We start from the raw sequence: 241041 nt of genomic DNA on the forward strand, positions 1-241041 counted from the left end.
CACGGGAGGAGGAGCAGTTTTGAATGATACATAGTAAGTGCTCAACAAATAGCTGTTGAATTGAACTTAATTAAAAGGTAGAAGACACACTGCTTCTTTTGGACGCAGTTGGAGTTTGGATTCCTTTTCAAATACAACCCAAGACAGTGGTCTAGGGGGTATGTGGCCCATAGGAGAGCCCCAGCAGTGGGGCCCCAGAATGAGAAGACGGCTAAGAACAGAATCTCGGAAAACCCAACTTTTAAGAGGTGGTAGAGGAAGAAGAGACTAAGGGGAAAACCACAAGTTGACATTTATTGAGCACCTACAGCAAGGGACTGTACTAGATGCTGGGAAAAAATTATGATTGTGTGTCCCAAGGAGGAAAGTGCTGAAAGAGCAAGTAGCCAGAAGGATATGTCTATGTGCCACTGGGGGAGAGCCCAGGATTCAGTGGAAACTGGAGAGATCACACAATGATCTGTTTGAAATGGAAGCCACACTCCAGGTTCCAACGTCTGTCTTATTCCTTGCGTTGCCTTTCCCCCACCCCTTCACATGGAGTCCGGATTAGGTGCCATGACTTTTATTGAGGGTGAGTGTAAGCAGGTGTGAGTGGCTGCTCTTTTAAAGGACACAGGGTGCTGGGCTTAAGAAGCCAGGAAGGGAGGGCCAGCGCTGGGCTGTGGATGCAGGATTCACTCCTTATTTGGGCCGGAACGCTGCATTCTGAGAGGAAGATTTATTTCGGGGCTAGGCATCGGCACGGGGGAGGCAGGCAGCACCAGCCATCAGGCCGCACTCTCTATTTGGAGCACAGCCGCTGCTGCTTCGGCAGCCCCAGGTCTCCCGGGATCTTCCTCGGTATCCTGCGGAGGTTCTGGCTCCTGCTTAGACTCCGACTCAGGCTGGGCTTCCGGCTGGCCCTCAGGGCTCCGGCCAGGCCCAAGGCGAGGAGGCTTAACAGGCGTGTGGGTTGGCGCTGCAGGCCCTTTCCGGCCCGAAAAGGCCCTTCGCAAGCTATGTACCAACCCGGCGTGCCGCAGCCGCAGCGCCCTGGACTCCACGGGCTCCTCCTCGTCTGAGCTCTCCCCACCTTCGCCCTCTGGCTGCTGTGGGCCAGGTTCGGCGGCCTGGTCCGCCGGGCCTAAGGGCTCCGGCGCCTTCTGGAAGGCCTTGGCCGGGATTTCAGCCTCCTCCTGCAAGTGATGGACACAGCACTGGCCCTGGCAGCCCCCTATCCCGCACCAGCCTGAGCCTCCCTCCTCAATGACACCAGGGGAACCCACTCCACCCTTAGCCTCCGCAGCCCGGACGGGAAAGAAAAGGCAGGCGTGGGAAAGGAGGGCGTGGGTTGGAGGGAGGTGGGGAGAGCTAGGGCAGGGGAACTGCAGAAGTTTGTGGAACCCAGTTAGGGACGTGAGACAGGATGGTAGCCGCAGGGGCAAGAACAGGAGGAGGGGGCGAACTGTCTCGGGATGCACTTCCACCACCGTTCTTTTCATCTGTGGATGGGCTGGGACTTGGAGCAACTGCTGTGGACGTGGCCTGGGCGGGCTTTGATTGGCTGGGTTCAGGGGTGTGAGGGAAGGCTGGGGCTCGGTGGTGGGAAGCGCGCGAGAGCCTGGAAGTGGGTTCCACGAGACGGGAGGAGGGTAGGGTCAGGAATGTGGGTGTGGTAAGCGGATGGGAGGGGGCGCCCCCAGGTGGTGGCCCGCAGAAAAGGCCCCGATCAGGGGATGCCTGAGCTCACTGACCTTGAAGAGCAGAACGTGGAGCTTCCCGCGGGCCACCAGCAGCCCGTGGTTGGCCTCCAGCTGCTGCACCTGGGCGGCTCGGCGCACGGCGCGCTCCTGGGCGGCATCGGCGTGCGAGCCCACGCGCTCCGCCTTGGCGAGCAGTTGCGCCAGCGCGTTGCTCGTGGTGTCGTGGCTGCGACTCAGCGCGCCCAGGCGGCTCTGGATGCGACGCACGGAGCCCGCCAGGCCGCCCTGCCTCTGAGCCAGGCCCCCCTGCCGCTCGCGCAGCGCCTCCAGCATGGTGGCCAGCTTCTCCAGCAGGGTCACCACCGTGACGGCGTGCACCGGGCCCCCAGCCGGCGCTCCGGGAACAGGCCCCGGCTCCAGCGCGCTCTTCCCCATGCTCCACGACTGCCCTGCCCTGGCTCTCCCTGAAGCCGCCGGCTGCGCTCTGGGCTGGGGCCGCCTTCCCCGGCTCCTCCCCAGCTCCGGCCGTGACTCAGGCAGGCGGGGTTGGCCTTCCCGGGCGGCGGGAGGGAAGGCGGGGGGACGGGATGTTGGTGGTGGGGTCCTTCGGAAGCGCTCCCCCTTTCTGCCGCCCCGCCCCGGAGACCCGCGGGGAAGCAGGTTGGCCCGGGATCCGCCCCACCCAACCCGGCAAACTCTCTCGCTCTGAGTGTGAGTTCCCTCCCCCACTCCAATTCCCTGGTGTGCCTCTTTCTGGAAAGTACTCTCCCCACTGCAGAGGGCGAGCCATGGAAAATTTTGCTGTTTGCATCGAGTGGGCAGAGAAACTATGTTAGCAAAGCAAAGGGGTAACCAAAGGGCCTCCGCAGCCTCCTGCCCTGGCCTCCCAAGCTTCAAAGGGTTGCTTTGCGTTTGCGCCCCAGGCTGGGCGCTGTAGACAGGGAGGTTCTTGGATGTTCCGCTACAAACCTAAGACTGTTTAAGCCTGAGGCCTCGCTTTGGGACCCAGCAGGCCCTGCAATGTGGACAGAGGAGGGGCGGAGGGAGTGAGGAGGCATCCTCTGGTATTTTCCTAATAGTCATCACCAGGGTTTGGCCACAGGTCTCATTTCCTGCTTCTCTAGTTCCTACTGTTGTGTAGCATTACCCTGTTTTCTTTCTTCTAGTCCTTTCCCTCTCTTTCTTTAAGCCCATCAGAGCCTAGGTCCTGCACCCCAAGCTTGGAGGGCAGGCAGGACACCTCTTCCTTTGAAACCTTTAAAAGTGTTAGAGTAGGTTCTGGTATGTCTTTGTTCTCCTGGAGGCTAGTTGTGGCTCCCACCTGATGTTTTTTAAATTTTCTTTGGAAATAGGTGAGAATATCTGCTGAGAGTGAAGAAGATTTAAAATTGCTGCCTGGAAGGGGAGAGAGTGAACATAGAGGATCCAGTTAATGATGTGGGTCATGGATGCGTTATGTCATCAGTTTGGAAAACCCCACGCCTTGTCTCTAGCAGTACTTGGTAAACTGATGGTAGGCACAGAAATCCAAGCAATCCATTGATCATGATGATGTCTCTCCTTCTGCTTCTCCTCACCCAATCTCTGAGGGCCACTTGATGACTATGGAAGAAACTGTCATTCAGGGGATAGTTACGTGGGCCTGAAAAGACCTGAGGTCCGATTTACACAGAAGTACAGCAGAGGATGAGCAGTTATTGCCAGAAATCTGGTGATGCTAAGTTAATGACCAAATTCTACAAATACAAGTTCATGCAGCCTGACCCCCTCTGCCCCTTGGGAGCCTAATGGGAATCACCATCTCCTCCAGTGGATCTATATTTGCTCAGAGAGACCCATCAGGATGTGCCAGTTAAAATACTTTCAAACTAAGGGAACAGAGAACCCAATTTAAACAGTTCTTAAACACAGGAAATCCAATCCAAACATAATTGAAAAAGACCATGGTAGAGTGATGCTTAAGTGTGGGTCAGTCACAGCTTTCTCAACTGTGCCCTCTACAGGTGTCAGCTTCATTTCCAGACGGGGAACAGGGTGGTTACAGCAGTTCCAGGCCTCACATCTCTGCACAAGATCAAGAGAAAAGAGGGGACCATCTTAAAATTTAGAACATTTATTTCCCAGAGGCCCCCAAGAATTTTTCCAGTTGCCTTCCACTGAATTAAATGGCCATGCCAGAACCAAATTCTATGGCTCTGCGTTGGTGGGCTTAAGCATGAGTTCCTTAACCCATCACTGACAAGAGAGCTGATAATTAGCTTTTGACAAAGTAGGCCCACTTCTAGAGCAGGGTAGGGTCAGCTTGCCTAGGTGCACATGGGTGGTTTGGGCGGAAAAGTGGTTATCTATGTATAAAATCTGAGTACTGCTAAGGATAGATAGTCAATCAAAAATATCTGCTACAGGAAGCCTGTGAAAGAATCACTAGCCTTGAGGATTTGTAATAAAGAAGCCCAATGCACTTGGAAACAAGAACTATGTGGATAGATATTTTTCAAATACCTGCTGAATTCCTCTCTGGTTATGCAGAACAAGGATGACCTTAAAATTTAGCAACAAAGCCACTGATGATTCCACTGATCTTCCCAAAACTTCAACTATAAAAGCCATAGAAACTAGCAGATATTGGAAAATAGAAGCCCATGAGCTGCATAAAAATAACTGGGGGCAACCCAGAAGAATGCCCTGAGTCAAAAAAGCCCAGATTGATGGAAATTATAGTAGTATGACCTTGATCACAAAGTATCCAAGAAAAAGCCGTATTACAGTTTCCAATAAGGATGGAAAGAAGAAAAGAGAGCAAAGATGCAGAATGATACCCTCTAAGGCAGTGCAACCTGATCTTGTTTAAAGATTTTATTTTCTCCATCAGGGATGTGACTGGGACCCACCCCCTCAAACTCCTTGGTATATGTTTGAAAAATGGAAACCAATTGGTGTGGGTTTATCGTGTCACCCCAAAAATATATGTTCAAATCCTAACCTTTGATACCTGTGAATACATTCTTATTTGGAAATAGGATCTTTGCAGATGTAATCAAGTTAGATGAGATCATGCTAGAGTAGGGTGGGCCCTTAATCCTATATGACTGGTGACCTTACAAGAAGAAAAGAATCACACAGGGAGAACACCATGTGACAATGGAGACAGAGAGTGGAATCATGCTGCCACAAGCCCAGGAAAGCCTGAAGTGTCCAGGAGCTGAAAGAGGTAAGGAAGGATCCTCCCCTAGAAGCTTTGGAGGGAGCGTGGCCCTACCAAATTCTTAAAAAAATTGAAACAAAGGTATTGCCCGCCCTGCTTCTCAAGGCTTCTTTTCATACATTGGCCTGTCCCCTTCCCAGAACATACATACTATGAGGCAGAGTTGTCTTTATTTTAAAAGAAATCACTACAGCTTTCATGAGGGCTGGACCTGCCTGGAATATATCTGCCTAACAAAGATTGACTCGACGGTGGCCCCCTGCCTCTGCCTGTATCTGCTCTGGTTACTTTAAGTGAAAAGAAGCTCAAGGAAACCTCTGAAAGAGACGGATCAGGTTACAGTGCCTTAGATGATATCATTCAGCATCCTTGTTTTCTTTCTTTCCTCAGTGGTCAGGTGCCCCACTGTATGATGTTGCAAAGATCCCCTGAAACGAAAGTGACAGAGGCACTGCAGCTCTTCACAACATCCTTGAGGGGATGAGGATGTTCAGTCAGGTCCAGGGACCAGCCATGAGGGATGCAGCAGATGGGGGCCTCCTGGAGTAGTAGTACTTAAGCCCATGACAGGTAGTGAAATGTGTGTGATATCTCCCACTGCAACAAAGAACATCAACTAATGGGAGTGTTTGGGCTTTAGTGTCCAAATTTGCTCCACCTTGGAATTCTAACACACTCCACATCCTGGGTTATCCAAAAGGCCACATACTTTGAATAGGGTTCAGAGGCGCCTCAGTGACTGACCCTGGCCAAGTTACAAGTCAGCTCCTACCCCTTGGGCCCTATAAGAAAGATGAGACTTGAGGTCTGTGTGTGATTTCTGCCTCTCCCACCAAGACGATTTGGGGAGAGGGAGAGAGATGGCAGGACCTAAAAGGAAAAATGTAACAGAAACATTTAGGCAATGCTTCCGGCATCTGAGAATTATACTGCTTTTGAAAGATAATTGCTGGCTTACTAGTAGATGCTAGTGGAGAGATTCACCAGAGGTTGCTGGATTGTTTTGTTCATTGTCTCGCATAGCAATGCAGCCTAACAGTCTTTGATTATGCAATGGAAAAAAATCTTAAAAAAAATGAGAAATGGCTGTGTGAGTTAATTGTACAAGAAACACCCTTGACCCTGAGCCTCACTTTCAGCTGCCAGACAAACAGGGACATCTTCCAAGGACTTAAGCTTTGAATTAAAAGTAGCAACATGCATAGTAGTTTGTATCTGGTAAGCAACAAGTAATTACTGTATAGCACAGGGAATTATGCTCAATATCTTACAATAACCTATAATGGAAAATAATCTGAAAAAAATATATATAACTGAATTGCTTTGCTGTACACCTGAAACTAACACAATGTTGTAAATCAACTGTACTTCAATTAAAAAATAAAGTAACAACGTGCAGCACAAGCAGAGCCACCCGTTCAACAGGTTACGAGCCTCAGTGGACGGGCATTACCTTCCACCCTTTGTCACAGACATCCTGCCTACGGAAGGGGTAAGGCCATTCCACACAATGAGGGAGCTCTGTGCCTCTGGCAGTGAAAAGAGCTATAAGTTTGGAGCAACAGGAAGTGAGAATCGGTTCGAACTCCAGAAATCAAAATAACCAAATGGATGGAAGATCCTGGAATTATACATTATGGCCAAGAGGTTTGGGGATGGCTTTTATGACAAGAATCAGGCATATTATTCCCTCAAACCACTATTTTTTGTATCTCATATTTTAGAAGGTTGAGTAGTGTCCCGAAAAAGTATGTCCAAGTCCTAACACCAGTACCTATGAACGTGACCTTATTTAGAAATAGGGTCTTTGCAGATGTAATTAAGGATATTGAAATGAGATCATCCTAGGTTTGGGGTGGGCCCTAAATCCAGTGACTAGAGCCCTTATAAGAAGAGGAGAAAACAGAGACACAGAAAAGAGGGCCATGTGAAGATCGAGACAGAAATTGGAGGGCAACCCCAAACCTAGGAACACCAAAGATGGCCAGCAGCCACCAGAAGGTAGGAGAGAGGCATGGGATGGATTCTCCCTCAGAACCTCCTGAGGGTGCGTGACCCTACCAACATTGATTTTGTACTTTTGCCCTCCAGAACTGTGAGGGAGTATATTTCTGTTGTTTTAAGCCACTAAATTTGTGGTAATTTGTTACAGCAGCCCTAGGAAATTATTACACGTATGAACACCCACCAGAAGGATTAGGGACACAAAAAGCAGTTCTAACAACCAAGTAAATCAGTCAATATGCCATGAATGGAATCAGAGCATCCTGCACCTGAGATGAAGCTGAGGAGCCCAGAACTCTGGAATCTGTCATTGCTGCTGGAGCCAGTTGTCAGGGTGTGGGATTTGAGCTCCTCCTGCAAAAATGTCCTGGGACATTCAAAAGGCAAAAAGCCTGGAAGTGCCTGAATAGACTCTATTGAACCTCTTTCTGTAATCTGAGGAATTCAGTGGGCCCTGACACGGGGAGGCCTGGCCTGGATTTGAGCTTGCATTCCTTGGCAAATCACTCAGAAGCCACCATCAAAGCCCCCGCAGGCCTCTATCTTGAGCTAATATGGCATTCCTCTGACCCCGGAAGTTATTTTACCACCCACATAATAAAGGACAGGGCAGATCATTAGGGACTGGTGTGCCCTACCTCTCATAGGCAGGCTCGTGGAGTGAGAGGTAGAATGAGGCATTGAAGACGGGTTTGACCGAGATGCCGTGGGCAGCAAATCCGGACTGGTGGTGACTTACAGAAAATTGTATACAGCTGGAGTCCTGCAGCTATTTTCATCTTCGTACAAGCATTCCCCTGTGTCTCTGGGGCTGGGTCCAAGGTAGGAGAAGTCATTAGGAGCCACCCAGTATCTACCACAGCTAGGAAATAATTTGACTCATAAAATTTAGCATTGCATTAGTTGAATGGTGTTTACTTATGAGATTTTGTTTGAAGAATAACTATCATTTGTATGGTGTCGAAAGGAGAGAGAGTTAGGAATTCCCTGGCAGTCCAGGGGCCCGGGGTTCGATCCCTGGTCGGGGAATTAAGATCCCGCAAACCAAAAAAAAAAAAAAAGAGATAGCTGCTAATCAATTCAACTACGGAAGTGGAAGAAGCGAGCCTACCCTGGACAAAGAATAGCATTGGTTCATCCATCTCGTTCCACTTGAAGGCAAATGGCATGGTTTAGGAATGTTGCACAACACAAAGTACCATACTGAATATTTTTTATCTTATTTGGATTCAGTGGATCTTAGAAGAGAAGGCTCTCAGAACCAGACCATATGTATAATAATCCATTCACTAAGCCAGGCTGGTATGACAATTGAGAGGCTTTGAAAAGGAAAAAAAAAAAAAAGTTTTAATAGGTCTGCAAGCTTACCCATTTAATCCGAGAGGTAGTACGATCCCCGAGACTGGTAGAATGGTCCTTGAGGCTGGTACTCCAGCTTTTTGGTATCAAATCCCATCAAGTTAAGTGTGATGGTATCATGGTAACCCACTGAGTCCTCTGGAGGTAATATACGATGCAAAATCAGTCTACTACCAGCTATTCAACTTGCTGGTTTGTCAGAGCTGCAGCTTAACCACGACTCCTCCGTCTTGTGGGGAGCTGGATGGAGGAAATATTAATTCACATAGGCAGAGTATATGGTTTAGGTATTTTTTTCTATCACCAAGTTGTGTCTAAGCCACACACTGGGCCAGAGAGCAATGAGCAAGGCACTGCTGCCCCATAAGAATGAGAGGATTGCTTCAGGGCCTGCACCAGGGGAAAGAGACCAGGAAGGAGGAAGAGGAGTTGATCTTGGAATCATGTCCCATACAAAGTAGATTCGGTCAAAGTCAGTTTGCTTAGGAAGCTAATGTAGGAGAGGGGAATATAGGAGGGGGCCAGAGCCGTTCTATTGATGCAGGCCAAAGATTTATGTCAAAAAAAAAAAAAAAAGAAGAAGAAAGAGAATAAGAAAGAAAGAGAATAAAGGTAAATATTTACATATTTATACTTCCAACGCTGGAAAATGTGTACAAGATATTAAAGAGACCATATCTTACATGGTTCCAAGTAGAATGGGAACATTTATGAGAACAGAAAACGTAATTTGCAGATGCCTGCTGTACTTATGAAGGTTGTAAAATTACAATGTGAATCCTCAAAGGAAGAATGGAAACTGTTCTTCACATTTAAGTTAGGAAGTAAAGCATCCTCAGGAAATCAGATTAGAGCATCACCTGAGAAAGCCTGGTACAAGCAGTGTGACCGAAAACCCGATTTCCTGAATTTGTCTAAGGATGTCTCTAGCCCTGCACTGTACAGCATGATAGCCACTAGCCACATGTGACTGTTTAAATTTTAAGTTTAATTAATTAAAATTAAATAAAATTAAAAATTCAGCCCTCGGTCACACAACCCACATTTCAAGAGCTTAACAGCCACTATTAGCAAGTGGCTACCACATTGGACTCCATGCCTCTAAGTTAATATTAGCCCATGGGGTGAGCGTGCTGCCCCAAATGTTACCAATAACAATCCCACAGGTTTATCTGAGAGATGAGACAAAGAAATCTCCCATTTCACCTCAAAGGCACATCTTGAACAAGAAATTATCAGTATGAATGAAATTACAGAGCAATTCATGGAGAACTGATTTCTTCCAATAGCACTGGGACCATTAAAATTGGTAGATAAGGGTACAGGAGGTAGTTTCTGAAATGGTCCCATGCTTCAGAACCTGGACCAGCACTCTCAAAAATATATACCTTCCAACATGGTTTACCTTGATTATGGGAATTATGGTTATTGATTTTATCCTTTGGGGGGAAGTATTGCAACAATTGTGTCTGCCAACGTAACAAGATTCCCTTCTGTCTGTGTGGTGAAAATGACCAGGATGTTCACTGTAAGCCTGCCTCACCCTGGAAAGAGGATGTATAGGCTGTGAGAAAGATGAAGACGTTTACTTTGTAACATGCAATTTTGAATAAAAAAGTAAGCATAACCTTGCACTTACCTTCAACAAATACCTTAGTTCTTAGTTTTAATAACAAGTGTCCCATACAGAAGAGCCTAGAAACATGAAAGGGCCCAATACAAATTTGTTGATTGAAAAAAAATAAAGTTTACTTTGCTAAGCAAAGTAGAACACCAGTAAGAAGTGGATCACGTTTGCAATGATAACCTTAGGAGTAAACACGTTAGTAAGAGTTAAGACTCTGCTTCTCAGGTAGCAACGTGGGGAAAGAGAGACCAGTGAGAATCAAGGGCAGCAGTGGGGGAAACATGATAAGGGTACTGAGCCTGGTCACAGGCCAGGGCTACAGTGCTTGGAGTGCTGAACCCTGCTGGGCTTGTTTAATTGATGCTCCTTGGCTTTCCGTGAAGCCAGCACAACAGGTCCAACAGAAGTCACCATCACATTCACTGCCAGACGTACCCACCCTTAAGGAGTCTTCAGACCTTGGGGATATCCTGGCAACAAAGGTTGAGAAATGACAGGAACGAATGCGCAGCTTTGCTTTGTGTCTATTTCATCTTCTGTAGATAACCCAATGTTAAGTTTCCTCACAGGCCTTGATTTGTTTTATCTATACAAGTGAGTAAGGGGAGGCAAAAATAAGCTTTTTCTATGGCTGAACTATTTAAGCCTGCCTGTGATCTTAGGCTAGATCTAGGACTTAGGCCTCTATAAGATGCCCCAAGAGGCTGAAGCCATAGTGTCTTGGTTGAAACTGAAAGCAATTGCTGTAGGGAAAGTCTGCGGCGGCTTACCTACATAGTGCACAAACCTTGCTGGACCTGGATCTTGGGGAAGGGATGTACAGAAAGACCTCTTGACTCTCTCATGTGGGCTGTCTCTCAGAAAGTAGCCCCTGCTACCTAGTCCTTGTGTTCTCCAAGTCAGGGACTCCTCCCATCCTTTTTGTCAATCTGGGACCATTAGAATGAGAGGGGAAAATAAACAGAGAAGATTTTAAATGGCAAATATTACGAGAAAGAAGAAAAGGAGAGAGAGAGAGAGAGGCAGGGAGGGAGAGAGGGAGAGAGAAGTAAGTTAAGACTAGAGGTAAAATCGCAGAAAACAGACTGCGTTAAACATATGCAAAATAAAATAAAATTAAGCTAAATTTAAATTCAAATAAAAATCCGATGCCAAATGGATAAGAAACTGACAGTTGAGTTTAAGAAGTAAAGCTGCTCTTTATTTTTTCTGTCCTCTGTAATGCATGTCGTGTTGCCCATGCTTTTAACCAATACCTACCCTGGTCAGGATTTACCTGGTGAGCTGACCCAAACTTTCATACCAAAAGAGTCTGAACCCATGATGAATTAGCCTAGAACTGTGCCAGTGTGTTCATTAACTTTACCACCAGACATGGCAGAATAAGGAGTCTTGCCAGGGGTTCCTCACATTCTACCCATATTTCTCCAGGCCTCAGTTATAGTGGATCTTACTCAGGCATCACTTTTTTGCAACAAACAGAAGCCCCTTCAAGCTGGCTAGCCCTCACCAAACTGCTTTCCCAGGATGAGAAAATCTTCACCACTCAGCATCATGCAGCAATACTGGAAACAGCATCCACATTCATCTAAGGCTCTATTGCTTGCAAACCTACCTGCCAGCATCCATTTCTCTTCTAGACAAGGATCAGTTGGTTACACGGAACAGAAAGTATCTCGGTTAACTTAAGTGAAGGTGGGTTTGTTGTAAAAGAATTGGCAGCTACCCCAGCCCCCAAAGCAAACTGTTGAAATAATTTATTGTCTGGAGCCCTTCCTGAATTAACAAAAGGGAAGAGCCATTAAAGGATAATATAGCTTATTTATTATTTCAATAGCTTCTCAGGCGAAGCAGGAAAGAAAGCAGACCTCTTTTGTGCACAATAATGGGGCCCACTAACTCTGGGAAAAAGGCGAGATGCCCTTCTAATTGAGGAAATATATCCTTTTTCAATATGGGTTTAGATTGTACTCTCTAAAAATTAATGTCTGTTCCTGGGAGCAGTGGATGAGCTTGTATAACAATTCTATTAATCAAATGAACTGATGTGATTCCCACTCACATGTGTAAGAATATTGAAAAGGAAATCTGGCCAGGAAGAGCTAAACCCACAACTAACACAGACCTGGAGGCTCTTCATCTTCCTCTCCCACTCCCACCTCCACCCTATACACACAATTCTGCAAGACTTGGGTGACAATAGGCATCATTTTGAACTGGCTAAAGTTCTGGGGACCTGCCTCCAACTGGCATACTCAGATTTGGGATGTTGGGGTAGGATAAGAGTGGTGAATTTGGAGACAGAGAAATCCAAGTGAGACAGGCTGGGACCTGGGACCTGGGACCTGGGACCCTTTGCTGCAGTGCTTGCACCTGGACAAACATCTCCTCCAACAACAAAATACAAAGAATCATAAGGGACTAAAAATAACTGCATGCATGTGCAGTTGGGGCAAATTATGAATAAGGAAATACAAAAAGGCCAAAACCCAACTGCCACTTCTGAAGTGCTGGGAGCAGAAGCAGGGTACTGCCCACGATCCGTGCACACAGCACCACCAAGGGTGGGCAGAGCACCTAAGCCAACCCTGAGGCCCAACCTACAGACCCACCCCTACCCTCACCCCATTTAAGGAACCAGCCCCCACTCAGGGAGTGAGCAAGGGCACCTGTTATTTGTTTTCACTCCTTCATGCTGCAGCACGAGCCCAATAATGCCTTGCTTGTGTTCCTTGTCTGGCCTCTTATCAATTTCTATTGATTGAAGAGTCCAAGGACCCGAGCTGGTAACACAAGAAGTGAGATCCCTTCCTGTGATAGGTGTGGAAGTTGGTGGTTTCAAATGGAGAAAATGTTAAAAGGAGGCCCATGGAGAAGGGAATTTTGTGCATCTAAAAGCCAGGAAACAGGACTTCCCTGGCAGTCCAGTGGTTAAGATTCCATACTTCGGGGCTTCCCTGGTGGCACAGTGGTTGAGAATCTGCCTGCCAATGCAGGGGACACGGGTTCGAGCCCTGGTCTGGGAAGATCCCACATGCCGCGGAGCAACTAGGCCCGTGAGCCACAATTACTGAGCCTGCGTGTCTGGAGCCTGTGCTCCGCAACAAGAGAGGCCACGATAATGAGAGGCCCGCGCACCGCGATGAAGAGTGGCCCCCACTTGCCGCAACTAGAGAAAGCCCTCGCACAGAAACGAAGACCCAACACAGCCATAAATAAATAAATAAAAATTTTTAAAAAAAAATGTGGCCCAAATCAAATTCAAAAAAAAAAAAAAGATTCCACACTTCCACTGTAGGGGACATGGGTTCAAACCCTGGTTGGGGACCCTGCATGCCATGAGGTGCCACCAAAAAAATTTAAAAGTAAAAACTAAAAGCCAGGGAGTTTGTGAAGGACCTAGATTTGTATGTACCATCCCTCCCTTTGAGAAGTAAATAGAAGGTCTACGTTAGGAGTGTTTTATCCTTCCCTCTTTGACATTGACTCTGCCTTCTGAAATTGCTTCAACTCTTCAGTGAAGAAACCTGCATATACACTTAGGCTGCTGGTAACTTTGGAGAGACTAGAGGGGGAGAAAGATCTGCCCAACCATCTTCTCCTTTGGTTTATGGGAGGGAGACATCAAATGGGGCATAACGCGGAGCTCCCAGCAGCGACAGGCCAAACTGAGAGCAGGGAGCAAATACCCTTGATGATAGGATAGCACTGCAGAGGTGACAAATTAGAGGGGCCATAAGACTGAAGCTTTGGGGTCTTTGTATAGATCAGAGGACGCTGCCCTCTAAAAGAGGAAGTGAGGGAAGCTGGGCATTCAAAGTGACCAGATATCGTCTAGTTACAATGAGTTCTAAACTCCTGTTTCAAGTCCAAAGTTCTACACACTCTGATACACTTCTACCACACTCACTCTCCCAGGGTCCCACACTCCCTCTGGCTGGCTCGATTCTTTCACTTGAAACTGGGTGTCAAGCAGAGCTGCTTCATCAGCTTTCACTAAGAAAACTGAAAATTTCTTATTTCAAGAGATAGGAGCTCTGAAGTTTTGGAGGGTCAGTCCTGGGAAGTGTCACATCAGTGTCACAGACTGTGCCTCCTACACTTTTCCTCTCGTTCTTCCCTCCCTCTCCAGAGTGACCAGCAAAAGCTTTTCCTGTTCCCTGCAGATGTGTTGCCCATACTCAGACCCCTTGGTGTCTCAGCTTCTACCTCAAATGAGCCTGATATGAAAGTTCTTCCAAAAAAATTACAGTGCTCTCTCTTCAGCAAGTCTGGTGAGTATAACTCCCTCCATCTCATAAACGTAGGATCAAGTGACCATCTCACAGCATCTAAGGACAAGAAAAGCCTGGAGGACTAGAACAAGGGAGTCAGGGGGCCAGGTTTCTCCCTCTGATTCTCAAAGGCCTCCTGATCTCTCAGCTCCACTCCTCTCCACATGCCTCCTCCACGCTGCTTCCCCTGAAGCTCACTCTCTGTGCCTTCTTATCAGCAATGCACAGGGAGAGAAAATAGCCATCTCAACCCAGCTCAAGTGCCTTCTGTCAAATATTAGTCATTGTGTCTTAGTTGAATGTCCTGAGAGATAAAGAGAATGAGCATCTAACTGGTAGCCTTGGGTCAGATACAACCAGCTGTTGCCCAGCAGTTCGGGAATGAGATGAACATGGTACACAGGGCCAGCTCTTACAGGATCTGTGGGCTAGGCAGGCACAGAAGCTTGTCTAATAGAAGTAGCTGGACTATGTATCCTTGATGGTTGTTGTAGAGTTTAGGGACACCAATAAATAATACCCCTCCATTCCCTGCCAAAGTTCTGAATCAATTGAGAAATAATTCAAAAGAATAAGGCAAATGAGAGATCAAAAGAACAACAGTGCTACTGATGAAGTTGATATTGGCAAGGGTGGCTGTATCATTTAGTAAACGGGCTTCTTGATCCCGACCCCCAGGATTAGGGAAACTAACACACCCACTCTGGGCAAGAAAACTATAGCTCTCCCCCTTCCCCACCCCATCCCCCAGCCCCTTCAGGGAGGACCCCTTTCAATTTTACTTCATGGAAGAGGAAAGCAGAGTGTGTGTATCCTGGGGAACCTGGCTAAAGAGAGTCAGAGTGCTGAGCATGCCCGACTCATTTGTCCCAAATTTACCAGAGAAGTGACCCCTTTGCCCCAGAGGGGTCGAATCAAAAATCAAATCTGAATCTGATCAAGTCTCCAGATATAATTACCAATTCACCAGCAATATGTGAGACAGAGAAACATCTTCAATGATAACATAGCAATTCATGCGTACTGTGGGACATTCTACAGGACAAATAACCCAGGTTCCTCAACCAATAAGTTTCAAAGAAAAAAAAAATGATGGAAGGGAAATATATAGATTAAAAAACATCTAAGAAACCTATAAACTAATATTAATGACTGGGTCTTATTTGGATTCTGATTCCAAAAACAGACCAAAAGCAGGTCTCCTATCTAAGACCCAATGCAGCCAAATAATAAAACTAAAAAACAAAAAAAAACCAGTTGAAAAAAATTATGCAATAACTTGGGAAATTTGAATACTAATTGAATATTAAAAATATTAAGGAAATAAGTTTTGAGTGTCACAGTGGTATTACGTGGTTGTGTTTTTCCAAGTGTCTTTAATTCTCATACAGTTGAAGGTACTGTAGTCAAAACCTGGTAGAGGTGAATCAGAATGTTCTTGGCTACTGATCTCAGCAGATAAATTGATAAAGTCAAAAAAATATTTCTGGCATGCAAAAAAGGTAAATTACAACTTTATCTTTAATTTGCTCATACTATGATTTCTCTTTCTCTCTTGTTTTGAGAAGCTGCCTCTTAATAGTTTCCTAAGTTTAGACCCCTTTAGAAGAAGTCATTCCAGTCAGCTCTGAAATCTAGACTTTTTTACTTTGTTAAATTTATTTAGGATCTAATTACTGTTTCTGAGCTAATAATAACTCAGACATCTCACCGTGTTCTGGTACCCTCTTTAAGAACAATTAGCGTGGTCCAGTGGTTAGGGCTCCACGCTTCCACTGCAGGGAGCACGGGTTCGATCCCTGGTCGGGGAAATAAGATCCTGCATGCCCCATGGTGCGGCCAGGAAAAAAAAAAAAAAAAAAGAACAATTAGAGCTAGATGCATCTCCTTTTACCTTTTTTATTAACCCATTTCAATCTTCTCAACATGTGGTAAGAGGAGGTTAGTCCCTCCATGGCTCCCTTTCTTAGATGAAGTCATTTCAAAACAACATATTTTGGATCATATATGGAGCAGCCTGTCTACACTGATGAATAATACAGCTGATAACTAAAGGCTCATATACACAAGGACTCTCTTTTCTTCATGATTAAAGGCTTGCTGCAGCTGCTCCTATTTATTAAGTCACCGCAGCCCACCAGCATCACTGTGGACCCCACATGGCCCATGCACATATGTTAAGTCTAATACCTGAGTAGTTCAAGGATGAACTGTAGCACAGTACACCCAAGGCTCCCACTTTTGCTGTGGTTGTGTCTCTTCTGAGAGCAGTGCGACCAGCACATGCTTGCTAGATCCTGTGTAGCAGGCATATGCTGAGGCCAGTGTCAACTGAGCCACTCCCCCTAACCTCCCTACCCCCCAGAGTCATGTCTGGCTAAGCCCTGTCCTTGTGAATGTTGAGGTCACCTACATGTCCTTTGACAGAGGCATTTTGGCTGAAGGCAGGAAAGACCCACCCCCTGTACACCTAAGGCCAATCCACGGTCCTGCCTCTATAAAAAAAGATCCTCACCTGTGGATAAAGTCCCGAGAGTTGTGATAAGGATAAGATCGCACATATCTGGCACTGAAAACCTGAATTTGCCTGCCCAGTTACAATGGATAAAAACCAACTCCATCCAGGGACTTCCCTGGTGGTCCAGTGGTTAAGAATCCACCTTCCAATGCAGGGCACGTGGGTTCGATCCCTGGTCGGGGAACTAAGATTCCCACATGCCGCAGGGCAACTAAGCCCTCGTGCCACAACTACTGAGCCCGCGCGCTCTGGAGCCTGTGCACCGCAACTAGAGAAAAGCCTGCACGCCACAACTAGAGAAGCCTGTGCACCGCAGTGAAAGACCCCGCATGCCACAGTGAAGATCCCACATGCCGCAACTAAGACCCAACGCAGCCAAATAATAACACTAAAAAAAAAAAAAAAAAAACCAACTCCATGCAAAAACAAAACCCTCCACATGGCTCAGTGTCAGCGTCCACAAACCACTGCAGCCACAAGCACATGCTTACTAAAGTCCAGACCTAAAGCTACAGACCCCGGCCTCACCAAAAGCCTCTTCACATGTTAGTTGGGTCCCCAAATTCTACTCCCTGTTTATTTCTGAAGGCTCCTGGTCCAGTGAATCAGATGTTGACATTCTGTGGATCCTCAATAAATAGGTCCCTCTTTCCCTCTCCTGAGTTCAAAACCAACTAAAAAGTAGAAGTCAATATATTACTTTTATTACTTTGATAAAGTTAATATTGGAGAAGGTGGCTCGTATCATTGGATAAATGAGCTTTCCAATAGTGAACCCCAGAAATAGAGTCTTACCCAGTCATAGATCGTGCTAGAAAACGGAGGTCTCCCTGTTGGGGCAAGTCCGTTTAAAACATCCTACAGCATGCATGCTTCTGTGGTCGGCCTGCCTCCCAAAAAGAGAAATGGAGGTGCTGAACTAATATGCTCAGTTTGTTCTTCTCAAATTTGTCATTCCACTAAATTATTAACTCCTCTTCTGGGGAGAGAGGCCAAGAGTATTACTCTGGAGAAGCTCCTGCCATATAAATAAACTGTAGAGAGTGGGGGGAAAGCACTTTTCTTCAATAGCAGTCACAATTAATCATCGTAGATGACACCAGGACACCTTTTTGTCTTCTTTCTGCTGTGTGTTATGAGAAATGTGAAACGATCGTTTTCCAATCTAGTGAAAATGGCCTTGACTTGGGTAGTAAAAGAATCTTGGTTTCAGGAAGCCAACATTTGGGGAATGATTATTAAAGTATAATGATGAGTAATGACATTCCCATCTTCCAGGCAGTGGGAAGGATGGCTTTTCCTTCCTCCTGCCCACTTCTGCCTGGTGGCTGCATCCTGTGCAGAGATTTCTGCAAATCAGCCTTGAGTCTTCTCATCCTCTGTCAACAGGTCCTGGGTGGGACTTGAGGGAGGGTGGCATGAATTTTATTCATTTTAATGACTGCATAATATTCCATTATAAGGACTATTCCATCACATTTTCTTGAACCAATCCTCCATTCCTGGTATTTTTGTTATTACAAAAAAAGCTGTGATGAATATCCTTAGGTAGGGCCCTCCTGTCAAGGAGCTTGTAGTCCAGTGGAAGAGACTGATATTAAGTCACTAATTATGAAAATAATTAATTATAATTGTGATAAATGCTATGAAACAAAAGTACTAGATGCTGTGACAATACATGATATGAAGACCTTAGCTCCTGGGGTTGAGGGTGAGTCACAAAGTGCCGCCCTAAGGAAGTGACATTTAGGCTGAGACTTGAAAGATGAGTAAGAGTTGGTCAGATAGTACATGTGATAGGTGCAGTGCGTGTGAAGGTCTCCGGGTGGGGTGTACAGCAGCAGCGCGCCACATATACAAGTGCATACGGGCAAGAAAGGGATGCCCTTTAGGGAGCTGCCAGCAGCCCTGTCTCCCTCATCTTTAGAAAGGGCTGGAGAAAAGCCGAGGGCGGCAGAGACTGGATGGCCGAGAACTTTGGGCACAAAGCTGTGAAATGCTTGGGCTTTGTTTTATCTTATACATATTAGAGAGCCATTGGAAGGTTTTAAGGAAGGATTTTCTGAAGCTCAATCTGGTGGCCGTGTGGAGGGTGACCTGGGGGGGGGGGGGATAAGGCTGAAGATAGGAAAACCAGGTGGGGAACAGAACTAGCTGTGTGGCCTTTGGCACGTCACATAGCCTCCCTGAGCTCCAGTTTCTTCAGCTGAAAATGGGGGTAATAATTCCGACCTTATAGAATTCTGTTATGATTAGTGAGATACACTACCGTAAATGTTGAATTCTTAGTAAATGTCAACATTTATTGTTTTCCTAAATTCTTTATTCTCTTTATCTTTCACATCTACTTTGGCACAAAATCCTATTTATCTTCCCTCCTAAAATACCCCTCAATTCTGTTTTCTTCTCCCTATATCCCTTCTTAACTTAACTCTCATAAATTCTAATTTGGTTGCCAAACTGGGTTCCTGCATACAGTCTGTTCCTCCTCTAATCCACCCCATACCTTGGCTACCAGAGTAATTAAACAGAAACCTGGATATGTCACCTGCCTACTTGAAAACCCTCCTGATTCTTCATCCATTAAAGGACCATGAACAAATCCCTAAATATGGGTTACAAGGTTCCTAACGATCTAACCCATATGTACCTGTCATTCCTACTCCTCACCGTCCTGCCAGCCCACTCCCACCCTGTTCCCTATACCCTAGACATCTGGGGCTGCACAAAGGTCCCTCAACACCCGGCCTCTTTCACTCACCCATATCTTTACTCATAGTTTGCTTCCACCCCAGACACCTTCCCTCATTTGTGCCACACAAACAAAATCCCAGTCCCTATTTTGAGACTCTGCTCAATGCCACATCTTTCTTCCCCAAGTTCTATATTCATTCCTTCCCTGGACTCCCACAGCATTGTCTACATCCCTATGTTACAGTCTTTATCACATTTAAATTAATTTAATATGTTTATATTAATTTTTTGCCTCCAAGACTATGGACTTCTCAACAACAGTGACCTTGTTTAATCACCCTTGTACCCTCAGTGCCTAGCACAAATTCTTTATGTATTGGACCTACACTTGATGAGCAAATGAACACTAAAAAGTCACCCTGCATTTGGAACTAGTTGGTCTGGTGCTAACAGGACTCAGCCTCTAGGTGGCCTATGTTTAGGAGCTCTCCCTTGTCCATAAAAGCCTAGTTCCTCCCTTCCTCCAGGGAGTCTGGGGAGGGGGGAGGGGCAACTAATTTCTTCTATCTCCCATGTGTCACCTGCTTGCACCTGGACCCCACCTTGGGATCCAAGCCAGCAGCCCCCTCTTCGTGTGAAGCTGCAGTGCCATCTACTGGTGACTGGAAGATCTGCAGGTCAGGCTGAAGGAGGAAGGAGGAGGAATTGAAGGCTACTGCGCTTTAATCTGGCTGTGGAATCTCAGCTACTGCACCCCACACTGGGCAGTTTTTCCCACCTATGTGAGCCCAGACTTTTTTTTCTTTTCTTTAAATTTTATTTATTTATCTTTGGCTGCGTTGGGTCTTCGTTGCTGCACGCAGGCTTTCTCTAGTTGCTGCGAGCGGGGGCGACTCTTCGTTGTGGTGCGCGGGCTTCTCATTGCAGTGGCTTCTCTTGTTGCGGAGCACGGGCTCTAGGCGCGCGGGCTTCAGTAGTTGTGGCTCGCAGGCTCTAGAGCGCAGGCTCAGTAGTCGTGGCACACGGGCTTAGTTGCTCCGCGGCATGTGGGATCTTCCCGGACCAGGGCTCGAGCCCGTGTCCCCTGCATTGGCAGGCGGATTCTTAACCATTGCACCACCAGGGAAGTCCGTGAGCCCAGACTTGATGGAGGGAGCCTCTTATTTATATTTTCCATTGATCAAAAACCCTCAGGCATGTCTTGGTGGTCAGCCCTTTCTTCAAACCTCAAAGCTGGGAACTCCACACTCAGTGACCCTAACTCTGGAATCCAAACACCCTCCTTGGTCTTCTCAAGGAGTAGAGCTTTTCACTTGGGAACCATTGACCACACTCAAGAATTTGCGACCAGAGCCTCTTCTTCAGGCTTTGGTGACCAGATGCCTCCCCCAAACCCCTCAGTAAACAGGGCCACCGACTCAGATGCTTTAGTGATGGGGACCTTTCCTCAGGTCCTCAGTGACCAGGATCCTCACAGAGATACCTCGGTTATAAGAGATCTTGCCTCCTTTCCCTTAACAGCCAGGGCCCCTCCCTCAGCCCCTCAGTGAGCCAGGGCCCCTCCCTCAGACACATTGTCAGGGACAGATTCCTCAAGAGGCCGCCAAGAAAGACCTTACGGCATTACTAAAGTGGAAACACCAAAACAAAATGGAAAAAAAGTTTCTTTTAAAGAATTCAACATTTGCAGAAAAGCATCAATGTGACCTTCATGAGATAAACCTGAACTGTATTGACCTTCTTTGCACTTATTTTGTGGTTTAACTGTTTTTACTTTGAATGACATATGGAGACCAATCATAATCTTTAATATGTTTAGACCTTTAACATTCTAGATCCAGCCCCACTCCCTTGGGGGCCCAGTGCCCACCGCTCAGGGCTTCGTGACCAAAGGGCTTTAACTGAGGTCTAGTGACATAACAAGAGCTCAGTGGTTCCCTTCAGGTCACCCGTCCACCTTCTCTTCCCTCTGGTCCCCGGAGAAGCTGCCAAAGCCTCTTGCCTCCAGGACGTCTGCCTCCTGCCTTGTCCCTGGGCCCCTTGTCCAGACAGGGGCCACAGCTGAGCCCAGATCTCAGGAGGAAGTGTGAGCCTGCTGGGCTAATTGGTGCAGTCCCAGGGATTGTCCCCCAAAAGGTCAGCTTTGGCCACCTCCGCCCCAGCCCACCTGCATTGGGAGTGATTAGCAATAATCCTCTTTGAAATGTTGCTGCCACACACTAATCCACATGAATGGTATAACAGACAAACAAACCAACTTCCACTTTTACCCCAAATCCTCTGAGAACGTGGTTCAGGGTCCAAAGTAAATACAATTATGGGAGAAATTGGTGGGTAGGGTGTAGGAAATTGTGACCCAAATTCCCACTCCCATTTTCAGCCCTCCCCGAGCCATTTGTTCCCTCTATTTTGGCCCAAGCTGGGCTGCCCTGCACTTAAACAGGTTGCCCATGGGTCACTTTAAGCATTAACCACTGCTTTTGGCCTCCAATTGCCCCAAGGCCTGTTTTTCCCTTTCACAAATAGAGCCTTCAGCGTCTAAGGCTTCCTTCCAGAGAAACAAAACCATCCTCTATTTATCAAAGTCATAATTGGTCATTCATTCAGTCTACTAATTCCTGTATTCGTTCATTCAGTCAGTCAGTCTTATCATTTTTATCTTTATGGAGATGTACTATGTATTGGGTCCTATGCTACATGCTGGGGATTCAGAAGTGAATTAAATAGAGTCCCTGACCTTGTGGAATTTACCTCCAAATGGGAGATACAGATGTTAGACAAACTACATGGTTACTTATTTAATAAAAATCGTAGTACATGCTGCAAAGGAGGTGGGCCTAACATGTACCTAGGCCTGTACTACATGCCTGTACTTCATGTTCTGAGTGACATAAAAGTGGATAAGACATAAATATACTGTCAAAGAGTCAAAATCTAGATGAAGAGCCAACTTAGAACTCCTGCTGAGGGGAGGAGAAAGATGGAGAAATCTCTCACTCTAAATAAAGCTCTCAAGGGACTTCCCTGGTGGCGCAGTGGTTAAGAATCTGCCTGCCAATGCAGGGGACACGGGTTCGAGCCCTGGTCTGGGAAGATCCCACATGCCGCAGAGCAACTAAGCCCGTGTGCCACGACTACTGAGCCCACGTGCCACAACTGCTGAAGCCCGCGCACCACAACTGCTGAAACCCGCGCACCTAGAGCCCATGCTCCGCAACAAGAGAAGCCACCGCAATAAGAAGACCGTGCACCGCAACGAAGAGAAGCTCCCACTCGCCGCAACTAGAGGAAGCCCATGCGCAGCAACGAAGACCCAACACAGCCAAAAATAAATAAATAAATTTATAAAAATAAATAAATAAAGCTCTCAAGGGTATCTCAAAGACTCTTGATGACTGGAAAAGGTGAGACTTAGATAAGGAGCCCAGGAGGAACTTCCCTGGTGGTGCAGTGGTTAAGAATCCACCTGCCAATGCAGGGGACACGGGTTCAATTCCTGGTCCGGGAAGATCCCACATGCCGCGGAGCAACTAAGCCCATGTGCCACAGCTACTGAGCCTGCGCTCTAGAGCCCATGAGCCGCAACTACTGAAGCCTGCGTGCCTAGAGCCCGTGCTCCGCAACAAGAGAAGCCACCGCAACGAAGAGTAGCCCCCGCTTGCCGCAACTAAAGAAAGCCTGCAAGCAGAAACAAAGACCCAACGCAGCCAAAAATAAATAAATCTATTTTAAAAAAAAGAGGAGCCCAGGAAACAGGGCCAAGATGTCAGGACTGGGAGGCTAGAGAAACACAAACAGGCCACCGAGAAAGCAAACAGTTTAGAAAATGTAGCAGCAAAGGGCTGCTGGTGGCACCGACCCGGGAGACAGGACTAGAAGGAGAGTGGGATTTCTTAGAATCAGAGCAAGATGCAGACAGGCTTTACAGTAAAATGGGTTCATTCAGTCATTCATTCAATCCTTGTCCACTGGTCAACGTCAGGCACTGTGCTCGGTACTAGGGATACAGCCACTAACACATAAGTTTAGTTGGGAAAATAGACATACAACTAAACGCAATAATTGCTCTAAAAATATACGAGTGAGACTTAGTGGTGACCCACTATTGAGGTTATCCCTATAATAATGTCACCCTCACTAATTTGGGAGAGGAAGAGGTAGCATCACAGCCAGTACCCAGGAATTGCATCTCCAAAGCCTGTGCTACGTGTGCAGCAGACTAGAGTGGGCAGACTGCTAACACACCAACGGCCATGCCAATTTCAAATCATCATACTGCATTGAGACGTAATGGTTATTTTTACCATTGGCTTTCATTTCCTGTCCAAATCCTTCCTGGGTTTAGATTAAATTGTGTTTAACCTTTGAGAGTGTGTCTGAATATGGATGTCATCCATCCCACATGGTGGGCGGAGAAACGACTGAAGATGGGTGTTGCATGCGGCTGAGTGTGAGTCACATTCTTAGACCAGAAAGAGAGCTGAGTGGGAGGCTGAGCGGGAGGGAGCTGCAAGTACGAATCTGGCTTTTGCAGCCTGGAGGTAACAAGCATGTCAGGAGACCTCTCCAACTGGGAAGGAGTCGAGGTGCCCAGACCTAGTCAGGTCAGGAACTTGGAGAGGAAGCCAGCCCACAGGCTCAGAAAGTCTAGCGGTAGGGCAGGGTCTCCTTATCGTGGTATCTTCATGCTCTGCTTGGAAATGTGACTGTTGGTGAACTATTTATATTTTCTATTTTTTTCTTCCTCTCAGTTCTTCAGAAAAACTTTCAGAAATGCCAGCTATATGTGTATTTCCTCCGATGAATATGTACTGCTTGCTTAATTTTTTTATGGAATGTTGCTATTAGAAGTCATAAAAAGAAAAGACTTTAAAGTGAAAATGCCAGTTTGAGCTGTGTTTCAGAGAAATTAATGACAGTTTTGTTCGCATTCCCAAGACCGTTGTAAAAAAGGAACAGTTTAACTCAGATTAGGCGTTGGGGGCAAAGGTGGGCTGGCAGCTGGTTTTTAAGTCAGAAAACTCCAAGATTGCTGGGATAGGTGAGATAGGGAAAGTCAGGGTCTTCAGCCAGCTCCCAAAGCCTACAGCCACAGAATTTTCGCTCCAGGACATCCCTCTGCTAGGCCTGCCTGCGGTTCCGTGGTGGTTTGTTTCCGTGAATAAAGTCCTTTCCCTTACTGATGGATAATGGTGGCCAAAGAGACACTAAGGAGAGTGTCCAGCTCTCGGCCTCAAAAGGCCTGCAAAGTCAGAGGGGAGCCAGGAGAGGCTAGTGAGCAGGAAATGCCACCCAAGTGTGTGACATCTCCTCCCTCCATCTCCATAAAGTGCCTATCTTCAGGTAAGCTCACACTCCCCCTCACCTGTGAAATCTCCCCTGACTCTTTAGGCCACAATGGACCTCTTCCTCCTGGAGTTATCTTTCATTATCATGATTAAACACCATTCCATGTCTTTCCTTTTTGGGAAAACATCTGGTCACATACTCTATTTATTCACTGGGGCCTCCGTGTATTCTTTTAAAATCAGTTTATGAAAGTTCTTGCTGCAGCTGACTGCAAATATTTCCCCAGTTTGTTTGCCTTTTTATTTGGGTTACCTTTCATTTTTTTTAACATGCAAAAGTTTAAAATACTTATATAGTCATCAGTTAACCTTTTCCTTTGTGACTGCTTCTGTTGCTTCTAAGATGGGAAATTCCTTCCTTCCAGATATTTGATAAATAGGTTAGTGTTTCCGAGGTTTTTAAAGCTCTTTAGCCCATCTGGAAAGTTCTTGGTATGCAATGTGAGGAAAAGACAGATTATTTTTCTTTTATGCTAGCCAGTTTTCCCAGCCCATGTATGGAATAAATTTCTTCCTTTACCAATAAATTTCTGATTCCAACTTTATGGTATATTGAATTCATGTCCATCAGGGCCATCTTTTTTTCCAGGCAACCTCTTCAGTTCCAAGCAACGATTTTTTTTTTTTTTTAATTTATTTATTTATTTATTTATTTTTGGCTGTGTTGGGTCTTCGTTTCTGTGCGAGGGCTTTCTCTAGTTGCGGCAAGCGGGGGCCACTCTTCATCGCGGTGCGCGGGCCTCTCCCGTTGTGGAGCACAGGCTCCAGACGCGCAGGCTCAGTAATTGTGGCTCACGGGCCTAGCTGCTCCGCGGCATGTGGGATCCTCCCAGACCAGGGCTCGAACCCGTGTCCCCTGCGTTGGCAGGCAGATTCTCAACCACTGCGCCACCAGGGAAGCCCCAAGCAACGATTATTTTGACACTTGACTGTACATTCTGTATTACTCTGTGTTAACTACACTCAAAATTGTTTAAAGGAAAAAAATCACGTATTTTCCTCCCAATAATTCATTCAACAAATATTTATGAAATATCGACTATGGGCCGGGCACTTGTTGGTGTTGGAAATAAGACAGGCTCAGTTTCCACCATTACTTACTTGTGATCAAATAAGCAATGATGATCAAGAATGGAAAGTGTTGAGCAGCAAGCTGTGCATCTTGGAGGTGATGGAGGGAAGGGCCCAGAGGCTTCCTGTTGACACCTGAGGGATGAGTGCAAAGAGGAGGAGGCTGGACAATCCGGGATGTGATGGGACATGGGCCAGACAACCCCTACTAGAACCTTGATTCCAGCTTCCTAGAGGAAAAGAAAGAGGTGAAGGTGAAGAAACCGAAGATTCTAGCTGGGCTGTCGTGAGAAGGAAAGGAGAGCTCCTGCTCCGTGCCGGGTGTCATGGTGATACTTCCATATGATTCTTCTTTCATTCTCAGACTCCTCCTTGAGGTTATGAATTATTTACCCCACTGCATACATGGGAGACTAAGGCCTGGAATGTTTATGTTACCCACTTGCTGGGGGCTCGGGTCACAACATGGTCAGGATGAAGGGAGGCCCTGGAGCACACGTGTCCTTCTCCTGGTCTCCTTCTCCTTCCCCAGGGGAACTTTGCCGTCCCTGAACCTCTGTGCTTCCTGGTGTCCTGTCGTGCAATCCTAGACCTAAGTCGTCCTAAGACTATGCTGACTCACCAGAGTCCTCAGACTGGCAGGGGCCCAGGTCAGACTTTGGAATCTCAGAGCCCATACACAACGTTGTCTTTTCAAGTCCTAAATTCACCACCCAGACACCTGCATAGCTCAGTGAGCTCATAAATACTCATCAGGACCTGAGGGTTGTTGCTGACATCACACCGAAGTTCAATACAGTGCACACAAATGCAGGATCACAGCCTCGCTGGGTATCTTTTGGGACGTCTTTCCCTAAAGTTTCCCATTCCTATTTGTTCCACACAGGCCATGGCCAAGGCCCACCCATCTGGCTACCATCTTTCCTTCCTCTGTACCCTGTGCCTTGGTTGTTCATGCCGGCCACATCCACCCTTCTCACGCCCCTGATGTGTCACAACAAATATGGCAACTCTTCCTTATTCCGGTGCTACTCGAGGTGTGGCAGACACCCCAGGGCCAGGCCACAGATTGTTACCAGTCCACGAAGAGACAGTTCAGAGATTAAGTGCTTAGAAACTTTTATATCAATTTGACAGAATAATTATATGTCATTGGAACCTAATAATAAAAAGTGCACTAAATGCAGTGTGGTATCCCAGATTGGATCCTGAAACAGAAAGAGGACATTAGCAGGAAAACTGCTGAACTCCGAAGAGAGTCCATAGTTTAGTTAATGGTACGATGTTAATTTGTTAGTTTTCACAAATATACTTCAGTTATCTAAGATGTTAGCATTGGGGAAGTTGGGTGAGGACTATACAGCAACTCGCTCTACTCTCTTTGCAACTTTTCTATAAATTTACAATTATTCCAAAATAAAACCTCTGTTTTTTAAAATATGGGCTTATACTTTATATGGCTTTTTTCTTTTTTCTTTTTTTTTCAGCTCTTTTATTCCTTTAACATCTTAACAAGATTCCCCAAAGTTTAAAAAAAACCTTTGAAAAATATACAGTTTCAGATTATTTACATAACATACGAGTACAGGTTCCAGTATCATACAAACATTGTGATGTTAGAAATACAGTGGGAAGGCATGATGTAACTCACTTTGTATGGCTCTTTTCAATTTCATTTTTCTAGCAATTTAATTGCACTTTACAAAAGTGTCAGTCTGTAGTGGATCCAAAATGGAAATTTAAAAAATGAAACTGGTCTTCCACCACAAATAGTTGGCAAAGCACTGCTTTATACACTGTACCCTCCTCAGCACTTGTCACCGTGATCATTATAGATGCTAATCATGAATTATTGGTGATGACAGCCAGACTCACAAGTACAGATTTTGAGACCAGTTATTGCACTCTCTGAATAAAATCACAGCCCAGGCCTCTGTCATCACTCAAAGCCAGGCACATTTCACTGTTTGGTCATGTACTCAATATGTCACAGCTCGGCTGTCACATCGCAGATACTATCACAGCTCAGGGCCAAGCACGGGCTGTGACAGCACCCTGGGAAGTGCCTGTATATAAAGACTGACAGTTCAGGCCCCGGGTTGTTCTGTGTATGAAGGGTGACAGGGTCCTGCAGGGTGCCTTTATCCATGGGATGACAGAGCACTGCTCTGTAACTGTATCTGGGGTATGACAAGGCCCTGGAATGTGACACAGTTCTGGAACATGACCAGGCCCTGGGATGTGTGGTATCAACAAGTTCTGGGCTCTGACAAGTTCTGACCATGACAAGGTACAGACTCTAATTCTGTCTGGGTTTTACAGGACACCAAATGCTCTAGGAAACAAGCTCTCTAATGTTCAGGATGGATCCTAGTTTGTCTGGGATTTATGGACAGGGACATCTGAATCAATCCAGAGGGGATAATACATCTGGGTATGTGTGGCCAGATTTGGAGTAGAGTTTGTTCTGGGCTCCGGAGCTATTGATCAAGCCTGTCCTGGCTCCTGGTGTACAAAACATGCTCAGGACTCCTAACCCACAGCACAGAATTCTCTGCTTCCAGGGAATCTACCTTGGGCCATCACCCCAGGGAGTATGGCCAGAGTTCATCTAACTCCCCACCTCCCCTCCGACCCACCCCTGCAGCTCCTGAATCTGGTGGAGGAGGCTGCACCTGAGCCCATCTCAGCTGAACTTCTCCACCCCAAGGACTGCCTGCCCGAGGACGACCCCCCAGTCTGAGTTCAGGCCGCGTGTGAGGCCACAGTGCCATCTGCTGGCTCTCATGGGCCATGCTGGTCAGGCCGGGAACATGCTGAACAGATTGGGGGCACTGGGAAGCCTCCCCGATGCACCTCAGCGCAGGATAAATAGAGTGTCCTCCCCCTTAAGCCCCCAGTGACCAGGGCCCCTCACTCAGACTTCAGTGTTCAGAGGCCCCCCGCTCAAGCCCGTTAGTGGCCATGGCGCCCAGGACAGGTCCTCAGGGATCAGGCCCCTCACTCAGCCCCCAACCTCCTCCCCCAGAGACCAGGGCCTCTTTCTCAGGCCCCATAATGACCAGAAACCTTCACTTGAGCTTCAATGGCCAGAATCCCTCACTCAAGCCCCATAGTGGCTAGGGCCTCCCTCTCAGGCCACTCAATGACCAGGACTTGCAGCTCATGAGTCCCAGAGACAAGAGCCCCTCGATCAAGCCTCACTGACCAGGGCCCCTCAGTGACCTTGAGTCCCCTCATTCAGGACCCTCTGCCCCTCAGTAACTAGAGACCCTTACTCAGAGCCCAGTGGGCATATAGAGTGGCATTTGGGAGGCTCTTGGCCCCCAAGAGCTGAGCAGGTCCCACCTAGTTTCCCAGCTACCTTCTGCCTCCCCCCCAGTCTCCAGAGAGGCCAAGACAGAGGCCTCTGGTCACCAGGGCTTTCCATCTTGTTTTGCCTTTGCTCCTGGGTCCCTATTTCAGACGTGGCCACAGCTGTGCCCGGGTCTCATGAGGAGAGTGGGCCCTGCTGAGGCAATTGATCTCATCCCAGGAACCCTGGCCTGAGAGGACCAGATTCTGTCCAGAGCAGAGAAGCCCACCCGCCCCCACGTGGGGGCTCACATCTTCTGGCTCCCAACACCAGGTAACACGTCTGGGTCACCTCACCCCTTCTCCCTCACAAACAGGGCCTCTGTCCCATCACAGCCCTAGAAAGCTGAGAGCTCCTCAGACCCAGCATCCTGCTAGGCCTGACACCCACCCCAGACCCTAGTGTTACTGGGGCCCTTCTCAGATTCTTGGACAGCAATACCATAGAAATGAATATCTCTTCCACAAGACTCTTAGGCAAGCAAAGCTTTTTATTTTAAAGAGATAACTTGTGGGACTTCCCTGGTGGCGCAGTGGTTGAGAATCCGCCTGCCAATGCAAAGGACATGGGTTCGAGCCCTGGGCTAGGAAGATCCCACATGCCGCAGAGCAGCTGGGCCCGTGCACCACAACTACTGAGCCTGCACTCTAGAGCCTGCGAGCCACAACTACTGAGCCCGCGTGCCACAACTACTGAAGCCCACGCGCCTAGAGCCCGTGCTCCGCAACAAGAGAAGCCACCGCAATGAGAAGCCCACGCCCCGCAACGAAGAGTAGCCCCTGCTCGCCGCAACTAGAGAAAGCCCACGCACAGCAACGAAGACCCAACGCAGCCAAATAAATAAATAAATAAAAGAGATAACTTGTGCACAAGGAAGAAGGCAGAAAAAAACAAAATGCCAGCTCCCACAGAAGGGGCAAGTTGCTTTTATAACAAAAGGGATCTTGTGATCACTGATAATTTCCAGAAATCGTCAAACTTCTTTGACCAGCAGCAGGTGGCTCCATGATGGCTATCAGGAATTGGGAGTGCTTCTGTGAGGGGAATGGAATGCATGAGCATTTTCTGCAAGAAAGCACAGGAACAGATAAGGTTAAAATTTATAGTTGAGCTTCTTGTCTTGTGGCAACTAGGTATACTTGTTAGTGTGACAGAGATAAAGTTAATCTTTTACTCCTGCGAGCCTGGTTTTTGACTCTAGGGCTCAGGTCCCCAGGGACTTTGTTTTTTAGCTTGCAAGGCCTCTTTTGTCCAAAGCTGTTCCCCAATCCTTTTCCAAAATGGCTATACTCCTGTCTTCCTATCTCACTAGTGCAGACTCTCCCTGTCTCTCTTTCTTCCAGACCCCAGCAAAATTCAGGCCCTTCCCTCCTCAGTCCTCATGCCACTCGAGTCCATCTATTTATTCAAGCAAGCATTAAATGAGCTTCTACATGGAATCATGTAAAGGGGGGTTGGGGTCTGGTGTGCCGCATATAGCAGCACAGAAGAGACATTTGGGCTGAGATTTGAAGGACACGTAGGAGTTTGCCAAAGGGTCAAAGGATAGGAAGGTATTTGGGGAAGGAACTGTAGGTACAAATGCACAGAGAGGGCCGGGGGGTGTTCTGAGAACTCCACACCGAAACAGCTGCACATAAAGTGAAAAGCAGGCAAGAGGGAGAAGAGAGACGTGGAGGGAGCAGACTGTGGGAAACAGACCATGGGGTTGGGAGCAGGAATGGAAGCAGGGACACCAGTTAGGATACCTTGAAGCAATCTAAGCAAGAGATGATAGTGGCTTTGGCTAAGAGGGGAGCTGCAGAAGTACTTAGCAGCAGCAGGTTTTAGGATAGACTTTGGAGGAGAAATAGACATAACTTGGTGATAAATAAAAATTAGAGATAAAGGGAAATGAGAAGCCAAAAACGACTCAAGTTTCTGGTACAAATAATGAAGACTGGAGCACCGCCAAATCCAGGAAACAAGATCAAAAGTTCCATTTTAGACATAGTTAAGTTAGAGATGTCTGAGCTCAGCAGTAGAAACTGGATATATAAATCTGGAATCATCAGCACAGAAAGAGTATGCGAGGCCGCAGGCGTGGCTGAGATCACCTGGTCCTCAGGCGATGCAGGGATGCCTGGTTCAAGCTGACCAAAAGAAGATCCCAATATAGGTAGCAGATCTTCCTTATCACTTTGTGGACAGCTAGATTCCCCTTATCTAATTTTTTTTTCTTGGTGAGGAGTGAATCTCTCCTTTCTAGTATGGCCTTTAGACTCCTACAAGCAAGGCCCCTGCCCCAATCCCACGACTCAGGGGATCCCTGCTTTGGAGTGCCTTCCTCAAAGTTTGCTGTCTCCTCTGGTGCCTGGGATTGGCTGGGGCCAGGAGTGCTGCCACTTTGGGTTACCCTAAATCTGTATCAGGATCTCTGTGTGCCACAGTCCCTATTTTCTCCCTTCAGAAGAAAGCACAGGATTTTTCTAAAATGAATCCTGGAGTACAGAAGATCTTTCTAGATATGTCACAAAACTCATAACCCATAAAAGAAAAGATCAAAATTTTAACAATGTAAAATAGAAATTCTGTATTGCAAAAACCACCATAAGCAGGCTTCCCTGGTGGCACAGTGGGTACGAGTCTGCCTGCCAATGCAGGGAACACGGGTTCGAGCCCTGGTCTGGGAAGATCCTACATGTTGTGGAGCAACTAAGCCCGTGAGCCGCAACTGCTGAGCCCGTGTGCCACAACTACTGAGGCCCGCATGCCTAGAGCCCATGCTCTGCAACAAGAGAAGCCACCGCAATGAGAAGCCCGTGCACCGCAACAAGGAGTAGCCCCCGCTCGCCACAACTAAAGAAAAGCCCTCGCGCAGCAGTGAAGACCCAACGCAGCCAAAAATTAATTAATTAATTAATTAATAATTTTTTAAAAACCACCATAAGCAAAAGAAAAAAGACAAAAATATCAAACTGAAAAAAATCAAAACTCTTATTAGTGACAAAGGCTTCATTTCTCCAATATAGAAGAAGCTCTTAGAAATTAATAATAATAATACTAACAGAATAGTAATAATAATCCAACAGAAAAATGAGCAAAGGAAAGTGTTCAGATAAAAGAATATAGGGACTTCCCTGGTGGCGCAGAGGTTAAGAATCCGCCTGCCAATTCAGGGGACATGGGCTCTAGCCCTGGTCCAGGAAGATCCCACATGGCACAGAGCAATTAAGCCCATGCGCCACAACTACTGAACCTGTGCTCTAGAGCCCGTGAACCACAACTACTGAGCCCACGAGCCACAACTACTGAGCCCACTTGCCTAGAGCCCGTGCTCCACAACAAGAAAAGCCACCACAATGAGAAGCCCCCACACCGCAACGAAGAGTAGCCCCCGCTCGCCACAACTAAAGAAAGCCCACGCGCAGCAACAAAGACCCAACACAGCCAAAAATAAATTATAAATTTTTTTAAAAAAAGAATATATACATGGTCTTAAATATAAAAAGATGCTCAACTTTTCTCATAAAAATAAAAGGTGCAAATTAAAACAACTCAGAAATATTTTTTATCCGATCAGATTAGCAAAGATAATGCTTTGTTATGGTGAAATTGTTAAGAGATGGGCACTCCCAAATATTTGTTTTTATATTCAAAGATCATCTCTGGAAAGATACCAAAGAAATTAGTAATAATGTTTGCCTCTGGGAAGGGGAACAGGGTAGGGGGAAGTTTTTTTTTTTAATTCTGTATCCTTTTGTTCCTTTTGAATTTTGAAACATGTGAATGTGTTACCTTTTTAAAAAATTAATAAAATTTTAATTAATAGAAAATATAAATAAATATGGTTGTCTGAGTCCAAATCTATGTTTGCAAATTTGTTTGGAGGATGCCGCCCCTCTTGCTTGGTCTATCCAAATCCTATACACCCCATAGGGCCCAGTTCAGGTACTGCTTTTCCTGAAGCCTTTCTTTTTTTTTGGTCACGCAGTATGTGGGATCTTAGTTCCCCAAGCAGGGATCAAACCCACTCCCCCTGCACTGGAAGTGCGGAGTCTTAACCACTGGACCACCAGGGAAGTCCCCCCACAAAGCCTTTCTTGATCACTTAGCCCACACTGACCTCTCCCTCCCCTGAACACAGTGACCATTTTTTACAGTCTGGGTCAGGTAAGTACAAGTAGTTAAAGAACACCAAAGTAAAAATAGAAAGCTTGAATTCTTATCTAAGCTCAAGCCCTTAAGTCATTCAAAAATTCAGACCATTCTCTGAGCTTGTGTGGGCCAGACACTGTGCAGGGGGGTGAGTGCAGAGAGGGAATAGCAAGATAAGTTTAATTAGACCTGGCACCGAAGAGTTCCACATCGTGCTCTCCAAGAGCCCTGTTCTCTCCCTCCTTGGCCCACAGCCAAACTAGATTCCCCAGGCTTCCTTTTCCCACTTCCTGCCAAAGGAATATGGGCAGTAACAGTGGGTACTATTTCCAAACTTGGTGCATAAAAACTGCTTCCAAGCCTGGATCCTCTGCATTATCCTCTCCCCCGCCCCCACCTGCCGCCTCCCCCTGCCCCATCTGATGTCTGGATTTCCACATCTACAGGAACTTCAGGAGTCATGAGTTGAATATGATAGAACCTCTATCTACCTGGGTCCCCCTCATTTCTCTTTCACCACAGACCCACGCTGGACAGTGACAACTTATATCAGGTTAAGTCACTGATATTTTAGGATGTTTCTTATAGCAGCTAGTGTTACTTATCCTGACTAATATACAAGTATGGAAATAGAGTCGTAATAGTCCTATAAACACAAAATTGTCCTGCAACATTACTATGCTTCCCGAATCAAATGGCTTCTGAGTTTTCCACAGCACTATTTTTAACTTTCCTCAAATCATCAACTTCCCATCCACACGCTCTTCATTTACATCTTCATACTATGGTGATACAAATCTGCCTGTCCAGGGAGAGAGAGCCAAAGCCCCATCCTTAATCGGACCACTTCCTTAGTCATTTCTTACACTTCCGGCTGTCTTCTTACCCAGGCAAGGAGTAGAGAAAAGAACTTTCAATTATTTGTTGTAAAGTTACTCATTATGTTATTGGTAGGCATTGCAGTGTCACACGTCTCCCACCTTTGCAATAATGTCCCGTCCCTAAGGCACACCATCTGAGAGGTTTACATGGCACCCTGAAAACTACTGTTTCCTAAATTGGAAGAAATCTGAACATCTCATAGCTTGTGTGACTGGCAAGATTTTCACAATGGAATGCTGACAGAGAGAGGCAGTGCAATGGAATCACTGAGAGCATGGCCAGGCTCTGGACAACCTGGAAGCAAGTCCCAAGCCTAATTCCACCACTCACTGGCTGCATGACTTTATTCAAGTCACTTAATCTCTCTAAGTCTCAGTTTCCCATGAACTGAGGATAATTATAGTACCTGTCTCAGGGTCATGTGATAATTTGATTAAATTTTCTGGTCCTTCCAGGCTTCCTCCCCCCATTCTTAGCTGCTAAGATACTAGAGCCCAGCTCTAGAATCTGATTTTGTAAGCCCCTCCAGACTTTGTAGATTAAATCTCTGACTGCAGCAAATAAAAATTAGAACTCCACCATTTGCATCCAAAGAAACGGTGAGAGGGACAAATTAGATTTCAACAGAAAGAATAACACAGGCCTGGCAAGTTCTGGAAGGTCACCTGCCCTGTCCACACTGCACAGCTGCCCAGCTCTGGGAAAGCAGCCAGCTCTTCAGTGAGGTGGGGACTACAGGCTTTTGGCCACAGAGACTCCCAAGTATCTTTGTGTGATTCATGTGTTAAAGTGTCTGCTTTAACACAGGAAAGTTAAAGCAGGAAGCCTGCTTTTGGCTGGAGTTCTGCAGCAGGTAAAAAGAAAAAGAAAGTCCATTATTGGCTACTGGTAGCTTCTCGGTGTCAAAAGGAGGAATAGATAAGAGATTTTTTTTTTTTTTAAAGAGAGAAATAAAAAGGAAAAAAACTTGCAGAAAATAATATACTACCTTCTTGGCTTACATTCAAGAAAGACAAGAAAGATAAGAGAAATACCAAGAGGTAAAGTTCTGAGCCAGGCAGGCAGAAGACACTGTTATGGGATGTATCCTTACATTAGACAGTGGACTTTCTTATATTTTTAGGTGATAGAGGCTGAAATTAGCTGCCTTGCTCAAGAGGAAGTGCAAGGCAAAATGCAACTGTATTGCAGGTTGGTTTTGTCAGAGTTGCACGGTCTAAGGGGAAATAGCATAAAGCCAGGAAGGTCATCGTAAAGGAGAATAAGACAGAGGACTGAGTGTCAAATAGGATCTAGAGTTTTGGGCTCTGTTTGAAGCTGGGAGCAGAACCATGATTTTGGCTATCAGCCCAGGTTACTTTCTTTGCACCCTGAAGCCTCCACTGATGCTAGGCTGGGTTAGCAAGTAGCTTGTAAAACCAAGATCCTTTTACCCCTTAGGTAAAATCAGAATACGGGTGAAGAGCACTTGTCACCTTGTGTTTGTAGCACTTCCTGTTTAGCCCGGCTTCCTGTGCAGGAACCAGAAGTCAAAGTCATAAGGGCTCTGGAGAGGAGTGAGAGGAGAAGGAACAGCAAAGGGCTGAGAAGGATCAGACAAGGGGGAAAAAGAGGAGGAAAGTGAAAGCTGAGATGACGGAGAAGCTGAGAGAAGATAGTGCTTGAAGACAGAGGAATCAAATGTGTCCAACTCTGGGACTTCCCTGGTGGTCCAGTGGTTAAGATTCTGCACTTCCAGTGCAACGGGCGCGGGTTCGATCCCTGGCGGGGGAACTAAGATCCCACATGCGGCACAGTGCCGCAAAAAAAAAAAAAAAAAGTGTCCAATTCTGCTGGCAGATCCAGAAGACTGAAAAGTGTCTATTAGATCTGTTAATGTAGAGGTCATAGGTGCCTTAGCTTTTTTGGTAGATTGGTGGGGTCAAAACAAGACTGGAGTGTTTTGAAGAACAAATAAGTGAGGAAGCGGAGACAGCATGTATGGAGAGCTCTCTTGAGATTTAAGAGAGAAGAATAAGGATGGTTGGAGATCAGGTTAGGTCCAGAGAGAAGACCGAGTTTGTTTTGTCTTGGTTTGCATCATTTTAATTTTTTTTTTTATAAATTTATTTATTTTTGGCTGCGTTGGGTCTTCGTTGCTGTGCATGGGCTTCCTCTAGTTGCAGCGAGCAGGGGCAACTCTTCATTGCGGTGCGCGGGCTTCTCATTGCGGTGGCTTCTCTTGTTACGGAGCATGGGCTCTAGGCGTGCGGGCTTCAGCAGTTGTGGCACGTGGGCTCAGTAGTTGTGGCTCACGGGCTCTAGAGCGCAGGCTCAGTAGTTGTGGCGCACGGGCTTAGTTGCTCCGCGGCATGTGGGATCTTCCCGGACCAGGGCTTGAACCCGTGTCCCCTGCATTGGCAGGCAGATTCTTAACCACTGCATCACTAGGGAAGCCCTGCATCATTTTAATTTTTAAAGATGGAGTGTCAATTGGGTTTTGGGGTTGAGTAGGAGAGGTTGAAGATGTCAGAGAGGGAATGAAACTGAGTCCCTCTAGAACCGAGTTCCTCCGCTCAGTTTATGATTAACTCTCTATCCAAAATATTATTCCCTTTCTTGTCCAACACCTGTTCCCCTCAAGACTGAGGAGAATCAAAGGAAAAGGGGGATTGATACCGAGGTGGACACTTTGGGGACCTCCTGGGCATAAGAGCCTTTCCATACCCCCCGTTTCTTGTTTGTAGGAAATAGACTTTCAGCCTCCTAGACCTTCCAAAGGACAGGTTCAAACAGTTACTAATTAGGAGAATAAAGGAATGAAGAAAAAAAACAGTAGTGAAATGAGGCCTGGGCCTGGTTCCTCTGCGGGGGAGGTGCAGAGCAATCTGATATGTATCTCTGAGCTCTTCTACAGGAACTAAGGCCCCCACCCAAGGGGAGGATGGTAACTTGAGGCTGAGCTCAAGCACAAGGATCCCAGGCCAGATGGAACCAGAAGGGTGATGATTGAGTTTTCTGGAACACCACCCAGTTAAGTTACCACCAACCAATCAAAGGAGGGTTACACACCCTGCAACCCTCTCCCCAGATTTGCCTATAAAAACTTCTCTGAAACCCATCAGGGAGTTTGGGCCTTTTGAGCACGAATGTCCCGTTCTCCCTGCATGGCCCTTGCAATGAACCTTTCTCTGCTCCAAACTCCAACGGTTCAGTTTGTTTGGCCTCACTCTTCTTTGGGAACACGAACTTGGGTTCGGCAACCGGAAGAGCGGGAGAGTGTGGCTGAGACAGTTATTGTTCTCCAGTAGCCACTCTCCCATGTTCTGTGGTAGTTGAATCTATGAATGGGATGAAACAGAGAACAATAAAAGAAGTATTGGCCTTTGGTAGAAAGAGGAACACTTCCTCTATTCAGAACTGAGCTCTACACCTTGTGTGATCTTAGGCAAGTTCCTTAACCTTTCTGCACCTGAGTTTCATCATCTGTAACATAGCGCAAGAGTAGATGCACACAGTACATTGCTATATAAATGTTTGCTGTGGCTGTTAGGACACAACAGAAGGGAAAGGGAGAGGATAGCTATACATGTGAGTAGACTTTTAATTTGTTATAGCAAAAACAAGGATGTTTCTTTGTGGTGCCTCCTAAATTATCTGTGAAATAGAAGACAAAATCCTTAAATGCAACTTCATGGTGTGGGAGCAGATGAATCAGAGATACAAAAAGATTTACAAAGTCTACAAACAATAAATGGAGAGGGTGTGGAGAAAAGGGAGCCCTCCTACACTGTTGGTGGGAATGTAAGTTGGTGCAGCCACTATGGAAAACAGTATGGAGGTTCCTTAAAAAACTAAAAATAGAGTTACCATATGATCCAGCAATCCCACTCCTGGGCATATGTCCAGAGAAAACTCTATTTTGAAAAGATACAGGCACCCCAATGTTCATAGCAGCACTGTTTATGATAACCAAGACCTGGAAACAACCTAAATGTCCATCAACAGATGAATGGATAAAGAAGATGTTGTACATATATACAATGGAATACTACTCAGCCATAAAAAAGAATGAAATAATACCATTTACAACAACATGGATGAATCTAGAGATTATCATACTAAGTGAAGTAAGCCAGACAGAAAAGGACAAATATCATATGATATCACTTATATGTAGAATCTAAAATATGATTCAAATGGACTTATTTACAAGAAAGAAACAGACTCATAGACATAGAAACCAAACTTATTGTTACCAAAGGGGAAAGGTTGCAGGGATGGGTGGAAGGGGGGGATGAATTAAGACTTTGGGATTAGCAGATACAAACTACTATATATAAAATAGATAAACAATAAGGTCCTACTATATAGCACAGGGAACTATATTCAATATCTTGTAATAACCTATAATGAAAAAGAATATATATATATGTATATATAACTGACTCACTTTGCTGTATACCAGAATCCAGCACAACATTGTAAATCAACTATACTTCAATTTTTTAAAAAAGATTTACAAAGTTATGGGACAAGCTGTAGAAAAAATTAGGGCAAGCTGGCTAGAGAAAAGCAGAAAAACTGCCAGGCAGCACTGATGGGCCATGTGAAGCTGTGGATTATGAATTTATCATCATATCAATCTTCTCCCCTATAGAATTTTCTATAACAATTTCAGCCCCTAGGATTCAGTAGTAGAAAAGCCAGATGAAAAGGACAGAGGGAAGAGGAGCAAGGGAGTTGCAGGTGTCTGTGGAGAATCATTATAATGTTAGATTATAGAATATGATCTAGAAAGAACGTGAAGCCAGGAGGGGTGGATAAAAGAGGGGAAAAAATAATGACAGACTGAAGGTATTGATGAAGTCAGAGAGCTATTGCAGTGGTGGGGAGTGGTGAGCGCATCCAGGCTCACCACTCAGGTGCACATGTCCCCACAACTATACATATTGGTTTTCTAATTAAATTCCTATTTTCTGGCTGAAAAGTGCCACCACGGTTTAACTTCTATGGATAGTAGAGATGCTAATAAATGTAAATGATCCATAGGTTGTGGACCGGATTCCACCCCCGTTCAGCCCTACCCCAGTACAGGATGGTCCCTCCGGCATTTCACTCCACCCATGGTGTCAAAGACCTGATCACCTGCTTCAGTGGAGCTCAAAATATCCTGAGTCATTGAAAGTGGGGTGTCCACATGGGGCAGTATGGTTAGGGTGCAGCACTGTCTCAGGACACACACAGGTAACCTTCATCATTAGTAACGTGTACGCATATTGGATGGGGAACCTGCTCCCTATGATGACTGGGAGATCATCAGCCAACACTGGTGACATGGGGTGCTCATGTGACTGTTGACAGGCAGTCCACAGGGCATGGCTTCTGCCCAGCTTCCTGATTCTGGCTGATGGAGGTGGTACGGGCTCAGGCATCTTGGTGCTGACCCCGGAATAAGAGTCACTCCTGGTCCAGACTCCCAGCCTACCTTATCACTACCATCTCCTTGCTATCAGAAGTCCCCATGACCCTTATCTAGTTTCTCCAGGGCAAGGATGTGGGATTTGAATTACCTGCCTATCCCTGTTCTGTTCCCTATCTATTGTAATGGCATAAACTCCATGCCTTGATCCCCTTCCCTTTTTATTCCCCAAAGCTTGTTTGAAAATAAACACTACACCCAGACACACACACACACACACACACACACACACTACTCTAAACATTAGCCCTTTGCTTCTATTTGCATTCCTCCTACTAGCATAATCCTAAATTTCCTTGAGGTAATAGGTATTTCCCACTGCCCTGGGCAGCAAATATTTCCTGTAAAGGGCCAGATAGGAAACACTTTAGGTTCCAGGGTCATAGAACCTCTGTTGCAACTACTCAGCTCTGCCATACTGGTGTAAAAGCAGCCATAGACAATCATAAACTAGGGAGGGTATCTGTGTTCCAATAAAACTTTATTTATAGGTATTGAAATTTGAATTTCCTGTAACTTTTGTATGTCACAACGTATTATTCTTCTTTTGATTTTCTTTAACTTTTTTTTTTTGGTTGCGTTGGGTCTTCGTTGTTGCACATGGGCTTTCTCTATTGCAGCAAGCGGGAGCTACTCTTCGTTGCAGTGCGCAGGCTTATCGCGGTGGCTTCTCTTGTTGCAGAGCACAGGCTCTAGGCGCGTGGGCTTCAGTAGTTGCAGTACGTGGGCTCAGTAGTTGCAGTGCGTGGGCTCAGTAGTTGTGGCTCACAAGCTCTAGAGAGCAGGCTCAGTAGTTGTGGCACATGGGCTTAGTTGCTCCGCAGCATGTGGGATCTTCCCAGACCAGGGAGCGAACCCATGCCCCCTGCATTGGCAGGCAGATTCTTAACCACTGCACTACCAGGGAAGTCCCCTCTTTAACTATTGAAAAGTGTAAAAACCATTCTTAGCTTATAGACCGTCCCAGAAAAACAACAATGGGCCAGATTTGGCCCATGGACAGTAGTTTGCCCACCCTCTGTCTAGAGGAAGAATATGCAGAAAGGAAACACACACACACACACACACACACACACACACATAAAGAAAAATATTCCAAGATATCTCATGATTATTTATAGTGGAATACTAAACTGCTTTTAAATTTTAGAGTAGAAGGTGCTTATTACAGCATTCTTCAAGTTTTCATGGAGGGGAAGTACTTCTGCTACATTTGTGAGCAGATAAGGTAGGGGGTCTCCAGGGAAAGAAAACCAGGAATGGCTTTCTTGACATAAGAGAAGCCATTTTTGACCTAAACCACTTTGTGATCTAAGCCTGGCCACAATGCTAGCCCTTGAACAGGTCTCAGTAATGAATGATCTTAAGGGAACAAAAGAATGCAGAAATAAACTGTTATCAGGCAAGGGAAGTAGCAAAGATAACAAATTAGCTGTAAACGCTCCCAGTTCTGTTTCAAAGACTACCCTAAAGCACTGTCTTGAGCTGTTTTGCAGAATTTAAACCTTCCTCAGGTGCTCAACCACGAGACCAACTGGAACCTAAGGGATGAAATGTTGACCTTTTCTGACCCTCGTGACTTCTCTCAACTAAAGCTTGGACTCTGCAGTCACCCAAGCCCCATCATGGATATGCATGTACCCTTAACTTGAAACTTCCCTGATTTTGTTGTTCGTGGAGACACTGCTTTGGGAAAGATCCCTAGTCTTTTCCAAAGATCCCTGGTTCTCCTTACTTGCTGCAGGTAATAAATCCTTCCTTCTCCCAATCTTTGCCTTGGTTGTGTCTTTTAGCTCGACACCCAAGAGGTGAATCCAGTTTTGGGGTAACACATTCTCCACAAGAGAACTCTATAGAAAGAATACTTCAGGTCTCTTTCTGCTCTCACCAAACTCGTGACTCAGTTGGTGAAATGAGGCAAGTGGCTGCTAAACGACAGCCCAGTCTTCTGGCTCTTGCTCTCACATGGGGCTTGCAGGCCCACACGGAGCACACTCTTTCTCCACTCTCGCTCCCCTCCTTCTAGAGCAGCAGAGTATACACATCCCAGGCAGTGCACCAGTCAATCCACTGAGATGCGAGAATAAAATATTAGGCTATGAGACGAGGTATTTATTTTTATTTTTATTTCATTCTCTTAAATTTATATTTTAATAATTTTTTAAAGAAAAATAATGCAACAGTAAATTTATATGTAGTGATTTGTAAATGAATGAATATATGAGAATGAGTACTCAAAAATCATTTATTCATAGGAATTTGCAAGTAAAAAAGTGTGTTGCTCTCTCCCAGTAGATGGGCTAGGGGCCAGGCTGTGATCCTCTATGCTTCTAGCTGAGTAAAGAACTGTTCTATAGCCCGAACTTTCCCCACAGATTGTCCCAAAGTCTGAATCTTGCTGAAGGGTGGCTTCCGGAGAAGATTCATAGGAAGTCTCACGCTGGCCTCCGGCCTCAGCATCCTCCTCCAGCGCAGTACCAGGTTAAAGCAGATTGTGCCCCTCCATCCCCATCTGCCTCTGGGCATTTACCCTCCATTCAGAACCCAGTGAGGACCCAGTGTGATGAACTGGCTCCCTGGAACCACCCCAAAGTTAGCTCTCTATATGTTGACATGAAAAGATACTTTGCTAAGTGAAAGAAACAATGTACCTTTTTTCCTTTGTATATTTTGTATTGTTGCCTATAAATACACATGCAATGGAATATTGAATGAACTGAACTCAGTGAAGTACAATCATGTCTCAGCTTTCTTTCCTACCACAGCCTTCACCCAGGCTGCATTGAATGCCCTTTCACACCACCCTTCCCATGATGTCTCAAGTAGATCTCATAGATTTCTGGTCACTTTCAGATGGAAAGAGTCTTACATTGGTAATTAAAACTAAACTCAGGATTTCCCTGGTGGTCCAGTGGTTAAGACTCCATGCTTCCTCTGCAGGGGACACAGGTTCCATCCCTGGTCAGGGAACTAAGATCCCACAGGTCGCGCAGTGCGGCCAAAATAATAAACAAAATAAAATAAAACTAAACTCACTTCGAGGTATTGAAATGATTCTGTTCTGTCTAAATCAAAATTCAAGACATTTCCAATTCAGAATTTCCCCCGTTAACCTTGCACTTCCAGCTCAGGCCAGTTCTGTGGCCTGGGGACTTGTAGTGATGAAAGAAGATGTGAATAGCTCTTTCATTCTCCATCCACCTCCTTCACCTCCCACAGCTGGCTCCTCCAGAGTCCCCAGAGCATATTTGCACATGAGTTTACTTGAAAGACATAGCTGGAAAGAAGGCAGCAGACTCTGTGTCACATTTCAGCTCTTCCAAGAACTCTCTCACCACACTTTGCCCTGGTAGCGTCATTGAGATTGCACTGGGTATATGTTTCTGCAACTCTCCCAAGACTTTCTCCCCAAGAAAGTTACCAGGTTCCCAATCACTCTGAGTGGTTTTCTTGGAACACCGTGCCGCTCCCCCCATCTGACACACACACATACACAAACATACTTAGAAAACCATAGTACTTGCCTCTTATGCTTTAACTTTCATAGAATTTCAGACTTATTTTATATAAACTGAGGGTGGATGTTAGGGTGAAGGTCAAAGGATCTATTCAGCCAACTTTTAAGTAATCCTTTGGGTATGTGTATTGCCTAAGGCTAGAGCATTTGTCAAAATATTTAGATATCAGAAGTCTCATTCGGGCTTCCCTGGTTGCGCAGTGGTTAAGAATCCGCCTGCCAATGCAGGGGACACGGGTTCAAGCCTTGGTCCGGGAAGACCCCACATGCCGCAGAGCAACTAAGCCTGTGCGCCACAACTACTGAGCCCGCATGCCTAGAGCCCGTGCTCTGCAACAAGAGAAGCCACCGCAATGAGAAGCCCGCGCACCGCAACAAAGAGTAGCCCCCACTCGCCACAACCAGAGAAAAGCCCGGGGGCAGCAACGAAGACGCAATGCAGCCAAATAAATAAATAAATAAATAATATAAATAAATAAATAAAATTAAATAATAAAATAAATTTATTTAAAAAAAGAGTCCCATTCAACATTCTGTTACACAGATGTACACACACACACACACACACACACACATTATGGCAGGAACATTCTACAAACACAGAGAAGTAGTCATGGTTCTCTCCAGAGAAAGGCTCAGGAGTTTGGGGTAGGAAGAAGGCATCCTCTATTTAAAGTATACCCATTAATGTACTTAAAAACAATTTTTAACATGTGTATATATTACTTTTTCAATTTTAAGAAAACTGGCTGTTAAAAACATTGAAATCCTCCCTGTTCATTCTCCCATCTCCAAGATGGTCTCTGAAACACCTTACTGGGGTATGGTGCCTACACTGGTGTAACAGAAAAGTGTGGGTGGTATTACACAAAGCCAAGCAATGGCCTTGTTAAAGCAACTTCTCAAACAAGTTGATTTAATCAAGGGTTAAAGTTTTATTTTAAGCTGTCCCTCAAGGGATCTAGGCTTCCAAGAAACCCAGTTGAAAAAATTTTTTTCTTTGGAGGAAAAAGGAGTATGTAGATAAAATTATTAGATAAGATGCAAGAAAAATATGTTTGGTTAAAGATCTTTAGGCTCATCACAAGATTAATGCACAACTGAGAGGGTTAAATTCTAACTTTCTAAAAGGGACTGTTAATCAGATCAAAAAACAAAGTTCTTTTCCATTTAGTCTATCCAAGTGGTTCAACTTTACCATCCAGGCAATAGCATAAGAGTTCATCTTTTCTCAAGTTTTGGATCATTTTTTTTCCGGTTTCTAATATCTGGATTCCCAGTCTTTTTTTTTTTTCCAGTTTTATTGAGATATATTTGACATATATGTCTGTGTAAGTTTAAGGTGTACAGCATAATGACTTGACTTACATATATTGTGAAATGATGACCACAATAAGTTTAGTTAACATCCATCGTCTCATGTAGATACCAAAAAAGAAAAAGAAAAAAATGCATTTTTCCCCCTTGCAATGAGAACTCTTAGCATCTACTCTCTTAACTACTTCCAAATATACCATATAGCAGGGTTAACTACAGTCATCATGTTGTACATGACATCCCCAGTTCTTGTTTATCTTATGATTGGAAGTTTGTACCTTTTGACCTGGATTTCCAGGCACACTTTCAGTAAGGTTGGTTATTTCTCCTTAAATTCTTTGTCCTTCTGCTATCTCTGTACTGTCAACATTCTCCTCCAGACCCCCGCCTCAGCCTCACTCCTTTCTCAGAAACAAATAAACAGTGAGCGCCATTCCAGGAAGTGGGGACAGAGCAGTGACACTGAAGCTGCGCCCTCGCAGACATCGGTAATTGGGTAACTGTCTCAGGCTGGGCGCCTGATGTGCTACTGTGTGGAGACGCACCCTGTGAGTGTCTGAGTGGCTGAGCTGAGACCTGAAGGATAAGATGTTAGATGAGGAAGAAGGCAGTACAGACCAGGGCCTGTGCGGCCTCAAACTCCTACCCGCTGGAGGCCACAGGGACTTTGAAATCCCTTCACTTTCTGTCTTCTTCCTCCCCCTACACAAGGCTGAAGTACAGCACCTTCAGCCTCGGGGAAGCTGTATCTCTTTTCTTGTCCCGGTCCAACACTTACACGTGTGCTCCATCTGCCTATCTCCCAAGCCAGAAATCCTGCTGTCTTTAACTCGAGTATTCACTTTTTTCACTTATTTACCTATGGATCTGATGTGGCTGCTTGGAAGGTATCAAGAGTTCCCTCCCCACAGTGTCCAGTTGGTTCTTTTGAGGCCGCTGTCAAATATCTCTTCTATCTGTACGCCCTGCAGAAAGCCCCTCTTCAATGCCACTTTTCAAACTTCATCATCTCTAACTTGACCTATCACCATTCTTTACCAGCTGATCTTCTGGCCCTTCCTCATTGCAACTCCATAGCTTATGGGGACAGACCCCTGATTAAAGGATCCTTTAGTGACTCACTTGTCCAGATTGTAGCTAAACTCTTCAAGATCTGGTCCCTGGCCACCCACCTCTCTTGCATCTCCTCTCAAAAGTACCCTTCATCTAAACTTTCAAAAATTTCCCCTTGTTGCATAATATTTCATGCCTTTGGTCCTTTACTTATACTCTCACATCTAATTTATTTAAGCAACCATTCTTTTTTTCTAATAAATTTATTTATTTATTTATTTTTGGCTGCATTGGGTCTTCGTTGCTGCACGCGGGCTTTCTCTAGTTGCGGCGAGCGGGGGCTACTCTTCGTTATGCGAGCTTCTCATTGTGGTGGCTTCTCTTGCTGTGGAGCACGGGCTCAGTAGTTGTGGCGCACAGGCTTAGTTGATCAGCATGTGGGATCTTCCCGGCCCAGGGCTCAATCCCCTGTCCTCTACATTGGCAGGCGGAGTCTTAACCACTGCGCCACCAGGGAAGTCCCCACTGAGAGACCTTTATTGTAGGTCTGTGCTTTCTTATCTGTATCTTCCCACGGGTCCACAGAGTTGTCTGAGGGAGCTGCTGCTGTCTTTTTTTTTTTTTTTTTTAACATCTTTATTGGAGTATAACTGTTTTACAATGGTGTGTTAGTTTCTGCTGTATAACAAAGTGAATCAGCTATACATATACATATCCCCATATCTCCTCCCTCTTGCGTCTCCCTATCCCACCCCTCTAGGTGGTCACAAAGCACGGAGCTGATCTCCCTGTGCTATGCGGCTGCTTCCCACTAGCTATCTATTTTACATTTGGTAGTGTATATATGTCCATGCCACTCTCTCACTTCGTCCCAGCTTACCCTTCCCCCTCCCAGTATCTTCACGTCCATTCTCTAGTAGGTCTGCGTCTTTATTCCTGTCCTGCCCCTAGGTTCTTCATAACCATTTTTTGTTTGTTTTTTAGATTCCATATATATGTGTTAGCATACCATATTTGTTTTTCTCTTTCTGACTGACTTCACTCTGTATGACAGACTCTAGGTCCATCCCCCTCGCTACAAATAACTCAATTTCATTTCTTTTTATGGCTGAGTAATACTCCATTGTACATATGTGCCCCATCTTCTTTATCCATTCGTCTTAGTCATCTCTGTGTCTCGTGCTCCCTGGCACAACACGGGGCACAGAGTAGACTCCCCAAAGTGTTTGTCACCTGAATGGCCAGCTGGCCAGATGAAGGAAGGAAGAAAATTAATAATAAATACACCCATTCCTTTGAGGATTAAGACTAAACTCTTTAACACGATCCTCCTAGTTCAGCCGGTGCCAGCCTCTCCAGCCTCAGCTCTTGGCCCTTTCCCAGTCCGACTCCCTCTCAGGGCTCCCGTCTTCTCTCCCAGTTCCCGAACCTGCCCAGCCCTCCCCCGCCAGAGGATGGTGCGAGAGGTTCCCTGTGCCGGAGCATCAGTCCTCCTGCATCTATGCACACAAATCTCTTCCTCTGGAAACCTCCGCGAGGGCCCTCAGTTGCAGGGGACGCTCCTCCTCTCTGCTCCCAGGACTCCTCTCACTTAAACCGGTGAAGCACTCATCTGACTGATTAGAATTGCTCAGTTACTAGCACGATTGGTCCTCGGTATCCACGAGTTTGGCATTCACGGATTCAACAATCTGAGTGGTTGCTTAACTCCACGGGTGCCAAACACGCGGATATGGAGGGCCGACTGTGCTCATTGTACGATGCCATTTTATACAAGGGGTTTGAGCATCCAGTGGATTTTGGTATCTCCCGAGCTCCCGGAACCAATCCCCCACGGATACCGACGGTCAACTGTATAACAATATAGAGAAATTTCTAATTATATTTTTCTTAGATGCAGAATTCTTCCCTCTCCTTTCAGAGGAGAATTGTTTGTATTGAATGAATCCTTTGATGAGAAGTTTAGGGGTGGGGAGATTGAGGCCCCGGAAGGCTGCATGAATAACAATAGGTGACTATACAGTAGGGCTTTTTTAGGGAGACTGAATTCAATGAGGGTTTTGTTTTGACAAATCAGTGTGTATGTGTGTGTGTCTGTGTGTGTATGTGTTTTGAGTGAATGAATGCATGACTTCCTGGCTATAAAAGGAGTGGTTACTGTCTGTTAAATAAATGTTCCCTACATCTTAGGTGGAGCGGGGCGGGGGGGGGGGGGGCGGGGGGGGGGTGGGGGGGGGCGGATTTCAAAGTTTCCCACATTCTTTCCTTTGGCCTTCACCTCACTGCAGCCAGAGTTCCTCTCCCCTGACAGTGGACCCCGTGAATGGGGGGTGGGAAGCCGGGGAGGGCTGGGAGTTGGACCTCATTAAATTAAATCAATGATCGTCAATACAGATGGCAGATGCAGACGCTGTATTGCTGTGTATTGCTCTAAGTACTCTTTAGCTCACTGAATCTTCACCACAACCCTGTACTATCATCTCCACGTCACACAGGAAGAAACTGAAGTTCAGAAAGTGACATGCTTTGCAGGGTCACACAACCAGCGAGTGGCAGAGCCAGGATTCGAACCTAGGAGCCTGATTCTAAAGCCCACACCCTTAGTCACTGCCCTGCCACAGAGGGCTCTGTACGCACTGCGTTGGAACTGCCTGTCAGAAGAAACCGTTTCCTCAGGGTCTCTGGTACTCCCAAAAATTCCACAAGAGGGAGACCTTTCCCCATCAGTTCTTGGCTGCTGATGAATTACAGATTTAATCTACAGTTTCGCAAGCAGCCCAAGAATCGACTGGTTACCTGTATAGAATTTGAACAGGTTTCCTGACAAAATGGAACATTAGGTACCCTAAATGGGATCAAATTAGCCCAAATTAACTAGGAAGTTCACGGTCCCAACCAGGCAGCCCATATTATCCCTCTGCCAATCACTCTCCTAGACTGGAAACCAGTTTGCGATGGCGGCAGGGGCTGTGTGAGCCTTAGATCTTTAAACACTGGGCTCCCCTTCCCTTCCCCAAGTTCTCCCCATTGTCCAGGAGGCTGGGAGCCTCAAAAATAGGTTTCAGTGGTTCTAAAGGCTGGAGAAAATCAAGAATAAAGTTGTCCTTGACCACTCTCACTACCAGCCCAGCAGCGCCCCACTTATAATGACTCTTAGGCCACAGGATATCCAAGTTGTATCTGTGCCCTATCCTAAGACAGACATTGGGAATAAGAGTGTGGTGGACGTGGTGTTATGCCCCCAGGTTCCCCTTCAGGTATGAAGGACTCACTCCTCCAGCTGCTGGGGTGCTGCTGGAACATGGCCCTCAAGGATGAGGCACTATAGGAGCCTCCACCTAGGACAACCACCTCACCCAAGGCTATACGCGCGTTCTGGGGCAGCCCTCATCCTATGACTGATCTGTTTTGGCTGAGAAAAAAGGTCCAATCCCCTTGCCTCAGCTTGGAACAATCCTGAAGGGTCATCTCAGCTTCAGAGTTCACTGTAGGGTCAGCTGCGGCCTCTGTAGGGAATGCATCAAAGCTAGTCCTCTCTCTCTGCCCAGTCCTACTTTCTTCCTTTCTGCCACAGGTGGTGATCCTGAGACCACTCCCTAATACACCTGCTGCAAGTTCATCTCCATCCTAGGGTCTGATTCTTGGGTAACTCAACCCGTAACAGTTGGTACCAGGGGTCTCTGAAAAAGCACATGCTGGGATGGGATTTGGGAGCTGGATCACTCACCACCCAGCTGACAGTGAGGACCCTGTCACTGGTCGGGTGGAGCTTGGAGAGACCCTACTGAACTGGGATGGTCTACTGGTGGCAAGAAATGCATCAGCCTTTTGAGAAACATGAGGGAAATAGTAACTATAAGGATAAGGGAATTGCTCAGTCTTAACAAAGAATGAGGGCTTCCCTGGTGGCACAGTGGTTAAGAATCCGCCTGCCAATGCAGGGGACACGGGTTCGATCCCTGGTCCAGGAAGATCCCACATGCCGCGGAGCAACTAAGCCCATGTGCCACAACTACTGAGCCCACGTGCCACAACTACTGAAGCCCGTGCGCCTAGAGCCCATGCTCCGCAACAAGAGAAGCCACTGCAAAGAGAAGCCCACTCACCGCAACAAAGAGCAGCCCCTGCTCACCACAACTAGAGAAAGCCCACATACAGCAACAAAGACCCAACGCAGCCAAAAATAAATAAATTTTTTAAAAAAAGAATGAAATAATGCCATTTGCAGCAACATGGATGGACCTAGAGATTATCATACTAAGTGAAGTAAACCAGACAAAGACAAATATCATATGATATCACTTATATGTGGAATCTAAAAAAAAAAAAAAAAAGTACAAATAAACTTATCTACAAAACAGAAATAGACCCACAGACATAAAAAACAAACTTATGGTTACCAAAGAGGAAGGAGGGGGAGGGATAAATTAGGAGTTTGGGATTAACATATACATGCTACTATGTATAAAATAGATAAACAGCAAGGTCTTACTGTGTAGCACAGGGAATATACTCAATGTTTTGTAATAACCTATAAGGGAAAAGAATCTGAAAAAGATTCTTTTATATATATATTATATATATTCTTTTATATATATGTATATAAAACTGAATCACTTTTTTGTATACCTGAAACTAACACAAAATTGTAAATCAACTGTACCTAAATAAAAATAAAAATTTTTAAAAAGGATAACGGAATTGAGTGACTATAGCTAAGCTTGATCAATACTCTGGAAAAGATAATGGAAAGTTGAAAATAATCAGCAGTTAAAAGCATCAAAAATGTTTGGGATTGACATATACACACTACTATATATAAAACAGATAACTAATAAGAACCTGCTGTATAGCACAGGGAACTAACTCTACTTAATACTCTGTAATGGCCTATTTGGGAAAAGAATCTAAAAAAAAAAGAGAGAGAGAGTGGATATATGTATATGTATAACTGATTCACTTTGTTGTACACCTGAAATTAACACAACATTGTAAATCAACTATACTTCAATAAAAATTAAAAATAAATAAATAAATCACATCAAAAAAAGTGATGGCCCATACCAAGTGAGGAAGAAATGCCATAACTGACAGGGAGGATTTAAAAGGCTCAGAAAAGAGACTTCCCTGGTGGCGTAGCAGTTAAGAATCCACCTGCCAATGCAGGGGACACAGGTTCGATCCCTGGTCCGGGAGGATCTCACATGCCGCAGAGCAACTAAGCCCATGTGCCACAACTACTGAGCCCACGTGCTGCAACTACTGAAGCCCGTGCACCTAGAGCCTATGCTCTGCAACGAGAAGCCACCGCAATGAGAAGCCCACGCACCACAACGAAGAGCAGCCCCCGCTCGCCACAACTAGAGAAAGCCCGCATGCAGCAACAAAGACCCAATGCAGCCAAAAATAAATAAATTAAATAAATGTCTTCAAAAAATAATAACAAATAAAAGGCTCAGAAAGTGGGCATTGAGAATGGATATATCAGCCTGGAAAACCCACTAAATAATTATGTTCCTTGGGGCAGCCTGGAGGATACACAATTTATGAAAGCAATAAGGAATGTGTGATGAGAAGGGCACCAGCATCACTAAGAATCTCCGTCATGGCTCTCCTGTATAGGCCAAGACCAATGGTAGGAAATGCCGCTGCTGAGCTGGGCGCACTGATAGCAATGGAAATGATAGTACTTTCCCCCCAAAAAAGAGGCTAGGCGGCAGCATATAACCAACAGAAGCCCCCACTAGCATAGGCCCAATAGCAAGGGTTCCCACTTACCAAGGCTGACACAGCTTTTGCCACTGACAGTGCCTAAGCTGCTAGCAGTAAAAACAAGTGCCATCTTCCAGCATGCAGTGTCTACTTTAATACAACAACCTTTATATGGAGTTGTGTGCCCAATAGATAGAACACGTGAGTCTAGAAACAAGGGGAGAGGGAAACAGGAATGGCGTGCTTACCATCACTCCTGTGATCCACTTGGGCAATTTGTATTTCCTGCCCCTACAACTCTAGGATCTCATGTTTAGAGTTTCTGGCTCCCAAACAGAAAACGTGTCCAACAGGAGAGAGAGTAAGGCTGCTGTATAGGAACTCTGGGCTCCTTGTGTGAAGGGACCAGCAGGCAAGAAGAGGCATCGCCATGTGGACTACAAAGTAAATCCTGATCACAAGGACAAGGGGAGGAAGGATGGGGGGAATTCCCTGGTGGTCCAGTGGTTAGGACTCCGCGCTTTCACTGCCCAGGGTGCGGGCTCAATCCCTGGTCCGGAAGCTAAGATCCTGCAAGCCGTGCAGCACAGCCATAAATCAAAAAATATTAGGTTAGGGGCTTCCCGTGGCCCCTTCTCGTTCCCACCCCCATCGCGCCTCTTGACCCCCGGGCCGCGGGCTCCACCCGGAGCAGCACCGCGTCGTGAGGGTGCCGGAGGGCGCCCGCCCTCGGGGCTTCCCCGACACCTATCGGCTGTTCGGCCGGCCACATCCTGGACAGGCACCGGCAGGCTCAAAGATTTGGAAAGAGATAGTTTAACAGAAAAGGAATGCGTGAAGGAGAAATGGAATCTCTTGCCTGAATTTCTGCAGACAGAAATAAAGAATCAGTTATGTGACTTGGAAACCAAATTACATAAAGAAGAATTATCAGAGATTTGTCCTTGGAGAACGGAGCTCATGCTCTCAGTCGGGAAGTGAATGGATGTCTAGAAAATGGGAGCCAGACAAGTGGTGAGGAGTGCAGAGTGGAAATAGCAGAGAAAAAGATGTTCCGCAAACCTGTTTCCAAACTTTGCATGCCCAGAAGAAGCAAGTCCGATGGAGAAACAAAATGTAAGAGCACTTGACTCGTTTGACCTCATTGGAGTCTGGTACCGCCTGAGGGGAGGACAGACTTGGTGCCATAAGGTCTGTCTGTTCCCCCCACACACAAACCCTCCACCGGCAGTTCTTGTTTTTTGTGTATCTTTTTTTTTTTGGTGGGGGGTGGGGGGTGGCTGTGTTGCTCGGCTTGTACGATCTTGGTTCTCCAACCAGGGATCGAACCCGGGTCCTCGGCAGTGAGAGTGCCGAGTCTTAACCACTGGACCGCCGTGGAATTCCCTTTTGTGTATACTTCTAACTAGCTTAGATATATACTTTAAATTTTTGTCTTCGACCAAGTTATAGAGCATTAGATCCCCAAATGTGGTTGAATTTATGAGGTATAAAAAAACAGGAGCTGCTGATATTTATGACTTCTAAGTTACATACCTGTTTAAGCTAAACATTTATTCTTAGACTCCTTCCCCGCTTGTAGTCAGAGTAACTCTTCTGGAATTTTTAAAAATAAGAGCCTGGGACTTGAGCTCAGGTCAGGTGCTTGGCCACTTCATCGTTTGACGAAATAAGCAGAGGCTCTGTTTCCTTGTCCGTCTCAGGGTTGGGCCCTTCATACAAGAGCTTGTGTTAAAATGGCCTAGCAAACTGGCAGGTGCTAATTTGATGACTTTATGAAGACGGTGGTTGCTTAGAATAAGAAGAGAAGGATACTTAATCCTCAGAACCTGGTCTCTGCACCAGCTTGCTAATGCTGAAGAACTGTACCTTGGCTGTGAACTCTTTATTCATAGTGGCTTTTTTGTTTCTTTTCTGTAAGCAGCTGAAGTCTCATGTAGCCCCAGGATTACAAGGCAAACTACCAGGCAGACCACCGTCACATCTCATTTCACAAGGGGGTCAGTATATAATGAATGGGCAGCCCCCATTTTAGGGGCCAACTGTTTTTGGTAAAACACATATAGAATTAGTAGGATGTAACTTAGTAATTCTGACTTCCACATTGCTTAGGTTTTCCTTTTGATATTCTGTTTTTAGACATTGATGAACAGCATTTCTGAAGACCTCAACCATTTTTACTCCTAGCATAGGAAACTTCAAATGTACATACACAAAATATCAAGGATAGTAAAATGAACCCCTGTGTACCTATCACCCAGTATCAACAGTTAACAGCTCCTGGCTGTTGTTTCATCTATACCCCCATATGTTCCAAGTGAAAATTATTCCAAATGGATTACAACTCCATACACACCCATGTCCCCCCAGTTGGATTACTTTGAAACAAATCGGACATGTCATCTTATCCACAAAATGATATTTCTAGATGACAAGGTCTCTTTCTCTGACAAGTTTTTTATTCATATTTTGCTATAATTGCTAACATCTAGCAAACAGTCTTTTGAAGAAGACAAAACATGCCTTATAAAGTGTAACAGTTCCTTACTAACAAATATATAGCAGTGTTCCTACCTCAAAAAAAAAAAAAAAAAAATATTAGGTTAGCCAAAAAGTTCATTTGGGTTTTTCATGTTACAAAAAACCGGAACAAACTTTTTTGCCAACCCAATAAATAAATAAATAAATAAATAAGGGGAGGCAGGATGGCTGTTACACAAAGGAGACGTAAGGGAATGTGTTTGGCACCAGCTGGTCCACTTGGGAGCCTCTTGATACTCCCCTGCTCTGCTTTTTGACAGTAATGACAAGTGCAGCTGCTATGACTTGAGGAGAGCATGGATGCCACGACTCAGACCCCTGAAGGGAAAAGTCTGGGTCGCATCATCAGGTGAGCCACTGAAATCAGCAGGAGTGCTAGCTAAGAGTGAAGGAAATCTAAAAGGTCTAGAAGAGGAAAACGATAGGTATCAGTTGCTGTCCTGAGATCAGCTACTGGGACTTCCCCAAATGAAGCTGCCCCTCACCCTATTTCAGGACAACTCTGAAGGGTCATCTCAGCTTCAACACTCCCATAAAATCCACTGAGTCCTCTACGGAGGCAGCATCACAGCTCCACTTGTCCCTCTGCTCAGTCCTGCTGCCTTCCCTTTCCTTCCGCAGCTGTAGATTCCAAGAGTACCTCCTAATAAATCTCTTGCTTTTTCTTTTTGTTTTTTTGGCCGTGCCTCTTAGCTCCCCGACCAGGTATCAAACCCGGGCTCACAGCAGTGAAAACGCAGACTCTTAACCACTGGACCACTAGGGAATTCCCAAACCTCTTGAATGTTAATCTCTTTCTCAGAATCTGATTTCTGGAGAACAATGTCATCCATGTCAGAGGAAGAGGGGCCTTTGATCACTTATCCATAAGAATAAGGATGCTTGATATGCAGCAAGTGATGGTTCCATCAAAAGCAACAATATATGTGAAAACACTGTGAAAAAGAGGACTGGGCAAATGAAAAAGGAGGGAGTGATCAAGAATGGTGTTATTGGAGCTTCCCTGATGGCGCAGTGGTTAAGAATCCGCCTGCCAATGCAGGGGACACAGGTTCAAGCCCTGGTCCGGGAAGACCCCACATGCCGCAGAGCAACTAAGCCCCTGCACCACAATTACTGAAGCCCACGTGCCTAGAGCCTGTGCTCTGCAACAAGAGAAGCCACCGCAATGAGAGGCCCACGCACGGCAGCGAAGAGTAGCCCCCACTCGCTGCAACTAGAGAAAGCCTGCGCACAGCAACGAAGACCCAACGCAGACAAAAAATAAATGAATTAACTAATTAATTAAAAAGAAAAAGAATGGTGTTATTAAGGAGATGGGATATGAGTGAAGGATAAGACTGTCGACTGAAAGAAAAACGCGCAATGTAAATTTGTGAGTTAAGACCTTACTGTGGGACTATAGCCCAGGAGACAGCCTCTAGGATAGCTCTGAGGAATTGCTCCAAAGAAGTAAGGGAGAAGCCAGGATATATATGAGGTTTTTGCTGGGAAAACAAACAAACATATAGTTGAACATCAAAAGATTGCTGCTAATCACAAAGAACAGACATCGCAAGTTAATTATTTTAGTTCTTTTCCATGTATGGGAAGATGCAAGAATCTTGGTTCATTTAAGTTATTCTTTTTTTTTTTTTTTTTTTTTTTTGACCATGCCATGCGGCACATGGGATCTTAGTTCCCTGACCAGGGATCAGGGCCGTGCCCCCTGCACTGGGAGTGCAGAGTCAACAAAATGGACCACCACGGAAGTCCCTGAAGTTATTCTTTAAACATGCATCTTAACTATCTAGGCAACTGCAGTGCTTGAGCCTTGTAGAACTGGAGTGATACGCAACATTTTTTGTTCATGAGACTTTGGAAGATAAGGTCTTGGAGAACAGATAGAATGTGGGCCCTGAGGGTCATCAGTGTCCTACATGAGGAAGGACAGAGACGCAGAGCAGTAGCAGTTGAGGAGAAATGGGGCTACTTGAAATTCCTTTCTTAATAACCATCTAAAGATATCCACCCTGTTGGGATGAGTCCCTTGATTCTCCCATCCATGTCTCCCCATTCTCTTGTTAATTAATATAATGTTTTTATTAGCATCTGTAAGACCCATGAGGGGAAGATAACAAATTCAATATGACTTCTTGGACTGGTGCTCCATTATGTAGCAGTAAAGTTACATGAGGTGTCAATGCAAAAGTGATGCCCATGCAAAAGGAGCCTGCTTAACCATAGCATTTACCATGTCCTGGGTAATGGGTATAGTCAGTGGGTGAATATCCAGGTCATCATAAAGCCAGTTCCACGTGGCCTGCATATGAAGCAGATCAGCTGCTTTATCTGAGGTGTTCCACTTGACATTTATGAGGGTTGCTGAATGATTACCCTTATCGGGGTAAACAGACCTTACAGTGGCTTTTATCCAATCCAACAGCCTGGCCATTTCCTCAGGAACAACCTGCTGTGTGTCTGGATCACATAACCATCTGTAATTTTTCCATAGTAAGCTATGGGTCCTGTATCAACCCAAACATGCTCTTCCATTCTGTAGCATTTAAAAGCAAAGATACTGCCCCCAAATTAATCATTCTCACAATCCATTTCAGTGAAGATTATTTAGGAAGTTGATGATACTAATCTACAAAATAAAACAACTCTTTCACATTATATCCCCTGGTTTTAGTAGTTTTCTTGGTTTTGTCTTCTCCCAACATGTACTACCTTCTTGGTGTCCAGAGTCTTAGAGGTACCCGCTGTCGTCCCCACATAGTTTTTTCCCTGTGCAGGTGGCTCTGAGGCTAGTAGCCGAACCTCAGACCAATCAAGGTCCAAGCCAGCACTCTCTCTTACTTTCATTTTGGTTACTACAGATATCAATAACCAAGAGATTATATAGTTTGCTTTTTTCTTATTAGTTTCCATTTCCTCAAGTACCTAGTGAACCAATGCCCCAGGAACTGGATCTATCTCTAAATTCCACTGGTAAAATTTACCTCTGGTAATTGATTATAGCACATCTGTTGCTTCATACCATGGGTGCCTATGTGGTCACCCAGGAATCAAAGGTTCCTTGTTCTCTGCCCTTTCATCCTATCTCTTCCCAAACCACTTGTTTCCATGAGCTAGGGCCAAGCTAGCAAATCCTACTTCTGACACCAGTTCTGGGGGTGCTTTCTTTGACACCAACCAATTCTCCAACACCAACTAATTTTACAACAATTCAATTAAATTCTGATACTATCTACCTGGAGTTAGCATCAGATTCCACAGATTAAAGGGTTCAGTCCCACAAGATTGTCCCCACTCCAGAGGCCAGTCACAATGTTACCGGAAAACTGGGTTCACCTCTCAGTGGGTGTCAAGCCAAAAGACACAAATGAGCCAGAGATTAGGAGAAGGAAGGGTTTATTACTTGTAGCAAGTAAGGTGAACACCAGGAATCTTTCCCAAAGCAGCATCTCCCTGAACAGCAAGATTGGGGAAGTTTTAAGCAAAGGGCTCATACATATTCAAGAAGGGGCCTGAGCAGGGGAATTCTGCATAGAATTGAGGCAAAGGTCGATAGAGTCCCAGCTTTAGTTGATTGAAGTCAGAAAAGGTCAACATTATCATCCCTTAGGTTCCAGTGGCTCTTGGGTGTTCACTCAGAAGAGGGGTTTAAATTCTGAAAAACAGCTCAAGAGAGTGCTTCAGGCTAATCTTTACCATTGAAACAGAACTGGGAGTCTTTACAACTGATTTATTGTCTCTTTGCTATGGTTACTTCTCTTGTCTGATAACAGTCTTGTTCTTTTTTTCCCCTAAGATCTTTATTACTGAGACCTCTTGAAGGGCAGGCATTGTGCCAGGCTTAGATCACAAAATGGCTTAGGCCTAAAATGGCTTCTCTTATGTCAAAAAGCTATATCTGATTCTTTTCCTCTGGGAACACCCTACCCTATTTGCTTACAAAATGTCCCAGGTTGCCACCTATACTTCTGACCAACCAGCTGTAAATTCTAGGGTTCTATGACCCTCTACTCAGGTTTGATAATTTGCTTAGAACAGCTCACAGAACTCAGGAAAACACCTTACTTACATGTCCTGATTAATACAAAGGGTACAATTCAGGAATAGCCAGATGAAAGAGATGCATAGGGCAAGGCATGAGTGGGGGAATGTCACAGAACTTCCACGCCCTCTGCAGGTATATCCCCCTCCCAACACCTTGATATGTGCACCAACGCAGAAGCTCTGCGAGAGTTTTTATAGAGCTCAGTCTCCAACCCCCTTCCCCAACCAGAAGATTGGGGGTGAGACTGAAACATCTCACTCTCTGATCAGTTCTTTCTGGTGACCAGCCCCATCCTGAGGCTATTTAGGGGTCCCACCTTAACTCACCTTATTAGCATAAATTCAGGTGTGATTGAAAGGAGCTTGTATAAGTAACAAAAGACACTCTTATCACTCAGGAAATTCAAAAGGTTTTAGGAGCTCAGTGCCAGAAACTGGAGATAAGACCAAATATATTTTCTATTATACCATAATTACTCTATCTGATATGATGCGGGGCGGGGGAGGGGGGGGCGGGAAGGGCGGGGAGTCACTTGAAAAAAGTTCTCAAAGGCAAGAACTGACAGGACTTGGTAGATCTGTGGATCCTGGAGAAGCACTGAGTTACACAGTTTAGGTTTTAATTGCTATTCTGCCACTTAACTTTCCTATGCTTCAGTTTCCCCATCTGTAAAATGGAGGTAATAATAGTATTATACTTACTTCTTAGGGTTGTTGTTAGAACTGAGGATTAGTCATTATAAAGTGCCTGTTTCAGTGCCTGGGGCATCCTATAGAGCTCAGTAAATGATAGCTTTCACCATCATGGTTACAGGAAGGTGGGAGACCCAAGTTCTAATCCATGTTTCTGTCTGTATGGTCTTTACCCCTTCTTGGCCACTTCACCATTTTTGAGTCTGTTTCCTCATCCATATAATGAAGGTATGGGTGTCCCCGCATGAGCCCAGGGCCCCTTCCAACTGGAGAAGTCTGAGTCAAAAAGATTATCAGTCAGGGCGACTCAAGGGTGTGGATAGCAGTGGCAGAACATAAGAAATTGAGGGTCGGAGCCCTCTGGGCCGGAGAGGTGACAGTGTGAGAATCCCCGTCCCGCTGTGCTCCTGGCCACCAACACCCCCCATGTCCTCTCCACTTCCCCAGTTTAAAGCCCGGTGGGCCTGGCAGTTAGCTATTCCAGGAAATTGAGTGCAGGTTTGGAGAGAGGAGGGGCCTCTCACCAGCCACACATGACCGGCTCCAGCAAGAGCTGGGCGGCTACAGCTGCCTCGCACAGCTGTCAGAGCCTGGGCGGAATCGCAAGCGGGATCCTGGGCGGGTCCCAGGCGCGCCCGGCCCACTCCCCCCGCACCTCCGCCTCCCTAGCCTTGCCCAGGCTGCCAGCCAACGCGATCAGCTGCGGCGGAACCGAGGAAGAGGAAGGGGCGGAGCTGCTTTGTGGCTTGTCTCCGAGCAGTCAGCCGACTGCAACGGGGGACTAATCGGTGTCCCTGGCACCTCCAGGGATCCTGAGAGCCAACCAGGGCCTACGCCATCCGGGGCCGGGCGGGCGAACCTGCCTGGTCTAGGAAGCCGGGCGATGCCCCGCCACGGAGTGTCTTCCGGCCAGGGCCGCCCCAGGTCGGGCCGGGAGCAGACACTGGACAGGTCCTTGGGGGCCCCCAGCCTGAGGCTCCTGTGGATGGGCTTGGCGCTGGCCCTGCCCGACTCCCAGGTCCTCTGGGCCCCTGCCGGGGCCCACCCTCTTCCCGCCCAAGGCCATCCCGCCAAGTTCATTCGCCTAGCGCCCCAGCTCCTGGAAGCCTTTAGCTGGTGGAACCTTACCTGCCCTGCCTGCAAAGGACTGTTCACCGCCATCGACATCAGGCTGCGGGTGAGCGCTAAAGGGGCTGCGGGAGGTGCAGGCCAGAAGGGAGGGCTGGCGGTGGCGGCTTGGGCTAAGGCCGGCGCTCCGGGGTCCCCAAGAGCATCCCTGATGGAGAGGCTGTCATCCACAAGCCTTGACTGAATTTGTCCCCCTTTGGGGCCCCCCGCGGCTGCACACCACCACCAGCACTGCCTCCACTGTGACCTATTGAAGTAAGGAAAGAGCGCAAGTTACGTGCTGGGCACCGTGCCAACCCTTTTATACAGGCTAAATCTAGCCTGCAGGGTGGTTTCATTACTGTGGTTATCTCCGTTTTACAAATGAATAGAAGCCCCGGAGCTGAAGTCACTTGTAGGAGGGGCCGGCTGCTGGGGGGTGGGCTGGACTCCCACCCTGGCGTGCCTGACTGAATCCCCTCCGCCTTACACCTAGCACCTCCAGCCCTGAGCACCGTGCCTGGGACCAGCTACTCACTAAAAGGGGACCTGAATTAAGGAATATCCAGAGGTGTGGGACTAGTTGGGGCTGGGCTGCCTTGACTGACCCTGATGGGGTTATGAGGAGCGCTGGTTGGTAGGTGTGCTTTGTGGGGCTCCTTGGGGAATCAGGGCCCTCTCCTCGTGTGTGTCCCCAAACCCTGGTCAGCCTGTCATTCCACCCAGCCCAAATTTCAGAGCACTCAGCAGAATGCCTGAGAAAGCCAGCTGCGCAAGCAAAGGCTTGAAATGCCACTGAGCTAAAAAGGAAGTACCGGCCTGGTGACGCCTGAGTCAGGGCAGTGTCTGTGAGAGGCAGGGGTGAACTGACATCTCTTCACTATGTGGTACTGAGTCCATGCTAGCCCCAGTGTGGATATGCAGGCCCACGTGTCGTATCCAGGTGTTGGCCTGGCCCCTGTGCTCTGTTTCTGACTTCTCACCGCTGGTTCTTCCCACCACAGCACGAGGCCAGCGTGGCCCAGGTGGGCTCCATGGCCATCAAGATGTGCACGCTGCTGAAAATCGCACCGCCTGCTGTGTGCCAGTCAGCTGTCCAGCTCTTTCAGGACGACGTGGTGGAGGTGTGGACGCGCTCGGTGCTGAGCCCGTCCGAGGCCTGTGGTCTGCTCCTGGGCTCCTCCTGTGGACACTGGGACATCTTCTCATCTTGGAACATCTCTTTGCCGGCTGTGCCAAAGCCATCCCCCCAGCCGCCCGTGCCCCCGGCCCCAGGCTCCCCCGTCAGCCGCGTCCTCTTCCTCACCGACCTGCACTGGGACCACGACTACCTGGAGGGCACAGACCCCGACTGTGAGAACCCGCTGTGTTGCCGCCAGGATTCCGGCCCACCGCCTGCCTCCCGGCCCGGTGCTGGATACTGGGGCGAGTACAGCAAGTGCGACCTGCCCCTGCGGACCCTCGAGAGCCTGTTGCGTGGCCTGGGCCCCGCCGGCCCTTTTGATATGGTGTACTGGACGGGCGATATCCCTGCCCACAACATCTGGCAGCAGTCTCGTCAGGACCAGCTGCGGGCCCTGACCACCGTCACAGACCTTGTGAGGAAGTTCTTGGGGCCAGTGCCTGTGTACCCTGCTGTGGGCAACCACGAGAGCACACCCGTCAATGGCTTCCCTCCCCCCTTCATAGAGGGCAACCAGTCTTCGCACTGGCTCTATGAGGCGATGGCCAAGGCCTGGGAGCCCTGGCTGCCTGCTGAAGCCCTTCGCACCCTCAGGTATTTGAGGCCCACGGAAACCCAGGAAGGGAGGAGAAAGATGGATGAAAGTGCAGGGAGCAGGGAACCTAGCATTATGTGTGGCTACTCTAGTCTGAGTCCTCAGCTCTCTCCACTGGCCCTCCAAATCGGACCCCACTTTCCGTTTCCGCCCTTATCTCCAGCCACCCTCCTTCACAGGGTGAAGGGCTAGTAGCATACCTTCTCCATGGTAGTCTGTGTCTTTGCTCATGTTGGCCTTCTCTAAAATGCCTTCCCCTCTCTAACATCCCAGCTTTTCCCAACTTTCCCAGGCCTAGGTCCTCTTCCCTCTGGATGGCCTTTGCCTGTTCTAGCTCACTTTTATGTCTCCTCTGAACTCCTAGAGCCTTTAGTCCTCTGAGCCACTCGCTTCAATCACACGGGCCCTATCATCAGTGCTGTCTGATCTTCAGCTAGAACGTGGGCTTGAGGGTAGGGATGATGTCCTAGGTGCCTCTGCCCTCCACCCAGATTCCTTGCACAGGACTGGGCATGCAGGGCTAGGATTATGAATGCGTGCTGACCCGTGTTCACTTTGTTTCAGAATTGGGGGGTTCTATGCACTTTCCCCACGCCCCGGCCTCCGCCTCATCTCTCTCAATATGAATTTTTGTTCCCGTGAGAACTTCTGGCTCTTGATCAACTCCACAGATCCTGCTGGACAGCTCCAGTGGCTGGTGGGGGAGCTTCAGGCCTCTGAGGACCGAGGAGACAAAGTGAGGGAGAGTGGTGGGAACCCAGTGGGGCAGGTGCCAGTAGGGTGGGAGGAAAAGCAGGCCCTTCACAAACAGACTTCTCTCTGGAGCTGGAGCACCCGTGAGCAGAGACGCTTGATTTTCTGGCACTCCCAACAGTGTTCCTTGGGGTTTCAGCTCACGGTCACCCTTAGAAGGTCCTTTCATTTGCTCCCCCTCTCTCTGGCCAGGAATGCCAGCCATTGTAGGAAAGATGAATACCAACTAGCCTGGCCAGGGCTTCCTGGACCCCTCTTGCCCTGATAACCGTCCTTAACTCTCCCCACAGGTGCATATAATTGGCCACATTCCCCCAGGGCACTGCCTGAAGAGCTGGAGCTGGAATTATTACCGAATCGTGGAGAGGTAGGAGGGAGGTGTGTTGGGGGCGAGCGGGTGAAGAGCCTAAAGGTCAGAAATTCCCTGGAGCATCTCACCATCCCTGCTCCCCCACTGGGGTGGGGACGCCACTTCCTTGAACAGGATGGAGAAAGCAAGCATCCAGTCCTCCCCAGATCTCCTCCTCCCCCTCGCTTGAAACTTCTGAATATGATTAGTGTCTTCCGGCCAGGTATGAGAACACCTTGGCTGGTCAGTTCTTTGGCCACACCCACGTGGATGAGTTCGAGGTCTTCTATGACGAGGAGACCCTAAGCCGGCCGCTATCTGTAGCCTTCCTGGCACCCAGCGCCACCACCTACATCAGCCTCAATCCTGGTGAGTGAGGTGGAAGCAAATTGTTGGGATAAAGGAGGTCTGGGGATAGAGGAAGCTGGTGAGAGGGAGGAAGTTGTTGGGGTAGAGGAAGGAGGGTTGGAGCCAAGGCCGCCCAGGGGCGAGCTCTGCCTCCCCACTGGAGTTGCCTTTGCCCTTTCCCTCTCCAGTCAGCCCTCCCTCCTTGCAGGGTACCGTGTCTACCAAATAGATGGCAACTACTCCGGGAGCTCTCACCTGGTCCTGGACCACGAGACCTACATCCTGAACCTGACGCAGGCGAATCAGCCCGGAGCCACACCGCACTGGAAGCTCCTCTACAGGGCTCGGGAAACCTATGGGCTGCCCAATGTGCTGCCCGCCGCCTGGCACGACCTGGTGTACCGCATGCGGAGTGACACGCAGCTTTTCCAGACCTTCTGGTTTCTCTACCATAAGGGCCACCCGCCCTCAGAGCCCTGTGGCACACCCTGCCGCCTCGCTACTCTGTGCGCCCAGCTCTCCGCCCGGTCAGACAGCCCTGCTCTGTGTCGCCACCTGGCGCCGGACGCAAACCTCCCTCCTGTCCAGAGCCTGCGACCAAGGCCACCATTATGCTAACACCCCCAGGGCCCAGAGGTGGGAAAGTGCTTGTCTTCTTAGGAAAGGAGCGAAAACCCCAGAGGGCCACTGTGGTGAGAAGAATGTCTGGTGGAAGAGCTCATCCCTGGGCCCAAGCACACCTCGGAAACAAGACCTCCTTTCCTGGATCTGGTTTAGCAAAATATGGGAGCGGGGCTGGCTGCTCTGAGGCTGCTATCCTTCCGTGGCCGTGGAGCAGAGGTCTAAGTTGGCACTGCCCTGGGAAGACCAGACAGAAGCTGTCACCCCAGGCCTGTGCTGGCCGGCCAGGAACCCTGTACTGCTGCTGCTGCCTGGTTGCCAGGCTGTTAAAATAAAAACAAGGGACTTGGACTCCAGACCCTGCTGTGACTGTCCCAGTTTCTTCTTTTGAGGCAGGAAGGGCAAGGGGGCCCTGGAAATAAGAGCCTAACTGAGGGATCAGGGTACCAGGAGTGATGGTGTGGTACAGGCACAGGAAGGCACACAGCTCAGCAGGGCAGACTTTATTAGTGATATCAGTACAGCAGAGGTGCCCACGGAGCAAAGGGAAGGGGACCCATGCCGGGACCAGTCCCCTCCTTCTGCCCCGGCAGGACCCTACGAAGATGGGGCCTGGCCTAGACCAGTTCCTCCTGCTCCACCTGAAACGTGGTGATGGAGAGCCTGGGGCTGGCCTTGCTTCCTGCTCCTCTTCTCATCAACCCCGTATTGTCACTTCCTTGCAGGATTAGATCTCCCTCCCCAGCCCCTAGGCAGGGAACCCCAGCTACTGGGGAGGGGCAGCTTTGGGGGGGGGGCCTGAAGTCTAAGAATAACCTGTAGGGCCCCTCCCTGCCCCATGCCCTTGAGTTCCCTGGGGCCCAACGCAAGCAGGTGGAGGGAGCACTGAGGGCTTCAGGGGGTGTGGGCCCCCAGCCGTTTGGGCTTAAGGGAGCCCCACAGCGACTGAACGCCCCTGCGGACGGTCCACCCTACACGCCGGGCGACAGACTCAGCTGGGGGTGCCGGGAGGCAGGAGGTGGAGGCCTGGGAGCGGGCATCCAGACACTTCTGGTAGCGGAGCTGCAGAGAGGCGGGAGGGGCGGTCACGCTCCAGCCTGCCCCGTGTGGGCCGGGTGCCACCGCTCCACCACCCTACCCGCTTACCATGCACGCAGCCTGCACGGCCTCTGAGAGGCTGGCAGCATTGGGCTCGCACCAGAACATGTGGCAGCAGAAGGAGGCTGGGCCGGCAGCCATGATGAATGCAAACGTGTGGACATCTCTGCCCACGGCCAGGAAAGACAGGAAGCGCACGCGGCACTCCCCCAGCACTGCCTCCGTCTGCGGGGAGGGGAGCCAGTTGGAAAGGAATAGCCCGCCCCTCTTACACTGGGTGCATCCATCCTACTGACGGCCCTTCCCCTCATTCCCGGTCTCCCCTCCGTGGCAAGGCCCCTCCATACCTTCTCCACCCAGGTCTTTACCTGCTGGTGCAAGATGGTGAGGGTGGCAGGGGCCACGCTGACGTGACTTGGGGTCCACTGCTCACGGCTACTGGAGGACAGGACCGATTCCAAGGCCCCATTTATCACATCTACCCCTGAAAGATAAGGACATGAACATGGCACTGGTGGTGGTGGAGAGAGGATACCCCTGCTCTACACTAGACTTTCCAGCTCTGCCCAGTCAAGCCCAGGGCCTTTGCTCCATCCCCACTTCACTAGCCTACAGCCCTGGATAATGCTGTATCCCTTGGTACTCTCCTCCTTGGCTTCAGTGATTGGCATTTTTCTCACCTCTTCCACCTTGAATCCTAAGCTTGGTTTGCTTCACTGACTGTCTTTCTCCAGCCTCCTAAGCAGACTGACCCCCCAAAGCTCTGTCCTCTCCATACCTTGCTCTCCACATTCAGACATTCCAGTGCTTCACACCACAAGCACTTCCAAATCAGCCCCTGTAGGCCAGTCCTATCCAGTCCTCAAGACCCAACCTTCATTTTTGTTTTAAAGATTTCCATTTGAGGAATGTTTACTCTTGTGTCATACCGTGCTAAGTCATTACAGTGCACTACGTCATTTACAATCTCACAATAGATCCCTTTATCTCCATTTTATAGATAAGGAAACTGAAGCTGAGAGAAACCAGGTAATAAACCTTAGGTCACACTAAGAAATGGGGATCTGAAGGCAAGCAGTCTGATTCCAGAGCCTGGGTTCTTAACCAGGCCTCTCCCCTGCCCCTTGCCTATAGTCCTAGTTTCAGAACCAGAGTGCTGTCAAAATCTTAGTTGTACTCAGTAATTTCTATGACTTGCTCAAAAGCCGAGGAACCCAAGGTTCCTGGCTTTTAGATCAATCAACTTTCCCTTGTAACAATATCTCCTCTACTTCAAACTGCTGTTAAACATCTCCACCCATGCATCCCACTTTTGCTTGTACTCAGCAGAGAACCAAGGCAGGAGCACACTGGCATGGTGGGGCACGGGTTCTGTTCCCTGCACTACTCGTGAGCTGGCTGTGTCATCTGGGTACCACCGCAGTGAAGAATTTAGAGTGAACGATGCCAACGCAAAAGCACACACCTCTGTGGTCTGCTCTTGGGCCCTCTTGCCCCTTTCAGTGCCTCTGGGGTCCCACTAGGAGCAGAACACATGGACCCTTTGAGGGCAGAAAACAGATCTTCCTCGAAAGTTCTCCCTCATCTTGGCCTTGCTAGTCTTACCTCTAGCTGGATCAAAGCCAAACTCCTCTCCTAAGCATGAGGTCCTCCAAAAACTGGCCTCATCCGATCTGTCAAGCTTCATATTTTACTGCTCCCTGAGCTTCAAACGATTTATGTAGCATTATTAACATCTAATCTTGGCGAATGCCCAGCTAGGCAGATGGGGAATACAAAGTAAGAGAAGAGGTTGCCCTTGAGAGACAGACTGTAACTGAGGGAAAAGCCTCTGTCTAGAGGGCCCTTCCCCTCTTGACTGTCTGCAAAACTCCCAATTCTCACGCTTCAGAGTTCACCCAGGGCCCACCTGGGAGGCCTTCCCTGCTGTAGGGCAGAGAGGGTGTTGCTGGGACAACTCTCAGCACATCTTGTAACTGCTGGGAAACCTTTCTCCACACTGGGCTGTGGCCATCTCAAGGACAGAAACCAAGTTTAATTCATGTCTGTGTCCCCAGTCCTAGCACAGGGCTTATCTACTGAAGGAATTCCAGATGCTTGAGCAAGTCACCCTCAAGGCAACGTGGGCAAATGCACCCAAACTGGTATAATCAAGCAACCCAGGAGCCACAGAAGGGTGACAACACAGGCAGGAGTGGGTGGGCCAGGGCAGCCTGCAGAGGGCTCAGATGTGAATGACATTGATGCCAGTCAATGGAAAAGCTCAAAGATCATGAGTGTAGACCATACATCAAAGTCAAACTGCTTAATAAGCAGATGGAGCTGTGGAGGTGGCACCTGGCCCCAGGATGGGGAGAAGCAGCATGCAGGCGGGGAAAGCAGTGGAACTAGGTGGCCTGGAAAAAGTCTATTTGGTAACAGCTCAGGACTGAAACCTACACCCTGACCCCAGCCCCAAGCTCCCAATCCCCCTTATCGTTATTTTTTTTCCATCTCAGTTGTAGCCTTCTAACATACTATATAATTTACTTATTTTATCTATCCTGAATAGAATGGCAGCTACTTGAAGGCAGGAATCTTGGTCAGTTTTGCTCATTAACATATACCAAGAACCTAGAGTAGTGCCTGGCACAAATCAGGCACTCAATAGTCATTTGTTAATGAATGAATGATTAATGAGTGAATATTGCAGCTTCAGGAGGGACCAATGTTAAACTCATGGAGGTTAAAAAGGGAGCATAAATAAAGCATGAAGTGGGACTTCCCTGGTGGTACAGTGGTTAAGAATCCGCCCGCCAATGCAGGGGACACAGTTCGATCCCTGGTCCGGGAAGATCCCACATGCCGCGGAGCAACTAAGCCCGTGCGCCACAACTACTGAGCCTGCACTCTAGAGCCCGCAAGCCACAACTACTGAGCCCACGCACCACAACTACTGAAGCCCGCGCGCCTAGAGCCCGTGCTCCACAATGAAGAGTAGACCCCGCTCTCCGCAGCTAGAGAAAGCCCGCGCACAGCAACGAAGACCCAATGCAGCCAAAAATAAATTTAAAAAAAAAAAAAATTTATATAAAAAACAAAAATAAAGCATGAAGTGAGTTTAGGGACTACAGTGTGAAAGCCGTGGCTTCAACAGAGCAGACCCACTGAGGTGATGGACAGCAGAGGGGCCGTCAAGGGCTACAGACAGTTGCTTTAATGTGGTGAGAACTTATGTGAGTGGCAGGTGGATAGGGGAGTAGGGTAGTAACTGGAAGAGGCGTGAAGTTGAGGGTGAGTGGGAGGAGGAAACTAGCGCAAAGGGGAAGGGCTCAGCCATGCCTCCTTCCTGCTCCCCCAGCAGGATTTTCTCGCCTGCAGCTTCACATCTGCGGCAGTGCCATGGAATGCAATCCACTCCTCTCTGCAAACCCAGGCCTTCCTTCAAACCCCAGCTAAATCCCCACCCTCTCTAAGAAGGTTCCCTCACTGAATGTAAGGTGCTGGTCATTAGTCAGCATGGTTTGAAGGGAAGAGCAGAGAACTGAAGATGACCAGGGTTAGTAATGTCCTTGGTCTGCCATCTCCTGGGCTATGTCATCTGAGGCATTCTTTCATTTGTGTGTTTGTTTATCCATTCACCCAACACTGTCGAGTTCTTCCTAAGCGTCTTTTGACATGACACCCAACCATTTCTTAAAGCCGTCTCTTTTTTTTCCCTCTGACCTCGCTCCTCCACTGTCCATTAAATGTTGGAGGGGCTCACCGCCAGGCCTAGGCTCGTTTGCCTTCTCACAGTGGCTGCCCACTTTCCGGGCTCGATCTTCTTCACACTCGTGGCTTTGATTACCTCTCTAACCCAGTGATGGCCACATTTGTATCTCCAGCCCAGACCCCTCCTCCGTGAATCCAGATGCCAATTTGAGTTCACCGCTCACCCTCCTGAAGGCATATCAAACTCAGCATGCCTGAAAATTGAACTCAAATCTCCAAACCAAAATTGGCCTCTTCCAATGCTTACTACCTTTAGAGAATGGCACCACTATCCGGTTAGCTCCAAACGCCAGGAAGCCAGGGGTCAGCGTTAGTGCCTCTGTCCCTCACCCCACATCCAACCAATCACCAAGGCCTGCTGACTTTACTTGTCTAATCATCTCTTGAATCCACACACTCCTCTTCAGCCCCAGCACAGTCCAAGATGTTCTCATTACTGGCCACAACTACTGCAAGATCCTCCTGGGTTCCCCAGTCCCCCTCCACCTGCTGAGCAGCCTTCTCCACTGGTATAGCCAAGGTGAGCGTTACAAAACTCAAATGATTACGCCTAGTGCGCTCCAGAAAAATCCTCTTATAACTCCCTGCCGCTCTTAGGTTGAAGAACAAATCACTAACGTGGCCTATGAGGTCCCGCAGGGTCTGACTGCCGCCGAGCTCCCAGCCTCATCTGGCACGGCTGGCCTTCTCTCAATGCCTTTGAAGTACCAAGGTGCCTCCCATGATGGGCCCTCACGCTGTGCACTCTGCCTGGAGTGATCTTTCCCACTTTAGTCCTGTCTCCATTCCACTTGGCCACATTAGATCCTACTCATTTTTAAAATCTCAGTTCAAATGTCACTTTCTCAAGTCTTTTCGGACTCCCTACACTAAATGAGGCTCCTCTGTTACACAGTTTCATAGCATCTTGCTACTTTCTTTCAGCAAATGACTCAACTTGCAATTTTACATTTATTTGTGTGATTATTTGATTTATTCCTCTTTTTTTCTACTGTAATCTCCTGTAACCTCCATGAAAGCAGGGCTGTGGCCATTGTTCTCCCAGGACCTGGTACATGGTAGGCTTCATAGGTATTTGCTAAGTGAACGAACAAGTGAATAACAGGTACTGTAAAAGCATCAGAAATATAAGAGTGGACCTAATAGTCTCTATCCTCGGTTTCTTTATCTATAAAATGGGTATCATCATAATCCCAACCTCACAGGATCCTCAAGAATTAAATGACATATAAGGGAGTACTTTACAAACAATAAAGCACATTGACAAATATGCTCACTGCTTCCTCTCTAGATGCTCACAGCCCATACCAAACCCAGCTCCCGGCTGCTCCAGCGTTTCCAGTCATCGAAGACCTGCCTCCCAACCTAACCAAAGCTTTTCTGTGGGATTCAGGGGTGGGTCTCCCTATATGCCTGGTTCACTGGTTCACAGTGAGTGAAGGCAGGGTACGGAGTGCAGCTGGGACAGAAGTACAGGAGGTGGGATGCATTTTGAAGGGCAGGGAGACGTCAGCATGAGGAAGGTCTGGTAGAAGGGGCACTGGGAGGCAGAGGGTGGGAGCAGAGTTTTGGGATCAAGGAGGTGGTCCCTGCGTGAAAAAGGACACACATACCAACAGGTTTAGCAACAGGCACATTCCCCAGGTAATAGACTTGGAACTTTTGTACCAACTCATTCTTAGGCGCTGGGAATTCCACTGAGGGGGAAAAAAGAAGAGGATCAATCATAGTGGCAGATCTTGCTCACTCCCAGTCCCCACCACCAGGGTATAAGCTGGACATTCACCCAGCCAAGGCCCTACCTCCACCCCCTCCCCCTGCCTCCCTTTAACCAAAGTCCCTCCACTTATTTGACCCAAAGAATTGAGTCTCCATTTTTCTATCACTCTGTCCAGTAGCTCGTGCCTCTTCTTGGGTCACCCCACCTTTGCCAACAAAGCTGAGACAGACCTGGCAGGGTTGTGACACTGACCTTGGAAAGGGACATCCACAAGTTTAGAGTGGTCCAGAGAGAGTCCATTTACCAAGCAGCGGGCATTGCGCCGTTCGGCCATGATCTGTGGAAGGGGAAAGGGGGAGGGGAAGAGCGAGGGAGGGTGTGTTAGGCTTCACAGCCCTGGAGGCCCCCACCCCGACTCAGTGACCCCACCCACATCCTTGTAGAGCAAAGGTGGCAGCTAGTCCAGGGTGCGAAGGGGGCCGTGCCTTAGAGCAGATCTCATGCAGGCTGGTGGCGATGTTCTTGGCAGGTGCCTCACAGCGAAACACGTGGCACTTGAGCATCTGGGTCAGCTTATCGCGAGCCACGTAGGCAAAGTCCCTGTTGGGGGGAGGGGCACCTCAGCGTCTCCCAGTGCCTTCCAGTGCTGAGCCTCATTCCCACCCCACCCACGCCCTCCCCATCCATCGCAGCTCCTCCAGGGCTTCTGCCCTCGGGATGGGGTCCTGCGGGCGCTGCCTTCTGGCCGGAGGGTAGACAGGCAAGCATGCCGAGGTCGAGGAGAATGGGCGAGCACAGCGGGCAGGAAGGGGCAGGGCAGAATAGGGGAACTTGGGTGCTTCATGGCATCTGGTCCAGGTGTGGGAAGAGGAACGGTCAAGGCAAATTAGGCATAGTACCTCTCTCTGGGTCCGGCAGCACAAGAGAGGCAAAGAGCAGAGTTAGGGAGGAGGGCCCCACTCTGACTGCCCCCACCCAGGATCCCTAGCCCTGCTCCCACCTTCCGCTGTCCCGCCCGACGCCCCACACGCGAATGCTGACGATGGGCTGGGCGTGCAGCAGGGCCTGACTGTGCGGCTCCACCAGCTTTAGCGTCTCATCCTCCAGCTGTAGCAGCAGATCCTTTCCCTGCAGGCCCAGGAAGCAGACGCTCAGCAGTGCCCCAGCTGGGAAGGTGGCTGATCTTTGCCACTTCCAGCTTGAGGGAGGGTGAGCCACAGCCCGAGGGCCCTTGCTTTGGTGTCGGACCAGCCACCCTGCAGCTTCACTCTAGTAAAGGTCACACCTGTCATCTCTAACGAGACTCCTTTTATCATCCCCATCGCCGTTAGACAACCATCTCCCAAGGTCCCACCGTGGAGTCACACGTCCATCTCACAGGCTGTCACCTGGTGGGTGTGCACCTCCCTCCCCAGCCCTTGTGGCGGCAGCTGGGCTCTCCCAGCTCTCACAGTTCCCTTCACTTCTCCGTTGCCCGGCCACGCTGCCAGCTCAGGCCCTCACCTCCCCCCAGCCCCCAGACATGGGGTCGTGCAGATTGTTTTTGTGGTAGGAGAGCTGACGGATGCAATTGTTGACTGCCACGCTGCTGCGGCCAGGGGCCAGCTCCTCCTCCGTCATCTCCACCCAGCCAAGGGAGCGCACGGCGAAACACTGCCAGACACAAAACAGGGGGTGGGAGATAGAGGCTCTGAGCTAAAATCGGAAGAGCCCCCAGCCCAGGACGCAAGGAGGTTTGCTGAGACCAGAGGAGTTCCTGACTCAGAACACAGCGGGTGGGAGGGTATAAGACTAAGAGGCTCTACAAACAGGATATAGTTGCAGGAGGGGTGCTGGTCTCAGAGGAGACCCCTGCCAGTCAAGGAAGCATCTGAGCCAAGCCTGGAACGGCCCCCTGCCAGGCCACGGGACTGGTTGAGTTAAAAACTGAAGTGTCTTCCGCTCAGACACAGGGGTCTGTGCTGAGACTTCAAGAGCTCAGGACCTGGGAAGCTGTACTGAGACCAGAGAGGCCCGCAGAACATGACCCAAGGGGCATTCCTGTACACAGGGGGGCCCAATGTGGGAACGGGCATTGGTTTTGAACAAACCTTGATCCCTGGGTTGGCATTCCGTGGGGGCAGCTTCTCCTCCTCTTGGGGCAACGGCTCTGGGCTGGAGGCAGATGGTAACACTTGGTACAGGCCCCCAAACGGGGAGCTGTCCCAAGGTCCCTTCCAGACAGACCCAGCCCACTGTCAGCCCACTGTGTAATGCCTTCCCACTTACCTGAGGCTCTGAGCTGGGAAAGGCAACGTCCCCTCCTCAGGGTCCTTCAGTCCCAAATCCATCGGGGCCTCCTCGCTGGGCTCATCCTTGGGAAGGGGAGAGAGGAATCAGGACCGAAATGATGCCCCTTCTCCAGCTCCTCCACTGTGAAGGAGGTCCCCTCACTCACCTTCCAAAACTCTCCATCCTCGAAGCCTTCACCATGCGCGAAGCCGGTCCAGGTGAGCTAGAAGGGGTGGGAGCCAGGGGTGGGTGGCTCATCTAGCAACAGCAGCGCCACCCTCCCCCCCTGGTCAAAACCATCAGGCCCGCGAGCCTCACCTGGGACTCCTCTCGGGGGCTGCTCCCCTGTGACGGGGAGGCCTGGCCCGGGGGCTCCCACTGAGTGGTCCCTGTTGGGATGTGCCAGTAGTAGGTCCCTGAGGTGTCCTGGACCCTCATCCATCCAGCTGGCAGGTCGGAATCCGTCTCGAAGGCGTTCGGGTTCCAAAAGGAATCTGCCAGGTGGGGGGTCTTGGTGAGGGTCTACCCACCCAACAAACAAATCGTGGGTGCTATGCCCAGTCCCCTCCCAAGACCCCACGGTGGAGGAAGGGCGGGGGAAGGGCTCCAGCACAAGGTTCCTGCTTCCTCCTAGAGCCTGAAGTCTGGACTCACAGCATGGGGAGCCCCCAGCATGAGACGTGACTCAGGTCTCCTCCTGGGCTCTGCGCCTGGCTAATATGGCCACACAGAGGGAAGGAGGGAGGCAGAGAGAAGGGAGGGAGGTTGAGTGACCCCAAATGACCTCCTGTCATACATATCCGGATCCCAGGTGCACACACTTAGCAGCTCCTGCACACACAGGTGCACACAGACATAAAACATATACAAGCCCTACTACACACCTGTGCAGCCACCACAAACCCAAGGGTGTGCACACACAGGAGATACCTGCACAGACAGCAGGTACCGCATACAGGTGCACGCGCAAGTGCAGGGGCGGACACACACACACCAACTCCAGCCATCCACTAATGCGGCCACCATACACAGAGGAGTGCGCACATACAGCGATAGAGTCCAGCCCCTGCCACACGTGTGTGCAGAGACCACACCCACAACGACCCCCAAAACATGTGTGGGTACCACACAGTGAACGCACATTCAGACACACAACATATGTCAACCTCTGCCACATGTGTGCAGATACCGCAGACATCCACAACCTAACCCTTGCCACACACGAATGCAGGCAAACATTTCATGCACATGCACACACACCACGCACCTGTGACACAGCCCCTCCTCCCCCGGCAGAGCCACGCCACTCCAGCCCTGCAGTCCAGCTCAGGCCTCCACCACTTCTGTGCTCCCTGCCAGCCCCGCCCCACATCATGCCCGGGCCCGTGCTGCCCCTCACCTGGGCTGCTGTCCTGCAGGACGATGGCCAGGAAGAAGTCCTGGGAGAACATGGCGCTTGTTCCCAGCCCCTCCTGCCTCCACCCTCCCTCCTCACAGCCCCTCCAGCCCAGCCAGCTGGGCTCACAGCCTGGTGCTGGGCTGCAGAGAAAAGCTCATCCCGCCCCCTTCTCACCAGGGCAGAGCGCCTGCCAGGCAAGATCCTCCCCCGCCTGGAGCTCACTAGGGAGGGGCCAGGACCACCAGGGAAGGGGACCCCATTGGGGTGGGGATGTGGGGTAGGGCTCATGAGACCCCAGCCTTCCCTGCTCACATCTCTTCTTTCTAATCCTGCGTCCCCTCCCCCAATCCTGAATCTCCATCCCACCCCAAAGCGGTCACCTCAGTGCCACAGTCAAGCCCAGTCTTAGGGACACCAGGAGGCTCAGCCCTTCGGGAATACCCCAGCTACCTGGGGCCCTGCAAAGCCTAGAGCTCTCAGTACAAACAGGGTGTGGCTTCAAGGTTCCCAGGGATCCCTCCCCTGCCCAGAACCTGCCCAGCAGTTTGAGCGGAGAGTGGGCTTCAGGGGCTGGGCCCCAGCAAGCTTGAGGCCGGGCTTGGGGCTTCCCAGCACCAACCCCCCTCACCTGCCAGGGCCCAGCTAGGCTGCAGCATCTCCTCGGCAACCGCAGCACCAGGACCGGCTGGGAGCGCCCAGACTGCTGACGTGCTTCCCGTTACCAGGGAAACCAGAAATCCTGACTGGTCCAAGAGGCAGCACTGAGGGACAGGCAGTCCCCAGACCCAGGCTGCTGGGCAAACAGGCACGGAGGGCTGGGCGTGGGCGTGGCTACACCAAGGTGGATGCATACCTGATGTGAGAGTCATTGGGGCGAGGTGCCTCACTGCCCTCAGCTTCCAAATGAGGTGGGCCCACAGAGGACGGGCTCTTCTTGCCCATCCAGCCTCTAGGTACCCATTACTGCCTCTTTCCCCCTTACCCTCCCCTCCCCTCAGGCCCTAGGGAATTAGAATGCCCGCTTTTCCCCAGAGACCCTCCATCGTCTTCAGGGCTCTCCCGCCAAACCTTCCAGGAACCCCACACCCAGGGCAGTCGTGCCCCCTAGAGCCACACCTTTCTTCCTGAAGGGTCACAGACCCCTTGAATCTGCGGACCAGTTCACCATCTTCTGACTGAGTCACACACACCAATCCATCTGCCATCCCTGTCAGCCTGCACCTTCCTGCTTCAAAGAGCTTCATCCTTCCGATCTGTCCTGGAGGGGCCGCTCTCCCCCCTTGACCATCTGGGAGGCCCTTCTGGAGCTTGGCACGTCTCCCTCCAAGCACAGCCCCACCCCGGCCTTTGCTTCCACAAGCACGCATTTATTCAGGAATGTACACTTTCACTCCTGCACCAATTCATTCAGGCGCTCCTCCACGCACTCAGAGGTTCATGTATCATTCATTTACCCACGCCTGCCTCCCAGGCTAAGCCAGACGTAGTCATTTGCTCAGGAGTCAGGAGTGCTCTCCTTTCCCCACCCCCACGCACACCCGTGGTCCAGACTACTAGTATCTTCTACCTGGGTCAATGCAGCAGCCTCATGAACAGTCTCCCTCTTCCTGTTTAGTCTCCTCCAATCTGAGCTTCATGCTACATCCCAAATGATTGTTCCAAAATGCTAACCTTCTCTCCAGTTGAATACTCTAATTGTTTTCTCCTTGACCTCAGGATAGAACCCAAATTCCTCTACAAGGTTTGTTTGCTGTTATGAGCCCCTAACCGCCTGCCTCTCAGCCTTACCTCTGACCACCCTCCATACCTCTGGTCTCTCTCTCCCTGCCTGGGACACGCCCCTTATCCTCCCTGAGCCCAGTCTCCCTCCCCTCAATCTTCACCTGGCACCAGCCACTCCTCCTTCCAGCATCAGTGTAAAGGTCGCTTCTCAAAACTGACCCACCCCCTCTCCCTGACCATGCACACAGGCAGGGTGTGTGATGTCCCTCCTGCACCTCCCCCACCCCAGGGCCCAAACTACCTGTTTACTTCTGTCTCCACCCTAGACTGTGAGTGCCCTGAGGGCAGGAACATCTGTTCCCCCCCCCCCCCCCCCCCCGCCCCCGCAGTATGTATTCTTAGCATTTAGGACAAGGCCTGGCACTGAGTATGAACCCAACACAGTGGGTTCCCAGTATGAACCCAGCACAGGTAGGAAAGTTCATTCATTTATCATTCATCATTTGGTCGTCATTCATTCATTCATATACTTATGCATGCAATCAACAACTTTGTGGAGATCCTAGGGTGGGAAGGAGAAAATAATGTTTGCTCAATTCTACCACATTCCTACAGGAGCCCAGACCTCCTCTGTGGCCTTCCTGGTCATAGCAACACAGTTACAGAAGAGGCAGTGACGCAGCCCCTTCTGCTACCCTCAATTAACACAGCCTCCAGCAGAGCTTGATCCTTGCCCATCCTCTCGCCACACCAGCTCCCTTGCTGAGGTCACTGCCCGCACCCAGCATACCCTTCCCAGCTCTTCAGCAGTTCTGCCCTCCCACTCCCAGAAAGCTCATAGGAGCGGCCACTACAGTGACCATTCAGGGGCCCCAGAGCAGCCAGGCTCTCCATTATTTGGCCCCAGATTCATACCCCTTAAGGCAGAGGTTGCAAATAAGCAACCTGCAGTCTGATGTAAACCTCAGATAGATTTTGTTTGGCCTGCATGGTGCTTTTTTAAAAAACAGACTTGGTCGCTAACATTTAGAAATTGGGATGTTTCACATCGATATCTAGTTTTCAGTTTCCCTTGAAAAGTTACATGAACTGGCTCCATTGAGACTACATTTCCCCCCACCTAACCCTATAAATAACCAGCTGGAGTGGAGTAGTAGCTGTTCCCTGCAAAAGGGATCCAGGCGATGACCACTGACGGCCGCTAACATCCCCCTAAAGACAGGCAATCAGACTTTGTCTTTGGTAGAATTACTCAATACCACCTGTGAAGTGTTCTTACAAAAACAAAACACAAAAAAACCTCGAATCTGAATCTGATCAAAGCTCTAGAATTCACTGCCAATTTACAGGAAATCCAGGGGAAGAGGAACATGTTCAACACCACACAGGGAGGGTCTGCAAATCCAGACCACGGAAAGCCCAGGGCAAACAACACAGTGGCTTCAATTAAAACAACAACAACAACAAAACTGCGAGCAAAGATAGAGAGATGGAGGAATAATGCATAGATCGAAAGAAACCTTGACATATCGACTCTCAAAAGGTCTGTTCCTATTTGGATATTGATGCAATGAATCAAAACTTTTTAAAAAGAGTGCGGAGGACATTTATCAGACAACTGGGAAATGTAAACATTGACTGGATATTCGATGATATTAAGGAATTATTGCTAAATTTCCGTAGGCATGATATTGATATTGTGGATTTTTTTTCAAAAGAGTTTTATCTTTCAGAAAGGCATGAATGAGTGGGGACTTCCCTGGTGGTCCAGCGGTTAAGACTCCGAGCTTCCACTGCAGGGGGCGTGGGTTCGATCCCTGGTTGGGGAACTAAGATCTCACATGCCTCATGGTGCAGCCAAAAAAAAAGCATGAGTAAACATTTACAGATATTTGCTTCAAAATAACCTAGGCTGGGGCCCAGGAGTAGGTGGGGGTATAGATGCAGCAAGGTCAGCCACGTGTTGATAATTGTTGAAACTGGGTCATGGGTAAATCAGGCTCATTGTTCTATTATTTTTGTATATGTCTGAAAATGTCCATAGTAAGTTCTTTGAAAGGGGATGACATGCTGCCCTGGGTGCATCTGAACTGCATGCTCCCTGCAAAGGTCCCCCAGTTTAGGGTCTGGGTAAGGTGCCTGCTGCCTGGTGTGGGAGGAGTCTTTCCTTACACTAATATCCAGCCCAGGCTTGTGGCCGCAGCCCATTATCTCTGCCCTTTGCTCCTCAGCTCTGTCTGCATCTCTATGTGACACTAGCAAATGCAGAGACTCAACTTATTTAAATGGGACACATTTAATGGTCAATCCTTGGAGTCCTAATATCTATCCCCCCCACCCCAACAGAGCATATGTTTATTCTTCCTTTGTTTCCTAACTTTTAGTCAATATCTTATTCCTGACTAAACAGTACTCTTGCAACATCCAGTGCGGTGCTCTGCACACAATACCCCAGTCTTTCCAAATAGACCTCTGTGGGGAGGAGCTGCCTCTTAGAAACAGCCCGGAGTGCACCTGGACTCATCGTGCTGTAGGCATCGGTGACAGCATAAGGGCCAAGAGCTCGGGTCTGCACTTGCACTTGGTTTAGATCTCAGTTCTCCTGTGATCTCAGACTGTCTGTGACCCTGGGAAAGGACTAAACCTCTCCAGGCCTCTTTTTTGTCACCTGTAGTATGGGCATAATTATGGTATCTACCTCACGTTATAGTGAGGATTCCATACGATAATGCTGAGCACAGAGCCAGTACCTGGTAAGTGCCTCATAAACAGACCCCTAGTCCGTCATCCATCGGGAGTGTGGGATGGATGGGTCTATCAACTTGTTCAAGCACTCTCTGAATGCAGGGACCATTTCCTTCAGGAAAACCTGGGCATGGCCTGCTGAGGATTGAGGACACAGGCTCTGGGACTCACGCCCAGGCTGACCCTCTGTAATGGAGGGACCCACCCTCTGCCCTCTTGCCCTCCCACATTCCCCATATCAAGCTCCACAAGGTACCTGTGTCCTCCGGGGAGCCATAGGAGGGGCTGCCCTGGGATAAGGTGGCCCAGCTCGAGTCCTCGTCACTGGCTGCGCTGTTCCGCATGCCAAACAGGAGGCTGGCACTCTTGCTATGCTCTCGGGGGCCGTCTGCAAGGGCCTGGGGCCCGGGGGGCATCTCCACACTCTCCAGGGGCTCCGGCAGCCCTGGGGGAGAAGACAAGTCCTCCTCCTCCTCCTCTTCCTCCTCTTCCTCGTCATCCTCCTCAGCCTCCCCTGCCGCCTTCTCCTCTCCCTCATCTGGGCCCTGCTCTTGGGTGCTGATGATCAGGCCGGGTCCTCGGAGCCCTCTGTTGGCCGCGTTATGGGCGGAGAGCTCCAGCTCAGAGTACAGGTGCATCAGGCCTTTGGGGCCCAAGGGTGCCATCTCGGGCTCCTGGCTGGCTTCCTCGGCCAGGGTCAAGGTCACGTTGCGATTCTGGTCACGGTGGGCTGTGGCGGCCCGCCGGAGCTGGTTCTGGCCCTCCTTTAGCCACTTGGCATTGGCGGGGCCTGGCTCGGGCCCACCCCCCTCCCCCATGGCGCTGCGCAGGTCCTTGGGTCCCACGGCCGTGGCCTGCAGCTTGGCGTTGAGCAGCTGGTTGTGGGCAGCGTGCAGGGGCAGGGGCAGGCTCAGCGCGGGGCCTCCGTGGCTGTTGGCATTAATGGCCGACTGGCTCAGGGATGATGGAACAGACATGGCCTTGGCAGATCCTGCAGGTGGGGAGGGGAGACCACGTTGAGCCTCCAGGTCAGGATAGCAGCACCCCTGCTTCTGTCCCAGGCCTGTGCCCTGCACCTCCTCATCTCCCTATGCTCAGCAGGCCAGCACACACCGCTGTGTCCGCTGAGCTATTTTCCCAGGAGAATAACTGGGCTCGACTTCTGTCCGCCACCACCACCACCACCGGCTCAAACTCCACCCCCACTGACCAGGCCCAGGCCCGCAGTCCACCCCATCCCCAAATCCCCAGCCCTGAGCTTGCTGGGATAGCAGAGCCAGCCCCTGCTTTTCCCTCACTCCCAACTGCAGAGACTCCACACAATGGCTCTCTGTGCATCCCCACCCCCAGCTCACCCAACTGGGGCTTGCTGTGCCAGGGGCACAGCTGGTGAGGGACTGGCTCGTGTGTTCTGGACACTGGACACTGCCTGCCCCCTTCCTCCTGCCACACCGTTATGCACAGCCCCACCACTGTGAGCTCCCCACGCTCTGCTCCTATCATCATAAATCGCTGGGTCCAATCAGCCCCCAAGCCCACCCCATCCTAGGGACCATGAGGACAAGAGAGAATGAGCATAGACCAAGCCCTCAAGGGCAAGGTCCTGGGAAGGCAGGTCATAAAGGAAGGGCCTTCAGCTCCAATTCGTGGTTCCTTTGACCAGTTGAAGCAACATTTTGGTGACTGTTTCTATAAAGTATCTCACCTCGGGTACCAATTCCTCTGCCAGCCCCTATAATGCCCCATGCCTGGGTCACTGCAGGAGCCTTTGATCTGGACCCTCCAGCCCTTCAGGTCTTTGCCCAAATGTCACCTTTTCAGTGAGGCCTTCCCTGAATACCCTTTGTAAATCTGTAGGCCACCGTGCCCCCTCCCAGCAATCCCCAAACTCTCCCCAGCACCCAACACCATCTGACAAGCTAATTTATTATTTACTTTGTTTAATGATTGTCTGCTCATGACTCTAATTTCAGTTCCATGGTGGTGAGGATTTTGTCTTTCTTGTTTTTTTTTTCAATGTAGTATGCCTAGGGCTTAGCACAGTGCTGACACAGAGCAAGAACTCAATAAATATTTGTTGAATCAATGTATGAATCTGCCCTCCCATCTGCCCCAGGCCCCATTTAGCATCTCCTCTGCCAGTTTCAGAAAACATACTCTGGTCATGTTACTGTGTCTCAACCATTGCTCATGATGCCCCAACCAAACCCCACCTGCCCTTCAGGTAAGGGGTTCTCCTGTCCCACAGTGAAAGCCCACCAGTCCTATCCCCTCGGACCCCCTCCTACATCCTCAGAAGCGCTTCGTGGATCACCTTCTCCTCCTATCAGCCAAGCCCATCACCCTAACGATTGATCTCACCCTCAAAGCCCCATTCCACCCTCCACATCTCCCTGACCTTCCGCTGCTAGGCTTCTCTCCTTCCCTGACCCCCACTATAATGTGCTCACTCCCTGGACCCTCCCTGGCCACCCCCTCACAGTTTATTTTCCCTGACCAACCATTATCCGACTGTCTCTCCGCCTGACCCTCTTAGACACTATCCTCCCCTCCCTGATACCCTCACTCAGAGCTCTGTCTTCCTACTTGACCTCCCCTCAACATGCAACTCTCCCCTACGGACCGCCCCCCAGGCACACCTTCCCCTCAGACTCCCGCTGCACAGTCCTTTCTCCTCAGTTTCTTCCCTGAGCGCTCTCCACCTGCCTGTGTGCCCTGAGTTCTTTCTCTCCTTGAACCCACGGCCCCAGTGCTCTCTGTCTCCACAGCGCAGCTCTCAACCCGGAGCACAGACTGCACGGACGTGTTTAGGCTGTCCTGCAAGGCTCTGCCGTCTCTCGAGTGCAGTGCCGGGTCCTGGGGCAGGAGCCGTAGCTCGCCTTTCCATCACTCCTAGCCCCTCAGACCCTAGCACAATGCTATGCACACATCTGTGAAATAAATGTGAGAAGGTCCCTGTCCACGTGTCTGCCTCACATGTAACTACCTACTGATCTGCTCGGTATGGCTCCACCTCGGCAATGAGAAAGCTCATGGCCACCGGCATAAATGAGAAAGACAGACGGCTCTGTTTCTACCCAGAACCACAGTAATCTTCCAGAATTGGAAACCAGATTGTGTCACTCTCCAGCTCAAAACATTAGATGGCTCACGACTGCCTTTAGGATAATGTCTGTACTCGTTAGCAGATCACCAAGAGCCTCCTTGAGCCAATTCCTATGACCTCTCGGGCCCCCTCCCCATCCTGCCTCCTTCCCACCTTACACTCCAGCCACAGGAAGTATGGTGGATTCTAGAACATGTCACACTCACACGGCCCTGGCTCTTTGTTTACACTGATCTCTCGGCTTGGAATCCTGTCTCCCCTTATGAGGACCTCTGCTCATGTTTCACTACTTGGCTCAGCGGTCAAAGCTCCTAAGCAGTAAGTCTCTTCTGTTCAGTCCCCTATCCCCATCCTCACGTGCCCATTCCCTCCTTGGCTCACCATACCCAGTACTGCATTCTGTCCGAACATCTGAGACCCTGTCTCATTCAATTTCGCACCCCATTACCAAAGAGAGTGTGCTGTGCGTCTGCACAGAGTGGGCCCCTGGTCAGGATGGAGGGGTGAGAGGAACAGGAACTAGGAAGCTCAGAACTAACTGGGAACAGACACTGAGACAGGCTCGTGTGGCCTCATGGGCTGGGGATGGGAGTGTCAGGGAGGGTGCTGGAGAATGATGCAGGGTCCCTGAGAAGGAAGTAGGATGGGGTCCTGGACAGGTGAGGCCTGAGATCTAGGAAAAAAGGGAGGGAGGGAGCTAGCTTAAACCGATATCCTAGCTCAAAGGCTGTTCCTTTGAGTGGCATCTCCATGAGTTTCAGGAGATGGAAGACCCCATGACTCTGTCACGCTCAGAGCATCATAGGGATACCAGGCCCTTCTCTGAAGCAAGAGTATATGGAGCCAGGTTTCTCAGTGCTCAGGCCAGGACCAACCTCCTTCGCATTTGGAAGTGTGGTCTGGGAAGGGCACATGCCCCGTGAGGCTGGGACAGTGAAGAAGCAGGGTGACTTCAGGGCAGGCCTGCCCATCTGGTCATGGGGGCAGAAAGCACCGGGGGAGGGAAGGGGGAAGTTCTGCTGTGTGAAGAGTGCTAAAGCCTGAGCGCCTAGCCCAAAGCAGTGTGGTCTCCTTCACCTCACTTTTTAAGGTCAAAGGATGACCAGTTGCCCAATACCTTCAAGAAGGGGCACAACCTAACCTCTCGCCTCTCACTGGTGCTACCCATACCTGGAGCCTCTCAAAGGATGGAAAGAGCCAAATGGATTCTGGCTCAAGGCAGGGAGATGGGCGGAGCCCTCAGAGGAGGAGCTAAAAGAGTGGCCACTAAGCCTGAAGGGGCTGATAGGAGACCACACGGGTAGACAGGTGAGGCCTGCTCAAGGTCAGTGGTCTTCTAACCTGACCACTTACTATATGCCAGGCACTGTGCTGGGCATGGGGGGAGAGTGATGAATAATAAAGGAATGACTCTTCCCCGAAGGAGCTCACAGTCTAGCAGGGAAACAGTCACTGAACAACTCGTTATAATGCAGTGTAATGGCAGTATCTAGCACTCTAAGCCCTCCCTATTTGTTGAATAAGTGATTGACTATTTTGATGGGGAAAGAACAGGGCACTATAGGAGCCCTAGGCTTACTTTGACTGAGACATTGGCGAAGACCTGCCTGAGACAAGAACACAATTTTCCTTGGACCACCCCCTTCACCATCCCTCCCTCTCAGAGGATGACCCCCAACCCCTAACGCACTTTCAGTTCACGGAGGAAATGGCAGCCATCAGCCAGAGAACATCCTCAAACCTACAAACTTACTGACTCAGCACCTACCCTTTTCTCTCCTTTTTCCTAAAACCAGTTGCTTCACCTGTCATTTAAATCCTTCCTTTCGTGCCTTTCCAGGAATTGTTTGCCACTGTTAATCCATTTTTTTCTTCTACCTAATCAACCGCTCCTCAGTGGGATCCACTGTCTCCCACCTTAAACACAGAATCTTTCTTGACCTGACATTCTTCCAGCGCCACTTGCTACTCTCTTTTCTCCCCCACACCTGCAAACTTCTTGAAAGAGCTGTCTTTACTCATGGTTGCCATATCCGCACCTGGGTCTCACTCTTCAACTCTTCCCAGTCCTGCTTTCACTCTCAACATGCCTCAGTAACAGCTCCTACCAAGGTCAACATGACCCCTGTGTCATTTAATCCAACAGACACTTGGAGTTCTTATCCTGGTTGTACTCTCAGCAGCATCTGACACCATGGGCCTCTCATCCAGCTTTCATCCATGGCTTCCACACACTACATCTCTTGGTTTTCTTCCTACACTCTAGTTACCGCCTGGTGGTTTCTTACACTCCTTTGCTGGCTCTTCATCCTCTGCCAGCCGTTACACGCTGGAGTTTCTCACAGCTTGTTCTTATGCCCTTTTCTCTTCCTCACCCGATATTCGACACAGGTATTCATTCATGCCCATAGCTTCAGTTGCCCCCTACAAATTGATGCTTTCCAAAAGTACACCTTCATTTCAGACCTCTCATCTGAGCTCCAGACACACACATTCAACTTTCTACTCAACATCTCCACTTGGATGTCTCAAAGGCCTTTCAAACCAACATATCCACTCATGTTTCTCTCTCCCACACCCTAACTGGTCCTTTCAGGATCTTGGCTCATGGAATGACATGACCAGCAGTTCTTTTCTGTAAACCAGAAGTAGCAATACCATTCTTGACACCACCTTCTCCCTCACTCCCCACATTCAATCCATCCCCAAGTACTGACGATTTTCTATCCAAGAAAGACTTTTGGACTTGTCGACTCTCTGCATCCACTACCATCAACAGTCCGCACCAAGGACAAAGACTTTAAGATCAAAATTCTTAACATGCCCTAAATTGTCCGGCTCAGCCTTCCTCTCCAGCTTTGGCACTCTGCTGTCCAGCATCACTGGTCTTCTTTTGATTCCTCAAAGACATCATGCTCTCTCTTTCCGTAAGGTGTCTGCACGTGATTCCCCTTCTGCCTGGACCCTCCTTCCCCTACCCTCTCAGTCTAATTCCTTTGCCTCTTAGGTCAAATGTCATGTTCTCAGAGACGCCTTCCTTGACCCTCTCTCCTCACCTCCTAGTCCAGTTTAGTTGGTGCTCTTGTGTGTTCTCAAGGCACCATTCACCTTTCCCTTCATGGCATTTATTACATTCGTAATTTTATTCCTATCTGATTTCCCCCTTAGACTGTCAGCTCCATGGGGACAAGGACACAGTCTATTTTGCTCGTAATTATATATTCAGTGCCTGACAGTACCTGGTATATATTAGGTGCTCAAAGCATACTTGTTGAATGAATAAATGATCAGATAGTTTTGTTTTGTTTTTTAAGGAAAACACTACGTTAGAGTATTAAGAGGAGGTAGACAAGAGGGTATGTTATCAGAGCAATCAAGGAAAAAAGGGGGTGTGTGGCCTAGATTAAGTTTGGCAGCAGTGGGTGAGATGGAGTGAAATGAATGGATTTGTAAAATACTTAGGTAGTGGATGTAACAGAACTTGGTGACTTAAGATGTACAGAGTGAGAGAGAGAGAGAGATTAATCTAGAATGTTGCCCAGGATTCCAGCTTGGGTAGCTGATTGGAAAGTATCCATTTCTGAGAGTTGAAGGAGGAACAGATTTGAAAGAAGGGATAGAGAGGGAACATAGGAACGATAATACAGCTTGGGATCAGTAAGTCTGGAATTCCTGCTGGATTTCCAAGGGGATGTCATGAGGCCAGTTGGATATTGCGTCTGGAGTTCAGGAAAGAGATCTGGGCAAGATGTATAAATCCTAGAATCATATATATATATATAATCATATATATATATATATGAAATTTGAAGTCTTGAGAGTGAATAAAGGACCCGAGGAGAAAGTGCAGAATGAGAGAAGATAGCCCAGGAAAGAACCAAGAGCCTCACCAGCATCTAAAGAGAGGGGAAGGAGGTAGCAAATGAGATTGAGAGGGAGCAGACAATGCTGCAGGAAAATGTTTCAAGGAGAGTTGACACACACCACTAATACTAGAAAATGGAAAGGGGATAATAGGAAAGTGTACATTGGAGTTGGCCACATGGACGTCTCCAGTGACCTTGGCTTGAGCAGTTTCCGTGGGTGCCAGAGACAGAAGACCGGGTGAAGTGAATGAATGGGAAGTGAGGAAATAAGACGTCAAGCGTAGACGAGGTTCTGGCTTTAAGGAGTGGAGAGAGCTGGGACTCCGAGGTACCGGGAAAGCGAGAAACGCACAGGCAGATTCAATAGGTTCGAAATATCCTCTGAATTGGCAGTGGGAAAACTGCTCCTAATGGGTGTTCCTGCCAATGCTAGGCCTCCTGGCCGAGGGGGGACACAGCCGGCCCCAGGGCACACCCCTCGGTCGCCGAGGGCAACAGAATGCGGCTTGACAGATTCCAGGCCTGGGACCCTGCAGGAATCCGTGCAGCCTCTGAGCTTACCTCACCACACGTCCTCTTCCCAGTCCTTGACCTCCCCTCCCCCATCCCCTAGTCCCCATCCCCCATCCCCCCACCGCCCCTCGCTTCCCTTCCCCTCTTCTCGCTCCGTATTCATCCCAGAGGGGCAGGAGGTAAAGGTCGGGGAGGGGACGGTGTGAGGACCGAACTAGAGTCCGACCTTGTAAGGGGGAGAACAGGAGGGTAGTCGGAATACGTGGTGGGAGGGCCGCGCGCGGGGATGGGGCCTGGCGGGAGGACGCGGGCCGCCGCGGAGTTCGGGCTGCGGGCTCCGCCGGCCACTGGGGGCCGGGATCCGACCGCCCGGGCTGGGTCCCGGCAGGGGCAGCTCCTACCTGCGCGGGGAGGCCCCAGGCCCAGGTGGCGGAGGTGGCTCAGGCTGCAGGGCTCGGGCTCCGCGGCAGCTTCTCCATCACAACATCCCCCGCCCAGGAGCGCGCGGGCCGCGGGGCCGCGCCCGGAGCAGCGGAGGCGCGCGCGGGGCAGGGGGTGGGGGAGGGGCGCCATCTTGGGCCGGGCGCGGGTTGGGAAGCGGGAGCCCCTCGGGGGCGTTACTGGTTGCAGCCGAGCGGAGAGCCCCTCCCTACGGGACCCTCGGGCCTCGATGAGTCCAGAGGCCCAAAGCCCCTCGCCGGCCGCCATCCCTGCGCCCGGGTCCCAGGGTTCCAGAGCGCTGCCCCAACCTCCGCCGACCCCCGCCCAGCCCGGCACCGCCCTCCACCACGAGGCCTTGGACTCACCCTGCGCGGCCCACTGGGCCCTGGCCCCGCACCCCGGCGGGGCGACTCACCGAGGGGTTGGAGCGGGAGCGGCTGTGGCAGTGCCAGGGGCCGCGGCCGCGCGGGGAGGGGCTCCGCGGAGGCAGCCTGCTCCGCTCTTGCGGCAACACTCCGTGACGTCCTGGTGGAGGAGCGATGAGGGCACAGCGTTGGTGATAATAATAGCTCTTATTTAGTGGCCGCTTACACGGTGCCAGGCTCTGTGTTAAACCCGTTATATGCATTCGTCCTCACATCAGCCCTGTGAAGTCGCCACTATGATCATCCTCAGTTTTCAGAGGCAGATGCTGAGGTTCAGAAAGGCAAAGCGACTTGCCTGCAGTCACAGGTAAGTGAGGGAAACAAACTGGAACCCAGATGTTTCTTAACACCCTACCACTGCTGCTGAACATGAAACTGTGACACCAAGGCCTTGCAGATGTGAAGAATGAATCGCTCCCTGGTGGAAATTCACAGGAGGGAAGGAAGAAGGGGGAATGTGGATGAAAAGTGTGAAGGAAGGAATGATGGGGCCCAATATTGCACAGACTCCCTGGATAGTGAGATAGTTCCCAGTGGTCAGGTCAGCGGCATAGAGGCTGTCAAAGATAGTGAGGGGGAATATTACCAGCTAGAAACCCTCTCCTGGCTCATTCCTCTAAGGCAGACGTTTTAATTTATTGTAACTACTAACTACTGAGCAACTGACTCAAGATGCCCTCAAGGTACCTAAAACTAAAAATGTCCAAATCTAAATTCATTGTTTCATCCCCTTTATTGGCCTTCTAAGAAGTTTCACTGGGGTGAAAAAGAACCCTCCCCAGTGCATGTGTGCACAAACACGAACACACACACACACACACACACTCACACACACACACACACACACTCACACACACACACACACACGACTGGATGCAGCTCCACTTTATCCATCCCAGTGAGTGGCACCACCATCTACTGCTTGCCTAAGCCAGAAGCCTCAAGATCATCTTTGACTACACTTTCACTTGATTTGAGGTGAATATAAATGTTTTAACTTTTTGTTATGGAAAATTTCAAATATATATAACAGAAGGAGACAGAACAGTATAATGAACCCTCATATACCCATCATTCAGCTTCAAAAATTATCAACTCCTGGACAAGAATTTATTATGAATTGACAAACTTCTATGGTATATGAACCATGTACCAAGTCCCAAGCTAAGTCCTAGGGACCCAAAGATGAATCAGATTTGACTGTCACCCAACCTGGAGGGTATAACATATGACCTTTGTCCTTGAAAGATGAGTAGGAGTTACCCAGAAGAAGAAAAGTGTCCTCATTCATTTGATCATTCTCTCTCAACAAATCATTATCATGTGGGAGGCACTGTCCTTGGTGCTAGGAACTTGTAAAGAAACAAGATTGAGTCCTTGCCCTCAGGGAGCTTGAATAACAGGGGAAAGAGATATTAAACATATGATTAGAAATGTGATGAGTATTTTGAAGATGTACATGATGCTATGTGAATGGACTAAATTTGGTCTGGGAAGGTTTGGGAAGGCTTTCATATGGAAGGGCACTTATGTGAAGGGACGGGGTGAAGGAGACAGAGGTTATCGAAAAGAAGAGAAGATGATTCCAAGTCAAAGGGGAAGTACAATAATGGGTGGCCAGTGTGGGTGTGGAGAAGAATGGCATAATGTGAGGTGGAAAGGTGGACAGGTGCCAAATCAAGGAGGGCCTTGTATGTTAGGCTTAGGGTTTTGGACTTTATTTTAAGGGCAATGGAAAATCAACATAGAGTTTGAGGCAGGGGAGGGGCATGTTCACCCTTGCATTTTAGATCACTTCTGGCTGCTAAGTGGAGGATAGATAGGAGGAGAGCAAAACTGGCAAGGTGGAGACCAGTTAGAAAGCAATTGATATAGTCTAGGTAGGAGATGACTATAGTGGTGGGAGTAGGGATGGAAAAAATTGCATAGGTTTAATAAATGTTCAGGAGGCAGAATTCACAAAAACTGGTGATCAATTGTTTGACTGGCTATGGTAGTATAAAGGAAAGGATGACTTCCAGATTTCTGCTTGAGCAAATGAAAAGAATCCAGAAATATCACTCATTTACAAACAGCCCACCAGAATACTTGTCTTGCCAATCCCATTGAACAGAATGGCTTCAATATCCAGGGAAGTCTCTTCAGGTAATCAGAGGTTCACAGATAGGATGGTGAGGATGGGGAGAGGAGTCTAATTAGCTAAGATGAAAAAAGTAAAGTGTACAGTTCACACACAGTGCAGTTTGACCCACACACCATCTTCCTGAATCCCTGATCTCCTAGGTCTGCAAAGCCTCCTGATCAGTGGGGAGTCAACCTGTACCCTTCATCCATCCCTTCTCTATTGTATCATATCCCCCTTCTGATGCTTTCTAGAGCAACCAATAGCCTATGAGCCACCTCAGATGCTATGTGTGGTTTTGACCAATGTGGGTCCCTCTGAGGCAGCAAACTTTTAAAATTATTACCTTGGACCTATCAGGAAAAACTTGAATTAGAAGCAAATCCATCCAGAGTCATTTACCAAGAGTACTGGCTTTATGCTATTTGGTTTGATAGATCAGCCTGGTGGACAACTGCTTTACCAGGCAGTTGGCACCCAAATCACCTGTAGGGAAGAATAGGGCTTACAACTCAATTAGCAGCAAAGACACTTTTGGAGCAAAGGCAGACTTTTCTACCACTACATGTAAATATTGCTTTGATATTGTGATTTTTATTGTAGTTGATCCAATAAACCCTCTTTCTTCAGGGTGGTTGTTATCATTTGGGAAGTCCATAAGGAGTAGAATCTTCCTACATATTATATCGCAATGGAATTCATAAATCAGTTGCTAGTCCTGGCAAGGATTTCCTCAACACCCTTCTTCAACAGGATTGTTCTAATACATTCCCAGGAAGAGCATATAGGATGAGAAAAGAAAAGGAGGAAGGATTGAACTCTGGGAATGCCAGCATTTGACAAGCCAGCAGAGGAAAAGAAGGCCAAGAGGAAAGCTGAGAAGAAACAGAGAGTAAGAGACGATCAGGAGAGAGTAATGTCATAGAGGAAATCCAAGGGAGGAAAGACTCAAGGAGGAAGACATGGTCCACAGCATCAAATGCAACAAAGATTTCCAACAAGGTCAAGGCAAAAATGTATCCTTTGAGTTTGGCAACATGGAGGTCATGTATCCCCATGATATGATCTAAATCAGCAGAAAATGGAGGCAGAAGCCACAATGCAATGAATTGAGCAAATGAAAATGAGGAAGTAAGATAAGTAAGTGCAGATCCCCCTTTTGAGAAAGTTGGGAGAAAGGATAGACAGTAGCTGAAAAGTGATATAAAGTTAGAGACTCTGGTTTTATCTTTTTGTTTAAGATGATGGAGACTTGGCCATGGGTATAAACTACAAAAAGATACCAAGAGAGAAGATAAATTTGAAAGTAAAGAAAAAAGATGAAAGATGGATTGAGATCCTGGAGGTGATGAGAGGAGGTGGGATCAAGGGCTCATGTAGAATTGGACGCCCGCACTTTAGAGGCTGAAGGGATAGGGGTGAGGATAGAGGGTAGGTAAGGTAATTAATAAGGTGGGAACAGGCAAGAAGTTAAGGTATTTCATGCCTAGTGATATCAATATTTTCAAAGTCTTTAGCTGAGGAAGGGAAGAAGGGTTGGATGGAGAACAAGGAAAACCTTACAAGACAAGTATTATCCTGTCATGAACATGTTGTTGTTGCCTTTGTTTTTATCAATGCAGCATCTTTTCCCCCTCTAATTGGTAGGAACACATCAATTTTCTTTGAAGACCCATCTCCTCCCCACTCTTAGTCTATGTAGTTTAGATGGGACTCCTTCCACTCCACAACCCACTTCAGTGTTGGGCTCCTAACCCAGAATCAAGTCAAAGTGATCAATTCAGATATAGGCACATGACTAAATCTGAGCCAGTGAAACTCAGTTCCGGGAATTTTCCTGCAACTTTTAGGCAAGAGGAGCTGGGCCTATCTTGCCACCAGGAGGGGTGAGCCTGCTTGAGAATGAAGCCAACTCAAAGAAAGCAGAGCTAAGGGCTGGAGAGAGACAGATGCCTGACAACATCAATTTAACGCCTATATTTACCCTTTCCTGAAGCCACGTAAGTTGTTTTTTTTGTTGTTGGTTTTTTTTTTTTTTTTTGCTTACACCAGTTTGAGTTGGGTTTTATCACTTGCAGTCAAGAGTTATGACAAATACATGAGGCCAATATTGCCTGTTGGTACTCAGCCCCACATCCAGTCTTCCGTAATCTCCCCTGTACCAACAAAGCTGGAAATCTGAAAACCACATTTCTCAGATTCCTTTGTCGCTTCATTCCGGTTAGGTTCTGCCAATGGGAACCCTCGCTTCAGGAAGGTGGGAGGAAGGTAAAAGTCGCTCTGCTTTTGGCAGTGTCTCTGGCGACCGCAGCAGCAGTGGTCCCAACCTAGCAAACGTGGAGGCTGTTCCAGCAGCATCAACAATACAAACTCCAGCTGCATCAGCAGCCAGTGCAGATGTGTGGGTTCTACCTCCTTGATCTTTGGGCAATGCCTTTTCTCCCTTTTGCTCCTCTAAGCCAAGATTAGTGGTGGTTTCCTGGTCTCTGGGTAATGCTTCTTTCCCTCTTATGCTTCTACATATCTCCCCCACAACTTTGTAACAAATTATTTGCATTAAATCCTTCTCTACTTGGAATATCTAGAGTGCCTCTGTATCCTTACGGAACAGTGATACAATACACATTTTCCTACTTTGCATACACATGTGCGTGTACACACACATACACCACACACAAGGCTCAGAGAGGCTGAGTTTCTCAAATCTACAGTTAGTAAGTGGCCTAGCTGGGGCTGCAGTTCAGACATGTCTGACTCTAAAGTTCTCAACTCTTTCTCTGACCTAAAGTTCGCTTTTGTTGTTCTTTTCTTTTTCATAGTTAGATTAAATAGAAGTTAAAGGGGACAGAGAAATAAAGGCATTGTTAAGAAAGTTGTTCAGATGATCAACCTTGATGTTCAATTTGGGTAGGAAAAGGAATAGCCTTCAGGGAATGGAGGACGGGGAGATAATAAAGGGATCAAAATCTCTATAAAGTCAAAGAGCAGGAGAGTGAGAATGAAGTTGTGAGGGAGGCAGAAGGATGAGGGTAAGAGGCTGCGGTCACAAGGCTGATGTTGGAATGTAAGGAATTTCTTCACAGGTGGAGCAAGTGTGAATGAGGACTAGGGTCTGAGTTTGGGTGATTGAAGTGGGGACTTCAGCAAGTAAGGACATAGTCAGGAGGTTGGTAGATGATGACCATAAGAATACTACAGCTCGCTTGCTTGACGCCTAAAGGAAGAGGAATTTAATCTGCATAGAAAGAAGAGAAATGGCGTAGACGTGTGTGGGAGTCATGCCAATGCTGAGATGCTTCCCATCCACTGGGACAGCTACAGGGAAAGGAAGAGGGCCCTGGGGCAGAGCCTGGTCCCAATGAAAGCTGCAGGTAAAGAGATAGAGAAGCATATTAACCGTGGAGTGTGTAAAGAATATAGAGAAGCTTATTGACCATGAAGAGTGCATTAGAGAGGGCACCATGGAAAGTACAGGAAGAAGAGGCACAATGATGAACAGGGAAAAGGGGCCATGGAGCAGCTTGGAGGTGAGATCCTTCACTCTCCCTCACCCTCCCATCCAATCTATCAGCAAGTCGTATAGACTGTGTGCTAAATGATTTTTAATCTGCCTACTTCTCTTCATCTCCTTGGCACCAGTGTCCAAGCCTCCATGATTTACCACCTGGACCACAGCACCAACCTCCTCAGTGGCCTTCTCAAATCCACAGCGGTCTTGTCTCACCCAGTACCCACTCTGCAACAGTCAGAGTAATCTTTCTAAAATGTAAATCTCATCACCTCACTCCTTTGTCTAAAATCCCTCGGTAGGTCTCCATTGCCCCAAAGATAGACAAAATCCAAGCTTCCGAGCCTGACACGCAAGTCCACATGAGATGAGAAGCCCCTGGCTCCTTCTCCAGGCTCATCTCCCACCAGCCTGTCACTCATCCCCTGTATTCAGCCCTGCTGAGTAGTTGCGGTCTCCACTCCTGGCTCTTTGCTTGTGTTGCCTCCTCTGTCTGTAATGCACTGCACATGGTAGTGCATAGCAGGGAATATATATTTACTAAAGGATCACGTACCTTCTATTCATCTTTTAAAATTCAGCTCAAGTGTAATGTCATAGATGAAGCCTTTCCTAACCCCCTCTCCATCCAGGTATTGCTGGCTCCACTTTCATTTGCATATATAGTCTTCCATCTTAATGTCTGTCTCACTCTACTGCATTTATCTGATGCCTTGTCTGCATCCCCCTCCTGACTGTGTAAAGTAGCAGGCCTTGGGGGCAGGGACTGTCCGATTCATCTTTTTATCCATTGCCTGACACACTGCCCAGAACATAGGAGGTACTAAATGCATGGATGGAAGAAGCATGAGTTGGACCTTTTCTGGGAGTCCTTGGACACAAGCTAGAGGCTTCCCTGCAACAGAGCAGATGGGAGAAGAGAAGAAAGAGGAGACTTAAATTCTCCTTTCTCAATAGAGAGGAGGAAGTTAACCTTGAGTATCCAGCAGAGTTGCTGGATAACTGTTTAGACACCTCTAGCCTCCCTGACATGATGCAGTGATGGCCCCATAGGTGACACATGGACTGAATAAGGCCCAGAACTGAGACTCTGGCCTTGTCCTCACCCCTCAGACTGAAGGAGGAGCAGCCAATCCCATGAGGAGAACCATCCAGACATCTTCTGGGTTGGAAGAGAAAGCTCAAGGCACTCCTTGGAAGTGGACCCCACAGCCCTGGTGCCTGGCCCCTACCTTAGTTCCCAGCCCCAGCCAACCTCAAGTGCTGGGTGGACCCTGATCTAAGGGTCCCAGGTTCATCCCCTGCTTCCCTTCCTAGCCGTTGAGGCTGGGGAAGGAACCTGAGACAGTTCAACTGAACCGCAGGGGCCTGGTGCCTATTGGGAGCCACTCTATGGCCTGGCCTCCCAGTGCAAAGCTTGTCCATCTACTCTTCTACCCATGAAAGCCCCACAGAGCAAAGGGCCACCAGGTCAGGAGGGGCTGACCCTAAACCAGGAGAGGCCATGGGCCAGAGTGTGGGTATCCTTTCAGGCCCCTTCCAGAGTGAATCCAAGGGATGGGTTGAGTCCATACTCATTGTCACTGGGAAGTGTCTAGTATTATACCCATTTTATGGAAGAAGTCACTGAGGCTAAGATATGGAAGCTCAGAATGAGGGCCCCCTGCTAGAGTCTGAGGCTATTTTTTTGAGCCTAAAACAAACAAACTTTCAAGCTCAAGTGGGTTGGAAACGTAGAGGAGGAAAAGGGTCTCACGTGAGACCCAGTTGCCTATAGTCCAGGCCAATCCCCAGTCAAATGGTTGTCAGTAAGTTTGGAGCCTAAAGCCTTGGTCAGCTTATGACCTGAAAAGAACAAACCACTGCAACCTCCACCCAGACGACATTCGCTGGCCTAGATGGTGCAGATACCCAGGGGACTTAGCCAGCAGGACCCCCCAAGGGCTGTGTGACATTCTGCAAATGTGTTTCATGGTGCCCGCTCCCCGAATCAGGCCTTCTCCCCTTTCCCCAGCTTGCCTCAGGTGAGTGAAAACACTGTTTTCATTCCACTTGTTATGCCTAACTCATAGCAACCAAAGACTTGTCTTCTGGAGTGATGCTCCCTGAACCCCCTGGACCTACAATTTGAGGGCCCCCGCGGCCCTCTGTGGCAGCACCGAGCCAATCCACTTTGCACAAACATAGCTGCCTCCAGCCCTATTTTCCCAAAGTCCTGGGGCCAAGCTGTGGTCAGTTATTAGCAGGTGGGGGCAGAGTCCCTGCTCTGCCTCTTACGTGCTGGGTAGACACAGGGGTTCCTTTCTCTACTTTTGTTCCTCTGTTTCCCTCTCTGTGTCAGTAGTCTGGAAGAAGTCAGTTTATGACCGGGGTTCAGGAATCACCTGTGCAGAAATGAGGTCTGTCCCTGAGCCCTCCCCTCCATTGTCTCCCGCAGCCTCTTTAAGAGCCTCAAAAGAGAGGTTACGAGCTTCTCAACTCAAAGAAAGAAGTGAGATTGTTCCACAACCAGGGCCCTTTGATTCAAGCGAGGAAGCACTCTGGCTTTATTGTAAGGAAAACCAGGAGAAGGAGCTGGGCCAGACTCACATCAGCAGTGCTGTCAGTGAAGGCAGCCCAGGAGGCTGTTTACTTTCTGGGGCTGGGGAAGGGCCTCGGTCACATTCAATTTCTCCACGTCTCTGTAGCAGTACAAATTGGGGCCTTGGACGAGGTACAAGCCGAGACCATTGGCGGAACACGAGTTGGGGCCCAGAGACTTTTCCGTACACAGGGCCGCGTCCACCTTTTCATGGGGCCAAGGAAGCTCTGTCCACGTGGCTTGAGCTCCTAACTTCAGGTCCAGCCACCACAGCTGCCGTCCTGCGAAGAAACACTGGACGTAACATGGCTTCCACGTCATGGGGATCCTGACCTGGCTCTTCTCACGCCCTGACGGGGCTCTGTGCCAGGGAGAAGTAGCAGAGCGAGCCACCCCTCAGCACCCGACGCCCCTCACCTGCCATGACGTGGAGCAGCGAAGACCCAGGACAGGTAAAGGCTGCATCCACAGTATCAAGGCTGATCCCATGAGGGCTCCCGAATTCCTTCTCCAGCTGCTTTGGATAACCATCTACTAGGGTATAGCCTCCCTTTGTCAGGAAGATATATACCTCGGTGCCCTGGGGGACAAAGGACATTAATCAGCACAGAGCTGGGTATTTTCCCCGTCTCCACCCCAAGCGTCTCTCCCAACACACACCTGGATCAGATAGAGCTTATCTTCCCAGGAAAAGGCAGTATCCACTGTTGAAGGACCATGGGGCCACAGATGCTCGATGGGCCAGCTATGCCACCCGTCCCGGCTGGTGTCCAGACGCCAGTAGCGGGATCCTGTGGGGTAGCAGAGGTACCTCTAGTACTGGTGGTAAACGGCCAGGCAGTGAAGAGGCAAGTGACAGAGGCAGGGGTGAGTCTCGAGAGGGAGGAAAGAATGCATCCAGAGGCCAAGAGGGAAGAGGCCATGTGAGGAGTTGAGCAAGACTTGGTTGGCAAAGTTGGGCATTGTGACCTAATTGGAATTGGAGTCAGTAGGGGCCTGATGGAAGGGCGAGCTTGGAGAACAGTGGCCAAGTTGCCAGGTAAGGCCAGCGTCATGGGGTTCAGTGGGGTCTCCTTATGCATCTCAGATGTCTGTGTGCAGAGATGCTACAATGAGACAGTGGCCAGAAGTTAAAAGGGAAGCACCGCAGCAAGCTTCCACTGGGCATTCTCACGCTGGCTGTGTTCTCTAATCCCTTGAGATGGTAGGAGACGGAGGGAGTAGCCAGACCAGCGCCCTAATTTTCCTCTCCCCTTTTCATGACAACTTATTAAAGGAATTGTCTAAACTCTCATTTACCTTTTCTTCCTCAGCCCACTTCACTTACATTCCTGTTTCCCTCTTCCATTGAGATTTCTCTTTTCAAGGTCACCAGTATCCTCCAACTTGCCAAATCTAATGTCTTCATCTTACTCTACCTCTCAGTGGCATTTGACTGCTCACAGCTCCCTTCTTTAAATATCTTTTTTGGGTCTTGGCTCTGTGATTCCAGACTCTTCCAGTGTTCTTCTTATCTTTTTGACTCCTCTTCAGCCTGATATCTATTATTGGAATCCCCCAGTTTGGACCTCTGCTCTATCTACACTCACTCTCTTGGTGATTTCACCTAGTCCAGGGCTTTAAACACCATCTATATACTGATGACTTTTGATCTGTTCTCTTTGGATCTGATGGACTGCTTCTTCGAGTGTCAGGCTCAAACTCAGTTGCCTACCTGACCTGTCCATTTGGGACCATTAGACACCAAAACCCTAATGTGTCCAAACTTATTTCTGCCCCCACCAAACACACACACACACACACACACACACACACACACCACACACACACACACACACACACACACACACACACACCTCCTTCCCTAGTCTTTCCCAATTTTAGAAAAAGGAACCACCAGTCACCTAGTTTCCCAGTCCCCAAAAGCCAAGTCATTCTTGAAACCTCTCTTTTCCCTTCCCCACTCCGATCAATATCCAAGGCATTGGTTAAGTGCCATGGGCCCGACTTCCAGAATACATCATGATGACTCCTCACCACCTCTGCTGCTGTTATCCCAGTCCAAGCTGTCATCACCTCCAATCCAGACAGCTGCAAGAACTCCTCGCTGGATTCCCTGCTTACACAATTGTACCTCTGTGACTTATATTCCACAAGAAGCCAGGATGATCTTTAAAAAAAAATAAGCCATGGGCTTCTCTGGTGGCGCAGTGGTTAAGAATCCGCCTGCCAATTCAGGGGACACGGGTTCGAGCCCTGGTCCGGGAAGATCCCACATGCCGCGGAGCAACTAAGCCCGTGCGCCACAACTACTGAGCCTGCGCTCTAGAGCCTGCGAGCCACAACTACTGAAGCCAGCGTGCCGCAACTACTGAAGCCCACATGCCTAGAGCCCGTGCTCTGCAACAGAGAAGCCACTGCAATGAGAAGCCCGCGCACCACAACGAAGAGTAGCCCCCGCTTGCTGCAACTAGAGAAAGCCAGCGCGCAGCAATGAACACCCAACGCAGCCATAAATAAATTAAATAAATAAATAATTAATTAAAAAAGAAAAAAAGACAGATGCTTAAAAAAATAAGCCAGAACATATCACAGCCCTGATAAAGAACCCTTCCTGGCTTCCTTTTACAGTTGAAAATCCTTACCAGGCCCATGTAATCTGGCCCCTGCCTCCCTCTTTTCAAGCCACTTACCTGCTCCTTCTCAACCTATCAGCCACACTGGCCTCCTTTCTTGACCCCTCAAAGTATTTGCTGTCTACCCTCCCTAAAATGCTTCTCCTCCAGTGCTTTATGTGGCTAATTCCTTTTGATCACTGAAATCTCAGCTCAAAAATCATCTCTTCAGAGAAGGGGCCCCTAATTCTCTTCACCTCTATCCCATTATCCTGTCTTATTTTCTTCACAGCTTTTTGGGGACACTTCACATTTTTTATTTTATATTTTAAAACATCAATGACTCATAAATTCATTTATTCTAGCTTCAAATGGTATTTGAGAATAAGAAGCATTCTGATCTTCCCAGAACACATCACAGCTATTAACACTGCCTGAAAGTATTCTCTTTCATTTTCTCTTTTTTACTGTCCTCTCTCCCGCTAGCAGGCTCTCTGAGGGCAAGTGTCTCGTCTGCCATATTCACGACTGTATCTCAGTGCTTAGAAAAATGCCCAGTGCCTATCAGGTGCTCGATATTTTTTGGTGCTCGAAAAATAGCTGGTATTCCCAATGCAGCCACAAGTTCTCTTTATGGGTATTAACTGGGCAAGTCACAGTAACTACATATCCACCTTCCCCTCCTGCTCGTGGCCCCTATTTTGAGAATCAGAGCTGTGCTGCATTTTGTGCAGAGGAAGTAAGTGCTGAGCCCCCAATCCATTAGAAGCCGATGCAGAGGCTGACCAGCAGCCACTTTAATGTGGTCTGGAATAAAAATATGGGCTGAGCCAGTCCCATTCTTTCTCTGGAAATCCAAGTAGGAAAAAGAGAGCCAAGGCAGTTATCAGTCGGATCTGAGGCTAACAGATCCTGACTAGAGAGAAAGTAGAGAGGGCATGATGGTCCCTGTGCGAGCCGAAGTAGTGACAAAACAGAAAGAATGGATTAGCAGCTATGAGGTAGAGACAAGAGATTTATCAATAAGGGAGAGGAGAGGACCAGCCCTGTGCTGAGTGGCTGGGTCACACTGGTGTTTTCACCAAGATAGTGAGTTCCCACCTCAGCTGGGTATTTTTAACATAACAATATTCTCTCAACAGCTATAGAACATCTCTAATACTCTTGATTTAGGAATTCAGCTGCATTCTATTTATGGACACATGGTCTTGAGGTTCCATGATCTCTCCATGGCTGGGTGTTCCCTCTACATCTCTGTGGTCCCTGTGGCCCTATTTTCGTAGTGTCTCTATCTCCATATCTCTCTATCTCTATTTATCTCTCTATCTCTATAACCATTGCTATTTCACTTTGTGTATGTGTCCTCCCCATGGTGCCTTGCTCTCACCATAGCTGCATGTTCTCCTGATATTTATGTGTTCTTACTCTGGCATACATTCTCAGCATAGGTCTACCTTTTCACTACAGGTATGTGTTTCATCACGGATGCATGTTCTCATTACAGCATGCATTCCTGCTGTGGGGATATGCTCTCCTTGCGGCTGTGTATTTTTCATTACAACTTCGTAGTCATATCTGATCAGATTTATTCAGGGATTAGGAGCAAGAAAGGATTTTCACTCTTCTGTATTCTCACCACTATTTTACATTTGTGTCTGATCATACATATATCTTAGGCTGAGTGTAATGTGGTAGGTCACTCCTTCTCTTGGAGCTGTCCTCAAGTATAGATCAAGACTTATCACTACCTGTCTGACTAGCCCTAGAACATCCTTAGGTATCATTAGATGGCTTTTTAATGGCACAGGTCTGGGGAGAGGGGTTTCTCCTGGTCACTCAGAGGAGAAATCTCTTCAGGCTGGTGAAACTATTGCCTAAAGGTCTAAGGGACTGAACACTTCTTGGCTGGTTCTCAACAATGGGAGCATCTCATCCCCAGGTAATGCTGTGCCCAGAGGCCTGGACATAGGAACCAGGTACCTGGAACAAGACGGAGCTCCTGATGATAAGCTCAAGGTGGGGAGGGCCAGAGGACCCTGCAAGACATGCAAAAGCAAAGAGAATATGAGGAGTCACAGGGGCCAAGAGGTCCAGAGAAGGCACAGATCTGGGAATGGATGGTACTGGGAGGCAGACAGGTGAAGTTAGAGGCCTCAGCAATGAGAGACAGGTTGAACCGTATGCATCGGACGAAATGAGGTGTGAAAAGGGGCATGATAGGGTGTAAGGATGGGGGCCGATGGGACAAAATATGGGGCACAGTGATGAAAATGGAGGAAATGTGCCAGAGATGAGAGACACACATGAAAGAGACGGGAGGTATGGAGGGCAGAGATGGGGGAGTTGGAGGGCATCTCTTACCACTGAAGGCATAGGTGGCACCATGTTTGTCAGACAGCAGTGCAGACAAGACTAGATCTGGGCTACAGCGTTTATCCCCATGGCGGGTCACATTCCTGTGTGCATGGCCTTGGGGGAGAAATAGGTGAGGGGGAACACAGGAAGGCAAGAGGTCAGAATGAGTTCCGACGTGGAAGAGGTGGCTGGGGTTATTGGGGGTGCAGGTTTTCCCCATATGAGGACAGCTGGGAAGAGCCAGAATGGAAGTGGAGCTAGGGCAAGGGCCAAGGTGTCATTCCACAGGGTGAAGGTAGGAGCTGGGTTATATGGGGTCCACGAACCCAGGGAAGGTGGACAAATTCCAGGAGGTCCCAGGGCTTGGGCTTTCTCACCTCTGCCAGGGCAGAGCATAAAGTAGTCTCGGACATCCAGAGGGTATTTAGGATACATGTCTCCCGTGAGAGGGTTGAAGCGCAGGAATTGGTTACCCCAGAAGCAGTAGTAGTGGCTGAGCCATCGCATGGCAGAAGAGCAGTTGCCAACAGCCTGCCAGGAACGTTTCTTTACGGTTTTTGTAGTGAAGTCCCAGAACCTCATGTGGTTGCCTTTGTCCAATCAACCAACAAGCATTCAGTGAGGCCAGGCTGTGCCTTCCCTTGTGCTTGTACTGGCCCCAGGATGGACCAGATATGGTCCCCATCACGTAGAGCTCACAGCCCAGCAGGGAAACAGTTGAGGAAAGTAATCATACAATAAAATGGAGCAGCAAAGTACACATGATCAGCTCAGCAAGGGCGGTGGGACGAGTCAGGGAAAACTTCCCAGAGAAGGTGATACTTAAACTAAAATCTGAAGGAGGAGTTACAAGGCAGACAAGAGGGGGAGATGTAACTCCAGAAACAAAAGTCTAAAGCATGAAGCAACTTGGGTGTATAGGGAACAGCATAGAGTTTCTGGGGCTTCATATTCAAGGTAAGGGTTTGATGAGACTCAAGGCTGGAGGGTCAATAGGGACTTGGTCATGGAGAACCTTGTATGTAAAACTAAGGAACATAGATTTGTCCTAAGGGTCATGGGGGACAATGAGGGACTTTTAGCAGAATTACACCCAGTTACCTTCTCCAGGATGACTTCCCCTCCTTCCCCTACTTGACCTCTAGACCATAATTGGCTTCTCTACTCTTTCCCTTCCTCAGGAAACCATATAGTGGTTCCACCACCACCACCATCCCTACCACTACCTCTATCACCACCAACCTACCACTACCCCAGGCTCTCTTATTCCAGCCTGGACTGACCTTGGAAGAAGAGGACACCCTCATGTAGGCATTCTTCATGGTGACATTCCACAGCTGCATCCACTGGGGATGGGATTCCAGGAAACTCCTCTTGGAGCAACTTTGGATATTTGTTCTTCTTCTCAGGAGGGTATTCCCAGATACTGTCCCCCTGCATGCAAAAACATGCTATTTTTAGCATGCACGCCAGATACTACTGCCACTCTGCCATCCCACACAACATCTTTGGTCTATTGCACTTACATAATATCCTTCTGCAGTCCCACACACTCTCAATCCATCTGTGGACAACAATGTGCCGTCCCCTTGCACAACTTCAGTTTGTGCAAATCCCATCACTGTTACTATACCACACACAACTGTCTATGTACAACCAGATACTTCCATGGCACAATTATCTGCAATACCACTGGTTTTGGCAAACACATCCACAAATAGTCATCCTGCAATCATCCATCCGTTCATACATTCATTTGTTCATTTATTCACTCAAGAAACAGTTGCTGAATGACTTACCACATGCCAGGTATTGTGAGAGGCACTGGGGATAAAGGGGTGACAAGACTCTGTCTCTGCCTTCAAGGAGTTCACTGTACAAAAGCAGAAAGGATCCTACAGTCCTAGCCATGTGAGCCCCAAGGTGGAGGCATGTGAAGTGCACTGGGAATAAAGGGGGAATACCTAAGTCAACCTAGAGAATTCCTGGAAGGCTGCACAGAGGAGGAGGCATTTGGGCCAAGAGTTAAAAACTGAGCAGGAATATTCCAGGTAGACAAGTGTGGACTGGGCGTTATCAGCAGAGGGAGTAGCGTGTACACAGCATGCTCATGTGGCTGGCACACAGTGAATGTGGTGGAGGAGGAGATAAACCTGCAAAGATAACCAAAGTCCAGGTCTCAAGACCCATGTGCACCTGGCTTGCAGGAATCAGCACGTGGTGGTGCCATTTGCTGAAACAGGGAACTCAGGAGGAGGGGTGGATTTGTACAGAAGATATTGAGCTCCGTTTGGAGGATGCTGACTCTGAGGTGCCTACGGAACATCTAAGTTGAAGACGTCAGCCTGGAAATCGGAAAGAGATGTCTGGAGCTCCGGGGAGAGATCCAGATCTGGGGTCCACAACGTAGAGAGAACTCAGAGCCGTGGCAGTGGTTGAGATCACCCAGGCAGGGTGTATGGAAGGGCTGGGAAGGATCCCCAAGAAACATTCAAGGAGTGGCCCAGGATGAGAAGCCTGAGAAGAGCAGGAAAAGAGGCAGGAGGGAAAACAAAGCCGGCAGTGAGGGCCGCCGCGACTACACAGCATCTTTGTGCAAGTCAAGAGAAGGCGCCAGAAGGAGCAGACACAGGCTGGGCCAAGGCATGGGACTTGACGAGCACAGTAGGCTGGATTCCATCCTCCACTTGCCCCTCGGCCAGGTACCATTGTGTCGTGAACAACCTGGCAACCATAGGAAGAAGACTTGATGCAGGGTCATGGAAGCAAGGGAAGAAATTTCCCGGAAGGAAAGGATGGTCGACAGATTGAGGAGTAGCAGAGAGGTGTGGACGCAGGTTAGGACTGAAGAAGAGCCACTGGATGTTGTGCCTCCCAGGCCCGCATGCGCACAAACTCCCCTAGCCTGAGCTTTCTCAGAAAAGGAAGACACAGGGGGAGGAAACCTGGAGCCTGCTGGTAAGGGCTCCATGCCAGGGCCACTTGGGGAAGGGTCTCTAGTGTTGATTCCAGCACTTCCTGGCCTGGCCCTGACCTTGGTCCAGCCGTACCTTGATCAGAAAGACTCTGTCATGGCCATGGCGGAATGCAGCATCCACGGGGCCGGGGACATCCTTCCACCTCTCTGAGATTAACTCCTGAGTCCAATTGTGACCCTTCCACACGAACTCCCCTGCAAAACGCACACTCACTGAGGGACCCGGAACAAACTTTTGGCCTACTGAGCTAGTTACAAAGAAGCTATGGGTGATACTCTCAGATAATTCCTACGATCTCCCGCAGATGGATACACCCTCGGTGAAGGGGACCAAGTCTGAGGTCCCAAATGCCCCAATCCCAGCCCCTCATACCTTTAAAAAACAGCATAGTCCCATGCTCATCCAGGGTGGTAGCATCAAAGCCCCAGCCATCCGAGCAGCGTTCTGGGAAGGAGGTGGGGAGATAGCAAATAAAAGACCAGTCAGATGATACAGTGCAGAGACACAGCTAGACAGATAGACTCAGGATGTCAGGGTCTCACCGATCACATCTGGGTCCAACTTGGTTGCATTCCCACCTTCAGCTTCATGCCTAGGGGCATTAGCCCTAGAGAGAAGACACGGAGATGTCTGGCTCCACAGGGTCCAATCCCTCTCCTTTAGCCCCTGACCCCAGACTCGCCCCAGACCTAAAAACTGGCCCTAGCCCACTCTAATCAGGAGCCCGGCCCTCCTCCAGCCCCGGCTTCACTCACAGAGGAAGAGGATGGGCGTTAGCCAGAGACCAGCACAAGCCCAACAACCACAGTACAACTGGTGTTCCCAGTGCCGGAGCCATGATGAGCTGGAGAGGCCACAGGACAGCTCTGGGCACCTGGCTGAACCCCTATATAGGCATGGCAGCAGCACCACCCCACCTCCAAGCCTGCTGGGAATGAGATCTCTCAGGGCTATGCCAATATTGGGTGATTACATCAGTGCAAATAAGGTCAGGGTCTGGACAGAAATCTGAGTCCAAGACTAACTCTTCCCAGCAGGAGGGCCCATCCCCCTTCAGTGACTTTTGAGCAGTGACTAGCCCAGCCCACTGATGTTCAACTGTGACTCTCTTCACCTTGGTGATGGGTCTGAGTGCCCATAAGGTCGGGGAAGGGGGTAGATTGATTGAGGACCACCTTTCTGTGGTTGGATCTACCTCAACAATGCAGGAGGTGAGAAGAGGAAAGTAACATTTTTGTGTACTGTGCCATGCCCAGCTCTGAGACCCCTAACGACACTGACACTTACATATACTTAGTAACCACACACGTATGCAAACACACTTAGAACTACTCAGAGAACAGCTTCTTCCAAGCTCCATCAGGGGCCTTTTGGGGGCATTCCCAAGCCTCTTTAGCTTTGCCCTTGATGGGTCAATAACATTTCACTGTTGCCAAAAGTCCAAGTTCCACCCTAGCCCCCACCCCCATTGACAAAGAGCTTTGCAAAAATCACCTGGGAGGGAAGGGCTGACAGTAATGGTGTAGGAAGAGGTGTCTCTCTTCCAGAGAGACCTACTAGTAATTAGACTTTCTCCATAGTTTCCACCTTAAGGGGAAAGTGTTTTGTTTACCTATCACAGAATAAATAGAACTGTACTGGGGTTTCACAATATTTACAGCTGATTCTTGCTTAAGTGTTATCCTCTCAATGAAGCCTTTCTTGACCACCCCATCTAGCTATTTCAGACTCTCACTTGTTTCCTTTGTTACTTAATAAAACTTGAAATTATTTTGTCTGTCTGCTTACGCTTTTGCTTCTGCTTCTGCATGCTTGTGCTTTGTTTCTTTGCTTGTTTTGATTTGCCTGTTTTATGTACCATTACATTTTTTAAAAATGTTTTTGGTTTTTTGCCACACCACGCAGCATGTGGGATCTTAGTTCCCCAACCAGGGATCGAACCTCTGCCACTTGCATCAGAAGGGCAGAGTCTTAACCACTGGACCACCAGGGCAGTCCCTGTACCATTACATTTTCTCCACCTAGTACCTGGCATGTACAGGCATACCTCAGAGATATCACAAGTTTGTTCCAGACCCTTGCAATAAAGTGAATATTGCAATAAAGTGATTCACACAAATTTTTTGGTTTCCCAGTGCACATAAAAGTTTTGTTTACATGGGACTTCCCTGGTGGCGCAGTGGTTAAGAATCTGCCTGCCAGTGCAGGGGACACGGGTTCAATCTCTGCTCTGGGAAGATCCCACATGCCGTGGAGCAACTAAGCCCATGCGCCACAACTACTGAGCCTGCACTCTAGAGCCCGCGAGCCACAACTACTGAGCCTGCGCTCCAGAGCCTGCGAGCCACAACTACTGAGCCCTCGTGCCACAACTACTGAAGCCCACATGCCTAGAGCCCGTGCTCCACAACAAGAGAAGCCACCACAATGAGAAGCACACCCACTGCGACGAAGAGTAGCCCCAGCTCACCGCAACTAGAGAAAGCCCACGTGCAGCAAAAAAGACCCAACGCAGCCAAAAATAAAATAAATAAATAAATAAATAAATTTTAAAAGTTATGTTTACACTATACTGCGACGAAGAGTAGCCCCAGCTCACCGCAACTAGAGAAAGCCCACGTGCAGCAAAAAAGACCCAACTCAGCCAAAAATAAAATAAATAAATAAATAAATAAATTTTAAAAGTTATGTTTACACTATACTGTAATTTATTAAGTATGTAATAGCATTAGGTCTAAAAAAAATGTACATAGCTTAATTTAAAAATACTTTATTGCTAAAAATGCTAACCATCGTCCGAGCCTTCAGGGAGTTGTAATCTTTTTACAACAGTAACATCACAGATCACCATAACAAATATAATAATAATGAAAAGTTTGAAATATTTCAAGAATTACCAGAACGTGACACAGTGACATGAACTGAGCAAATGCTGTTGGAAAAAATGTGCCAACAGACTTGCTCAACACAGGGTTGCCACAAACATTCAATTTGTAAAAACAATGCCACATCTGTGAAGTGCAATAAAGTAAAGTGCAATAAACAAGTATGCCTGTAATAGATGCTCAATAAATATTTGTTGAATGAAAAAAATTTATTTCAAGTACTGAATAGTGTTACTAACGTTGCAGCCAAATTGCTAACAATTTTCCTCCTTCTGGGGTAAGGAGAATATCAGGATTGGGGGTGTGTTATTTTGGAGGCATGTTGCCATCTAAGGGTCACAGGTCTCCTTGGCACTGACCTTCATCTTATGGTTTTGTTTCTCTCTCCAGTGTCCCTGCCCTACATCCCTCTCCTCCTCTTAGCCCTCCTATCTCTGGTACCTGCTATCTTCAGCACTCACTGGGGCTACTCCCAAAGTCTGCCCCATTTCTATCTGAGATGTAGTTACAGGAGACAAATATGGGCAGAGTCAGCTCTGGGCCAGGCTGAGGTTCCAGGATCCCTGTTCCCCAGTCCAGCCTGAAGGAGCCCTGATCCCTCTCAGATGCCCTTGACATATATAACCTTAACAAAGGTCTCACTTCCCTTATCTACTCTGCGAAGATTCCTCCTAACAGGAAGACAGAGATTTCTGGGACCTCTGGAACAGCGTGTCATCATGCCTCTGCCAAAAGGATCAACATCCTCTCCTGACTTACAGTGAAGACAGCCATGTTAACAGCATTGCTCCCCTTAGGTTAGTGAACAAAGCTGGACTCCCCAGGCCCTTGGCAGCATGGACAGTGCCTCGGCTCCCTCAACAGATACCTGACACCCACCTTCTCCCACTTCAGGGCATCTCTGACTGCACCTGCTTCCCCCCAGCTGCTGGGCACTGGGCACTGGGGGCCGCTACTCCCAGACTCCCCCTCTCCTGTTCTTCAGCCTCTAAAACCTTAATATAACCTTCCTGGGATTCTCCCTCCTTGAGCACCCAGTGAACCTTTCATCAGCAAACCCCTCAGCAGCTGTCTGTAGCTCCAGAACTGTGTCTGCGTGTCCTGCAGATTTCACTGAGCCTGCCTGGGGAGATGGAAGCGTTCACACCGAGTCACGAACACCCCTCAGAAAACCCACAGTGAGGGTCTTCAATAGTTGTACTGGCAGGGCCCCGCACAGGCCTGCTGGTCCAGGCAGCAGCCTCCCTGTGCCCTAGCAGGGCTCTTTGAGGGGAGACAGCACATATACTGGATGGCGGTTTTTCAGCTCAGCCTCTTCTTTCCCACACAGCTCTGGTCCCCTTCATAGCACCCCTATCTACCTATCGCAGAAGAGTGATTTGTGGCACTTTTCCACTGTTGTTTCCTAATTTGCTTGTCTACCCTAAGGTGGCTTAGATGCCATAATTGGAAGCCTTCCTCCTTCCTCCCGCCCACTCCCATCCCCCCAGCCTCTCAGGGACTAGACTAGCAGAGTCTTCTACATGGCAGGCAGCTCAGGTTGAAGCTCATATTCTGAGCAGAGGCTGAGAGGCCATTTGAGAACCCAGGCTGTGGATATGTTGGCCATCCTGGTGCTGGTAACAGGGCACAAGGCAACTGTTCTCAGGGGGCCTAAGATAGGGCTGGCCTTGCTTCTCTTCTCCTCACTTGAGACGGCTGTTTCTGCTTGTCCTGAGTCCCTCCCAGCGCTCTGGCTTCGCCTCTGGACAAAGCGCTTGCCCATACTTGGGCCTGAGCGCCCCCTGGAGGCCGAAGGGATCAGTGCGCTCCCACCCTTCGACCAGAGGCCACAGCCCCGGAGCTTTTCCTCCCAGAAACTGGCTCCCTACAGCCTTCCTCCTTCGCTCTTCTCAGCCTGGCTGTGGGGCCTTAGTGCCACATCCTCTCCCTCTGCAAACCTCTGCTGCCCAGAGCGGGTGCGGGGATCTCAGTCTCTTGCTTGATTTCTTGGGGAATTCAAGCCCAGAAATATACAACCGTCCCGTTTTCCATGTAGTCTTCCCAATCCTCATAACAGGCAGCTTTCTGGCTTCCCCCTGAGGCAGTCTGAATATGGGCCTGCAAACATTTTCATGGACAGAGCTTTCCCCTGCATTGCCAGGGACCACATTTAAGCTGGACACTGACCCACTGTCCCTTGGAATGGCTGTGTACAGCCTGCCCTGCTGTCATCTGAGTTCTCTGACCTCAGTTACTTGTCCTGGGCCCACTGAGTGCTGCCTGTGCTGGGCCTGCTGCCTGTGGCTGTGTACTCCAGGGAGCAGAGACTGGATTCTCCCTTGCCCTGGGCTTAGAAGAATTGGGATGCAGCTCCAGGTACCAAAAAGTGCTTGCTGCTCCCAACCAACTCCTCCAGGATTTTCTCTTGCTCTGTTTCTAATGGGCCTTCCTGCATAGTCTATTCTTGCTTCCCTATGAATAAATAATTATAAAAATAATTTGCTCATATCTATTGGGCACATGTACGTGCCTGGCATTGTGCTAAGCACTTAACATGGATTATTTTATGAAATCATATTATTGGTATGATTTAATAAAATATATACTGTATTATTAGTCCCATGTTACAAATGGGGAAACCGACGTTTGGTGTCTTAGCCAAAGCCCATTATTAGCAAGTGGTAGAGCCATGATTAAGTTCTGGCTGCCTGACTCCCTGGGGTGTGCTCTTTACCCTATCAAGGGGTGTGCTGGTTCATATTTAACAGCCAGCTTTCCAGAAGGGAAAAAGCCCTGATTTGTAGCATTCATTAGTTTCTGTGGTGTAAATACTCCTATCACGGCCATCTTCAAGCTACCAACAAGACCAAAAAGCTACCAACAAGCATCTTCAAGCTGCATCTTCTCATGGAGTTGAGAAGAAATGCACAGTAACATACTACTTACTATATGGTATTTCCACCTTGCAGATAGGACACATATAAATAACCCCAAGAGCACAGGTAATAGTAAAATGCAGCAAAATAATTAGGAAGTGATGAGTTTTGAGTATTTATTATATTTGATTTTAATAAAATGAATTTAATTTTAAATTTACATAATTTAATTTTGAAATAATGGCTGAGTTTTCAACAATCAGTTGTCAAAATTCCTGCAAATTTTGGGAATTCCCTGGTGGTCCAGTGATTAGAACTCTGAGCTCTCACTGCAGAGGGCCTGGGTTCAATCCCTGGTCGGGGAACTAAAATCCCACAAGCTGTGTGGCACGGCCAAAAAAAAATTAAAAATTCCTGAAAATTTGACAATGAGCCCTCCGTGGGCCAATATGAACCAGCTCCAGCACTGCACCGTTCACCATCCTGCCTTAATGAATAGGACCAGGATTTTATCTGCTTTATTCAATGCTATATCTTCAGTGCCTAGAGCAGGGCCTGAAACACTGTATGTGTTTAATAAATATTGAATCCTATTGTTCCTACTTCCTAGTTAGACCTAAGAATGCAAACACCATCATTTCTTATCTGATTACTGAAATAGCCTCTCCCTCTCTGCTTCTCCTGCCCCTCTATAACACATTCTTTGTAGCAACCATGGTACTCTTCAAAAACATATCTGAGACCACCTTATGCTCTGGCTTAAAAGTCTTTTTTCTTGAAGATAAAAATCAGTCTTAATTCTACTAGCCAGAGAACACCACTATATATTAACATTTTGTCTATTGCAGTCTTTTTCTATTCTTGCAATTTCCTTTTTAAAACAAAGGTATGATTTTATAAACCTTTTTTTCTGGGACTTCCCTGGTGGCGCAGCGGTTAAAAATCTGCCTGCCAATGCAAGGGCACGCGGGTTCGAGCCCTGGTCCGGGAAGATCCCACATGCCGCGGAGCAGCTAAGCCCGTGCGCCACAACTAATGAAGCCTGTGTGCTGCAACTACTGAGCCCACGTGCTGCAACTACTGAAGCCCGTGCGCCTAGAGCCCGTGCTCCACAACAAGAGCAGCCACTGCAACGAGAAGCCCTCAAGCAGCAACGAAGACCCAGCGCAGCCAAAAATAAACCAAAAAAAAAAAAAACCAACGTTTTTTCTGTAAAAGTGTATCTCAGACTTTGGCGTTTTGAAAGGATGCATATAATTCCATTATATGTGTAAGCAGAACTTTATATAACCATTCCCTGCTGATGGTCATTTAGGTTTCTCCAGGATTTTTTTTTTTCTATTATATATAAAGCTCTGATACACATTGCTGCACACACCTTCTTTGTGCATTTGCCCAATTATTTTCTTAGCAGACATGCCTAGAACTGCAAGACTATAGATGATTTTAAGGCATCCAAAGTCTTAAAGAGGAGCAATTTAGAGATGTTTAATTTTCTTTTGTTTTTCAGTCTCACTTCTCTTCCCACCCCACAGAAGCACTGTCCAGCTGCCAGTTCATCCTGTAAGACATCCCTTTCATGCCTGTCACTTCAACTTTTCCATGGTTTACTGTTATACTGCAAATCAAATCCAAACACTTTACCTGAGTTAAATGATCCAACTCAGGCCTGACTCTTCAGTCACCCTGGCCTCCTTTCAGATCCTCCAACACACCAAGATCTTGACCCCTCAGGACCTTTGTACCTGCTCCGCCTTTGTCTGGAAATCTCTATCTCTTCTCTCAACCCAGCTGGCTCCCTACCCACCCCGCAACAACCCGCAGGTCACTGCTCAAAGAGGCCTTCTTCGCCCACCCTATTTAACACCATTTCACTCTCTATTTTATTTAATGCGTTCCATTCATTTCCTTCACAATTTAACACAAACTTTCATTACATCTTTAGTTCCTTGTGTCTACTGGTTTGCCTGCCTTCCCCACTAAACTATAAGCTCCATAAGGGCAAAAGACCATTTCTGTCTGTATTCCCAGGGCTCAAAACTCTGTCCAACCAATAGGAAGTCTTCAGAAGTACTTTTTGAATGAATAAATGAACCTGTAGGCCACATATGGCCATAGGGCTGTTCTGATCTCCAGACAGCCCTATATAAACAAGGTATGAGCTCTTGCAGGACCGCAAAATAACTTTCTGACCTGTCCCAGCAGGAGGCTCTGCTGCAACCCCCAGGTCTGTAAAGATCGTTTAAGACTTAGGCCAAATAAGTCAAGGCATAGCTTCCACTGCCTGTCACCCCTTCCATCTACTTCTGGGCCCAAGGTCTGAATCGGAAATAAAATGCCCACTGTGATCAGATCTAGGAAAAAGTGAGTGACTGCCCCCCACACACCACCCCCCCGCCCTGGCTTGAGATGCCTTCTGCATGGCTTAGGCTGGTGCTGAGTGACTGATGACTGAGCACACCATCTCTGCTGGCCAGGGCATGGGCTCAGGCAATCCTACTCCTAATTGGGGCCAGGGCCTGTTAACACTTGCCCTAGAGCCTTCAGGGAGTTCATCTGTCCCTCCACCTGCTTACCAGGTCCCAAGCAGTGGGGCCAAAAAGCACCAGGAAGGTGAGCACACCATGTGGTCCACACGGTGTCCCTTTGATCTCTGCAAAGCCCCTATGGTCTTCCACAGGTCCATGGACAGGCCCTCCCACCCTAGCCCTGGGAATCATGCTACACCAGGACAAAGTCTTGAGCTTCCCCATGGCCTCTTATAACCAACCTTCCCAGATCCATCACTCCCCAAATATTCTTGAGTGCCTTCTCTGCCAGTCACCATGCTAGGTGCAAGGGGCGTAAGAATGGGTAAGGTGCTATAAGTTACCAGTTAGGAGTATGACACCTACAGATTCAAGACTGGGCTCTGCTCTTACTCAGCAATGAAGAGCAGCTTCAGCCTTCTGTAGAGAGGGAGAAGCCACAGTCCCTGCCTCCCAAATCACTGAGAGCTAGTGCTAATTATCTCTGGAACTGGAAGCCAAACTCTGGCAGAACAGAGCTCAGGAGGGGATGCTAGGACCCTTGTTCCACTGTGGGGAAAGGGCAGCAGTCTTGGCATGAAGAGCAGGAGGATGAAGCAGAGCTCCAAGCCTTCAGGACTGAGTTCTACAATTGGCCACGGAGTCTCCCACAGCCAGCTTCCACCTGGGCTCGCCCCAGGTCCCTAACCCAGGCCTGCGTTTCAAGGATTGCTGTCATCCCTGCAACTGTTCTCCCTACAGCTGCTGGCTGTGTTCTAGGCCAGGGTCATTTCTCAGCCCCAGAGCAGATAGCCAAAGGACTTACTATTTCTGCAGGAGACGTGGGTCTGGGGACAGGCATTTAGAGGTGGCTGAGCCCCAGGCGTTCCCCCTCTCTGCTCTCTTTTCCTGAAGCTTCAAAACATCAGGGCACATTTGGGAATCTGGGTCCCCTACCCAGCTGCTTGCCCACCTTTTCGTCAAGAGGTAGTTGCACCCTCCCCTCCCCTCCCAGCCCCGGCCCACAATAAAGCAACAAAACCATCGTGGTGAACACATTTATTTAATATGAGGGGTGGGTATTGCTGTCTCTGTCAGTGTGTATGGGCTGGTAGGGAGACAACCAGAGGGACTTCTGCCCTGGAGTAAGAGGCTGTTCTGGCCCCAGGCTGGGGGTGGTGGGGAGCAGACTGAGGGGATGGGGTGGTGTGTAAGGAGGGGAGGGGAAGGTGAAGCTCTGCACACATCCTTGGGACCATGGTCCAGGCCCACCCAGTCACCAAAGCAAGAACCGAATAAATAAAGTGCAACCGTGGGGCTGGGAGTGGGGAGAGGGAGGGCACCGGGCGCACCCACGCCCGCAGCCCACATTCAGTGCTGCCAGGTCTGGCCCACCTCCTGGCCAGACCATCTTGTCCAATCACCCCTATGTCCGTCCCTCCAAGAGCCAGGCAGGCCCTGTGCAGCTACTGGAGGTAGCGATAGGCCTTAAAGCAGTGGTTGCCCGCGTCGGCCACCACCACGTGGCCATCCGAGGTCAGTGCCAGGCCCTGCGGGCCATACAGCGGCTCTGCAGATGTGTTGATATAGGACAGGAAGGAGCCAGAGCTGTCGAACACCTGAGGAACAAGTGGAGATTGGAGGGAGCCGTGAGATCAGGCAGATGAGTGGCATTTGGGAAGGGGGTGCATGGGGCCCAGCGGGAAACCTCACCCTGGTGCCATCCCTGGGCCTTCCTTCCTCACCTGGATGCGGCTGTTGCCCCAGTCAGCCACGATGATGTTTCCATTGGAGTCCACAGCTACTCCCGTGGGGGCATTGAACTGCCCATTGCCCTCGCCGTGGGAGCCGAACTTGAAGAGGAACTCTCCGTCGGCACTGTACACCTGGCAGGGGAAAGGGCTGGGGACTGGGGACCCGGCCTCAGGCAGAAGGCGGGGCCTTGGAGGAGGATGGGGTGAAGCCCCAGGGCTGAGGACCCCCAGATCTGCAGCTATAAACCAGTTCTTCTTCCCAGGCTTCACGTCCATGCATGCCACTGCCTACTGGACACCTCCAGCTGATGTCCCTTGGGCAGCTTATCTTCCCTGGGAAAGTAGTTCTTCTTTCTCCTTCCCAGTGACTGGCAACACCCAGGTAGCCATAAGTCATTCTCGACTCCACCTTCTCCTCTGTTTGACGGCCAATGAATTACCACAACCCGCTGATTGTATCGCAAATCTGTACCCTATGCATATATTGCCACTGCAATGGTCCTCAGCTAGATTATTGTAAAAGACTGATCTTCCTGCCTCTAGTCTCGCCCCAGCCAGAGCGATCTTTCTAAGACACACAGGACTGCATCACCCTCCTGCCTGCAATCATTCAGTGACTCCCCATAGCTCTTAGGAAGAGAGCAAGCCCCTTAAGGGAATGAGCAAGCCTCATTCTCACCTGGCACCACTGCCCTCTTCAAACCTCATCTGAACTACTTGTAGTTTCTTGACTACATGGTATGAGTTCCCACCTCCTTGGCTTCTCCTGTCCCCCTACCTTCTGGTGAATTCCCACTTGTGCTTAGTCTCACCTGAATCAAATGCTCCTGCTACACCCTCACCCAGTTTCCCTGCCTCTCCTACCACAGAATGTATCACATCACACTGTAATATCCTGGCACCTTCTTCTCTTCCCCACTAGACCATAACCAATAAGATAGGGAATGTATTTGCTGTATTCATCACTGTATTCCCAGCTTCTAGCATAGTGCCTGGGACAACGCAGCCACGCCATAAATGTTAATTGTTCAAATGAATGATCTCAAGGGGGAAAAAAGGGAGGTGAGGGAGAGAGGAGTCTTGTGCGAGAGGAAAGGATGTTGGAACAGTGGTCATGGAGGGAGGGAGGACACTGACCTTCACGGAATGGTTATGGAAATCCGTCACTACAATCTCATTCTTGTTGTTCACAGCCACAAAATGGGGCCCTGAAAATACAAAGTGGGCTCTCTGGCAGTAAGCCAGGATACTGAGTGGGATGGGGAAGAACATCTGGGATGACAAAGCTGCGGTGTGAGGAGAGGGGTGGGGTCTCTGGGATGATGGTGCCAGGGCATAGTGAAGGGACGGGGTCCCCTAGGGCCAAAATATAGGAGGAAGGGGTCTGTAGAGCTGGGACATCCAGGGGAGTTCTCTGGGACTGGGGTATCGGAGACTAGGTCTCTAAATTCTTTCCCAATACCTGCAAAGTGGCGGTCAGTGGCCCCACGGCCCCCAAAACGGCCAACCAGCTTGCCATTGGGCTGGAAGGTAAAGACGCAGCAGGACTTGTTGTCGACCACAATGATATGCCCATTCCGGTCTACAGCCACTCCCTTGGGGCCCATGAGGCGGCCAGCTCCAATCTTGGTCTGGAGGAAGGGGATATCCGTTAGGGGCTTTATCCTGCCCGGTGGGGAGAGTAGTCCCAGCCTGGCACCAAAGCAGAACCTTAGGCTGAGGATGGATCGAGCAGTCCAGGCCCTGACCACCAGGAGGCACTAGAATGGTCATCTCAGCTGGCCACCAAGGGTGCAGAGTAGAGTGACAGCAGGCCTCTCACCTTGAACTTGCCCTCAGGGGAGAAGATGCTGACCCAACGGTTGTCATAGTCTGCCACGATAATGTCTCCATTGGTGTCCACGGCCACACCTGTGGGACGCTGCAGCTGCCCAGGCGAGCGTCCTCGGACCCCAAAGCGGAACTTGAACTGGCCTTCATTGGAGAAAACCTGGAGCAGAGGAGCAAGGGAGGGAGTGGGCAGGAGGGGAGAGACTGTGGGCACAGAGGGAAGGGAGCAGGATCCTGAGGGAGGAGACCCACCCCCATTCATTCATCACTCAACAAGCACTTCCTGATACCCTGCTGTGGGTAGAATCAGACGTTGCCAGCGCAGACCTTAGGGGACATGCAGCAGAGGTGTGAATGGGACTGTAAGAACGTGAAAGGGGTGAGAGGTGGTCCCAGAGCAGGGGCAATCTGAGCTAATAGCCTAATAAGGATGCCAAGAGATGAGCCAAAGTTGGCGAGTAAAGAAGGAGGAAGAAAGGTGTTTAAGCAGAGCCAGCAGTATGTAGAAGGCACAGGGTCCAATAGGGGCACTGCTTGAATTCAGTATGGGCACTACTTGCCTAGTGTGGGTGGAGTGCAGTGGGCACTCCCGTAAAGAACAGAAGGAGTAAGGTTTTATTCTGGGCATGATGAGAATTCACTGAAAATTTCTGGGCAGGAAAGTGACAAGATGAGATTTGACTTTGTAGTATAATAGGAAATATATTTGAGGGACTTCCCTGGTGGCACAGTGGTTGAGAATATGCCTACCAACACAGGGGACACGGGTTCAAGCCCTGGTCCGGTAAGATCCCACCTGCCGCGGAGCAACTAAGCCCGTGTGTCACAACTACTGAGCCTGCGCTCTAGAGCCCGCGAGTCACAACTACTGAGCCCGAGTGCCACAACTACTGAAGCCCACGCGCCTAGAGCCCGTGCTCCGCAACAAAAGAAACCACCGCAATGAGAAGCCCGCGCCCCGCAACGAAGAGTAGCCCCCGCTCGCCGAAACTAGAGAAAGCCCGCGCACAGCAACGAAGACCAAAGGCAGCCAAAAATAAACAAATAAATAAATTTGGGAAAAAAAAAAAAGAAATATATTTGGCCTTTGTCCCCAGTGCCTGGCACAGAGCTCCTCAAACCCTTAGAATTTCCTGATCAATAAGAGTGTCTTTTGTCATTCATAAGGAGTCCCTTTTGAGTTTATGCTAATGAGGTGACTTAGGGCGGGGCCCCTAGATGGCTTCAGGATGGGGCTGGTCACCAGAAAGACCATCTGACTAAAGGGTCGGAACTTTCAGCTCTACCCACCAACCTCTGGGAAGGAGAAGGGGTGGGGAGCACAGATTAAGTTTTATAAAAATTCTTGAACAACAAGATTTGATGAGCTTCCGGGTTGATGCCAGGAGGGTGTGTACCCCAGTTCCACAGGGACCAAAGCTCCTTATACTAGGGACTCTTCCAGACCTCACCCTATGTATCTCTTACCTGGCTGTTCATCTGTATCTTTTATAATATCTGTTATAGTAAACTGATAAACGTAATTAAATGTTTGTCTGAGTTCTGTGAGCTGCTCTAGCTAATTAATTGAACACAAGGAGTGGGTTGTGGGAACTTCCAATTTATAGCTGGTTGGTCAGACTACAGGTGACAAACTGAACTTTCGATTAGCATCTGAAGTAGGGGCAGTCTTATGGGACTGAGCCCTCAACCTGTGGGATGTGATGCCATCTCCAGGTAGATCATGTTGGAATTGAGTTAAATTTATAGGATCCCTGGTCGGTGTCCACTGAGAACTGGAGAACTGCTTGGCGGTGTTGGAAAAAGCACATGGGAGCTTTTTCAGAAAGAGCACTCTGGCTGCAGGGAGGAGTCGAGACTGGGACCTGGCCGGCCAGTCAGAGGTGCTGCAGTGGTCCAGGTGAGAACTGATGATGGCTTGGACCAGGGCACTTGCTGGAGGGAAGTAGATGGATCAAGAGACACACAGGAGGAAGACTCCACAGGACTTAGCAGCAGACAAGAAAGGGGTAGGTAAGGGTGGGGGAATGGACAAGGATTAGCCCATCCAGGCTATGAGGCTGATAAGGTAATCTGGACAGAGGAAACCTTTCAACCTCTCACCCTCTTCTACTTCTTCCACCTTAGCAACATGCTCAGGTCTCACCATCCTAAAAGCACCTACGATTTTAATGCTCCTCTCCTCTATAGCTAAGCCTTCTTGCTCCTCCTTCACAGCCACAACATCACTCACTGCATAAGGCTCACACATTGCTTTGTTATAACTCTAGGGACACAAGATAAATCAGAGCCAGAGGCAGCCTTGGAGAACTCAAGTTATGGGCCTTGGCCTTGTTCTTTGATCCAGATGTTCTCCCTCCTGCGTGGACTGAGCCCCCTGCCCCTGCACCATCCCTATTTCTTAGGCCCGCAGGGCTGTTTGAACTGGTCTCACCAATGGACATCACTTCCTCCTGATGTGGACCTCCCATCATGCCATCCCCTGGCTGATCAGAACAGCTCCTGGCTTCTGCCCTGGTCCCCTGTGGTTGGACAGCACTTGCCAGCACGAGAAGGTAGGCACCACAGGCTGAAGAGGTGCTGTACCACCAGCTGGGTAGTGAGGCAATGTGTCTGCCTCCTCCACTCCGAGCAGCTTAGTTTCTAGCTCAACACTGAGGCTTTAGGGGGTCTTCCTCTTCCCATCCTATCCTAACCTATCCCACCCATTACACCTGGCCAACTCCTACTCAACCTCCAGTTCTCAGAATTTCCAGGTCACTTCTTCAGAGAAGGTTTTAATGATCAACTCCATCTCCTAAATCAATATACACACATAAAGTTAAGTCTCCGTGATATATGCTTTTTAGCTCTTTTCATAACAACTGTCACTCCCGTCACTAAATAACTGCTAAATATCCTTGCCCCCCATCTAAGGATGTAAGTCCCAGGTGGGGCAGGGACTGTGTCTGTTTTGTTTGCTGCTGCATCTGCAGCACTGGAATAGCAACTGGCACACAGCAGACATTCAACAAATGAATGAATCCGTCAGCTCACTCCCAGACCGGAATCGGACGCCTCCCCTTGGATGCCGCACAGCGATCTCAAACTCACCGCACGCAAAAGTGAATTCATCAACTTATTCCCAGGCCCGCTCCCAAATGGCAACACCGCCTACTCAGGTCACCAAACCCTGCAATTCTTGATCCCTCCCTCTCCTTGGACATCTGATGGCTCATCAAAACCTGCCATAGTTGCTTCCTTATCTCTAGAATCTGCCAGTGCCCTAATTTGATCCTTAACATCTCTCTCGTTTGCCATGGTAGCAGTAAGCAACTTCAGGATCTGAGTCTACTTGGAGGAGAGACCAAAACAAAATAAAACAAACCAACCAGGGATTCTGGTAGAGAATGAAAAGTGCTATATGGCAAAAGGCTGAGGGAGCTTGGAGGAGAGTGTGATTAGCATTCTGCCTGAAGGAAATGAGGAAGTTTTCACAGAAGAGCTGATAAAATTTCTGGACTCAGACAATCACACAAGGATGTAATATATCCAAATCAAATTCTTCATTCAGAATCACAAAATGTTTCTTCTCTTCTGTCAGCTGATGCTGATTCAGCACAAGGAGAGGATCTGCCTCAGCTGCCACCATAGCCGGGTCCAAAGGAGAAGTTCACGAGAACCCCAATCCTCACGAACCGAGGGGGGGGGGTCACAGTGCATCTGGCAGCCTGGCCCACAGCACACCTGAGGACCCCAGAGTGAGAGAGCCTCAGCTTTGGAACCGAGAGCCAGGCTCCTAGCAGCTATGAGGTTGCTGCGCGGGTGGCAGCAGGGGCAAGGAGGATGGCTGTAGTAGAAGGGAGTGTCTGGAGGGGGGAGGGGCTGCACTAGGCCCTCCCTCTTAAGTCCCCACCCTGAAACAACAGACAAACACAGCCCCTTGTCAGGGAGACAAAGTGGCACATCTTTCCGGGGATGTGAGTACCTGTGTGTGTGCGCCCCAGGGGAAGTTTCCCAAACCTCAACATTTGTGCCAAAAAGCATCCTTGGCATAAGAAGGAGGAATGGAGTTGGAGGGTGGAGGGTGTGATGGAGTAGGGCCTCGGCACCACCCCTACCCATCCAAACCCCTCCACTCCTCACTATCCAGCCTGGACCCAAACGCCTCCCTGCGCTGACCTAAGCCTCTCCTTCCTCTGCTCTTAGGAACAAGGTGGGAATAAAGGCGGGCTAGACAGGCTTGGGAATATAGTCATCGAAGAGTTCCTGGCTCCTTCAGTCGGCTAGGTGGAAAGCAAGGGCCAGGAGAGCAGACACTGAGGTGACAGACCTTTGGCAGAGCTGCACCTGTGACAGGGGTACTCAGGCAGAGGGTCAGGAAGAAGTTTAAACGTACAGATGTGAAGTAAGGATCTTCAGGGAAAAGTTTTACTACCTGACAAAATGTTTCCAAGAACTGAAAGTTTACAGTAGTTAGAAACAATCCTGTACAGCATAAAATCAAAATTCCACAGCTTCCTCTCCAAAACCATTTACAGCGTGCCCTCAGCTACTCCACTCCTAAGAGTAATCTCCCTCCAGCCGCTCTGGGATCCTTCCAGTTCCCTGAACAACGCCCTATAGCATCTTCCCACCTCCTGGCTTTTGTCCCCACCTGGACAATGGTATTTTCAACAACAGCTAACAGTTAGAAGGTTCACTTGGTGTCAGGCACAGTACATGATGTCATTCAATGCTCCCAGCAACCCTCTGAGGTATTCTTTTCCTAATTTTACACATGAGTTAACCTAAGCTCAGGGAGGTCACATGACATGTCAGTAAGTGGCAGAGCTAGGATTCAAGCCCAGGTGTCTGGTTTCAGAGCCTGAGCTTTGAACTGCTCTGCTGCGCCTACCACACTGGTGCCCGTCACTAGGCTCTGCCTGTTCGTAGGCTCACTACAAGGAAAAGAGAAAACCACATTTTCTGGCTTTATGGAGCTCAGAGTGCAGCAGAGGCTACGTCCATTCAAGTGGCAGATGCTTTACTCAGGTGTGTGAGGCACTGGGAGGGCCAGAGGCAGGACCACCTATGAGGATGCACTATAGTCTAGCCACTGGAAGGCGCCCCTTTTCACAAGTTATCCCCGTTTGTCTAGTCAACTGGACGTTTGCAGAGACGGGCACGGACGACACACATTCTGGATCCACGCAGGCATGTTGGAAGATAGTGGGGGAGGTGCAGAGACTGCATCCTGACCACTGTGGTGGGCAGAAAGTAAGCCAGCCAGGTGGAGGCAGAGGGGAGGGAACAATGAGCCAGATCTTTGGGGTCCAGGAGCTGGTCTGGCCTGAGCCGCAGCCTGGGAGGTAGAGGCTGCCAGCACAGTAAACCCTGGTGCCTAACTGTGAAGGTGCTGGTTACGGCTGTGGCCCTTGTGGAACGGATGGCGAGTGAGTGGGTGAGGGGTGGTGCTATGATTCATTGCTCTTTAAGTAAAGGTACTATCTGTAGGGTTTCACCCTTCAGGAGGCGACCTGTATACTTTGCTGGGTTTTTGTTTCTTCGTTTGTTTTGTTTTTGTTTTGTTGTTGTTTTAGTAGACTGTAGCTTGAGAACTTCTATTTTGGTGTTAGGGGAGAGCTTACCTGGATACATTGGTTGTTGCTGTCTGCTACCACTATGCGGCCGCTGCTGGCTGCGGACACACCCTGTAAATTGGTGAATTCACCCTTCTCCCTTCCACGACTGCCTGTGGGGAAGAAACGGGATGGAAGCAAAAAATTCACAGAGGTCATTTTGAGTCTCTGGCCCCGCCCCATCCCCCCTCTGGCTCCGCCCTCGGCCCTCTGTACCAACGCGGAAGACGAGCTCGTCCTCAATGGGGTTGTCCTTCCGTTTGCCGCCGGTGCTGTACATGGAGCTGGGCCGACGCACTGCCTTCTGGCGCACGTGGCTGCCCGGGCCGCCAGGGGACTTGACGCGGCGCTTGACGTCGTCCGGGGAAGGTGGCAGGTCCCCAGGACGCAGGGCCCGCACGCGGAAGGGGCTGCCGCGCACCGGCTGTCCGTAGAGCAGCACCGAGAGGAGCAGCTCGCCTTCGGTGCGCGCCGTGTACACCAGCTCGTACGTGCCGTTCTTGTGGTCCACCACGGGCACCGGCAGGCGTGTGCCGTCGGGGCCCGTGATCTCCGCGTGCAGCTCGGCGCTGCCTGTGCGCACCAGCCGCCCATCCTTGTCTTTGGTAGTGACAGTGAGAGAGGCGGGCTGCCCCACCAGCGCCTGGCGCAGGCCCTCGCCAGTGGCCACCGTCTCGTGTGCAGTGGCGCTCGTAGTGAGCAGCGCACCCAGATTGAGCACCGATCGCCGCAGCCCGTCCACCTCGAGGACCAGTTCCAGCTGCGCGTTCTCGTGCGGCCGCTCCGGGAAGGCCTGTGCCGCCAACGCCGCCAGCCGCTCTCGCATGTGCTTGCGCACGAGCAACACCTCCGGGGCCGAGCCCAGGCGCAGTGCCTGCTCAGCGAAGCTGCAGCTGCTGCCGATGTGCTCCTGCCCCTGGCGCAGTGTGTCTAACTGGGTCTGCAACACCTGAGGAGGGGTTAGGGGAGGGTTGGGTAAGCAGGCTCGTGGAGGGGAAGGTGAGGGGGGCGTCTCTGTGATTCCTGATGAACCTGTGCTATGGCGTGAAAGGAATACAAGAGGGGGAGTGTGGACGAGGGACACAGATGCCCGCAGTACCTACTGGCCACGCCAGAAGGGGGCAAGTATAGACTAGGGGAAGGGGTGCGCGGGTGTGGGAAGCAGGGGACGCGTAGAGGCAACAGGCCATCTCATGATGGACGGTGGTGGGAAAGGGTGAGCAGACACACCTTCTGCTTGGCTCCACAAATGGCCTCCAGGTCGCTGACCAGGGCCTGCTTGCGCTGCTGCAGCGCTTGCTCCAGGTCCTCGAAGGCTGCGCTGATCTGGGCCAGGGCCTCTGCCTTGCGCTCCTGCAGCTGCTGGCTGATGCCCCCCACTAAGGCGATGGCAGCGGACAGCTGTGGTAGTCTGGGGAGGGGAAACAGCTCATACCAGGGCTGCTTGAGGATGCCCTCACCAAACCGTCCCTTGTCCCTGGAGACCCTACTGCCGCCCTCCAGGATTTCCCCTCCCTAAGAATTTTATCTCCACCCCGCGGAAGGTCCCTCCTCTGCCCCTGCTGAAACACCGTCCCAGATGGCCCCACCAGCCCGGGTTCCCGCCGGGCGCCTACCGGCCGCGCACCGCCTCGAGCTGGCGCTGCAGGGCGGCCTTGTGCTGCTCCACCACGTCGCGCAGCAGCACGGTGCCGTGCTCCCGATGCTCGCCGGCGCGGCACTCGCCGCACATGGCCGTCTCACAGGCCTCACAGTAAAACTCCATCGTCTGGCGGCGTAAGGACTCCCATCAGGCAACGACTACACACCACACTTCTCTGTCCCCTCCCCCCCCCCACCTGCCTTCCTTGCCTCTCACCTTCCAGGTGCACCCCCCCCTACCTGGACCACTTAGAATACCCTCTCACCCACAGCCACTCGGCCCCTCCCCCGACCTCTCCTCCCCCTCCACCCCAAGTCCTGGCCTCACTGGGCCTGCTTGGGCCCACCTTGCCTTCATGGTTGGGGCAGGAGAGGGGGCGGCCAGCCACTGCGCTGAGGGGGTGGGGGTCCTCGGGGTCGTGGGCCCCATCAGGTGCCTGCTGCATGGCCTCCATGAGGCTGCTGATGAAGAAGTTGTTCTGCAGCGCAGAGACGCCCTGCTCAGGGAGGATGGACGTCTGCCGACACACTGGACAGGACAGCGTCAGGCTCTGGGCAGGGATGTAGTTCTGGAGGCATCTGGCCAGGGAGGAGGGGGAGTCAAAGGGATGAAGGGGCGGGGCTGTGTCAGTGCACCCCTCCTCTCACCTGCCATGGGTGCCAATCCTTCTCCTCACAGGTGTGCTGTTACATTCATTTTGAAACCTCTCTGGCTGGCACACGCATCTTGTCCTGACAGCAGGGGTAAAAGGCCTCACCTCTCACAACTGAGTGGCAACACATCCCTGACATCTCTCAGAAGATCAGACTTACCCTCATTCCTCACAGTGTGCACAGACACAAGTTCACCTTTCACAGGTGTTTACAAACCCTTCTCACAGAAAATGTGTGACTACCTACCCCCGCACCATTAACTCATTAAACATTTACTGGCTGCCTATTCTTGCCAAATTTATGCCAAGCTCTGGGGATACAAAGATAAAGCACAGTGCCTACCTCTAAAATACTTCCCGTTTGTAGAGAAAAAAAGTAACAAAATTAGAGTTTGTAGAAGTAAACAGTGTGATGATTAAAGGCATGGGTCCTGGAGCTAGGCTGCCTGGGTTCAATTCCCAGGTCAGTCAACTCTTACACTGTATGACCCCGAACAAGTTACTTAACTTTTATGAGCCAAGGATCCCTCCTTTGTAAGATGGAGACAGTACAGCCTTCACAAGGTGTGGAGAATTAAATGTAAAGTGCTGACATGCCTGACTCACAGAAAGTACGATATATTGTAGTATTACAATACTATTATAATACTAATTATAGCTATTAGTATTACCTATCATTAATATAGGGAACACAGAAGATGCAGTAACAAGGAAATGCACAGAAGGGGCCTCTGGTGGTAGAGAGGGTAGCCAGAAAAGGCTGAAGAGAAGGTGACGTAAGCAAAATCTTCATGGACAAATAATTGTTAGTCTGACCAAGAAAGGTGCAGGGAGAGGAGGAAGGGTGTTCCAGATACAGAAGGTGGCCAGAAACAGCATAGTATGAGTAGGGAATTACAAGCAGTTCAAGGTGGCTGGAGAGAACGTCCAAGGCAAGGAATGGTAAGGGAAGTCTGGAGAGAGAGGCATGGGCCAGCTCATGGAGGGCTCCTGGGTCACATCAAAGAGCTTAGAAGTTATCTCAACAGCACGAGGGAGTTGCAGGAGCATGGTACAGCCAGGTTTACATTTTACCAAGTTCCTCTTCACTGCCTCTGTGTGGAGCGTGAGTGTGAACATGATGAGGCAGCAGACAAGGGGGCGGAGCATCCTCCTCAGCATCCAGCTACCATTTATTGAGCACAATGTGCCAGGCTGTGCTTTGCACTTGGTGTTTGTTAATGGACTCAGAAAGGGTAAGTGGTCCAAAGTAACAAAGCTAGTAAGCACAAGAGCCAGACCCAAGGCAAAGCATGTGCTTAACCAAGGTACTCTTGTAATAGTCTAGGCAAGAGGTGAGGAAGACCTGGATTTAGGCAACAGCAATGCAGACTGAGGTGGAACAAATTTGAGAAGTATTTAAGAAGTGCAGCCAGTGGGTAGTGTTGTCTGATTAGATATGGGGAGCGAGAGATGAGTCTCAGCTGACTCCCAGATTCCTAGCTTAGATGACTGATTGGATGGTGGTGACATTCACCACGCTGAGAAACACAGAAAGAGGACTGGTTTACAGGGAAGTTCAGCCTTGCCCTGGTTGAGTTTACTGTAATGGTGGGACATCCAGGCAGAGGGGATCAGTAGACAGCTGGCGAGAAGGCAGGTTAGAGATAAAGACAGGGAGGCCATCAACATTTAGATGGCTTCTGTAGCCATGGGAGAGGATATGATCACCAAGAAGGAGATTACAGTGCCAGAGCACCCAGCAGATACTGAAAGAGGAGAGCAAAGAGGAACGGGCAGAGAGGTAGGAGGAGAGAGAGTGTCAGGGCAGCAAAGTGAGTAGTGCAATTTCAGAAGCAGGGAATGAGTAGTCATCAGTGTCAAAAGCAGCTGAGGAGTCAGGGAAGGTAAGGACTGGAAAATGCCCATGGAATTTGGCAACTGTAAGAGTACTTTTGTCTGTAAGGAAAACAGTGAGTTGGAGGGAGGGGTAGAGGAAGGAAGGCTTGACTCTGGCCAGTTGAAGAGTGAATGGGAGGTTGGAAGTTTGAGTAAAAAGGAGGTTGATGGGTTGGATGGCAGCTGGGAGGGACAGAGGGACAAAGGAGTGTTCTTATCTGTTTGTAATGGGAGGCTTGAGCATGTTTGTAAGTTGAGGAGCCAGTAGAGAAGGAGGGAGGGAAGAGACTAGAAGACATGGGACGAGGTCTGGGGATGGGAGAGTGGCTTAGGTTGGCTTGAAGAGGAGGAGTAGACCCCATCCTCTGGATGGAGGGAGGGGAAAATGAGGTGGATGCACTTGAGCACAGGGGGCAAAATTACAGAGAGGATGCCCAACTTGCCTCGGGCAAGGTCAGCTGCTGAAAGCGAAGGAGTGGGGTGGTGGTGGAAATCCAGGAGGACAGGGAGGCTGGGATTAGTCACTGAAGGGAGGAGGAGAGGAATCTTACTAGAAACAGACTGCCGGCAGCTGTGTTTGGAGACCACAAATTTGTGGAGGGAAGATTTACATGTTGCAAAGTTTCCCATATCCTCAATCTCTTCTCTTAACGTTCTCTACACTTCTTGATCTGAATTAATTAGTTTTTATTTATTTAACAAACACTATGTGCCAGGCACAATTCTAAGTGCTTCACAAATATTAACTTATTTGTGACCTAGTTTCCCCTTCAGTCTTCTCGAGTTGAGAGTGGTTTTTGTCTCATACTCCACATTCCTCAGGACCAGAAGGTGGGGTTGAGTCCTCCCCGCCCCCAACTGGAACATTTCTAAATTCTTCGTCTTCAGCTCCTTGGAAGCTCAGGCCTTCTGTCTACAACACCCCTCCTTGATGTCTCCGCTGACTCAACGCTTGCTTCCCCATTGGCCGAAGTCTTTCTTCTGGCTCACTCTCTTCTGTTACCCTCCCTCCCACCCCAACACACACACTCCTGCCATCATTCTCGGTGGCTCTGACATCCACAGGGTGACCCACCCACCGTCAAGATTTCTTAGTTCCTAAGCTTCCTCTCACCCCCTCCCCCAGTGATCTTTTCCTCCAGTTCACCTCAGCTGTCCACTCCCATGCTCCCGGCACTACCTATGTCTCATCACCCATCACGGCATCAACTACGAAATCTGCATTTCAACCATTCCACTCAGTTCCCCTGTAACTCTCTCCCCAGCTTTGCTGAATCTGGGGTTTACCCTGAATACCTTTGAACTCATCAAGATCTCCATCCTACGTGTTGCACATACCTGGCTTACGACTGCTTCCTAACTGGCTTCCTGTTTCCACTCTTGCTTCTCTAGAATCCACTCTCCAAACGGCAACCAGAATGAGCTTAAAAAAAATCTAATTTATGGAATTCCCTGGCAGTCCAGTTGTGAGGACTCCGTGCTCTCACTGCCGAGGGCTCGGGTTCGATCCCTGGATGGGGAACTAAAATCCCATAAGCCATGCGGCGCGGCCAAAAAAAAAAAAAGTCTAATTTATGTCATATTATTTCCCTGCTAAAAAAAAAAAATCCTCCGGTGGTTTCCCACTGCATATAGAACAAAATCCAAAACTTTCCTAAAACTGCCAAGCTCCCCCGTGAACTGTTCTGACTCTTTCGGACCTCACTTCATCCCACTTTCCTCCTCACTCAGTCACGCTGGCTTCTCCCCTGGTCTCTGAACATGCCCCACTTACTCCTTTCTTAAGGCCTTTGCATGGAACAGCGCAAAGATAATCCTGTTGCCTGGAACAATCTGTACATGTCTGTTTCCTTCTCATCCTCAGGTCTCAGGTCAAATGTCACCTCCTCGGGGAAGCCTTCCCTGATGACTCTACGTAGACTAGCCCCTAGCCCAACCGCCCTCACTTACTCCCTGTTTATTTTCTGGAAAACACTTAGTCCAAGCTGTGACTCTCCTGTTTGATTATTTGCTTGCCTACTGTCTGTCACCTCCCACTAGAGCATAAGTCTTTGAGAGCAGGGACCAAGGGATAAATGAATGAGTAGCATTAAGAGAGAAGGCTCTGCAGTTAAACCTGGATTCAGACCTCGACTATTTACTTGCTGCGGAGCCTCGAAAATATCTCTTAATTACTTAATGACTCTGAACCCTAGTTTCCTCCTCTCTAAAATGGGGATAATAAAGTATCTGTTGTGAGGATTAAGTAAATCAATACATGTAAATCACTTAGCCAGTCCCTGGCAAATAGTAAGCAATCAATACACGGTAGCTATTGTTATAATTTCTCAGGCACTGATTTTCTCCAAGAGTGCTCAGTGATCTGGGTATAGGAGAAGGTATGGAGATATCCAATTACGGCTCAGATCCAGGATTGAGCTTCTGCCACATGGGTTTAGAAAAGGACAAAGGTGTGTGGGAATTGTAGAGGCCTATGGTCCACCATGGGATTCAGGATGGGTAGGAAAGAAAGGGAGAGCAGGAAGGAGATGGAGGCTGGGAGAAGAGGGAGCAGTCAAGGGCATTGGACATCTACATCCAGTCAAAGTTGGTGCAGTGAGAGTGGGGTAATGGAAGCCAAGAGTGGGATCCTGGAGTTTGTAACCACAGAAGAAGTGGTATTATTCTGGGTGATGGCAAGATGCAGGGCATCGTCGGGAGGGTGTCTGACTGAGGTGGCACGGACTACATTTATCTGTAGTCTGACTGTATGATGATTTGATTACTATCTTTCTCCTTCACTATACTGTAAGCTCCTTAAGAGCAAGGATCATATCTGTTTTTGCTTATCACTGCTTGCCCAGCGCCTGGGACAGGTCTGGCACATAGTAGTTGCTCGATAAATAAATATTTGTTAAGTGAATGAATAATAGATAGAAGCCCAGAGGCTGGGAGGGGTTGCCTTTCATTCAGTGCCTCAGGACAACAGTGAGGACAGGCAGGGAGCACAGACCTAGCTTTGAACATCTTCCCACTGGTCAGAAAGTTCTGGGGCCAGAGCTGGTTGAGAGTCTCAGCTCTGCCTGATTTCTCTGGTGTTGTCGAAGGCTGCCTTGGCGTTTGCGCAGGGGCAGAGAAGGCCCTGTTCTGGGCAGGGGCCACAGCCCAGTGTTAGGAACCTCTGGTCCTCTCACAGGTTCTTGCACCGAACCCTTACCTCCTGTAGGCTGGGGTTAATCTGCTCCCCTCCATGTGTGCACACATCTCCCTCACCTCTTACAGGTTTACACATGCCACTCCCTTCTCCGGGGGGCCTGCAAGGTCCTCATCCCTCCCCGGTACACACACCCTCACCTCTCACAGAAGGTGTGCAGGCAGGGCAGAACCTTGGGGCACCGGTACCGATCCAGGCAGATGCTGCACACCAGGAACTGCTTGTCCATTGGCTGGACCTCTGGGCCAGGGCTGTCCTCCCTCTTCGCCATGGTGCCCACGGATGGCTCCTGCCACTCACACCAGCCTGTGTACGGAAAGATGGTCAGCACCAGGGAAGCCAGCAATCCCTCTCTCCACCTGATCCCCATCACTCAAAACCCCTGCAGAGCACTAGCCCCATCTCTTCTCTGCCAGGGACCGAGCAGGGTGAAGAACATGGACTGAGTACCCTCCGAGCCTGCTGCTCTGGTTAAAAGCACAGGCGTCAGGTTAGATTGATTTCAAACCCAGCTCAGCCTCTTACCAGCTCTGTGACCTTGCACAATTCATACACCCTCTCTGAGCCTCAGTTTCCTAATTTGCAGTTATGGAAATAATAATCCCTACCTCAAATGGTTGTTTTGAGAATTTGCGATAGTGTATGTCAAGTGTGTGGTACGGGGATGCCCTTCACTGACACACCCACCCTTCATCTCCTCTGCCTCCCCCAAACCCTCCCCCAGGAGACTTTCCTGATGGAGTGTCTCTCCTCTGACCACCTGCAGCCCTTCTATCTATGCTCTGACCCACCTCCCAGCACAACTGCCCAGGATCACATTCTTTTCCACATCCAATCAGTATCCAGGTCTCGTGGATTCTGCCTCCCAAATACCTTATCCCCGTTTCTCCAACTGCACAGATACCACCCCCAATTCAGGTGCCACCAATTCTCTCCAGCGATACAGCAATAGCCTCCTAACTGGCGTCCTTGTCTCCTCGCCTATGCCTTCTCATCCCTCTCCCTCACAGCCAGAATGAGGCTTCTAAACACAGATTCCATCTTGTCACTAACTCCCTGTTTAAATTCTTTCAGTGGTTCTCCATTGTCCAGAGGACAAAGTCCAAACTCCTTAAATTGACCAACAAAGCTTAGCTTTGGCCCATACCTCCCTCTACCACCTCACGTCTCATGATTCTATGAGTAGTCACACTGGTTTCTTTCTTTTCAGTTCCTGGAAAACTCCTTGATCTCTTTTGCTTCTGGGCAGTCACACATTCTGTTCCCTCTGCCTGAGATCCTCTTCTCACCCCCACTTCATCTGGCTAACTCTTGCTTATCTTTCAGGTCTGCACGTAAATGTCACTTCCTCCAGAAGGCCTTCCCTGATTTCCTGAAGTCTGGGTGAGGTGCTCCACCTTTATGTCATTCTGCACCCTGTCTTTCCTCCATCCTGGCCCTTATACACTATACTGTAATTTTCTTGTTACTTCTCTGCTTTTTCCATAGTATGCAGAGTTCTTGAGGAGAGGCATTATATTTTCTTTCTTTTTTATTCCTAGCACTTAGCACAGAGCCTGACATAAGGATTGGTCTATATTTATTGAATTAATTCAGTAATTCAACAAATATTTATTAAGTGCCTACTTTGTAAGGCGCTGGGGATAGAGTGATAAACAGAACAGATATGGTCACTGCCCTTGTGGTGGGGAGGTAGTGAAAAGTAAATAAATGAATAAATATATAATTACAAATAGGGGGAGGGGAGTGCTATATAGAAGAAAAGGATGCTATGAGAAAGAATGCTTTTTTGATTGGGTGATTGGGGAAGGCCTTTCCAAGCAGGTAACTTTTAAGTAGAGCTTTGAGGACTAGAAGGAAAATAGTAGGGATGAGGGTGTGGGCATCAGAGAGTGAGGGAGAGAAATCGTTCTAGGCTGAAGGAACAGCATGAAGGAAAGTCCTTAGGCAGAGACTCACTGAGAACCTGAAAGGGTTCATGTGGTCAGAGCAAAGGGAATAAAAGGCCGCAGGTGAGTTTGGGAAGGTAGGCTGGAATGAGATCACAAGGGACCTTGATGTTAAGAATCTGGGTTCTATCCCAAACTGGGAGGGAAATGATGCAATTTACAAAAAATAAAAATAAATTAAAAAGCTACACTGGCAGCTATGAGGATTGAAGAGGAGCCAGGGTGGAAGCAGGGAGACCGCTTGGGAGGCTACCCCAGTTCTTCAGGTAGGCTGATGTTGGGTATTAGCAGAGCTATAGGCAAAAAAGTGGTTTGATTTGAGAAATAACCATGAGGTTGAGTCAAAAGGACACCACGATGGACTGGATGTGGGAAGGGAAAGGAATGACAATAAGGACTCCCAGGTTTCTCCCCTGAGGATGATGGGCTGTGCCTAGAGACAGTGAAAGCTAAGGAGCTGATCTGGGCCATTCCATTTTAACCATGAGACATCTGAGAGGTGCCTGTGTGATACCCAGGTAGAGATGTCAAGTAAGAAATAGAATATAGGAGCTCCAGGGAGAGGTCTGGGCTAGTTTTTGACTTGGAAGCATTGGCATATTAATGACACAAGGCAATGATAACGGATGGGACCATCTAGGGATAGAGAGTGAAGAGTGAAGGAGAACTCAGAGAGATGGGAGGAAGACCAAGAGTGTGTGGGATCAAGGAAGTCAGGGGAGGAGGGGGATTCAAGAAAGAAGGAGTGTTGAAGTAAGATGAAGACTGGAGAGTGTCCACCAGATTTGGCTGTGGTGGAATGGGAGGGGCAGAAGGCAGGTCAGAGTGATGGAAAGATGAATGGAAATGAAGAAATTAACACAGCAGTTGTAGACAATTCAGGAGAGACATCTGGCCATGAAGGGAAGCAGAAAGATAGTCAGACTACTTCAAAACAGGCAGTGACTAGGAGCAGGTCACCACTATCTGTGCCCAGCTCGATGCACCATGGCCCTCTCTAAAAACAATGCATGAATGAAGAATGAATGAATGAATGCAGTGGGGCCAGTCCAGAGTGCAGAGCTCTCTCCAGGTTTGCGGAGGGGCAGGAGAGGGGCTCAGCTGCATGTGCCTTATGTTTATGTGAGGGTGGGCATGGATAGGGTAGGAAGGGCCTCCCTGAATGTGGACACTGGTATTCTGAGGTTCTTTCTCCAGATGTGCAGGGTTCTGAATCTGGAGACTTAATACAAAGACAACAACATAGCAGGAGGGTTGAGGGTTGGCAGAGGGAGCACGAGGCCAGAGCCGAGCTGAAGCTTCTGTCTGGCGAAGGGGAGGGCTGCGAGGAAGAGTAGGAGTGGTCTGCTGGGCCCTTCTGGGGCAGCTGGAAGTCAGGCTCCGCCTCTCTCTCCAAGCCCAAGGGGCTCTCCCAGCCTGTCACACAGGGGCGGAGATTGGGCAACATCCAAGCACGGACAGCTCCCTCCCTTCCCCTTCCTGCTTCAGTTCCCCACCCAGACGTGCTGGGCGTACAGCCGCTGAGGTCACACCCCTGCCTAAATCACCAAGATTCCCTTCCTCTCCTGGGGTTTTACTCCCAGCTCTCCCATCTCGCTGCTCCTTAGAGATCTGCCCCCAAGGTCCTACAGGCCATGGTTTAAATAGACTGTTTATCACAGCAGGTACTTGGAAGATCTTGAACTCAGAGCTGAGATTTCACCCTCCTTCCTCGGGCTGCCTACTGCCATCTCTGCATCCCTTATCCTTCCCATCTTTTAACTGAGGTTCTAAAGGCACTTCATTTCCTCTTTCAGCATTCATTCAACACCTCTGCTAGGCCTGGGGATACAAAGATACATACTCGCAGCTCAGCCTTCATGGATTCCACAATCTAATAAATCACTTAATGTAGTGCAATATGGTGAGGGCTATGACAGGGAAGCACAGATTGCTAAGAGTCACCTAACCTAGATCTGGGGCGAGGGAAGGATGTACAGGAGGCTGGAGGTCCAGAGAGTTCTCCTGAAGAAAGGGCCATTCAAGAGCTCCAGGATGGGTAAGAGTTACAGAGATAATGGTGCCTTCTGCATCAGGAGACTGAATCAAACACTGTGACAGGGGAGGACTAAGAAATGAGATGCAGTGGTAGGCAGGAGCTAGATCATACAAATCTTTGTTGGCCTTACTGAGGAGTTGAGACGTTACCCTTCCCTGCTAGGGGATTAAGGCTTTATCCAAAGAGCAAAGGAGCAGGGTGGGGAGGTGGAGAGGGTTTAAGTATAGAGTGAGAGAGCAAAAAGAGTAAAGTTTTGACTGCACCGTGGAAAACAGGTGAGGGGTATCATGAGTAGAAAGTTAAGAGACTGGCATGATATTGTAGAGGAGAGGTGATGGTGGCCTTGATTAGGGGAGTAGCAAAGGGGAGGTTGGCAGAAGTGGATTTTATAGGGAGGAATCAATAGAACTTGGTGACCAGTTGGTTAGATAGGAAGAGTAGAGGGAGAAGAAAGAATTAGAGATGATTCCTAGTTTTCTGGCTTGAAAACTCTGAAAGACAAGCAGTTTGGATGGGAGGGTGACAGGCTCAGTGTTTAGTAAGAGGAATCTGAGGTGCCTATGGGACATTTGAGAGGTCCAGCTGGCAGTTGGAAAGATAAGCTGGAGCCTAGGAAAGAGGTCTGGCCTGGAGATATGGATTTGGGAGTTGGTGTAGAGATGGTACCTGAAGGCATGGAAGTGGATGACATCACCCAGAGAGGGCATAAGATGAGAAAGGAGAGCCTGTGACTGTGCCCCAACGAACCTCAACATTTAAGGGACAGGCCCAGAAAGCAAAGCCTGAAAAGAAATTGAAAAGGTGTGGCCAGAGAGGCAGGAGAATCAGGAAAGAGATATGAAAGCCAAGGGAGAAGAGAGCTTCACGAGTGAGAGCACAATCTTCATTGCGAAATGCTGCGAAGAGTTCCCATGATCTAAAGCCCAAAAGAAGCTGGTATTAACCTCAGGGAGTGTGGTTTCTAAGGGCTGGAGGAAAGGAAGCCAGATCCAGGTGGCTGAAGAGGAAGTTGATTGTGAGCAAATGAGGACAGCCAGTGCTGATTCCACCTGATCTTTGACATCTGCAAAGGATGTGTTTCAAGGCTTTTCAGTTTCTCCAAATTCTCAAACAGCATCTAATTTCCTCCATGACTTCCTCGTACAACCTCATGAGAGTCCCAGTATACATGATTGACACAGCTGTGAGTGAAGGTAGGTGACCGAGGCATTGTTAAAAAGTGGATGCAAGAGGCCAGTTAGGCTCACTTGCTTCTGAAAATGACTCACTCCTGGTCACTAGCCTCCAAGTGTATTTGATCATTTGAGGCTTCAGCAAAATGACAAATGACTGCAGGATACAGTCTTTGGGTTTTCTCTGAAACAGATGAAGCCTTGGAGGAGGTAAAGTCCTCAAAGCCAAGGAATCCTTGCAATAACATTGGCAGGGAAGGAAAATGATGAAATTTGCAGTACCATCTCTCCCACCCCCTACTGCCAGACTGAGTAAGTAGGTGAATGAACCATTCAATGAGCTGATCAACCTATCAAACAATCAAACTTCCTGGGCACTCCAGACAAGGCCCTTAAAGTGGTTACTGGAGACACAATGCTGAAACAGACACACTCCCTGTCCTTCACAAGTTCTCAGACTAGTGTGGGAAACAGACATGGAAATACACAAATACCACGTGGTAAGTGTCATGATATTGACATATTCAAACTGCTATGGCAGCAAAGAGGAGGAAGTACCCAACTCTGAAGGTGGTGGAGAATAAAGACTTGCAGAGGAAGGGATGTATGAGCTGGCTCTTGGGGGACAAATAGGAGTTTGATAGGTACACTGGGAAAACAGTGAGTAATGGAACAGAAGCATGAAAAATTAAGAAACATGGACAGTTGGGCAAGAGAGCAAGACTCAAAAGGGCAGAGGTTGTACTTGATGCTATCACAACCCACTCGATGAGAGTTCTCCACTTGCCTCTCTGGCTGCTCCTTCACTGTCCATTCCTTATATGTCTAGCTCCTCAGGGCTTTGTTCTAGGGCCTCTTCTCCCCTCACTTTCATACTGTCTGGAAAATCTCACCATCTCCCATGGTTTCAGTTACCATCCACTTGCTAATGACTCCCAAAGCCTTATCTCCTGTGCAGAAAACTTCTTGAACCCACCACACCTGTATATCCAGCTGTACCTTGGACATCTGTACAGGGATGATGCTAGAGACTAGTCTAAAACTGAATTCACTTTCCCCTAACCTACTCATCTTGCTGCGTCTCTCATCTCAATAAAAGCCACCACCATCCACCTAGCCACATCAGCCAGAATCCTGGGAGTCTTTTCAATTCCTCCTCTTCTTTCAACTTTCAGATATAAGGTATGACTATTATCCTTGCTTCTGCTCCTAAAATGTGTCTAGGTTAAAAGTCAGGAGATCCAGGAGCTAGTCCTGACTCTCACTAATTTCACCAATGCAAGGTAAGACTCTGGACAAGTTCCTACTCCATCCCCTTACTTGCAAATTGGGGGAGGGTGTCTTTTTCTTCCCCAAATCTGAGATTCCCAAGGTTTTCTGTCCAGCCAAAGGTCCCTACAGACTGTAATATGTACCCATGATTAAATCCAATCTTGTACTACCTTGAGTATGATTGCTGGTTTCCACAGGAAGGCTAGGTGTGTTAGAGAGTGGTTGTAGTTGTCCCCACCTCCCTTCCAAAATAAATGTTTGCTGAGTTTAGGGCACCCAGGACACTCCCTCTGGGCACCCCCTACCCTAGCCTAGCAAAATGGTTTTGCTCCATTTTTCTGAACACAGGCTGTACTATATCAACTATGGGCCTTTGCTCAAGCTCTTCTCTCAGCAAGAATGCCATTGTCCCCTAAGTGGCTGAGGCAGCACCTGGCACACAGAGGGTGCTCAGTATATGTTGGTGATAAGAGAGCCATGTTTAAATCACTGCAGTATCCTCTCACCAGACAGAGAGGCAAAATCAAAGGCAATAACAAGACAAGTGAACGAAGTTCCAAGGAAAAAGACCTCTACTTAACATAAAGAAGCTTTCCCATAACAGAAGTAGTAAGTGCTCTGTCACTGGAGGCATGCAAGCCAAGAGAAGCAGGGCACCTGTCAGGCCTGCAGCTCTGATTCCAATTCTGCAGCAAATCAGAACCCTGCTTAGGGGATGAATGGGCACTGATGAGCTGGACAGACAGGCAGGGAGAGACCTGTGAAAAAGACCTCTGCACCTGCTCCAACCTCCCAGATCTCATCTTCCTACAGGGGCCAGTCCTGGGTTTCTGCTTTCCACATCGGAGACCCCCACACCAGGAACAAGCCCAGGGCTGGCCTTTAGTGGACTGACCTCCCTGGGGTGCAGCCTGCCCCTCCAACCTGCAACCATCTGTCCCTGCAGGTTTGCAGCCCATGATCTGAAGCCAAGTCCAGAAGGGAGGAGGCCAGAACCAGGGAGGAGCCTGGGGTCCTCCAGGCGGGGCCCAGGCTGCAGGGGAAACAGAAGGGTCCTTTCCTACAAGAAACAGCCTCCGGATGCGGCTTCCTGTCCAGAGGCCAGTGCTAGAGGAGGAAAGGGTGTCCTCTATACCCGCCGGTGGGCCTCTAGGTGCCTGAGAAGGGAGGGGGTAGCAAGGGGTGGAAGTGTCTGCACCAGGGAGAAAGGAACCCTCGGACAAGCTGGGCCACAAGATTCCAGAGTCCCACTCAGCAGCCCCACCCGCTCCCCCACCCCCCACCATCCTCGGCCGCAGCGTTCGACACCCTCCGCCAACATACACAAGCTCCCAAACCCCGCGCTCCTCCAAGGAAGCATCACCCATCCACCCGCGCCTCCCCCCTCAAACATGGACCTCACGTGAGCAGCCACAGCCCGAAGAATCCCCCCACTGCTCTCACGGACAGGGACACGCCTCACGTGGACAGAGACAGGCACAGCTTTTGAAAAGCATCTATGCCCTCACCCACAGACACTCGGACAGACACACCGCCGATCGTACCCGGATCGGGACCTGGGCAGACAGGGATACAAACGCACCCCTGGGGGCCGCCCTTCGCACTCACCGCGGCGAGGCAGGATGGGAGGGCCAAGACCCGGACTGCGGCCACTCCGAGGGGCCCGCGGCGCTGCCGCTGCTGCCAGCGTCCGTCCGCCCGGCTCTGCCCGCGGCGCCGCCCCACGTCCCGCGCCTCCGCCTGTCCCCGCGCCGGCGCCGCCGCCGGACCCGCCGCACAGGCCGGAGGGAGGGGCCGGGGCGGGGCTGCGGACCAGCCGGGGGAGGGGGCGGCTCGGAGACCGAAGACCCACCCACGCCCCGCCCGCCGCTACGGAGGCCCCGCCCGCCCCTACCCCACCCGCACCGCTCCTCCAACTCTCCCGAGGCTCCTGCAGGAGCTGCCTCCCCTGTCGGGCTGGGGAATCCTTGAGCAGGATCCCGGATCCCGGATCCTCGATCCCCGCCAGCTGCCTCTGGCTCCCGACGGCTCCAGGAAAGGGCAGCGCAGTGGGTCTCAGGGACTGGGCGGACGCTCCGTCACGAAAAGGCAGCTGGACAGCAGGGTGTTCGGACTCTGGGAGCCGGTAAGGGCTGTCTCCTGGAGGTGCCCTTCCAGGCTTTCCTGGGGGGCTCCTACGGACTATGTTAGTGTGGTCTCTGCGGAGCAGGGAGAGACAGGGATCGCCGGTGCCTCGGCACGGATCTCTGGGCGGCGGACGAGCCCCAGGGTAGAAGGGCAGTACGCAGAGCTCTGGGAGAAGGGGCTGACGGGGTAGAAAGATGGGGAACTTAACATGGCTCAAGGTGCCTGGCTCTCCCTCAGGAGCCCCCTCGCGAGGAAATTATGGTTCAGACCATCCAGCGACTCCCTTCCACCCTCCAAAGACCAGAGGAATTCTCAGAATCATCGCCTTGTGGAAAAGCAGCCCCGGTGGAAAATAATAAAAAGTATAACAGTTAACAAGGACTGAGTGCTTATTATGTGCCAGACACATAACGAATCACTTTACATATATTATCTTCTTTAGTACTCATAATCTTAATAGGTAGCTTCTTTTATTAGCCGTGTTTTGCAACGGAAATAACTGAGGGCCCTTGGCTCCCCAGACATTAACCCTGATCACTCAGGCAGAAAGTGCTGGAACCAGGGTTTGAGCTCTGCTTATAGGTCCTGCCTCCAGTCACTTGGAGCCTCAGTACCTTTCATGTTGAAAAAGCCCCAGTGGCCCATAAAGTGAGGGGCCTGTATGTGGACCACCCCACTCTATAATGAAGCTCCAGTCAGATAACTGCACCCTTCCAGAGGTAGGGGAGAATGCTGAAAAATTCTGGAGCATTCCTTGGTCAAGGAGCATAGGGTGATGGTACCTGGTCCCTGAGTAAATCAAAGTGCTATTGGGGAGCTTTCTCGCATCACACAAGGTTCAGATTTGGGCTCAACACCTGGATGCAGCAGGGACCCTGGGAAGTGCCTTGACTTCTCATCTGCCTCAGTTCTGGCACCCAGCACAGGTGCTCTGGTGCTTGTAAATGAGCCTCAGACAGGGTTCACGCTTGCTTTGGAATATGGGGCCACGGCTAAGAGACTACTCAACGTGAGGCAACTCCGGTCTGTATAACACTATTTTAAGCCTCACAAAGACTTCTTTCCTCAATCCTAAACTTCTCCCATGTCATCAAACGTCTGCTGATAAGGCTTCACAGCTCCTTTGAACAAAGGGCAAAAGTCCTTAAGCAGCCTGAAAAGGCTCAGCATGATCTACTTACTACCTTACCTCTACAGTCATCCTCAGCCACTCCCCCTTCATTTTTCCCAAGCTGAATTCCTTCCTGTTCCTACTCAGGGCCTTCACATATGTTGGCCTCTTTGCCTAAGATGCTCTTCCCCCTACTCTTTACCTGGCTGTCCTCTAGTTACCCTCAGGTCTCAGCTTTCAAGTTGACATCCCCATCTCCACCCATCTAGGCTAGATGCCCCTCCTCTGTGCTCCCATAGCTCCCTGTACTTCTGTATTTCTGTATCCTAGTACTTATCACTGTATTGTAGTTGCCTAATTACTTGCCTCTATCCCCCACTAGGCCGTAAGCAGTGTGGGCAGGGACCATGTTTTATTCCCTGATGTTTCGCCAGGGTCTAGCGCAGTGCCTGGCAAATAAAAACACTCAGTAAATATTTGCTGTATGAATGACTGGATGATGGAGGTCAGTGGGCCCAACCCCCTCTGGGCCCTGTGTTTTAAGATCCATTGCTATCTTGGTGCTAGCCTAAAGGGCAAATAAAGCTTTGGCTCCTACTGGGGCTGGGGGAGGAGAGTAGGCCCTCAGATTGTTCCCGAAACCTGTGACTTCAGCTATCTGGCCCCAGCTCTCCTGAAACGATAGGATTTTGGTGTGTAATTAGACTGAGCGTTTCTCTACCCAGACCACCCTCCTAGAGTCCCCCACAAATTGACCTCACTGGGCCTGCTTTTATGAAAGGTTTATTCCTAGTGCTAGGTCCCAATCTTCCAGGGCTCTAAGCACAATTAAACTGGGTGGGTAGGTGAGGGGAGACCCATTCAGATGCAGGGCCAGAAATGGGGCTCCCCATATCCCCACCCCTTTGGTCCCAGTCCCCTTCTCTGCAATGGGCACGCATTGAGGAGGGACAAAGGATATTGGAGGCAACATCATTGGCCCAGGGGAGCCCAAGAAGAGCTGCCATTGGCTGACAGGGCCTTTTGAGGCTCTGCCATTGGTCAGGGGGCACACCCCAGGAACTGGGATAGGCCTGAGGAGTGATGCCATTGGCCAGGGAGTGGTTTTTGTCATAGCCTTTGGCTGTGGAGTGGAAGGAAAAGATCTGGGAATGAAGCCCAGTGGCCAGGAAGATAAAGGACAGGGCAGCAGCTGCTGGGCCTGCAGACCTCCTGTCAGGCCCCAGCCAGGGAAAGGGAACCCAAGCCAGAGCGCAGGTGGCAAGGGATGTCCCATGTCCAAATCTCCCCCACCCTGGGACTGCCCCTCCCAATGTCCTTCTTGACAGCCAGGTTGGGCTGGAGTGGCTCACTGCTCCTCTAGCCAGGAGGGCTTCTCAGCTCCTGGAGGCCGCAGCTTGATGTTGAACTGCTGCAGGGTCTGCTCCAATTGTTTCTGGTTCCCAGCAAAGTAGGCTGACACGGCATTGTGGAAGAGCAGCAGCTGCTTGTGCATCACCTTGATCTGGGGGTCCAGCAAGGTCAGCTGAGACTGGACTCAGACACCCTTCCTGAGGGGCTATGAGCCTGAGCCCAGACCAGGGGCACATGGACTCTGCTCTGATGGTGCTCTTGGAGTGGGGGCTGACCTCCATCAAGGGAGCCAAAGGATAAAAGCCAGTGTGATAGGAGAAACCGGACTTGATTGGCAGGGCCAGAGGTTCTGGCACCCAAGCTCAAGGGGTGGATTTTTCCCAGTTATGTTCTTGGGATCAGCAGCCAAATCGTCCAATAGGAAAGGGCCGGGGATCAGAGGGAGGGTGACAGGAAAGGTCCAGGGGCTGAGTGGGCTGGGGGAAGATCCCACTCCTTAGCCAGGCTGCATTTCCCCATCCAATAATGGGGAGGGTTTTTTTTGGGGGGGGGTGAGGTCAGTGTTACAGATGGGAAGGTGGGCTGGGTCAAAGGGGTGGGGTTAGCACCTTGTTTTCTTCCAGGAACTTGAGCTTGATGGCCACATCTCCCCGCAGCTTCTCATATTTGTCCCGATGGGCCTGGAAAGTGGCCTGGGCACTCTCAAGTCGACCACGCATCCCTGCATCACGGGGGCCTAGGCTCAGCTCCTCTAAGTCTGTCCGGTAGGCATCGTATTCCAGCCTGGGGAGGGGGTGATATGGGCTGGTCTCCACCCCTTTGCCCTCCACACATACTCTCCTTTCTTTTCTCAATTCTTATGCCCCTAAAGCTCAAACTTCCACCCATGCCAGCCAACGCCCCAAACCCTAGGCCCTGCCAGTGCCCACACCTGGCAGCCTCATACTGTTTGACAGTCATGAGTGTGTCTTCCATGGTCTTGGTTACCAACGTATTGATGCTAGAGACAAAGAAGTTCACAGCCCCTAGCAGCGTCTCTCCGTTCTTGCACAGCAGCTTCTGCGTCTCTGCATTGTAGCCAAATTCCTCCTGAGGGCAGAAGGGAGGGACAGGCCTTGAGTAACAGTCGGGGCTGTAGGGGGCCCTTCTTTCCCCTCCTGTCCCGGGAGGAACCAGCCATTGAAAGTGGAACAACCCAGCACTGCCTCCAGCAAGGCTCCCTTAGCCAGAAAGTTAGTGGGGCTGCCCTGGGGATGCCTGGGGCAGGAATGTGGGAGTGAGGGCCTCAGATGAAGTTCACAGGACTGGAATAGGGAAAGCTAGTGAAGCAGGCAGAGGAGGGGCTCCGATTAGGCTGAGCACTGAAGGCATTCTTGTCAATGCAGAGAGGGATACTTGTGATGCACCTGGTGTGCCGCCTGCCCCACCCCCTCCAACTTCTGGACCTCCGTACAAGCCCCTGCCTCCACAGGTGGGTGCTGCTGGGGGCAGAGCTGGGCCTGCCCTGGAGGGGTTCTCCCTCTGGGCTGCAGGAGGGAGGGAGGCTGAGGGGTGACTGCCTGGCGGGCCCGGGCCCAGCCCCCCACCCTCTCAGGCCTGGCTGAGGCACCTGAAGCTCTGGGGACTTCTGGCTGAGGTCAGCAAAGGCATCCCCTAGTGCATGCTGTGTCTGCAGCAGGCTGTAGAGGTGGGCTGTCAGTGCCCGGCCCAGCTGCAGGACACTCTCATACTTGCGCTTCGTCTCACGCAGCAGCTCAATCTGCAGCTCTAGCTCCAGGTCCACAGTCCGGGAGCCTCGGCCAAATCGCTCTGATAACAGCTGCTTTGTACACTGATTGGGAAGTGAGGGAATAGGTCAGAGACCCTAGCACCCTGTCCTCCCAAAAGGTACCTACCCCAGCATCCCCAGGCTCCTAGTCTCAGCCATAGATGGGACATTAGGATCTGGAAGATGGGGAAAAGGTACCCAGGGGAGTTTGGGGGAAGGGAGAGGTGCTTGAATCCCACCTTATATGTGTTGATGCCCCATTTCTTGACGATGTCAAACTTCTCTCCAGCGATTCCCCGAGCCACCTCATCTCCGGGGCCAGTAGGAGTGGTATTGTGAGATGGATGGCGGCCAGACCCTAAAGGACCAAGTTCTCTGACACCAGCCTCTCTCAGATACAATCAGACACCTCTGTGGTTCCGCCCATACTTCCCTCCCAGCACATGAAAATGACTTCCCTGAAGGAGCAGAAGCTAGAGACAATTAGATTCTCCTACTCACTAGGAGGAACTCATACATTGTGCCCTGAGACCCAAAACCCAATATACATCCAGCCTCCTTCTGAAGTGGTGGTGGGGATTGAAGAAGGAGGGAAGAGGGAGTTGCTAGTGTACAGGGGTAGAGAAAACAGCAGGAAATAGGCTGAGTATGGGGTGACTGATCAAGGATAGTGGGTCCATCAAACAGAAAACCCGGCTGACATTCCCATGTGGATACTAGTTAGTGTGAGATTCAGAGCTGTTTGTTCCTCTAAATGTTAGAGTCTAAAGTAAAACTCTGAGAAGCCTCACAAAGTTCCAAATCAGATTCAGGCTCCAGAGTAGGCGGGGGAGGCCTGTGAAACAGAGTTCTTTGCTTGACTTAGGTGGTGACAGCAGAGAAAGGACAAGTGGGGCTAAATGACAAGTGGGAGCAGATGGACAATTCTGGGAACTGGCCTTGGGCTGAGATTCCATAGGGTTCATACTAGCAGAGGTTCCCAGGATCTCCAGACATAATTCAAGCCTCCTTAGACATACTCTACGCTCCCTAGAACCACCACTCTCCCCCTCTCCACTCAAGCTCCCTGTCCTGTTCTGATCATTCATACCTGTGGGGATGAGTCCATCACCAGAGCCCCCATAGCCACCAGACACAATGCTGGTTTCATTGAGGTTGGGTCCTGACACCATCACCTGCTGGAGGTCCTATAGGCCAGAGAAGAGGGGGGCTTCAGGAACATAGGGGCAGCTGAAGCATTTTGGGGGTGAAAACAAGCTTGGATTGAAGCATCATAGAGAGAGCACACAAGGGAAGTCTGCACAGAATCAGAACAAAGATTTGTAAAAAGATTGAAGGGAGATAGGCAAGTTAGGGGAAGGCTACTGGAATAGGGGCGAGAGTTCAGGGTTTAGGAGTTGGGATTCCTCAATTGAAACAATATGAAGAATCAAACAGAAGCACCTGCTCCAGCCCATCATCCTCAGGAAGCTGCCCAGCTTCACCATTCCCGTGGATGGGGATCTCCATTGTGGCTGCCTTCCCTAGGATCCCGTCCGTCATGGCTAGCGAAGGGACTGGAGTCAAAGTCTCTACCCCAGCGCCCTGCAAAGCCCAACACAGACAGTTCTGGAAACTGGCCAGTACTCCAAAGAGGAAGATCTCCCCTGCCATTTCGGAGGTTGTCCCAGGGCCTCAGTGTTCTGGCGTTTGGCCACTACTCTTCCCTGAAGTATATGTATTTCTCCCCTCCAAGGTGCATATTTGTGACACGCACACCCAGGCCTCAGGTGTGCCTGACCTGAGGTCATGTTCTCATGAACCCCCCCATCCTACCAGGTCTCCGGTGATCATTCATGCATTCAATCACTCAACAGACATTTAATGAGTGCCTACTATGTGTCATGCACTATTTGAGGCAATAGAAATACAGCAGTGAACAAGAGAGATAAAGTCTGTGCTCTCAAGAAGCGTATGCCCATGCAGGTGTTTCTCCCCATCAGGAGATGAACCCCTTTCCCAGGGCTCAGGTGTGTACCCCCATTCAGGTATGTTCACCACTGCTTGGCCTTTCACACTCCTTTAGTGTTTCTTCCTCTTTCCTGCAGGTGGTCTCCCCCTCCTCCATCCCATGCACCTCCTCTTCCTCGGGCCCTCCCCCCTCAGGCCTTAGTTGAATCAGTTGGTATAAGTTCCCGACCTCTGGGAAAAGCCTCTTTTTCCCAGTACATAGGTAGGTGATCCCTTCCAAAGTCAGTTATGTCTCCCCAGGTGTGTGAGTCTCCGCCCTCCCCCCCATACACCTGGGCATCAGGTGTGTCCTCATTCTTCCCCAGGGTTCAGAGGCATCTTGCCCTCAGGTCAGGTTCGTGCATTCAACTTGCCCTCGCCCATGCACGTCCCTCTCACCTCGGGCCGGGCCGCTCTTCCCCTCAGGGCGCCAGGCCCGGGCCGCGCGGGGACCTCGGGCTCCAGTTCCCGTCGCGATCCTAGCGGCAGGTCAGGGACTCGGCGGAAGTGACGTCCTCTCCCGGGCAGAAGAAGCCGGCCACGTCGCAGATTATGAGGGCGGAAGTGACGTTGGCATCTGGGGGCAGGGCGATCCTGGAGCCAACCTCTCTGTCCCTGGGTAGCCACGAGAGGTCACTTCCGGGGCGTTACCGAGAAGGTGTGAAGGAAGTGACGTAGGGCACGCGCTGGTGGCGTAATGGAGCAGCAGCAGCAACAGCAGCAGCAGCTTAGAAACGTGAGTGGGAGCTTTAGGGCCATGCGTTCAGCTAGCATCCCTGTCTGCATGGCGGGAACCCCAAGGAACCAGGCATCAGAGGGCTGGGAACGTCGGGCCATGGGGTGCGGTCCTGGGAGAGCTCGGGCGGCGCGGCCTTGAATTGAGATGTGGCCCCTCTTCGCTGAGTTCCTTGTCCCCTTTCTTCCCAGCTGCGGGACTTCCTGTTGGTCTACAATCGGATGACGGAACTCTGCTTCCAGCGCTGCGTGCCCAGCCTGCACCACCGAGCTCTGGATGCTGAGGAGGTTAGGTGGGGGAACTGAGTAGGGAGATTACCCTCGATCCTCAGAGTTAACCGTAGACTGCTTCCCTCTTCCGCCACTTCCCCTACCTCTGGCCCTGGCCTTTCTACGACCCTCGCCCTTAGGCTGGGGATGGGAAAGAAGGAGACGGACCTGACAAGACACCTTTGGCTTCTACTTCCACCCTGTCTTCCTTCCAGGAGGCCTGTCTGCACAGCTGTGCTGGGAAGCTGATCCATTCCAATCACCGCCTCATGGCCGCTTACGTGCAGCTCATGCCTGCCCTGGTACAGCGCCGCATCGCAGACTACGAGGCTGCCTCATCTGTGCCAGGTGTTGCTGCTGAACAGCCCGAAACCTCGCCATCAGGGAGCTAGCCGTCCCCAACCCCGGGAAGGGAGGCACTGGATGGACCCTCAAATTTAAGGAGCCAGTGGACCTTGGGCTGGGTACAACCTGTATATAGTAAGTGAGGAGTTGCCTGAGAGCTGGGTACTGTTGCTCCTTTTCCTGGAGCTAATAAACCCACTTTTACTCTGTTTGGTTTATATTCTGGGCAAGGAAGCTTTTCCCACTTGATTGGCACCATCTTTATTATTCTGTCAGGATGCTTCAGCCCTGGCAGCAGAGAAATTGCCTTCAATGTGTAGAAGGAAAACCTCAGCATTCCCAGGCACCTGGTTAAAGCGACGTCTGTGGGTACAACTTTAAGACTGGTAATAGCGACAAGAAGTTGGTTTCTGCCCAGATGACAGAAAATGGGAACTCTGTCTAGCTGTCCTTAAATCTGTGTGGCTTAAATGGCTCACTTAGAGATATCTAAGGACAGCAGATTAAGAATCCACAGGGCTTTTAGGCGCTACCTCCTGGGAAGTCAGTAGCCTCAGACAGAGATGAAACCTGTAAGAATTCTGGGGTGTTCTGGAACGTCAGCCACTTCCTCAAGTTGTTACTTACTTAATATTTTCTGTCTTCTTAGGATGAGCAGTAAAATCTTTAAACAAAGAAGATCTGTGTGCTTGTCTTCAGGAGCAGTCAGAAAGGGGGAAACTTGTGGAACCATATTCTGCAATACAGTCAGACTCGAGGAATAAAAACCTAAGGGAGAAGTAGATGGTGATGGTTATGGGGAAAAAAGGAAGAAAGCCAAATCTTCAGGACTTCTTGCATGTTACCTTAATGTCTCACTGCTTGTCTGTAATCTCCTGATTCCATCTCTTCGTCTACCCCACATTGTTCCCACTGTGCCTGTTCTGTGATTTCTAATTCCAACCTGTCTGTTCTTTCCTCATTATTTCCCTCCGTGTGGAATTTACTTCTGTATTCAGCAATCTGAGTGGCCTATCCATCACTGAATTTTCTTGCCATTTTTGTGTCCTTTTTGTATCAGCTGTTTTAACATTTCTGTTCCTCCATTCACACTGCTAGAGAAAAACAAAGCTGTGTAGTGAATACCACTAAATATTCAAGGTCTCCAACCTCAACCAAGCCCTCGTTACAAACAAGCAACCCTTTGTGGGTTCCTGGTCTGTTTGCTCTCCTAATCACTACGGCAGTTATTTTACACCTTCATTGCTCTCCTTAATCCCCTACCTCACCCTCGACTATTCCCCATCAGGTGACCATGTTTGATTTTTAAAATGGAAGTAGAACTTCTTAGACATTGGCTCCCACAATCATTACAAAAAAAAAAGAAGGAAATGAAAGAAAACTTATAACCATCCACAAAGCAGATGTTTTCTCTCCTATACAGATCAGGACGTTGAAATTCTCTGGTAGCAGACCCTGTCTGAAAATGCAGACCTGTCTTTAAAATCCTTTACTACACCAGGCTGCCTTTCAAAATATCTGTTGAGCACCCGCTTTGTATAGGTTCTGATCTTGGTATTATCCCCACTTAACAGATGAGGAAGCAAGAATTCAGTATGTACCAGAAGCCCACCTTATACACAGTTACCTATTGAGAAAAGTGGCTCTAATCAGCTTTTTGCCTCAATAGCTGAACAAATCTTGAACAGAAAGGTTTGCTAAGACCCTTCCTTAATAAAAAAGTTGTTGACCAGGAACTTTCCTACTGAGTGGCTTCATGTCTGCCCAATAAAGTTCTCTCCTTGAAAAGTGTAAATGCAGGTAAAACAGCTTGTGAACTTTGCAATTCCCAGAGACAGGAATGGGGACCTGGGATATTGTTCTGATGATGGGAGGATTCTTCTACATCGATATTTATGTATATCCCTTCAATAAACTTCCATTGTGAATTATCTATGTTTCCATGTCACATAATTAGTAATTGCTGGAGAAGGGCTAGGAACACAGATCTGTCTGACTCTAAAGCCTGTGTCCTTTGAACTTCCAGAGCTTATATTTGCCTGCTCATCTGCAGTCAACCTTTCCCTAGGCATGGAAAGACAAGTGTCCCTCAATCTGATCCACCAAGACTTTTTAATCTCTTCTTTCCTTTCTGTTTATAAATAGGTTCAATACTTAGGAAAAGAACCTTATTCCTACTATCTGTCTTCCCTTGTCACTGAAATCTCCTTCAGGTCTTACCATAACATCTTAGCCATTGGTATAATGAGCAATGTGATGTTTCAAGCACAACACGAGGATAAACGTTGACAAAGCTTTATCCCTTTATCACAAACACATATTTCAGACAGGGTTGTTCTTGCTATTGTGGCTTCAGAACTTAACTGCCTACTCCTTTGCAAAGTCTGATTCCTTTGAGCCTATTCAACTATACCACCCTCTCTTATTACTTATCTGTAGTAACTGCCACTCTCCTACTTTCCTCTACATAGCTAGCTCTTGGTCTTCCTATCCACCTCTTGATACTTTAATGTTACACAAGACAGTCCATTCAGTGTTTTTGTCTCTTAGTTCCTTGACCCAATCTCTAATGATTTCTACTCTGTCTCAGCTACTCTTACTTACATCCTTTCCATTGTCACCATCCCAAACGGCTCCATCTTCAAAACACTATTACTTGCATCTTATTCACTGACTGTATTCCTTCCACTTTGTTTATTGAACTATTCCTCTACCATTTTTTTAAATTTAAATTTCACTGCAGCATTCAGACCATTGCTTCTACATTCTCTCCATTAACACCTTCCTGTCTTTAGATTCCTGTCGAGCTTAAATTCTAGTCATTCTTGGGACTTCGCTGGTCGTCCAGTGGTTGAGACTCCGCACTTCCACTGCAGGGGGCCCAGGTTCGATCCCTGGTCTAGGAACTAAGCTCCTGAACACCATGGGGCGTGGCCAAAAACAAACAAAATCCTTATTAAATTCCAGTAATTCTTTTGGAATAGGCTAAATTTCCTTCCCTCTCATTTCTTTGTTGGACTTGGGTAAAATGAAACATTTGTGCCTGCATTTGGACATCTAAAAACTGCCCAAGGTAATCACTATAGAGCAGATTTATATCGCTATTAATCCATGGTTATCAACTTCAAATGGAAGCCCTGTAATCCCACCAGATTTTTCTAGTCGTCTTTCCTGTTCCCTGCAATGACTATTTCAAACCAATATTCTTTTTTTTATATAAATTTTTTATTTTATTTTATTTTATTTTTATTTTTTGGCTGCATTGGGTCTTCTTTGCTGCGCATGGGCTTTCTTTAGTTGCGGTGAGTGGGGGCTACTGATCGTTGGCGGTGCGCGGGCTTCTCATTGCGGTGGCTTCTCGTTGCGGAGCACAGGCTCTAGGCACGTGGGCTTCAGTTGTGGCACGTAGGCTCAGTAGTTGTGGCGCATGGGGCTCTAGAGTGCAGGCTCAGTAGTTGTGGTTCACAGGCTTAGTTGCTCCACGGATCTTCCCGGACCAGGGCTCGAACCCATGTCCCCTGCATTGGCAGGCAGATTCTTAACCACTGCGCCACCAGGGAAGCCCCAAACCAATATTCTTAAGCCTCTTATTATCCCCACGATTCTCTTCACTTTCTGCAGGTAACCTTATTTTAACTTCATAGGCAAAAGTAGAAGCTATCAGTTAGGAGCTCCCGCAACATCTTGCAACTCAAAACTTGGTCACCCATCTACATCTGCATCATTCTCTCCTCTTTCCCTCCCGTCTAAACATGACAAGTATCCCTCTTAAGGCCAGTGCTTATTCCTGTGCACTGAATCCTAGTCCTTCCTTCTTTGGAGATCTCTGACTTTTTCCCACTTTACTAAATTCTCATCAGTGTTTAAGCACGCCGAAGACTCCCGTTACAACAAACAAACAAACCACTCTACCTCACAGGTACCGTCCAGTTTTTTTCCATTTTACAGCTAAACTCAAAACAGTGGATACTTTGGTCTTCTCCATTCCCACTTCTCCGCCGACTCTATTTTGACTTCTGTAACCTTTATTCTATTGAAATAGTTCTTCCTGAGGTCACCCTAGCTCACCAAGTGACCTTCATATCCCTGAATCCAGTGGTTATTTCCTCAGCTTACTTCACTTCTTAGTGGCATCTGGTACTATCGACTTGTTCCTCATGGACACTCTCACTGGTGTCTGTGATTCCACTTGTGTTTTCACTACTACCTCTGGCCACAGCTTCTTAGCCTCCTTTGCAGGCTTAACCACCTCCAGCCATTAAATCTAAAAGTTTCTCAAGGTCCTGTTATTTCTCAGTGTAATTTTTCTGGGATTGTTTCATCCCCATTTTGAGCGTTAGTCACTGATAATTCAGATCTCTCCTCTGAGCTACTCGATTTGACATCTCCACTTAGGTGTTTCAGAAACATCCCAACTCAGCATGTTTCCTCATAAACTTTCCTCCTATGCCTGGTACTCAACCAGTTGCAGAAACTAGAAACCTCACTCAATTACCAAATTCTATCAGTTTACATTTCTAAAAGTCCCTTGATTCTGTCTGCTCTCCATCTTCACAATCTCCCACCAAGATTACTGCAATTCCTGCTTCTTCCCATATCCACTTCTGCACCCCTCCAATCTGTTGTCCATTCATTGGCCAGATGACACAAACTGAGGCTTAAAACCTTGCCGTAGCTCCCCATTAGGATTCAAAACTGACATTCTACACATGACCTACAAGGCCTAGCATGATCCAGCCCCCGCCTACCTCAGCTTAATCTTGTCAGTAACTGTCAAACACCGGACAGTTAATGCTGTTTGTTGAACTGAATTGAATGGAACTGAACCACACCTCACTCCCTCTCTGTATTCTAACTACTCTGGCCTTTCAGTTCCTCTAACCAGTCATACACTACTCCATCTCAGGGCCTATCTGCTGTCTCCTGACTTGGAATGCTTTCCCCCTTACTCTCCCTACCTAATTTCTACTCATTCTTGAGTACTTAGTTCAAATACTGTTTCCTCAGATAACACTTCCCAAACTCCAGCTCCCATAAATGCTTATGTTTTTGGCATGTAGCACTTGTACACTTGGTAATTATCAATATAAACCCCATGAGGTCAGAGTCCTTGTCTGTATTGCTCACTGTTATATCCTCATTACAGTGCCTGGCACATAAAAGTGCTTGATAAATATTTGTTGAATGAGCATCTTTCAGTCTCTTCCTAGCTCAATCAACTATTTATATAATGAGAGAAAGGCTTTTTATCAGAAGGGACAGCGATGAATCTGCATTTAACCTTTGACCTTTTGCCAATGATTTAGAGGTGTTTTTCATTCAAACCATCATTTTTTGTATCTTCCTCCCTTAAGCAGATAAGTCAACACCTAAAAGCCTCCATCTGCAGCAAATCATTCAGATCTTGTTATGAGGGATTCTTACCAGTCATTTACCCAGTTAAAAATTGGAGGTTCTGTTACTAAGAAGGAAGAGAAGAATGGTTACTGGGAGACACCTGCCAATCCATTTTCCATACTAACCAAGAGTGATTCATGTAAAATATAAAATTTAACCATGGTACTCATCTACTTAACGCCTTCCATGACCTTCAGACTCCTTAGCCTCACAATGGAGGCTTTCTCTGATCAGGTCCTAGATGACCTCTCTGTCCTCATCTTCAGCCAGCTTTTGATTATCTTATCCTTGTTATAAAAGAATTGATTTATTTGTAGTGTTCAGACACATCATGCTAATTCTGGACTCTTTCCTTTTCTGGATATGCCCCACATTCATCCATATATTTATATACTTCACAGATACTTGAGAGACTGCCTTTACCAGCATTGTTAAGCCCTGCAGATACAGAGGTGAATGAGAAAGATGCAATTGTCGTTCTCTTGGAACTTAACATGGATATGGTGAAGGTCAATATAGAACAAGTAATTGCAACCATGACGTATGTCATGAAGAAGAAATGTGCGTTGTAATGAAAACAGACAGTAGTACTAACTTAACCTGTGTGTGGGATGAAGAGGAACTTCCCTGAGGAAGTGATTTTGAAGCTGAGATTTGAAGGATGAATTAGAATTAACCAGGCAATAGAGGGAAGGGCTGCCCTCCTTTCCTTCATGTCTTTGCTTAGATGCCACCTTTTATTAAGGCTTACTCTGATTACCCTATTTAAAATAGCAACCCATCCTCCCCTCAGACATTCCTGATCCTCTTTTTTTCCCACAGCACTGTCACTTCTCACATACTACATAGTTTGCTCATTTTGTTTATTATTTATTATTTGTGTCCTCCCCCACTAGAATGTCAGCTCCATAAATCAGGAATTTTTGTCAGTGTTATTATTTTGTACACTGATATAACCAAACACCTAAATTGGTGCCCAACACAATTGATACTCCACAAATATTTGTTGATAAGTGAAGGCAAGAGAGAATATTTCCAGAGCAAAGGTCTAGAGCTTGGCTTTAGAGGGAGGAGGATCGTCTCTTATTGGTAACAGGAAGGAGGGAGGAATGGATGAGATCAGATCTAAGTAGTTTTTTGATTTGGTTTTGGAAGATTGAGAGTTCGTTTTAAATAGCTTGTGTAATGGTTTTATGTGTCAGTTTGGCTAGGTTACAGTACCCAGTTATTTCATCAGATATTAATAATAGAGGTATTGCTGTGATCGTATTTTATAGATGTGGTTAACATCTATAATTAGTTGACTTTAAGCAAAAGAAACTTCCCTCAGTAACGTGGGTGGGCTTCATCTAATTAGTTGAAGGCCTCAAGAGCAAAAACTGAGATTTCCCAGAAAAGAAATTCTGCCTCAAGATTGCAACATTAACTCCTGCTTGAGTTTCTAGCATGCTGACCTGCCCTACAGATTTTGGACTTCCCAGCGCCACAGTCGTGTGAGCCAATTCCTTAAAATCTCTCTCTCTCTCTCTGTCTCTCTCTCTCTCTCTATACACACACACACACACACACACACACACACACACACATATATATCTTTCTTCCTCCCTCCCTCCCTCCCTCCCTCCATTCCTCCTCTGCTTTTTTTCTCTGGAGAACCCTGACTGATACAGCATCTACATTTTTTTTTTTTAAGTTGGAAGTGAAGTTATCATCAGAGAGTAAAGCCAAAGAAAATGGAAGATGAGAAAGTACAGCAGAAGGTTTGAAATAGTCATTGCACAGAATGAGAGAGTGAACTGACAAAAGGAACATAATTAGATTATTAGGTAGTGTTGAAGGCTCAGTAGAGGTTACTGAACAGAATTCCCTTTTGGCTTTGTCTGTCTGGAAAACTTTTTAATTGAAATATAATTGATATACATCGTTATATTAGTTTCAGGTGTGCAACATAGTGATTTGACGTTTATATACCTTATGAGATGATCACCACAATAAGTCTAGTCACCATCTGTCACCATTTAAAGTTATTACAATATTATTGACTGTATTCCCTCTTCTGTGTATTGCATCCCCATAACTTAATTTATTTTATAACTGGAAAAAACTATTATTTTAAGACCTAAAACTTTAAGGCCTACTGTAACTCTTCCTTGCCCTTTCCAGGAAGGATTCTTATTTGTGCCCTCATTGAACCCTTTTATGTCTCGTTCACCATTATGTCCACAGCACTTGGTAGAGTGCCATAAACAACAACAAAAACACATAGCTCACACAAATCAGTTATATCACGTGTGTATTATCTACCAGGCTCTAGTCTAAGCATTTTATATACATTAACTCATTTAATTCTCACAACAACCCTGTAAAGTTGGTACTACTATTATCTTCATTTTACAAAAAAAAATAAAATTGCAGTAAAATATCCCACGACTAGCAAGTGGTTGAGTCAGGTTTTCAATTCAGTCAGTGTGACTTCCAGAGTCTGTCCTCTTTCTCACTAATGAAGATTGATTGCTATACATTTATGCATTTGTTCCACAAATATTTTCTGATCACCTACTCATGGTGCCTAGCACTAGGGGCTGGGGGTACAGCAGAGAGCAGTCAGAATCTGCCACCATGGAGCTTATACTTCTAGTCAGGGGAAACAGATAATAAGCAGTTAAGTAAGTATTGATATGAGATGGTAATCAGTGCTATGGGGAAAATGAATGCAGGGTAAGAAGGATAAGGAAGGTGGGGAGAGTGTTGCTATTTTAGGCTAGGTTGACAGAGAAGAACTCACTAATGAGGTCTCCTTAAGCAGAAACTTGAAATGAGGGAGTAAGCCTTGTAGACATCTGGAAAAAGAGTGTTCACTGTGGTATCAGCCTCTACTTGCCCACAGCATCCATTGTCCCCTTCTTCCTTTACTAATAGAACCCCTGACTTTAACCTGGGCAGATGGTGGCTGAAAATAAAGATCAGATTTTGCAGCTTTCCTTGCAGCTAGGTGTGTCCATGTGATTGAGTGATGCATGCATTGCCAGGTTGTGCCCTTAAGGGTAAGGGTATGCCTTCTCCTACTCTTTCCCCCATCTCACTACTTGGGATGGGGCCCAGCACACATGGTGGTGAATTGTCTTGGACCTTGAAGATAAGGACCACTTCCTTGGAGAAGGCAGAACAATTAAAAGGCTGCCATATTAGCCCTGGAGTACTTATTCCTGGACAGTTGTGTGGGAGAAAAAGTAAACTTCTATTATGTTTAAGCCATCGTATTTTTGGGGTCTTTTTGTTATTACAGCATATGCATAGTAGACAGAATGTTAACATGGTGCCCAGGATTTCCCACCCCCTGTGTACACACCCTGTAAAATCCCTAGGACTGTGAATATGACAGATTTTACTTCTGTGATTAGGTTGTATTATATGACATACTTGACTGTAAGAAAGGGAGATTATCCGAGTGGGCCTGGCCTAACCACATGAACTTTTTAAAAGCAGGGAGTTTTCTCTGGCTGGTTGCAGAAGAGAATGTCAGAAAGATTTGAAACATAAGAAGGATTTGAGGCACTGTTGCTGGTTTGAAGATGAAGGTGCCATATGGCAAGGAAGACAGGTGGCCTCTAGGACCTGAGAGTGGCCCCTAACTGAGGCCCAGGAGGAAACAGGGACCTCAGTCCCACAACCGCAAGAAACTGAATCCTGTCAACAACAAGAATGAGCTTGGCAGAGGATTTTCCCCCAGAGCCTCCAGACAAGAACTCAGCCCAGCTGACCTTTCAGGCTTCTGATATCCTGAGCAGAGAACCCAGTCAGGCCATGCTGGGCATCGATGTACAGAACTGTGAGATACTAAATGGATGTTGTTTTAAAGCTGCTTAGTTTGTGGCAATTGGTTACACAGCCACAGAAAACTTCTCTGTCTTCTAAATGAACCGTAAGCAGAGACGTACTGTATGAAGGCTCTGGGGGTGGGGGGTGGGGAGCATGCTCAGTGTCATCCAGGCACAGAGGAGTGGTGTGAATAGGGAAAGAAGGACAAAAGGCCACAGAGGTAGCAGCCAGCTGATCAGATAGCAAATTGTAGGCTGTGTAGGACTTCGGCTTTCCTGAGGGAATGAGATGATAAGGCATTAGTGAGTTCTGAGCAGAGGAGTGATAGGATCTGCCTGTATTTGAAAAAGGTCACTGGCTGCTCTGAAAAGAGCAGATTGTAGGGGCAAGGGAGGAAACAAAGAGACCAGTTAGAAGTCTATGGAATAATCTAGGTGAGAGGTGATAGTGGCCTAGACCAAGGTTTGGCTCTTAGGGTGGTGAGAAATAGTTGGATTTTGGATATATTTTGAAGCTATAGCTTAACAAAATTTGCTAAAGCATTAGACATGGGATGTGTGTGGGGGGAGAGGGGAGTCAAAGGTGACATTAAATTTTGACCCAAGCAACTGGAAAAATGGACTTGCTATTTACTGAGATGGGGAAGACAGTGAAAGGAACAGGTTTATTTGGGAGGGAGGCAGTTAGGAGTCTGGTTTTGGACATTTTAAGTTTTTAAGTTTGGGATTCTTATCAGATATATAAAGCAGAGGTGGGACTCTATCACGTGCTGAATTTCTATTCATTGTAATCATTCAGGCGTTCCCCCCACCTCCAACCCCAATTTTGAGCTCCCTGTGATCAAGGAGTTTGTCTTGTTTGGGTTTTTTGCAGGGGTGAGGTGGGCTCGGCGGATTCGTGCGAGTGGTTGTTGGGTTGGGGAGTGTCCCAAAGACATAGCTTGCTGGTGCCCGTGGCAGCTTACAGGCTCAGTAATAGATAAACAGGCACATGCATTACACCTGCCTACGACGCCCTCAGGATTGCGACTTCCCCAGATCAGCCACGTAGCTCTTTTCCAGACCCAACCGGTCAGACGGCCTGTTCCCAAGGCCGCCAGGCAGCCTGTAGGTTTGGCCTGGGCTCGGCCCCTCCCCCCTAGGCCCCGCCCCTTTCTGGCTTCACCCGCGCTCTGAAAGGAGGCTCGGGCCTCAAGCGATCCTGTAACTGTTCTAACCGCTGGGAGGGGGTGGAGCTGCGGGTGAGTTTGCTGCTGGGCATCAGCTTCCTTTCGCACCGCTCCCCGCACCGCCCCCAAGACACCCACTCTCGCCACTGCCCCCAGGCATGTCCCCTTCTCCTGCGCTCCTACGGATCCCCCTCCCCTCCCTTCCCCTCCTCTTCCTTCTCCTTTCCTCCTCCTTCCAGCCCGGCCCTCTCCGCTCTACCCCGCGCCCCACTCCATCCAACCAAGTAGTTCTCTGTACCCACTCCTCTGCTTTCTGTCCTCAACACATCCCTCAGCCCATGGGCAAATGGGACTGCGGCTTTGCTGCCTCTGAGTGACGACCTGTTCCTCCCTTCAGGCGATCGCCAGGCTCCAATCCCAGTGACAGTTCCCTGCTGTCCTAAGGTCCTCTGAGTGAGCCCTTTCGGTGTGTGTGTCTACAAGTGATCACACGTGTGTGTGCCAGTCTCTGGGTGGAGGTGGCTGTGAGTAGAGTGAGCCTGTGCCTAGGACCCAAGTCTAAGTTCATCCATTTCTCCAGCAGGCACTTCCCCATGAAACCTCACCAGCAGATACCGCTCTCTTCCCTTCCCTTGCCTCCCGTGCCTCTTAGGCCAGGTGAGGGGACAGTGTTCTGGGCAGTGGGAAGGGACTTTTGTGCAGGGAGGGCCCTACCTCTGTCCTGGGCCTGCTTTTTACCAGTCTTTGGGGGAATCTGTGGGGTTGGTTGAGGGTCTCAGGAAAGACCCTCTGCTGGTCTAGCTCTGCCCTGCAGCTCCATCCATTTTCCTGTCCTAAGTCCCTCCCTTCCCCTTTCTCCAATCCCTTTGACCTTGCCCAGAGCCTAAGCCCCCTTTCTCTTGCCCTCTCTTGGGCTGAACTAAGCAGGTGAGATCCAGCAACCACGAACCTGGAACTGGCAGTCGGATCCTGAGCAGTGGGCAGGGTCAGTTCGACAGCAGTTGAATGCCTGGCTCCTCTTGGTCTCGGATGAAGAGGCGTCATCTAAAGCCCTTGAATCTCTGCACTCTGTAGATGTCCTAGACAAAGCAGAGCAGCCCTGGGCCTGTCAGGGAAAACAGAGGCAGTTCCTGAAGGCAGTGACTCAGTCAGGGCGGCCTGCAGTGCTGGAGCTCCTGGTAGCTGAGCTCCAAACTCTGTTCTCAGCAGTGCTGCAGGATGGCAGCCCTGCAGCTTGGTACTACATGTACGCAGTGCTGGGTCTGCTGCCTCCATATCGTGCGCTGCTTGTTGGTCGCCTTGATTTGCTGCCTTTCGTAGAGCGGCTGTACCGCTGGGCACCCTGGGTCCAGGCCCAGCTCCAGCTGGACCTGCTAGGTGCCATAGACCAGGCCTTTCCCCGAGACACCTCTTTGTTAGAGGGCACCTCCCATGTTGACTGCTATCCCCAGAAGCAGAGGTTCCATCACGGGCCCCCACGCCCAGCCTGCCCTTTTGTGCAGGCCCGGTGGGGAGGGCAGCAAGTAGAGGAGGGGTTGGCCACATGGCTACGACCATTGACACTGCCTGAGCTACAGCACAGCCTGGGTATTGTTGGTACTGAGGTGGCCCTGGAAGAGGCCCACTGGCTAGATGGCCTTAGCCTCCTGCCCTTGGCACTAGCGACGGACATCCCTGTACAGTATGAAAGCAGTGACGGTGACAATGCAGAAGAGGAGCCTGTCGGAAGAAGAGAGACTAAGTAAGTGAGGGACCTAGTCTGGGGCTTTGAGCAAAAGAGAGACAGAACCCTCTTCCTTTCTGTCTGCAAAATAAAGCCAGTGGTCTCAGTGTTAATCCCCATAGGGAAATGCAGAAATTAATGGAAATCAAAAGTCAACGATGAGGAAGCCAAAGCTTCAGACAATAGCTTGAGTTTCCAGAGTTTCTAGACTTCTTTTTCATATAGTGCTTAGTTGTTTTTCTCACTTGTTCGTAATCCCTGAGTCTTGCCTCTGGGCCTGCCCAGTGCTGGGTGCTGGATGTTTGATCCAGGTCCTTCCCTCGGGATGCTCCTAGGTGAGTGCTTGTCTGACGGCCCTTCCCACTCATGTCTGTGTGAACTAAGCCAGCTCCAAGGCACATTACAGTTGGCAGCACTGACAGATAGGACTTTCATTCTGACCTTCCGGAGCCTTCTTCCTGCCCTGCGAGTGAGGGGATCCTGGCCCCTGGAGTGGTGATTTTCTCCCCAGTCTGGCTCTCATTGCTCTCTTCAGGGTTTCAGAATGCCTACAGAGACCCCCTCTTCTGAGAGTTCTCTAACTCTAATCTTGGAATTTCTCCCTGTCCTCTGGCCAGCTTGTCTGTGACATATTCACTGTCTGGGAAGAAGGGTAGTTTTACGTTTAATCTAGCTTGGCTTTCTCAATTTTTGCTCTAAGTTAATGGCTGGGTCAAGTTTTTCCTGAAGTCTTAATGGTGGGCAGATAGGCAGGCTCCTGGGGGCCTGATGACAGGTGGCCAGTGCCAACAGTGTATGCCGTCAGTAACCCCAGCAGACTCTTCTTTTTCAAAGATCTTCCCTGTGCCCTAAGTATAAGTCTCCTTTCCTGGGGGAACCTAACTTGAGTGAGAATGGGCTGAGATGTTGGCAAGAAGCCAAGTTCTTTGTCCTCTCTTTGGAGCTGGCGGTAAACCTCTGAGGCCTAGCTAATGTGACTTAATTTGTACCATGTTCCCCAGGACTGGCCTCCCAGGCATTGATACATTCAAGAAGTATTATTGGTTATCTAATATATATCAGGAACTGCTAGATGGTGAGGATACAGAAGTGGTAAGATAGACTCAAGCTCTTCCCTAGGGTTTTACAGCTTAGTTAAGGGAGATAGATGTTAAGTAAGTTGATTTAAGTAAAATATCATGTTAGGTAAGTTGATTTAAGTAAAATATCATTACAATTTGTGTTAAGTGCTATAAAAATCAGAGAACACTGCCTTTCCCCTGGCTGCTCCTCTGGGGTGTGTGTGTGTATATACACATTAGAGTTAGGGGAAAGCACATCAGAAGAGTTTGGGTTTAGATTAGGATTAACAAAATATCTTGAAGATTAGGAGGTGAAATAAAGAGGAAAGTTTCAAGGAGGAAGGAGCAGTCAGTAATGTTAAATGCTACTGAGGCAAGTAAGAAAAATCTGAAAAATACTCATTGAATTTAGCAATAAGGAAGAGGTGGGTGAGAGTGGTTTCAGTGGAGTTTTGTGAGGAGGAAGGCAGATTGTAGTGCGTACAGGAGTGAATGGAAGGTGAAGAAGTGGAAATCATGTTTTGTTATTCTTTCATGAAGCTTGGCTTGAAAGGGAAAGAGAGAGATTAGGACAGCAGATTGAAAGAATAGTGGTATCTGAGTAGGACTCAAAAAAATGAAGAGATGTTTATAGTCTTTAAGACAGTGCTTGAGAAGTAAGTGCTCAATAAATATTTGTAGAGTTAATGACTAAATATAGGCTAACAGTCAAAGAAGAAGAGATTGAAAATACATCATGAAGGGAACTTCCCTGGCGGTCCAGTGGTTAAGACTTCACCTTCCAATGCAAGGGGTGCGGATTCGATCCCTGGTTGGGGAGTTAAGATCCCACATGCCTCGGGGCCAAAAAACCAAAACATAAAACAGAAACAATATTGTAACAAATTCAATAAAGACTTTTAAAAAAATGGTCTACATCAAAAAAAAAAATCTTAAAAAAAGCAAAAATACATCATGAAGACGGGATAAGTGATCCCGAGCACAAATGGAGGAATTAACCTTGCAGAGAAGAAAGTCACTCCTTCCTCGCAAATGAGGAGACAAGATTAGGATGGAAATATGTACAGATAAATGTGTGGAAAGGCAGCTGAACTTGAGGGAGTTATTTCATGGCTGAGAGCCTCAGTTTTCCCTGGGCAGAGATGGAGGCAGAGAAGGGGACCGGGAGCTCAGCAGGGCTGGGCATAGGTGGGGGAGTGGGTAGGTTGAGGCCTGGAATAGCAGCTGAGGAGACTGCAAGGGGTAGCTCCCTGAGGACTTGTACTAAGGCATCGAGCAGACTGAGCCCACAGATGAGACTGCACACCAGGAATCTATAGAGGAGCTGATGATATTCCTTTGTTCTGAGATCGTCTGAACCTACTTACATCATGTAGCACTTTAATTATTGAGGAAATGAATCTTTAATAGCAGTTACACCATTAAGATGTCCTGATCTGACGTCAAAATCATAAACCCTACTGTTGATGTGAACTTTAGAATAGGATTGCATTGTATCCCTGGGGTAACTTGTTCTGTTGATCTAGATTTGGGTCAATTAATGACACGAATATACTTTGACTGATTAATTTTTCAGAGAGTTTTTGGTTTGTTTTATTTTTGTGCTCTAACCAAAATTATTAGTCCAGGTAATTGACTTTTGGCTTCTTGAATAATTAATTTTAATACCAATTTTATCGACTGGTATGGTAGAAGTGTAGAAAGATTGATGGTACTGGTGCAGGCTTGAGTGGGCTGAAGGAGGCATCATCGGATCCTGGCTGGGAAGAGATGGATGTGAAGCTGGAAGTTGGGTGATGATGGAGGAAGAGTAAGAAAGAATCACAAGCATGGAGATCACGCAGGGTTGGAAAGCAGGTATAATGGGGGCAAAGATAGGAGATCAAGAACGTTAGGAGGGCTGCCAGAGAGAAGAAATCCAGGACCGTGGGCTGGCAAGGTGATGAGTTGGGACAGCCAAGTATTCCCATTACTTTTACTCAGTATTATGTAATACTGACGTCGTAGTAATCACAATCAATCCAGAATGATTATTCACTTATCAGAAAGGGAGAGGTTATTCACACACAGGTGTACGAATATAGTTGCCTGACTGTATCTCCTCATGGACTGTATTTGCTCAGTATGTGAACCTTCGGGTGTAGATGGTCGACAGGCTCTGACAAGGTCACATCAGGTCCTCTCAGGCACCTGATCTAGCTCCTTCATTCACTGGCTGACAGTGGCCACCTGACCGCTTTGCTCTGCCTCTTCTCTCCCGATTTTTTATCATACAGGTCTCAGCTTGACTCGGAAGTTCCTGGGGAGGAGATCTTCCAAAAAAGAAGCACTGGCTTCTTACCGCAGACTTCCCTCCTGGGTAGCCAGATAATGACCGTAATGAAGACAGAGAGATACCTGAAGAAGATCCACTTCCTCTATCTCAACGTGGCTCCCAGCCGCTACTTTCGGTGAGAGCCCATGCCTAGACCCCTGTCCTACTCCTCCCGCTCCCTGACTTCCTCCCGTGCTGTCTTCCCCCTCCTCCTCCTCTCCAGACCCGCTCCTCTCCTATCTTTCTCCTCTCCCCTCTCATTTCTCCTCTGTCTCCTGGTTTCCCTCGGTCTTCCCTTCTCCTCAGCCTCCTGTCCACTCTTCACCTCCTCTTGCTTCCCTTTGCTCTTATAGCTTTTTGTCTTAGTCATTCTTTTCTACTTTTTTCTCTGTCTTCTTTGTTCTGTCCTAGAGTGATAGAAACATTTGGTCATCGCCTCAGAAGGGAATTTAATGGTGATCTCTTCTAACTCCAATGCAAGAATCCTGGTGTTTGTTTAAATCTTTACACTCTCAGGGAAGCTTTGTGTTTTGCAAGGCATCCTGTTCCTTAGACTACTTTCTTTTAACTTCTACATTTTCATCCTAATTTTATCTCTGTGCGATAAAAACAAGTCTCAATCCACACGACTTGAGAGGCATTCATTCACTTTCTTCCATTAGGTCCAAATCTTAGTATTTTTAAATGCTTTATTAAAGTCTCTTCTCTTCCCAGAAATAACAAAACAATTACCATTAATCAAGCTTTTCTATATACATGTGTCATTTAATCCCCACCTACCAGATAGGTGCCATTATTATTTCCATATATGAGATGAATAGACTGATGCATAGGGAGGTTAAGTAACTGGTCCAAGACCACATAGTAAGTGATGGAAACAGGACTTAAACCTAGGACTGTCTTAACTCAAAAGTCCACACTGTTAAGCAGTATCTGATACCCACTCCCAGGGAGCCGTATTTCCTGCATACACTGACCTCTTTCTCCTGAACTTAGGTGGCACTAATGAGTTGTACCATCCATTGATTTACTGATCAGTTCATTTAACGAAAGTTCACTGAGAGCCTTGTGCCAGTTATTAAGCAATTGTCTCTTGGCTCTAGTTCTGCTCTTCTCTCCCTGCTTTGTAATACTGGGGCTGGGACTGCAAACTTCATTTCTCCTTTTTCAGCTAGCTTCCTGTTAGGTTTGATCAATAGGGGGTGCTAGAAGGAGACTGGACAGCAGGATAAGAGGAGAAGGGACTTTGTCCTTCCTTTGCTTGCTCTTCATGTCACTGCCCCAGAAATTGTCCTTCACTCTGGCAGCAGCTGGCAGTTTCTGAATCAGCCTCCTCTGATCCTGAGAGGGACCAACGCCAGCTAGGTAGCATCTTCCCATCAGAGTTGTGAGTCACCGCTCTGCAAGGCGCACCACCCCCCCCCAAACTCCTTATATACTAGTAATAGCCAGGCAGCATCTCCTTCTTAGAGAAACCTCTTCCTTTTGTTCCTCTAGTTCTAGGGCTGGCATCCATTTCCTGCAGTTATTGTCTCTGCGCTTAGTATTCCCTTTTTGCTTTTTAGGTGTCCTATGACACTTTTTCTAAAACACATTTTCTCTGTTAAATTCACTTTGTTGAAATTCCTAATGCAATTTCTGTTTTCCTGACTGGACTCTGATATAGTACCTGATATTATGAGTGATCCCAGGAAACAATCCTCAAATATGGGATTTTGATATTATTTTGGTAATGTCCTTGGCCTTGGACAGTACCGGCCTCCTTGTTAATGGGAAATAGTATACTAGTAATCCATAACCTATAGTGGCATGACAATTAATTAGTCACTGTGGTTGAAAGTGATAACCTACCTACTGACACTTAGTGGCTGCTACACTTGACTGTCCGGCAGTAGTGATAGTAATGGTAGCAATGTTGGATGAGATGCCTGTTGACCATGGTGGAGAGCCTACAGAAAGAAAATTACAAGCTTAGGGCTTTCAACTATCAGCTCAGTCATAGTCAGAGAAGCAGCACAATCAAAGATAATTAGGCACAGAGAGAGACAAGAAACCATGAGCAAGAGAACTAAAAAGGCAGTGAATAATCACAGGGCCAACATCTGTCAAAGAAGCAACCCAGTGAAGTGAGTTTCGCACTTGGTTCTGCTTTTCCCCAGGGATTCCAGTAGAGGCAATGGTGTGTCAGTTTTACTATATGCTCCTGAAAGATGGAGAAGAGGAGCTGAGCTTTCAACAGACTCAGAAAGCTAAACAGCAGAAGTTGCAGCTGGGGGCCCACACCAAGGAGGGAGGTGTTTTCTGGTTCAACCTGTGTTGTAACCAGGGTCCCAGCTGGAAGCCCAGGGGATTTAATTTGTGGGTTCTCTGATGATTTTCATATTTTACCCAGATACTTTGCCCAGTTTTTCTAGTTGTTCTCAAGTGGGAGTGTTGGTCCAAATTTCAAGTGCACCATCAGTAAAAGTGGAAACTGGCATTTTTTGTTTCACTTTATTTATTTGCCATGTAACAGGTTTTCTTTCAAAGTATTTGCATTTATCAAAATTTTCTTGGTACTTCCCTGGTGGCACAGTGGTTAAGAATCCTCCTGCCAATGCAGGGGACATGGGTTCGATACCTGGTTCGGGAATATCCCACATGCCGTGGAGCAACTAAGCCCGTGCACCACAACTACTGATCCTGCGCTCTAGAGCCTGCACGCCACAACTACTGAGCCCTCATGCCACAACTACTGAAGCCTGTGCACCTAGAGCCCGTGCTCCGCAGCAAGAGAAGCCACCACAATGAGAAGCCCGTGCACCACAACGAAGAGTAGCCTCCACTCCCTGCAACTAGAGAAAGCCCTGCGCAGCAACAAAGACCCAACGCAGCCAAAAATAAATAAATAAAATAAATAAATTTATTAAAAAAAATTTTTTCTTGTACTTGTCCTAGATTTTTTTTTTTTTTTTGGTCATACCACGTGGCTTGTGGGATCTCAGTTCCCTGACCAGGGATTGAACCCAGGCCACAGCAGGGAAAGCCAGGAATCCTAACCACTAGGCCACCAGGGAACTCCCTGTCCTAGATTTTGATTTATACTTAGGGGAGAATATATTCCTTCACTTCCCTAGAGTCTTTGCTCAGCTATCCCTGACTCCTGGCCCTGTGCAGGAAGAGTAGCCTCCATTAAGAAGGCCACAGGGGAAGGAGTGTTCCCTTGGGAAGTCAGGCCTCAGTTAGGGTAGGTAGCTATCCTGTGGGATGCCAAATGACCCAGTGGTTAAGAGAGGGGGCTTGAGTCAGGTAGATTTGGTTTTTAAGTCCTGTATTCTTTCCTTAACTGCCTTGTGCAAAGTTATGACCTCTTTTTGTTCAGTTTTCTCATCTGTAATTTGGGGATAATAGTACTTGAGAAGATCTAGTCACTTTGTCAGAAATGAAATAAAGTTTTTTATTATTTATTTATTTATTTATTTATTTATTTTTGGCTGTGTTGGGTCTTCGTTTCTGTGCGAGAGCTTTCTCTAGTTGCGGCAAGCGGGGGCCACTCTTCATCGCGGTGCACGGGCCTCTCACTATCGCGGCCTCTCTTGTTGCGGAGCACAGGCTCCAGACACGCAGGCTCAGTAGTTGTGGCTCACGGGCCCAGTTGCTCCGTGGCATGTGGGATCCTCCCAGACCAGGGCTCGAACCTGTGTCCCCTGCATTGGCAGGCAGATTCTCAACCACTGCGCCACCAGGGAAGCCCTGAAATAAAGTTTTTATATGACTTGACTTAGTGAGTTTATTCTGGTATCCATGTAAATGCTCTTGAGTCGTTTGCTATGTATTCTAGAAAGAGAGAGAGAAGGGTCGTTTCATCTTTTAGGCATTATATGCATGGGACCTGGGACACACTGCCTTTAAAGGGCTTAAGAATATATTTAGTGCTTAAAAGTATTACTGGTTCCAAGTTATGAAAAAAAACCTGCAAGATAAAAATTAATAAATGCTTGGGACTTCCCTGGTGGTCCAGTGGTACCAATGCAGGGGACGCAGTTTCGATCTCTGGTTGGGGAACTAAGATCCCACATGCCACGGGGCAACTAAGCCCATGTGCCACAACTAGAAAGCCCACGCGCCACAACTAGAAAGGCCACGCGCCACAATGAGGAGGCCTTACGCCACAGCGGAGGATCCCGCATGCCACAATGACGATCCCGCCTGCCACAACTAAGACCCGATGCAGCCAAAAATAAATATTTTTAAAAATTAATAAATGCTTTATTAAATGTGCCCAAACATAGCATTATGGCAACTAGTTTTCTGCAACTAGGTACAACTATTATATAGTTACATGTAAATTGTATTTAATGTGGGATGTAGGTGCATTTTCTTGAAATAAGACAACTTAGTAGGATTTTAAGATGGCTCTGGAGGTACTTGTCTGGTTCACTAGGTGGCAGTTTTTCTCTTTATTGGCCTGTGTCTAGTCTTCTAGTTACTCTTGCTTTTCCCCATTCTCAGTTACTCCAAACAGCATTTCCTGATTATCTCTGCATGTTATTTCAGCATCTAGGGATATACATATTTTATCATTTCTAAGATGCACATTTTTTTTCACATTTCAACATCTCTGAAACATCTCATGTTACAAATTGGCGGCATATCATATTGGCGGCATTTTTTAATTTTAGCATTTCATAAGAAAATGTTGCAACTAGGGACTTCCCTGGTGGGCCAGTGGGTGGGACTCCTCGCTCCCAATGCAGGGGGCGCGGGTTCAATCCCTGGTTGGGGAACTAGATCCCACATGCATGCTGCAACTAGGACCTGGCATGGCCTAAATAAATAAATAAATAATTTTTAGAATGCTGCGAGCTTACAGTTGATGGCATCTTAGATTTGATGGGATGTTAGCTCTCTGGGTCTGGAGATAGGAACTTCTTGGGACTGGCTAGGGGCCTTTTTCTTTCTTCCCACCTATTTTTGGCTTCTGTTTCTTCTTAATATTCCATCTTTCTGGTTTGAAGATCATTCTGCTCTCTTTCCCCTCTTCCCACTTTCTTCCGCCTTCTTTCCTGCCTCCTTATTTCCCCCTTCCTGTCCTTCTTTTGTCCCTCCCTGGAGTCTGCACAAGTTTGCAAGGCTCCCACTGATCTGTGCCCTTTCTTAAAGACCTTACAGCCTGATGGTGGTACCACCCAACAAGGTGAATTCTGAGCACTACATCTTCTCTCCCTTTGGGGTCCTGCACATACATCCTGTAGAGGGCAGTGAGGCAATGACGCTGGGTACCTGGCACCACCGCTCTGTCCTCTGGCAACAGCTCCAGTTCATTCCGTTCTTTAAGTATTGCCTCTTACGCAAGGCCTTGGCCTGGTAGGTGATGACGGGTATGGGATTTGGGAAGAAGTGTCACAAAGAGCAACAGCCACTCTCACTGCCCTCTGATCTGTAGCTGGAAGAAGGGTATGAAGTTGCAGAGGCTGCACCGGCACCGGACTTTCCTAGAGAAGCATCTGCTCTTTGCCGTGCCCCACTTTGGAGTTGGGCTACTCCATATTAGCAGGTGAGGTCTTCAAAACACAACTTCAGTGGCCTTTAAAAAATTATTTTACAAGAAGTAACAACACGTTCATTGTAGAAGATTTGGAAAATACAAAAAAAAAGCACAAAGGAAAAAAATCTTCAGTCTCACCATCTACAAATAACCATGACAAATATTTTGTTGCATATCCTTGTAGTCTTTTTTTTCCATCACATATACCAATGTGATCATACTTTACATATTGTTAAGTAACCAGTTTTTTTCTCTGAATAATATATTCTGAATGTAGCTCTATGTATTAATGAATTTCTACATCAACTTGCCCCAGATCATACAATTATTAAATATCAAATTTGAGGATGTAATGCAGGTGTTTGAAACTCTGCTCTTACTATGGTATTACTTGGATTCTTTTTTTTTTTTTAAGAAAAGCTTAGTTACTCCTATTTTCAGTACTTTCTTGCTTTCTCTGCACAACTCTTCAACCACTCCAGTTATGTTCTGTGATAGGAGTTGCAGGCTCAGATGCCTACAGGGTCCAAGGAGGAGCTATGGAAGAAATGCAGTGGGTTCGATTCAAGACTTTAGGGAGTGTGGGACTGCAGTCAGTTTGGAGATTGCACCTAAAGAGGACAGTCACTACTCAGTTCCAACTGACTGTTGCCGTGGGGAATATGGGTCCAGTGTGTCAGCCACATTATTTTTTCAGGATGACCTGGGAATCCACATTTTGTTCTCAAATCTCTTAATTTTACCTGGTTAGTGAAAATTTTTATTAAAACACTGTGCTGGCCAACTCTTAGTGGTACATATAAAAACCTTTTCAGTCTGAATTCGGCCCATGGGCTACCAGTTTGCAACCTCTGCTCTAGGTATCCTCCAGTCTAGCTTAATCATCATGGCATAATTGGGCTGCACAGATCTGAATTTAAGTCCTGAACACTAGCAAGGGACTTTACTCTTTGAGCCCCAGTTTCCTGATCTGAAAACAAGAGAGGAAGATTTCTGCTACTCACAGCTGTAGTGAGAATTAAATGAGATTGTGAATATAAAGTACCATGCTCAGTGCCCCAATAGGTACTGAATAAATTACATCCATTATGATCATCCTCTGCTTATTAGGGGGGGTCCTTCATTTTTTCAAGGATATTTAGAGATGTAGATTTTTCAGGGTGGTTGTTTGAGGAATGAATAACAGAAGTGGGTTTCATCAGGGATGAAACTTCCCCGTAGGGAAGTTGGAGGTTCCTCACCTTTGATTCTAAAACCTACCTGTCCTATATACACTACCAAATGTAAAATAGATAGCTAGTGGGAAGCAGCCGCATAGCACAGGGAGATCAGCTCGGTGCTTTGTGACCACCTAGAGGGGTGGGATAGGGAGGGTGGGAGGGAGACGCAAGAGGGAGGGGATATGGGGATATATGTATACATATAGCTGATTCACTTTGTTGTACAGCAGAAACTAACACAACATTGTAAAGCAATTATACTCCAGTAAAGATGTTAAACAAATAGTAAAAAATAAAGAAAAAATAAAATAAAACCTACCTGTCCATCTAGACTGTTAGGGCCCTTGGCTTCCCCTATTCCATGGAAGAAGCTGCTGCAGTCTCTCCTTCTAAGTCACACCTTGGGATCTCTTTGACCCTCTTTCCTGGCAGAAAGGTAACTCAGTGTAAACATTTGCAATAGATAACTAATAAGAACCTGCTGCATAAAAAAATAAATAAAATTCAAAAATTAAAAAAAAAAATTAAATACGTAAAACAGAAAAAAGCAAAAAACATTTGCACATACCCCAAGCCTTTCCCAAAGAGTTCCCCAGCCAGCAACTTCCTGGGCTTAAACTCTTCCAAAGAACCCTCAAGAGGAGGCTGCACTGTTGGTCACTGGGAATATTATAATCTCTCTAAACCTTTGCTCATTCTGAGGTGAGCTGGGCTAGGAGGAAGTCAAAGGTGTCCAAGGTAAGAGGGCAGAGTCGCTGGCTCTGAGCAGTTTAGTCCTTGATTCCAGGCTTCTGCAGGAGCTGCGCTCTGTGTCCTGGCTCCCCCATGAAGCAGATCAGTGCTACGAGTTGCTGGACCTGCGGCGGGCTCTAGCCAAGGAAAACCACAACGCTCTGCGGCTGCTCCATCGCTGCCTGCGTCTCTGCACATCCATCCTTCATCTGGTAAGAGGCTCCGATTTACTGTGAGCTTTTTCTCCAAGCTGAACTCGCCAGTGTTTCAGCCTTCTCTTGGCTTAAGCTTCCCTGTGTGTTCTGGACTCTGCAGTTGGCTCAGAGCCATTGTCCTGTCCAGCAACAGCAGTCTCTGCTCTAGGTGGATGGATTAATAACAGGCAGGCAGAGACTTGGACTCAACCTTTTCCTAAGGCCTTGAGCAGAGAGGAAGAGGAACATAACAACGTCTGTTTTTTTCAGTTGTTCGTGCCAGGAGCATTAGAGAATTTGAGAGTTGGAATCCTGATCTTTCATGCTGCTAGGCTCATCTCTGAGCATATCTTGAACCTTTGACAGGCCGCTGTGGCTGGTAGAAGCATCCAGTCATGGAGTCCTTCCTTCGTGTGCCTACTTTGTATCTGTGGTACATGCCACCTAAGTACAGTTTATTGAAATTTTTGCATATGTATACACCCATGTAACTACCAGCGGGTCAAGATATAGAACATTTATAGCATCTCAGCAAGCTCCCTGGTACCTCTCTCATCAGTGCCTCCACAAAGGTAACCACTACTCTGACCTCTGTCACCATAGATTAATTTTGTCCAATTTGGAATTTCATGTAAATGGAATCAGACAGCATGTGCTCTTTTTCGTCTGGCTTTTTTTCACTCCACATTATGTTAGTGAGATTTACCCATAGCATTACAGGTAGTAGTGGTTCACTCTTTTGTATTGCTATGTAGTGTTTTACTATAAAAATGTACCACAATTTATTTGTTAATTCTCCTATTGATGGACATTTATGTTGGTTCCAGTTTTTTACTATTGTGAATAACTGTTATGAACATTTTTGTATGTCTTTTGATGGACATAAACACTCATTTCTTTGAGGTATATATTCTAGGAGTGGAACTGCTGGAATAGGGTTTATGTATGTTTTACAGTGCCAAACAGTTTTCTACAGTAGTTGTACCAGTTTACATTCCCATCCGACTTATAGTTGTCTTGTGATCTCATCAGCACTTGGGAGTGTAAAGGTTTTTAATCTTAGCCAAATTGGTGAGTGTACAGTGGTATTTCATTGTGGTTTTAATTTGTGTTTCTGTGATCACCAGTGATGTTGAGCATCCTTTCATATTTTTATTGGCCATTTTGGTACCCTCTTCTCTGAAGTGTCAAACTTTTGCTCATTTTTGATTGGGTTGTCTGGGTTTTTTCCTACTAATTTGTAGGAGTTCTTTATATATTCTGGATATGAGTTGGTATCATATATCTACATATTGTGGACATTTTATCCTAGTCTGTGGCTTACCTTTTTACTATTTTAATGGTATCTTTTTTTTTTTTTTTTAATTTATTATTTTGGCTGTGTTGGGTCTTCGTTTCTGTGCGAGGGCTTTCTCTAGTTGCGGCGAGCGGGGGCCACTCTTCATCGCGGTGTGTGGGCCTCTCACTATCGCGGCCTCTCTTGTTGCGGAGCACAGGCTCCAGACGCGCAGGCTCAGTAGTTGTGGCTCACGGGCCTAGTTGCTCCGCGGCATGTGGGATCTTCCCAGACCAGGGCTCGAACCCGTGTCCCCTGCATTGGCAGGCAGATTCTCAACCACTGCGCCACCAGGGAAGCCCTTAATGGTATATTTTGATGAGCAGAAGTTCTTAATTTTCTTGAAGTTCACTTTATTATTATTATTATTATTATTATTATTATTATTTTTAGTTAGTGTCCTTTGGGTTCTGGTTTAAGAAATCTTTGCCTACCCCATATTCTCCTATGTTTTCTTCTAAAAATTTTATTACCTTGTCTTTTACATTTAGGTGTATGATCCATTTCAAATTAATTTTTATGTACGGTGTGAGGTAAGAGTCAAGGTTTATTTTTCTCATTTATTGAAAAGACTTCCATTTCCCCACTGAATGACAGTGGTGTCTTTTTCTTAAATCAGATGATTGTGTACGTGTGGGTCTGTTTCTGGACTCTGTTCTGTACCATTAATCTATTTGTCTGTCTATTTGTCAGTGTCATGCTATCTTAATTATTGTAGCTTTATAATAAGTCTTAATATCTGGTGTTGTTAGGTCCTACAGCTTTTTGTTATTCAAGATTTCCCTAGCTATTCTAGGTTCTTTGAATTTCCATATACATTTTAGGGTCACCTTGTTAATTTCCACAAAGTAATTTACTGGAATTTTTTTTATTAGCTTGCTTTGAATCTATGGATCAATTTGGGGGAGAATTGATATCCTAACAATATTTAGTTTCCTAATCCGTGAACATGGATCTCTTGATTTATTTTGATTTCTTTATTCTTTCTTTTAATTAATGTTCTTTTTTAAATTAATTTATTAATTTTATTTTTGGCTGCGTTGGGTCTTCGTTGCTGCACGCGGGCTTTCTCTAGTTGCGGCGAGTGGGGGCTACTCTCCGTTGCTGTGCATGGGCTTCTCATTGCGGTGGCTTCTCTTTGTTGTGGAGCATGGGCTCTAGGCGCGCAGGCTTCAGTAGTTGTGGCACACGGGCTCAGTAGTTATGGCTTGCGGGCTCTAGAGCGCAGGCTCAGTAGTTGTGGCGCACGGGCTTAGTTGCTCCGCGGCATGTGGGATCTTCCCGGACCAGGGCTCGATCCCATGTCCCCTACATTGGCAGGAGGATTGTTAACCACTGCACCACCAGGGAAGTCCCTCTTTAATTACTCTTAACAAGGTTTTGTAGGTTTCCTTTAGAGGTCTTGAAAATATTTCATTAGATTTATTACTAGATATTTGATATTTTTTGTTGCTATTATAAAAGGTATTTTAAAGCATTATTGTTTTCTAATAGTTGCTATACCATACACAAAAATTAATTCGTGGTGGGGCTTCCCTGGTGGCACAGTGGTTAAGAACCTCGCCAAGTCCAAGGCATGTCTGTATATGACACGCCTAGCTTAGGTCTCAACTGCCTTGTGTCTGGATCTCAGAAGACTGGGTTCTGAGCTCAGAGTTAGCAGAATACAATCCACAGACAACTCGTAGTTCTAATCACAAGCTCTGTTGAACATCAGAAAGAATAGGAGGGCAGTAAGGACAAAAGGTCCATCTGGCCAAATATGTCTTTCTGGTGTCTCCCCTCTGTTCCTCAACAGGACAGGCCCAGAGGTGGCAACTATCATCAGCCTTTGTAGGTTGAGGAACTTCCCAGTTGTGAGAAGAACCCACAAAGAGGTCCCCAAGCTTTTAACCCTATTCCCTGTCCCCCACTAGAAAGTCTATGTCAGTAGCCAGAGACAGCTTCTACTCTCACAGAAGGCAGTGTTGTGCTGGTCAGCAGGCCACATCACCCAGGCCTAGTGATTGGACTCCATATCCTGGAATAATTGCTGAGCCTTACTTAGCCAGTCTCTCTTTTCCTTTGTCTGATCTATGCATTGTGAATCTCTCTATTTACACATGCACAAATTTTCTATTTGATTTCCATCCTGGGGGCTTTTAGCAGACAGGCCTGGCCTATCAAACTAACTCACTGTGGCCTCTCAATATATGTTCTCCATTTCACATCTTCTCTGGTCACTTAAAGATTTCCAGGGCCAATCTCTACTAAAAAGCAGCCATTCATGTGTATATCTAGGTTTTAGGCTCCATGACCTGAGAGCTTTGCAACAGGCCAGTGGGTGGCCAGTTTGGTCTCCATCCCCTTTTCTCCAGTGAATTTTCCACTCTCTATTCTGACAGATTCACGAGGATACATACCACATGCAACAGGGCCTGCAGGAGCAAGTGAGAAACTGCAAGAGGATCAGGGCAGGCCAGGGCTCCCTGTACCTTCAGAGGGTGCAGTGCCAGCAGCTAGAGCAGAAGCTGATGCAGGCAGAAGCCTGGCTGCTGCAGATGGGGCCGCTGGCCCGCCTGGTAGACTACATGATTTGCCAGAACCTCGTGTCCATCATAGAGGACGAGATAACCTCTTTTGTGGCCAACATCTTGCAAGTGAGGTGGTGGGTGGCATGTGTGGAGGTTGGCGGGCAGTCAGGGGCCAGCTGGTAGGGAACGGATACTGACATCTAGCCCCACAACCTCTCCTTACCCTCCTTTACAGGCCCCAAGGCAGAAACCCTTTCTCTCAGCGCAGCTGGTCTTTGACAGTTGTGGCCAGCTGTCTCATGAGCCCTGTATTGAAAATATGATCCAGATTATAACTGGGGGCCTAAGGTCTACAAAGGCCTCTGCCCTGAAGGTATTCTGGATTGGACAGGGGGCTGGCTGTAGGAATTCCCAGTTCCTATCCTCTGTATAATCAGAAGCTCTCAGCCTGGTCTGAACTCTCATTGTTTGCTATTTCTGCCCCTTCTCTGTACCTTGGCCTGAAGGTAATGCAGTGTACAGACCCGAAGACCTTCTGGGATTCCCTGTATTTTGAAGGTATTTAAGGAGCCCTAGGCAGCGGGGAGGAAGGGTGGAAGGAGGGAGAAGGGCACATGCAGTGTCCTAATGGCCAGAGAGTCGGGCACTGGGCATGGATGGAGCAGCTCTAACCTGGGTCTGCACATGTGTTGGGGGGTAGGAGAGTGGAGGCATGTTTTTGCTTACTCGTGCACGTGCCTGTGTGTATGTATGTGCACGCACCTGAGTGTAGTGAGAGGTGTATGAAAGAGTGTGAGTACATTGTCCTCTAATTTGTCCTAACTCCATGAGGTTTTTCTCTAATGTCATAATGGCGTTTCATTTACAATTGGATCTGATTGCTAAGTTAATTTGTACTTGTTTGAAGAACTCTGCCTGTTCAATATTTGCTTTATTTCATGCAGCTCTTTTTCATTTCATATAGAATAATTCATTAGTATTACTGAGCTATTTTATAGTTACCAGTTATCATTGATTATCAATCCTCAAACTAGTAAATCATCAGGGAGGAAATACACCTTCACATTCCCTTTATTTGGAATGCTCACGCCGTCACAGATAAAACCATTAAATGCATTCAGTCACCTCTGACATGTAGGTGCTTTTTCATTTTCCCATTCAACTAGTACGTTTTCATTAAGATGATGTAAAGACACCAGGTTAATTTTAGGAATTAGGTGACAAGGAAGAAAAAGGGTCATTGAAAGGAGCCTGTGTTTTTCTTTTCTTTGTTTGTTTTTTGGCCGCGCCTCGCAGCATGCAGGATCTTAGTTCCCCGACCAGGGATCGAACCAGTGCCCCCTGCCGTGGAAACTCGGAGTCCTAACCACTGGACCACCAGGGAATTCCCGAGCCTGCGTCTTTAGCAAATCACACCAGTTGTGGCACATTTTTTTCTCAAGTGAATCTAGATTAATCAATAGAGATTATTGATGTTTGTTTTACATGGTACAGTGGAAAAAGGAAGGGCTCTGAAATCAGACAGGCTAGTTCACTAATCTGTAAAATGGGAAAACAAAAATACCTCAGTTGCAGCATTGTTTTGAAGAATAAAAGAGTAATATGTTTAGAATAGTGCTCAGCACATAGTAGTATGTGTTACAGATAGTATCTTATTAGTAGTAGTATTAAAGATTTAGGTAAATCATACATTTCACAGTGCTTCCTCATTATATGATGTACTAATTCATACTATGCATATGCTCCAGTATTTTCCTTTGAATGGCAAAACAAACAAACAAAAACCCCTTAAACTTTTATTCTAAATTCTAGTGAAAGTGAGAATATTCACTTGCAATGTCTTGGGTTATCCCTTCTACTTTTAGAAAAGCAGCAGGGACTGATGTATATAGGGGTGAAGTGTCACGATACTCATATCTTGCAAGTATTGGGTTGGCCAAAAAGTTCATTTGGGGTTTTCCATAACTACGGAAAATCCTGAATGAACTTTTTGGCCAAACCAATAGTTTAGGGAAAAGAAAAATAGAAGGAAAAACAAAAAAAGCAATGTGGCAAAATGTTAATAATTGTTGAGTCTAAGTGGATGGATAAAGAAAGGAGTGTGTAGAACCTTTAAACTTTTCTACATGTTTGAGATTTTTCAAAATCAGAATTTGAAGGAAAAAAACAAGATCAGCATGGAAAATCAAGTTAATATCATGGAGGAACCAGAATCAAAGTTCTGATTTGGGATTTTTCTGTAAGTTCTTTATGAAAATTAGAGTGATATACAATAAACATGTAGCAGGTAAAACACTATAAGTAGTCTTTAAGAAATATATTCATCTGAGAAATCTTTTACTTAAATGAGGCAAAATTTATATGGCATTTCAACCAAATTACAAAATGATTTCAGTACCTCCATTTATACCCAAAAATATGAAAAATAAGCCCCTTATAACAGAAAATTATATATTTACTAGATTCTAGTCCCTAAAAGAATACCCAGTGCTTTACTAATAAAGTGCTTGTAACATATTCTCTGTTCATAAGCTATGTTCTATGACATTTTCCAGAGGGCAGTCTTAGAACTGGAACATTTTGAGACCAAAAAGAGGTTATTAGTGTTACTATCAGATGCTCTTACAGTCTTATCAGGAATATTCTGCAGTTTAAAACTGAGAAATACAATCAGATAATCATTTTTCTCATCTGGCAGGTGTCAAGTTCAGGAACTATTACCTTAAAGTTCTTACTTTAACTTTACTATAGCAATATCCTACCAAGATCGGAATATCTCTTTGAGAAATGAAGGAAACAATAGCAAAGATCAACAAAACTAAAAGCTGGTTCTTTGAGAAGATAAACAAAATTGATAAACCATTAGCCAGACTCATCAAGAAAAAAAAGGGAGAAGACTCAAATCAACAGAATTAGAAATGAAAAAGGAGAAGTAACAACTGACACTGGAGAAATACACAGAATCATGAGGGATTACTACAAGCAACTATATGCCAATAAAATGGACAACCTGGGAGAAATGGACAAATTCTTAGAAAAGCACAACCTTCCAAGACTGAACCAGGAAGAAATAGAAAATACGAACACATCAATCACAAGTAATGAAATTGAAACTGTGATTAGAAATCTTCCAACAAACAAAAGTCCAGGACCAGATGGCTTCACAGGTGAATTCTATCAAACATTTAGAGAAGAGCTAACACCCATCCTTCTCAAAATTTCCAAAATACAGCAGAGGGAGGAACACTCCCAAACTCATTCTATGAGGCCACCATCACCCTGATACCAAAACCAGACAAAGATGTCACAAAAAAAGAAAATTACAGACCAATATCACTGATGAACATAGATGCAAAAATCCTCAACAAAATACTAGCAAACAGAATCCAACAGCACATTAAAAGGATCATACACCATGATCAAGTGGGGTTTATCCCACGAATGCAAGGATTCTCCAATATATGCGAATCAATCAACGTGATAAACCATATTAACAAATTGAAGGAGAAAAGCCATATGATCATCTCAATAGATGCAGAAAAAGCTTTTGACAAAATTCAGCACCCATTTATGATAAAAACTCTCTAGAAAGTAGGCATAGAGGGAACCTACCTCAACATAATAAAGGCCATATATGACAAACCCACAGCCAACATCGTTCTCAATGGTGAAAAACTGAAAGCATTTCCTCTAAGATCAGGAACAAGACAAGGGTGCCCACTCTCACCACTATTATTCAACGTAGTTTTGGAAGTTTTAGCTACAGCAATCAGAGAAGAAAAAGAAATAAAAGGAATCCAAATCAGAAAAGAAGAATTAAAACTGTCACTGTTTGCAGATGACATGATGCTATACATAGAGACTCCTAAAGATGCTACCAGAAAACAACTAGAGCTAATCAATGAATTTGGTAGAGTAGCAGGATACAAAATTAATGCACAGCAATCTCTTGCATTCCTGTACACTAATGATAAAAAATCTGAAAGAGAAATTAAGGAAACACTCCCATTTACCATTGCAACAAAAAGAATAAAATACCTAGGAATAAATCTACCTAACGAAACAAAAGACCTGTATGCAGAAAACTATAAGACACTGATGAAAGAAATTAAAGATGATACCAACAGATGGAAAGATATGCCATGTTCTTGGATTGGAAGAGTCAACATTGTGAAAATGACTATACTGCCCAAAGCAATCTACAGATTCAATGCAATCCCTATTAAACTACCAATGGCATTTTTCACAGAACTAGAACAAAAAGTTTCACAATTTGTATGGAAACAGAAAAGACCCTGAATAGCCAAAGCAATCTTGAGAAAGAAAAACGGAGCTGGAGGAATCAGACTCCTGGACTTCAGACTATACTACAAAGCTACAGTAATCAAGACAATATGGTACTGGCACAAAAACAGAAATATAGATCAATGGAACAGGATAGAAAGCCCAGAGATAAACCCACACACCTATGGTCACCTTATCTTTGATAAAGGAGGCAAGAATATACAATGGAGAAAAGACAGCATCTTCAATAAGTGGTGCTGGGAAAACTGGACGGCTACATGTAAAAGAATGAAATTAGAACACTTCCTAACACCATACACAAAAATAAATTCAAAATGAATTAAAGACCTAAATGTAAGGCCAGACATTATAAAACTCTTAGAGGAAAACATAGGTGGAACACTCTATGACATAAATCACAGCAAGATCCTTTTTGACCCACTTCCTAGAGAAATGGAAATAAAAACAAAAATAAACAAATGGGACCTAATGAAACTTAAAAGCTTTTGCACAGCAAAGGAAACAATAAAAAAGACAAAAAGACAACCCTCAGAATGGGAGAAAATATTTGCAAACGAAGCAACTGACAAAGGATTAATCTCCAAAATATACAAGCAGCTCATGCAGCTCAATATCAAAAAAACAAACAACCCAATCGAAAAATGGGCAGAAGACCTAAATAGACATTTCTCCAAAGAAGACATACAGATTGCTAACAAACACATGAAATGATGCTCAGCATCACTAATCATTAGAGAAATGCAAATCAAAACTACAATGAGGTATCGCCTCACACCGGTCAGAATAGCCATCATCAAAAAATCTACAAACAATTAATGCTGGAGAGGGTGTGGAGAAAAGGGAACCCTCTTGCACTGTTGGTGGTAATGTAAATGATACAGCCACTATGGAGAACAGTATGGAGGTTCCTTAAAAAACTAAAAATAGAACTACCATATGACCTAGCAATCCCACTACTGGGCATATACCCTGAGAAAACCATAATTCAAAAAGAGTCATGTACCACAAAGTTCAAATTGCAGCACTATTTACAATAGCCAGGACATGGAAGCAACCTAAATGTCCATCGACAGATGAATGGATAAAGAAGATGTGGCACATATATACAATGGAATATTACTCAGCCATAAAAGGAAACGAAATTCAGTTATTTGTAGTGAGGTGGATGGACCTAGAGTCTGTCATGCAGAGTGAAGTAAGTCAGAAAGAGAAAAACAAATACCGTATGCTAACACATATATATGGAATGTAAACAACAACAACAAAATGGTTCTGATGAACCTAAAGGCAGGACAGGAATAAAGACACAGACGTAGAGAATGGACTTGAGGACATGGGGAGGGGGAAGGGTAAGCTGGGATGAAGTGAGAGAGTAGCATGGACACATATACACTACCAAATGTAAAGTAGATAGCTAGTGGGAAGCAGCTGCATAGCACAGGGAGATCAGTTCGGTGCTTTGTGACCACCTAGAGGGGTGGGATAAGGAGGGTGGGAGGGAGACATAAGAGGGAGGGGATATGGGGATATACATATGCATATAGGTGATTCACTTTGTCATACAGCAGAAACTAACACAACACTGTAAAGCAATTATACTCCAATAAAGATATTTAAAAAAAAGAATACATTTTTGATATTTGTGGTAAGATAAATCTGTAACCCTGAAAAGGGACAAAGGATTGCTTCATTTTTATTATAAAAATCTCTTGAAGTAGATTTTTGTTGGAATGGTGTTGAAGTTAGCTTAGAGATATAATGCAAAAAATGAAACTGTCCTTACTATATATTTTTCCAGGGGGCTGCATATGGCAGGGAGGGTCTCTTGGGAATGTGAGGTGTGAACAGTGTGACCAGCAAGAGGAAGTATAGATGGAAGCAGTGTAACAGTGAGTGGATTCATAGATGAGAGGGGAAGGAGTTTTTTTTCTTGCCACTCTGTAAGAAATTTTGAAACGATGAAAAGTCCTATAAGTATGTTTGACAAGATGCTTTGCTCTGTGTGAAATGTCTGAGTTACTCATTCAAGGAAACCTACTGTAAAGATCTATCATTATTTAGGTCTTTCAAGTTGGATGGATATTTTAAAATGCAGCTCCATGTTGACTCATATGTATTATACTAAAACATATATATTTTAAATGGAAGCCCAAATCACTTAGCAGTGACAGGTAACTTACATTTCTTTGCTTTACTTGATATCAGGTCTCTTTATTTCACTCTTACTCTGGCTAAGAAGTCATTAGTGTTCTCTTCTGTTGGGATATTGCATTCGCCAAATTATGTTAAAAATGCACTAGCTTTTCTTTCCATTGCTCAGAACCACACATGAATTGACTATATAGCATCATATTGCCTGAGTGCTCTCATGGGTCTTGGCACCTTGAATCACAGTTCTTCAACCCCATCTTTGTTTTGGAGCTCACAAAACAGAGAGTTACCAAATTCAAAGGCAGAAAAGATGTAGCAGCACCAAACTTCAGAGAAATTGAAACTAGAAAGTCAGGAAGAGAGTCCCTGTCTCTCAAATTGGTGATTATCCTTTCATCTATACTTCTGTCTGTGCTTCTTCCCAATTCCCCTGATTCTCTCCTAACACTAGCTGTCTCTGCTTCCTTTGAACTTTCTGCTACCTTATAACCATTGCTTCCAAATGACTTAGACTTTCTATGGCACCAACTCCATTCTTGACTCTATATATGATCTTTCAGTTAAGTTTTCCTGATTGTGTGACTTAGTTCAAATTTTCCAGACAAGAAATATGATTGATTCAGCCTATCCTATAGAGAGTCATGTATCCATAAGATCTGGCAAGAGCAATGGGTCATGGTACAAATTGATTTTCGCTATAGGTCAGAGCATATCCTCTTAGAAGGGTGTATATGGTGGAGGAGGCTCCAACCTTCAGCTATGCTTGTCCTGGCTATAAACATCTATTATATGGGCCTAAATGTGCAAGTTGGTTTTGGATTACATTTCCTAACTCAAAGCTAGCTAAGGAAAAGGGGAGATTTTTTACTGGCTCCTATAACTAAGAAATTAATGAATACAGCTGGATTCAGGCTCAGCTGGATTCAGGGCTAAGGCAATGTCATCAAGGCTTTATCTCTCTCTCTTAGTCCTTTGATTTTACTTGTGAGTTTGAATTCTAAGTCAGTGAGAATGCTGTCAGCTGGAAGTAACAGAAGACCTAAGAGTAGCCTAAACAATACAATCATCTCACATAACAAGAAGTCTCCAGGTAGATTCCAGGGTTGGTTCAGTGGCTCAGAAATGTCATCAAGTACCAGGCTCTTTATATCCTTCCCTGATTCCATTCTGGGTTTAGCTGTAGGTAAGGACAGATCCTCTTGGAAGGGTATATGTGCTAGGGGAGGCTGCAATCAAAAATCTTTTTTCATCCTCAGGCTATTGCATTGTAGTTGCAAGACAAGTTGCAGCTCCATGCATCCCATTCTCAAGCAAAGTCATGTTTTAAAAAGGGGAGGCAAGGTTAGAGAGAAAGCTCTCCTTGCCTGACTCTCACTTATTATCAGGAAAATAAATCTTCTCCAGAAACTCCCCAGCAGATGCACTGTTACATCTCATTGTAAAAATCTAAGTGTGGGAAATCAAATGGCTATTTTTAGTTTCTCATGGAAGATAGGCTCTACCACCATGGAAGAAGGGAGAAGCAAATGGCTATTAGTTGGTCAAGCAATATGCCTTCCAAGGTTTCATGCTTCAGATAGGCTCTCTCCTCCTGGCAAGCAAGAGAATCACCAGCATTCTCTACATTGTCATTTCTGCTATATTCTTACCCTTTTAATAATTTTATTATTGAATAAAACCTCATTTAAGTTTAGTTCTACAAGTAACAATATATTTATGCTCACCAGCAGTCCTTATGTTGATGTCTCTTTTAGTCATTTTGTTTGCCCAAAGTTCATTCTCTATTTAGATTCCTCAGGATGGGCTTGTGGGAGCAGAATTCTCAAGTTCTTCTATGTTGATAATAGTTTGTACCCTTTGAAAGTTAGTATTACCAGTTGTAAAATCATTGCCTCATATGTTCCTCCTTTCCATATCTTAAAGATATTACTCCATTTTCTTCTGGCATTAAAAGTTGTCAAAAAATCTGATAATAATCTAATTTTATTTCCTTTATTAATCACTTGCTTTTTTTTTTTTTTTTTTTTTGCCTAGATACCTAAAATATTTTTTCCTTTTTCCTTGAAATTTAGTAATTTTAGTAGAATATGTCTTGGTATTGAACATTCTAAGATAGTATTCTCAGGTATGCTCCTTTATAATGTAGCTTTAAGTATTTTTTATTTCAGGAAAGTATTCTTGAATTAAGGCTTTTAGTATTGTTCTCTTCCCTTGCTTTGGATTTTTCTTCAGGGACTCCTATTACATGTGTTTTAGATCCTTATCACTTTTCCCCCAATGTATGTTCCTTTCTCTTGAAATATTTTTTTAAAATCCTTATTTCTTTTTTATTTTGTAATTATCCTTATTTTTACCTTCTATTTTTCTTAAGGCATTATTTACCTGTTAAGTTTATTTGCCCTTATCTTCCTTTTAGTTCAGTTTCCATTCCAAAATTATTTTTTCTTTTATTTCTAATTCTTTCCTGAGTTCTGTTGCATAATTTCTGAGTTTTTCTAATTCTGATATGTGGTTTTCTTTCATGGGTTATGCCATTTTCGGGGTGTCTTTTGACTTGTTTTGAAATGGGCTTGTTTTGATCTGTTTCCTGACATGCTTTCATTGTCTATAAAGATGTTATTCTACTCCCCGTTCTCTTTTTTCTTATACTAGCTTTGTATGGGGTTTGATGTTGGTACTTTTCTGTTACTCATGTCTGAAAAGTTCTCTTTTACTAACTTTTAGGAGACAGCTTGGTTCAAGAATAGTTTTCTAACCTTTCAATTTCCTTTTCTATTGATTTTCTGTAGTGTTCAAAAAATGGGGGCTAACTTTCTGAGATTTCCTGGTTTCTGTTTCTCTCTCCCATTTTTATGCGGACCTTTTCTTTTTCTCTATTGCTTCCATTCTGCTCACTTTTTACTTTAGCCCCAGCAGTTTCACCTTAGTGCGGAGCCCTGTCCCAGAAGGGAGCCCTCGCCGGTTGGTTTTAGGAGCTCACTGGGCATAGATTGCTAAAGCTTCTACGGACCTTACCTACCTGCTACTGGAGCGGGCAAATCCCCTATCATTTTTACCTGCTGTTCTCGAATTAGCCCTCTTCTTTCCACAAAATGCCTGTTGGCTGTTGCGGAGTTATCCTAGTCTCAGGTCAGTCTGGTATACCATTGTTCTCCTCTGCTTCCTTCCCCATAAATGGCGATGCCACTTGGGTCTTGAGGCTATAGGTGGTTTGTTCCCACCCACTTATATTTTAGTGTTTGTAAGGATCCTTTGTCTTCATTTTGTTAAAAATGTTATCCAGATGGGTTTTTCGTTTTACTGTCTAATTGCTCTGTCAATTTTATATACCAAATTCATGTGGGAATTTGGAATAGATTTCAAAATTATGCTGCCACTTCCACCATCTTCCTAGAACCCCTTCTGGCATTATTTTTAAAGGATCATTCTGGTTATGCAGGGCAGACTGCAAAGTGATAGAGGCAAGGACCAAAGCAGGGAGACGAGTTAGAAGGGTATTTCAATAATGCCGTGAGATTTGACGGTGACTTGGGCTGGGGAAAGAGGGGAAGGCAGTGGTACAGGTGGTGAGAATCGGTTGGATTTTGGATATATTTTGAACATAGAGCCAATGGGATTTTCTGATGGCTGGCTGTGTTGTATGTGAGAGAAGAGTCAAAGATAGCTTTAAAGTTTTTGACTGGAGCACCCGGAAGAATGGAGTTCCCATTGACTGACGTTGGAGGACTGCATGAGGAGCAATCTGGGGGGGCGGATAGAGATCAGAGCTCATTTTGGGCTGTTAAAAGTTTGAGGTGCATATTAGGCATCTAAGTAGAGATGTAGACTAGGCAGTTGTTTAAGTGGGATTGGGATTCAGGGAGAGATCTGAGCTAGACATAAATTTCAGAGCAAATAGGTGGTATTTAAAACCATGAAACTGGATGAGCTCTCCTAGAAAGTGAGTACTGATGGGGAAGAGAAGAGATCTGAGGATGGGCCCTTGCGGGCACTGTGGTGTTTAGGTGTTGGCAGTATGGATCTAATTTCTGAACGTTTCGATGCTTCTTCTCCCTTTTTGTGCAAAGTTTTAACACAAATACTAAAATTGGCAATTAAACAGTTTCTAAGAATTAAGGGGGAGGCCAAGTTCAAGGATATTCCTTAAGACGGATACTGAGGACGGGCTTGCTCAGCTTCCTTTCTCACCTCCTCCTCTGTTCTGCAGAGGCTAGAGTGCTATAAACTGTGTTTCTCAGACCCCCTTGCAGCTGGGAGTCATATGTGATTTAGATCTATATGTGACTTCAGCTCAGAATTGAGGTAAGTAGGGGAGAGAGGCAGGGCATATGCCATCCATTCTGCTGGTGGGGCTCGTAATCACATGATCATGTGCTTATGTAGCTAGTGGTATGGCAATGACATCCCAATTTACCAGGCAGCACAGAGCCCTAGACACTTGGCCTAGAGTGTTTTTGTTTTTCAGCTCTTGCAGTTATTCACAACCCATGTAATAATCTATAATAATTTCCTCCCTGCTTTTACTAGCTAGACTGAATTCTGTTCTCTGCACCTGAACCCTAACTAATAAATTCCCTTGGTGGGCCTGGTACTGTGTTTATGATGTAGATGTATGTGTAAACTCACTCATGAACAGAGAATGTGTGTGTGTGTGTTTGTATGTGTGTGTACACACTCAGGGTAGAGGGAGAGGTTGTGTGTGGTCCCTGGAGGACCAGGGACAATTATGGCATGTACCCCCCTAGAAGAACATGAAGAGGAGAACTCGGACACGGACTTCATGATGCCCAAGTTCCAGGGCCAACCCAGCGACGCTGTGGACATCTTCTGCGGCCCGAGTATAGGATTGGTGTGGCCCTGGAAGTCTCACACAGTTACTGAAGCCCTGGAGGTCTGTGGGCACCGGCTGCGGGGCCAGTACTTGCCCCCCAATTATAAGCAGCTGCAAGAGGACCTGGACAACAGCCCTCGAATCCAGCAGGCACTGGCTGTACAACAGGCCCTGCTGGAGGTGAGGACAGAGGTTTAAAGAATGGGATGGTGGCCACCAATTCCCATCATAGCCACCCACCTCTGCCCTAAACACCTTGTCTGCCCCTAGGGCATGCTGCGGGAGGTGCAGGAATTCTGCAGGGACCATCACTGGATGAAAGGCATTTATGAGTTCCTGCAAGCCTGGGGGCCTCAGAAGCTGGAGTCTATGAGAGGTTGTCCTGTCAAGAACTACGCGATGCTGGTGAGCTGCCTAAATGGTTGGCAGGCCCGTGTCTCCAGCATACCCATGGAGCTGATCACCAAAGGCGGGCTGCTGCTGCTGAGCTGCCGTGACATACAGGTAGAAATGGGTGAGTGCTGCTTATCCTCCCTCCTTTCCTTTGCCTTCTATACCTTATCCACACAGCCCTTCTTGGGCCTTCTGTGTCCTCCAGGGACCTTTGGTGCAGGCCCCTCATTGGACCTGTAGAGCCTCCCAAAGCCCCAGGTCCCAGGCCCTTCCCTTTGCAACTGAAGGTGTGATCACTGCAGAGGACAGCCTCTCCGCCTGTCTTGGCTCTACTCATTCACCATACTCCCTAGGAATTGTGTCCCTGTCACCTAGCACTTTCTATTCTTATGGGGCGGAAGTAGTTCAAACCAAATGTGACTGAGAAAAATCCTAGCCTGCTCCTTAGGCTAGGAGAACTCAGTTTCTTTTTTCTTCTTTTTTTTTTTTATTACTTTTTTTTTTTTTAATTTATTTTTGGCTGTGTTGGGCCTTCGTTTCTGTGCGAGGGCTTTCTCTAGTTGCGGCAAGTGGGGGCCACTCTTCATCGCGGTGAGCGGGCCTCTCACTATCGCGGCCTCTCTTGCTGCGGAGCACAGGCTCCAGACGCGCAGGCTCAGTAGTTGTGGCTCACGGGCCTAGTTGCTCCGCGGCATGTGGGATCTTCCCAGACCAGGACTCGAACCCGTGTCCCCTGCATTGGCAGGCAGATTCTCAACCACTGCGCCACCAGGGAAGCCCGAGAACTCAGTTTCTTTACAGAGATTCTCAGGAATCAAGGGTGCCCTCTCCCCACATGTAGCAGTCAAAATCGACACTACAATTTGCATGTATAAAAAGTTACTCTCTTTAACTGATCTTGGCTTAGTCTGTAGGCCTAAATTCTGCTGATGGTGAAAAAAGAGACAGTTGGCCCTCCCAATCTGCGTGTCCTGTGTCTGTGGATAAAATTCCAGAGAGTTCCAAAAAGCAAAACTTGAACTGATAACTGTTTATATAGCATTTACATTGTATTTACAACTATTTACATAGCATTTACGTCATTTTAGGTATTATAAGTAAACTAGAGATGATTTAAAGTATACAGGAGGACATATATAGGTTATATGCAAATATTATGCCATTTATAAAATGTGTGGATTTTGGTATCCTCAGGGATGCTAGAACCAATCCCCCGAAGGGACAACTGTATCCCAATTGAAAGTGCACATTTTTTTTTTTTAATTTAAAGCAGCACTTTTGGTCTAATTCAGTCTATTTTGGGTATTTGGTCAACTCAAAATTCATACTACAGTTCCGGATTGTTTTGATTTTCAAGTGTCCTCTACTCCTTTTCCTCCCCAAGGTGGCCCCTGGCATTAGAGAGGGCCTCTGGGCTGTGTGCGCTTTTTTGCCGGCTTCTGTTGACTTCCCTGAGGTCTCTGCCCTCCTTCTGACCTTGCTGCTCCTGGTGCAGCTGTGTCTGAGCTGGTGTAGCTGGCGTGTGTTCTCCTGGCTAATAGGAGCCCAGAGTGTCTACCTTTGCTGACTCGGCTGTGCATTGGCTCCTGCTGACATTACATATCCTTAGGGTTTTAGTGAACCCTTCAACCAGTCTTTGTCTTAGGCTGGCCACCCCATAGCTTCTGCTTAAGGGTCCCTCGCCCCTCAACACAGGAACCCTATCTGGGCCCACTGGCTATCAACTCTCCACTATCTCCTGTATCCCCTGCCATTTGGGAGCTGTGGCGGACTTGGGAACATTATATTTGGCCCTCTTTCTGCCACAACACATCACACCATGATTTCTGCTCTGCTGTGACTATCTCATGTCACATGAGCATGAGGGCACCCTGCAAGGGGGTATCTTCCCAAAGTGATACATGGAAAGTGGAGCTCAAGCCCACTCTGCTGTCTGTTCCCCGCTCAGCCCATCTCAGTTTCCCACCTCATGTGTCTACCTACCCCCACGAGGCCAAGGCCCAGTTGGTCTCCCTGGGTCTCTGAGAATTCTGGTTTAAGACCTAGTCTTGTTCCTCTTTTCTCTTCCTCCCTTTCCATGGGAAGGATGTCTCATGCTACTGGTTACTAGCTAAGTGCCTCCACGCAGGAGATGGCTGTGGAGAAACACACAGAGGGGTAGATTGGGAAGCTGGTGATTTGTTCTTCTGGGAAACAGAGAGGTTTTGTCACCTAACACCCATGAATGGCAGTAACCAATCGTGTCTGCTTCCTGCAGAGACTAGATACTCTCAGATCCATGGCCTCCAGGCCTGCTTGCTTGCTTTCTTTCTTTGGTTGCACCAGGTCTTAGTTGCAGCAGGCGGGCTCCTTAGTTGCAGCTCACCAGCTCCTTAGTTGCGGCTCGCCTGCTCCTTAGTTGCGGCAGGCAGGCTCTTTAGTTGTGGCCTGTGAACTCTTAGTTGCGGCATGCATGTGGGATCTAGTTCCTTGACCAGGTATCAAACCCGGGCCCCCTGCATTGGGAGCGCAGAGTCTTATCCACTGCGCCGCCAGGGAAGTCCCCAGGCCTGCTTTCTTTATAAGGTGGGAGGCCTTGGAGCTGGGCCTGAAAGAGTTTGCTTGAAAGTGCTTGCCTGCCTAGCCCTCCCTGCCTTTGCTCTTCCACAGATGAAAGCGCATACCTCCTTAGGTATCTTCTAGACCACAGAACTCCCCGCTCTTTCCCCAACCGTCGCTCCTAAATGCACAGGGAATTCAGACTGGCAAGGCAGGAATAGGAGGACCTGTGATTGGCCTGCTTTCTTTCTGACCCTGTTTTGGGCAGGCTTTGCTCCACTCTTGCTCAGGAAGTCAGTGTTCTTTCTAGTTTGTTGGCTTCTTGGTCCTTAGTCCAGGTTCAACTGGCCTCTTCAAGAGGAGCAGATGGAGAGATAAAAGCACAGGGTTCAGAATCCTGGCTCTGTTTTTTACTGGTTTGCATGACTTCAGATCACTGAGCTTCAGTTTCTTTATTTGTAACATAGGCATAACAATGTAGTCGCTCACAGGGTTATGGGAAGGAGGATTAAATGAGATATTATTTGCAATGATCCTAGCATTGAGTATGGCATGCAGTAGATGCTTAATTTTTTTCATTTCACCTTATTCCCTTCTGTCCACTCTCATCCTTCTTGCTGATCTAATTCTATCTTCTTATCCTGCAACTTTATTCCTCTTCTACTTGGGCTCCCTTGAATACTTGAATTACCTACTGTTATGAGTTGGCCTCACCAGAAACTTGAGTTCATACTTTACTCTTCCCTATCCCTAACTCCACCACGTCCAGCCTGTCACCAAATCCTTTCCATTCTTCTGCCTCCTAAATATCTCTCAAATGTGTTTTCCCATCCATCTCCAACTTCCAACCCCGAGGAGCCCTGGTACTTTATCAGTCCATTGCTCCCTTATACCACACAGTGTCACTGTTGAGCTCCTCTCTGTCTTCACTGGCCCCGTGCTGCTGGTCAGAAAGTGGCACCATGGCAATGGCCTAGCTACTGTCATAGGTCAATGGGATAGTTTGAAAAAGGATAAGTGCACATCTTTGTGTTCTGTTCAACCTTGGGTACCCCTCAGAAGTTCCCTTGTCTTGATTTTCTCAGTCTCAGCTCTTGGTGCCAAGTCCTATTCGTTACCTCCTCCAAAGCTCCAACAGGTCCATTCCCTGTATGCCTCAATTATCTGTGCCTGGAACTCGCTGTCCTACTTTCCAGTTGCAGAGATGCTCATGGAGGATGAGTTAATTTACTTTTCACCCTTCAAAGCGTAAAATATAACACAGTGGAGCCAGGCTGCCAGAGTTTGAATCCTTGCTCTAGCATTGTGTGATGTTGATATTTAATCTCTCTGAGTCTCACTTTGCTTATCTTTAAAATAGGGGCAATAATAGTATCTACCTCAAAGGGTTTTGTGAGGATTAAATGGGTTAATACAGGTAAAGTAGTTGACACTGTGTCTGGCATGTAGTAAGCACTCTATACTATATTTTGTGGCATACTCCATAACCTATTTCTATATTGTATTTTGCTGCTCTGTGCATATTTTAACATCTCTGAACTTAAGAGTATTATAATTGATGGCATCATTTTTTCTCTTTTCGTGGTGTATGTAAAATAATGGTGCTTCTTACCATCAGTGTTATCTTAGATTTGACGAGGTATCATGTTGGTATTACTCCTGTCCTCAGCGACAGTGGAGGTGTTCATATTGCCAAAGCCAGCTTCCAAGATTATCTTCTAGCCCCAAATCCACCTGACAGCCTCTTTCCTTTAATCCTTAAAAACAAAAGGCAGATTACACACTCTTCTTGGTACCTCTTCTACTAGAGCAGAGGCAGTAAGACTCCTCGGATAGAAAATGCTTATCTGTGGTGGGCATTCTGCTCTTCGTGGATACGGCATCCCTGTGCCTTTGCACACAGTTTCATCCACTTGGCGTGCCCCTGGAAGCCTTAACCACTCAATACAGTCAGCTCCAATGTCCCCTTCCCTGAGGAGGCCTTCCCCAGCGTCCTCAGGCCTCCTGCCCCTTCACTGAGCCAGGTTGAGGGCTCTTTGAAGAATATTTATCACACTGGTATGTGATTATCCCCTTATATGTCTGTCTCTGCTGCCATACTGTGAGCTTCTGAGGGTGGGAACACTTTCTGTCTCTCTCATCACTCTTGTCTACCGGTGCCCAGCACAGGCCCAAGTGCACTGCAGCTGACTGGACACCAAGCAGGGGTCCAGTAAGTGTTCAGTGACTGAGGGAACGAATTAATGCTCTGGCTGCCCCTTCAACCTGCTCCCACTCCGGCCCCGCCACGCTCCCCTGGCACTTCACCCCCTCATGCCTAACTCTCTCCTGTCTTCAGAATCCAAGCTGGTGAGCATCAGGAAGGACCTTCTTGAACAGGTACAGAACGAATGCCGGAGCCGCGGTCAGCAGCTAATAACAGAGCTCACAGATTTCACGAAGGCCTTCCAAACCATCAACTCAGACATCCACGCCCTCACGTGGTGCTCCCAGAAGGTGGGCTCTCCCCATTCTCCTTTCCCAGCTTATCCAGGGCCGTCCCGCTCACGTGCCCAGCACATTCCCTTCAAGTCTCAGCTGAGCTCTCGACGGGGCTTGACGCTCTTAAACTGTGCTCACATGTGTGGTCTGCCCTTGCCAGTTCTCATCCTGCTCACGTGGCCCTCAATATCCTCATGAGAGGGGGAGGCCCCGGTGTTTTGGGAGAGATAAAGTCTGGCTTTCAGAGACCGAGTTCTGCTCTCTGTACAGTCAAGTACGGATCCATACCCTGCCATCAGGGCAACGATCTGATGGGGGAGGAACTGTGCTGTCTACAGGGAGACCTAGGTCAGATGGGGGATCTGATCCCAGATTGCCCTGATCCCAGTTGGTTAAAAGGTGGCTGCTGGGGCCTGGAGCCTCTTGCAGGTGGGAGTGCCCCTCAGGATGGGCCTAGAGAAGTGTAAAGGGCTGTGGGAGTGCTGGTCTCATACTGTAGTCCCTGCAGCTGAACGAGGCCAACGAGCGGTACCCAGAGCTGGAGGAGCGAATGGAATATACGCGGTCACTCAATGAGCTCGTCCGCAACCACTTTGGCGTCTTCAGTGCTGAGAATGAGGCACTGGACATCTCGGTGAGAAGGCACCTCTCCTGTCTCTCCCAGTGCCCCTCCCCCATAACCACCTCTGCTTGACTGCCCTCTGCCCTCCCCGCAGCTTCTGGACACGTGGGAGTCATTCCAGTTTGAGAAAAGCCAGGCCTCAGGGCTCCTGCTCAGTGAGCGACATGCCATTGTGCCTAAGCTGCAGCAGCTGAGGGCGGCGGCGCTGGCGGAGCTGGAGGGCCTGATTGGGAAGGCCCTGTCCGGTCCCTTCATGGACCCTGCGCAGGAGCAGAGGAGCACTGAACGGCAGCTCATCTCCCTGGAGCGTCAGTTCCAGAACACAGCCAGCAGCCTCAGGGAACTGCACCATGCCTACACCACCTTCACTGGTACCGAGGGCCCCGCCCCCTCCATCGCCACCCTGGGATGCCCCTCCCACTGAGATCAGGGTTGGGACTCAGGGACCTGCATCTTGGGTGACCCTAAGCAAGTCTTGGGAATCACATACCTTCATTTTAGTCTCTTTTATATGTGAAAATTGCAGGACAAAATCTAAATACATTGGGAATGTCAAGTGTTGTGCTTAGGGTGGGGATACGGGGGCACACAGTCTGGTAGAGAAGGCAAATAGGTGAGCGTTCCATCAGAATGTGATGGGGTCAGAGGGCTAAAAGCCTGTGCAGGAGAAATGTAAAGGTGTCCTCATCGTAGTCCTTAGCCTTTGTGTAGCCCTGTTCAACCCAGTCCTACACCAGGCAGCAGGTCCCAGATAAAAAGGGGTCTTGATGCTCCAGGGCCACTGCTTCCAGCCAATGTGGTGGAGAGAGGTGGCTGCTAAAGGCCTCACCGGCCCCTAGGAGGAGACCGGGACAGAACTATTGGCCTTAGCCCTTCTGTGCAGTGGTGTAGCTAGGCTGGCTCCCCTCTGCACGTAAGAACTTTGTAGGCTCCAGTTTCTTTTCTCAGGTGCAGTCACTTGTGTTGGTCACCTGTATCCCTTGGAAGGGCACACTGCTTCTGACTTGCCTCTTGGCCAACCGCCAACCGTTACCATCTCTGCCTGTGGGATCCTCAATCCCAGGAAGGGCCATTTGACCAAATGTGAGGTGGAAGACACTGTGGGACCATCTCAAACAAGGGGCTTTTTCTTTGGTCAAGTATTGGGAGACCCTCATCCTATACTGTAACTGATGTAGACCAGACCTTGACCTTTCCTGCTAGTGGTTGAGACGTTTGTGGAAAAGCAGAGTAGGGGACTCAGCCCTTGTGGGGTTAGGCCCAGGAAACCCCACAGCATTGCTTTTACTTCCTTCTTCCGTCCCTGTCTCCTCACCAAACTCCCAGTTTTTAAAAATAATCTAGGCTCTTAGATCGAGACCATTAACACTACTCTTTATTTTCCACTACGTATCTTTTATTTTACTTACTACCTTTGACATTTGCTTTGTTCTATAACTGTGTTAACAACTATTTTGATATCTAAGGTTTAATGGTTTTGTTTACCCACTGCCAATTTTTAAAGTACCACATCTTTTCATTATTTTCACTCCTTCCTTGGATGGCTGCAATAATTCTTTGAGTATTTCTTTTTTCTAAGAAGGGAGTTGGAGGTGTTAAAATTTCTAAACTTCTTATGACTAAGAATGACCGTATAATGTCCTTATATCACAGCTTGGCTAAATATTGAATTCTGAAGTCACAAAATTTTTTTGTCCAGACTTAGATATTACATCACTGTCTTCTGACATTTATCATTTTGGACAAATCTGATATCAATCTGATTTTCTTCCTTTGTAGGTAATCTTATTTTGATTATTTGATAATGGCTCTTACAATTGCTCTGCTCCCCTTTCAGAATTTTTATTTGTATGTTGGATTTTCTGGATCTCTCCTCCATTTCTTTCATCTGCTTCATCATTATTTCTTTTATTCTTTTTTTTTTTTTTTTTTTGAGTTCTGGGGAAATGTGAATTTGTCTTATAAGCTTCCATTTTCTGTGGTGTCTACTCTGTAGTTTCTTTCTTTTTTTAAAAAAATAAATTTATTTATTTATTTTTGGCTGCATTGGGTCTTCGTTGCTGCGCGTGGGCTTTCTCTAGTTGTGGCGAGTGGGGGTTACTCTTCGTTGCGGTGCGCGGGCTTCTCATTGCGGTGGTCCTCTTGTTGCGGAGCATGGGCTCTAGGCGCACGGGCTTCAGTAGTTGTGGCACGCGGGCTCAGTAGTTGTGGCTCGTGGGCTCTAGAGTGCAGCCTCAGTAGTTGTGGCGCATGGGCTTAGTTGCTCCGCGGCATGTTAGATCTTCCCAGACCAGGGCTCGAACCCGTGTCCCCTGCATTGGCAGGCGGATTCTTAACCACTGTGCCACCAGGGCAGTCCCTGCAATTTCCATTGCGTTTTAAAACACACATACACATGTTGTATTTGTTTGATTAAGTGCACATGTATATGTATATGTGTATGTATATGTGTATATATACATGAACATATTTCCTAGCTCTGTCTACTGAAGAGTCCAAGAAGGAAATACACTCCAATAGCAAGGAGCCACATTGTGCCCAGATCGTAGTTTCTAATACCATTCCCCACTAAAAGGAATCAGGGCTCCTCAGAGAATGAATGATTCCAGGGCTATGGCAGGGTAGGTACAAGATGAGAGTGGAATATCTTTTTAAGCCAGAAAGTAAGGAAGTGTTAAGTTCTTTTTAAAAGTGATGGGACATGGCACAAGGACACAGAAGGGATGCCAACTGGACAAATCTGGGACAATTTGACCACCAGTGGAAGTACAAAGTAAACTACTGAAAAAAACAGGAATGTATTATCCATACTAATACGAAGTAGATAAATCAGTGAGGGAGAAATGAGGACTTGTGCTTACAGTAGAATGCCAGAGCCAGCTGGGCAGTGTGAAGGGAGGGCTGGAGAGGGAACATCATTTTGCCAACCATCATGGTAAATATTGGATTCGGTGAGGATCATCAATGAATGCCAAATTCGGGGGCAAATTTGATGAGGAATAGAATATTTGCACTGTCTTAGAGAGTCTCCCTCAGAGACTACTTATTAGTTGCAAAGGTAATAATTCAGTGGAGAAATTGGGCAACATTTTGAAGGTGATCAAAATTAATATCGCCAATGAGGGACAGATGAGACACAAATGGACATCACATACCTCCAGACGTGATACCCAGAGGACACAACATTACCGATTCAACAGTCCAGCTGAGAGTGATTTTACAACCTCAGCCATGAAAAGAAGCATAGAAACACAGCACAAGAAACTTTCTGTTAACAAAAAAGGGAGAAAGGGGACTGTCTACTTCAAAAATGTCTATGTTACAAAAGACTGTGGGGAATGTTCCAGATTAAAAGAAGTTGAGGAGACATGACAAGTAAATATGGTACTTGACCCTAGACTGGATGCTGTACTTGAGGGGAAAAAAAATGCTATAGAGGACATTACTAGGCCAACTGACAAAATGGAAATATAGACAGTAGATCAGATAAAAGTATTATATCAATGTAATATATGAAGTTGATAATTGTACCAACGTTGTAGAAGAGAATATCCCTTTTCTTAGGAAATACACACTTGAGTATTCAGGGGTAAAGGGACATGATATATGTAACTTAGTTTAAATAGTTCAGAGAAGAATTATGCGTTTGTGTGTGTATACACACCTGCCCAGACACCCACAGAGCATGTAAACACAAATGGTAAAGAGAATGGGTGAAATGTTAACAAAAGGTGATCTTGATAAAGGGTATACAGGAATTCTTTTTACTATTTTTTTTTGCAACTTTAAAAAGTTTGATAGCATTTCCAAATAAAAAGTTTTAAAATGCAATGGAATTTACAGAATAGACAATCCTCAAGTTTGTCCTTATTTTCTCGTGTGTCTGGAGATACTATGTCTGCTCCTTCTTACAAAGAGAGTTCTTTACTTGTTCAATATTTAATGTTAAGACAACTGCTATCAAAGATTATACAGGGGGAGTTCCCTGGCGGTCTTGTGGTTAGGCTTCGGAACTCTCTCACTGCTCTGGCCCGGGTTCAGTCCCTGGTCTGGGAATTGAGATCCTCAAGCCTCATGGTGCAGCCAAAAAAAAAGATTATATGGGTTTCTAGCTGGATCTTTTGAGTTCAGACAAAGGAAGATTTAAAGAGTTTAATTTACTTTGTGTGTGTGGTTTTTTGGGTTTGGTTTTGTTTTGTGTTTTGGTTAGATCAGAGCTCTGATAGCCTAGTGATTCTCAGACCTCCATGATGGATGAAGCATCATGTAAGATGCATTATTCTCAGCATTTGGGTGTAGCTTTTTCACTTTTTCTCTCACTCAAGAAGGTACAGTGGAATTCAAGTGAATGGGAATGACAGTTTTATTGCAATATTCTTGAATCTGGTCTGATGTCTTTTAAGTAAATTGCAAACCTCAGTACTATAATTATTATTAATAACAAATTATTTTTGACACATATCTCAAAAATGAATATAAATTTTGGTTAAGAACTAATGCAGAAGCTTGTGAGATGAAGGGAGGGAATAATGGTCAGAGACAGACAAAATAGGGAGCATCACCATTTACCCCTTATGGTCCTCCCTGTGGGCCAGATCTTTTTTCATATGCATCTCACTGAACTCATTCATTTGTCCAACACATATTTGTTGAGTGCCTACTGTGCACCATGCTTGAAGTATATCAATGAACAAATGACAGAACCCCTGCCCTCATGAACTGAACATTCTAGCTGGGAGAGAAAGACAACAAATAATAAACATAAAATATAACCAAATGATGGAATATGTTAGAAAGTGATAAATGGTATAGAAAAAAAGTAGAGCAGGCTAGGAGGGGTTGGGAATGCCAGGGAGGGTGGCTAGCAGTTCTTAATGAGGTGGGCTGCATAGGCCTCATTCGGAAGGTGATATTTGAGCAGGGACTTGAATGTGGTGAGGGAGTGAGCCATGTGGTTTTCTAGGGGAAGTGTGTTCCAGAAAGAATGAACTGCCAGTCAAAGGCCCTCAGCAGGAGGGAGCATGCCTGGTGTATCTGAGCAACAGTAAAGAGTGTGGTGTGGCCGGAGTGGCATAAGTGAGACAGAGACTAATAGAAGAGGAATCCTTCCCTTTCATCACTATCACATTTTCCTAGATATTCTTTCCTTGGACTAACTCTCCCTTGGATTATTGTACTGAACAATTTTGGACAACCCCACCTGGCCTGTCCCTGGCACTTTCAGGACCCTCCCTTCTGTCATTATGGGCTCTTGTCTGACTATCCCCCATCATGCCCCCACCCCCAGCCCTGCACATAGCCTGGGCCTCAGCAAGCCCTATCCCACAGGGGACGAGAGTCCTGTGCCCTTGCCAGTCTGTGGGACCCATCCTATTGTGCAGCAGCAGCGCATCTGGCACCTGTACCGAATCATCTCTGAAAATATCAGCGAATGGAAGTGCATGGCTTTTGCCAAGGTGCTGACACCCTCCTTGGACCCCCTGCCTGGGAGTGGAGAGTCTGCAGGGGTCGGGGTGGGGAAGCGTCTCCAGCTGCCAGTGTGCCTTTCTCCCTACAGTTCAATCTGGCTGTGGCCCAGGAGAAGACAGATGGCTGGCTGACAGAGGCGGCCCAGATGAGTGCAACCCTGGGGCTGCACAGCCCAGTTCTGCAGCGCTGCATGCACTTGCTGGAGGAGTTCCGCAGCCTCCTGCCATTGCTCACCAGGCTGGGCAGCCTCCAGCTGCAGAACGTCAACTTCCAAGCCCTCCTGCGAGGTGGGTTTGGGTAGAGTCAGAAGGGAGGGGAAGGGAAGGACGTAGGGTTTGAACAATGGGACAGCTAAGTTCCCTATTGCTCTTTTTGGAAACACCTTTCCTCCCCAGGTTGCCCTGGTCTTCCCTCACGGACCACAGCCTCCTTTCCCCCACAGGGACAAACATTCTTAACCTCTCGCACTACCATGTGGGTCCTCTCTGCTGACTTGGGCTGGGCTGGGCTGGAGTCTTACCTCTGGACTCTGAATTGTGCTCTGGACCTTAGGTTCTGGGCCCTTGCCTCTGTGTCGTGCTCTGAGACGTGCTGTCTGGGAGCTGGGCTGGGCTGGGCTGGTCTCTGCCAAAGACCGAGAGTTGCTCTGACTTGTTGTCCCTCCCCCTCCAGACTTAGGGTTAGGCGATCTCCACAACATAGAGCTCCTAACAGTGGGCCAGCTGCTCTCTTGTCCCCTGCTGGAGTTTACAGATCGAATCAAACAGGTGGGCTCCCCCCCCACTCTCCGCCCACAAAGGAAAGGTGGTCCAAGCCCAGGGCCTGTTTGCTAAGCTCTAATAGAGCCAGTTAAGGCTTAGCAGCCCCTTGAGACAAGGGGGACAGTGGGTATTGGCTTGTAGTGGGGTGGGGTTGAGATTGCTAGCCTGCCTGGAGGGTATGGGGATCTGATGGGTGGTTCCAGACGCTCTGTGACGGAAAGTATGTCCCTTCCCTCCCAGGGGAAGGAAGTGGGTGGCAGCCCTGAAGTTGTGGGCACACAGGATGGCAGATGTCCCCCAACACTTACCCTGGCCCAAAAGAGCACTAGCTGACTGAGGCATTGTCTGCTCAGCTGGAGCCTTGCAAAAAAGTGGGTTTCAGGGCAGCAGCCCTCGGTCACAGTGTAATGCTGGTGGCCTGTCTTTGAAGCCTGATGGTCCCGCTCTCCATCTCTGAGACCTCCACTCTCCTGGGCCCTGGCCCTCGAGTCCCAGCTCCAAGGCTATCCCCTGAGCCATTAGCCAGTCCTGGTTCCTGAGACCCAACTGTTCCAGATCTGGCGGTGTGAAAACATACGGACTCATGCCCAAGAGGCCCTACTGCAGCTGCAGCGGGCCTGGGAAGCACGACAGCTGCGACTGCGCAACTTCATCCTGCACGTGCCGTACGAGCCCCCAGCTTCAGAGCGCTCCAAGAGACAAGCGCCCCGCAGCCCCCAGTGGCAGGTAGTGGGCAAGGATAGTGGCACCTTCATCCTTTCAGGTGAGACCCAGCCCTCGCGGCCCAGTGAAAGCCCCTGCTGCTGGGGAGCGTATTCATCCCCCAAGCCCTGCCGGATCTGGCTTCTCTAGCCAGGGCCCCCTCCCCCCTGAACAGCCTGAGCCATCAGTCTGTTCTGAGACAATATCTTCCACGTAGCTCTCGTACAGTCTTAATCTTCTTGGGAGCCCCCCATCCATTCCCTCCCACCCAATGCCTGGCCTCTTCAGCAAAGGTCCTCCCCTTTCTGCGTGTGCTAAGAAATTCCTCATGGTCACGTCTCTCCAGCTTTCAATGCTCTGTCCTCCAGACTGCATCCACTCATTAATTCCTTTGTCATTCCCTCATCAAACTCACCTGCCTCTTCTGAGCCAAATGCAGGAGACTCTGAGATTTACAGACCGAAGTCCCGTCCCTTGCGGACTCCCAGGCCAGTGAGAGAGGGACAAGAGAATAGAGACAGGTGCATGACAGAGCACCTAACTGAGGGCAGTATCATCTCAGAAAGAGGACCAACATAAAAGGACCGGCAGAGTTAGAGAAATCTTCCCTTCCCTTAGGCAAAGGCCTCTTTCTGACTTCTGAAGGAGTAGGAGTTTGCCAAATTTGCAAGGGGAGAAGGGCATGCCACGCAGAGGGAGCAGCGTATGTACGGGCACTCAAGATGGTATAATTAGGGAAGTAAAGGAGAAATTCTCTTATCCAACCTAATTGAAACCCAACTGGCGAATTCAAAAAGTTAGTTAAACAGGGAAATCATAAAATATGCATACATGACTTAAGATTTTTATTTTAGCTTAAATCACATAATGTACATTTATTTACTAACCTTTTAAGCTAAAGACAAGAGATTTTCTTTGATTTGCAGTCAAGTGATAGAAGCTCCTCACTGCCTTTCTTGCGTTAATACGTCATCTGCTATTTCCACTTTCAGTTTCTGTAAAGTTGAGAAGTGACGTGAGGACACTTTTAAAGCTATCTGAATCCAGAACTTTTCTAGATTTTTATTATAATTTCACAATCTTAAAATATCGACTTGCCTATATCTAATTTAATATCATGTTTTTATTAGTTTACTGAAGCCCTTCCATAGTTTCCATAGATCCAGCAACTATTTTGCCACCCATATTTCAGTGGTTAACATGATATAAGATTAAATTCTGTACTTAAAATTATAACTCACACAAAGAGAACTCACATAAACAAGTTTGCAAACGCACTCTGACTCTTGGTGAGCATACTAGGTTCAACTAGTAGAAGACAAAAAGTTTGTGTCTTCTAGAGAGTAGTTTGAGATCTGTGAGTTTCAGTGTATTTTGGGTATCAGTCACCCCTGCCCTTGCCCCATCTGACTGCCAGCTCAGCTCAGCTCAGCTCGAGCCCACTCTTCCTTAGATTACAGCAACCTGCAGGATTCCATCCAGGAAAGTCTTCAGGTGTTGTTCAAGATCCTGGCCATCCAGAAGTCAGGAGACTTAAACAAAATGGCTTTGGAGTGGGTGACTATCATGCATGGCCTGAGTGAGTGCAGGCCTCTAGCTGGGCTGATGGGTGGGTCCTGAGGTGAGATGGCCCAGAAGGATGGGGAGAGAGGTCGGGGGTGGGTGAGGACAGAGTGAGGACCTCCTTCAGGGCCACTTCTTGGGCTGAAGTGACCAGGTCTTTATTCACGCTGCAGGTTTTCTCTCCTTCGAGCAAGGTCCCTGGGTCCTGCTAAGCAGAGTTTTTTGGGGGTGGGGCATCCCAAGAGGGCAGGAGCAGGCTGGACCCCCTCGCAGAAGCTAGAACCCTAGTCTCCCTCCAGTGTTCCCCTGGCTGCTTCTCACAGGTGCCCTGCTGCAGGTGTGGGTGACTTTCCAGCAGAAGTGGATCTTTTTGAATAAAGTTCTGCATGAGATGAAGATCCAGTTTCCTAGTTCTGACCTGGTAGGGAAGGGGGGTGTGGCAGGGTGGGCAAGTGCTACTGGACAGTGGGGCTCGGGGCGGGAGGGGGATGCCGCCCTCACCCTTACCTTCTCTCTCACCACAGCGCTCCCGTTTCGCGGCCATGGATGAGCAGTATCGGACCCTGATGAGGATCTCTGTAGCTGACCCCCTGGTTCTGTCACTTATAGTGCCCAGTGCCAAGCGGAGCCCTTCCTTCCAAGGCCAGCAGCTGCAACAACTGCTGCAAGCGGGCTCCGTGGAGCTGGAGGGCATCATCGTGGCTCTGGAGAGCGTGCTCTATGCCACGTGTGCTCACTTCCCCCGCCTCTTCTTCCTCAGTGACAGTGAGCTGGTGGCCCTGCTAGCTGCCCCGCTGGAGCCCTGTGAGGCCCAGCTATGGGCACGACGCTGTTTTCCTCACGTGCATGCCGTGAGCTTCAAGTCCAGCCGAACTGATAGAAACACGGATGACCGGGAGTCAAGCCCGAGCCCACAGACTCAGGTGGAGGCACTTGCAGTGCTCGGGGCAGGTGGGGAGGAGGTGAAGCTGCCGGGGTCCCTTTCTCTGCATCCAGATCTCCCCAGGTGGCTGGCCTCCCTGGAGGAGTGTCTGCGTCTGGCCCTGGTGCACATGCTGCAGGACTGTGTGGCCGCCCGTCTTGCTCTGGGCCCGTCCCTAGACAAGGCCTTCAGGCAGCCGCCCCAGCAAAGCCAGTCGCCCCCGCAGATGTATGTCCAGCACTGGCTGGACCTAGTCCAGGCCTTCCCGTGGCAGTGTGTGCTGGTGGCAGAGGAGGTGGTATGGCGGGCCAACATGGAGGAGGCTCTGCTTGAAGGGAAGGCCCTGGCCGCGGTCCCCATGCACGTGCACAAGCTTGAGGTACTGGCGAATTTTTTGCGGGCCCAGAGGGCCTCTCAGGGTGAGCAGCCCCTGCCCTCCGTCCGCCAGACCAGCCTGCTCAGTGCCCTGTTGGTCATGACAGTGACTCACCGGGATACAGCGCAGCTGCTGCAGGAGCACCAGGTCAGTGATCTGACGGACTTCCACTGGGCCCGCCAACTCAAGTACCACCTGGCTTCGCCTCACCCCACTCCCCAAAGCCCCCTGCAGAGTCCCAAGTCTCCTGCGCCTACTGAGACTTCTCTGTCACCAGCTGCATGCTGGATAGAGGTGCTGGGTCGGTCTTTCCTGTACAATTACGAGTACCTGGGTCCCAGACTGGGGTCTCTCCCCAGCCTGCTTCCTGAGCGGCCGGCCCTAGTGCTGTTATTGGCCCTGGAAGAGGTGGCCTGTGGGACCCTACTGGGCCCTGATGGTGTGGGCAAGGCAGCTATGGTGAAGACGCTAGCGCAGGCCTTGGGGCGCCAGCTGGTGGTGGTGCCCTGCTTGCCTCAGATGGAGGCCCAAAGCCTAAGCAATTACCTGAACGGGGCCCTGCAGGGTGGCGGCTGGCTGCTGTTAGAAGCAGCTCAGCACTTGCCCCTTGGCTTACTCTCCGCCCTGGGCCAGCGCTTGGCCGAACTGCGCCACCTCTATGCCCCACTGTACCAGGAAGCTTCCCGAAGTACCAGCACCGTCGACCCCACCCACCCCCAGCTCCTTGGCAGTGGCTTCTTTGAGAAACATCACGTGGACGTGCGCCTCGGCTACGGCTGTCTCCTGACGCTGCGTGCCCTGAGCCCTGCCGTGCCTGCCAACCTGCGCCAACGGCTGAGGCCTGTGGCATTGACACTGCCTGACCTGCGGCACGTGGCAGAGCTGACCCTCCTGGGTGCGGGGATACGGGACGCCTCCCGCATGGCTACCCGCCTGTCCAAATTCTTCTCGCTTGAGCGTGAGCTGGTGTCTGGGCCCCTGCCCTGCCGCTTGCCGCTGCTGAAGAAGGTGCTGGAAGACATGCTACAGGCTCTAAGCGTGACCAAGGAGGACCCCCAGTCCGAGCAGCCCCGCAGCCTAGCCGCCATCGAGGAGGCCGCCCTACTGCGTGCCCTGCTGCGCTCCCCACTGTTCACCATCCTGGATGGGGTCCACCTGCACAACCTCCAAAGGCTGCTCTGTGGGCTCTTCCCTACCGCCAACGAGGTGCTGGCAGAGCCTGTAACCCCCAGGCTGAGGAAGTCACTGCTGGTGGAGGAGTTGCAGCAAGGAGGCCTGCATCCCAGCCCTGATATTTTGGGGTCCCTGGAGCAGCTGAGTCAGGCCCTGGGCCAGGCCTCAGGTGTTTTGCTCCTGGGCCCTGCAGGCAGTGGCAAGACCACATGTTGGCGCAGCTTATTTAAGATCCAGAATCGGTTGGCAGCCATGGAGGACCCCTCAACCCAGAGCTGCCAGCCTGTGGAAATTACTCACCTGTATCCCAGTGTCCTCAGCCCCCAGGAGTTCCTGGGATGGCTGGAGGGCCCCTGCTGGCACCATGGTGTCTTCCCCAGGCTGCTTCGTGAAGCCAGTCGGTGTAAGACTGTGGGCCCAAGGGGGAAGGTGCAGGAATCAGTGGGGATTCATCACTGGATAATATGTGATGGGGCTCCCAGTGCTGCTTGGCTGGACTCCATCACTTGCCTGCTGGGTGACCCCCCCCAGCTTAGCCTCCCCAATGGTCAGCAAATAGCACGACCCCCAGGTACTTTTCTTTTGATGGAGGTGGGAGATGCAACAGACATGTCTCCCACAGTGGTAGGCCGTTGTGCCCTAGTCTGGTGCGGTGGGGAGCAGACTTGGCAGGGTATGCTGAGCGTCCTGATGGCAGCCCTGCCCCGGGAGTACCGCCTGCAGCTCCAGACTGTCACTGAACTCAACCGCCTGGCAGAAGTGCTGGTGCCTTCAACATTCCGATTCCTCACCTGCCAGGGTGCCAGCTCTCTGCTGCAGGTACATGGGCAGCGGGCCGTTTGCCCAGGTGTGGCTGAAGTCACCAGCTTGGCCCGCATCTTGCGTTGTCTGCTTGACCCACACCTGCGCATAGATGAGAAGGAGAAGGCACATATCCCAGGTGAAGGGAAGGGCTGATTTGAGAGCTATGTGGCCTTGAGGATAGCTGGGATATAGCTCGAGCCTGTGGCCCAGGTTCTTAGGTGGACTTGGGCCTGGGGACTGAAAGTGAGAAGTAATAGCCAACCTCTACTCTCTTCCCCACCTCCCTCCCCTTTTTCCTCCTGGGGCTCCGATTCTGGCCATGGTGACCTTTGCAGAGGACCTCAGCTATAGTGATCCTGTGGCCCGAAGCTTCAAGTCCTCAAAAAGCAGCTCTCTGCACCGGTACCAGGTTGACAGTGACGCTGTGCCTAGTAAGCGCAGGGAGCACTTGCTGGCTGTCAGCAGCTTTCTTTTTGCTTTGATCTGGGGCTTTGGAGCCCACCTTCCCTCCAGGTATCTACAGGGATGGGGGATGGGGGATGCAGAGGGCTGAGATGGAATGAATGGCCCATGGGAGTCAAAACCCAGGTGACATTGTTGGGGGAGGGTGGAGTGTGTGAGTGTATCACAAATGGAACTGTTGTAACTGTCTGACACTTTTGCCTGTATGTCCATCTGAGCAGGCTCTGGCCCCTCTTTGATACCTTCCTGAGGGATTCTATTAGTTGCCTCTCCAACTACCCTGAGCTACCAGCCTCAGCCTTGGTGTTTGATCTACACGTATGCCCTGAAGATGGGACGCTGGCCCCCTTCAATGGCCAATACCTGGGCAGCCGCATCAAGGGAACTCAGGGCACCTTCAACCCTTCTCCTCAGGTGTGAGGACAGTGGGGCAGTAGCTGGGGTTGGGGCTCAAAGAGATATCCTGGGGCGGTCCATGTCCTAGGCCTACCTGCTCCCGTTCCTTGAAATGTTTTCACAGTCTCCAGAATGCATGCAGCGTTCTGCAAATACAGCTTTAATACAAGATTCCTAGACCTTTACTTTCGGCTAGATTACTGTGCTAACCTGGAGCTGCCACAGTAAGCCCTGCTCCTGTCCTGTAGACCGAACGGCTCTTGTACGTGGTGGACCTGCTTCTGTCAGAGGGACACCCGGTGCTGCTGGCTGGAGAGGCAGCCACGGGGAAGTCAGCCTTTTTGGAGGTGCTAGTGGAGCCACAGCACCCTTACACGTCCAGCCCCATCCACCCTGCCGTCAGTCCCACCCACCTTCGCCTCCTGCTGAGCCGGGGGGTCCAGGGCCAATCACAAGCCAGCCCGTGGCCTGGGCGGCACGTGGATTCCAAAGGCTTTCTCCTCTTCCTGCTGGAAGATCTGCACCTGGCTGCTTCCGGTAAGGAGCTGGGAGGAGGGAAGGAGTCATTGTCAACTCTTGAGACTGGAAAAGCCCTAGCAATATTCGACTCTCAAACATACACCTACAGACCAAACTTCAGTGTTCCATTCTTAATATCTTCTCAGTCTACGTACGCTCCCTGAATAATCCTGTCCCTTGCATGGCCTCATCCACCATCTCTATGCTCTGACTGCTAAATCTCCATCTCCAAGATCCTCTTCTAAGCACCAGATCTGTTTATCTAACAGTCTGCTATATATCTCTACCTTGTTGTCCCATTGACACCACAGATCCAACTCTGAACTCATCATCCTCCCCCAGAACCCTGCTCTCATGTGCCCTCTCAGTACCTGGTACCACCATCCATCCAGTCACTGTAGCCAGAAATCTTAACATCTTCCCCTCCCTCACCAATATCCAGTCACCATGTGTCTTAATTTTGCCTCCTAAGTATCTCTCAAACCTCTCCACCTATTTCCATTCCATCTTCCCTGGTTCAGGCAGTCATTACCGGGAACTCTGGCAAATGCTCTTCAAGGTTTCTTGTGATGAGTCTTTCTTCTCTAGATTTTTATGCTCTGTGCTCTAACTGGATTCAACTTTGTAATGCAGGCATCCAGTAAGTTAGGCTTCCTCTAGCCTCTGGGATCACCATCCTCTCGACCTTCTCTCCTGCATTTATCTAGCTAAATCCTACTTATTCTTTACAAATAATCTCAGGCAATATCTCCTCCAGGAAGTCTGGGCCTCCAGGCTAGGTTCGATACTCATCCTGTGCTCTGTACAAAAATCTATGACAAATATGGTTTTATGACTGTACGTTTACTGGCCTGTCCCTGCCATCCCACTCTGAGCTTCATCAGAACAGAGAGTTGTTTCACTCATTTTGATAGACCCAGCAGGAAGTAAGTGCTCAGTAAGAGTTTGTAGAAGAAAAGATAAGGAAGGAAAGGGGAGAAATTGTGATGAAAGTTTGGGTTATTAAAGTTTAATGTTTCTAAAGCAATATGATGTCAAATCCAGATGATGACAGTTTCCAAATATGGCCATGGGAATGGGCAAAAATGAAGTATAGGTACAGGTTATTGAAGTCAAGGAAGTCAGTGGGCTAAAGCTTTAGATGGATTGTCCAGTTAGACACTGGAGTCCTTATGCAATGTAGAAACTTGAACCAGGTGGTATAAGTACTTAATAATATTTGGTATAATTTATTGAGTACTATATGCTACATGCTTTATCTATGTCATCTTTAGTGTTCATAAAAGCCTAATAAGATGGAGATTTGTTATGATTATTTTAAAGATAAAGAAACTGGGAGATTTTATAACTTGACCAAGACACTCTAGCCAGTAAGTATCAGACCAAGATTAAAATTTAAGCCTGCTTGGCTAAAAACCAGCAATTTCTTCCAACTAAATTATTTGGCCTTCTCAGTGAATTCACACAAGAAATCAGGATGTCAGTGGATAATAGAAAGAGTAAAAGGTGGTACTGCCAGATCTGTGAATGGCAACCAAGACGAGATTTCAACAGGAAGGTTGAAAACATTGTAAGCAACGTTGTAGAGTGAAGTATACACAGCTGGCAGTGTAAAAGCTGTCCTTGGGTGAAAGCCACCAAAACATCCAGTATAAAGTAAAAAATTAATATACATACAACAAAACAGAAAACTGACCCACCGTCAAGAGAAAATGGTCAATAAAAAACTGAGCCTGAGATGGTCTAGAAGTTGAGTTTAAGAGCATTCAAGCACTGAAAGGAAAATATGAGCTTAATGAGTGGACATAGAGGTAATCTCAGCAAAGGAATGGAAACTACTAAAAACAACTAAATGGAAATTGTAGAACTGGAAAATACAATAACTGAAATGAAAAATTTACTGGGTAGCTTAAGAGCACATTGGAAACGGCAAAAGAAAGAGTCAGTGAACCCTGAAGCATGGAAAAATATTGACTATGAAAAGAGCTTCAATCCAATGTATATATAATTGGAGTTTCAGAAGGAAAGAAGAGTGAGACTAGGGCAGAAAAATATCTTTGAGGAAATAATGGCCTACATTTTCCCAAATTTCTATAAAAATATTGACTTTCAGATATAGAAATCTCAGTTATCCCCAAGTAGGATAATAAAAAGAAAAACATATCTAGGAACATCTTAGTCAACTTGCTGAAAAACCAAAGAAAGAAAAACTTTGAAAGTAGAGGGAAAAAAAGACACATAATGTACACATGAACAACATTAAAAATGGTTAACTTCTCATCAGAAATAACAGAGTCCTGAGGGTGGTGGTACAACATCTTTTTTTTTTTTTTAACTTATTTTTGGCTGTGTTGGCTCTTAGTTGCAGCATACGGGATCTTCGTTGAGGCACAGGGGATCTTTCGTTGCGGCGGGCAGGCGGGCTTCTCTCTAGTTGTGGTGTGTGGGTTTTCTCATCTCTAGTTGTGGCATGCAGGCTTCAGGGTGTGTGGGCTCTGTAGATGTGGCGTGCAGGTTCCAGAGCATGTGAGCTCTGTAGTTTGTGGCACGCAGGCTCTCTAGCTGAGGCGGGCAAGCTCAGTAGTTGTGGAGCGTGGACTTAGTTGCCCCGCGGCATGTGGGGTCTTAGTTCCCTGACCAGGGATCGAACCCTTGTCCCCTGTATTGGAAGGCGGATTCTTTACCACTGGACCACCAGGGAAGTCCCAGTACAACACCTTTAAAGTACTAAAAGGGAAAAAACAAAACAAAACCCTGTCACCCTAATTCTCTACCGAGTAAAGAAACCTTTATAAATGAGGATAAAATAAAGATATTTCAGATACATGAAAGCTGAGAAAATTCATTGCTGCTAGAATTGTACTACAAGAAATGCTAAAAGATTTTCTTTAGGTAGAAGGGAAATATCATATGGAGACTCATATCTACAGAAGAGAATGAAGAGCATCAGGGACAGTAAATATGTGGGTACATATAAGTAACCATTTTTTGTCTCTTAATTTCTTCTAAAGATAGCTGGTAGTTTAAAACAAAAATAATAATATTGTTAGATAGAGTTGGCAATGTAAGTAGAAGTGAAAAAAATTGGAACAGTAGTAAAAGGACAGGGTGGGGAGCAGTGAATAAACTGAATTATACCATTCTAAGGTTCTTACATTTGTGAAATGTGAAATAGGAAGGTGAAATAGGAAGTGGGAAAGGTTAGGTATGAGGTGTGAAGTGGTACAGTGTTACTTCTAAGTACTGAGAAGTTAAGGAGGCATATTGTTAGCCCTAGAGAAATCACTAAATACTAATAACAAAGAGTATAACTAAAAAAGCCAATAAAGGAAATACAGTGGGGTATAAAAATATTTAAGTTATGTGAAAGAAAGCAGGAAATGAGCAACAGTGGAATAAAAAAAATAGAAGACAACAATATGGTGGACTTTTAAAAATTTTTGATTGGAGTATAGGTGATTTACAACGTTGTGTTACTTTCAGCTGTACAACAAAGTGAATCAGTTATACATATACATATATCCACTCTTTTTTCGATTCTTTTCCCATATAGGTCATTACAGAGTATTGAGTAGAGTTCCCTGTGCTATACAGTAGGTCCTTATTAGTTATCTATTTTATATATAGTAGTGATGTATATGTCAATCCCAATCTCCCAATTTATCCCTCCCACACTTCCCCCCTGGTAAGCATAAGATTGTTTTCTAAATCTGTAACTCCATTTCTGTTTTGTAGATAAGTTCATTTGTACCATTTGTTTTAGATTCCACATATGTGATAGCATACGATATTTGTCCTTCGCTGTCTGACTTACTTCACTCAATATGACAATCTCTGGGTCCATCCATGTTGCTGCAAATGGCCTTATTTTGTTCTTTTTTTTTTTTTTAAACAAGAGTATTCCCTTGCTTTTTTTTTTTTTTTTTTTTAATGGCACAACTTTTTTTTTTTAAACTTTGGGTTTATTTATTTATTTATTTATGGCTGTGTTGGGTCTTCATCTCTGTGCGAGGGCTTTCTCTAGTTGTGGCAAGTGGGGGCCACTCTTCATCGCGGTGCGCGGGCCTCTCATTATCGCGGCCTCTCTTGTTGCGGAGCACAGGCTCCAGACGCGCAGGCTCAGTAATTGTGGCTCACGGGCCTAGTTGCTCAGCGGCATGTGGGATCTTCCCAGACCAGGGCTCGAACCCGTGTCCCCTGCATTGGCAGGCAGATTCTCAACCACTGCGCCACCAGGGAAGCCCCTATTTTGTTCTTTTTTATGGCTGAGTAATATTCCATTGTATATATGTACCACATCTTCTTTATCCATTCCTCTGTCAATGGACATTTAGGTTGCTTCCATGTCCTGGCTATTGTAAATAGTGCTGCAGTGAACACTGGGGTGCATGTATCTTTTCAAATTATGGTTTTCTCCAGGTATATGCCCATGAGTGGGATTGCTAGATCATGTGGAAGCTCTATTTTTAGTTTTTTAAAGAGCCTCAATATGGTGGACTTTAAACCAACCGTATCAGTAATTACATTAAATGTAAATGGACTAACACTCTAAATAAAAGGACAGCCTTGTTAGACTAGATGAAAAAGTAAGAAGTAGCTATATGCTATCTAAGAGATATACTTTAAATTAAAAACACAGATAGATGCTTTTAAAGGCAAAATATTTACCATACAACTAGTATGCATAAGAAAGTTGTGTGGCTATAATAATATGAAAGTCCTTCAAGACAAAGTGTATTATAGAGAACTGGAGATCTCATAATCAAAAGATTCAATTAATCAGAAAGACATAAAGTCAAAAATGTGTATGCACCTAAAACAGAGCTTCAAAATATGTGAAGAAAAAAAACGGACAGAAATGAGGGAGAAATAACAAGTCCAAAATCATAGTAAGGGGCCTTCCCTGGTGGCTCAGTGGTTAAGAATCTGCCTGCCAATGCAGGGGACACGGGTTCAATCCCTGGTCTGGGAAGGTCCCACATGCCGTGGAGCAACTAAGTCTGTGCACCATAACTACTGAGCCTGCACTCCAGAGCCCGCGAGCCACAACTACTGAAGCCCGCGCTGCCTAGAGCCCATGCTCCGCAACAAGAGAAGCCACCGCAATGAGAAGCCCACTCACTGCAACGAAGAGCAGCCCCCTCTCGCCACAACTAGAGAAAGCCCACGCGCGGCAACGAAGACCCAACACAGCCAAAAATAAATAAATAAATATTTTTTAAAAAGTAATGCTTCAAAATCATAGTAGGAGATTTAACACTCCTCTCTTAATAATTTATAGAACAAGGATAGAGAAAATAAGGATATAGATCTGAATAACACTATCAACCATATTGACATTTAGAGAACATTATACCCACTAACTGCAAAATGCACTTTCTTTTCAAGTGCACATGGAACATCCACCAAGACAGACCATATGCATAAAATAAGTCTCAATAAATTTCAAAGGATTAAAATTTACAGAATATTTTTCTCTGACTGTAACAATAAAAACCAGTAATAATAAGATACCTAGAAAATCCCCAATTCTTTGAAATTAAACAGCACACTTCTAAATAACTCATGCATCAAAGAAGAAACTCCAAGGGAAATCAGAAAATATTTTGAACTGAAAAATAATGAAAACACAACACATCAAAATTTGCGGGATGTAGCTAAAGCAGTGCTCAGAGAGTTTATAGCTTTAAATGCTTATATTAGAAAAGAAGAAAAATTTGGAATCAGTGATCTGTATTTTCAGCTTAAGAACCTAGAAAAAGAAGAGCAAGTTAAGCCCAAAGTAATTAGAAGGAGATAAATAATAAAGATCAATGAAACGGAATAAAGCACAAACAACAGAAAGTATCAATACAGCCAAAATTTGAAAAAGATAAATAAAATGAATCCCCAAGTAATACAAATCAAGAAATAAAATGAGAAAATATAAATTATCAACATCAGGAATGAAAGAGGTTTTATTTTAAAGATGTTAAAAAAGATAACAAGGGAATATTGAGAAAAACTTTATACTAATAAATTTAGCAATTTAGATGAAATGGACAGATGCCTTGATAAACACAACTTATCAAAGTCTGACTCGAGAGGAAAAAGAATAGAAAATGAATAGCCCTATACGTCTATTAAAAATTTGAATTCATAATAATAAACATCCCCAGTCCCGGAAGGTTACACAGTTAAATTATATCCAATATTTAAGAAAAAAATGGAAACTTACACACAGTTTTTCAGAAAATGGAGTAAATGCTTTTCCACTCATTTTATAAGGCCACCATAACCCTAATACCAAGTTCTGAAAAGATATTTCAAGAAAATAAATTATAGTCCATGATCTTTCATAAATATAAATGCAAACATAAATCCTCAGGGACTTCCCTGGTGGTGCCATGGTTAAGAATCCGCCTGCCAATGCAGGGTACACGGATTTGAGCCCTAGTCAGGGAAGATCCCACATGCCATGGAGCAACTAAGCCCATGCACCACAACTACTCAGCTTGCACTCTAGAGCCTGCGAGCCACAACTACTGAGCCCGTGTGCCACAACTACTGAAGCCCGTGCGCCTAGAGCCTGGAATCCTCAACAAGAGAAGCCACCGCAATGAGAAGCCCGTACACCGCAACAAAGAGTAGCCCCCACTCGCCGCAACTAGAGAAAGCCCACGTGCAGCAATGAAGACCCAATACAGCCAAAAATAAATAAATTAAATAAATTTATTTTTACAAATCCTCAATGAGATATTAAGTAAAATTCAGCAACATATAAAAAGAACAACACATTATGATCAAGTAGGGTATATCCCAAGAATGCAAAGTTGACTCAACATTCAAAAATCAATGTAATTCGTGACATTAACAGAATAAAGGAGAAAAAGTGTAACATCGCCTCATTAGATAAAGAAAATGCATTTGATAAAATTCAACACTATTGGGAATTCCCTGGTCCAGTGGTTAGGACTCCATGCTTCCATTGCAGGAGGCATGGGTTTGATCCCTTTTTGGGAAACTAAGATCCTGCATGCTGCGGTGCGGCCAAAAAAAAAAAGATCAACACTTATGGTAACTCCCAGCAAACTAGAAAAAGAAGGGAATTTTCTCAATTTGATGAAGGGCATCTATTAAAATCTACAGCTAATACATACTTAATTGTGAAATATTGAACACTTTCTCCATAAGATCAGTCACAAGCAAGAATGTCCACTCTCACTGCTTCTATTCAATAGTGCACCAGAGACCCACATCAGTGCAATAAGAAAAAGAAATAAAAGCCTTTAAAATTGGAAAAGACAAAGTAATACTGTCTCTACTAGCATATAACATGATTTACTACATGGAGAATCCTAAGGAATCTATCAAAAAAAAAACAAACTACAAAACTATTAGAATAAATAAGTGAATTTAGCAGGGTCACAGCATACAAAGTCAATCTGTTGAATCATTATTATTTCTATATCCTAATTACAAACAATTGGAAATCAAAATTTTTAAATATTTAAAATATCATCTAAAAGCTCAAAGTATTCAGGAATAAACTTAGTGAAAGATATACACTGAAAATTACTAAATATTGCTGAGATAAAGGAAATTTAAGTAAATGAAGAGCTATACCATGTTCATAGATCAGAAGAGTCAATATTGTTAAGGTGCTCATTCTCCCCAAATTGATCTATAAATTAACTGTAACCCCAGTCTAAATCTGGGCAGGCTTTTTTTTTTTTTTTTAGGAATTGACAGACTCATTCTGAGACTTATATGGAAATGCTAAAGACCTAGAAGGGCCAAAACAACTTTGAAAAAGAAGAACGAAGTTGGAGGGCTTACACTAGTGATTTCAAGACTTGCTATATACAGTTACAGTAATCAAGAAAGTGTAATATTGGTATAAGGACATGGATACAGCTTAAAGGAACAGATATAAAATCATTTGGTTTTCAACAAGTGTGCCAAGATAATTCAATGAGGGAAAGGATAGTCTTTTCAGTGAATGGGGCAGAAACAACTGTATGTCTGTGTGGGGGGAAAAAAATGAACCTTGAATCCTCACAACATCCACAAAAATCAATTATAAATGGATTATAGACCTAAATGCAAAAGCTAAAACTATAAAACTTAAAAAAATATTGGAGAAAAATCTGTGTGACCTTGGTTAGAAGCAGTGATTTCTTAAGATACAAAAATTGTATTTTACCAAAATTAAAAACCTATGTCCTTCAAGACACTGTTAAGAAAATGAAAAAATAAGCCATAGAAAAAATTCATGATACATATATCTGACAAAGGACTTATACCTAGAATACATAAAAAGCTCTTATAACTCAGTAAGAAAAATGTCATTAAAAAAATGGAGAAAAGACTTGAATAGACACTTCACCAAAGAAAAATATATGAGTGGCCAATAGCACATGAAAAGGTGCTCGATATTATTAGGCATCAGTGAACTGCAAATTAAAACCACCGTGGGACAGTACTTCACACCTAGAAAGATTATAATTAGAAAGACCGATAATAATTGTGAAATGTGGAGAAAGTGAAACCCTCACGCTTTGCTGGTAGGAGTGTAAAATGATACAACCACTATGAAAAAAAAAAGTGTGACAGTTCTTACAAATTAAATGTATGCTTACTATATGACCCAGCTGTTCTGCTCATAGGTATTTACCCAAGTGAAATGAAAGCACATGTATGTTCTCAAATAAACTTATACATGAATGTTCATAGCAGCATTATTCTGAATAGTCAAAACCTGGAAACAACGTAAAAGTCCATCAATGTGTCAGTGGATCTACAAATTGTGACATTTTCATAATGAAACATCACTCAGCAATGAAATAGAACAAACTACTGATACACGCCAAACACGGATGAATCTCAAAATCATGCTGAGTGAAAGAAGCCAGACACGGTAAACTACATACTGTATGATTCCCTTATATGAAGTTCTGAAACAGGCAAAGCTAATCCATAGTGATAGAAATCAGATCAGATAGAAATTCCTGGGACAGTGTGACAGGGGATTGACTGTGACGGGGCATGAGGGAACTTTCTGGGGCAATGAAAGTGTCCTAAGTATCATTGGGGTGGTGGTTACACAGGCATACACATTTGTCAAAACTCATTGAACTATTTAAAATATGTACATTTTATTTTATATAAATAATTTCTTAATAAAGTTGACTTTATAAAAGTGTGCATGTGATATAACTCAACTATGTTTGACTGTGATGATTGCACTTTTCCCTCTATTGTGGTCAGATCATGTTTCCATCAGTCTCAGTTTCAAAGCCTTCCTACTCATTAACCTTCAGTTAAGGAATATGTAGTTGGTCTTAGAGGTAGGATTTGGGGCAGAAGAGGGGAAAAAATCACTCACTCCTAAGGAGAGTGCGAGGGAGAGAGAAGAACTTACTCAGACATGACCAAGTCCCAACACACCAGATGCATAAATTCCTTAGAACCCTGTGTGTGCCAGGAGCAGACCCAGCGAGGCAGGGAGAGGAGGAGTGGGGTGACACTGTCATGCGGACTTACGCCTGTTCTCTCTGTTATTCTTCACGGCCCACAGACCCAGAGAAGAGCTGTCAGCCAGTGTTGGAGACTCTGCGCCAGGCCATAGATGGCACCGTGTATGCCCACAGCACCTTGGAGGTGCAGACGCTGCAGCCTATAGTCAACTTCCTCGCCACTGCCACAGTGCCAGGCTTCTGCGAGCTCCCGCTGTGCCCACGCCTCTCTCGGCTCTTCACCGTGCTGGCCCTGGGCAGCGTGACCCTGGCCACGCTGCTGAGCAGGCACGTGCCCAGCATCCAGGCCTGGCTCGAGAGCTTCCCCTCTGTGGAGCGGGAGAGCGTTCTAGCAAGAGCCCTGGTCCGGGCCTCAGTGGAGGCCTGGGAGGCGGTGGGCAACTGCTTTCTGCCCTCACCCCTCCGCCCACACTACCGCTTCTCCCTGCACTCTGTGAGCCAGCTGCTGGGCAGCCTGCAGCTGCTGCCCATCAGGGTGGGCTCCCGGGGTTTTGTGGATTGTCCCAACCACCAGGAGCACCTGCGCCGGGTGTCCGGCTTACGTGGCACCCGCCTGGCAGTCATGATGGCCACGCGCAACATAGTGCGTCTTTGGTTGCATGAGGCACAGAGAACCTTTTGTGACCGGCTGGACAGCCCCAGGGAACGCTCCTTCTGTGCCAACCTGCTCCTAGAGGTAGCTCAGAATGTTTTCTGCTGTGGGCCAGCGCCCCAGAGCTTGGGCAAGGGCTACGAGGAGGAGGAGGAGGAAGAGGAGGTGCCTGAAGTGGAATCCGAAGGGGAGCTGGCCCAGTGGGAGGACTTGAGCAACAGCGGCGGTGAGACCGAGGAGGAGGAGAACCCGTGCGGCCTTCAGGCCACAGGCTCACTGTCCAATGGTTCAGCACCGTCCAGAGCACCAGTAAAGAGGGCGACCACAGGGAGCTTAAGTCAGAAGATAAGCCAGGAGGAAGGCACAAGGACCTCCAGCTACAAACTCCAGCTGAATAACAGATCCAAGAACTGGTGGCAGAAGACAACCCAGGCAGACGTGACCTCCCCCCTGTTGTTCCCAGTGCTACTGCTCTGTCCCCAGGAAAAGCCCTCAGACCTGGTCTTCAGTCAGGAACTGATACTACGGTCCAACTCAGAGAGCTCCAGCTTGTACCTGGAACGGCAGTGGGTGAGCCTGGAGGAGCAGCTGGCCGCATCAGCTGCTCAGCTGAAGCTGAGCCCCCACCTGGCCCGGTGCCGCTCGATGGCCCAGCACGTGGCCCGCCTGGTCCGGGTGCTAGCCAGGCCCAGGCAGCATGGCCTCCTGCTCTCGGGGGCTCAGGGGACTGGGCGCCGTACTGCCGTCACTCTGGCTGCTAGCATTTGTCAGGCCCGCCTCTTCCATCTGCCACGTGGATCAGAGGAGGCCATTCTCCAGTGTCTACGGGATGCCAGCTGGCATGCTGGCATATTAGGCCAGCCAGTGGCCCTGCTGGTGCCCAAGGGTGTGAATCTCACTACCCTTCATCGCCTGCTGGCCCTGGCAACCTCAGGCAGGTTCCCTGACCAGTACACAGAGGCAGATCTGGACAACATTGAAGAACATCTCCCCAGGGACAACCTTAGTGTCAAGCAGAACGTCAAGAAGGAAATGCTGCTGCAGAGGTGAGGCCAAGAACCCCAAGCTCGGGGCTGCTCTGCTCTTGCCCCACCCTGGCCAAAGGCCAAAACCCCCCACAAAACCTAAGGGCTACTGTGAGGGCACAGAAGAGCAGGGCTGAGGCGTCAGGTTGGGATGGGGACCTAGATGGGCAAACAGGGATAAAGCGGAGGACGGTATCTGAGCTCCTGCCCCACAGGTTCTACCAGCAGGTGTGCAGCCACCTGCACGTGTTCATCCTGATCGGAGATGACCAGGCCCACAAACAGCTGCCTTCCACCCTTTTCCTGAGGCTCCTTCAACTGGCCATCGCCAGCACTGACTGCTATGAACCCTGGGACCAAGATTCCCTGGTCAGTGTGGCCCAGCACCATCTGGAGGGTGCTCAGAGCCCACCCGTTGATGACGGTGAGCCCTTTTTACCTGTCCTTGCCACTCAGCTTGACCAGGTTCTAAAGAGGATTATTACTTAGGTCAGTCTCTCTCTCTAGAACCTAGTTGAGCCCCCTTCACCTTTTCTGCCCTCCTTCCTGAGCCAGGAGAGGGTCTCTGTCATTTCTTCCCCTACGAACTCACAAGTCCAGGCTAAAGCCATGCCTGTTGCAGACTTCTTGAAGTGCCCAGACCTTCAGGGCTCAATTCCCAGTGTGGCCAAATCCATGGCTCTCATCCACCTTTCGGCTGCCAGCTACCACGGGCACCTTTGCCCGGAATTGCCTCTCGTCACCCCCAAGACCTTCCTGGACTTCCTGGACAACTTCGTGCTGCTGCAGCAACAGATGACCCTGCAGATTAAGAACAAGGCCCAGCGGTGAGTGGCCCCACTCCCTCCCCTGTACCTCCTTCTGCTTCCTCAGGTCCACTCACTGGCACACTGTGTCTTCAGGATCCAGGATGCCCTGGGAAATCTGAGGATGCTGACTGAGCAGCACAGTGCCCATGCCCACCTGGTTGTCAGCTTGGAGCAGCAGCTGAAAGACTCCCACAAGGTAAAGGGGAGAGGATTTTGAGGCATGCACAGTAGGGTCGAAGCAGGAGCCCAAACGGGGACTTCGGAGGAACCATACAGACGGAACCTTAGTTCTTGTCTCCTGAGAGTCTCCCTTTCCCCAGGGGATCTCTCTAATTCATGCCACCTCCTCCTTTAGAGCTCAGGCTCAAAGCTCCCCATGGCACAGCTGAGATTGGGCTGGTTCCTCTAAACACATGAAACCCAAGTGTCTGCTTCTGGTTGTCCCTAGTACCTTGACTGTGTGAATTTCAGTATGGTCCCCAAGCTCTCCAGAGATCCCCACTGGGGATGGGGCAGGATTACATCCTCATGGTCCCCTCTCATTGTAATCCTCTTCTCCTGGATTCTCTATCACTGCTAGTTGGCACACCTCCTGTAGCTGTCCTCTCTTCCCATGCTGCTTTGTCCCTGCACGGCTTCCTTCCACAAAAGCACCAAATACACAAATATATACACTGTATATATAAAAATATACACTGTTATGTACAGAGGATGGGAGATGGCTGTGGGGGCCATTTACATTCTAGAACAGAACCAGAAATAGATTAAATGGCATACTAGACCTCAGTGTCCTGAAGTTTTCTCTGTCACCTTCCTCTACAGGGCATTTGCTAGTGACGGACTTTTCTCTCCTCCTCCCATCTCCACAATACTGTTCCGCAATGCTATTCAGCCACCCCACTTTTCCTTTAGAGCTCCCCAAATACAGTGCTCATGTAATAAGAGATTTTTCTTTCTAGTCCAAATCCTAAATCCTGTTGCTTTCTTATACAGAGCAATTTTCTTCTTTGAATAAACAAACCGCTCATATCTAGCTAAAACTGGTAGCAGTGGGGTCATCACGCCTTCTACAGTCAAACACTCTTAGTTAATAGTGTTTTCCTAAAATAAAGAGACTTTTTTCTTTTGTTTTGTTTTTAATAAGAGGAATTCTGAAATTGCATTTTTTTTTCCTTCCTGCTACACAAGACTTTTTGATGAAGGTTCAGGGATAACTACAGTGAAGTAAACTAGTGATCAACTTATGAGCAGATAATCTGAGTTACTTTCTACTGGGCTTTCAGGGCTTCCAGCTCCCAATGCCTAACCCGCCTCTTCTGATGGGTGCCCTCAGAGCTGTCATCCAGTGTTGCACAACTCCAGGGGCATGGCTTACATTGTGTCTAAGTACATGTATCTACTCCACATGTGTTTTGTGCAGTCCTCATAGTACTGGTGCCCGCCTACCATCAGCCACAGAGGATCACTAGCTTAGATTAAACATGAAGACTCAGTTGAGATGCAAAAAAATTGAGAAGTTCATAGATGGACAGGAGTCCTCTTTCCCATGTTTTCCAAATTCCAGTTTCTTGTCTTGGGCCTTACGTTTTCCCAAAATGGATAATACCAGGAATTGTTTATGTGGCTTGGGGTGTTATTATTCTTTGATCCCTGGGTCAGTTACATCAGAGCACAACATAAGAACCCCAAAATCTGGATATGAGATTTTCATAGTCTCAGGGGCATTCACTCAACAGCCATAATGGTGTGTACTTCTTTCAATGTTGTCTACCTCAGGAAATGGCACCACCATCCACTTAGTCATTTAAGCTAAATCCCAGGAGTCATTCTGGACCCCTCCATCTCTTTTCCCTCTCATATTCAATTGGTTCATTTATTTATTACTCTACTCAACAAAAATTAATTGAACTCTGTATTTTTTGTCCGAGCACTCATTAATATTTTTGTCCATGTCTACATCTATGCTTACATCTAGATAGATAGATAGAATTCTCGCCTCAACTTTTCTAAGGAGGCCATCCTTTCTTCCGTTTTACAGATGAGAAAACTCAGATCCAGAGAGGTTAGGATGAGAATTAAATGAGATCTTACATGTAAAGCACTTCAAAGTGCCGGCACATAGCAAGAGCCCAATAAATGTTATCATGTATTAGATTGCCTCCTAATAAGAAAGATAAGACACTGCCCTTGACTTTGTGGTGCCTAGTTTACTGGAAGATATAGGCTCATGCAGGCGATTACAAAACAGTGTGTTATGACAGAGCAAGTCCAGGGTGCTCTGAAGTATCAAGAAAGACTTTCTAGAGAAAGCACAGTGCCACACAGTATGTAGCACAGAGGCATGTGTAGAACACGGCAGGTGTTCAAAAGCATTCCTTAAATATGTAAACAAATGAATGAAGTATCAAGGTTGATACCTGAAGGTTAGGTAAGATTACGTATAAAAGGGTTTGGGAAGAGTGTCACAGGCTGAAGTAACAGCAGGTGCAAAGGCCCAGAGGCAAGAGGATGTGTGCCACCTTGGAGGAGCTGAAAGTCAGGAATGGCTGGAGAGCAGAGTTCTGGGAGAGGAAAAGGAAATGAGGTTGGAAAGATGAGTAGAGGCCTCCTGGTCATGGAGGCATTGTAAACCAAATGAAAAAAGTGGCAAGTGTTAAGGGACATGATGATATGATATTTGGCTTTGAGAAAACCAATTAGGCTGCAGCATGAAAAGCCAGTTAGAGGATGGGGAGTAGGAGTTAAGAAGCCAGTGCAGAAGGTCAGGAGTGAGAGAGCATGGGTGTGAATGATGGTGTTGGGGATGGGAGTAGATACGAGAGACGTTTAGGAGGTGGAACCGAAAGGCCTTGAAGATGGGTTGCGTTTGGGGGACTAGAAGAGATGGAGTCAGGGTAACAATTAGGTTTCTTCCTTGGGAAACTTCGATGTATTTTGCCACAGTTCTCTGAGAAAAGAACACATGAAGAGGTGAGTAAGATTGCAAGAGATCTGAGGAGGCATAGCTAATACGTTCACTTCTGGACACGTGGAGTCTGAGGGGCCTGTGAGACACCGAAGAGGAGATTCCCACTAAGCGGATGGATATGGGGGTGTGGGTCTTGGGAAAGAATCTGGCTAGATATAAAGATTTGGAAGTTGTTAAGGTATAAGTGGTAATCAGAGCCATGAGATTAAGGAGAGTACCCAGAAGTGTAGGCTGAGAAGAGAAGGGGGCCCTGAAAAAATTTCTGAGAAATATTTAAGGGATGGCGGAGGAAGAGACTGAGAAAGAGCAGCCACAGAAGCTGGAGAAAGCCAAAGAAGAACACGGGCTCATGAAAGTCAAGGGAGGAGAATGTTCAAGAGGGGGGAGCTGTCCTCTGTGGCAAATGCCACTAATGGGTCAAGTAAGATGAAGAGTGTAGCCCAGTGGTTAGTGGCCAGGCTTTGGACTCAGACTTCCTGGGCCTGTATGGTAGGTCAGGAGAAGCACCCACCCACTCGGGGCTGCATTATTAGATGTATAACTCACAGATAAGTAAATGACACTTTCAGAGCTCAGCATGTATCTGTGGCCTATTTGAGGTTCAACTTGGTCACCCTGACTATCGAGTGAGGAGTACGCCTGAGTCCAAGCCCATGGGGTCTTCCCTTGGGGTAGTCCCACCTGGCCCAGGACCTAGAGCTACAGAGCCTGAACTCTGTTCACAGAGCCTCGGCAGACTGCATCATCAGCTAGACCAAAACAAGCTTCTGCACAAGCGGCAGCTGGCAGAGTGTCGGCAGCAGGAGAACCTCATTGAGAACCTGACCAAGCAGCGGGATGCCCTGCGGGCTCAGCATGAGGCTTTCGTGGAGCAGGTGGGCTCTTCCTGCTGCCTGCCCGGCACTGCTCCTCTCTTGGAAGAGGACAACCCCTCGTAGGATGCCCAGAGGAGAGGATGGGTTGACTTGTCATGAAGTCTCCTGGGGGAGGGGGTAAAGGTAATAAGATGGCTTGGGGTATGGTCCCTTAGGGGACCCCAGGAGAAGATGATCCCTCCTGGAAATACACTGAAGAAAGAGGACATTCTGGGAGCTCACTTCAAGAGCCCATCTCTCCTCATTCAGATGGGCAAGGCATTTCTGGGGCCCCTGAGCCAGCTGCAGGTGGCTGACTTTGAGGAGATACGGAGCTATCGAGCGCCACCAGAATCTGTGGTCCAGGTGACTGATGCTCTGTGTGACCTCTTCCACCGCGAAACAGGCTGGGCCAGTGCCAAGCAGCTGCTATGCACTGAGGATTTTTATCAGGTAGGGAATGTGGGGCGCAATGGAGGAGGAGAGTGGAGGCATGGAGGGGAGACTTGGCAAGGCTGTGGGGCAAGGTTCAGAGCACCTATGTCTTCCCCCACCCTTCTTAACACACACTCTCCCAGGAGCTGGTGTTCTTCCCCAAGGAGAAGATGACAGACTCAGAGATGATAAAGTTAAACCTAGCTCTGAAGGCTCCAGGCATGAGCGATGCAGCCTTGCGGGCAGTGAGCACACCTGCAGCAAGGCTGGCAGCCTGGCTCTGGGCCGTTCTGTGCTACGGGCTGGCACGGCGCCGAGGACTGCCCACGGGCCTGCTGTTGCGGCAGGTGGAGGCGACACTGGCTCGGGAGCAGGCCCGCCTGGGCCAGTACCAGTTCCAGGCCCAGGAGATCCTAGCGTACAGTTTGGCCCTGTCCAAGAAGCTGGAAGATGCCCAGGCTTCCCACAAGCATGTGGCAGAGAAACTCGGTCAGGCTGAGTGCGGCCATCATCACAAGTGGCCCCTTAAGGCTGCACTGCTCACGCCCATGCATTCCTGGACTACAGAGCTCCAGGTAACCAGCCCCTCCTAGGCTGCCCCCTAAAGTCCATTTCTGCACCACAGTCCCACTCCCCTGCTCCTCCCCGTGCCCTCACTGCCTTCTTCTGTCCCACTCTGCCCTCCTTGCCAAGCTTTCCTCCACACCCTGCCTTGCTCCCTCTCTGCCAGACCCTCCCTCTGCCTCTACCCTCCCCGCTGGCCTACACACCCTCTGGTCTTCCCTTCCACACCAGAAGTTGAAGGGGCACTGCACGACTGTGTTCGGAGATGCTGTCTTGTGTTCAGCTGCCATCAGCTACCTGGGTCCCTTCCCACCAATGCGGCGCCAGGAGCTACTCGACAAGTGGCTGGCTCTCTGTAGGGGCTGTCAGGAGCCGCTGGGCCCAGATGACGTGGCACAGGCACTGAAGCAGATGCAGAAATCTGTCATCACGCCACCAAAGAAACCCCTGCTCTCCACACGCTCTCCCTTCAGCCTTCTGGCCTTGCTGAGCTCTGAATCTGAACAGTTACAGTGGGACCGAGACCTGAAGCCCCAGGCAAAGTCAGCCCGCCTGGCAGGCCTGCTTCTGCGAAGTCACACTCACTACTTCAGTTGCCGTTGGCCCCTGCTGCTTGACCCCAGCAACCAGGCCCTCATCTGGCTGAACCCACTGCCTCTAGAAGAGGCTGGATGCTTGGCCACAGGTCCCGCCAAAGGCAGAGGTAAAGCCAGGGATAGTAAACACAGTGCATCTTGGGTGTCTGAGCTGCCCAATACTCTCAGCCACATGTGCTCTTCCCTTTCATAATGAAGACACTAAATTTTTATGGCCAGGGTATCCCAGATTTCATCAGCCAACATGATATTTTAAAAAAATATTTATTTATTTATTTTGGCTCTGCCGGGTCTTGGTTGCGGCACGCGGGATCTTTAGTTGCGGCATGCAGGATCTTTTAGTTGCAGCACGCAGACTCTTAGCTGCGGCATGCATGCGGGGTCTAGTCCCCTGACCAGGGATCGAACCCGGGCCCCCTGCATTGGGAGCACGGAGTCTTACCCACTGGACCACCAGGGAAGCCCCCAGCCAACATGATATTAATAAATTAGGTCACATTTACATTTTTGGGCCCATATTGCAATGATTCTGAATCTACGTGGCTGACCATGATCTTCCGCATCCTGATCTGCTCAGCACTATTAGAAACTTGAACTACAACTCAGAGCTTTACTACCCAAATTTATCGCATGTTCATGAATTCTGGGGAAATATTTCTATTGGTCCTGCTTGGATCAGGGACCCATCTGGGTAGAGCATCAGAAGGAGCATTTCCTAGGGGAAGGGAGGGTGTTTATTTCCCAGAAGAAGGGGTTGAGGGTTGTACTGGTAAGAGCAATAGACATTTAGAATAGAAGGTGTATAATAAATTTGTAACAGGGGCTCTATGAGCAGACTATCTGGGTCAAATATCTGTCCTTTGCTAGCTGTGTGACCCAGGCAAGGTATTTAACTTCTCTAAGCCCAAGTTTATTTGCCAATAAAATGAGGGTCTTAATTATACCCATCTCATAAATTGTTGAGTGTTAAGTAAGATAATTCATGAAGAAAGAGTTCACACAGTGCCTAATACATAATAAGTTCTCAAAAACATTAGTCATTATTACTACCAATATATTACTGCTATCATTATTACCGTCCATCCCTTGGCTGTCCAGCACAACTTTATGTCTCTCTGTTGTTCCCATACACCATTACAAAAACGTCTATTATACAGCTATCACATGTGTATCTATAAACTAATTTACCCCCTCTCTAATAAGAGACATCCTAAAAGGAACATCTAGCTGCTATATCCAATTCTGAGTCCTGAAACTCTGAATGATGTTTGTTGCTCTTGATCAGATCTGGATGTGGCTCTTCATGATTCTGTAACCTATGCTACATGACACGCTGAATCTCACCATACCAATACACCTGATATGCAAAGTGAAGCAAAATCAAATCAAGATAACTATAATAAACTTCTGTTTAGAAACTTGGAAAGGGTAAGAAGTGCACGCTGTATATTGGTCTCTAGCATGTACTGTACAATGCTAGACAGATATAGTAAGACAAATGATTAGCATCATTTCACTGGCTGATGGAACTCACTGGAGTGAGTTCTTGGACAGCCAGTTCAGCTGCCCTGAGTTCTGATGAATAGCATAATTTTCCTTGCCCATTGTCCCCAGGGCTATCTGTGAGAGGAAAGTTGGGCAAAAGTCCCCTGTTCATAGCCGTTATGCCATAAATGTCCACTTCCTATTGGAATGGGTATGGGGGCTTAGGATTGGCCTTAAAATTAAGCAAACACAGATCACTTGTTACCAGATGGGAGATTTTCCGGCTAATCCCTTAAAATCTCTCATCTTTTTTCCTGCAGATTTCATTTGTAAGGACTCTATTAGCTATTAACAGATGCCAGAAATCTTGATACATTCTCATTATTGAACTTAAACCCCAGCTTCTGGCTTCTGTCTCTTAACATTGGTTCTGGGGGCTCCACAAATTCCACTAAGCCTTAGTGTAACTGTCATCCATCTAAACCTTGGCCTTCACCTCAGAGCTGTAGTAAGAAAATAGTCTGAGTAGTGAGCTTAGGCTAACTGGCCATGGAATGGAGCCCCTATTTGGGCTGTATGCAAATCAAAAGGGGGAGGGAGACTATTTCTTGTCAATCAGGGAATGCATAGAGAGAAGTGCTTCGGATGAACCCGGAGGCTTCCCTGATTTTCCAGGCTCCTCCAATAGCCCATAATTTCCTATTCCATGTGACATGGTATACAGAATCATTTTTTACAAATCAGCAAGTTGCATGAGTATCTGATCATGTGTGATCTGAAATTTCTTGATATGAGAAGAAAGGAATTCCCTTAAAGTTTTTTCTGGAGGTTGTTTCTCTCATCTAAGTAGAGAAGTAGCCAGCATCCTCCAGTATTTTCTACTAAATCCACTAAAGTTCAGTGAGCACATGGTCCAAGTCCCATGAGATAAGCTAACTTCTTACCCACCACATAGCCTAACTACCTTCCCAGTAGGGAAAAGAAAAATCCTCATTTCCCCTTACTCCCCAGTGTGCTGTACCAGTTAGGAATGCTCTCACTACCAGTAACAAAAATCCAGCTCACCATGGGATTTATTCATCTCACATTATAAGATGGACTGGGATAAACAGGTACAGGGCTTCAGTGTTGACTTCAAGCACCCAGAATCTTCTACCTTTCTGACCTATGATCCTTGGTATGTTCATTTATCACATTGTAGTGGGTTGAATGGTGTACACCCAAAAGATATATCCACATCCTAACCTCCAGAACCTATGAATATGACCTGTTTTGGAAAAAGAGTCTTTGCAGATGTAATTAAGTTCAGGGTCTTGCAATGAGACCATCCTAGATTTCCAAGGGTTGGCCTAAGTCCAATGACAAGTGTCCGTATAAGAGACAGAAGAGAAGGCATAGGTACACAGAGGAAGGCCGTGTGAAGATGGAGAGATAGTGGAATTACGTAGCCACAAGCCAAGGAACTCCTAGAACCACCAGAAGCTGGAGGAGGCAAGAAAGGAGTCTTCCTTAAAGCCTTCCGAAGAAGTGCAGCCTTGTCAACGTCTTGATTTTGGATTTCTGGCCTCCAGAACTCTGAGAGAATAAGTTTCTGTTGTTTTAAGCCACCATATTTGCTATCAAATGCTGCTATCCCTCCAAGCATCATGTCAGAATTTGGCCCCCATCACCTTTGTCCTCTGATGTTACTCCATAATTATGTTACATGGCAAGAGAGACTTTGCAGATATAATTAAGGTTGCTAATCAATTGACCTTAAAATGCCCATTTTTTGATTGGGTTGGTTTTTGTTTTGTTTTGGCTGCTTTGAGTCTTCGTTGCTGCATGCAGGCTTTCTCTAGTTGCAGTGTGCAGGCTTTCTCTAGTTGCGGCAAGCGGGGCTACTCTTCGTTGCAGTGCACGGGCTTCTCATTGCGGTGGCTTCTCTTGTTGCAGAGCAAGGGTTCTAGGCGGGCAGGCTTCAGTAGTTGTAGCACACAGGCTCAGTAGTTGTGGCTCACGGGCTCTAGAGTGCAGGCTCAGTAGTTGTGGCACATGGGCTTAGTTGCTCCACGGCATGTGGGATCTTCCTGGACCAGGGCTTGAACCCATGTACCCTGCATTGGCAGGCAGATTCTTAACCACTGTGCCACCGGGGAAGTCCCTGTTTTTTGTTTGTTTGTTTGTTTTTTGATATTGAGCTATATGAGCTGTTTGTATATTTTGGATATTAATCCCTTGTTGAAAAGATATATGCACCCCAGTATGCATAGCAGCACTATTTACAATAGACAAGACATGGAAGCAACCTAAATGTCCATTGACAGATAAAGAAGCTGTGGTGTGTGTGTGTGTATATATATATATATATATATATATATATATATATACACATACATATATATACATGCGCAAATAATGCCATTTGCAGCAACATGGATGGACCTAGAGATTATCATACTAAGTGAAGCAAGTCAGACAAAGACAAATATCATATGACATCACTTATATGTGGAATCAATAAAAAAACATACAAACGAACTTATTTACAAAACAGAAATAGACATACAGACATAGAAAACAAAGTCATGGTTACCAAAGGGGAAGGAGCGGGGAGGATAAATTAGGAGTTTGGGATTAACGGATATACACCACTATATATAAAATAGATAAACAACAAGGATCTACAGTATAGCACAGGGAACTATATTCAATATCTTATAATAACCTATAATGGAAAAGAATCTGAAAAAGAATAAATATATATATACGTATATATGTGTGTGTATATATATATATATATATATATATATATATATATATATATCTGAATCACTTTGCTGTACACTTGAAACTATCACAACATTGTAAATAAGCTATACTTCAATACTTCAATAAAACAACAAAAACAAACAAAAAACTCCAAAATAGTAAGCCTGGAAGAGCACGTAAGTCCAAGATGAGCACTGCAGCCCCAGTGATTTTAGTCTTTTTTAAAAAAATTATTTATTTTTGGCTGAGTTGGGTCTTTGTTGCTGCATGCGGGCTTTCTCTAGTTGCGGTGAGCGGGGGCTACTCTTCGTTGTAGTGCGCGGGCTTCTCGTTGCGGTGGCTTCTCTTGTTGCAGAGCACAAGATCTAGGCGCGTGGCCTTCAGTAGTTGTGGCTTGTGGGCTCTAGAGCGCAGGCTCAGTACTTGTGGTGCACGGGCTTAGTTGCTCCACGGCATGTGGGATCTTCCCAGACCAGGGCTCGAACCCATGTCCCCTGCACTGGCAGGCGGATTCTTAACCACTGCGCCACCAGGAAAGCCCGATTTTAGCCTTGATTTTAGCCCAGTGTAACTCTGAGCAGAGTGCCTGATCAGGCTTCTAAGCTACTGAAGTGAGAGATAATAAATGGGATGTTGTTTTTAGCTAAGTTTGTGGTAACTTGTTAAGGAATAGGAAACGAACACACCAAGTTGTGGACCTGGCAACCTCCACTTGCCCACTTCTTGAACACTTAATATTTTAAAAAATCCTTAAAATTCTTAAATTTCTTGACAATTAAAAAAATAAGTATTTATGTTTTCCAGATCCTGCAGTAGAGGAGGCAAAGGAGAAGGGGGTTGCAGACGGCTGCTGGTCAGCTAACCACCTCGTGCACAGCACTGTCCATGACGTGGCTAAGGCCACAGTTTATGGCCTTTCTCCTACAAGTTGTTACTTCCAGGCACTGGCCTCTATGCTAGTGATGACTCTTGTAGTTGTTAGTGACAGAATTTGCTTAGGCAAAAAGGGAAATGCACTGACTCTTCTAACCAACCTACAGAAAAGCAGAAATGGAGCTGATTTCAGGGGTGACTAGAACCCCTCCCTGGAATTTTAGAGTAGCAATAATGAGAGCTACCCTTTATTGGGTGCTTGGTAGGTGCCAGCAGAGTGCTTTCTATGCATTGTTCCATGTCATCTTCACAGTAACCCTATGAGGTACTCACTACTATCAACCCCATTTTGCAGATGACGAAATTGTGTCATAGAGAGCTTAAGTGACTTTCCTAAGGTGTCTTCTCGCAGAACTTCCTTCATGAGCTGGAGCCCTTGGGTGAACGGGGCTCCCCAGGAGCCTGAGTCCCTCCCTGAGAAGAGCTCCTCTTCATCTTTCTGCCACAGGGAAGGGCTTCAAGAGAAATCAAGGAAAAGAGTCTAAAGAGGAGGACGCGGAAGACGAAGGTGATGAGAGCGATGAGTGTTATAAGACAGAAGAGCAGACGGCAGAAGAAAGGGGAATCGAGGAGAAGAACGAGGAAGCGGAAGAGCAGCAGGGGCGAGAGGAGACAGAACAGGAGGAGGGGGCGGGGACCGCAACTCAGTCCCCGCCCCCTCCCGAACCCCGCATCTTCTCGGGTGCTGACCCAGAGCTGGGGCCTCAGCTCCAGGAGGCAGCTGCCGGTGGTGAGAACTCGTCCCCTCCGCCCGCGTGTCTCCTGTGTCCTCCCCCTACTCTGTGGCCCTGCAGGACTCCAACACCCCAGTCTGACCTCAGCTCCCACCTTTACCCTGGGCACTAACTCTGTGGAAGAGCCCTGAGGGAGCCATCCTGTCAGCCAGAGGGGAGCAAGTCGGAGCCAGATTTTGTGCATGGGGGTGCCCAGGTGCTGGCATGGTGGGTAGGGTGTCCTTGCCTCCCCCTCGCAGGCCTGCCGGTGCTACTGACCAACATGGAGCTGGGCCTAGAGTGCCCAGAACTGCAATGGCTACTGCAGCGGGAACAGCTGTGCCCACCCCAGTTGCAGCCTGGCTTCTGTCTCTATCTGAGCACGACCCTTCCCCTCAGCTCTTTGGAAAAAGGTGAGGCCCAGTGGGTAAGTTGCCAGCACAGATTTGTGGGAACACCAGGGCGTGAGCTTCACTCAGTCTGGCCCAGAGTGGGCTCAGGACCATAGCAGGGAGCCACACTCCCTGTGCCTCTCACCCCTGGCTCTGCCAAGGGGAAGAGGTTAAGCGTCTCCCATGTGATTCCAAGTGCTAGGCTGTGAATTGCTGAAAGGACTGAATGTGCTGGACCTGGGCATGAACATGGAAATCCTAGAAGAACAGCTGCTCCGTGAAATCTTGTGCACAGAGCGTCCTGAGCTTGAGAGCCACTGGCAGGACCTGAGGATCAGATTCCTGGATGCCTGGGAAGCTGTGCAGGCTGCTGAGGTACTTGGGGGGTCCAGTCTGCGGGTTGGGATGAGCTTTGCAGGAGCCCAGGTACGGGGGTGGAGGTGAGTGCTGCTGATTGGGAGCTACGTGGGAAAGGGCCAGATCCACGCAACAAGTGACTGTTTGCAGGAGCGGCTGCTGACGATGCTGCCGCTCCAGAACCCAGGGCATCAGAAACCAGCCAAGTTCCTGCGAGACATGGTGAGGGCCCAGGCAGAGCTGTGTCGGCTGCGTGCCCATTTCGAGGAGTTAGAAGAGCTGAGGATGCAGGAGGTGGCATTGTGGGCACCCTATCGGCATGTGGTCTGGCATGGAATGGCCATCATAAAGGCTCTTAGCTCACTGCAGAACCTGCTACCGCTTTTCCGTATGAGTCCAGAGAATTGTCTGGCAGCCACCAAGCGGGCTCTGAACAGCATGAAAGGTGAGATTCATCAGCAGGAAGAACTACCCTGCCGTCTGCTGCAGTTAAAAAGACAGCTGACCCTCCAGCTACTGGGCAGTACTGTCGCTACACTGGGCCTGACCCAAGTACCCTTGGTGGGTGCCTTGGGTGCTCTGGCTCTGCTGCAAGTGGCAAGGAAGGCACCAGAGCTGGAGAGGCTGGCCCTCTGGCCTGGACTGGCAGCCTCTCCCAGCACAGGCTACAGAAAACCAGCCCCAGGTGTGGCTCGACCGGCCTGGCTAGGGCTGAGAGCCTGGCACGAATGTGAGATGTTAGAGGTACTGCCCCCATATGCTGGGCTGTGTGCATCCCTGGCAGGCGACTCCAATGTTTGGCAGGCTTACTTGTCACTGTCATCCACAGTGCTGGGTCCTGCACCGGGGCCTGGGACTGACGCATTCAGCCTCCTCCAGAAGCTGATCCTGTGGCGTGTGCTGCGACCCGAGTGCCTGGCCAGTGCCCTGGCAACCTTCACCACCAGCCTCCTGGGCCGGCCTCTGGATGAAAACCTGCGTGCTCCCACCATACCCTTTGAACACAGTCAGGCTACTCAGCCCATGCTGATTTTGTTGCCACCACCTGGTCACCCCACCGCCACTGTGCATCCCCTGACCGTCATCCAGAAACTGGCTGCCAAACATGAGCAGGTTTGAGCCTAGCCTCTTGGCCACAGAGCCACCGGGCTCTTAGGGCTGGGATGGGGTGTGGGTCTCCCCTCCCAGCATTCTCATGGATCTTTCTGGATTACTCAGGGACTTTTCAGGTCATCTGTGGCATTACTCTGGGTCCCTTGGGTCACCCTAGGATCCCTTTGAGTTACTCTGCCATTTTGCTGTTGGTCTTCAGGGGCAGAAGCACCTGAAGGTGATAGCTGTGGGCTCTGAAGCCTGGGACCCGGTCTCGGTTGTGGTCAGCATTCTCCGCAAGGCTATGCACAGAGGGCAATGGCTGGTGCTGGAGAACTGTCATCTGATGCCTCACTGGCCAAAAGAGCTGCTACAGCCCTTGCTGGGGCTGTTGGCCAGAGCCAAGGGTGGGTTTGCTGCCTAGAGATGGCTTCTAGGACCCTGTCCTACACTTGGGCCTGAGCTTGAACTCAGATCTCATGGCTGATCCCCTAATCCCCTTTGTATCTGACTCCTAACCCCCTAGCCTCAAGTCTGATTTCTAGGCTTATGCCTGACCCTTTACCCAGCGATTGATCTCAGCCCCATGTCTGACCCCCTAGTGGTCTCGGACCTGGAGTTAGAACTGCTTTTTGCTCAACAAGCAAGAGAGAATGTGGCCACTGTCCACAGAGATTTCCGTCTTTGGCTTATTGTGTCTGCAGAGGCTATTGCTTCCTTACCAGGTGAGGAGCTTCCCCCCATAGGCTCTCAGACTGGAGCGGGGAGGTAACTGTATTGTGCTGACCCAGCACTTTCCTTCCTCCCCAGCCGTGCTGACTCAGCACTCCATGCCTATTTTCTGGGACCAGTCCCTGGAGCTGGGCCATGTCTTGGTCGACAGTGTGGAGCTAGTCCAGCAAGGACTCTGTGTGCAACCCCCAACCAGGGTGCTGCCTCTGCTCCTCCTACATGGCCTCCTGCTACACCGGCAGCTCTATGGAATGAAGCTGCAGGCTCACAGGGGGTGCTGGTGAGGGACCCCACCCATCCTACTCTGTCAGCCACTCAGCAAACACTGAATATTTTTCACATGCTGGGATTCATCTCTGGGGAGCTCCAAAATGTGAGGGCAGGGGGAAGTCAAGGAAGGCTTCTCCAAGGACTTAGGGATCTCGCTTTGAACTGAGTCCTGAGAGCAGAGGCAGATCGGGTGGAGATGAGGCCTTTCTGAGCAGAAGGAACTAAGCTTAGCAGGAGAGAGGACGTCAGTGTGGCTGAGGTGGACACGCTGGGGGCTGAGTGGGGAGAGGTGAGGCTTGCGGTAAAGGGCCTTTAAGACCATCACAAGGGACCTGACTGGATCCTGAGGACAGTGGGAAGCCACTGAACGGTTTTAAGTAGAAGACACATGATCCCATCTGTCTGTTGGAAAGATCACTCTGGCTGCAGCCTGGAGAATGGACCAGATGGGGCAGGGCTGGAGGCAAGCATAATAGTTTTGGGAGGCTCTGGCAGTCTTGAGGAACGAGATCATGGTATGGGTGGTAGGGACTAGGGTAGTCACAGTGGGGAGAGAGTAAATATGGGGTGAGGAAGAGGGAAGAGTCAAGGATGGCTCTCAGATTTCTGCCTTGGACAACTGGGTGGGTGGTGTGGGAGGAAATGATGATTTCAGTTGAAAGGAAGTCGTATTTGTAGTGCCAAGTGGCGATGACTAGTGAGCCCTCATGGGTCTGGAGCTCAGGAGAGAGGTTTGGGCTGGAGAGAAAGATGTGAAAGTCCTCAGCATATAGATGGTTTTGAAACCCTACTTCCTGCTCTCCACCCCCAGGAGTCAAGTGACGCTGACCCGGGTCCTGCAGATCCAAGACCAGCTGTGGGCCAGCCTGAGCAATCCCAGTGCTGCCATGCAGGAGCTGGCTGGTGAGACTCCTCCTGTCCCCCATGCAGTCACCAGCCCCCAGGATAGCCCAGAAAGGGGTAGGGAGAGGAGCACTGAGATGGGGACATAATTTACGACTTTGGTTTGGGAGGTGGTGGAAACTGGAGGGGCTGTAACTGAGGGGCTCTGACCTCATCCTCAGCTTCAGTTTTCTATGGGGGTCCTGTGGGAGACGAGAAGGACAGGGAGGTCCTGACTAGCCTCACGCAAGCCTGCCTGAGCTCCAGCAGCGGGAACCGGGCCCAACCACACACACCCCAGTGTCTGCTGGCCACTCTGATGCCCAGCCCAGGTAAGCTCCCGTCAGGTATCTGCGTTGAGGTGGGGAACAGCGCAGTAATACCACCTTGCTCAAGGGAATATAACAGAGGTACCAATAAAGGTGTAGAAGGGGGCAATATTCACAGTTATGGGATGATGATGGCTTAAAGTGTCAGAGAAAGGCCTACTCCCTTGGGTCTGGGGTGGGAAGAGACAGTCTTCTCTCTCACCCCTCACTCACCTCCACCCCCAAGAACTAGGGGAGCTGGATGCTATGGAAGAGTGCAAGGCCCAGATGCACCTACTGCCCACACCACCTGAACCCCGGATCTGCGGACTGAGTGCTGGCCCCCAGACCTGGCTGCTGCGACGCCAGAGTCGCGCTGTCTTGAGCGCGCTGCAGCGGTGTTCGCCCACTTGGGTTCCGGCGGCCCGCGGAGGCTCCCGGCGCGCCGAAAGGCGGCTGCGGCAACGCCTGGTGCAAGCCAAGCGGAGGCTGGAGTCATTGCAGGCTCTGCTGACCGAGACCACTCGCCAAGCTGGGTCCTGCGCGGGGTGGGGGGAGCTGGGGCTGAGTGCGCCGCGGCCTCTGGAGGGCTTCCTCAAGACGGAGGTGCTGGAACTGAGCCAGCTGGTGGGCGCGCTGCAACGGGACCTTGATTGCCTGTTGCAGCAGCTGAAAGGCGCGCCCCCGTGTGCCTCCCGGCGCTGTGCCGCGGTGGCTCACTCTCTCTGGACTGGCCGCCTACCCTCGCCTTGGCGACCCCACGCGCCTGCCGGGCCTCAGCCGCCCTGGCACTGGCTGCGACAGCTGTCGCGCCGTGGGCAGCTGTTGGTTCGCTACCTGGGTGTGGGAACCCAAGTACCAGAGCGCATTTTTCACCTGTCAGCCTTTTGCCACCCGCGCCGCCTGCTGCTGTCACTGCGTTGGGAGGCTGCCTTTGCTGGGGTTGACCTGACGAATTTCCCTGGTTGCCAAGGCTCTAGCTCCAGTCAGCTCCCCCATAAACGTCAGGAGCTAAACAGCCCTCTGCACCTCCAGGTATCCTCGTGCTGCCCCTTCGTTTCCAATTCCGCCCCTTGAAGTCCCTGATTACACCTCTTCGTTACCCCACCTTGCCTCTTCTTGGTTTTACTCCCTCTAGCCCCATCTGCTTCTCTGATCCCGCTCCACCACGACCCCTCAGCTTCTTAGCCTTGCCTGACCAGTTTCTGCGCCCCCAGGTGGTGAACGGCCCAAACCCCAGGGTTCCAGAGGTGGGGCTGCTGCTGACTGGGCTACAGCTCTGGAACGCCGAGTGGGACCCGCTCGCAGGGGCCTTGCAGGACAGTTCTTCCTGTCAGCCCAGCCCTCTGCCTCCAGTCAGAGTAAGCGCCCAGGCCCCGGGGGCCAATGACGTGCCACCCCCAGCCGGCCTGGCCGTGTATTCCTGTCCTGTGTACTTGGAAGGGCCCCTCGGCACCACTAGGCTGCACAGCAGGAAGATCCTGATGTACCTGCCCCTGCCCACGAAGCTCAGCCCCGCCACCTGTGCCCAACGGAGAGTCCATGTGTGCAGCCCACCGTTGCCCTGAGCCCTCAGCCAAAATAAAGTTGGAGTGCTTTGATGAAAGATTTCTGAGACTTAATAAGGAATGCAGGTGTGTGCCCACTGATAATGTGACACACTGAGGGGAAAGCACAGTGTACACAACTGAGAGAGAGGTGGTCTGTTCACACTGAAGGTAGAAGAGGGTGTGTGCCTGGCGATGGGGAGAGGGGAGTGTGGGTACACTGTGGGGGAGATGGGCCTGGGGTTAGTCACGTATCCAAGGGGCTAGGCAGATCTCAGGATGGCTAACACACACGACTTGGAATCCCTACCCAGCTCTCGACTGTGCTAAACCCACAAGCAATATTTTTAAAGGGAGAACATTAGAACTCAAGATAATTTCTTCAGGCACTTAGCAGTATTATTGGGAATGCCCCAATCCTGCCCTACTAGTCATCCCCTCCCCCAGAATGGATCCTGAGTGAGTCATACACACACACACACACACACACAAAAGCAAAATAAGACACAAGGTCATATGTTCATTCAACGATTGGTTATGAGCACTCCTCTGAACGAGGTGCTCTGCCAGGCACTGATGAGGCTGTTCTAATGCCGGGAGACAGAAAATAAAAGGCCACCATACAAATGAGTTAAATTTGATGACTTTTAAGTGCTATAAAAAAAACCAAAGCAGGCTGATGTGTTAGAGAGTGACTAGAGGGGAGCAGTTAATCTAGTTTGGGTGGTCAGGGAAGGCTTGCTGAATATTTGAAAGAGAGCTATTTGAAGATCTAGGAGGGTTTCAGGTAGAGCCCTCAGTAGGTGCAAAGGTGCTGAGGCAGGAACAACCTTGGGGTGTTCAAGGAACAGAACATATAGCTGGAGCACTGTGAGTGAGGGTCAGAGTAAGCCAAAAGGACGGAAAGGTATAGAAAGGGGCAGATCACGTAGAGCCTTTTCATGATAATGAGCTTGTATTTTTTAAAAGAAGGAATCTATTAGAGAGTATTAGTTGGGAAATGAGCTTTTTCAAAGATCACTCTGGCTGTTCTATGGTGGGTGGATGGATGGAAGGAAATCCAGAGTAACAAGGAGGAAGATTTGTTTGGAGGCTATTGAAGTAATTCAAGTGAGAGATGATGGAGTTTGGACTAAGGTCATTAACAGTGGAGATGGAGAATTAATGGATTTAGGAAATATTCTGGAGGCAAAGCCAGCAGAACTTGCTGATGGATTGAATGTGAAGAGTGAGGGAAAAGGGCAAATCTACCGTAGGATGACTAAGCAACTGGGTGGATCATGGTGTCACTAACTGACATGAGAAATCTGAGAGACAGGTTGGAGGTAGGGAATCAGAGGAGTTCTGCTTTGATACGTTCAGTTATTATTAGTTGCGTGATTGCTTGCTACCCCAGGGCAAACCTCTCTGACAAAAGCTGGGTTAGAGTATAGCAGACAACACCAGCTAAAAGCCAACAAGAGCTCCTCTCCTTGCCCCCAAGCACCAAAACTTACTAGGTACAACTTACTCCCCTTGCTGTACGATTCGGTACAAGCTACATGGTGGAAGGAAATGCAAACAGAGGTGTATACTGAGCATCAGTGCACAATCTCTTCACAGTCATCCCACTTGCTGGTGACTGCGGTGCAACTGATTTCCTTTAACGAAAGGCTAAGCAAAGAGGCAAAAGCTTTCTCTTTCCTCAGCAACTCTTCCCTTTTCCTTTCCACACTCAACCAGGGGCATGCCTACTCCTTCAGGAGAGGAGATTAGCAGAGTATTAAAGAAGTCTTTCTGGGTAAATGAACCCTCTGTCCATATTTACCATCAGTACTATTTTCCCCAGTGGGAACAGGGAACAATAGTGATATACGAGTAAAACCATCTGAAATTGGTTAGCACAGAATAGTTTCTACAAATCCACATCCTTCTCTAGACCAAAATTTATTCTTTTTTGTAACCTAGCATTTCTTTTATTTTTTTAAATTTCAGCTTTATTGATGCATAATTGACTGAAATTCATTCTTGAATTATGCCCAGCAAATTATTAAACTTAGTCAATCAGAGATTATAAAATAAGTACCAAGTGACAGCATAGCTCAAATACAATGACTGCAGGTAAAAATGTTCCAGATTTGACAGTTTCACTGTTGAAATTGTCTAGCAGGTAAATTAAAATCTCATTAGGGAGAATTCCCTGGCAGTCCAGTGGATAGGACTCAGTGCTTTCACTGCCAGGGCCTGGGTTTGATCCCTGGTCGGCAAACTAAGATTCTGCATGCTGCTAGGTGTGGCCAAAAAAAATCTCATTAGGGAAGTAAAGTCTCAAAGAAAGTCAGGAGGAAGTAAGACACATGACAAAGGGGAGAAATATGTCCCATCCTGTCTGGACAGATTGGGTGGCAGGGGTTGGGGGGATGGATGAAGGAGTGGAATCAAGGGAGGGAGGAATATGACAAAATCAACCTGATCTGGGACTTTAGCAGTAAACTGAGGTACTGAGGGCAGAGGCTTTTGCCCTTTTCCCTAACTGGGACTTTAGAAGGGAACTGCTCTGCAGCATGGACCTACTGTGGCCCCAAGAGGATAAAGAAGGCAGAGTGACATGGAAAGGAAGAAGTATCCCTTGATCCCTACATGGTGTGGAAACTGAACAGAGACCTGTTAGGCTCGAGGGAATATAAGGCAGAGAATCACTAGGGTCTGCAGCACCAAACGGAGTTGTTGAGAGGAGGCCAAATTGGCAGGGAGGAGCAAAAGGCCCTGACAGCTGAAAAAGACAAGACCACGAATTCATCAGCTTTAGAAGCAAATTCTGGCAGGATGCCCAGGGGTGGAACTGGGCCAACCATACCCAGAGAATTCCAGCTTGTGCACACCCAAGAACCAGTATTAGGCCAGGGACCCCTTCCTTCTGAACATCAAAATGCCACACAAGCTCTCCTCTCTACACCTAGATGCCACTTTGGAGAGGAGCAAAGGTAGAATGCTCAGAATTTGAAATTCTGAGCCTGTATTTCAAAGAGAATAAATGAAACCTAAAGAGAGGTAAACAAATTTATTTCTAGCCTCTTCTACTATCCAGCGGAGTGGAGAATGGGAGTGAGACTTGTGAGGAAAATCAGACCAGTAATTGAGAAAGGAGCTAAATTTTATTTGCATATCCAAATTTGTGAGGAAATCTGTGATCCTGCTCTGTACACTATATGCACTAATAATCCAAAGACCAAAAATTTCATTCACTAGTGCTCTGCAGCTCACCTGAAACTCATATTTTTTTCAGCTTTTCAGTCTAATTTGAAATCCTCATTCAGAAATGGGATATATAGGAGAAATGTCTGAAATAGAAAAAAAAAAAGTGCCAGCTCACCCACTAATGCCTAAGAAGCCCTGGTAACTATAATAGTAGCTATAAGAGGTACTATTATTATTCTGTGCTACAGATCAGGAAACTGAGATACAAATTCAGTCAGTTATTCAAGGTCATAAAGTCAGAGCCAGTTTGTTTGTTTCTTACCTTTATTGTCTATATTTCTTTCTCTAGAAAAATTTACTCAGTAGTTATTACAACAAAATCATACCTGGGTCTTATTTTAGGCAAAGTGTACTCTTACTCAGGTTTCAAGTTCTTACTCTGCTTGACATACTTTTCTCACTTTGTGAGAGAAAATTGGACCATTTTAGACCATATGACTATGAGCCTGTGCTTGAGAGCCATGCAAGGAATGGCATTTTGAGTAAGAGTGCTTTTAAAAACTTCAGGATGACAAATCCTCTTGGATGGGACCTAAGACAGCACTACTTTATACTGAACTTTTTTCTGCATGAAAGAATATAGTAAACATCCAGCACAGTCGTCACTGGCCCTGAGGATCTGAGCCACCGGTTAGAATGGGGATTCAAGTTCGCCCCACTGAATATGGCTTTCTCTAGGTGTATGTGAGTTGGGGGAAGGAGGCCCCTCTTTCGTCTTGGATGAACGATTAGCCCATCCCCGGAGAGTATGGGTCTGCTGGAAGACTGGTTGGTGCCAGCACTGAAGGTAGAGACATGGGCCTTTTGAGTGTTTAGTCTTTTTAGATTGAACAGATTAACTCATTTTGGGGAGCAGATCCTACACGCCATATGCCAGGTACTGGAGGAGTCACTTTCAAATCGGTTCTCTCCTTTAATTCTTTTAACAATCCTGCGAGTGTTGTCACCCCCCCGCCTTTTTGCACTTTTAAAAATTGAAATATAGCTGATGTACAATATTATGTACGTTACAGGTATATAATATAGTGGTTCACAATTTTTAAAGGTCATACTCCATTTATGCTTATTATAAAGTATTCAGAGCCAGGTTTTGAATCCGGGCATTCGTCTCCAGAATCCATTCTCGCTATGGCATTCTATTGCCTCTAATGTAACAAACGTTGGGTAGACAGTGGAAAACATGAATCCTCACACACTGTTGGTAGATGGGTATACTGGTGTATTCTGGGGAGCAATCTGGCAGCATTTAGTGAAATTAATTAAATACAATATGTCCTAGCAATTTCGCTCCCAGGTTTATGTCTTAGAGAGTCACACACAAAATGAGTTGGAAGTGTTCTGTCCTACTCTGCTTTCTAAAAGAGCTGTGTCAGAATGATATTATTTAAATGGTTGATATAATTTTCCAGTAAAGCCATCTTTTTTGTTTTGTTTTTCTGAGGAAGTTTTTAATAACAAATTCAATTTCTTTAGTAGGCTATACGGTAGCCTGATATAAGGCTATCAGGTGTTTTTACCCTTGAGTTTTCAGAGTTATTTATATATTCTAGATACTAATCCTTTGTCAAATATGTGGTTTGCAAATATTTTGTCCCAGTCTGTAGCTTCCTATCTTAATAGGGTTTTTCATAGAGCAAAGGTTTTAAATTTTGATGAAGTCCCCATTTATCAATTTTTTCTTTTATGAATGTTTTTGATGTCAAGTTTAAAACTCTTTGTCTCACCTTAGATATCAAAGATTTTCTCCTGCGTTTCTTTTCTAAGGGTTTTATCGTTTTATACTTTACACTTAAGTCCATGATCCATTTTGAGGTAGTTTTTGTACAAGGTGTGAGACTAGGTCAAGACAGATAGATTAAAACTTATGTATTTTTGTATGCATTTATTTTTGCCTATGGATGTCCAAGTTCTCCAGCTCCACTTGTTGAAAAGGCTACTTTTCCCCCATTGAATTGTGTCTGCACCTTTGTCAAAAATCAGTTGGGCATGGTTGTATGGGTCTGTTTCTGGGTTCTCTGTTCTATTGATTTATGTATCTATCCTCCCCTCCACCAATACCACACAGTCTTGATTACTGTAGCTATGTAGTTAAGTCTTGAAATTTGGTAAACTGATTCCTCCTACTTTATTCTTCTTTTTCAAAACTGTCTACTTACTCTAGTTCCTTCGCCTTTCCATACAAATTTTAGAATACAGTAAGTCCCCTACATACGAGTGAGTTCCGTTCTGAGATCACATTCATAAGTCCAACTTGTTCGTTAAGTCCAACAAAGTTAGCCTAGGTACCAACTAACACAATCAGCTATATAGTACTGTACTGTAATAGGTTTATAATACTTTTCACACAAATAATATATAAAAAACAAAAACACAAAAAATAAAACATTTTTAATCTTACAGTACAGTACCTTGAAAATACAGTAGTACAACAGCTGGCATACAGGGGCTGGCATCGAGTGAACAGGCAAGAAGAGTTACTGACTGGAGGAGGGAGAGGAGGTGGGAGATGGTAGAGCTGAAGAATCGTCAGCAATAGGAAATGGAGGGCAAGCTGCATGTAACAATGTATGCCAGACATGTGAACTAACTTACGTAACTGGACATCTGAACGCATGTTTGCATCTTTGAAAGTTCAAAACTTGAAGGTTCGTATGTAGGGGAATTACTGTAATCTTACCTGTGTCTACAAAAAGTCATGTTGGGATTTTGATAGGAATTGTGTTTAAATCTCTGTACCCATGTGGGTACACAACTGACGTCTTTACTAAGTTTTGCTATCCAAGAACATGGTATGTCTCTCCATTTATTTAGATCTTTGATTTCTTTCATCAGCGTTGTAATTTTTAGCACAGAAGTCCTGGAGACTTTTTTCTTGGGAGTTTTAAAGTTACAAGTTTAATTTCCTTAATAGTTACAGGGTTATTTATTTATTTCATATTGCATGAATTGTAATATTTTGGTGTCTTTTTTTGGGGGGAAATTGTTCCATTTCAACTAAGTTGTCAAATATACATCCAGAGTTGCAGTACTCCTTTATTATCTTTATATATTTGTCTGCACAGTCTATAGTGATATTTGTTGTTTCATTCCTGATATTGATAATTTGTGTCTTTTCTGTTAGTCTTGCTAGAAGTTTGTAATTTTATTGATCTTTTCAAAGAAACAGCCCTTTGTTTCACTGATTTGTTCTATTCAGGTTGTTTGTTTGTTTTCAATTTCATGAAATTCTGCTCTTACCTTTATTATTTCCTTCCTTCTGTTTGCTTTGGGTTTATTTCCCCCCTTTTTTCCCCTAGATTGAGGTGGGAACTTTGATTATTCATTTAAGGCTATCTCTTTTCCAATGTATACATTTAGTGGTATACATTTGCCTCTCAGCATTGCTTTAGCTATGCCTCACAAATTTTGATATGTTGTATTTTCATTTTCATTACATTCGATGTATTTTTATATTTCCCTTGTGACTTCCTCTTTGACCTACAGATTATTTAGAAGTGTATTGTTTAGCTTCTGAATGTTTGGAAATTTTCCTGTTACTAATTTCTAGCTTAATTTTTTTGTGGTCAGAGAACATACTCTATATGATTTCAAATCTTAAAATTTGTTGAAATTTATTTTATAGCCCAAGATGTGGCCTATCTTAATGATATGTTACATAGGTACTTGAAAATGATGTGTATTTTGTTGGTGGAGTATTCTATAAATGTCAGTTAGATCCTACTGGTTGAAGGTGTTGTTGAGTTCTTCTATGTACTTGTTGATTGTCTGCCTAGTTGTTTTACCGATTGTTGAGAGTCTCCAACTGCAAGTTTGGATTTGTATATTTCTCCTTTCAGTTATATCAGATCTACTTCATGTACTTTGCACACTGTTGTTTGGTGTGTACACATTTAGGATTGCTATGTTTTCTTGCTGCATTGACCCATTTATTATTATATAATGTCCCTTTCTCCCTCTGTCAAAATCTTTTCCTCTGAGGTCTACTTTATCTGATATCAATATAGCCACTCCTGGTTCCTTTTAAATAATGTTTGCATGATATATCTTTTTCTTCCTCTTACTTTCAATTTGCCTATATTGTTATATTTAAAGTGAGTTTCTTGTAGACAACATATATTTGGGTCTTTTTTTTTCAAATCACTCTGCCCATCTTTGTTGTTTAATTGGTGTATTCAGTTCATTAACATATAATTATTGATATGCTAGGGAGTAAATCTGCTTTTGTTTGTTTTTCTGTTTATTCTCTCTGATTTTTGTCTGTTTTCTTTTCTTTCTATGAGTTAACTGAATATTTTTTAGAACTCCATTTTGAGTTTATATCTTTATATAGCTTTGTAGTAGTTGTTTTATGTATTACATTATATATACATTACTTAACATGGTTTACTGGTGTTGTCATCTTGTTCAAGTGAAGTATTGAAACCTTACTTCCCTTTATCCTTCCCTGTTTATAATGTAATTGTCTTAATACATTTAGAACCACATCAGACAATGTTATAAACTTTGCTTCAACCATCAAACACAATTCAGAGAACTCAAGAGAAGGAAAGCTAGCTGTACATGCACACGTTTGTTTACACATATATTTGTGCCCTTTCATCTTTCCTGATGTTCTAAGACTTCTTCTTTTATCATTCCCTTTCTATTTGGAGAACTTCTTTTAGCCATTCTTTTAGGGTAGGTCTGCTGATGACAAATTCTCCTAGTTTCCCTCCATCTGAGAATATCCAAATTTCCCCTTCACTCCTAAAGGATATTTTATTTTCACTGGGTATAAGTTTCTGGGTTAACAGTTCTTTTATTTCAAAATCTGAGAAAAATTGTGCCACTCCCCTATAGCTTCCATGGTTTCTGATAAGAACTCTGCTGTCATTCAATTGTTTTCCCCCTTTAGGTAAGGTGTCATTTTTCTTTAGTTGTTTCAAATTTTTTCTTTTTATTTAGTTTTCATAAGTTTAATTATATATGTTTTAAATGGATTTCTTCATGTTTATTCTGTTTGGGGTTCACTTGCTTCTTGAATCCATATGGATTTCTTACCAAACTTGGGAAGTTTCTGGATATTTTTCATCAAGTGCTTTCTCAGCTACATCCTCCTTCTCATCTTCTTCTGGGACTTCAATGACACAATGTCAGATCTTTTGTTATAATCCCACAGGTCCCATCAATTTTTTCAGTCTATTTTCTCTGTTGTACAAATCAAGTACTTTGTATTATCCTTTTTTTCCCCCCCTTTTAGTTATTTATATTTTTCAGTTCTAGAATTTCCATTTGGTTCTTTCTTGTAGTTTCTATGTTCTGGCAAGGTTCCCCATCTGTATATTCGTTGAGGCCATATTTTCCTTGAATTTCTTATCCATATTTTCATTTTATTATTTGGACACATTAATAACAGCTACTTTGAACTCTGTGACAACTAAATCCAATATCTGAGCCCACTAGAGTCAGTTTCTATTGAGTGTCTTTTCCCTTGAGTATAAATTACTGTTTATAATTTCATATTTTTATAATTATAATAAGGCTATAATTTCCTATTTATTTGCATGTCTCGTAATTTTGTTTGAAAACTGGATATTGTGAATAATATGTTGTAGAAACACAGAAACTACAAGAAAGAACCAAATGGAAATTTTCATTCTGTTATGTTCTGAAGATTTGTTGTTGGTGTTGTTATGAAGGAATTTTGGGATGGGGGGGCCTCAAAATGCAAATTTCATATTTCCTATGTTGTGCATACAACAGTTGACATATCTACTTAGTTCTTTTGGCTTCTAGCAGCTGCTTTTTTAGCCTAGCCTCAGAGCATCTCACCTGCATTTACATAGGTTAGTCACTGGCCAAAGACTTGGACAGATTTTGGGGGTTCATCTCCTCTATAGTTCTTTTGCTTCTGGGATTTTCCTTTTAAATTTCCAGCTGCTCTCCACTGCCAAACCCTGACAACTTCTGACACTTCAGCTGCCACCCAAGCTGGACATGAATTGAGGAATGTATTCAGGCAAAAAAAGCAGCAAATTTGCACATCTTACTCCAGTGCATTTCTGTCATTTGAAGATAGGCTCCACGCTGGATTCTGCCAGCTATTTTTGCTAGGTCCCCTTGAGTCTCCCCTTTGCATGTGTAATTTAGTAGTCATCCAAAGATTTGGGTTGAGTTTGTCCAAATTTTGGTTTCACCCCTTATACCACTCTCTCTTCCAGGATTTCTGCTCTTAAGTTTCCAGCATTTTTACCAGCCTTGAACTCTGTCCTCTGCTGTTTTGAGTAAGGCTGTGGTTTTCTGCGTTTGGAACTGGGGGATAGGGTGGGGCTGGAAAATGGGGTGGGGAAGGAAAACCTTCAGACAGAAAGACCACAAAAATCACAATTCTTACCCACTGCAGCTAAAGTCTTTCATGGGTAAATTCTCCTGTGCTTTCTGCCTGCTTTTGTTCACTTTCCAGGGCCTTCAAATATTGGTTTTTGTTTGTATTTTGCTCAGATTTTATAGTTGTTAATTGTGGCATAACTGGCCTGACAAATTAACTCGAAATCTGGAACCAAGACTCATATATACACTGTATACATTTAAGAGAACATTTATAAGAAAATCCTTCCCCCATTTTTTTCGTAGTCACAAGGATTTGGATAATCTAAATGTCTTTAGAGGAATGGCTATGTTAAATGTTCTAAACAAATACATGTTGGAACACTAAACAGATGTCAGATGCAAGTATGTACTAGATCCCAGGGATACAGTATTAAATAAAACAGATAAGTCCCTGCTCTCTTGGAATTTACATTCTAGTGTGGGGAAATACACAATAACTATATAAACAAATAAATATGTAATTTAAAAGGTGGTGATTAGTCCCCTGAAGAAACACTAAGCATGGTAAGGCAGTAGAAAGTATTGGCTTAAAAAAAAAAGTTAAAAAAAAAAAGTATTGGCTAGAGAGAGAGATTATCTGATAGATTGACATTTGAACAGAGACCCAAATATAGTGTGGAAGTAGGCCATAAAGATAACTGTGAAAATATATTCCAGGTAGATGAAATAGTACAATGGCCCTGAGGCAGGGGCATGCCTAGAATATTCAATAAATAGCAAAGTGGACAGTATGGCTGAAAAGGTGTGCATGAAGGGGGTGAGTGTTAGAGAGATAATTGGAATCCAGATAATACAAGGGGCTTTTCGGTTACAGTAAAGAACTGTGGGCTATATTATGAATGAGATGGGAAGCCATTAGAGCATTTGAAAAAGAGGTTAAAGTGAGTTATAGGTACATATAGCAACACGAAGAGAACTAAAAGCACTGTGTTGAGTGGGAAAAGGAAGATTTATAGGAAGATATCACTTATGTTCACTCATGAGCACAGATTAAAAAGTCCTATACAAAGTATTATTAAACTGATTTCATCAATATATAAAAAAGATATAATCAACTAAGCTGATTTTATTCCAAAAACTCAAGGTTGATTTCACATATGGAAATAAATCTTTTACTTGCTACACTGACAGAATTTTTAAAAATATATGATCATCTCAATTCAGAAGCAGCATTTGACAAAATTCAAAATCCAATTCATGGGGGCTTCCCTGGTGGCGCAGTGGTTGAGAATCTGCCTGCCAATGCAGGGGACACGGGTTCGAGCCCTGGTCTGGGAAGATCCCACATGCCGCGGAGCAACTAGGCCCTGAGCCACAACTACTGAGCCTGCGCTCCACAACAAGAGAGGCCGCGATAGTGAGAGGCCCGCGCACCGCGATGAAGAGTGGCCCCTGCTTGCCACAACTAGAGAAAGCCCTCGCACAGAAACGAAGACCCAACACAGCCAAAAATAAATAAATAAATAAATAAATAAAATCCAATTCATGATACAAGTAATAGCAAGTAGAGCACATTACTGATCTGACAACCATTAATCAGA

At 47.6% G+C, this 241041-nt stretch overlaps 8 protein-coding genes across 13 annotated transcripts; 3 read left to right on the forward strand and 5 right to left on the reverse strand.

The window, feature by feature from the left end:
- Positions 1 to 549: 549 nt before the first annotated feature.
- CAVIN3 (caveolae associated protein 3) lies at positions 550 to 2358 on the reverse strand. The gene is made up of 2 exons (XM_061201368.1): positions 1737 to 2358; positions 550 to 1178 (listed from the first exon to the last, which is right to left on the reverse strand). The coding sequence occupies exons 1-2, from the start codon at positions 2118 to 2120 to the stop codon at positions 771 to 773; spliced, it is 792 nt and encodes a 263-aa protein (XP_061057351.1). The 5' UTR covers positions 2121 to 2358; the 3' UTR covers positions 550 to 770.
- Positions 2359 to 59191: 56833 nt separating this feature from the next.
- SMPD1 (sphingomyelin phosphodiesterase 1) lies at positions 59192 to 63804 on the forward strand. Its single transcript, XM_061201369.1, has 6 exons — positions 59192 to 59674; positions 60609 to 61381; positions 61947 to 62118; positions 62426 to 62502; positions 62708 to 62853; positions 63041 to 63804. The coding sequence occupies exons 1-6, from the start codon at positions 59381 to 59383 to the stop codon at positions 63448 to 63450; spliced, it is 1872 nt and encodes a 623-aa protein (XP_061057352.1). The 5' UTR covers positions 59192 to 59380; the 3' UTR covers positions 63451 to 63804.
- Positions 63805 to 63941: 137 nt separating this feature from the next.
- Positions 63942 to 86596, reverse strand: APBB1 (amyloid beta precursor protein binding family B member 1). 3 transcript variants are annotated; one of them, XM_061201373.1, is made up of 14 exons: positions 86503 to 86596; positions 78418 to 79152; positions 72614 to 72789; positions 72462 to 72518; positions 72293 to 72378; positions 72115 to 72178; positions 71528 to 71677; positions 71025 to 71152; positions 70510 to 70624; positions 70277 to 70361; positions 69918 to 70001; positions 64920 to 65035; positions 64600 to 64776; positions 63942 to 64515 (listed from the first exon to the last, which is right to left on the reverse strand). In XM_061201373.1, the coding sequence occupies exons 2-14, from the start codon at positions 79136 to 79138 to the stop codon at positions 64348 to 64350; spliced, it is 2127 nt and encodes a 708-aa protein (XP_061057356.1). In that variant the 5' UTR covers positions 79139 to 79152; positions 86503 to 86596; the 3' UTR covers positions 63942 to 64347. The 3 variants fall into 3 exon arrangements, with proteins under 3 accessions (XP_061057356.1, XP_061057355.1, XP_061057353.1); XM_061201372.1 differs by having other exon boundaries at positions 86453 to 86555; XM_061201370.1 differs by lacking the exon at positions 86503 to 86596 and adding an exon at positions 86048 to 86143.
- Positions 86597 to 94693: 8097 nt separating this feature from the next.
- Positions 94694 to 103509, reverse strand: HPX (hemopexin). Its single transcript, XM_061202929.1, has 10 exons — positions 103427 to 103509; positions 103214 to 103278; positions 103044 to 103115; positions 102744 to 102865; positions 100977 to 101127; positions 100071 to 100283; positions 99700 to 99807; positions 95384 to 95514; positions 95141 to 95303; positions 94694 to 95004 (listed from the first exon to the last, which is right to left on the reverse strand). The coding sequence occupies exons 1-10, from the start codon at positions 103507 to 103509 to the stop codon at positions 94745 to 94747; spliced, it is 1368 nt and encodes a 455-aa protein (XP_061058912.1). The 3' UTR covers positions 94694 to 94744.
- Positions 103510 to 111965: 8456 nt separating this feature from the next.
- On the reverse strand, positions 111966 to 135646 carry TRIM3 (tripartite motif containing 3). Its single transcript, XM_061201374.1, has 12 exons — positions 135510 to 135646; positions 127611 to 127776; positions 122094 to 122325; positions 121722 to 121873; positions 121336 to 121516; positions 120322 to 121054; positions 120115 to 120218; positions 114498 to 114665; positions 114138 to 114306; positions 113813 to 113883; positions 112667 to 112807; positions 111966 to 112540 (listed from the first exon to the last, which is right to left on the reverse strand). Exons 2-12 carry the CDS (start codon positions 127739 to 127741, stop codon positions 112388 to 112390), a joined length of 2235 nt encoding a protein of 744 aa, XP_061057357.1. The 5' UTR covers positions 127742 to 127776; positions 135510 to 135646; the 3' UTR covers positions 111966 to 112387.
- A 2260-nt stretch (positions 135647 to 137906) lies between these two features.
- On the reverse strand, positions 137907 to 142882 carry ARFIP2 (ADP ribosylation factor interacting protein 2). The gene is made up of 8 exons (XM_061201378.1): positions 142649 to 142882; positions 141704 to 141844; positions 141351 to 141447; positions 140500 to 140618; positions 140102 to 140323; positions 139424 to 139581; positions 139101 to 139275; positions 137907 to 138643 (listed from the first exon to the last, which is right to left on the reverse strand). Exons 2-8 carry the CDS (start codon positions 141800 to 141802, stop codon positions 138488 to 138490), a joined length of 1026 nt encoding a protein of 341 aa, XP_061057361.1. The 5' UTR covers positions 141803 to 141844; positions 142649 to 142882; the 3' UTR covers positions 137907 to 138487.
- Positions 142883 to 142912: 30 nt separating this feature from the next.
- On the forward strand, positions 142913 to 159093 carry TIMM10B (translocase of inner mitochondrial membrane 10B). 4 transcript variants are annotated; one of them, XR_009702211.1, is made up of 4 exons: positions 142913 to 142985; positions 143177 to 143272; positions 143470 to 143734; positions 159044 to 159093. XR_009702211.1 is itself a non-coding variant. In XM_061201381.1 (4 exons), the coding sequence occupies exons 1-4, from the start codon at positions 142947 to 142949 to the stop codon at positions 144251 to 144253; spliced, it is 273 nt and encodes a 90-aa protein (XP_061057364.1). In that variant the 5' UTR covers positions 142913 to 142946; the 3' UTR covers positions 144254 to 145530. The 4 variants fall into 4 exon arrangements, 2 of the variants coding, with proteins under 2 accessions (XP_061057364.1, XP_061057362.1); XR_009702212.1 differs by lacking the exon at positions 159044 to 159093 and adding an exon at positions 144249 to 145530; XM_061201381.1 differs by lacking the exon at positions 159044 to 159093 and adding an exon at positions 144249 to 145530 and having other exon boundaries at positions 143470 to 143602.
- On the forward strand, positions 155181 to 229915 carry DNHD1 (dynein heavy chain domain 1). Its single transcript, XM_061201375.1, is given in 42 exon segments — positions 155181 to 155724; positions 159044 to 159217; positions 164224 to 164427; positions 164507 to 164617; positions 166616 to 166772; positions 170475 to 170729; positions 170839 to 170976; positions 171110 to 171161; positions 181805 to 182070; positions 182161 to 182404; positions 187160 to 187317; positions 187811 to 187941; positions 187943 to 188295; positions 193253 to 193380; positions 193482 to 193680; positions 194066 to 194160; positions 194710 to 194917; positions 196310 to 196435; positions 196743 to 196840; positions 196944 to 199830; positions 200030 to 200207; positions 200378 to 200570; positions 200801 to 201089; positions 210631 to 212227; positions 212422 to 212630; positions 212829 to 213033; positions 213109 to 213211; positions 216709 to 216858; positions 217108 to 217290; positions 217416 to 217847; positions 218068 to 218539; positions 224050 to 224331; positions 224575 to 224727; positions 224903 to 225081; positions 225214 to 226176; positions 226376 to 226562; positions 226758 to 226880; positions 226966 to 227167; positions 227969 to 228060; positions 228222 to 228371; positions 228595 to 229382; positions 229565 to 229915. Coding segments are annotated over 42 exon segments (13962 nt in total). The 5' UTR covers positions 155181 to 155227.
- The last annotated feature ends 11126 nt before the right edge of the window (positions 229916 to 241041 follow it).

The sequence above is a fragment of the Eubalaena glacialis genome, chromosome 10, assembly GCF_028564815.1.
Source record: "Eubalaena glacialis isolate mEubGla1 chromosome 10, mEubGla1.1.hap2.+ XY, whole genome shotgun sequence".
Classification (NCBI taxonomy): Eukaryota; Metazoa; Chordata; class Mammalia; order Artiodactyla; family Balaenidae; genus Eubalaena; species Eubalaena glacialis.

Bases quoted from the DNA above. Each gene is read 5' to 3' on its own strand.
- HPX (XM_061202929.1), bottom strand. From the start codon at position 103,509: ATGGCTCCGGCACTGGGAACACCAGTTGTACTGTGGTTGTTGGGCTTG. The intron at 101,128-102,743 runs GTACGGCTGGAC...TTTTGCATGCAG, and splicing joins ACAGAGTCTTTCTGATCAAG to GGGGACAGTATCTGGGAATA. The intron at 95,304-95,383 runs GTGTGTGTTGGG...TTTGTCCCCCAG, and splicing joins ATAAGCTCTATCTGATCCAG to GGCACCGAGGTATATATCTT.
- TRIM3 (XM_061201374.1), bottom strand. From the start codon at position 127,741: ATGGCGAAGAGGGAGGACAGCCCTGGCCCAGAGGTCCAGCCAATGGAC. The intron at 122,326-127,610 runs GTGAGGGTGTGT...CTCCCTGGCCAG, and splicing joins CTGCACACCTTCTGTGAGAG to ATGCCTCCAGAACTACATCC. The intron at 114,666-120,114 runs GTAAGCTCTCCC...CCTCTGCTCCAG, and splicing joins GCAACAACCAATGTATCCAG to GTTTTCTCCAATGAAGGCCA.
- SMPD1 (XM_061201369.1), top strand. From the start codon at position 59,381: ATGCCCCGCCACGGAGTGTCTTCCGGCCAGGGCCGCCCCAGGTCGGGC. The intron at 61,382-61,946 runs GTATTTGAGGCC...ACTTTGTTTCAG, and splicing joins GAAGCCCTTCGCACCCTCAG to AATTGGGGGGTTCTATGCAC. The intron at 62,503-62,707 runs GTAGGAGGGAGG...TCTTCCGGCCAG, and splicing joins TATTACCGAATCGTGGAGAG to GTATGAGAACACCTTGGCTG.
- ARFIP2 (XM_061201378.1), bottom strand. From the start codon at position 141,802: ATGACGGACGGGATCCTAGGGAAGGCAGCCACAATGGAGATCCCCATC. The intron at 141,448-141,703 runs GTGCTTCTGTTT...TCTGGCCTATAG, and splicing joins AGGATGATGGGCTGGAGCAG to GACCTCCAGCAGGTGATGGT. The intron at 140,324-140,499 runs GTGGGATTCAAG...CTTCCCAATCAG, and splicing joins GGGGCATCAACACATATAAG to TGTACAAAGCAGCTGTTATC.
- APBB1 (XM_061201373.1), bottom strand. From the start codon at position 79,138: ATGTCTGTTCCATCATCCCTGAGCCAGTCGGCCATTAATGCCAACAGC. The intron at 70,002-70,276 runs GTCAGTGTCACA...TTTCCCCCTCAG, and splicing joins TGTGGATGTCCCTTTCCAAG to TGGAATTCCCAGCGCCTAAG. The intron at 65,036-69,917 runs GTATGTGTGTCC...CTTATCTTTCAG, and splicing joins GCCTGTTGCTAAACCTGTTG to GGGTAGATGTGATAAATGGG.
- CAVIN3 (XM_061201368.1), bottom strand. From the start codon at position 2,120: ATGGGGAAGAGCGCGCTGGAGCCGGGGCCTGTTCCCGGAGCGCCGGCT. The intron at 1,179-1,736 runs GTCAGTGAGCTC...CATCACTTGCAG, and splicing joins TCCACGTTCTGCTCTTCAAG to GAGGAGGCTGAAATCCCGGC.
- TIMM10B (XM_061201379.1), top strand. From the start codon at position 142,947: ATGGAGCAGCAGCAGCAACAGCAGCAGCAGCTTAGAAAC. The intron at 142,986-143,176 runs GTGAGTGGGAGC...CTTTCTTCCCAG, and splicing joins AGCAGCAGCAGCTTAGAAAC to CTGCGGGACTTCCTGTTGGT. The intron at 143,273-143,469 runs GTTAGGTGGGGG...TCTTCCTTCCAG, and splicing joins GAGCTCTGGATGCTGAGGAG to GAGGCCTGTCTGCACAGCTG.